This window comes from Nycticebus coucang, chromosome 4 (genome assembly GCF_027406575.1).
Source record: "Nycticebus coucang isolate mNycCou1 chromosome 4, mNycCou1.pri, whole genome shotgun sequence".
Lineage (NCBI taxonomy): Eukaryota > Metazoa > Chordata > Mammalia > Primates > Lorisidae > Nycticebus > Nycticebus coucang.
The window spans coordinates 114,012,270-114,290,861 of record NC_069783.1 but is presented as its reverse complement, the minus strand read 5'-3'; the positions used below and the strand labels follow the sequence as shown (position 1 = coordinate 114,290,861).

Genomic DNA, 278,592 nt, shown 5'->3' with positions numbered 1-278,592 from the left:
CCTGTAGCGGCTAGGGCGCCAGCCACATACACTAGGGCTGGCAGGTTCAAACTTGGCCTGGGCCTGCCGAACAACAATGACAACTGCAACAAAAAAATAGCTGGTCATTGTGGCTGGCTCCTGTAGTCCCAGCTACTTGGGAGGCTGAGGCAGGAGAATCGCTTAAGCCCAAGAATTTAAGGTTGCTGTGAGCTGTGATGCCACCGCACTCTGCTCAGGGTGACAGTGAGAAGGTCTCAAAAAAAATTTTTTTTAAAAAAATATAAACTATGGGCGGCGCCTGTGGCTCAGTCGGTAAGGCGCCGGCCCCATATACCGAGGGTGGCGGGTTCAAACCCAGCCCCGGCCAAACTGCAACCAAAAAATAGCTGGGCGTTGTGGCGGGCACCTGTAGTCCCAGCTACTCGGGAGGCTGAGGCAGGAGAATCGCTTAATCCCAGGAGTTGGAGGTTGCTGTGAGCTGTGTGAGGCCACGGCACTCTACCGAGGGCCATAAAGTGAGACTCTGTCTCTACAAAAAAAAAAAATAAATAAATAAATAAATTATTAAAAAAAAATATATATAAACTATATCTTGGCTTGGCACCTGTAGTTGCAGCTACTTGGTAGGCTGAGGCAAGAAAATCGCCCAAACCGAAGAGTTTGAGGTTGCTGTGAGCTGTGATGCCATGGCACTCTACTGAGGGCAACATAGTTAGACTCTGTCTCCAAAAAAAAAAAAAGTAGAAAAAGTAGCTGGGCCTTGTGGGCACCTGTCGTCTCAACTACTTGGGAGGCTGAGGCAAGAGGATCACTTGAGCCCAAGAGTTTGAGGTTGCTGTGAGGTATGAGGCCTCAGCACTGTGCTCAGGGTGACAGAGTGAGACTGTCTCAAAACAAATTTTTTTTTTGTGTGTGGTTTTTGGCCGAGGCTGGGTTTGAACCCGCGACCTCCGGCATATGGGACTGGCGCCCTACTCCTTGAGCCACAGGCGCCGCCCCAAAACAAATTTTTTTAAAAGTGGCACCTGTGGCTCACTGAATAGGGCACCGGCCCCATGTACCAAGGGTGGTGGGTTCAGACCTGGCCCTGGCCAAACTGCAACAACAGAAAAAAAAAAAAATAGCCGGGCATTGTGGCAGGCACCTGTAGTCCCAGCTACTTGGGGGGAGGCTGAGGCAAGAGAATCACCTAAGCCCAAGAGCTGGAGGTTGCTGTGACCTGTGACATCACAGCACTCTACCAAGGGTGACAAAATGAGACTCTGTCTCTAAAAAAAAAAAAAAAAAAATTTTTTTTTAAAGAATATAAACTATATCTTGGCTCAGCACCTGTGGTCTCAGCTACTTGGGAGGCTGAGGCAAGACTTAAGCCCAAGAGTTTGAGGTTGCTGTGAGCTGTGATGCCACAGCACTCTACTGAGGGCAACATAGTGAGACTTGTCTCAAAAAAAAAGAAAGAATATAAACTATATCTCTCCCAAGACAATTAGTTCTCTATAGACTGAATTATTCCTATTAGTAATTTGGTATGTCTTCAAGTCTTTATGTCCTTTGAAAGAAAAACCACATACTCAACACACACACTCTCTCTCTCTCTCACTGCCTGGTTTTTATTGTCTCAGTTGCTATATGTTTCAAGAATAATGAATGACTAGTATTAGTTTACAAAACCGGAAAGAGAGACAGATTATGTATAGGCTAAATAATCTTATCAGAAAAGAAGGCATTGATAGCTTGAAATACAGCCAGCTTCTATATCTTGAAAACTCTGTACATTTGAGTTACCATACACGATAATTATGCAACTGTCTTTTATTTGTAAAAAGAAAGGCTAGGTTTTTGTAGGAAATTTAATAATCATTTAAATAACCTCTCTTCTTGCCTCAGTTTATTTTTACACCCTCTCCCCTTTTAATGAAAAAGCATACTTAAAATCTCGCAGATCTTTCAGGGGTTTTTTTCTTTCTTTCATTTATTTATTTATTTTGGTTTCGATTCCTGGCCTCAAGCAATCCTTCCACTTCAGCCTCTCAAGTTGCTGGGATCACAAGCATGAGCCATTACATCCAGCTTCTCTCATGATCCTTTTGTGTATTGGGTATAGTATAGAATAAAAGATGACAAAGAGTAGCTTCACCTGTCCACATCTGAGTTGGTAATTCCTGTTTTGAGCTTTTCTCTTGTATGTATCTAACTTTAAATATTGGATAAATATTATGAAAAGCCTAAAAACATTTTAACTCCTTAGAATTTATTCCATGTTCTTCTTAGAGATCATCTGGCCATTTTTTTTTTTTGAGACAGAGTCTCAAGCTGTCACCCTGGGTAGAGTGCCGGGCATCCCAGCTCACAGCAACCTCCAACTCCTGGGCTCAAGCAAGTCTTCTGTCTCCACCTCCCAAGTAGCTGGGACTACAGGCGCCCACCACAATGCCCAGCCATTTTTTGGTTGTAGTCGTCATTGTTGTTTGGCGGGCCTGGGCTGTATTCGAAGCCACCGGCTCAGGTGTATGTGGCTGACACCTTAGCCGCTTGAGCCACAGGCGCTGAGCCTCATGTGGCCATTTTTATGGCACTTTGTTCAAGCTTCATTTATTACATGTATAATTGTATACCAATGACTTGTATAAGTAACCACCTCCTCTGATGAACTGTGAGCACTTTAAGGGCAGAAAGCAGATTTTGTTTTTGTTTTTTCAATCTTTATATCCTCAGTTTATGACAGAGTACCTGGCATTGAGAATATGCTCAATTATTGCCAAGATTCCTCAAGTCAGCTGTTTGCAAATCCTTAACTCAACAAATATTTTTTAGTGCCTACTATGCACTAGACATTGTGCTAAGTCCTAGGAAAACAGTAGTGAATATATATACAAACCAGGTACTTGATTGACCTTGTCTTGGGAAAAAATTGTCACAGCAGACTAGCCAAAAGCACCCCTGATGAACTCTATCTCCAGGAGACTAAAAAGGACCTGCAGTTACAGATGGGTGATTCGCCTCCCATTTCAAAGCAGTCTCCAAGGTGATAAAGGAAGTAGGGCTTTATAACTTGTAGTGGACTTTCTCTTATTTATTTTGTCTGCCCATCATGCTCTACTGTCCTCCCCACAAATATGTTGTCTTTAATTTGCACAAAGCTGTAGGACATGCCCGCTGGATATGGGGATGGTTGTGTGACCCTAGCAGAAGGAGTCAGTTTATCTCTGCTATTGCTATATGGACTGTGGATAAAGAAGAGCTCTCCTTCTTCCAAGGTTTCTAAGCAAGGCTGTAGATACCATATTCCTTGTTACCTGAAAAATGTCAAACAGTTGGAAGAAAAAATAAGGCCAATCTGCAAACAGAAACAGAATCAAGCACAATCAGAGAAAACATGATTCAAATATATTAATGACATGACTGATGAAACAAGAAGAGACATGGCGTGGGACAAAACCTTTAGGATACCTGCCAGAAGCTGGCCGGTGAGCTTTTCCAGAAAAACTCTCTCCTGGCCCAATTCCAAGTGGGCTTTGGCCATTTTCCATACCTCCCAATGCATATAGCCCCTGAGTCTTAGATGCATAGTTGGACAGGAGGCAGCAGGCTCATGGCCAGATACCATCAATAAAGACCAATCAAAGCCAATTTTAGTTGGTCACAGTCAGCCACAGCTAGTCAAGACCAGTCACAGCTGGTCACACCCAGTCAAGACCAATCAAAGCCAGTCTTTGCTGGACAGCACTGGTCATAACTAGTCATAGCCAGTCACATCAACCAAAGCCAATCTTGGCCAGTAAAAGCCAGTTATGGCCTGTCCAGGGCAATCCAGACTGATAAAGACTGGTCAAAGCCAGTTTTGGCCAGTCAAAGCTGGTCAAAGGCTTAGTGCCCATAGCTCAGTGAGTAGGGCACCGGCCACGTACACTGAGGTTCATGGTTTGAGCCTAGCCCGGGCCTGCTAAACAACAACGACAACTGCAACCAAAAAATAGCTGGACATTGGGCACCTGTAGTGCCAGCTACTTGGGAGGCTGAGGAAAGAGAATCGCTTAAGCCCAAGAGTTTGAAGTTATTGTGAGCTATGACACCATGGCACTCTACCAAGGGCGACATAGTGAAACTCTGTCTCAAAAAACAAAAAAAAAAAAAAGCTGGTCAAAGCCAGCCATGGCCAGTCATAGATGGTCACGACCAGTCAAGGCCAGTCACAACAAGTCAAAGCCAATCATGGCCCCTCAAAGCCAGTCTTGGCTGGTTAAGACCACTCAAAGCCAGTGCTCTACCATACTAATGATGCTCAACACTCATTATTATTTATACACCAGAACTTTTCCATCACTGCAAAAACCAAACTTATACACATTTGCAGTAATTCCCCTCCTCTCTCCCCAGCCCCTAGCAGCTGCAGCTCCCATCCTGCAGCTCTAGCTGGTAACCATCTCCTTTCTTTTTTTTTTTTTTTGTAGAGACAGAGTCTCACTTATGGCCCTCGGTAGAGTGCCATGGCATCACACAGCTCACAGCAATCTCCAACTCTTGGGCTTAGGCGATTCTCTTGCCTCAGCCTCCCGAGCAGCTGGGACTACAGGCGCCCGCCACAACGCCCGGCTATTTTTTGGTTGCAGTTCAGCTGGGGCCGAGTTTGAACCCGCCACCCTCGGTATATGGGGCCGGCGTCCTACTCACTGAGCCACAGGCGCCGCCCAACCATCTCCTTTCTTTTTGTACACTCCATCCTGGGAGTAATGGCATCTTGTAATTGCTAATCTCCATCCCGTGTTTGGATTCTTAGATCTTCCATTACCTGTGGAACCAATTCTCTGAATTAATTAGGAAACTGCCATCTTCCTCCAAATCTAGCTGCATATTATCCTTGTTACAGGAACTGTGCCACATACTCTGTGTTGCCTTAGGCAGAGAGAGAGGACAAAAAATTCTCGAGTTTCTTTTCTCTCACTCTCCAATCTCTGTCCAGAATCTCTTATTAGTGCAACCCAGCCAGCTGACTCAGGAGCCAGGGAAAATAAGCCTGCAAACATCACCACTTTCTAATTCCCAAACATTTCATCGCCCCAAAAATAAACCTTCTACCTATCTTTTTTTTTTTTTACAGACAGTCTCACTTTATCACCCTAGGTAGAGTGCTATGGTGTCACAGCTCACAGCAATCTCCAACTCCTGGGCTAGGCGATTCTCTTGCCTTAGCCTCCAGAGTAGCTGGGACTACAGGTGCCCGCCACAGCGCCTGGCTATTTTTTTGTTGCAGTTTGGCTGGGGCCAGGTTCCAATCCGCCACCCTCGGTATATGGGGCCAGTGCCCTTCCCACTGAACCACAGGTGCTGCCCAAACCCTATACCTATTAACCATCATTCTCCCAATTCCTGGAAACTACTAATCTACTTTCTGTCTCTATAGATTTGCCTATTCTGAACGTTTTACTTAGATGAATTCATACAATTTGGGGGCTTTTGTGTCTGGCTTCTTTCGTTTAGCATAAAGTTTCTAAGGTTCATCAATATTGAAACATATATCAGTACTTCATTCCTTTCTATGCATGAGTTACATTCTGTTATTTGGATATACCACATTTTGTTCATCCATTCCTCTGGGTTTTTTTGTTGTTGTTATTGTTTTGAGACAGAGTCTCACTATGTCACCCTGGGTAGAATGCCATGGAGTCACAGCCCACAGCAACCTCAAACTCTTGGGCTTAAGCGATTCTCTTGCCTCAGCCTCCCAAGTAGCTGGGACTACAGGTGCCCACCACAATGCTCGGCTATTTTTTTGTTGCAGTTGTTGTTGTTGCTTAGCTGGCCCAGGCTGGAACCTGCCACCCTCGGTGTATGTGGCTGGCACTGTAACCACTGTGCTACGGGTGCCGAGCCATTCATTCCTCTGTTGGTGGACACTTGGGCTGTTTCTACCTTTTGACTATAGTTAATAATGCTGCTTCACATATACATTTCTTTTTAATTTTTTTTAGAGACAGAGTCTCATTTTGTTGCCCTCGGTAGAGTGCTGTGGCGTCCCAGCTCACAGCAACCTCCAACTCCTGGGTTTAGGCGATTCTCATGCCTCAGCCTCCCAAGTAGCTGGGACCACAGGCGCCTCCCACAACGCCCGGCTTTTTTTGTTGTTGTTGCAGTTTGGCTGGGGCTGGGTTTGAACCCACCACCCTTGGTATATGGGGCCAGCACCCTACTCACTGAGCCACAGGCGCCGCCCTTCACATATACAATTTTTGGTAAACATGTTTTCATTTATTTTAGTTACAAACATAGGAGTGAAATTTCTGGATCATATGGTAATGTTCAACTTTTTGAGGCCCTGCCAGACTGTTTTCCAAATCAGTTGTGCCATTTCATATTCCCACCATCAATGATGCTACATTTTCATAAGGATCTGAAATCCAGTTTTCCATTTAATCATAAATCTTGTTCAGCAATGTCATGATTATGAAATAACTGAATCATTCTAAAGTTGTTCTGAGTAGAGGATGATTATATTCATGATTTTCTATATCTCAGCACCATACACCCCAAGTAGAATTGTTCCAAGTAGAGCCAGTTTTCCGCATTGCTCCTGGGACAGTAGGTCACCAGCAGCTGAGTGCTGCCACATCTTCCACAGCTCCCACCATAGATGGGAAAGCCAGAAGTGTCACAGAACTCATGCTTTACTTGCTGCTGATCAGATGTAAAACTGCTGAAAATGACAACCTTTAACTGCCGTTGTTGTACAATTCTAAGACACCATGTTAGAGGTATAGATAACTGTTCTGATTCCTCTGACAGGAAAAATGCAATGTGTGATCCAGTTCTCCTATGTGGCTTTTCATAACCCAAGAAAAGCCAGCTGAGAAGGGAAAAATTATCTCCCATTGAATAAAATGAGTCGTGACTGTGACAGACTCCCAGAGCTCAATCGATACTGGAAGTTTGGGTAATTAACGGAGCTGCTGGAGAAACCTGATCACTAGCCTGACAAACATCACTAAGTATTTCCAGACCCAACGTAACATTTCAGCTTCTGGAAACTCAAGAACTGAATTGACCCCACTCCCTAGGGAAAAGAACTCTCCCTGTTGTCTCCCAACCTCCTATTTCATCAAAAATACACAACACCATCTGCAGCTGAAAGGATCAATGGAGAAGTTAATTAATTGGGGCTGTATTTACATTTCTATCGTCAACTCTCACCATTTACTTGGTTAAACTCACTTCCCACGTCTCTTAGTGTTAATCAGGGAAGGATACATTATGTAATTTTCACAAGTGTATGAGTTCATTTTGCACTCACCTTTTTCATTTCTTTGCAGACACCATGACTTACTCTCAATATTTAACTTACTGGCAGCTTACCGTAGAAGTGGCTACTTTTTTTTTTTTTTTAAATGTATATGCTGCTTATTGATTTATAGGAGTTCTTTTTTTTTTTTTTTTTAGAGACAGAGTTTCACTTTATCACCCTCGGTAGAGTGCTATGGCATCACAGCTCACAGCAACCTCCAACTCCTGGGTTTAGGCGATTCTCTTGCCTCAGCCTCCCAAGTAGCTGGGACTACAGGCGCCCGCCACAACGCCCGGCTATTTTTTTGTTGCAATTTGGCCGGGGCTGGGCTTGAACCCACCACCCTCGGTATATGGGGCCGGCACCCTACTCACTGAGCCACAGGCGCCGCCCAGAAATGGCTACTTTTAATAATAGAAGTAGAAAGTACATTTGCTCACTGCTTTTCCTTCTTTCCAGGATGTTAATTTCTCAGTTTATAATAATTGCGTATATTTCAATTTGCAAGAGTTTCTTGGTCTATGGCAATGATTTTCAACTGGTGTGCCACAAAATTTTTGAAGATCATTAATTAAATTATTTTCCAAAGAAGTTCAAAGCACAATATCTGGGTGTTGTGGTGGGCGTCTGTAGTCCTAGCTACTTGGGAGACTGAGGCAAAAGAATTGCTTGAGCCCAAGACTTTGAGGTAAGTTTTTTTTTTTCCTTCTATTTTTTTTTTTTTTTTGGAAACAAAGTCTTACTCTGTGGCTCTGGGTAGAGTGCCATGGTATCATAACTCATAGCAACCTCAGACTCTTGGACTCAAGCAATTGTATTGCCTTGGCCTCCCAAGTAGCTGGGACTACAGGCGCCTAGCTAGGGCCTGTAGGACCACAAAGCCCAGCTAGTTTTTCTGTTTTTAGGAGAGACAGGGTCTCACTCTTGCTTAGGCTGGTCCCAAACTCCTGAGCTCAGGTGATCCATCCTCTTCGGCCTCCCAGAGTGCTAGGATTGTAGGCATGAGCCACAGTGCCCAGCCCTTTTACTTTTTTTCTGATCAACATAATTTAAGGGTGCCGCAAAAGTTTAACTATAGGATCAAGTTGCTGTGAATTAGAAAGGTTGAAAATCATTGGTCTATGGCTAAACCACTATGAATGCACCCAATCTCATCTAATCTCAAAAGTGTTTCTAGACCCTTAATGTTTTATGGACATTTAGTGCCAAATAGTGGCAATGCATCAGTTCTCTACTACCACAATAATGCTGTGTAACAACCACAAAACCTCAGTGGTATAACAATGAGCATAATGTTCACACAACTGTGGTTGACTAGGGAGCCCTGCTGGTTCACGGATCTGAGGGCTACGTGACTGGCTGACCTAGAATGTATGTGACCAGGTGGCTGTCTATGTCTCTTCTCTAGCAGGCTCCCCTAGAGAATGTTCTCATGCTGAAGGTGAGATGCAAGTGAGCAAAGTGAAGGCACTTAAGTCTCTTGAGTCCTAAGCTCAGTGGTGGCACACATGAATACATCTGCCATGTTATATTGGCCAAAGCATTAAGTCCAGCCCAGACTCAAGGGTCAGGAAATACCCAACGCCTCCTTAACTAGAACTACAGAGTCACATGGCAAAAATTCTGCATACAGGGAGAGGTGAAGAATTGCCCAAAGTGCAACCTACTCTAAATAGTCCCTTCTCATCCCCTTTGCAGTTCATTTTTTTTTTTTTTTGTAGAGACAGAGTCTCACTTTATGGCCCTCAGTAGAGTGCCACGGCCTCACATAGCTCACAGCAACCTCTAACTCCTGGGCTTAAGCGATTCTCTTGCCTCAGCTTCCCGAGTAGCTGGGACTACAGGCGCCTGCCACAACGCCCGGCTATTTTTTGGTTGAAGTTTGGCCGGGGCCGGGTTTGAACCCGTCACCCTTGGTATATGGGGCCGGCATCTTACTGACTGAGCCACAAGTGCCAACCTGCAGTTCATTCTTAAATTCAGCTTATTCAGGCAAAGGGAAGATTTGGGTCCAAGAGGAATAGACATGACTGAGTTTTGTGTATTTAATCTCACAGTTACATAAATAAATTTGTGGGATACTAAATCATTTTGTAATCTCCCAGTTACATAAATAAATTTGAGTATACTAAATCTAAAATGATTTCGTATCCTCATTCCTTTTGAATTTGAGTATACTAAATCTAAAATGATTTAGTATCCTCATTCCTTTTGATTTATTTCTTTCTCCCAAATATCTCTCTCCCATCTTATTGGGACTAGTTGTGAATAAAACTTTCTTTTTTTTTTTTTTTTTTTTGTAGAGACAGAGTCTCACTTTACGGCCCTTGGTAGAGTGCCGTGGCCTCACACAGCTCACAGCAACCTCCAACTCCTGGGCTTAAGCGATTCTCCTGCCTCAGCCTCCCGAGTAGCTGGGACTACAGGCGCCCACCACAACGCCCGGCTATTTTTTGGTTGCAGTTTGGCCGGGGCCGGGTTTGAACCTGCCACCCTCGGTATATGGGGCCGGCGCTTTACTGACTGAGCCACAGGCGCCGCCCGTGAATAAAACTTTCTAATGAGGAGAGAGATGAAGAGAGGTTGGTTAATGAGTACAAACATATATTTAGATAGAAGGAATAAGTCTAATGTTCCATAGCAGAGTAGGGTGACTACAGTTAACAACAATATGCATATTATAATTTCAAAATACCTAACTAGAAGGCTGGGTGTGGTGGCTCATGCCTGCAATCCTAACTCTCTGGGAGGCCGAGGTGGGTGGATTGCTTGAGCTAAGGAGTTCAAGACCAGCCTGAACAAGAGTGAGACCTTGTCTTTACTAAAAAAATAGAAAAACCAGCCAAGCATCTTGTTGGACTCCTGTAGTCCCAGCTACTCTGAGGCTGAAGGAAGAGGATCACTTGAGCCCAAGAGTTTGAGATTGCTGTGAGCTATGATACCACAGCACTCTAACCTGGGGCAACAGAATGAGACTAAGTCTCCAAAAAAAAAAAAAAATACTCAGGTGACAGATACCTTAAATATTCTGACTTAATCATTACACATTCTATGTATGTAAGAAAATATCACATGTACCCCATTAAATATACAGAAATATTATGTATCAGTAAAAAGTTGGTTTAGGCTAGGTGCTGGTAGCACAGTTGTTACCTCTCCAGCCACATACACTGAGGCTGGCGGGTTCAAACCTAGCCCGGGCCAGCTAAAACAACAATGACAACTGCAACCAAAAAATAGCCAGGCATTTTGGTGAGCGCCTGTAGTCCCAGCCGCTTGGGAGGCTTTGAGGCAAGAGAATCGCTTGAGTCCAGGAGTTGGAGGTTGCTGTGAGCTGTGTTGTCATATCACTCAACCAACGGCGACATAGTGAGACTCTTGTCTCAAAAAAAAAAAAAAAGTTGGTTTTTCTACATGCCTGTAATGTAAGAGGCTGAGGCGGGTAGATTTCCTGAGCTCAGGAGTTAGAGACCAGCCTGAGGCAGAGTGAGACCCTCATCTCTAAAATAGGCATTGTGGTGAGTTCCTAGTCCCAGCTACTTGGGAGGCTGAGGCAAAGAGAATCACTTAAGTCCAAGAGTTTGGGGTTGCTGTGAGCTATGACAGCACAGTACTCTACCAAGGGCAACAAAGTGAGACTCTTTCTCAAACAAACAAACAAAACCTTCCTAATATTAGAAATCAAAGTCAGAACTTAACTCTGCAAAGTTTCAGAGATTGATCAGAATAAATTGGAAGCCTATCCATAGCATTTCATATATAGTCTTTAAAAAAAAATCCCTGTTTCTACTAAGCACTCAAGAATATAGCCAGATATGATAGTGCATGCCTATAGTCCCAGCTGCTCAGGTGGTTGAGGCAGGATAATTATTTGAGTCAAGAAATGAGGTTACAGTGAGCTATGATGACACCACTGCACTCTAGCCTGAGTGACAAAGCAAGACCCTGTCCTAAAAAGAGAAAGAAAGAGGCTCGGCATCTGTAGCTCAAGCAGCTAAGGCGCCAGCCACATATACCAGAGCTGGTGGGTTTGAATCCAGCCCAGGCCTGCCAAATAACAATGACAACAACAACAACAAAAAATAGCTGGTCATTGTGGTGGGCACCTGTGGTCCCAGCTACTTGAGAGGCTGAAGCAACTTGAGGATGGCTTACGCCCAGGAGTTGGAGGTTGCTGTGAGCAGTGTTGCCATGGCACTCTACCCATGGCGACAGCTTGAGGCTCTATCTAAAAAAGAAAAAAGAAAGAAAGAAAGAAAAGCAGAGAAAGAGGAAAAAGAATATATACTTGATCTTTTTTTTTTTTTCAGAGTCTCACTTTGTCGCCCTGGGGAGAGTTCTGTGCATCATAGCTCACAGCAACCTCAAACTCTTGGACTTAAGTGATCCTCTTTGCCTCAGGCTCCCAAGTAGCTGAGACTACAGGAATTCAATACAATGCCTGTCTATTTTTAGAGATGGGGTCTCACTCTGGCTCAGGCTGGTCTTGAATTCCTGAGCTCAGACAATCCACCTGCCTCAGCCTCCCAGAGTACCAGGATTACAGGTATGACCCACTGCACCAAGCCTATACCCTTGACCTTAAGCCTAATTTGATTTTAAGGGAAAAATTAGCCAATCATTGTCAAGCCAAAATAGAAAATTCAGAATGGTGGGTGATGCCTGTGGCTCAAAGGGGTAGGGCGCCGGCCCCATATACCGGAGGTGGAGGGTTCAAAATCGGACCTGGCCAAAAACTGCAAAAAAAAAAAAAGAAAGAAAAGAAAATTCAGAGTGGTTTGATATTTCCCAGCTAAAGCTTTGGAGCTCATGTTTCTCATAAAGTTCTGGAACTTCTGAGCATTTTTCATTCAATCTCAAAAACTGGAGGATTTTTTCATTCTTTATTTTCAGGGTCTTTTGGCTGGGGGGCCGGGTTTGAACCCACCACCTCTGGTATATATGGCGGGCACACTACTCACTGAGGCACAGGTGCCGCCCTATTTTCAGGCTCTTAAAAGTCGTGAGCCACAGAAGCAATTAAGTTGCCAGAGAAGTTCTCTAATATTATTCTGCTCATTTTAAGTTCTTTGAATGAATATTTTATTCATTGTGTGTAGAGGACAAATCCTTCTTCAATGTCTTAATCTGGGTCAATTAATGAAAGAATGGACTCTTTATTTATTTATTTATTTTTATTAAGTCTTTTGTACATAGATCATAAATACATTTATGCCCATTTCAGTGTGTTGATTATTTGTACAAATTGGAGTGCTTACATCATACTAATCAGCATAGCTTTCATCTCATTTACCAGATTACAGCATTAGGACATTTGTGTTCTACACATGATAGAACCAACTTGTACTTGCCATGTGCTCCATAGTTGTGATCCCCCTACTATCCCCTACTACCCCTCCCACCCCTGTCCCATCCCTCATCCTCTCCTTCCCTCCTTCATCATAGCCTAAAGTTGTGTTTCATTTTTCATATGCAAGTGTGAGTTATTATAAATTGGTTTCACAGTAGTACTGAGTACATTGGATACTTTTTTTCCATTCCTGAGATAATTTATTAAGAAAAATATAAAAATATGGAACGCTTCACGAATTTGGGTGTCATCCTTGTGCAGGGGCCATGCTAATCTTCTCTGTATCGTTCCAATTTTAGTATATGTGCTGCTGAAGCGAGCACGACTTTTTTTGTTTTTGTTTTTGTAGAGACAGAGTCTCACCGTACCACCCTCGGTAGGGCCATGATGTCACACAGCTCACAGCAACCTCCAGCTCTTGGGTTTACGCGATTCTCCTGCCTCAGCCTCCCGAGCAGCTGGGACTACAGGCGCCTGCCACAACCCCCGGCTATTTTTTTGTTGCAGTTTGGCTGGGGCTGGGCTTTAACCCACCACCCTCGGTATATGGGGCCGGCGCCCTACTCACTGAGCCACAGGCGCCGCCCTTTTTTTTTTTTTTGAAGGGAGAAAGCTTCCAGAGAAGGAACCCATTTCAGATATACATGTAATTACTATATATTTCTGGTCTGGTTACCCACTAAAGCTGGAGAGGCATAGCCCTTGGGAAAAACATTCAACAAAGCTATTATTCAAGCTGGACACTATCTCATGGTAAGATCATTATTGATAAACCTTCAATCAACAAAAGAAACGTGAATCTTCCTACAACAAACATTAATATCACTGTATGAAGAATTTAAGAAATGAAAACTGGATTCAGCAACTTTAGTAACAAAATTTATCCTTTTATTAACTGTTTTATGTGTAAAGGTATTTCTGAGTAGATGTGGCAAAAGTTACATATATGCATATCAGAGAAAAAAAGAGGATTACAAGTAAAACAATGGTTAACTGCTCTTTTGTTCTCCAAATTTTTTGTTATCACTCTTTTTTTTTTAGCCGGGGCTGGGTTTGAACCCACCACCTCTAGTATATGGGGCCGGCGCCCTACTCCTTGAGCCACAGGCACCGCCCTGTTATCACTTTTAATGTACTATGCACTTAGCTAGATATTGGAAAAATGGTGGTGACAAATTCAGCTCAGGCTCCAACTAAAGTCATAGTATAGTTCACACATGGAAATGTTATAAACATGTACAAATGACAAGATACCACTTCATACCCACTAGGATAGCTAAAATAAAGAGGACAGATAGTAAGTGTTAAGAAGAATGTGGAGCAGCTGGAATGCTCATATGTTGCTGGAAAGAATGTAAAATGGTATATAACGCAGTGGAAAAACATGTCAGTTCTTCAAAAAGGTAAAGATAGAGTTTGAGAGTCTAGAATTGGTCCAGGTACAATAGCTCATGCCTGTAACCTAGCACTCTGGGGGGCAGAGGTAGGTGAATTGCTTGAGCTCAGGAATTTGAGACCAGCCTTAGCAAGAGTGAGATCTGGGCTCAGCGCCTGTGGCTCAAGAAGCTAAGGCACCAGCCACATACACCTGAGCTGGCAGGTTCAAATACAGCTCGGGCCCACCAAACAACAATGACTGCTGCAAGCAAAAAAAAAAAAATAAAGAAAAATAGCCGGGCATTGTGGTGGGCGCCTGTATTCCCAGCTACTTGGGAGGTGGAGGCAGGAGAATCGCTTGAGCCCAGGAGTTGGAGGTTGCTGTGAGCTGTGATGCCACAGCACTCTACCCAGGGCGAGAGCTTGAGGCTCTGTCTCAAAAAAAAAGAGTGGGATCTGGTTTCTAAAACTAGCCGAGCATTATGGCTGGTGCGTGTAGACCCAGCTAACTGGGAGCCTGAAGGTGGCACCTGTGGCTCAAGGAGTAAAGCACTGGCCCCATATGCCAAGGGTGGTGGGTTCAAACCCAGCCCTGGCCAAAAAACTGCAAAATACTACTACTACTACTAATAATAATAATAATAGGGAGCCTGAAGCAAGAGGATCACTTGAGCCCAAGAGGTTGAGGTTGCGCATGGCTATGAGTTGTGATACCACAGCCTGTTGAGGCTGACAAAGACTCTGTCTCAAAAAAAAAAAAAAAAAAAAAGATAGGGCGGCGCCTGTGGCTCAAGGAGTAGGGCGCCAGTCCCATATGCCGGAGGTGGCAGGTTCAAACCCAGCCCCGGCCAAAAACCAAAAAAAAAAAAAAAGATATGTACGCTTATGTAGTTTTTGCAGTAGAAAAACTGTTAAGATAAGCATAATAGCTTAACAGTTTTAAAAATCACTATTCCACCTTCGAATAAAACTAACAGTGACCATTGACAGGATATTGGATTTATTCTCTCTTGTTTTGTTTTTGTTTTTTTGTTGTTGTTGTGGGACAGAGTCTCACTATGTCACCCTCAGTAAAGTGCCATGGCATCACAGCTCACAGAAACCTCAAAGTCTTGGGCTTAAGCGATTCTCTTGCCTCAGCCTCCCAAGTAGCTGGGACTATGGGCACCCGCCACAATGCCCAGCTATTTTTTTGTTGCAGTTGTTATTATTATTTTGGCAGATGCAGGCTGGGTTTGAACCCGCCAGCCTCCATGCATGTGGCCAGCGCTGTAACCACTGTGCTACAGGCGCCAAGCCTTTTTTTTTTTTTTTGAGACAGAGTCTCACTCTGTTGTCCCAGCTAGACTGCAATGGGGTCATCATAGCTTACTGCAACCACAAACTCCTGGGCTCAAGCAATATTCCTACTTCAGCCTAAACTACTACAGGCACCTGCCACCATTCCTGGGTAGTTTACTGAGACAGGCTCTCATTCTTGCTCAGGCTGGCCTCAAACTCCTGAGCTCAAGTATTCCACCCACTTTGACCTCCCAAAGTGCAAGGATTACATGTGTAAGCCACCACACACAGCCAAAATTAACCATGTTATTTTATTTTTTGAGACAGAGTCCCACTCTGGTGCCCTGACTAGAGTGCCATGGCATTATAGCTCACAGTAACCTCAAGTGCCTAGGCTCAAGCGATCCTATTACCTTAGTTTTTCTATTTTTAGTAGAGAAGGGGTCTTGAAATTTCGAACCTCAGCCTCCCAGAGTGCTAGGATCACAGGTATGAGCCACCACGCCCAGCCTAATTCAGTAACACTTAGTATCTTCATCACGTTATGCACCAACCCTACCTGTTCCAAAACATTTTCATCACTCCCGAGAAAACCCTATACCCATCCAAGGTGGGCTACCAGCAGTCTCAAGGCCACATGTGGCCCTCCAGATCTCCAAGTGTGGCTGCTCTACTTAATCCAAACTTCAAAGAACAAATCTCTTTATTAAGTAGACCTTCAACATTGACTGGTTTGGAACTGACTCTTGAATATGAAAAGTTAGTTATAAAAGAATTTGTTCTGTAAATTTGGATTCAGTCAAAAGGCTATACTCAAGGACTCAGGAAGCCACATGTGGTTCCACCAAGCTGCTTTCTCTCTCTACTGATTTACTTATACTGGACATTTCATAAAAATGAACTCATAAAAATGCCTCTTGTGTCTGGCTTCTTTCGCTTTGCCTAATGTTTTCTAGGTTCATTCATGCTGTAACATGTATCAGTACTTCATTCCTTTTCACAGCTGAATAATATCCCATGAATAAATATCACAATTTTTTACCGTGTTCATCAGCTGATAGACATTTGGGTTATGCTATTGTTTAGAGTCCTGCTATGAACATTGTTTGAATATGTATTTTCAATTCTTTAGGGTATATGCCTAGGAGTAGAATTACTGATGCCTTAAACTTTTCCCACTGTCCTTTCCCTGGCCCTGAGCTGCTTACTGAAGGTACCTATTTTCTGAGAAGCAAATTCTATTAGCAGGATAGAGGAAAGCTGTGTATCAAGAGCTAGCATCTGTTATAATCATCAGATTTTTTTAAAAAAGAAGAGAAAAGAAAAAATAAATCTACAGACAATATATTGAGAAGATATTTGAATATAATTATTTAAGGTTTGACAGTTGTAGGAGCTAACTTTTCATATCAAGAGTCAGTTCCGGGCGGCGCCTGTGGCTCAGCGGGTAGGGCTCCGGTCCCATATGCCGGAGGTGGCGGGTTCAAACCCAGCCCCGGCCAAATTAAAAAAAATAAAAAATAAAAAAAAAAGAGTCAGTTCCTATTGAAGGCCTATTTATTCATTACAGGTCTCCTGCAACTCTAAAATATATGAAGACACTAAAACATTTGGTTTGATGAAAAAATGTCAACTCAAGACAAAGACAAATACTGCATGATCTTTCTCTCATATTTTTTTCCCTGTAACTGACAGGGTCTTACTGTGTCACTCAGGTTGGAGTGCAGTGGCACGATCATATCTCATAGCAACCTCAAACTCCTAAGCTTGATTGATACCCATGCCTCAACCTCTCACGTAGCTGGGACGATAGGCATGTGCCACCACTCCTGGTTCAGCATGATTTCATTATACGTGGAATGTAAGAAAGTCAAAGTCATAAAAATGAAGAGTAGGCCAGGCTCCATGGCTCATGCCTGTAATCCTAGCATTCTGGGAGGCCAACACAGGAGGATCACTTGAGCCCAGGAGTTTGAGGTTGCAGTTAGCTATGATAACAACCACTGTACTCTAGCTGGGTTGACAGAGCAAGACTCTGTCTCAAAAACAAACAAAGAAACAAACAATCAAAAAACAAAGAAACAGGGCGGCGCCTGTGGCTCAGTCGGTAGGGCGCCGGCCCCATATTCCGAGGGTGGTGGGTTCAAACCCGGCCCCGGCCAAACTGCAACCAAAAAAATAGCCGGGCGTTGTGGTGGGTGCCTGTAGTCCCAGCTACTCGGGAGGCTGAGGCAGGAGAATCGCTTAAGCCCGGGAGTTGGAGGTTGCTGTGAGCTGTGATGCCATGGCACTCTACCGAGGGCGATAAAGTGAGACTCTGTCTCTACAAAAAAAAAAAAAAACAAAGAAACAAAAATGGAGGAGGGAGAAATAGGAAGATTTGGTCAAGGAAAGTTCAGTTATGAGTAAATTCTGGAGATCAAACATAACAGCGTGGTAACTTTAGTAATAACATATACTTGAAATTTGCTAACAGAGTAGATGTTAAGTGTTCTTTCCACAAAAAGCAAGTTTCTTGTATTTGCAAAATGCAAATAATAATAGCATGTACTTCATGGAGTGGATATAAGAATAAAGTGAAATGAGAACATCCACATCTTAATGTTTTGCATAGTGCTTCACATATTTAAAAGACTCAGTAAATGTTAATTATTGCTATTATAGTTGCAAAGAATGTACATCAAAATGGTAGCAGTAGTTATCTTTAGGTAGTGTAGTTGTGAGAGATTTTAATTTTCTTTTTTTTTTTTTTTTTTTGTAGAGACAGAGTCTCACTTTATGGCCCTCGGTAGAGTGCCGTGGCCTCACACAGCTCACAGCAACCTCCAACTCCTGGGCTTAAGCGATTCTCTTGCCTCAGCCTCCCGAGTAGCTGGGACTACAGGCGCCCGCCACAACGCCCGGCTATTTTTTGATTGCAGTTTGGCCGGGGCCGGGTTTGAACCCGCCACCCTCGGTATATGGGGCCGGCGCCCTACCGACTGAGCCACAGGCGCCGCCCGAGATTTTAATTTTCTATGTTTTTCACAATTAATGTATTTTCTTTTGTAATCAAAAAAAAAAAAAAAGAAAGATTAAAAGAAAAAACATTGACTTTGGTCCTTATATCCATCTTCATAGTCATCTCTCCAAACAAGATATTTCTTCTTAAGATAATTTTCACTGCCCCGGGAAAGTGATTTTATAATGGTTAAAAGCTTTTGGATGGGCTCGGCGCCTGTGGCTCAAGTGGCTAAGGCGCCAGCCACATACACATGAGCTGAAAGATTTGAATCCAGCCCGGCCCACCAAACAACAATGATGGCTGCAACCAAAAAATAGCCGGGTGTTGTGGTGGGCACCTGTAGTCCCTGCTACTTGGGAGGCGGAGGCAGGAGAATCGCTTGAGCCCAGGAGTTGGAGGTTGTTATGAGCTCTGATGCCATGAATGTAATTTAAAATCAAATGTGATTATTACTTACATTGGTCATGCATATACCTTTCCAGTTGTGGCTCATTGAACAAGATGCTATATCTCAAATACCTCTCACGTAAGTCTATCCTTTTCTGTTTTTCTTTTTTTTTTTTGGAGTCAGAGTCTCAAGCTGTTGCCCTGGGTAGAGTGCCGTGGCATGGATAGCTCACAGCAACCTCTAACTCTGGAGTTCAAACAATACTCTGCCTCAATTTTTCTATTTTTAGTAGAGATGAGGTCTTGATTTTGCTCTGGCTGATCTCGAACTTGTGAGCTCAAGCTATCCATCCTCCTCTGCCTTCTGCTCTGTTTTACTTTTTTTTTTTAATTTATTTTTATTATTATTATTTTTTTAGAGGCAGAGTCTCACTTTGTCGCCCTCAGTAGAGTGCCGTGGCATCACAGGTCACAGCAACCTCCAGCTCTTGGGCTTAAGCGATTCTCTTGCCTCAGCCTCCGGAGTAGCTGGGACTACAGGCGCCCGCCACAACGCCTGGCTATTTTGTTGTTATTGTTGTTGTTGTTGCTGTTGTTGCAGTTTGGCTGGGACTGGGTTCGAACCCACCACCCTCCACCCTCAGTATACAGGGCCAGCGCCCTACTCACTGAGCCACAGTTGCTGCCCTTATTTTAACTTTTTTAGATCCAGGATCTCACACTGTTTTCCAGTTTGAAGTGCCCTGCCTGATCACTGTTTTCCAGTTTGGAGTGCCCTGCCTGAGTTTGCAACCTCAAACTCCTGGGCTCAAGGGATTCTCCCACCTCAATCTCCTGAGTAGCTAGGACTACATGTGCAGGCCACCACACTCAACTCATTTTTTTTTTCTTTCTTTTCTTTCTTTTTTGTAGAAAGGGGGTCTAGTGCTATGTTGCCCAGGCTACTCTCCAGCTCCTGACCTCCAGTGATCCTCCCACCTTGGGTTTCTAGATTGTTGGTATTGCAGGCATAAGCCACTGTATCCCACCTACCCTATTTTAAATTTAACCAAGGAATTTGTCCTACTTCACTAGAAAATATTTTTATTTATTTATTATTATTATTATTATTTTTCGTAGAGACAGAGTTTCACTTTATTGCCCTCAATAGTGGCATCACACAGCTCACAGCAACCTCCAACTCCTGGGCTTAAATGATTCTCTTGCTTCAGCCTCCCAAGTAGCTGGGACTACAGGCATCCGCCACAACACCCATCTATTTTTTTTTTGTTGCAGTTTGGCGGGGGCTGGATTTGAACATGCCACCCTCGGTATATGGGGCCAGCAGCCCTGCCCATTGAGCCACAGGCGCCGCCCTGGAAAGTATTTTTAGTTGTCAAAATGTTGAAATAATTAGCTATTTAAGTAAAAGAACTCATTCCAAAGTGTTAACTTGAATTCCATACATAAAAATTAAATAGAATTGGATCAACTGAAACAAAAAGAAAACTTAAATGCATAGTCAAAAGAGCTGTATTTTGGAAATCTTGCCAATAGTGCTCAAAAGAAAAGGCTATTTTATGTTACCGAAGACAGATATGTGTTCTGGAATATCATTAAAAATTGTGTACTGGGCGGCGCCTGTGGCTCAGTCGGTAAGGCGCCGGCCCCATATACCGAGGGTGGCAGGTTCAAACCCGGCCCCGGCTGAACTGCAACCAAAAAATAGCCAGGCGTTGTGGCAGGCGCCTGTAGTCCCAGCTACTTGGGAGGCTGAGGCAAGAGAATCGCTTAAGCCCAGGAGTTGGAGGTTGCTGTGAGCTGTGTGATGCCACGGCCCTCTACCGAGGGCCATAAAGTGAGACTCTGTCTCTACAAAAAAAAAAAAAAAAAAAAAAAAAATCATTGTGTACTAAAAAATGGACTATTCCTAGCACTCTGGGAGCATGAGGTGGGTGGATTGCTTAAGCTCACAAGTTCGAAACCAGCCTGAGCAAAGCCAGACCTCATCTCTACTAAAAATAGAAAATCTGAGGCAAGAGGATTGCTTGAGCCCATGAGTTGGAGGTTGCTATGAACTATGATGCCACGGCACTCTACCTAGCGCGACAGCTTGAGACTCTGTCTCAAAAATAAAAAATTAAAAAAATTAAAAACTGGGTGAAATGCTATCAAACAGCACTGAGTGCTACAAAGAAATCTTTCATGAAAGAAACAGTCAATACAGCAAACTTCATTGTGGTCTTATTTTAAGACATTGCCATGGGCACCCCAACCTTCAGCAACCACCATCCTGATCAGTTAGCAGCCACCCATGTGAAGGTAAGATTCTCCAATAGCAAAAAGATTAGGACTCCCTGAAGGCTCAGAAGATAATTACCATTTTTAACAATAAAGTATTTTTAGTTAAAAAAAAAAAACACTACTAAAGGATAATGATCCTAAAAGGTGCAAGAGTTTTAGAATTAGGATGGACAGGCGGCACCTGTGGCTCAGTGAGTAGGGCATTGGTCCCATATACCGAGGGTGGTGGGTTCGAACTCGGACTTGGCCAAACTGCAACAAAAAATACCAGGAGTTGTGGCAGGCGCCAGTAGTCCCAGCTACACAGGAGGCTGAGGCAAGAGAATTGCCTAAGCCCAGGAGTTGGAGGATGCCGTGAGCTGTAATGCCACAGCACTCTACCTAGGGCCATAAAGTAAGACTCAGTCTCAAAAAAAAAAAAAAAAGAATTAGGATGGACAATAGGTTGACATTTGGGGGAACAATTATGAGGCATGTATGCATTCTTATATGATTGTAAATGAATCTGGTGGTAAAGAAGAGTACTAATCAGTAACTATCGTTTTATTTTGAATGGCCTGAAAGTGGAATTTTCAATGAAACGCTGAATATTTCTTTAGTTCATTTATCAGTTGACTAAAGGTTTGTATTTCATTGTGTCTTTCTAATTTAGCTGTAAATGTGCATGAGCGTCAGCCTGTCTGCCTCGGATTATAAACTGTTAAGAGAGGCAAGGTTTAGCTAATTCTCTTTGTGAATCATTTAGCACATGCTATTAGGGTTTTAATAAATGTGTTGATTATGATCTTTAGAATGAACCCTGGTCCCATTTATTGTCTTCTTGATCCTGCCAGACTTCTGAAGTTGGGAAAAGTCGACTTAATCTACTTTTAATACATTGAGAGCCAGAAAGCTTATGCTAAATATGAAAACTAAGATCTATCAGTGATACCCTGTTTCCCTGAAAATAAGACAGTGTCTTATTTTAAGGTATGCTCCCAAAGATGCGCTAGGTCTTATTTTCAGGGGACGTCTTATCTTTCCTGTAAGTAGGTCTTATTTTCGGGGGATGTCTTATTTTCGGGGAAACAGGGTGTCTATTGGTGAATTTCTGAAATGTTGTATTTTCACATTTGTTTGATGTGATATTATTACATATGCAGGACTTGGAAACTTGACAAAATAAATGTTTTAAAATTTGATTTATTTCAGTGTAAAATTCAAATTTTGTGGAATTCAAAGCACTGACGTTCAAATAGAGACTTAGAAAGCTTTATTTTAACTTTACTGTTATTGTGGATGGAAAGCCTTTTAATGCTGTCTGATATACCATTTATTTTAGTTTGGGGAGTAAGATTTGTCCAGTCACAATTCCCAATATCCTCATCAAGCAGACAGTTTCAACCTTTGAAACCTGGGATATCGTTCAATTTAGAGCAAAGCATCGTCAGATTTTTCCCAAGTTGCCAATAAAAGGCATGAGCTGAGAGACCAGAGACTTGGCTTCTGGTCCCTTCTTTGCCTCCAGCTCCATGTGTGATCCTCAGCACATTTGACTCTTCTGAGGCAGCTTCTTCAACTGTAAAATAAGAGCGTGCATAATGTGACCTTGAGAGGCTCTTCTAGCTCAAAAATTCTATAGTAAGCACTGAAGCACTCATATTAAGTTCAGAATTTTTAGACCTTAGTAAACGCTGTTCAATCTGTACTATAGTACGAGACAACGATTAAGGAAATGGGAAACTGGCTAATTTGAAATTTATCTTACTTATGTATTTATGTATTTATTTATTTATTTATTTATTTTTGAGACAGAGTCTCACTCTGTCATCATGAATAGAGTGCAGTTGGATCACAGCTCACAGCAACCTCAAACTCCTGGACTCAGGTGATCCTCTTGCCTCAACCTCCCAAGTAGCTGGGACTACAGGCATTCTCCACTAAGCCCAACTAGTTTTTTTAAAATCAGAGACAGAGTCTTATTTTATCACCCTCAGTAGAGTGCTATGGCATCACAGCTCACAGCAACCTCCAACTCCTGGGCTTAGGTGATTCTCTTGCCTCAGCCTCCCGAGTAGCTGGGACTACAGGTGCCCGCCACAATGCCTGGCTGTTTTTTTCTATTTTTTCATTGCACTTTGGCCAGGGCTGGGTTTGAACCCGCCACTCTCAGTATATGGGGCCGGCGCCCTGCCCACTGCGCCATATGCACCACCCCCAGCTAGTTTTTATACTTGTAGTAGAGAGAGGGTCTCACTCTTGCTGAGGCTGGTCTGGAACTCCTGTGCTCAAGCAATCCACCTGCCTCAGCCTCTCATGGTGCTAGGATAACAGGCATTTAGCCATCATGCCCAGCTTTGAAATTTTTTTTTAATTTTTTAAAATTATTTTAACTTTTCTTTTTGTGTTTTTAGGGACAGGGTCTCACAATGCTGCCCAAACTCCTGGCTCCAGTGATCTTCCCACCTCAATCTCCTGAATAATTAGGACTACAGGCACATGTCACCATCCCTGGCTTTAATTTTTTTTTCTTTTCTGAGATAGAGTCTCACTTAGTCCCTCTGGGCTTGAGTGCCATGGTGTCATAACTCACAGCAAACTCAAAACTCCTGGGCTCAAGTGATCCTCTTGTCCTGATAGCTGGGACTATAGGCACCCGCCACAATGCCAGGCCAGGTTTTGGTGCGAGGGGGTTGTACAGACAGGGTCACTTTGCTCAAGCTGGTCTCAAACTCCTGAGCTCAAGCAATTCACATGACTTGGCCTGTCAGAGTGCTAGGATTACAGATGTAAACTGCCTCACCCAGTTTTTTTTTTCTGTCTCACTCTATTGCCCGGGGTAGTATGCCGTGGCATCATCATAGCTCAAAGCAACCTCAAACTCTTGGTCTTGAGCAGTCCTCTTACCTCAACCTCATGAGTAGCTGGGACTATAGGCACCCACCACTACACCTTGCTAGCTTTTTTTTTTGTAGAGACAGGGTCTCACTCTTGCTCAGTCTGGTCTCAAACTCCTAAGCTCAAGCAGTCCACTCCCTTGGCCTCCCAGAGTGCTAGGATTACAGAGGTGAGCCGCCACATCTGGCCTAAAAAAAATTTTTTTTTAATTCAGATTCATATGTTATTTTCTCTTGGTGAGCATTCATAATTAGTGTATTTATAGTGCTTCCTACAAGTAAATCTTACAACTTAGACAAAAAGACCAAGAAATCAACAACTAGAAAGAACACACACAAAAATAAAGATAACACAGAGAGACAGAAAATGAGACAAGTTTCACAGTGTGAGGGAAAGTCATGCCCTAGGGCGGTGCCTGTGGCTCAAAGGAGTAGGGTGCCAGCCCCACATGCCGGAGGTGACAGGTTCAAACCCAGCCCTGGCCAAAATCTGAAAAAAAAAAAGAAAAAAAAGAAAGTCATGCCCTAATGCTCTGTTCTAAATACTGCTTTTCTACTTTTCATGAGTGATTACATTTGCTTTATTCTCAGTGCTACCACTTCACATGACTTAATATCTCATGTGTCCTTGTTGTTGAAGGCCTTAAAGTGACCATCACCATCTAATGACAGTGTCAGGAACATGGCCATATTCATCTGGATCTCCACCAAGTTTTGTTCCATACAAATCCAACATGTTTACTCTTCCCCATTCCACCTTCAGTGTTGGTCGTTGGAACTTTTGTCCACAGTATTGACTATAAGCATTGGTTCTGATTTCTGAGGCAGAGAACAAAAGCAGAAATATGTTGTCTGTTCTAACTTCTTTACTCTATCACACATAACGAAGGAGGTCACAGTTGCTTTAGGAGTTAAAGAAACCAAGTTCTGTAGGTTAGTTATGATTAGGAGAATAAAGATTTTCTTTTTCTTCTTCTTCTTTTTTTTTTTGGCCAAACTTTTTATTTAGTATTCTGTAGTTGTTTAACACACACTTAAATGGTCTTACTGGGGGAGGGGAAAGGGGAAGTTCTTGCAGATTCCCAAGGAAATGTCAGAAAGGCAAAATATGGCCAGCATTATCCATTTGTTTTTTGGTTTTACTGGGTGAATAGTACTTTCCTTACATAGGCATCTGATCTCAGGCTTTTCATACTGAGAACATTGAGATTTCAGTTTGAAGACACCCTGAAATCCTAAGAGTAGTGTACCCTCTAACAGCTAGCTTGTTTGTATAGGCAGAACGATTCAGCTCTCCATTTTAGATGGCTAGATGTTTGTGGAAGATCTTAGAATTGCTTGCCTCATTTACTAGGAAAAAAAAAATCAGGAAGTGGCCTTTAGGGATACTTTTACTTGGAAAATTACAACACTAGTACAACAACTTAAGTCTTACACATTTAACATTTGCTTATTGAAAGCAATGTCAAAATCAAATAAAATTAAACATGTTTTACTTTTTTCCTCACAAGAACATAAAAATTATGGAGGGGAACTTAACAGGAAATTTAAAAAATGTAACACAATTAGTCCTTGGGTAGTTATGACAATAGTTTCCACTTTTTGTTTGTTTCTTTGAACAGGGATTTTTGGTCCAAAGTTTTGTTTCTTTCTAGTATCTGCTTCTGCCTCTCCCTCTATCAGATCAGCTTCCTCCACGGCCACCACCTCTTGGTGCTCCATGGCTTGAACTGCTGTAGGAATCACATGGAGGAGGGTACCCCCTTTCCATAGAAGGGGGAAGCCCTCTTTCTTGTCTGCCAACCCGATCAAGACCACTTGAGTAGAGATCACTTCGGCTGCTTGCGTAACCGTCTCGACTTCCACCATATCCGTCATGTGAGCTGCTGTAATCATCATAGTGACTGCTTCTACCATAAGATGGTGGGGCCCTCGGGTAGGTGGAGCACTATGTGAGTTACAGTAACTCTCATATGAGTCTCTGTAGGAACCTCCACTTGGATGATCTGAATAGTCACGATCATGACCGTATCCATCTCTATCACTATAGCCTCTTGATGGATAGTCATCACGTGAACTGGAATGACCATAATCACGGTAAGTATAATCTCTTGGTGGTGGTGCATAATCTCTTGTATCTCGAGAACTTGGATAGTTTCTGCTTGAATAGCTGTCTTTAGTAGAATATCCAACATCTCTTGGGGACAAATAAACATCTCTACGAGAGGGCAAGGGTTCTCTTCGAGGTGGGCCTCCTTAACTATCTCTTCCACGTGATACAGGGGCTCTTCCTCCCATTCCACTGCTACTGCGGACTGGTCCTGAAGGGGCAGATCTTTTAGGAGGAGGGCCCCCACTTTGTGGTGGTGGTCCTCTTTTTACTGGGAGTGGTCCCCTGGAAGAACTCATGTTAAAATTCATGGAATAGCCACCATCATCCATGTGCCCTCCCCGAGAGGGAGGTCCCCTGGTTCCTCCACTTCCTCCTCTTCCACCCCTAAGACCTCTCGGAGGGCCTCTGCTTCTTGGAGGTGGAGGTGGTCCACGTCTACCACTTTCAAATGATGAATTTTGTAGCTTGTTCCACTTTGATGGCTTTTACATCTAAAGCTTTCCATTCATGTCTCTGGCTGCATCTTTTGCATCTGCTGAGTTTTCAAAGGTGATAAAAGCAAATCCTCTGGATTTGTTGGTTTCTTTGTCTTTCATCAAGAGCACTTCCACTATTCATCCATATTTGCCAAATACCGCTTCAAGAGCTTTTTCATTTGTTTCTGTATTAAGCCCACCAATGAAGAGCTTTCCTGGGCAGTCTGCTTCAACCGTTTTTGTTCTGAGCGTGTCGGAGGCGTGAGGAAGGTTTCAAGCTCTTAAGAGCTCGCTGACAGGGCTTCCTAACAGCACCTCAGCACAACCCTGCGGCTGCCAGCTTCGAAGACCGAATGTAAAAGCCGCCAGCACTACTGTGCAACGAGCGAGAATAAGGATTTTCTTTCTTTTTTTTTTTTTTTTTGTAGAGACAGAGTCTCACTTTATGGCCCTCAGTAGAGTGCTGTGGCCCCACACAGCTCACAGCAACCTCCAACTCCTGGGGCTTAAGCAATTCTCTTGCCTCAGCCTCCAGAGTAGCTGGGACTACAGGCGCCCGCCACAACGCCCGGCTATTTTTTGGTTGCAGTTTGGCCGGGGCCGGGTTTGAACCCGCCACCCTCAGTATATGGGGCCGGCGCCTTACCGACTGAGCCACAGGCGCTGCCCGAGAATAAGGATTTTCTAAGAGGGTCATTTCAAAGTTATGAGGTGGAGAAACTTTGGGGTTTTTGACCTCAGAAGACAAATACACTATGGCTGGCATGGTGGCACACACCTATACTCCTAGCCCTCTGGGAGACTGAGGCAGAAGATAGATTAGGGTCAGGAGTACAAGTACAGCCTGAACAAAGAGGGACCTTGTCTTTACTAAAATTAGAAAAATTAGCTCAGCACCTGTGGCTCAAATGGCTCAGGCACCAGCCACATATACCTGAGCTAGAGGGTTCAAATCCAGCCCTGGCCCGCCAAACAACAATGATGGCTGCAACCAAAAAATATCCGGACGTTATGGTGGGCGCCTGTGGTCCTAGCTACTTGGGAGGCCGAGTCAAGAGAATCGCTTAAGCCCAGGAGTTGGAGGTTGCTATGAGTGGTGATGCGACGGCACTCTACCCAGGGCGACAGCCTGAGGCTCTGTCTCAAAAAAAAAAAACAAAAAAAACAAAAACTAGCCAGGCATTGTGGCAGGTGTCTGTAGTTTCAACTCCTGGAGAGGCTGAGTCAGGAAGATAACTTGAGCCCAGGAGTTTGAGGTTGCAATGAGCTATGCTGAGGTCATAGCACTCCAGCTCAGGTGACAGAATAAGCCTCTATTACAAAAAAAGAAAAAAGACAAATACACTAGTGTATTTTAACCACAGACATGGTAAATAGAATAACTACAGTTGCGTAGAATTTTGTCCTAAAACTAAAGAATGAGAGCTCAGTGCCTGTAGTTCAGAAGCTAGGGTGCCAGCCACATACACTGGAGCTGGTGGGTTTGAATCCAGCCCTGGCCTGCCAAACCAACGACAACTACAACCAAATAATAGCCAGGCATTGTGGTGGGCACCTGTAGTCCCAGCTACTTGGGAGGCTGAGGCAAGAGGATCACTTAAGCCCAAGAGTTTGAGGTTGCTGTGAGCTGTGATCCAGGGCAACAGAGTGAGACTCTGTCTCAAAAAAAAAAAAAAAAAAGATACAGAGAAGGCCATGTGAAAACAGAGGTGCAGATTGGAATGGTATGGCCACAAGCCAAGGAATGCCTGGAGCCACAGAAGATGGAAGAGGCAAGGAAAGATTCTCCCCTACAGCCTATTACCAAACCAAACAGGAGTCTGCTTGCTTGATACAGTAAGGCCAGACACTGACGCGGAGTTTGCAGCAAGAGAAAGAAGTGCACTTATTTCATGGTGCCAAGTGAGGAGAACAAGTTGCTAATGCTGAAGACTTGAATTCCTTGGTGGCTTACAGGCAACGGCTTTTGTTTATTTATTTTATTTTATTTTGTTTTGTTTTATTTTTTTGAGACAGAGTCTCACTATGTTGCCCTCAGTAGAGTGCTGTGGCATCACAGCTCACAGCAACCGCAAACTCTTGGGCTTAAGCAATTCTATTGCCTCAGCCTCCCAAGTAGCTGGGACTACAGGTGCCCACCACAACGCCCAGCTATTTTTTGTTGCAGTTGTCATTGTTGTTTAGCTGGCCTGGGCCGCATTCCACCAGCCTAGGTGCATGTGGCCGGCACCATAAGAACTGTGCTACAGGTGCAGAGCCAGGCAAGGGCTTTCAAAGGAACGGGTATACTTCAGGAAAGCAGAAATTGGAGGCAAAATCATAAACCAGCATATGGAGGTTATATATTGATTTGGCCCTAAAAGTCAGGATATTGTTGAGTAGGGGCTTGCAGGTCACAGGTAAATTCTAAGATTTGATAAGCACTTGGTTAGGGAAGCAAAACCTTGTCTAGAAATGGGGGTCAATGAAAATGAATGTCAAGGTTTCACCTATGGGTGTGGCCCTCTCCAGGCCCCTCAACAAGAAATTTAAAACAGGAAACAACAGTCAGTGATCAGTCTTCAGTTTCTCTTATCTGTGGTCTGTGTTGTAGTAGAAGACATTTTCTGTCTATTATGGGTTTCCTAAAAACAACTCGGGTTGGGTAGGATGGCTCACACCTGTAATCCTAGCACTCTGTGAGGCCAAGGTAGGTGGATTGGTTGAGCTCAGGAGTTCCAGACCAGCCTGAGTAAGAGTGAGACCCCGTCTCTACTAAAAACAGAAAAACTAGCCAGGGGTTGTGGTGGATGCCTGTAGTCTCAACTACTTGGGAGGCAGAGGCAAGAGGATCAGTTAACCCCAAGAGTTTGAGTTTGCTATGAGCTATGGCACCATAGCACTCTACCTAGAGTGACAGAGTGAGACTCTCTCTCAAAAAAAAAGAAAAAGAAAAACAGCTCAAGAATATGTTTTAGGCTGGGTGCAGTGACTCACAGCTATAATCCCAGCACTTTGGGAGGCTGAGGAGGGAAGATCATTTGAAACCAGGAGTTTGAGACCAGCCTGGGCAACATAGCAAGACTCCGTGTCTACAAAAGTATTTAAAAACTCAGCCATGTGTGGTAGCATGCACTCAGAAGACTGAGGTGGGAGGATAACTTGAGCCCAGGAGTTTTTTTTTTTTTTTTGTAGAGACAGAGTCTCACTGTACCGCCCTCAGGTAGATGCCGTGGCATCACACAGCTCACAGCAACCTCTAACTCTTGGGCTCAAGCGATTCTCTTGCCTCAGCCTCCCGAGCAGCTGGGACTACAGGCGCCCGCCACAACGCCCGGCTATTTTTTGGTTGCAATTTGGCCAGGGCTGGGTTTGAACCCGCCACCCTCGGCATATGGGGCCGGCGCCTTACCGACTGAGCCACAGGCGCCGCCCCGAGCCCAGGAGTTTTGAGGGTATGGTGAACTATGACTGCACCACTGCACAAAAAAAAAAAGAAGAAGAAGAAGAAAGAAAGAAAGAGAGAGAGAAGGAGGGAGAGAGAGAAGGAAGGAAGGAAAGAAGGTAGGATGTGGTGGCTCACACCTGTGATCCTAGCACTCTTGGAGACCGAGGTGGGTGGAATTCGAGACCAGCCTGAGCAAGAGTAAGATTCCCATCTCTACTAAAAATTAAAAACTGAGGCAAAATGATCACTTGAACCCAAGAGTTTGAGGTTACTGTGAGCTACAAAAAGTGAGACTCTGACTCAAAAAAAAAAGAAAGAAAGAAAAGAAAAAGATGTTCTGATGTTGTGTATTTGGGAATTTTTTCCTGATTCTTAAGATGCATGCCAACCTTTCCTAGGAACTTTTCTATCATTTTTGTATTACTATTGCACATTGCAAAATTAACTATTTTGTAGCTGTCTCTCAAGATAATGTATCTAAACATATTATCTGTGACAGGGATTGAACAAAAAAATTTGGAAAATACTGGACTGAATAAAGTTAAATAATTTTCTTCAAAAAAAAAGAACAAACAAAAAATCTTTTAGTTTTCATAGGGAACTGAAACACCTCATGACATTTTCATTTGCTTAGAAGACTATGGCTTTAAGTTATTACTATCTTCTTGCTTATTAGGTTTCTCATTTACTTCTCAAGCCTAGCCAGGTTTCTGGAGTTTCCCTTAAAGGGACCCATGCTTGGGTAGTGGCGATGAGGGGATGGCAGGCTCCAAAGAGGGCTCCCTGCTCTGTCTCAAGCTTTTGGTGGGAGCAGAACCTCTAACACTTTAATTTCAGGCTTCTGGCCTTCAAAGCTGTGGAGATTACATTTCTGTTATTTCAAGCCACCAAGTTCGTAAAATTACCACTAGATTTGTTTTGTGGTAACTAGATGCAACAGCCTTCGGAAACCAATACACCACTTCTGACATTTTTCTTTTACCATAGTAGTTTACACTCCATGAGGAGAGTGGCTGTGTCCCTTTTTCCAGAACTTGGCACACAATAAGCGATCACTATTCATTGGATGATATATGAATTCCAGGGGGAAAGTGTATTGCCCTCATATTCAGTGGTAGGTGAATTATTTCCCAATACTGTATAACGTTTACAATATCAAAAAAGAGGTCACATGTGAATGCACATTTACTGTACAAGAATAAACCTGTTTTACAAGGTCTGTCTCTTTACTAGAAGAACAGTAACACAGATGAGCATAATACTGACAGGGGAGTTGGCAGCTCTTCTAGCTTTTATCACTGCCTCACTAAGCCTCAGGCAAGAGAGCTCACTCAGTTTCCCAAGCCATGAAAAGAAACTGCTGTCCCCTTTCTGTCTACTAAGGATGATCATCAGTGGAGAAAAATCCTGTAAAGTACTCCAACTGCAGAGAAATATCAATTGGCCAGCTATTATTTGTCTTCTTCTCTGGAGACCACTTTAAAGTTCTGTTTCACTTGCAGGATTAGTCAACCATTTATTAAAGTTTAAGACATAAGCTGCCAGTTAATAATAATCTCCATTTTACAGATGGAGAAACTTAAGGCAGAAAAGGATTACATGCTCAAGTCGACAAAGTAATTTGCTGGCTGAATTCTAGAAAGATTCTATGAGTCCAAAACAAAATGATTCTGTGAAGCCATCTGTTCTCCAGCTGCAGAGATGGTTCTCTGAAGTGCAGTAAATATTGTTGAAACCATTTTTACTGCAGAAAAGTCAGTCAGGATTCAGATAGAAGCTGGCTTGAGCATTCAAATGAGGAGATACTTTGTCATTTCTACCAGTGAGTATGTTATATGATCTAAGTATAATTTTGGCACTTGTGAACTCAGGTTAAGTAGGGATGGCTAGAGAGTCCCTTTGGCCTTTTAAATCATGACATTTATGTTACAGAGAAGATGCCTTACCTTGAGTAGGTAAAATGGTTATATTTGTGAAAGTGACCAAGGATAAAGAAAAACATAGTAAACCGGATCTGATTCTCATATACTTTGATCTGGCTCTTTTCTAGGCAACCAGAGTTTTGCGCTAATCCAATGATGCAATTTAACTCAGATGGGTGGTGGGTGGGGTGTGGGTAGAGAGATGCAAGTGCTGGAGATGAGACAAGAATGGCAGAATGTAGACAATTGTTAAAACTGGGTGATGGGTACATGAGGGTTCATTATATTATTTATTTCATATATGTTTGCAATTTTCCAAATAAGAAATGGTGTAGGGTGGCGCCTGTGGCTCAGTCAGTAAGGCTCCGGCCCCATATACCGAGGGTGGTGGGTTCAAACCCGGCCCCGGCTGAACTGCAACCAAAATAAAAAATAGCCGGGCATTGTGGTGGGCGCCTGTAGTCCCAGCTACTTGGGAGGCTGAGGCAAGAGAATCGCTTAAGCCCAGGAGTTGGAGGTTGCTGTGAGCTGTGTGATGCCATGCACTCTACCGAGGGCCATAAAGTGAGACTCTGTCTCTACAAAAAAAAAAAAAAAAAGAAATGGTGTAGGACAGCAAGTCACTAACCAGTTTTGACAGTATGGGAAAAGACTCATACTGTCTTCCTTCCATGAATTATCTTTGAGAGATTCTTGCTGGAATAATAACAGCAAGCCTTCTACTCTATTGTCTTATGAATACATGTGATGTTGAAATTGATTATATAGTAACTTACAAAAATTTAGAAAATGAAACTTGCTTCTTCTTGAACTTGAGAGACATTTTGAAATTTTTTTTTTGTAAGGGGGGTGCAGAAAGAGGGGGAGAGGCTCTGAAATTATTTTTTAAACATGAAACAATGTGGGCGGCGCCTGTGGCTCAGTGAGTAGGGCGCCGGCCCCATATGCCGAGGGTGGTGGGTTCAAGTTCAAACCCAGCACCAGCCAAACTGCAACAAAAAAATAGCCGAGCGTTGTGGCGGGCCCCTGTAGTCCCAGCTGCTTGGGAGGCTGAGGCAAGAGAATCTCATAAGCCCAAGAGTTAGAGGTTGCTGTGAGCAGTGTGACGTCATGGCACTGTACCCGAGGGCAGTACAGTGAGACTCTGTCTCTACAAAAAATAAAAAAATAAAAATAAAAAATAAACATGACACAATGTTTATTGAGAAAGAGAAAGGTAAGTTTACAGAGCAAGAGCAAGATACAGTTTACAGGGCAAGATAGGTTGGCCACAATGAATGGGTCCTGATTGTCTCAACAAAGAAAAGGCCTGTTTTGAAATTATTTAATTGACTTCTAGCACATTATGAATTTAGTAAACAATTTTTTTGAGGCCTTAAAAAAAAAAAACCCAGGGCGGCACCTGTGGCTCAGTGGGTAAGGCGCTGGCCCCATATACCAAGGGTGGCAGGTTCAAACCCAGCCCTGGCCAAACTGCAACAACAACAACAAAATAGCCGGGCATTGTGGAGGGCACCTGTAGTCCCAGCTACTTCGGAGGCTGAGGCAAGAGAATCGCCTAAGCCCAAGGAGATGGAGGTTGCTGTGAGCTGTGACGCCACAGCACTCTACCGAGGGTTAATAAGTGAGACTCTGTCTCAAAAAACAAAACTCACTACATCCTTAGTAGGCAAGTGTGTTGCAATAAATTATCCCATGTGTTTTGGTAATTCTACTTTTTTGTCTTTGAAATACAAAATATTAGATTGTTATAAGTTAACAGACCAAAATTTCCTGAATCACAATTGGTACAATTAGTACGCAATTGAAAGAAGGGTGTGATTATATAAATTTAGAAACAAAGAAAATATTTTGATCACATAATGCATCGATTTTATTGAGAAAGTATGATGCTTAAGCACAAATGTCTCTCAAGCTTCAAGAAATCCCAAATTCACGTAGTTAGGAATTGTGAACTCATATGTACCTTATTTACTCCATTATGGTTTAAAAAAAAAATATGTTGGGTGGCGCCTGTGGCTCAAGGAGTAGGGCGCTGGTCCCATATGCTGGAGGTGGTGGGTTCAAACCCAGCCCCGGCCAAAATAAAAAAAAAAAATATGTTTTCCTTCTCAGTCTTCAGAAAAAAATAATTCATTCAAACATTTATTGGGAGTTTGCTTTATGCTATGCACAGATCTGTTTCTGGGAACAAAAAGTCTTCCCAAATATAGTGCTGTTTTAAAATGTTCCCCATTACTTAAATCTCTCCCTACTCCTGGTTGTTTTAATTGCCCTTTTATGGCCACTCCTCAACTGCATTAGCTCTTTCTTTGTGTTCCTCAGTATTAGTATTGTTAACAACTTTTGAGATATAATTCACATACCATACAACTTGCCCATCTAAGTTGTACAATTCAATTGTTTTTAGTATGCTCACAGAGTTGTGTAACCATTCCCATAGCTAATTTTAGAGCATTTTTCATGACCCCAAAATAAACTCTGTGCCCACTAGCACTCACTCAATTTTTCTGCCAGTTTCCTCAGGAACCCAAATCAACCACTACTCTGTCTCTATAAATTTGCCTATTCTAGATATTTCACATAAATGGAATCAGATAATATGTGCTCTTTTGTGTCTGCCTTCTTTCACTTAGCATAATGTTTTTGAAGTCATCCATGTTGTAGCATGCATCAGTACTTCATTCTGTTTTGGGCCTTATCACATTTTGTTTATTCGCTCCCTATAATGGATGTAAAGGTTCTATCTACTTTTTGGCTATTATAAATAATGCCATGATGGGCCATGTGTGGTGGCTCATGCCTGTAATCCCAGTACTCTGGGAGGCCGAGGCGGGTGGCTTGCCTGAGCTCATGAGTTGGAGACCAGCCTGAGCCAGAGTGAAATGTCCTCTCTAAAAATAGCTGGGTGTTATGGCAGGCACCTATAGTCCCAGCTACTATGGAGGCTGAGGCAAGAGAATCACTTAAGCCCAGGAGTTTGAGGTTGCTGTGAGCTGTGATGCTACAGCACTCTACAGGGGGTAATAAAGTGAGACTCTGTCTCAAAATAACAATAATAATAATAATGCCATGATGAACACTAGTGTGTAAGTTTTTTGGTGAACCTGTGTTTTTATATTTCTCTTGGTAATATACCTACTTAGGAGTGGAATTGCTGGGTCATATGGTAACTGGTTTTAACATATGGTTTTAACATTTTTGAAGAATTGCTGTACATTTTCAAAACAGCGGCAGCATTTTACATTGCCAGCACTAGGATATGAAGATTCCAAATTCTTCATATTCTCACCAACACTTATTTTCTGTCCTTTTAATTTTAGCCATCCTTGTTGGTATTTAATGCTATCTGTGGTTTTGATTTGCTGTTCCCTGATGGCTAATGATGTTGAGCATCTTTTCATGTGCTTATTCATAAACTCTCAAAGTAGACCTGCCAGGTCCTTTCTAATGAGGAAGGACAATGGCTTTGTGCCTCTAGGATGTTTTTATTGAGCTTCTTTGTGTCTAGATCATTAGAAGAATTAATGAATACTTTCTCTCTCTCTTTCTTTTTTTTTTTGTAGAGACAGTCTCACTTTACCGCCCTCGGTAGAGTGCCATGGCGTCATACGGCTCCAGCTCTTGGGCTTAAGCGATTCTCTTGCCTCAGCCTCCCGAGCAACGCCCGGCTATTTTTTTGTTGTTTCAGTTTGGCCGGGGCTGGGTTTGAACCCGCCACCCTCGGTATGTGGGGCCGGTGCCCCACTCACTGAGCCACAGGCGCCGCCCGAATACTTCCTCTTTTTAATGAAGCTCAGCTGCTGCCCCAACATGGTCAATGAAAGGCTTTCTGTGCATTTTTTCCGAAGAAAAAAACCCAGGACTATTCTGGATAAAGTTACGTTACAAAAAAAAAAGTTATGTTACATTATCTGAGCAGCACATGAAGCAAGAAAAATATAAGCTAATGTACTAACTACTACAACCCAAGGAAAGTCCCTGGTCTTTTGTGTGTGTGTTTGAATCTAACTTAGTACGTGTTGTTTAAGCAAATTTGCTAACAAAGAATACGTTTTATGACCTCATGAAGAGCGAATTGACATCTTCTTATCTGTTTAAAATCTTACATACTGGTTGAGTCAAAGGTGAGAGAAGTGTAGCAAAACCAACTGAGTGTCATCTAATCTAGCTGAAGGAATCGATCTTAATTTACCTCAATTTCTCTGTCCCCAAAAGTCAATTCCAAGGGATCACACGAATCCTTTTATTGTGCTTAGGATTTTGGTTATTTTCAACATTGCTTTAAGAGCGCATTTGGGAACTGAACGTTGGTTCTCCAAGTGTTTTCAATAAAACTTGTTTTTAAAGACAGCGTCCTAGAGTGTGCAGCTGCCACTCCTTACTGCGCACCCTGGAGTGAGGAGCCCAGAGGTCGTTACCGAATGTGAGCGGTGAGACCTCACGGAAGGAAATCCAAGGCCCTACTCCGACGATTCTAACAAAAGCCTTCAAACCAACTGGCGTTTTCTAATTCACCACGGCCCTTCCTACTCTCTTCTCCCCGCAAATTTGACCACCCATCTGAGAAAACCACATCCCTGTCGCAGCAGGTTCCTCAGGGAACGCTGTCTCCTATTTCAGCCACTCAACCCAGCAAGCCGCTCCCAAGAGCTTCTTCCGCCACGCCCACCCCCGCCCATCTCCACTCAGGGCGGAAAGGAGTCTTTCCCTACCCCGCGTGCGTCGCCAGAGGCCCCGCCCTACTCCCGCCACTTCATTGGCTCCGGTGACCGGCCCCCGGAATATCAGCTCTGGATTGGTTGGCTTGGACGCCGTTCTGCGCTCTACCCCGGGCGCGTGGCGAGCGTGGCCACACCCCTTACGTCCGGTCGCTGGGTCGTCTCGGCAGGCGCCTTAATCGCCGCCCAGAAGGAAGGAGGTCGGTTGTGTGTGGGGCTGCTAAGTTGCTGAGTTCTTCTGCAGAGCGTATCGAGCCGAGACTGTTGCGGCCATGAAGGTGAGGGGCCGGTGGAGCCGGGCAGACCCTCGCCTCCCCTATTCCGCCGAGGCACTCAAAGCGCCTCATTTTTTAGCACTTACCTCGCCGGCATCTCGGAGAGTTCCGCTAAGGGCGGTCGCCCGCCGGGCGTCTGGGGCCCTGACCCGTACAGGGGCGAGAGGCTGCGTTCCGGGACCCTCTCGAGCCCCGACAGCGCCTCCTGTCAGCGAGCCCGAAGAGTGGGGAGAGACCGGGTACCCCTCGCCCTCACTCCTGGTGGGCCCCTCTCAGCGCCGGGCCCTGTGCGCTTCCTTGGGTACCTGAGGCAAAATCGCTAGGTGCTCGCTCGCCTCAGCCCTCGGTGCCTTTGCCTTCGGCGTACGCCCTCCCGCCTCGAGTCCTTGAACTAACCCACATGTCGGGAACATCACGGGACTGAAGAGAAAAGGAGTGGTGCAGGGAGTGGTGAGGACGGGACTAGGCTAACAGGTTAGCAACGCCTCAGGGCAGGGATGCCACCCCGGAGGGATTCTTAGGGGTAACGTTGGGGCCGTGACCTAGAGCGCGAGCCGGCTAGTTGTGTCTCAGCTGCCACTAGGTACGCAGCAAGTAATTTGACAGCTTGAGTTCTCCTAGGTGGGAGTGAGAGCGTGGGAGCATCACTGTTAGAAGTTTAAGGAATGGGGGAAGGGGAGAGGTTCTGACCTACTTTGGGGAGGTGAGTCTCTCAACTTGATCACTGTGAGTTCTAAAGAGCTCTGTGTACAGTAGTCAATTTGATTCAGGTATTGATTCATTTGCCAAGCTCAAACCAAGTGGGATGAGTCATAAGGTGATGATACCCTTTCAGACATAGATGATTTTATTAACCTCAGTGAAGAGGTGTGCTTGGCGTGGATAAGGAAAATAATAGAGTGAGCTGTTAGATTTAACTCTACTTTCACAAAGCATTGAAGATTTATTATGGAAAACTGAAAGAGCGTCAAGCGGCTAGAAATTCATTATCTATGAAATGTTGGCCATTTTCTGTGTTAGCCAAGAAGGAGACATAGTGAACAAAAATAATTGAAAACATAATCCCACCCTTTAGGAAGGGGTTTACCATTCAAAAGAGGAGACATTCACAAGTAACCACATTGCAATGTAGAGGATATAAAGTATAAAAAAAAATGCAAAACCCACAGGATCAAGAAAAGATGCTTCGGCGAAGGAGAGGAAGAAATGTTGTGGAAGAGGTAAATTTTGAACACTGCCTTGAAGTAGGAGGATATTGTTAAGACCTTGGGTTTTTTTTTTTTTTTGAGAAAGAGTTTCACTATGTCACCCTCGGTAGACAGCTGTGGTGTCCCAACTCACAGCAAGCTTAAACTCTTAGGCTCAAGTGATTCTCTTGTCTCAGCCTCCCAAGTAGCTGGGACTACAGGCGCCTGTCACAACGCCCAGCTATTTTTTTGTTGGAGTTGTCATTGTTGATTAGTTGGCCCTGGCCGGGTTTGAACCGCCAACTTCCGTGTATGTGGCTGGTGCCGTAACCACTGTGCTACAGGTGCCGAGCCAGAGCTTGGGTTTTTATTTTTTATTTTTTGAGACAAGGTCTGGCTGTGCTGCCTGGACTAGTGTGCAGTGCTGCAACTTCAAACTTCAGGGCTCAAGTGTTCCTCTTGTCCTGTAGTCTCCCCAAGTAGCTGGGCCTGTACCACCAGCCTGGCTAATTTTTATATTTTTGTGGAGACAGGTTTTTTGCTGGTGTCAAACTCTTTTTTTTTTTTTTGTAGAGACAGAGTCTCACTTTATGGCCCTTGGTAGAGTGCCGTGGCCTCACACAGCTCACAGCAACCTCCAACTCCTGGGCTTAAGCGATTCTCTTGCCTCAGCCTCCCCAGTAGCCGGGACTACAGGCGCCCGCCACAACGCCCGGCTATTTCTTGGTTGCAGTTTGGCCGGGGTGGGGCCTGAACCCGCCACCCTCAGCATATGGGGCTGGCACCTTAACGACTGAGCCACAAGTGCCGCCCAGTGTGTCCAACTCTTGAATGCAAGCACTCCTCCCACCTCAGCCTCCCAAAGTGCTAGGATTACAAGCCGTCAACCACTGCACCCAGCCAGATTCTGCTAAATGAAATTTTAGAAACGAAAGTTTGTTGGCAATTGAAAATATAGAAAAGATACATATTTTCTGAAGCAAAATGACCTGAATAGACATCAGTATGTGCAATAAGAGTTATGATGCTTTTATTTTTGTTTTTGTGAAACTGGATTCACAAAATTAAGGATTTGGGCTATTGTTTACTATTTAAGTTCATATTGATTTATGTTGAAATTGTTTAGTTGTAGATTTCTGGGCAGGGTCAGTGATTTCTGATGTGTATGTGAGTGTTCATGTAAGGAAGTACTTGTTTTTTTTTTTTTTTTGTAGAGACAGAGTCTCACTTTATGTCCCTTGGTAGAGTGCCGTGGCGTCACATGGCTCACAGCAAGCTCCAACTCCTGGGCGTAAGGGATTCTCTTGCCTCAGCCTCCCGAGTAGCTGGGACTACAGGCGCCCGCCACAACGCCCAGCTATTTTTTTGATTGCAGTTCAGCCGGGGCCGGGTTTGAACCCGCCACCCTCAGTATATGGGGCCGGTGCCTTACCAACTGAGCCACAGGCGCCGCCCGGAAGTACTTGTTTTTGTAGAATTAAAAGTACTTTCAAAGCTAAGCAATTAGGTAAGTACATTTTCATGCAAACCCAGGAGTCCCTGATTTTATTGTATGTGTAAAATGGCTATTTTCTCTCTTTAATATCTTTGTTTTTACTTAGAAACTGATAGGTTTTTACCTCTTAGGCCGAAGTAACTCTTTAACTTTAGACCAGTGGTTCTCTACCTTCCTAATGCCACCATGTATTTTCATGGTTACAAAGGGGTCGCAACCCACAGGTTGAAAACCGCTGCCTTAGACTAACATCTGATTAACTTTCCAGAAGGGATTAAAAAAAAAAAAATCCAAATTGGTGTCATGTGAATTTGATTTAATCCTTCTTTCTGTTTTTCCATATTTATATTGATCTCACCCTTAATTGTGCTAATTATATTTATTATAAGCTCAGAATGAGATATCAAGGAGAAAGTAATTTACTAAATTTAATTTCCTTTTCTTTCTTTTTTTCTTCGAAAGGTGGGGGAGTGGTACTAAGGATCAAGTATACTGTTAAAAAAAGAAAAACCCAAACATGAGGAAGGTAACATTTATGATCTGACATTTATGTTATGTAGGACATATTATTGTGAAAACTATCAATTTAGCCAATATTTTGTCTAAAAATACTATATTTTAAAGGTCAGCATCTATTTTGCAGCCTATTTAATGTCCAAATGGTATGAGAGACAGAATTTGGGATGTAGTATCTCTTCCTTTGTGGTATATGGTTGGATATTTGGTTATTAATAGAGTTGTCAGTATATTGTATTTTGGTTTAAGTCGCAATTTCAATAAGAAATCCTTTCACATTTTAAGGAGTATATTTCTGTAAATAGGATAAAGATTTTTTTTCTTTTGACACAGAGTCTTACTTTGTTGCCCTTGGTAGAGTGCTGTAATGTCATAGCTCACAGCAACCTCAAACTCAAGTCTTGCCTCAGCCTTCCTAGTAACTGGGACTACAGGTATCTGCCACAATGCCCGGCTATTTTTTTGTTGTTTGTTTGTTTGTTTAGCAGGCCCAGGCTGGAGTCAGCCCACCAGTGCTAGTGCAAATGGCTGGCGCCCTAACCACTTGACCTATGGGTGCCTAGCCATGATAAAGATATTGTTGATTATCTCAACTGTTACTTTTGTGTTATATAACCTTTAAGTTATATAGTAAATTTTAACCCAATTGCAATTTAAACTATAAAATGTATTCTTTTATATCACTGGTGCTAAGAGTTGAAACATTTTTCCTGTCATCTAACACCAGGATATTGAGTTTTAGTAAATTAATGGTTGCCTGGAGTTTAAAACAAAATCTAAAGTGGGCTAGTTCTCTGAGGAAGCTTTTATTGGTGGAAGAACTTGAAGGTTCTTGTAGCTTCTTTCAGCATCTGAGAACTTTAATAGTCCTTAAAATAACCATGTAAGGGCGGCGCCTGTGGCTCAGTGAGTAGGGCGCCGGCCCCATATGCCGAGGGTGGCGGGTTCGGACCCAGCCCCGGCCAAACTGCAACAAAAAAATAGCCGGGCGTTGTGGCGCACGCCTGTAGTCCCAGCTGCTCAGGAGGCTGAGGCAAGAGAATCGCGTAAGCCCAAGAGTTAGAGGTTGCTGTGAGCCATGTGACGCCACGGCACTCTACCCGAGGGCGGTACAGTGAGACTCTGTCTCTACAAAAAAAAAAAAAAAAACCATGTAAAATATTACATTTAATTTAGAGATGTGTCAAGCAAGGTATACTCTTAGGAGGTGGAGGTGGCATTATTACTGTTGTTTAATCAAAATCGAATGGCTTAGATAATTTAGTTTTTTGTCATTTTCATACCCATCAGTTTTCTTTTCTCTTCCTATGTATGTCTCTGTGTCTATGACTGTCATTTAATTTTCATGGAAACCACCATAGCTTTTCTTTTCTTTCTTTCTTCTTTTTTCTTTTTTTTGCCTTAGTTCAAAATTTTATTTTAGCAGATCCTTAAGAGATTTAAATAATATGGAGCACTGTTTACATCTTTATTATAATCTTCTAAAAAATGTTACCCTTGCACTTTTACTATGTTAAAACATAAAGCCAAGATAACCTACGTATCCATGCACCGTTCCCACCCACAATTCCTTTTTCTAAGGTGAAATCATATGGTTTATTTTCAGGTTGCATATTCTTCCCACTCAAAAGTTAAGTATTAGAATGCTCTGTCCAGTCATAAATGCCAAGGATATCTCATTTGCCTGACTGTCTGAATGAGCTGCCCCAAACCTTCAAAATAGAATCTTCATCTAAATAGTACCTAAGTCCCACTTTCAAGCTTCCCATCCAATCTATGTAGAACAAGTATATCCACAAGATACTCTAAATACTTTTAAGCTTCTGTCACCTACTCTCAATCTTTGAAGAAGGTACCCTTCCACTTTCTAGGTTTATTCCAGCCTCCACCTAAGGCCATGTTTGTTTGTTTTGTTTTGTTTTTTTGGCGACAGAGTCTCACCATGTTGCTCTCAGTAGAGTGCTCTGGCGTCACAGCTCACAGCAACCTCAAACTCTTGGGCTAAAGCGATTCTCTTGTCTCAGCCTCCCAAGTAGCTGGGACTACAGGCACCGGCCCAGCTATTTTTTTGTTGTAATTGTTATTGTTGTTTGGCAGGCCCTGGCTGGTCCATCAGCTCCGGTGTATGTGGCTGGTGCCATAGCCGCTGAGCTACAGGTGCCAAGCTCTAAGACCTTGTATTAAGATACTCATATTAAACCCTGATTTTCATTCATAGCCCCCATATAGGAAGAAACCCACTTACCTTCTAAATCTCTGTACTTGTTCTGTAATTGTCATTATATATACCTGTATCTCTGACTTCCTTGTACTCTGAAAGTGCTAGATAACCTCCATTTTACTTTACTTATTTTGATAAAGCATCTCACCATATCACCCTTGGTAGAATACCATGGTGTTGTAGCTCACAGCAACCTCAAACTTTTGGGCTCAAGTGATTCTCTTGCTTTAGCCTCCCAAGTAGTTGGGACTACAGGTGCCTGCCATAATGCCTGGCTATTTTTTAGAGGCAGGGTCTCATTCTGGTTCAGGCTGGTCTCGAACCTGTGAGCTCAGGCAATCCACCTGCCTCGGCCTCCCACAGTGCTAATATTACAGGCATGAGCCACCTTGCCTGGCCTGATAACCTCCATTTTAAACATATGCCAACTCAAATTAAGGCAGTGAGTTTTTTAACCCCTCTGCCTTAAAATATAAGAGCACAAATCTACTTTTATTTACTTTTCATCAGTTTAAATCCTTGAGGGTACAGCTTCACGTGGATTCTGTGTCCAATGGCCTTAGTGGGAGGGTTGCTTTGGAATTTGGCATGAACCATGCCATGTTTCCATGGTCCTGAGTTATCTTTCCCCAGATTACCTGGTTTTGTTCAGTTTGCCACCAGGAGTCACTGTGTTGTTCTTTGCTTTGTATACATAAGCACATCTCTTGCCCAAATAGAATTCAGTTTTATCTTGGGCATAAACATTTTATTTAATTTTAAATTTTTTTTTTTTTTGTAGAGACAGAGTCTCACTGTACCGCCCTCGGGTAGAGTACTGTGGCATCACACGGCTCACAGCAACCTCTAACTCTTGGGCTTACGCGATTCTCTTGCCTCAGCCTCCCGAGCAGCTGGGACTACAGGCGCCCGCCACAACGCCCTGCTGTTTTTCTGTTGTGGTTTGGCCAGGGCTGGGTCCGAACCCACCACCCTCGGCATATGGGGCCGGTGCCCTACTCACTGAGCCACAGGCACCGCCCTTAATTTAATTTTTTATGAGACAGAGTCTTACTTTGTCGCCCTCAGTAGAGTGCCTGATATTATAGGTCACAGCAACCTTAAACTCTTGGGCTCAAGTGATTCTCTTGCCTCAGCCTCTCAAATAGCTTGGACTACAGGCGCTCACCAGAATGCCCAGCTATTTTTAGAGACAGGGTTCTCGCTCTTGCTCAGGCTAGTCTCAAAACTGTGCCTGGCCTAACACTTTGAATTTTAAGAAGAGCTTGTGTGCTCTCTTTGGTTCCGGAGACCTTGCTTTTAGCCAGCAAAAATGGCCTTGGACCACACAGCCTTCCAGACATATTTGCCTTTTAGAAGTCCTGTTCCCAGCAGACCTCCACAGGCCCCAAGATGGTGGAAAGAGCCACCTTACCTTTTCTTATCCTTAATTCTAATCTGGTCGGTTAATGTTACATTTGATGGAATCATTAATAGGGATCACATCCTTATATAGTTTGGTAAAAGGCAAAAGATTTCTCTGAAGAGAAACCAGAGTATATCTGATGAGGTTTGGAATAAGATTCACAATTTGTAGCAAACTTCTAAATTCCTTAAAATCGCACATTTTAAAGTATTTTCTCCTCATAGGGATTCTAAAAGTGTATTAGATCATATACATAAAGACAGCTGAACATTGAGGCCATTTGAAAACTGGCTGTCTGCCAGAAAAAGAGTTGAGCTACTGCTCTTGCAAAGGAACATTTCCTTTTGCTTTTTTTTTTTTTTGCAGTTTTTGGCCGGGGCTGGGTTTGAACCCGCCACCTCCAGCATATGGGGCTGGCGCCCTACTCCTTTGAGCCACAGGTGCCACCCTCCTTTTGCTTTTGTTAAATGAAAAAAATGGTGCAGAATGGGCTTATATTATTTGAATCTGACTAAAGAACCTGAGAGAGTGCTTATGACATTGTTGGTCTATTGTTGTGGAAACTTGTGCTGTCCTGTCAGTCCTGCTGTCTTACAAATGGTTGGATTTGTGGATAACTTCCCCTACTCCCTTTGTTCCTACCGAGGGGAAGGAATATCTAATTTATTCCCCTGGAGGCAACAGTATGGGAGGAACGCTGTCAGCCTTCCTGGTAGGAACTTTGTTAGTGAGTTTCAGTGAAGGGAACTAAACAAGCTTGGCTCAGTACTTTCTGGGACCTTCTCAGGTCTCTTCTTATAGAGAGATTGCCTTTCTGGTCTCCACTGAACTAGGTGGTAAGCTCTTGGTCAGCTGTGCTAGTTACTAGGTAGCACATTATTAAGACTGACTATAGAGCTAAAGTCATAGTCTCCAGTTGATATTAGTTTTTTTTTTTTTTTGAGACAGTGTCTCACCGTGTTGCTCTGGTAGAGAGTGCCATGGCGACATAGCTCATAGCAACCTCAAACTCTTGGGCTCAAGCGATTCTCTTGCCTCAGCCTCCCAAGTAGCTGGGACTACAGGTACCTGTCACAGTGCTTGGTTATTTTTAGACACCGGGTCTGGATCTAGCTCAGGCTGGTCACCAACTCTTGAGCTCAGGCAGTCGCTCGCCTGGGCCTCCCAGAGTGCTAGGATTACAGGCTTGAGCCACTGCGCTCTGCCAGTATTAGTTCTTTTTTTTTTTTTTTTTTTTCTGGTTTTTGGCCAGGGCTAGGTTTGAACCCACCACCTCCGGCATATGGGACAGGCACCCTACTCCTTGAGCCACAGGCACCACCCGGTATTAGTTCTTAATTAGCTCCAAATTGGGAGTGAGCAAAAGGTAATGTTGTTCCCCTCCCTAAAATCTTGGTGTACTGGCTTAAAAAAAAAAAAAAGACCAGAATTATCTATGATGTCAGAATGACATGAGGAGATCTAGTTGTGGGGCAGTCTAAGTAGGTTTTACAATTTAGTTTCTTGCTATGGGCCATGTAAGTTTTTTATATGGTACCTGGTCCTTAACTGATCTGGGCAGACCATGATTCCATGGCTGCTCTATCAGGAGGAATTTTGGCTTAAGAGGGTGGGTAGGGCCTAGTGCCGTGGCTACGCCTGTAATCCCTGCACTTGGTAGGCCAAGGCAGGTTGATTGCCTGAGCTTACAGGTTTGAGACCAGCTTGAACCAGAGTGAGACCTGGTCTTTAAAAACAGCCGGGCGTTGTGGCTGGTGCCTGTAGTTCCAGCTACTTGGGAGGCTGATGCAAGAGAATCTCTTAAGCTCAGGAGTTTGAGGTTGCTGCGAGCTATGACACTACGGCACTCTACCAAGGGTGACAAAGTGACTCTGTCTCAAAAGAAAAGAGACACCATCTCTAAAAATAGTTGGGCATTGTGGCATATGCCTGTAGTCCCACTTACTTGGGAGGCTGAGGCAAGAGAATCGCTTGAGCCCAAGAGTTTGAGGTTGCTGTGAGCTACTACACCATGGCACTCTACCTCTACCAAGGGCAACAAAATTAGACTGTCTCAAAAAAAGAAAAAAAAAGTCATTTTTAGTAGTCATTGATGGCTAGAAAATAAACTGCAAAAATACTGCTAAATGCTCTGAGCTTGGAGTTTTGTTACAGGCTAGTGGCCTCATTCTGTTATTCTGTTATTTTTAACTACATTCATAGTCAAGAGAGGAAATTTAGCTCTCCTTACAGATTTCTGGGTTTTGTTTTTTTTTAGTATGTCGCTTTCAGTAGAGTGCGCTGGTGTCACAGCTCACAGCAACCTTAAACTCTTGGACTTAAGCGATTCTCTTGCCTCAGCCTCCCAAGTAGCTGGGACTACAGGCGCCTGCCACAATGCCTGGCTATTTTTTGTTGTTGTTGTCATTGTTTAGCTGGCCCGGGCTGGGTTCGAACCCATCAGCCAGGGTGTATGTGGCCGGTACCCTAACCACTGAGCTATGGGTGCCAAGCCACGGGTTTTGTTTGTTTTCTGAAACAGTGTCTCTCTGTCACCAGGCTGGAGTGGTATAGTGGCCTCATCGTAGCTCACTACCACCTCAAACTCCTGGGTTTAAGCCATCATCTGCCTCGGCCTCCTGAGTAGCTGGGACTTTAGGCATGTGTCACCATGTCCAGCTAATTTTTCTATTTTTTTTTGTAGTGATGGGGTTTTGCTCTTGCTCAGGCTGGTCTTGATTCCTGGTCTCAAGCGATCGTCTTGCCTCCATCTCCCAAAGTTCTAGCAGCTAGGATTATGGCCATGAACTGCTTTGCCTGCCCAGATTATTTTTCTTTCTAACCTCTTAGATTCATGTGTTTTATTTCATGACATTCTGCTGTCAACTATGGTCCCAAATAGGTCATTTAAGCCCAGATCATGGCTTTACTTTTCTGAGATCCAGTCTTTGGCTTCACTCATAGAATAGTATTAGGTTTTTTTTTGTTTTTTTTTTTTTTTAAATGAACAAAAGATGGATGGTACCCGTTTTATAAGGAATACACCTGTTTGGAATTGAGGCAGAGAAATTTACTGTAAATTCAGATGTTAAAAAGCTGTGCCTAGTATGCTGTTTTTCTAGGAATTAGCTTTGCTCAGAAAATCTAGGAGAAAATAGAGTAGTTTAGAGAATATGCTTCAGTCTTACTATCAAAATAGAAACAAGGGCTGGGCACAGTGGGTCATACCTGTAATCCTAGCCCTCTGAGAGGGGTAGGTGGGAAGACAGCTAGAGCTCAGGAGTTTGAGACCAGGCTGAGCAAGAGCGAGACCCCATCCCTACTAAAAAATAGAGAAATTAGCCAGGCGTGGCTGAGCCTAGGTGTTTGAGGTTGCTGTGAGCTGGGCTGAAGCCATAGCACTGTAGTCCGGGCAGTATTTTGAAACTCTGTCTCAAAAAAGAAAGTACAGTGAGTAAATAAAAGAGAAAGGAACACAGGCTAATTTAACTGGAGGAAGAGCTTACAGGATAGAAAAGACAGATATGGTAAGGGAAAGAAAACAAACTTAGAACTCCAAAGTTTTTTAAAGGAGGATGTAAATGAGGAAAACTTTTTAGTTATTACCCTACCAGGTATGGTAACTGGGTTCTAAGGAAATGTAACAGGGTCATAGAGTCAAGAGCTTAGAGAATAAATAGGCATATATCCTCCTCACTCTGGTCTTTCTACTTGAAGAGACCAGATTCAATAAATTTGGAAAAAAAGGTCTCTTAAATAGTTCCCCAATTGCTTTTATAGGTTCTGTCAAGTAATAACAGAAAATGTGGACAGATTTGACAGGGGAAAGATCAGTATATTAGGATTTATTAGGTGAAATCTGGGTACAGTGGCTCACGCCTATAATCTCAGCATTTTGAGGCTGAGGTGGGAGGAATACTTGAGGCCAGGAGTTCATGACCCACTTGGCCAATAGCAAGACCCTATCTGTACAAAAAATTTAAAAAATTAGCTGGGTGTGGTAGTGTATACCTATACTCCCAGCTACTGGGAGGTGGAGGCAAGAGTATTGCTTGAGCCCAGAAATTTGAAGCTACTGTGACCTGTGATGACATCACCATATGTTAGTGCAGGCAACTGTCTCAAAAAAAAATTATTAGGTGAGTGTCAAAGTGACAATTGTAGTGGAGATGCTTTTGCTCTGTGGACGTGTAGAAGCTTATGACATTGAGATTTTATGAGAAAGCCCAGGAATATGAAATGTACTAAATGGGAGCCAGGTAGATGGAGTTCAAGCCTGGGAGGATTTATTTTCTGAGTGGATTCTTCAACTTGGAGGTAAAGGACAAGAATAATTTGAACAATGGCTGCTATTGACAGACCCAAAAATCCCTGACTTTCTCCCTCTGTTGGAGACATCATACAAGAAAATATGTAGAGGAATAAGTGAGGAAATAAAAGTTTAGACCAGAATTCAAAGAGCAATAAAATGAAGGAAAGCACCAAATCCAGCAAAAGTTTTAGGCCAGTATGTGGTCAAAAGGAACGAAACTAAGTATCAGATTGAATTGTTTAAAACTCAGCTGACTCTTTCTGAAAGGATTGGGTGAAACTGTAGACGGAAATAAAACACTAGAAGTACACATATCCCACTAATGCTGAAAAATAGATAGCTCTTGGGGAACACACAGCTGAGGTGTTAATCTCAGAACTCCAGAGGCACAGACAGACTTCCAAAGTAACGACAGCCCCTTTAGTTTGGGAATCTGTGGAGGGTGATATACCAGCTGAAACAACATAGGCATGAAGAGATCTTTTCCCTTAGACTGAGCAGGTCTTGACCTTACTTTAGGTGTACATCAGAATCACCTGGGGTAGGTATGTACCTGTAGTGCCACCTACTTGGGAGGCTGAGCTGCAAGGATTGCTTGAGTCCAGGAGTTAGAGACTTGCACCAAGCTATGATTGCACCTGTGAATAGCCACTACACTCCCACTTGTCAATATATTGGGATCCTGTTTTTAAAAAACAATCATCAAAAAAAAAAAAAAAATCAATGAAAAAAAAAAAAACAGAATCTCCTAGGCCAGTGGTTCTCAACCTTCTTAATGCAGCAATGTATTTTCATTGTTACAAAGGCGTTGCGACCCACAAGTTGAGAACCCCTGACATAGGGAGTTCTAAAAAAAATTCTGGTGCCCAAGCTGTATCCCAGACCAGAAGAATCAGAATCTGTGAGCTTGGGATCCAGGCATTAGTATTTTTTTGACTTCCCTGGTGAGTCTAACATGCAGGCAGTTATCGTAAGGGTATTTTCACGGGCCCTGGCAATTCCTTAGCAAGAGGAAGTAACTGAAGCCACTAGGTACAGGACTAAAAATACCTGCTTCAAAGAAGGTGAGGGGTGGAGTTTGAATCATTAAAGAAGTTACCTACATTTTAGCACTTGGGTGCCAGAAAACATAGGGCTTCAAGGAGAAGTGGACATCGATTTTTACAAATAAGCTAGATGAGAAAGAAGGGTACCTCAAATAAACTAATTACCTGGGCTTCCTCTATTTAAGATTTCTTTCTTTTTTATTTTTGAGACAGAGTCTCACTAGGTTGCCCTTGGTAGAGTGCTGTGGCCGTCACAGCTCACAACAACCTCCAACTCTTGGGCTTAAGCAATTCTCTTGCCTCAGTCTCCCAAGTAGTTGGGACTATAGGCGCCTGCCACAACGCCCGGCTATTTTTTGTTGCAGTTGTCTTTGTTGTTTAGTAGGCCTGGGCTGGGTTCAAACTCGGCTCCCTCAGTGTATGTGGCTGGCGATGTAACCACTGTGCTAGGCCACTGAGCCTATTTTAAATTACTGAACTTTCAAGAAGTTGTAATGTTGGGAATGCTACTCTCAGAGATGATAACCAGGCATAAGTGGATTTGTCCTTTAACATAATGCTAAGAATATTCTCTCATTGGAAAATTTTATTCAGATTTTAAGTTTACAGATCCTAAGAGGCTACAACCTAAAAATTTCAATGTTTCTTTATTCCTTCTGCTGTGGTATTTGGCTGACAGTAGTAATATGGGTCTAAGTTGTTCCAAATACTGGGTTATAGCAACATTTGCTTGGTATTCTTTGGGGGTTGGCTTAGGCTTTTTTGTTTTTTAATTTTTATTTTATAATGAGGTGGCCAAAAGAGGATAGAAGTCTTATGTCATTTTCCTCCTGAGGATTGAAGACACATGAGGAATGGGATGAATTGTCCCTTCCAATATTACTATCTATGCAGAGATTCCACCTGTTTTCCTAAAATAAATCCCAGTATTCCTTTCACCAGAGCTATTTTCCTCCATAGAATTTTAATGCTCATATTAATTTACATGAAAAATTATATCCTTCCTTAATTTATTGTACAACTTTCTGGTAGTAAGGGCCAAACCTGTGGCTGTGCTGCTTTTTAAGATTTATTTATTTTTAATTTTTTTTGAGACAGAGTCTCACTCTGTTGCCCTTGCCCTTGGTAGAGTGCTATGACGTCACAGCTCACAGCAACCTCAGACTCTTGGGCTTAAGTGATTCTCTTGCCTCATCCTCCCAAGTAGCTAGGACTACAGGCACCCACCACAATGCCTGGCGACTTTTTTGTTGCGGTTGTCCTTGTTTAGCTGGTCCAGGCTGGGTTCGAACCCACCAGCCTCAGTGCATGCGGCCGGCATCACAATCACTGTGCTATGGGCACTGAGCCTGTGCTACTTTTTTTTTTAATTTTTAAATTTTTTTTATTTTTAATTTCAGTGTGCTTGTTCATTCTTCTTTGTTTGAAGTACTCCTTTTTTGTTGATTTTCTTCTTTCTCCTGCGGCGCTGGCTGTTTTTGATGTTGTTAGTAGAGATGGGGTCTTACTCTGGCTCACTGCTGCTCATATGGGTTTTGAACCTCTGAACTCAGGCAATCCACCCGCTTTGGCCTCCCACAGCGCTGGGACTACAGGCGTGAGCCACCACGCCCGGCTGAGCCTGTGCTACTTTTAAAAGAGAGTATCACTTGAGATTTTTGGCCTGCTAGGTCAGAATCTTTTTTTTTTTTTTTTTGGTGAGATGGAGTCTCACTCTGTCGCTATGGGTAGAGTACTGTGGCATCATAGCTCATAACAACCTCAAACTCCTGGGCTCAAGTGATCTTCTTTGCCTCAGCCTCCTGAGTAGCTGGGACTACAGGTGCCTGCTACAATGCCTTGCTAATTTTTCTATTTTTAGTAGAGACGGGGTCTTTCTCTTCCTTAGTCTCAAACTCCTTAGCTCAAGCCACCCACCCACCTTGATCTCCTGAGATTACACATGTGAGCCACTGGGCCTGACGGAAAATCAATCTCTCTTTTTAAAAATATTACTATTATTTTTATTTTTTGTAAAGATGGGGTCTTGCTCTTTTGCCCAAGCAAGACTGCAGTGGTGCTGATCATAGCTCACTATAACTTCCAACTCCTGGGCTCTATCGATCCTTTGCCTCAGCCTCCAGAGTAGCTGAGACAACAGGTGCACCACCATGCCCTGATAATTTTTTTAACTTTTTGTAGAGATAAGGGTCTTATTTTATTGCACAAGTTGGTCTCAAATTCCTGGTCTCAAGCAGTCCTCCCACCTAGACCTCCCAACGTGCTGGGATTATAGGTGTGAACTGCTGCACTGGCCCCAGAATTTCTTTCACCTTAATTTTTCTTTACCAAGAAAACACAATTTGAACTTTCTAAGTAGCATGTAAAATTAATGTTGACTGTGAAGAGGTAATAAAAAGAAACCTTTCACACATTTGGCAGTCATATGATGGTGGAGCTTGGTGCTATAGAAGTTTCTACTCAGGAACTTTTAAACTCCTGGAATGAAGGAAAAGTTATCCTGGCGGTACCTTCTGTAGTTGAGGTAGTCCCTGATTCCCCAAAAAGTTACGTGCAAATTGAATTCAAAATATTTTTAGTTGTTTTAAGAGAGTTTACTTGAAAGAACTGCAGATGGCTCCTTCACTGAAAAGAACAATCACTTTAACTATTAGGGGGCCAGTGCCTGTGGCTCAAGGAGTAGGGCGCTGGCCCCATATATCGGAGGTGGTGGGTTCAAACCTGCCCCGGCCAAAAACCGCAAAATAAATAAATAAATAAATAAATAAATTAATTAACTATTAGGAAATCTGGATTTTCATGCTTTTATGATTAAGCAAATCATGACTTTAGACTCCAAGGCATTTAATGATTTAAAGGTATGAACTATGAGGTTGGGCGTGGTGGCTCACTCCTGTAATCCTAGCACTCTGGGAGACTGAGGTGGGTGGATTGCTTGAGCTCAGCAGTTCGAGACCGGCCTGAACAAGAGTAAGACCGCATCTCTAAAAATAGCCAGGCATTGTGGTGGGCGCCTGCAGTCCCAACTACTCGGAAGGCTAAGGCAAGAGAATCACTTGAGCCCAAGAGTTTGAGGTTGCTGTGAGTTATGACGTTATAGTACTCTACCAAGGGCAACATAATGAGACTCTTAAGTCTCCAAAAAATAAAAACAAAATAAATAAATAAATCTATGAACTTTTAATTTTACCTTTTAAAGGGATCATGATTTCTTGAATTGTACAATATGAAGCTAATACTTATATCTGTGATCTCGATACTTAAGACTGTGGGTTTTTTATTGCTTTACCTTCTCCTTTCCCTATAATGTACATACTACTTCTGGGTAGCAGCAAGAGCTTGTCAGACAAACAGTAAACGTTTCATAGAGTCGGATAATATAATAAATGGAACTGTGTTATATACTGCCATTTTAAATAAATAACTCAGCTATCGGGCGGCACCTGTGGCTCAGTTGGTAAGGTACCGGCCCCATATACTGAGGGTGGCGGGTTCAAACCTGGGCCCAGCTGAACTGCAACAAAAATATAGCTGGGTGTTGTGGCGGGCGCCTGTAGTCCCAGCTACTCAAGAGGCTGAGGCAAGAGGATCGCTTGGGCCCAGGAGTTGGAGGTTGCTGTGAGCTGTGTGATGCCACGGTACTCTACTGAAGGCCATAAGTGAGACTCTGTCTCTACAAAAAAAAAAATAACTCAGCTATCTAGATTTCCATTACTTATCCCATTATCTGTATTCTAGAATATGCTTAAAAATTAAGACAGGAGGCATACTTTAAGCATGGAAAAATATCTTTGGCCCTCACTGAAAATTTGTTCTTTTATATATATTTCTAACAAGTGTGGTTATCAGAATTCTGAAACGGTAATAAAAAAGGAGACAGGTTACTACAGGTAGGTATAGTGAGAGCTGTAGTGACTCATACAGAGGAAAGACAGGGAAAAACATCCATAAAAAAGCAATACATTAAATCTGGGCCATTTAGTGGAGTAGGAAATAACCCTTATACCCTGGAAGGTGTCATCCTGGTTGTCAGGACATTGAAAATTATGTTTAGTATTTTAGTCTGAAAAGGTAGATTAGATCCTGTTTAAGAAGTACTTTTTTAAATATCAAATTTAATATAGTCTTTATAAAGAATTTGGAAAGCAGGGCGGCGCCTGTGGCTCAGTCGGTAAGGCGCCGGCCCCATATACCGAGGGTGGCAGGTTCAAACCCGGCCCCGGCCAAACTGCAACCAAAAAATAGCCGGGCGTTGTGGCGGGCGCCTGTAGTCCCAGCTACTCGGGAGGCTGAGGCAAGAGAATTGCTTAAGCCCAGGAGTTGGAGGTTGCTGTGAGCTGTGTGAGGCCACGGCACTCTACCGAGGGCCATAAAGTGAGACTCTTGTCTCTACAAAAAAAAAAAAAAAAAGAATTTGGAAAGCAGAGAAAAATTTAAAGAAGGAAATAAAATTATACATGATACATTAAAATCTAGAGTGTTTTAGTTGGTGTTTTAATGTTTTCCCATTTATATTTTAAAAATCAATTATATATGCCATAGTATATTATACCCAACTGCAAAGAGAACAGACATTTAATGAAATTAAGTAATTCGAATTTATGTATTTTCTGCTAAATAGTAGCTGAAAAAAATCTGCCTCATCCTATAGAACTCTGTATTGTCAGTTGAAAAGTGAACAGTTTTTTAGTATGAACACATCCCAGGTACAGCACAGGATATAACTTTAGTCTTTTTTGTTCCTGTGCACTTGCACATGTAGCTATGTGTTTGGGTGGGAATGGTTTTTTTTTTTTTTTTTTCTTTTGAGACAGGGTCTCATTTTGTCACCCTCGGTAGAGTGCTGTGGCATCACAGCTCACAGCAACCTCAAACTCTTGGGTTTAAGCGATTCTCTTGCCTCAGCCTCCCCAGTAGCTGGGACCACAGGCGCCCACCACAACGCCCGGCTATTTTTTTGTTGTTGTTGCAGTTTGGCCGGGGCTGGGTTTGAACCCACCACCCTTGGTATATGGGGCTGGCGCCCTACTCACTGAGCCACAGGTGCCACCCGGGAATGGTTTTTTTTCTTTTTATAATATTTAGGTCATGTTGTGTCTTTTCCTTTTATCTAAGAAGATACTGTATCGCTTCTTGACCTTCTGGCTAAAATCAAGTGAAGAAGATAGCATTAGTATCTCCAATAGCAGATATTCTTTGGAAATACCAGAAAATTATTTATTTCCAAATAGCTTAAAATTTTGGTGCACAAAGGAATACAATAATCTCCAAGTTATTTAGGGCAAACTTACCTCTCCAGAATAGCATTCTCTGAGGATCCCAGGGAGCTCAGATTACACTGTAGTTTTAAACTGTGGCACTTGTGTTCCTTTTTAGGCCGGTGCCACATCTATGTGGGCTTCGTGCTGTGGGCTGCTGAATGAAGTCATGGGAACCGGAGCTGTCAGGGGCCAGCAGTCAGGATTTGCAGGAGCTGCTGGTCCATTCAGATTTACACCAAACCCTGATTTTTCAACCTTCCCACCAGCAGCTACAGAAGGGTCTAATATAGTTTGCAAAGCCTGTGGACTTTCATTTTCAGTTTTTAGAAAGAAGGTGAGTTGGACGAAATGCTACATAATAAAACACAGGGATTAGAATTCTTGATTGCAAGTTATTTTGAATAGTTAAATGAATCTTCATGTCTTACGAAAACATCAAAAGTTTCATCCCATTAACCATTTTCCATTTAGAAAAAACTTAATTGATGGGATTATATTACTCCTATGTTTTCTGATTAGACATTCCTATTTTTCATGTTGTTCAGGCATCCTTTCTTTTGAACTCTGACTTATTTGTACTACTTCATTTTTCATAATGCTTTTTCTTTTTTTTTTGTAGAGACAGAGTCTCACTGTACCGCCCTCAGGTAGAGTGCCAGTGGCGTCACACGGCTCACAGCAACCTCTAACTCTTGGGCTTACGCGATTCTCTTGCCTCAGCCTCCCGAGCAGCTGGGACTACAGGCGCCTGCCACAACACCCAGCTATTTTTTTTATTGTTGTTGCAGTTTGGCCGGGGCTGGGTTTGAACCCACCACCCTCGGCATATGAGGCCGGTGCCCTACTCACTGAGCCACAGGCGCCGCCCCATAATGCTTTTTCTTGAAACCTTACGTCTGAAATTTCATTTGGAAATAATTTACTGTAACTATGATCTTGTTTCTAAAAATTCTTCCTTAACTATATTTTTCTCAAATGAAGAAATGAATGTAAAAAGATAACTATTGTTTAGAGATTCAGCATAAAAAACTTAGGCTCGGGGTGGTGCCTGTGGTTCAGTGGGTAGGGTGCTGGCTCCATATACCGAGGGTGTTGGGTTCAAACCCGGCCCTGGATAGCTAAAACAGCAGTGACAACTGCAACAAAACAGCTGGGCATTGTGGCGGGTGTCTGCTAGCTACTCAGGAGGCTGAGGCAAGAGAATTGTCTAAGCCCAAGAGTTGGAGGTTGCTGTGAGCTGTGATGCTACCGCATTCTACTAAAGGCGACAAAGTGAGACTCTGTCTCAAACAAAACAAAACTTAGGCTAAAAGTTATTTCCATTAGGATAGAAAGTTGTTCTGAGAACCATCATATTGTTAGGCCTCCTTGCATTCTTTGATCAATTCAGTCTTTTGAAGTATTTTAGGGAAAAAATGTTAGCTTGTGGAAACAATGCACCAAGCAGGAATAACTCATCTTAGTGTCCTCTTTAAACTTCTCCAGTGGAATGGCTTTGATTGTGATTAAGGCTGTACTGTATCAGTGGGTCCTGTTTTCTTGGATTGACCTTGAGAGGTCAATTCCTTTTCTCTTCCCTTCTGTTAATGATTTTTTTCTTTTCTTTAAATGTGGAAAATAGTGAATGTTAGGAAAAGAGTTTGTGTTAACACTTTCTGCTTCATGTGGTTTGAGTAAGCTCTGCTCTGCTAATTACATGTTTGTACCAAGGGGTGGAAAAGTTTTAATTCATAAACATAAAAAAGAGTATGTTTTTCTTCTTTTTTTTTTTTATAGAGACAGAGTCTCACTTTACGGCCCTCAGTAGAGTGCCGTGGCCTCACACAGCTCACAGCAACCTCCAACTCCTGGGCTTAAGCGATTCTCTTGCCTCAGCCTCCCGAGCAGCTGGGACTACAGGCGCCCGCCACAACGCCCGGCTATTTTTTGGTTGCAGTTCGGCCGGGGCCGGGTTTGAACCCGCCACCCTCGGCATATGGGGCCGGCCCCCTACGGACTGAGCCACAGGCACCGCCCAAGAGTATGTTTTTCTTAAAGTGCTATATTCGAACTTCTGTAAATCTAAACTGCTTTGGCAATGACTATTTTGATTTTCATAGCTTTTGGAACACTAAAATGCCTGTGAAAATAGTCTGGTGCTAAGGGAGACTTCATAGGAACTAAAATTAAATTTTAATAGAAGGCAAAAAGAAAACTAGTGTTTACATAATCGCTTATATTTTGCTATCATTAAATGCTGCTTTTCTGTTTCTTCAGCATGTTTGTTGTGACTGCAAGAAAGATTTTTGCTCCGTTTGTTCAGTCTTACAAGAGAATCTCCGTAGATGTTCCACTTGTCACTTACTACAAGAGACAGCCTTTCAGCGGCCTCAGTTAATGCGACTGAAGGTGAAAGATCTACGGCAGTATCTCATTCTTCGAAACATACCCATAGATACTTGTCGAGAGAAAGAAGACTTGGTAGATCTTGTACTGTGCCATCATGGACTAGGCTCTGAGGACAACATGGACACAAGTAGTCTGAATTCTCCAAGGTCCCAGACTTCTAGCCTGTTTACACGTTCATATTTTTCAAACTATACAGCCCCCTCTGCTACTATGTCTTCATTTCAGGGAGAGCTTATGGATGAGGACCGGACCTCCAGATCTGGAGTGCTTGCACAGGTATGAGGGAGTAATTATACCCAGGGTTTGGCACACTTACTCTTGGCCATATATGGTGGGGCCGTTTGTACTTGATGACTTCAAGTAAATTAGAAGTCACATGCCAGATGGTCTGTGCCCCGCTGAACTCTGTATTCTTGACTGCTTGGTGCTAAGTGTCTCTTGCTGAGGCGTCCAAAAATAGCTTTTGATCTCTTGGCCTTAGTAATTTGTTTTTCTGTCTTATGTAGTTAAACACTAAAGTAGCATATACTTGTTTGCAGGATTATTTATACAACAGGTGTCAGTGGTTGTGCAACAATCAGAGTGTAAGTTATCTTAATGCTTAGTTGCCTGACTACTACAGTAAAATTGTTCTAACTTCCATCTATTAGTGGAAAAAATGTAATTATTTACTAATTGTACTTAGAATATTGTTCCAATGATGTCCTTGGGTATCCTGGTTGAATAACATGCTAGGATTTGTAATTAATACTCACTTGTATATGAGTGATTCTAAAATGCTGAAAGAGTTGTTTTGAAGAGCTTTCTTTACATTTAATTTTCTTCCCTGAAGAAAGGAATTATTAAAAGCAGAGGGAAGCTGAGCATGATAGTGCGAACCTGTAGTCCTATTTGGGAGTCTGAGGCACGAGGATTGCTTGATCTTAGGAGTTTGAGGCAGTAAGATGTACTGTGATCATTTGTGTAAATAGCCACTGGACTCCAGCCTGGGCAACATAGCAAGACCCTGTCTAAATAAATAAACAGATAAATATAGGCAAATAAGTAAATTTGGTCAAGTTGCCTTCCAAACAGGTATGTGCTACATAACAAGATTCAGTTAATGACAAACCACACATACAGTGGTGGTCCCATAAGATTATAACAGTATGTTTTGCTGTACCTTTTCTGAGTTTAGAGACGTTCAGATTCACATTTATCACTGTTTTAGTTGTCTACAATATTCAGTAAACATGCTGTATAGGTTTGTAGCCTTGGAGCAATAATCTATACCTAAAGCCTAGGTGTGTAGTATATAGTAGGGTATATCATCTAGATTTGTGTACATTCTCATGTCAGCACAACTAAATGGCCTAATGACACATTTCTCAGTATCTCTTTTATCAAGTAACATATGACTGTAGTCTTAAATTAGGTAAGTCTGAGCCAGGAATTTTATTATTTTCCCAGAAGAGAACTGGCCTTATGGTGATGCAAACCTAAGACACATCTTACTATTATTATACCACTTTGGGGTATATGACACCATTCGGGAGGTGTGGGTTGTTGAACACTACAACATGGTGTCTGAATCAATTAGTGGGGTGGAATATTTGAAATTGGGAACTGACCTAGACTATTATAAAGCTATGGCCAAAATACAGTCAGAAGAAGTGAAAGAAGGTACATAATTCAAATTGAAGTTTGTTTTTCCTAAAGAAGAGTACCTCTGTTGAAGAACTTTTTAAAATTAAAACTAGCATAAGCCATCAGCAAAGATGTCTATTATTATTTTTATATTTTATTTATATATTTATTTTTTTGAGACAGAGTATAACTTTGTCTTCTTGGGTAGAGTGCAATGGTGTTACAGCTTACAGCAACTTCAAACTGTTGGGCTCAAGCGATTCTCTTGCTCAGCCTCCCAAGTAGCTGGGACTTTAGGTGCCTGCCACAGGCCCGGCTGTTTTTAGAGATAAGGTCTCGCTCTGGCTCAGGCTGGTCTTTTTTTTTTTTTTTCAGGCTGGTCTTGAACCTGTGAGCTCAGGCAGTCCACCCGCCTGGGCCTCCCAGCGTGCTAGGATTATGGGGGTGAAACATTGCACTCAATCCCCCCCCACCCCACCCAGTAAAGATGTCTAGAAGGCTGCCTTTAGAATTAGAATGTCTAAACTTAATGTAGTGGGATTGAGATCTTTTAATTCAGAAGCCCCTGACACTTGGGCTGATCCTAGTTCAAAGCTTTAGCTTTTTTCTGTCCATATCTTAGAGGCTCCAGTTATACCTTTGATAATGACACAGTGCTATCCTTCATGGCTTTGGCATTCTATTATGTGACCTTCCACAGGGTTAATATTCTGGTTAGATTTTACAGATTTATACGTATACAGGAATTTGTGTTTCAAGATAACTTTATGGAAGGTTAGGTTCTCTTGGTAATCTTTTAGTGGCCAATTCTTTGGGAGGAGCAGCAGCATTAAGGATCCAAAGACAGTGTGGAGTATGCCATGCTTTTGGGTCATTTGGATGGGAGGATCTATGGCAGGGGTTCTCAACCTTCCTAATGCCTCCTAGTGCCACAACCCTTTAATACAGTTCCTCATGTTGTGGTGACCGCCAATCATAAAATTATTTTTGTTTCTACTTCTTAACTGTAATTTTGCTACTGTTATGAATCATAATGTAAATATTTGATATGCAGGATGTATTTTCATTGATATGAAGGGGTCGTGACCCACAGGTTGAAAACTGCTGATCTATGGAAAGGTTTTCTCCAGTGATAAACATGGGTTGACACTGTTAGGAAAATGATTCCTGACCTAATCACATACATTGTGTATATAGGTGCAGAGTGAAATAGCTTCAGCAAACACAGATGATGATGATGATGACGACGATGACGACGATGATGATGACGACGACGATGATGACAATGATGATGACGATGATGAAGAAAATGTGGAGGATCAGGTGAGACTTCCAGTAGAATTTGGTTCTTCTGACATGGCCATCTAGCAGGAAGGGAAGATGCCCCCATATGAACTTTCTTTAGATTAGCACAGGATGTTTCTTCTGGTTTGAATGTAGGGCAGTATTTTAAAACACTTAAAGGACTGCTGAGAAGTCTAGGAAGAATCTTCAGGACCAGTGATGAGTATAGGGCGAGGGTAGGCTAGACTTGTGGGACCAGAGGTAATGGATGCTCTGTGATTTCAGACCCCTGGGCTTTCTAAGAAGAGAGTGAGAGCTTCCCTGTCTGACTTGTCAAGCCTTGAAGATGTGGAAGGGATGAGTGTCCGTCAATTGAAGGAAATCCTGGCTCGGAATTTTGTCAACTATTCTGGCTGCTGTGAAAAATGGGAGCTGGTAGAGAAAGTAAACCGGTTATACAAAGAGAATGAAGAAAACCAAAAGTCATGTAGGTTTATTGTTTGATTTCTTCCCTATAGTATCATTCCTTAGGCTTTTAAAAACTGGGTTGCTTCTGTCACGATTTAGTCAGATGTATTTTTGAGAAAGCTGTCTACCTTTTCATTGAGCATAAATTAGTTTAGTTATATGTGTGTATAGATCTGTCAAGTATTAAGTTTATTATATGATGTTGGCTCTGAGATCACCATTGCCAAGTATGTAAGATAATAATTGTTCAGTCTGGTTTTCTTACCATCATCAACTGTTTGTTAGAACCTAATGAAATTACTGATCTCTATAAAAATGCTTATTTTTCTCATTATCTCCCCTCTGGCAGGTCAGTACTTTGTTATCTCAACTATAGTTTTTTTTTTTATTGTTGGGGATTCATTGAGGGTACAATAAGCCAGGTTACATTGATTGCAATTGTTAGGTAAAGTCCCTCTTTCAACTATAGTTTTAAACAGTGTGTGTGTGTGTGGGGGGGATCCCTTATAGCCCAAGACATTAAATAGTTCTTAGTATCAAGTATTCATAGATTTCTGTGAAAGTCACAAAAAGCTGACGTTAAGAATTTCTGAACTATTGGGAGGTGCCTGTGGCTCAAAGGAGTAGGGCACTGGCCCCATATACCAGAGGTGGCAGGTTCAAACCCGGCCCCAGCCAAAAACTGCAAAAAAAAAAAAAAAAAGAATTTCTGAACTATTTATTTATTTACTTTTATTAAATCATAGCTGTGTACAATAATGCAATCATGAGGTACAATGTGCTGGTTTCATATACAGTCTGAAATATTTTCACCGAACTGGTTAACATAGCCTTCATGGCATTTTCTTAATTATTGTGTTCAAACCCTTATACTCTGAACTATTTATTGATAAGCTGTGGCATAAAAATTCTCCATCAGCTGGTAACAGGGCCGAGCATTTATGAAAAGGAAAAATAATTCAGTGGTGGTGTTTAGACTGAGAAATTTTATGTTCTTATCTAGACTTAAAGAGTCTTCTCATTATTGACTTTTATCATCTTGAGTTTCTTTAAAAGCTAGTTATAATACAGCATTTGCTGATGAACAAACAGGATTATACCCAGAATATGCAGGATGAATTTGGCACACCTGTTTCTAAGATGATGCCATAATAATAGATACACGGTTCTTTAGCCTTAGAGCCTTCAGAGTTTAGGGTGCTGGCTGGGAAATAGTATCCTGCCCTTGAGGGGTGAGTCACTTTACTTTGTAAATGTAAATAACTATGTGTAGTGCCTGATGGTAATGCATGGCCACTCCCACCCTCTCTAGGTGTTTTTGGTTAGGAAGCCATGACACACATGATTTCTAGTCTCTTTTCTCAGTTAACTCACTGCTTAGAGTAACACTGGTTTAATCTCTGGCTTGGGTGGAATACACAATTGTTTTGAGCACAGCTAGAATCTTGGCTTTATAGGCTTCCAGCCACTTTACCTTAATAGCCCTGACAGAAGCTGCCTGGCTCCTCTACTGTCTTTAAGTTGTAAAGAGTTAGAATAAGAACCTTCCACACAGGAGAGGATCCAAGGCCCTCTTCTCCATCAGTTCATCTTACATCTCCTTCACAAATCCCCTCTCCAGGTCCAGATTAGTTGTCACAGTCCATCAAGTAAGATCCCAGATAATAAGAATCTCCCAACATGGCAGGCTGTGAAACACTTATTTATCTTGTCCAGATGACTGGCCCTTTTAATTCCTGTTTAGATCCTGATGCCCGTTGATTCCATGACCTGTAAAAAAGGAAGCCTCAACTTCCATAGCTCTGTAGCCAAATCTCAGGATGAGGTTTTTTTTTCTTTTGAGACAGTTTCACTTTGTTGGCCTCCGTAGAGTGCCATAGCATCATAGCTCACAGCAACTTCCAACTCTTGGGCTCAAGCGATTCTCTTGCTTCAGCTTCCCAAGTAGCTGGGATTACAGGCGCTCGCCACAACGCCCAGCTATTTTTAGAGGTGGGGCCTCACTGTTGCTCAGGCTGGCCACCAACCTGTGAGTTCTGGCAATCCACTTGCCTTGGCCTCCCAGAATACTGGGATTACAGGTGTGAGCCACCACCACACCTGGCCTGATAACTTTTAAAAATCATCCATGGCGGGGGTGCATGGTGGCTCACACCTGTAATCCCAGCACTCTGGGAGGCCAAGGCAAGAGGATCACTTCAGCTCAGGAGTTTGAGACAAGCCTGAGCAAGAGTGAGACCCCAATGTAGCTATGTGTGGTAATCAGGCACCTGTAGTCCCAGCTACTTGGAAGGCTGAGGCAAGAGGATCACTTGAGCTCCCAGGAATTGCTGTGAGCTATCACGATGCCACAGCACTCTATCCAAGGGGAACAGAGTGAGACTCTGTCTTGGAAAAAAAAAACAAAACCCAAACCATAACTTATTCATTGCCTTTGTTCAGAGCCTAGATTTTCTGAAAACCTACATCTGGGACATACAGATAGGATGACCCATCATCCCTTTTGAGTTGAACTCTAATAGGGCTAGAAGCACAGATAACTTGAGATGCTTCTAAGGCTGAGGGGGAGGAGGTACTTCACTACTTGATGTATGATTATTCCCAACTTTCCTCGGAGTGTGGAACTAAAGTTCTTCCTGTTCAGAGTCCAGAGACTGTGACTTTCCCATGGTCGGGGCAGCCAAGCTGAAATTCCAGTAGTGTCCTGACCCAAAGCCTATGTGTACAAAGTCAACCTAGGGCTTATTTTCGTTTTTCTAATTACAGAAGTAATAAATCCTTAAATATACCTTAAATTACACAAAGATATATAACAAGTGAGTAGGTTAACATTTCCTGGGCACCTCAAGCCCTTTATTCTTTACAAAAACTGGAGGTATTACGCATATCATTGCTGCCATTTCTAGTGGTAAGAACCAAGTGTAGAGGAGTTGGGATTATTTCTGCTACAGCACTGGGGTGCACTGTACTTGTAGTGGTCACAGCAGATTGGCTGCTCAGTTTTAGCTGAGCATCTATGCCTGAGGCTCTAGCTCTTCATTGCCTTTCAGATGGTGAGAGGCTGCAGCTGCAGGACGAGGACGACGACAGCCTGTGTCGCATCTGCATGGATGCCGTCATCGACTGTGTCTTGCTTGAATGTGGGCACATGGTTACCTGCACCAAGTGTGGCAAGCGCATGAGTGAGTGTCCCATCTGCCGGCAGTATGTGGTACGAGCTGTGCACGTGTTCAAGTCCTGAAACCAAGGTTCTCCCAACAGGACACTTGCCCCCAAACTTGATCCCAAACATTTCAATGCACAGAAGGGACTGGAAACACAGTTCAAAGGCTGAAGCTATTTTTAAAATTATTTTCACTACTAATGTGACAGAAAGGTATATCCTAAGTTACAGAAACATTAGTCCGTGCTATGAGCTTGTCTGCCTGTGGCCACAGGAGCCTCCTAGCCAGGCTTCCTCTTAAGACCTATGAACATTAATTGTTGAAATCAGATTGTGCCATGTGTGGGCATCAGTTCCTACTATCTTTGGAGGACACTTATCCTGTAATTTCCCCTTCATCCTGTTTTTAAACTACTCAGATGTTTGAAACTTTTGTTCTCTTTAAATGAAATCACTGTCCATAATAAGTGGCTGATGTGGAACATGCTGAGAATTGGCCCCTCCAAATGTTCACTTTATTAGTCTTGTATATTTTAAAACCTAATATTTGATGAATGTAAGTTCCCACATTGTTGCTATTTCTGCATTTAAACCTAAATGGAACAACCAATACTCTGTAGTCAACTGCCAGGGCCTTAGACTAAACATGTCCATTTTTTTTCAGGTACAGCTTTTTATAGCAAGGGCTGCATCTAGCTTCTTTTTTTAGAAGTCTGTGTGCTAAAATTCCTAATGAGTAATGAGTTTACAATGTTTTGTATAGTGAAGGTGTGTATCTTCAGTGCTACCTGCTAGCTGATTTCAACTCTAGGAATAAAATTAGATTTTAAAAGTTTTTGTTTGTATTGTCTTGGTCATGTATATAGCATGAATAGTTATTTGTGCTAGGTGCTGTTATCTCTCCCATGCCTCAAAGCAGCATTCTAAAATAGGTACTGTCTTGCTCGGGGAACCTGACCTTTCAGAAGTTAAAGCACTTGTAGAATATCTGATGATTAAAAAGTGGGAAATTGAACCAGCTCTACTGATAGCTTTCTCTAAATCCCTTGCAGTTTTTGGCTGGGGCTGGGTTTGAACCGCCACCTCTGGCATATGGGGCCGGCGCCCTACTCCTTTGAGCCATAGGCGCTGGCCCAAGGTATGTTTTTAAAAAATGTTTCATTTGGGCAGCGCCTGTGGCTCAAAGGAGTAGGGCGCCGGCCCCATATGCTGGAGGTGGCAGGTTCAAACCTAGCCCCGGCCAAAAACTGCAAAAAAAAAAAGTTTCATTAGCTTTTCATTTGTTCTTCTGACTGTACACTAACACAGAAGCTCTCAGATGGTCAGAATCCACTAGTCAATTGACAGACATGAAAATACCCCTAACTGGCTCGGCACCTGTAGTTCAAGCGGCTAAGGCACCAGCCACATACACCTGAGCTGGTGGGTTCGAATCCAGCCCGGGCCTGCCAAACAACAATGACAACTATAATCAAAAAACAGGCAGGCATTGTGGTGGGCGCCTGTAGTCCCAGCTACTTGGGAGGCTGAGGCAAGAGAATCGCTTAGGCCAGAAGTTGGAGATTGCTGTGAACTGTGATGCCAAGGCACTCTACCCAGGTGACAGCTTGAGGCTCTGTCTCAAAAAAAAAAAAAAAAAAAAAAGGATAGAAAATACCCCTTACTTAGGGAGACAGTCTGTCCCTCCACTCTGGGCAGAAAATTTGGCTAGTTGTGAAAACATGCCTTTCTACCTTTTCTGGTTTATGGGGGGGGTCAAAGTGTATAAATCAAGGCCTTGGGTATTTTTAAATACTTGTCTCTGTCTGAAGGGTCCAGGGCAGGTGTCTACCCACCACTGTTAGTGGTAACCAGTTTGAGCAGATCATTACTTTCCAATAGAAGCAGCAAAAGCTGAGCTCCTGCTATGGGCACTTGACTTTTACCTTGACCATACTTTTCATGAGACTCTGGAAACAGACTCTGGAAAGAGAGTTAACAGTTCCCCTAAAATTGCTAACTTGATGATGGGAAGTCTTTAAACACAGGACAGCAGGTGATAGTAAACAAACTTGAGTGGAAGCTAAGCAGCAGGGGCCAGTTTTATTTGTCTATAGTTAAATTCAAATATTCAGATTTATTTGTACATAGTTGCAGCTTAAAACAGCTTATTTAATGTTGCCTCTTGGATTTATATATTAAGAGTACAAAAATTCTTTAGTGGTGCTTTTTGGATAGCATGTTGAAGTAACAGTTTAGGGATCATACAAAAATATTTAGTGTAACAAGCATGGCACATGGTATAACTGACTTGTTTGGCAGAGGACAAAGCATTTCCCCTGGATAACATTCTGAAAGTCCCCAGTGGAGTACCATTACATCTCCTTGTCCCATCTTCACAATATGAAACAATGTAATCCGAGGTGCCATGGTATCTTTCTTTGTAAACAATGGATTCCCTAGAGAAAGGGACAGAGCCTCTTTCCAAGGTTACTGAGCTGCAACTTAACATAGCATGTACTCCTTCAGGCTTATGGTACTTTCATGACTTCATTAGACATAGCACGTGGGCTCAGAGCAGCTGCTTGTTAGCATTTACCTTAGGCTAGCCTATCCAAAGCTCATATTAAAAATAAAGTCTTGTAGAGAGACTGAGGACCAGTACTGAGGTATGATCTTACTAGACTGTTGAGTAGTTAAAAGGGAGTTCATCTGTGAACACTGTGCTAATGATCATGGCCTCTCTTGAACCTGAACATATGCTATGCCTTTGCTTTGATGGGTCCCTGTGGCCGCATGGGTATCCAGCCTTGGCAGCCCCTCTCTAACAGAACTGTGTGCTTCGGGAAGCCTTACAGGAGAAACACTGTCCTCTAACCCCAGACCCCCCTATAGCCCTTAACCAGTACCAGCTACAAGTTTCAGTGTTGGCTGCTAACAAGTGACTGCAAAAACTGTTCACTTGAAAACTATAATTACCCTTAAAGCAATAATCGAGGAAGAAGATGACTTTCCTGGATTGAGTGAGGATAACTGTCTTATCTGGAGATTCAGAGAATGCTGCCAAGAAAAACTTTACCTTACATGGGTAAATTTACCTTTACTGCATATTGAACATTCAGGCTTAGAAAGGGAAGCCATGTTTTTGTAGATAAACCAAAGACAGTCTTCACTTTATCGCCCTCAGTAGCGTACCCTGGCATCATAGCTCACAGCAACCTCCAACTTTTGGGCTTAGGTGATTCTCTTGCCTCAGCCTCTCGAGTAGCTGGGACTACAGGCACTTGTCACAATGCCTGGCTATTTTTTGTTGCAGTTTGGCTGGGGCCGGGTTTGAACCTGCCACCCCTCAGTATATGGGGCTGGCGTCCTACCCACTGAGCTACAGGCATCGCCCCACCATAGAGTGTTACATTAATGTTAATTCTGGTAAGTGGATTCTCTGAGTTAAATTCTGGGGTACAACAACTTCAAGTATCTTCAGTTTAGAAAGGGTCCCTGGATTTAAATTACCAGGAAACATGAATCTGCATGGGCTCTTCGTCCTTTTTTTTTTTTTGGAGACAGAGTCTCACTATGTCACCCTCAGTGGAGTGCAGCTCACAGCAACCTCAAATGCTTGGGCTCAAGCGATTCTCTTGCCTCAGCCTCCCAAGTAGCTGGGACTACAGGCGCCCACCACAAAGCCCGGCTATTTTTTTGTTGCAGTTGTCATTGTTTAGTTGGCCCAGGCCAGGTTTAAACCTGCCAACCTTGGTGTATGTGGCTGGCACCCTAACCACTGAGCTACGGGCACCGAGCCTCTTTGTCCCATTCTAATAAAACAAGTTCGCCAGGGCAAATGTAAAATTTAAACTATTAGCAGGAAAGGTGTATCCTGTAGGGTAAAGGTCTTATGTTCCACTTGATTATTGAGGAAGTTGGTTACTTTCTTCACCCTCTGACTACAGGAGTTATTTCTCTTGTGACTGAGGTTGCAGGGCTCTCTTTAAAACAATTCAGTAGGCTGGGTGCAATGGCTCATGCCTGTAATCCTAGCACTCTGGTATGCTGAGGTGGACAGATCGCCTGAGCTCATGAGTTCAAGTCCAGCCTCTAAAAATAGCTGGGTATTGTGGCAGGTACCTATAATCCTAGCTACTTGGGAGGCTGAGCCAGAAGAATTGCTTGAGCCCAGGAGTCTGAGGTTACTATAAGCTGTGTGCTATGGCACTCTACTGGGGGCAATAAAGTGAGACTCTTGTCTCAAAAAAAAAAAAAAATTCGGTAATCTAAAACTATTTCTCATTGGTTTCTGCATCTGCCACTTGGAAAAGCTGTCTCCTATAACCACCATGGCCAAAGGCTACCTGTGCAGGATGTAGCCTTTTCCCATTGGGAGGTTGAACAAATAATACTCAGGTCCCCAGATCTGAGTAACTCTTGGGTAATGGCAAGTAGCCATGGATATTGCTTTGTACAGTGGAGCGCCCATAGCTCAGTGGTTAGGGCATCGCCCATGTGCTCCAGGACTGGTGGGTTTGAACTTGGCCCCAGCCTGCTAAACAAACAAACAAACAAACAAAAGCCAGGCACTGTGGCAGGCACCTGTAGTCCCAGTTACTAGGGAGGCTGAGGCAAGGGAACTGCTTGAGCCCAAGAGTTGGAGGTTGCTGTGAGCTGTGACGCCACGGTACTCTACTGAGAGTGACAAAGTGAGACTCTGTCTCAATTTAAAAAAAAAAAGGGCGGCGCCTATAGCTCAAAGGAGTAGGTGCCGGTCCCATATGCTGGAGGTGGCGGGATCAAACCCAGCCCCGGCCAAAAACTGCAAAAAAAAAAAAAAGGAAATGACTTTATATAGTTGTGGCAAGAGGTAACAGCATAGGGAAGCCATTCTGTAACTTATTCCTACATGTGCCCATATCATACCATAGTTCTTTCCTATTCCCTTAATGAGCCAAAAACAGTTAAGATCTTGCTGGAGAAAAATCACATACCACAGGGCTGTTGCATTTCTTAGAAGACTGAGAAAATACACTGTTTTAGACTTTGAACAATGTATGCTAATTAGTATTAAGACTCTAAACTCTACAGACTCTAGGCTTTCCAATTAAATGTCTAGTCCTAGAACAAAAACTCTCAAAGTTCAAGAGTGTTTTTTTGTACAACCGTTTATACAAATTCAACAAAAGGTAAACTGTGGCAGGGAAGGTCTAAGAAACACCACCTTACGACAATGGCACTTACAAACGCAGAACTTTACAACTAGGAAATAGTCATGTTACAAACCTAAATGAGAACTCAACTCACACTTCAAAGGAGAGAAAAGAAAAGAAAGGCTATGTGGGAGCATTTATTCTACTTCTTGACCATGGTGTAAATTAGATCTATGTAGAGTACAAGAGCTCATGCTGGAGCAAACCCTCCTCAGTGCAAAGGCTGAAGTTGAAATTTTAAAATCTGAGAAAAGTGAATTCTATACAGAGGAAACTTGGCAAAGTGTCTTACTTTGACTATAATTTACATTTATCCACAACATGCTCATGTAACTTCTTGACATACAAGGAAGGCTCTCAACTTCCAGTTAAACATGCTTTTAAGTGGAAGGTCTCAGCCCACTTTGTCAGATCTGGGCACATTTGTAGGTGGGTTGTGTCAATGAAGTACAGGTTAAGTTCTCTCCTACCTTAAGGAAATCAGGAAAATTGGCAACCTCAAAACAATAAAAACACTGGTATGCATTCAAACCTTGCATAAATAACTTTTAAACAATTTGTACAAAAATAGTTCTGCATAATGTAAGATGTAACAAAACCAAACAAAAAAAAATATATCAATACGGCAGCAGATGTGGTGTGTGGTCCACTTTATATAGACACCCAAAACCTTGGAGTTGCAAGGAAAGAGGTGTCAAAACAACACCACCAACAAAAGCTCCTAAGCTCACACCTCAATAAGAGAATTTCTCCAAAGTCCACCCTCCTCTCTGATGGGAATGTCTTCTTGTAAAGGCCGCCTTAGAAATGGTCCAGAAAGCAGTGCAATTATGATTCAGAAAGACCAAAGGAAAGCATCCGGCTCACTCATCCCCCAAAATGGGTAGTTGAATGGCTTCTCCCTTGCAAAGACTTGCAAAATGGAATCACTCTGTGGTCTGTTGTTTCAAGTTCCCAATGGAAAATAAAAGCCCTCCTTTCTTATAAAGTCTTTACCCATCCCTGGCTGTGTGCCCTCCCCCTCCCTGCCCACCCCATATTTACATACTTGTCCTGGGACTAACTCAGTTTTTGCAGAAGTTTTTCTTCCACTTGCCCAAACTGGACACTCACAGACATTTCAGCTATGAACTGCTCACAGCCTGCCTTGGTAACTTGCTTGCAGTACCTCAGGTCAATATGACAGATGTTTCCACAGCGTTTAAAGAAGGACAGGCACTGATCAGTGACCTTATTGCAGTCTGCAGGAAGAAGAAAGGATGTGAGGGGAAGGGAGGACCTGAAGGCCCCAGAGCCAGGTGCTTAACAATGATGACAGATTTCTAAGTACTTCCTAGCCCCTGCTGCCCTAATGAAAATGGTTATTTACTTAAGAGCTTATCTCCTTCAAATGGGAAATGGTTTCATCCACTGATTATAAAGATTAGACTATACCAAGTAAAAGTCACTTAGAATCTTAAACCCCTGGCCCCCTCTTTATTGTGTATGTTCTCATATGAATAATATATTGCTGATGAATACCACTCTGTACATTACTGTGCACTTATCTGCCTCTTCAGATAAATCCCTATGAGGGAATTTCTTTCTTTTTTTTTTTTTGTAGAGACAGAGTCTCACTTTATTGCCCTCGGTAGAGTGCTGTGGCCTCACACAGGTCACAGCAACCTCCAACTCCTGGGCTTAAGCGATTCTCTTGCCTCAGCCTCCCGAGTAGCTGGGACTACAGGCGCCCGCCACAAAGCCCAGCTATTTCCATGAGGGAATTTCTAGGTCAGAGCAAGAAGGTCTGTAAGGGAACCGGGAACCTTGGGATCCTTTCCACTCCTGTGGCTCCCAGTGCTGTGGAGTGATACACAGTACTCATGTTAGTGGTTCTGCCCCAACCCCAGACTGAACATCCATCTGCAGCCCAGGCAGAAAAACCAGCATGTTAGAAGAGGCTGGGGAGCAAAAGTGGAATTCTGATGCTGTCATCTGCAGACATGCCCTTCTACTGTGTGTCTCCACTGCGTTATCAATTTGTGCTTTTTTTCTCATCATACCCTTTTTTCAAGAACTGAATCTGTAATTGACTAACTTAAATGCCAGTTAGCATCCAACTAAGACTCTATGTGAGAATGATTCTTACCTTCCTCTCACTGGTATTGTGTCCTTTACCTACCATTCCTTGTACCAGCGCTTCTATTTTTCTACTAAATTGAGAATAAGAATAGTAAAAGCAAACTGCATAGCAGGTATGAAGCCTGTACTATCCATGTTTTGTTAGAGTCCCTGCAGGACAGGAGGTAAAAAGGGAGTCAGCACCCCACATTTGCCAAGGAACTGACTACTTTATACAACCAGCCCTTTCAAACCAGATCCTTGGGTGGACACGAAATCTTCATAGGTGCTCACAAATTCTTGATGGACAATTCAGACAAGGTAAATATAACCCAATCTCTTTAGGAAGGCATGAACTTGGAATTCCAGTACTGGAAAGCTGTCTGCATGACACCCATAGCCACTGACAAACGAGTGCCGGGCAGTTAAGTGGAAAGATGAGAAAGCCAACGAGTATGATGACAAAAAGATGTTTCAAGACGTTATACTGAGTTTTTCTTTTCTTTTTTTTTTTTGTAGAGACAGAGTCTCACTTTATGGCCCTCAGTAGAGTGCCGTGGCCTCACACAGCTCACAGCAACCTCCAACTCCTGGGCTTAAGCGATTCTCTTGTCTCAGCCTCCCAAGTAGCTGGGACTACAGGCGCCCGCTACAATGCCTGGCTATTTTTTGGTTGCAGTTTGGCCGGGGCCGGGCTTGAACCCGCCACCCTCAGCATATCGGGTCAGCGCCTTACCGACTGAGCCACAGGTGCCGCCCTATACTGAGTTTTTCAATGAGTGGCCCTTAATTTTCTGATTAATCCCATATAAACAGTTCCTTCCAAATGGCTGACCCTCTTTATAATCTTACTACAAAAATTAAATGATAGATGTTGTATCATGCAAATAAAAAAATCATTCCCCTCAAAGCTCAGTACTTGATTCATTTTAAGTGTAGGTAGTAGGGACTTTGCCAGTATGATAAAATATGCTTATTTCCATATACTGTTTCACTTTTCACTGTTTGCCATGACACATGGGGCTATGTATTGAGTGGGCCTTTTCTGATAGCAGTTATCCTTAGACAGCCAGACTTTTAGTCCCCTACTCACCCACCCCCACCCCACATTAACTTTTTAAAGTGTCCAGGATGGTTCTGTTAGAGAATATCTCATAATCAGGATTTGTTCTTCACAGTGTCATTTAACTTGTTCTTTAGCCCGTTTTTCCTGAAAACAGCAAGTTAGGTCCAGATGCTTGCTTAGATTCAGGTCATACTTTTTATCGCCCTTGGTAGAGTGCCGTGGCATCACACCGCTCACAGCAACCTCCAACTCCTGGGTTTTTAGGCCATTCTCTTGCCTCAGCCTCCCAAGCAGCTGGGACTACAGGTGCCCACCACAACGCCTGGCTATTTTTTTTGTTGTTGCAGTTTGGCAAGGGCCAGGCTTGAACCTGCCACCCTCTGTACATGGGGCCGGCACCCTACCCACTGAGCCACAGGCACCGCGCCTTTTTCTTTTTGAGATAGTCTCAAGCTATTGCCCTGGGTAGAATGCCGAGGTGTCATAGCTCACAGCAACCTCCAGCTCTTGGGCTCAAGTGATCCTCTTGCCTTAGTTTTTCTATTTTTAGTAGAGAGGGGGGGTCTTACTCTTGCTCAGGCTGGTCTCAAACTTGTAAGCTCAAGCTTTCCACCCACCTTGGCCTCCCAGAGTGCTAGGATTACAGGCATGAGTCACTGAGCCCGGCCAGGTCATACATTTTTGGCAAGACATCATCTTCTTCAGGGTGAGTTCCGGGCTATGGAATTGCTGGTCAAGACACATGCACACGACAGAGTGGCCCCATGTTCCCTGCCGGAGCTCCCTGCATCTGGCTGCCATCCCTGTCATCCTTCCATTTCCCAGCCTCCCGCCTGCCTTCCAGAGCACTGTCTAGTTCATCCTCAGAACGTACCTCATTCTCCACTCAGATCCAGCTGTGCCACCACCTCCTCCTACTACCAGCACAGAGGTTCTTCTGAAATATTCTCTCAGTTCCCAGCTAGAAGAGCCTGACCTAAGCCTGCCTGTCTCTTGGTACCTTCAAGCACCAGCGGCAGCTCACACCCAGGAGAACTCTGCCATCCAGCTGGCATGCTGCCACACACTGCTGTTGCCAGATGGCTGAGGGAACCTCAAGTGCATCCCGGCTGTGTTACTGTTAGCACTTGAAGTCTCCACTCGCTCCTTTTCTGAGTTGTCTCTGGGTAGATGGCTTTGGCCCCTATTTAGAGACCCATTCATGCCCACCAAATATTCTTCCTGGCTTGTGGTTCAAACAGTCCTTGAAAATGAAGCCCAAAGATCCTTCCACCAAGGAAGGTAGGTGGAAAGGACTTTCCTGCAGGAGTCCCTAGGTTCATCAGAGTTCCCTACAGGGGTCTGGGACCTGCCTGACCACCAGCCTGGGGAGGAACATCACTTCTGTCAGCATCCTTATTAGTTCTCTCATCTTCCATCCAAATCAAGAATGATGGCTCAGCGTCTGTAGTTCAGCAGTTAGGGTGCCAGCCACATACACCGAAGCTGGCGGTTTCAAATCCAGCCCTGTCCTACCAAACAACGACAACTACAACCAAAAATAAAAATAGCCAGGTGTTGTGGTGGGCACCTGTAGTCCCATCTATTGGGGAGGATGAGGCAAGAGAATCACTTATGTCCAAGAGTTTGAGGTTGCTGTGAGCTGTGATGCCACAGCACTCTACCAAGGATGACAAAGTGAGACTCCATCTCAAAAAAAAAAAAAAAAAAAAAAGAATGAGATATTGCATTTGGTTGTTTTAACTCTTTAATTTTAGGTATGATCGTGCAATCGTGCAGTTACGTGATGAATGTCCTTATACTTAGGAAATGCACACTAACGTATGTTGACTGTACTATTCTTCCAGTTTTTCTGTTTGGTGTGGAGAACATTATGGATAGGCCAATAATGGTTAAACAAAGATAGTGTTCTTCAGCCTTTTTAACAGTAAAAAAATAAAAATCCAAGAAAAAGAATTAAGAATATCAAACCTCAGTGCAGCGATAAAGGTGAACTCCTACCTGATAACAAAATAGAATTCTTGGCCAGGCACGGTGGCTTATGCCTGTAATCCTAGCACTTTGGGAGGCCGAGGCAGGTGGATTGCCTGGGCTCAGGAGTTCAAGACCAGCGCAAGAGCAAGACCTCATCTCTAAAAATAGCCAGGTGTTGTGGGGGTCGCTATAGTCCCAGCTATTTGGGAGGCTGAGGCAAAAGAATCGCTTGAGCCCCAGAGCTTGAGGTTGCTGTGAGCTATGACACCACAGCACTCTACCAAGGGCGACAAAATGAAAATCTGTTTCAAAAATACAAACAAATAAGCAAAAAAACAAAATAGCATTCTATACAGATTCAAGCTTTAATTTTAAAAATAATACTTATGGAAGAAATAAAATTGTCTCTGCTCACAGATGACATGATCTTGTAGAAAACCTTAACAATCACACCCAAAACATAAACAAAAAATTTGTGAACTAATTAAAAACTCAACTAAAGAAGGAAGAGAGAGGGCGGTGCCTGCGGCTCAAAGGAGTAGGGTGCTGGCCCCATATACCAGAGGTGGCGGGTTCAAACCCAGCCCTAGCCAAAAACTGCAAAAAAAAAGGAAGAGAGAAAGGAAATGAGAGAAGAGACAGGAGAAAGGAGAGGAGGGAGGAAAGAAAGAAAAGAAGATAAGGGAGAGAGGAAAGGAGGGAAGGAAATAGAAGAGACAAAAAGATATTAGAAGGGCTCAGCACATAGCACAGTGGTTACGGCACCAGCCACATACACCAAGGCTGGAGGGTTTTAATCCAGCCTGGGCCAGCTAAAACAACAATGACAACCACAATAAAAAATAACCGGGCGTTGTGGTGGGCACCTGTAGTCCCAATTACTTGGGAAGCCGAGGCAAGAGAATCACTTAAGCCCAAGAATTGGAGGTTGCTGTGGGCTGTGATGCCACAGCACTCTACCCAGGGCTACATAGTGAGACTCTGCCTCAAAAAAAAAAAAAAAAAAAAGAAGAAGAAAAAGAAGATATTAGAAGATTAGAGCACAAAGATAAAAGAGAAGGGTTCAAGGAAATTAAAGAAGAATTTAAGGTACTTTTCTAGTACCAAAGGACATAGGTTTCCAGACTGAAAGGGCTCATAGTAGTGTGCAGCATGGTGGATAAAAATAAACTCAAACAAAAGCCCTTAACCAAAACTTACAGACAAAATAAAACAAACTTGCAGACAACTAGAGACAAAGACAACTTCCTACAAACTTCCAATGAGAGACAATGGATTCACTAACAGGTGAAGCATCAAATAGTTTTAGACTTCACCTCTGGAAGGCAGAAGACAATGGAGCAAAACTTCCCACTTTCTGAAAAATTGTAGTTCCCAAACTTGCGTTCTATACCTAGCTGAATCAGTAACTAAATGTGGGAGTATGATAAATACATTTTTCTGGCAGTGCCCATAGCTCAGTAGGTAGGGTGCCGGCCACATACACCAAGGCTGGCAGGTTTGAACTCAGCCTGGGCCAGCTAAAACAATAACAACAACAACAAAAAAATAGCCAGGTGGCTGTAGTCCCAGTTACTTGGAAGGCTGAGGCAAGAGAACTGCTTAAGCCCAAGAGTTTGAGCTTGCTGTGAGCTCTGACACCATGGCACTCTATCCAGGGTGACAGCTTGGGACTCTGTCTCAAAAAAAAATTGCCTGTCTAAAATTAAAAAATAAAAACATTTTCAGGCCAGGCAAGGTACTTCATGCCTGTAATCCTAGCACTCTCAGAGGCCAAGGCCAGAGGATTGTTTGAGCTCAGGAGTTCAAGATCATCCTGAACAAGAGTGAAACCCCATCTCTAATAAAAACAGAAAAACTACCTGGGCATGGTGGTCTCAGCTACTCAAGAGGCTGAGGCAAAAGGATTGCTCAAGTCCAAGAGCTTGAGGTTGCTGTGAACTATGATGACGCTATGGCATTCTACCTAGGGTGACAGTGAGTCTCAAAACAAAAATGTTTTCAGACATATAACATCTAGAAGACATCTTCCACCAAATGTGAGACTAAACCAAGAAAGATATGAGATCAAATGAGGGTCCCCCTGGACAAGACAGAGACCAAGGAATTCCAGGATGGTGGTGGGAAAAAAGCCCCAGGGTGGTGGTAGTGGCGCAGCAGGGAAAGGTGGCCCGCCCTGATGAGAGCAGACATCTAGAAGGAGATAACAGAAGAGGAGGAAGAGAAGTCCAGGAGGGGCTATAGAAACTGGTCAGGGGACTGATAAGTTTGGAGGTTGGGGAAAGAAGAGAATATTCAATTCAATTCAAATCAGGAAAAAAAAAAAAATATATATATATATATATATGCAAAAGAGGAAACATGTCTTGTAATACACTATCTGGCCCAACTGTCACCAGTACTTCTAGGGTCATAGTAAGTAATAGTGACTTAACCAAAAATTAGAAAGATGGATGGAAGGGGAAAGGATGCAATAATAGCAAATCCCCATTGTCTATGGTAGTAAGCTAATAAATAGGAAATCGCAACATAGGTTTGCTATTTTAAAATGTGGAGGTGAATACTGGAAGAAAGAGCTCAAGAGTTTAAGATGCTGCCTCAGGTGGTGTGGGAAAGGGAAGGGCAAGGAGCTACCCTGAGCACCCAATAAACACGTCTACAATGACTCAGCCTGAATTAACAGCCAACACTACACCTTCACTTGTCTGGAGGCGAGATCCTCCAACCAAGTTTATGGATTCTGAAGGATGTCAACTATCACCTATTTTGTGGCACAGACTTATTTTATCATGAACTAGACTAGTTACACTTGTAGGAGGGGAAGAGATTCTAAAAAATATTAAAAAATCTAGAAGCAATTGGGTACAGAGACATGCCTTAATTCACTTCAGAGCTACTGTCAAGAACATAGCTGTGAATACAGAGATGAAAGGATGGCTGCCATTCATTGTGGAAAACAAAATGCAGATGATTCTCTCAACATACACACAATGTACACTGCAGGAGAGGGGATTTATACTGAATCTCTGCTACTTATCCATAATAATTAAACTAAAATGGAATGAAAAAAGCTCACAGGATCAAGAGCACCTCATAGGCCCTTCTCTCAAGGGCAGTTCCCACTCCCAGTTCCAGCCTTGTGCTGGTGTTACTGTGGCAAAGGCTCACTTCACTATGACTCTTCTTTTCCTGCATGGGGTGAAATCCTTGCACCAAAACTTTATAAGGAGGAAAAATGGCTTCCTAAGGACCTAGGTCTATCCCATTCAAATCTCCCCTCCGCCTAGGATGCAGCATGGCTGACAGAAGTGTTTATTAGATAGACTGTGGGACTTGGAGAGAGGCAAATACCTAAAGAGCAGGTGAATCCTGATGCTGCAAAACATGACCATGCTGTGTTAAAACGTAAAATAAATGAAGTGAGAGTGTTCTTTAGTACTTTGTAGTTTCTCAGGGAAAAACCCAAGTTTCTTTCTCTTTCTGTATATGAGTCTCACCCAAACCTCACATCCCCAATCAGACCATGCTAAGCTACCAAACCAAAACTGGGTTAGCTGCACTAAGAATGATCAACACTGCCTGGGTTAGCCTCACCATACAGAGGGCCCCAAGTTCTTCAGAACCAGCAAATGGGCAAGTGCACCTTTGGCAGCGTATATGACAGACACAAAACAATGGAATTATGAGTTGTCTCTTTGAACAGGTCCCTTGATAACAGAAGCATGAAGGGTACACACAAAAGATAGCAAAGACAAAAAACCAAGCTTCTGCCTGCTCATTCATTATGGGTCATAGCCCTGCTCACTGGGGCCCTCATCTGGCTCACTGCTGTCCCTTAGGAACTTGGCTGCACTCCCTTAGGAACCTGTCCCTAACCCATGTTTCAGGCCAGAAACCACTGTTTTGTGTTAGCACTGCTATTAGTACTATTTTTTGGTAGCAATTATTACAAATCCAATAGTAACTTTTTTTTTAACGTGTGTTTCCCCTCTAGACTGGGCTGCCTGTCTCATTTATTGGTATTTCCTCACAATTAGCATTATAACCACATAATTGTGGGCATACAAACAGTTTTCAACAAATGTGAAACTTCTGGACCATCCCACAGGGTGGGGCACACCTGATGGGGGCTCCTGACTCACCTGACAGGTTGATCTCAGTTAAGGAGTCTCGGGTGGTGGTGCCAACAGCAGTGAGCAGGTTGATGGACTGGTCGGTGACGTGGTTACAGTAACTCAGGTGGAGCTTGGACAGCAAGGGCATGTGGCGGATAATGAGCCGCAGGGAAGCATCTGTGATGTCCAGGCCTGCCAGGCGCAACTCCACAATGTTCCGGAGCTTGCTCCGATTGTCCATCTGACCTGGTAGGACAAGAAGGAGAGGGCAACCTGTCAATCTGACGAGGGAGATTTGGTCATGCTGATATTAACACTCTAAAAGGCCTACTAGCCAGATATCACAACAGGATTGCATTTACCTCTGATGTGCTCCTCCCCAATATCAGAATTGCAACATTTAAAAATAAAATCCCAGGCTCGGCGTTCATACCACTGTGGTTACAGCACCAGCCACATACCAAGGCTGGCAGGTTTGAACCCAGCCTGGGCCTGCTGAACAACAATGATAACTGCCACAAAAAAGAGCTGGGCATTACAGTGGCTGCCTATAGTCCCAGCTACTTGGGAGGCTGAGGCAAGAGAATCACTTAAGCCCAAGAGTCTGAGGTTGCTGTGAGCTGTGACGCCATAGCACTCTATCAGGGTGACAGCTTGAGACTCTGTCTCAACAACAATACCAAAAACCAATGCTCAGCACCTGTAGCTCAGCAGCTAGGGTGCCAGCCACATTCACTGGAGCTGGTGGGTTCGAATCCAGCCTGGGCCTGCCAAACAAGAAAGACAACTACAACCAAAAAATAGCCAGGCATTGTGGTGGGCACCTGTAGTCCTCCAGCTACTCGGGAGGCTGAGGCAAGAGAATCGCCTAAGCCCAAGAGCTGGAGGTTGCTGTGAGCTGTGATGCCACACCACTCTACCAAGGGTGACAAAGTGAATACTCCGTCTCTAAAAAAAAATAAAATTAAAATTAAATAAATAAAAATAAAATTCTACATCGAAGTTTAGATTTCTATATTCACTTGATAAAGCATCTAGAAATACTAAGTCCACATTCCACCCAGCAGTAGTAGGCCAAGCAACAGGTCCCTATGGCCATTTAACTATTTGTGAGGAGCCCGGACTCAGGTAGCCCCACCTAGAAGGGCACCATCCTTGCCCCTGTCCTTGTCCAATAACATTGACCTAGCAGTCATGGAGGCTTGAAGCCAACGGAGTTAACAGAAAAGTAGCCAGATCCATGTAGAGCCCCCAGGAGTAGACTCCTCTAGTGCAAAGGAACCTCTGCCTTGTCCCGGTTCCCCACTGAACACACAGCAGCAGAAACTCATCCCTGTGTCCTCCAGGGAGGGGATGAGGCCTTAGTAGACTGGATGACAGACATACCAGTGAGGGTCTATGGTCAGATCCAGATCCAATAGCACAGCTCCATGACCCCACCCTCACATAACCCCCTTGAGCACAACTCCAGCCTGGCAACGCACCTGGTCTATTATCTGTGGGTGGAGACAGAAGATCCCGCATCTGGGCATCCTTTAGTCCTTCCACCCACTGGACATCCAGGGTCCGAAGCAAAGGACAGCTGGAGCTACAGAGGGCTGAGACCGCAATCCATGAGCAGCCCGACAGCACCAAGTCTCGGAGCCCTGGGGGGACAGAGAAGAGGGCATGGTCAGGTGACATGCCCTAGCCACCACCACTACATACTTGGGGTCCCTGGCCCCAGGCTGACCAGGCAAGCGGTTGATGAGCCAGCTCAGCTGCTTCTTGGAGATGTTGGTCCAGCTGAGGTCGAGGGAGACGGGCTGCCGCCGGATGATGCCACTCAGCATCAGGGGTGTGATGGACTTGCAGTGGTTCAAGTCGATGCGTGTCCACAACCGCTTATCGCAGCACCTGGGGATGGACCCAGCAAGGGAACATCATCTGTCAGAAGAGGGAGCCCCTGCCAGCTGTGGTAACCCTCCTCCACCTACCAACCCGTGAGGAACTCCTTAACTCAGCCCTCTGGACTCGTCTCTGTTTAGCACTCATCCTACACACATATGGACACTCTGCTTTGATGGCCACAGGCTTCCAGCTGGTACTTGCTGTCCATGAAGAATTTACTGTGGGCTTTACCTCCAAACAACCGCAAGAGGAAGGCCTGTCTGTGCATAAAGAACAGCCAAGGCCAAAAGACTGATTCATATCAAGCTGGGATTAGAGTCAGTAATAGGCACCCTTGTGCTTCACCTAGGTTAACTCCTAAAGCAGTGGTTCTCAACCTGTGGATAACGACCCCTTTGTAACAATGAAGATACATCCTGCATATCAGATATTTACATTACGATTCATAACGGTAGCAAAATTATAGTTATGAAGCAGCAACAAAAATAATTTTATGGTTGGGGGTCACCACAACATGAGGAACTGTATTAAAGTATCATGGCATTAGGAAGGTTGAGAACAACTGCCCTAAAGACAATACTTGGTCCTTATTTCACCTCCTAGGAAGCTAAATCAGGAAGCAAAACAGGGTCTCCTTCCCTGACAAGACCAGATTGGTAGCCACCCAGAACTCTGTGCAGAGCACAATTAAGCTGCACTGGGGACAGAGTATCACAAGTGACTCACAGGCCATTCCTGGTGCAGCCTGAGCCTTAACCTAGAGCCCAACAGAGGGCTGCCCCTCACCAGCGGTTCCAGGTCCTGCAGACCCGCATGCAGACACATAGGTCTTGGTGGCTGAGGTAGCTGAAGACGGCCATCCACACCTCCCTGTGCATGACATGGGCTGCCCCATCATCCAGGGGCAGCGAGTCGGGCGGGGGGCTAATGGGGGGTGGCCGGATCACATGGCGCTCCATCTGGATGCATTTGGGTGGGGACACAGAGGGTGGGGGCCGGGAGATGACACGGGGTGGGCTGCGTAGGCTGGGTCCCAGCTGGTGTCGTAGCTCCCGGGGGGTGCCATTGAGCCCCTTGCTGAAGCGGTGGGGGCGCTCACAGAGGCCCAGGGGCCGCTTGGGTTCCTCATTCTCACTCTCGGGCTCTGACTTGATGGGCTGGTGGTTCTCGTTGGCCAGGCTGCTCTCGGTTTTCTGGATTTCATGGTTGAGCTCTTTGCTCAGCTCCTTGCTCAGCTCCTTGTTGGGAAGCCGCCGTTTCCGGCGCATCTTCACCTTCTTTTTCTCCTCCGGACCCTCAGCTCCCTCAGTGCTGGGCCCAGCGGTGGGAGAACTGGAGCGTGAGTGGTCACTCTCCCTGGTCTCAGGGGGAGCCTCAGGCAGATCGTCCTCGGGTTCCTGCTTGAAGCGTCGGAGGGGCTTGTTGGCCAGTGCCATCCGGTCCTCCGTGTTCTTCCAGGACCGGCGCTGAGGGTGAGAGAAGGAGAGCAGGTCAGCTTCTAGGGCTCAGGGCTGCACCCACCCAAGGCCTCCTGCCCCTCTACCATGGAACTGTGGCCCAGGCAGCTCTGACCACTCTGGCCTAGGACACAAAGAGGGAGGGTGGAAAACAGTACCTTTTTCCTGAAAAGCTTATCTTCTTTGCCAGGTTTTAGCTGTCACGGGAAAGAAAGGATATGGAGCTTGCTCCTGGGGCTTATAGAACTTGGTCCCCTTACACCCAAGCCCACCATGAGCCCAGAGTCTCTAGGGTAGGGGCTGAAGGGTCATCTTCCCCACAAATGCCATCTCCTCACATCTGACCAACAGATGAGTAGGCCCTGCCTACTGCTTTCATGAAAAAAGCTAAAAGGAAGTAGGGGACTATGGCCGAATCATTCCCATCCAATTGCTCTCCCACCCTGGACAGACCCAGAGAAATGCAGCCACTCATTCAAATCAGCCCTGGCTCTGGAGCTGGTTTGGAGGACAGGCCTGTGGGCATTCCCAGCCAAGCTGGAAGGGCTGGAGCTTAGGGAAGAGACTCCAGGCGCCACCGTGTGGCTGGTGATGGCAAGGCCAGTGGGCGGAGCAGGGCCACCAGATCCTAGGATGTTTCCCAGACTCACAGGGCTTCCCGGAGGCTTGGATCCCAACTAGCTGAGGCTCTGTTACGGAGCTTGCTAGGCCCCACGCCAGAACCACAAGCTATAGCTCTGGGCCCAGGCCTGGGAAACCACTAGAAGAGGCGCCTCAGGAGAGTTGGCGGCACTGGGTTGGAGGACCAGTGGGGCAGGGTGGGGGACAGCCCAGGACTTGCAAGTCCCCAGGGCCTCAGGAGGGGGGCCGACGTGGGAGCACCTGCTGCTGGAAGTGAGTGAGACTGGATCTCCACCAAGGGCTGAGGCTGCTGCCTAGAGGGGGCCTCGGCGAGAGGTGAGAGGAGGAACCCGGGGATGTTTGAAGCGTCGAGGCCTAAAGGGGGTGGGAAGAGGAGTGACTCACTGGTTTTCCCCTCCTTTTTTTGGGCCAGGCTCTCAGGACTTAAGTGACCTGCTCAGGACAGCAAGAGGCCAGGCTCACGAGTCTTACCCACTGCCCATCCCCAACCCCTCCCTGCCCCCATCCCCGGGACCAGCCAGGCCACCCCCTCTACCATCCAGCTACTCCCGGTCCGTACTCGCTTGCGGCCACTGAGCTCTTGGGGCTTCTCATATTTCCGCTTCCTCCTCAGGTGCACGTCGTCAGACTTTCTACGTAGGATGCCATCTGGGGGCACCTTCTTGGGGTGCTCGTCCGACCTGCGCCGGGGCGCCTCCTCACACTCACCCCTCCGCTTGGCAGGCTCCTGCCCGTCCTTGATGTCCCGGTTCATCTTCTGCTCCTTGAGCAGGGAGCCAGGCAGATTTGAGGCGTACTTAAAGCCAGGGCCACGCTTTTGCTTGTAGGCCAAAAAAGAGAGAAGGAACAAACCTACTGTATATCTTTGGCCATGCCCTGTCCCTTCCCCAGGCCCACAGCACCCCACCTGCCTGACAATTCAAGGAGAGGCTGGTTCTAGCAAGGCCCAGGCCCGCCCCACTCCCGGCTGACCCTGGGACTTGGAGCCCAGCACTCACTTTCCCGGTCTTGCCGGCGTGGTTACACTTCGGACACTCCCAGCAGTTTGGAAGCTCGTCGTTGACCACACCCTCTGACTCCTTAATCTGTGAGGGACACACTGGGACTTAGCAAGCAGAGAAGGGCACAGGAAAGGGACCTCCTAGGCACATGGTTTCTCGAGGCATCTGCCAGAAACATCAACACTCCCCACTCCACGTCATGTCCATCCCACATCCAGCCTAAAAAACAAAGAGCTGCAAAGGGCTGGTAGAGATGAGCAGCTCTGGATTTAGGCCAGAGCTCCAATGCTGAACTTCTCTCAGTGACTCTCTGTGAGCAGGAGTCCTCTTCTATAAAACAGAGTCAACGTATCCATCTCACTAGGGGTTTGCAAGAATTCACTGAGATGACCAGGTAAAACTATGAGTTCAGGGCGGCGCCTGTGGCTCAGTGAGTAGGGTGAGTAGGTCCTCGTCCGAGGGTGGCGGGTTCAAGCCCAGCCCTGGCCAAACTGCAACCAAAAAATAGCCGGGCGTTGTGGCGGGCGCCTGTAGTCCCAGCTACTCGGGAGGCTGAGGCAGAAGAATCGCCTAAGCCCAGGAGTTGGAGGTTGCTGTGAGCCGTGTGACACCACAGCACTCTACCAAGGGCAATAAAGTGAAACTCTGTCTCTACAAAAAAAAAAACAAACAAACTATGAGTTCAAAGCCTGGCACACAGAAAGGACCTTCCAGAGCACTCTACTGGGTGCCAGGTGTGAATAAGTCAGACGTGGTTGTCCCTGCCCTCATGGAGCACTTGAGCTGGGAGAGAAGAGAGAAATAACCAAGCAATTGAAATGTGAGGGAATTTAAGCCCAGGAAACAGCACCACCCACTCCGGAGTGGTGTGTTCATGTGCGATTGTGATGCAGGAATGAGGGTCAAAACTCCCACCCCTGCTGGGATGGTGGTTGCCTCAAAGCTGAAGTATCCTTATAGCCAGGCCCACCCAGATCTCTGTAAAACACACAAGCATGCAAGGTTTGACACAGGGGCTGATGGGGGCTGTGCCAGGGATGACATTCTCTTGGGACAAAAGGTATATGCCAGCCCAGAGTGGTCTCTTCCTTTCAAAGATGAATCTACTGCCTAAGACAGAAGGGCACAGAACAATAGTCATTCCGCAGAAGGTAAGAGCTGCTCCAGGCACACTGGGAACAGGTTCCTGGTACAAAGGAACAGGAGGAATGCAGCCATCTGCTGTCTTAGGCCCCGCCCTCCCCAACCCAGGTCCTGTCCTCCCAGAAACCCAGAGCCAAGACTACAGCCAGCAACCCAGGTACCTGAAGTCTCTCTCTCTGGCCCAGGTGCAAACAAGCAGTCCATGTTTTCAATCTGCTAAGACTCTGATGTCTGGGGGGTGGGGGCTGGCATATGTTCATCCCCTCAAAGACAATGATGTCTGAACTGCTCTATACCCTTCCTGTCCTGGGCTCCTTACTTGACACATAGGAACATCCAGACTCAAGGAGAGTTATCGTGCCACCTGGGTCCCACTGCCTCAGCGGCAGTGTCTATCCCGAGGGATCAGCACCACCAGAGGCCCTGGGGTGGGGGGTGGGGTCAAGCTGTTCACCTTAAGGCATCCAGGGTGGATGATTTCATTGCAGATGGAGCACTCCATGAGCATGAGGTTAAATTTGCCTTCTTCCTCTTCCACTGTGTCTTCCTTCCCCGCCTCGCCACACACGAGGCACACGGCGGTGTGGGGCAGCACTGGCTGGGAGCCGGGAGAGCACAGACAAGTCAGTTGGGAGAGGAGGACATACCCCGGCCTGCCAGGAGATGTCAGAAAACTGGCCTAGGCATACTCAACTCATCCAAATACCTATCAGGCTACTACGCTGAGCACTGGGAACACAGCAATAAATCTCTGCCACCCTGAGCTTACATGTTAGTGGAAGGAGGCAGACAACATCAACAATAGAGCATGCTAGATAGAGATGAGGGATGTGGAGGAAATAATGCAGCAAGGGCAGGGCCGGGGTAGAGGATGGAAGGAAGGCTCAGGAAAGGCTTCACATTTGGAAAAAGTTTGTAGGAGCTGGGGTGGACACCCAGCTGAGATCCCCGTGGGGCTGAGGCTGTGCGTCACCAATGAGTCAAAGCAGAGCCACAGACTGCAAGGTCCCCAATACCTTTAAAGGGAGGTCTATGAGGTCCAAACTATCTTCAGAAGAGAAGACATTGTTTGCCTTTTGTACAGCGTTGATATTCCCACTGGTGGGTAGAACTGCTGGCCCCTTAGCACTAGTCAAGGCAGGGCCCCCTAGTGTACGAGAAGTCAGGGGCCAACTCATGGCCACTTTCATTTAAGGATGTCCTTAATGAAGCAGTAGAAATTATTAATTTTATGAAAACCTAGACCTTGAGTACATACCCTTTACATATTCTGTATAAAAGAAAAAAGCATGCATTAAGCACTTCTGCACGCTGAAAGACACTGGTTATTGAATGAAAGGCACCTATGACTAAGCTGGGAGCTGAAATGGCCACATTCTCCACAGATCGTTTTAAAAGTATGAGTGAGGCTAAGGCGCTTGTACCTCAGTGGCTAGGGCGCCCGCCACATATACCACGGCTGGTGGGTTCGAACCCAGCCTGGGCCTGCCAAACAATGACAACTATAAGAAAAAATTATCTGGGCATTGAGACGGGTGCCTGTAGTCCCAGCTACTTGGGAGGCTGAGGCAGGAGAATCGCTTAAGCCCAAGAGTTTGAGATTGTTGTGAACTGTGAACCCATGGCACTCTACCGGGGGCAACATAGTGAGACTCTGTCTCAAAAATAAATAAATAAAGTATAACTTTTGTAAAAGTATAAAAGTATAAAAACCCTGTGGGTACTGGCATATTTTTATGAAGATGAAAGAAGTAAGCCTGTCATTTCCAGAAAAATAACTCATGGCATTTGTTACAAATCACAAAACTCAATTTTTTTTAAATATTTCTAAAAATTGTTGTAATTTTGTGTTATATATGATTATGCGTGTATGTTTAGCTCTAAGTCAACAATAGCTAAAAAAATTTCAGTTTTTGAATAAAAATTAGATTTTTAGAAAACTCAATGAGCCACCAGAAACTGAATGAGCACTTCAGAATGAGGAAGATTTTTTTGGACCAAATCAGGGGTGATATTAACAAATGGGATTAAAAAAAATTGCTATGATGTCACATAGCAGTATTTAGAAAATTTGTCCAACTCAGGGGGCCAATATTTTCCAAATGGCCAATGCCTGATGTTACAACATCATCCATGAGGAAATGAGCTATTCAAAGGGCCAGACTGATGACTTTTAATGCAACAATATGAAAAGTTCATTGATACAGTTTCAGATTCCACATTGTAACTAACCTTTAAGAAACTGCCCCCTGTTGAGTTCTGGTCAAGTATCTGAACATCCATGGCTATCTAAAAAGGCTATTAACATACTCTCCTCTCTTTTCCAACTACTATGTACCTACGTCAGGCCTATTTTCCTTATCCCTCCAAAACGTCACAACAGATGAAATGTCTAGGTCTTTTCTAATGAACCAGACATAAAAGAGATTTATAAAAAAATAAAATAATGCCATTCTTACTAATTATTTTTGTTTTAGAAAGTATAGGGTGGTGCCTGTGGCTCAGTGAGTAGGGCGCCAGCCCCATATGCTGAGGGTGGCGGGTTCGAACCCGGCCCCGGCCAAACTGCAACAAAAAAAATAGCAGGGCGTTGTGGCAGGCACCTGTAGTCCCAGTTACTCAGAAGTCTGAGGCAAGAGAATTGTCTAAGCCCAAGAGCTGGAGGTTGCTGTGAGCTGTAACACTACAGCATTCTACTGAGGGTGACAAAGTGAGACTCTGTCTCTAAAAAAAAAAAAGAAAAAGAAAGTACAAATATTTCTATTCCTCATAAAAATGTTACTTCTATTAACATATAATAAGTTTGTTATTTTTCTTTTTTTCTTTTTTTTTTTTTTTTTTGTAGAGACAAGAGTCTCACTTTATGGCCCTTGGTAGAGTGCCCTGGCATCACACAGCTCACAGCAACCTCCAACTCCTGGGCTTAAGCGATTCTCTTGCCTCAGCCTCCCGAGTAGCTGGGACTACAGGTGCCCGCCACAGCACCCGGCTATTTTTTTGTTGCAGTTTGGCCGGGGCTGGGTTTGAACCCACCACCCTCGGCACATGGGGCCGGCGCCCTACTCACTGAGCCACAGGTGCCGCCCGAGTTTGTTATTTTTCAAATGAATTAAATATTTTAAAAATTTCTCAGTTTTCATTTGTAATACAGTAAATATTAATAAATAGCCCACAAAAATGAAAGTCCCTTGGGGTCCTCATAATTTATGAGAGCATAAAGGGGTCTCAAGATCACAAAGTTTTAAGAACTGACATACCTGACTGTAAAGCCTTTAAGGACCGTGTCCAGATGGGCCTTATTCCTCCCTTTGTATACCCGACCCCCTTCCTCAGTGATGGAGAGAGAGTACAATTTTTAGTAAACTGCTTTAGAGGAGCTTTGAGTAAGCTGGGATATATATTTTGCTGAGAAGTAAAAAAGACTTCATAAAATGACACAAACATTTGAATTCAAACAAATAGAACACTGAAGGTAAACCAGCCTTATTCATTCAACAAACACCAAATGAACATCTGCTACAGCCTAAAACAAGGTCCTGAGGGATGCAGGAGTGAGGAAGACAGCTGTTGCCCTTGAGATATTTGGGAAGACAAAGAAAACATGGAAAAGTTATGTCCAAGCATTACCATAAGCAGCATAAGCTGATTTCTGAAGGATTTGGAGGACAGGGCAGAGAGGAAAGAAGCGGAAAGGCAGAGGGGCCTCAAGGTGAGCAAGGACAAAGGTGCCTCTGCAGAACAGGCCAGGCCGAATGGGGCAGGCTGCTGCTGGGGGTGCCAAGTTGGGCACGGTCCATGGTGGCCAGAAGAGCATCATCTGTGGTGGGGTGGAAGGGTGAGGCCTGACAAGAAGCAGTATGGAGGCAGCACCGCAGGTGAAGCACTACAGAGATCCAGAAAGAGGGGGAGAAACCTGTGGAGGCAGCTCTAGAGACAGGGAGCAAAGGGAAGAGTCGGGCTGGTCACAGCAAGAGGAAGACTCCGGCACATGGAAGGCCAGGAAAGGAAAGGTGGGCCTGCATGTGTCACAGGTGGGCAAATCATGGAGCAAATGCCCCAACAAAGTAGAAAGGCTAGAAGAAGAATAGGAAGGGCCCCGAGAGCCTGGCTGAGGCTGGATTTGCTTTCAGCTTAAGAAGCCACATCAAGATACAGAAGAGGAGATGCACGAAAGCAGTTTCCTAAAATAATGCCCAAGAGGAAAAGAGTTGTGGATTCACTGCTGACACACTAAGTTTTAGGTGACACTGTTCTTAAAACCAAGTGCCTACAGACAAACTCTCTTAAGTCCAAAGGTCACATGAACTGTCTCTCCTAAAATATGCATTTGTGCATGTGCTCAGACAAAAATCGTTACTCAGTCTCAGGAGGGATGCAAGGAGTTGTGCAAGTCCCCTTAAACTCAGATTTTCTTCAATAAAATTTATCCTGCCTCTTCTTCCACCTCCTCCACCTCTTTATCCTCTGTCACTCTGAGACAGCAAGACCATCCCCCTCCTCTCCTTCCTCCTCCTCAGCCTACGCAATGTGAAGACAAGATGAAGACCTTTACAAATTCCCTAAAATCCATTCAGACATCCTACAGTTCAGGCACCAATCAAAAATACAAGCAGTGAAACTTAAAAAATTCTACAGCAAAGGAAAGAATCAACAGAATGAAAAGACAACCTGCAAGACAGGAAAAAATACTTACAAGCCATGTATCTGATAAGCAGTTTCTATCCAGAATATATAAAGTATTTTTATAACTCAACAATTTAAAAAAGCCCAAAAAGTTCAATAGGCTTGGCACCTGTAGCATAGCGCCAGCCACATACACTGAGGCTGGTGGGCTCAAACCCGGCCTGGGCCAGCTAAAACACGATGACAACTGCAACAAAAAATAGCTGGGCATTGTGGCGGGTGCCTGTAGTCCCAGCTACTTGGGAGGCGACATAGTGAGGGCGACATAGTGAGACTCTGTCTCAAAAAAGAAAATAATGGGCTAATAGACATTTCTACAAAGAAGATACACAAATGGCCAAAAAGCACATGAAAAGATACTCAACATCACTAATCATCAAAGAAATGTAAATCCAAACCACAATGAGGTTATCACCTCGTACACATTAGGATGACTATTCTCAAAAACAAACAAGTATGCAAAGCAAACAAAAAAACACACAAAATAACAAGCATGGGCGAGGATGTGGAGAAACAGGAACCCTTCTGATATGCTAGGGGGAACACAGAACAGCACAGGTGTTAAGGAAAACAGTATGCAGATTCCTTAAAAAATTAAAAATGGAATGACCATAAGACTTAGCAACCCCACTTCTGGGTGTACAAGTTGATTCTTGAACAACATGGGCTTGAGTTGTGCAAGTCCCCTTAAACTCAGATTTTCTTCAATAAAATTTATCCTGCCTCTTCTTCCACCTCCTCCACCTCTTTATCCTCTGTCACCCTGAGACAGCAAGACCATCCCCCTCCTCTCCTTCCTCCTCCTCAGCCTACGCAATGTGAAGACAAGATGAAGACCTTTACAATGATCTATTATCACTTAACAAACAGTAGATATATTCTCTCTTCCTTGCAATTTCTTTTTTTTCTTTTTTTTTTAAGAGACAGAATCTTACAGCTCACAGTAACCTTCAGCTCTTGGGCTTAGGTGATTCCCTTGTCTCAGCCTCCCAAGTAGCTGGGACTACAGGCACCCACCACAACGTCTGGCTATTTTTCTGTTGCAGTTTGGCCGGGGCCAGGTTTGAACATGCCACCCTTGGTATATGGGGACGGCCCCCTACTCACTGAGCCACAGGCGCCGCCCCTTCCTTGCAATTTCTTAATGTCATTTTTTTTCTGAGACAGAGTCTAACACTGCTGCCCTAGGTAGAGTGCCCTGGTGTCAGAGCTCATAGCAACCTCAAACTCCTGGGTTCAAGCGATCCTCTTGCCTCAGCCTCCCGAGTAGCTGGGACTAGCCTACTACAAAGCCCACTGATTTTTCTATTTTTAGCAGAAACAAGGGTCTCAGTCTTGCTCAGGCTGGTCTCAAACTTTTTTTTTTTTTTGAGAAAGAGTCTCACTATGTTGCCATTGGTACAGTGCCATGGCGTCACAGCTCACAGCAACCTCGAACTCCTGGGCTTAAGTGATTCTCTTGCCTCAGCCTCCCAAGTCCAAGCTGGGACTACAGGTGACCACCACAATGCCCTGCTATTTTTTTGTTATTGTTGTTACTGTTGTTTAGGAGGCCTGGGCCAGGTTCGAACCCGCCAGCCCCGGTGTATGTGGCCAGCGCCCTAATCATTGAGCTGCGGGTGCCAAGCCTGGTCTCAAACTTCTGAGCCCAGGCGGTCCACCCAGCTCAGCCTCCAAGAGTGCTAGGATTACAGGCATGAGCCACCATGCCCAGCCCTCTTGATATCATTGTTTTTCTAGCTTACTTTATTGTAAAAACACAGAAAATATATCACATATGTGTTAACTTCCTACTATCAGTAAGGCTTCTGGCCAACAGTAGGCTATTAGCAATAAAGTTTTCAGAGAATTAAAAGTTATACATAGATTTCTGACTGTGTGGAAGGCTGGCATCCCTAAACCCTACTTTGTTCAAAGGTTAACTATATATCCAGAAGAATTAAAAATAGGATTTCAAAGAAATATTTGCATAGTCTTGTCTACTGCAGCACTATTCACAATAGCCAAGAGGTGGGAAGCAACCTAAATGTCCTTCAGCCAAAGAATGAATAAAGAAAATACAGTATATACATAAAACAATTTTTTTTTTTCATTTGAGTCAGTTTTTTTTTTTTTTTTTTAGAGACAGAGTCTCACTTTATGGCCCTCGGTAGAGTGTCATGGCCTCACACAGCTCACAGCAACCTCCAACTCCTGGGCTTAAGCGATTCTCTTGCCTCAGCCTCCCGAGTAGCTGGGACTACAGGCGCCCGCCACAACGCCCGGCTATTTTTTTGTTGCAGTTTGGCCAGGGCCGGGTTTGAACCCGCCACCCTCGGTATATGGGGCCGGCGCCTTACGGGTGAGCCACAGGCACAGCTCCATTTGAGTCAGTTTTAATTCAATAAACTGGAATATTATTCAGCCTTTAAAAAGAAGGAAATTCTAGGGTGGGCACAGTGGCTCATGCCTATAATCCTAGCACTCTGGGAGGCGGAGGCAGGTGGATTGCCTGAGCTCACAGGTTCAAGACCAGACTGAGCAACAGTAAGACTCTGTTTCTACTAAAAATAGAAAAACTGAGGCAAGAGAATTGCTTTAGCCCAAGAGTTGGAAGTTGCTGTGAGCTGTGACTGCTACAGCTCTACCCAAGGCAACAGCTTGAGACTCTATCTTAAAAAAAAAAAAAAAAAAAATGCTAGGCACATGTGGCTCAAGCGGCTGGGGCACAAGCCACATACACTGGAGCTGGCAGGTTCAAATCCAGCCCAGGCCCGCCAAACAACAATGACAACTACAACCAAAAAAATAGCTGGATGTTGTGGTGGGCGCCTGTAGTCTCAGCTACTTGGGAGGCTGAGACAGGAGAATCGCTTAAGCCCAAGAGTTTGAGGTTGCTGTGAGCTGTGATGCCACAGCACTCTACCCAGGGCAACAGCTTGAGACTCTTGTCTAAAAAAAAGGCTCGGCACCTGTAGCTCAAGTGGCTAAGGTGCCAGCTACATACACCTGAGCTGGGGGGTTCAAATCTAGCCTGGGTCCACCAAACAACAATGATGGTTGCAACCAAAAAATAGCTGGGCGTTGTGGCAGGCACCTGTAGTCCCAGCTACTTGTGAGGCAGAGGCAGGAGAGTTGCTTGAGCCCAGGAGTTGGAGGTTGCTGTGAGCTGTGATGCCACAGCACTCTACCCAGGGCGACAGCTTGAGGCTTTGTCTCAAAAAAAAAAAAAAAAGAAGGAAATTCTATTATATGCTACAACCTGGGAAAACCTTGAGGATATTATGGCAAGGGAAATAAGCCAGTTACAAAAGGACAAGTATTGCCATGATTCCGCTTCTATGTGTTACCCAGAATAATCAAACTCTGGAAACTGAAAATGGAATGAAGAGTGCAAGGGGCTGGAGTAACTGTTCCATAGGTTCAGACTGGTTTCAGTTTTGTAAAATGAAAGTTCTGAACATTGGCTACACAACAATGCACCTATTGTTAATACTACTATATTTCACACTAACGAATTTCATGTTCTGGTTTTTTGTACCACAGTTAAAAACTCAAGACATACACAGTGTGTGCATGAAGACAGAAGGACAAGGCACATCTGGGCTTGGAGGGGTGGCAGCTGGGGAGAAAGGCTCATCCTGTGCCAGGCTGGGCCTGTGGGCATACTCGCTGAGCCTAGAAATCCTATCCCTCCCACTAAGCCTTTTTCACAGGGAATGACTGTTCTTATTGGGAGGACCAGGGGGCCCTTGGGGAGCAGTGCATATGGGTGGTGTGGGTGGATTAAAAGGCAAACTCAGGACCATGCCAAGTTGCAAAGTACACATCCATCACCGTGTGCTGCGGGCAAGTCCAGCAGCCCTGGGCCACAACTGAAGACAAGGTGAGTGGGTCTCGAAGGGCCAGCTGGGCTCTCCAGGTCCCAGCTCCTCAGCACCATAAATCACTCCTCTTTGTCTGGGGCAGCCCCCTCAGGAGGGGCCCTGACCTTCCACCCAGACCTCTGACTTTAAAGGCAGAATAGGAAGGAAGGAAGTCAGGAACTAGAATCATCATGAACTGGACCATAAATGTTGGCAATGGGGTCACAGACAGGACAGGCTGCCTTGACATCTTTAATGGCAGAGATTTCAAAGTACTTGGCTCATCTTGGGAAGGAAGAGTTTTAAGACCATCAGACTCTGAAGAAATAGATGCTTGCTCAAGCAGGACAGCCTTAAGTCTAGTATCAGGGATGTGAAAACAGCCCTGGCCTAAGCCCCCTTTCTTTCCACAGGAAGACCTCTCAGTTTCTGTAGTTACAACTTTTCTTTATGTGGAGGGGCTGGACGGACCAACAAGCTGATGGACATATAGTCCTCATGCAAGAGGAGGGGAGACCCGGGAGTCCTGAGAAGAGCCCATACTCACCGCGATGCACTGACGCATGATGCAGCTTTGCTTCATCCGGCCAGGTCCCCCGAATTTCTTCATGTCCTTGCAGAAGTGGCACTCTCCGCACTCCGTCCGCAGGCAAGCCTCGCACTTGCGGCATCGCGTCCGGCGCCGGCGAGCTCCTGCAGTTGTCCGGTTGGCGGCCAACTTCACTGCAGAGGCTGGGCCCAGCTTTCCCTTGGGCCGACCCACAGCCCGGTTCTACAGGAGAACAGACAAGATGGGTCAGCTGGGAGGCTGTGGGAGCTGCCAGACTCCTGGGAGAGGGTGTTACGGGCTGAACTGTGACCCCCAGGAAGATAAGTCAAGTCCTAAACCCTGGCACCTCAGAATGTGACCTTATTGGAGATGGGCTTTACAGAGCTAATTAGGCTGAATGAGGTCACTCAGGTGAGTCCTCTCCACCATGGCTGGTGTCCATATCAAGGGGAAAATTTGGACACAGAGACACACACACACGTGAAGACACAGGGGGAAGACAGCTACATGACTAGAGCCTGGTCTATAAGCCAGTAAGTGTCAAGCATTGTCAGCAGCCACCAGAAGCAGGAGGTGGCAAGGGAGGATCCTCCCTAGAGACTGCAGAGCAAGCACGGCCCTGCCCACCCAACAACTTGATTTCAGACTTCTGGCTTTCAGACTTGTGAGACAATAAATATTTATTATTTTAAGCCATTGGTTACGGTAACTCTAGAAACCTGCTACAGAGGACATCTTGCTTCAGATGGTGGCAGCAGGCCTGGGCTCAAGACCCCTCCATGGCTCTATGTACTGGATAGGCCTGTGTCTACCTTTCTGGCCTCCTCTTGCTCTTGGTTGTGCTATATTTCCCTAGAAAGGCCACACAGGGCCACACAGTTGGGATTCTGTTCCCTCTACCAGGAACACTGTCTCCCTCCTCACTCCACTTGGCTAATGCCCACTCTCCCCACAGGACTAGGTCATGTACTGCTTCCTCCTGGAAGTCCCCTCCACCCACCCGCACTGGGCTCGGGTCTCCACTGTGGGTCCTGCCAAAGCTCTGATAACCATAATCACTGTCCTTGCACTGTCTTCCCTTTGAGACAAAGGCACAGAGGGGCACTCACCACCTGTTGTCTTGTCCACCACTGTGTCACTACGAGATGGGCAGGTACACAGAAGGTGTTCAACAAACCAAACCCACCCTGGGGAGAATGGGATAGTACAGTGCCCCAACTCTCACATCTACCCTAGATGTGCTTCCCTGTGACTCAGAATAGAGACAGCTCAGTGAACAGAGAGCAGGGCTCAATGCCAAGCCACAGGTACTGCCCTCTGGTCCTGGCCACCAGTTCCAGAGTCTCCTGAAAGCCTGGGATCCATGGTGAAGCCTCTAAACCAGCTGATGAGGACGCTGTCCAGGGAGGTCCCCTGCCTGTTGGGGATCTGCAGCGGGAAGAACAGCATAGGAGAGTTTATCTTTTTTTTTGAGAGAGACTCACTCTGTTGCCCTCAGTAGAGTGTCATGGCATCACAGCTCACAGCAACCTCCAATTCTTGGGCTTAAGTGATTCTCTTGCCTAGCCTCCCAAGTAGCTGGTAATATAGGCGCCCACCACAACGCCTGGCTATTTTTGTTGCAGTTGCCAATGCTGTTTTAGCTGGCCAGGGCTGGGTTCGAACCCACCACCCTTGGTATATGGGACTGGCGTCCTACCCACTGAGCACAGGTGCCACCCAGGAGAGTTTATCTTGTCTGAAGCACCTTTCTGAAGAGTTTGAGTTTGCTGAGAAATGGTAAGCCCCTTTGTCAGGGAGACACATCCCTGCTCCTGAAACCATTAAAGCCCCTTTTAGCTCACTCAACAATCTCAGTTAACCCCCTCCCCTTTTTTTGAGACAGGGTCTCACTGTGTCACCTGGGCTGGAGTACAGTGACATCATCATAGCTCACAGCAGCCTCAGATTCCTGGGGCTCATGCAATCCTCCTGCCCTTGCCTCCCAGAATGCTAGGATTATAAGCATGAGCCACTATGGGCCCAATCCCTTTAATTTTAGTTTGTCATACCTGAATTCCCCAAACAAAACCCCATCCTTCTATTAATCTGTGGACCTAAAAGAGTTGCTACTCTTAATACCCCACAATAGTAAAGAGGGTCCTCCTGTCAGGGACCCCACATACACACACAGCACACACAACTCCCCAACACTAGTGCTGCCTAGAAACACCCAACTGCAAGGAAAGAAAAACAGTCTGCCTTCCTCCACAAATACAGCCTTACCAGTGCAGCATTTCCTGCAAGCAGCCACCAACCTCACACGCCACCCTCTCAGAGCCGGCACCTAAGTGTACTTCCCTCAGATTCACAACAGCCAACAGCAGTGAAGGGAGCTTTGAGGCCCCTGCTGGCCCAAGTACCCACCTCAGGGAGTGCTGTGCTGGGTCGCTATCCCACTCACCCTGCCTTGACACCCCGGAGAGGAAAGGGAAACTACCCAGGTGGGGGACTGTCACAGCCACCCACCCGTCCCTCTATGGCATCCTGGATCGTCACCAGTGAGCAACGAGGTAAGGCAGGCCCCTGGCTGAAGAGCTGCCCATAAGCAAGCCTGCCACCAACCTGCCACTCAGGAAAGGAGCAACACAAGTTGCTCTTCCATCAAGCAGCAAAGTGTTCTGCGGCCTCTGCTCACCATTCCTAATGGTAGGTTGGGGCACCACAGTTGCACTTGAACAGGCCATCACTAAAAGACTGGTGGGCCGGGGCGGCGCCTGTGGCTCAAGGAGTAGGGCGCCAGTCCCATATGCCGGAGGTGGTGAGTTCAAACCCAGCCCTGGCCAAAAAAAAAAAAAAAAAAGATCATAAAAGACTGGTGGGCCAATCAGCTCAGGTCTGGCTGCCCCAGGAAGAAATAAAACAAGCTCAGTTGTTACTGCTTTCTGGATTTGAAAACAGTGCATAAGGGACCATGGGCCTGAAAGTTGAGCAGTTGACCAAGAGCAACAAAGAATGCTGAGAGGAAGTGACAATGACAGGGACCCCAGCAGTGGTGATGGTAGGTATTTTCTGAGCACCCACTATGTACAGACACCATGGCCATCATTTCACATAGGATGTTACCTAATTTTAGCCACACTCTGAACACTATAAACGACAGCAGATAGGGGTGCAAAGTGGGGTGAGAGGCCCACAGCTCCACCGAGACTGCCAAATCCCCTCAGAAGGAGTTCACAGCTGGTGCCACAATGCCCTTAGTACGAAGAGTACCAAGAGGTGCACAGAAGCACAGCTACTTCCAGAGAAGTAGAAACCCACAGAGGTTTTCCCCTCTCTTCCCAGCCCACAACACTTTCTGATTCTGCCCATCCAAAGGGCAGGTGTCTGTCCTGTTACCAACTCACTCCTCAAATTCCTGAAAGACAAAAGATGTTGAGCAGCTTCTGAGGCCTTGAGGCAAGTGCAGAGTGGCTAGCTCATGGGCCACCCCCACCAGAAACAAAACTCAAACTCTCATGTTGAGCTGGAGATTCTAAAGACCAAGTTCGCTGGTGAAAAACTGAAAAAATTCCAAGAGTCCAAAGGAACGTCAGGTATTGGTGACCAAAGAGCGCCTCCAGTCTTGCTAGCCCTGAGGACAGCACTGGGCCAACCTAGCCAGGGTCACAAGGCTTGTAAGTCACTGTGCAACCAGGCCACCTGCTTATGAGTCCCAAAACATGTTCCCATCCAAAGCATTTTTCACGGGTATGGTGGCTCATGTTTGTAATCCTAGCATTTTTGGGAGGCTGAGGTGGGTGGACTGTTTGAGCTCAGGAGTTCAAGACCAGCCTGAGCAAGAATGAGACCCCGTTTCTACTAAAAATAGAATAGCTAGCTGGGTATTATGACAGATGCCTATAGTCCCAGCTACTTGGGAGGCTGAGGCAAGATCACTTGAGCCTAACAGTTTGAGATTTCTGAGAGTTATGATGATGCCATGGCACTATGCGGAGGGTGACAGTGTTAAGACTCTGCAAAAAAAAAAAATTTTTTTTTAAATACGCAAAAGTAGCATTTTTCTAACCTATAGAAAACAGACAACCTGGAACTTGATGGCAGCTGAAACATACTTGAAAATGACAGAGCAAGTGACAAATGACATTTTGAAAGAAGAGGTGTAAGAAGCCGCTGTTGAAGACCTGGCTGTTACCCTCTCTACCCGCTGTCAAATCAAGATAGAAAACCTTTTGCTGCCTGCAACTTCTTAAGCCAACCTCTATAGGAAGTGGTCCCTAGCTGGCTTGTCAAGACTAAGCTGGGCAACAGAGAAATGCAGGATCCCTATAAAGCCCACGAAAGACATCAACGGTAAGAAAGGCATCTGAGGGTCTCTATGAAGACATCCAACTGGAACTCTGACGAACCAACCAAGAAACCAGGTGATGGCAAAGAAAGAGAAAATGACACTAAAGAGGACAAAAAGAATAAAAAGGAAGGTGACCTGTAATCCTAGTGTTCTGGGAGGCCTAGGCAGGAGGATTTTGAACTCAGAAGTTTGAGACCATCTTGAGCAAGAGCGTACTCCATCTTTACTAAAAATAGAAAAATTAGCTGGGTGTTGTGGTGGGCCTGTAGTCCCAAGCCTACTCAGGAGGCTGAGGCAGGAAGATTCCTTAAATCTAGGAATTTGAGGTGGCTGTGAGGCTAGGCTAACTCCACGGCACTCTAACATGGGCAACAGGGTGATACCCTTAACTCAAAAAGAAAAAAAAAAAGCAAGGTAAATCAGCCGAAGCCCTCTCCTTTTGGCATGGGGTATCTGTTCTAATATCTTTTAGGTACTACCCAAAGGTTTTTTTTTTTTTTTGAAACAGAATTTCTTGGTTATAGCCACCGGCTATTTCTTGGTTGCAGCCACCATTGTTGTTTGGTGGGCCCGGGCTGGATTCGAATCCACCAGCTCAGGTATACGTGGCTGGCGCCTTAGCTGCTTGAGACACACTACTACCCGAAGTTTTAAACACCATTTCTAACTTTCACTCTATCCTGTCCTTACCCTGGCAAAGGGAATGATGGTATCCATAGACATTCACTTATAAATTGGCAATCCTAATCCCAAGGCCACCTGCTTATTTCATCAGCCTAGGATCTATAACCTCAGCTTGTTATGAAAGGTTAGAAAAATCTTGAACATGCACACATACAAAGCCTAGTATTACAATACCTTTTGTCCATCAACTTAAAAGCATCTCCCTTGGCTCAGTGTCTGCCACATACACAAGAACTAGCGGGTTCGAATCCAGCCCGGGGACTCCAACCAAAAAAAAAAAGCCGGGCGTTGTGGTGGGCACCTGTAGTCCCAGCTACTTGGGAGGCTGAGGCAAGAGAATCACTTAAGCCCAGGAGCTGGAGGTTGCTGTGAGGTGTGACGCCATGGCACCCTACGCAGGGCAACAGCTTGAGGCTCTGTCTCAAAAAAAAAAAAAAAAAAAAAAAGCATTTCCCTTAAAGGGAGTTCATTTGTTCATTCATTCCACCAATATTTATTGAGTTCCTCCAGTCTATAAGATACTATCTTCTGGGCGGCACCTGTGGCTCAGTCGGTAGGGCGCCGGCCCCATATACCGAGGGTAGCGGGTTCAAACCTGGCCCCGGCCAAACTGCAACCAAAAAATAGCCGGGCGTTGTGGCGGGCGCCTGTAGTCCCAGCTACTCGGGAGGCTGAGGCAAGAGAATCGCTTAAGCCCAGGAGTTGGAGGTTGCTGTGAGCTGTGTGAGGCCAGGGCACTCTACCGAGAGCCGTAAAGTGAGACTCTGTCTCTACAAAAAAAAAAAAAAAAAAAAGATACTATCTTCTACAAAATTCATGGGTAGAATCTCCTCAATCTCTCATTTCTAAAATACAGGGATTAAAATTAAAGGTAAGACATCCTGTGTTCATGAATTATAAGATTTAATATTGTTAAGATGGCTATTGTCCCCAAAGTGATCTACAGATTCAAAACCCCTATTAAAAGCCCACCTGGCATTTTTGCAGAAATTGACATGCTGATCCTAAACTTCATATAGAAATGCAAGGGACACAGAATAGCCAAAACAGTCTGCATTCAGTGGACTAGAATTTAGAGTCCAGAAATAAACTCACATTTTGACCAAATGATTTTCAACGTGAGTGCTAAGAAAATTCAAGGGGAAAAAAACAGTTTTTTTTAATATATGGTTCTGGGAAAAATGGCTGTCCACATGTGAAAGAATGAAAGTAGATCCCTAGTCGCACCATCTTATAAAAATTAACTCTCGGGGCGGCACCTGTGGCTCAGTCGGTAGGGCGCCAGCCCCATATACCAAGGGTGGCAGGTTCAAACCCGGCCCCGGCTGAACTGAAAACCAAAAAATAGTTGGGTGTTGTGGCGGGCGCCTGTAGTCCCAGCTACTCGGGAGGCTGAGGCAAGAGAATCGCTTAAGCCCAGGAGTTGGAGGTTGCTGTGAGCTGTGTGATGCCATGGCACTCTACCGAGGGTGATAAAGTGAGACTCTGTCTCTACAAAAAAAAAAAAAAAAATTAACTCTCATGCCTATAATACCAGCTAGGCTCAGGGTTGGAAGACCACTTGAAGCTAGGAGTTCAAGACCAGCCCAACCAACAAAATAAGACTCATCTCTATAAAAAAACAAAAAAATTAGCTAAGGGGCGGCGCCTGTGGCTCAAAGGAGTATGGCGCCAGTCCTATATGCTGGAGGTGGTGGGTTCAAACCCCAGCCCGGCCAAAAAAAACTGCCAAAAAAAATTAGCTAGGCATGGTAGCGTACCCTGTAGTCCTAGCTACTTAAGAGCTGTGGCAGGAGAACTGCTTGAGCCTAGGAGTTTAAGGCTGGCTGCAATGAGCTATACTTATACCACCGCATTTCAGCCTGGGCGGACAGAGTAAGACTCTCAAAAAAAAAAAAAAAAAAAAAAAAACACTAAAAAAGTCAAAGACTTAAACATAGAGCTAAAACTATATATAAAATGCTTAGAAAACACACAGTGTAAATCTTCATGACTTTGGAAATGGTTTTTGAGATGTGACACCAAAGCACAGGCAGGAAAAACAAAAGATAAATTACACTTCATCAAAATCAAAAACTTACGTGCTTCAAAGGACACTACCTTGTAAAAAAGTCCAGAGTGGGAGAAAATATTTGCAAATCATGTATCTAGTAAGCAGGTAGTATCCAGAATATTGCAAAGAACACTAACAACTCAACAATAAAAGATAAATATGTCAATTTAAAAATGGGGAAAGGATTTGAATAGTTATTTCTCAAAAAACAAACAAAATAGACCTACAAATGGCCAATAAGCATATGAAAAGATGCTGAACACCACTAACTAATAGAGTATGTAATTTGCACTGGAGACTCATTCATTAACCCCCTCATTCACACTTTCACCCACCCACCCACCCACTCGAGTGTTTTCTAGCTGTGAATTATGTATCAGATTAGATGCTAAGTGCTGAGACTACAGAGATGAGTAAAATATGTTTCCTACTCTCAAAGACATTACAGTCTGGGGGGGAGAAAGACATGCAACCACATGAATGCAATGTAACATCATGATGATGATATTAAAAGCTAGCATTTATTGAAACGTTAGCCTTTTCAATATTTGTATCAACAATCTATGAGGAAGAAATTACTACTATTGCGAGGAAAGTAGGTCAGACACTGTGGCTCGCACCTGTAACCCTAACATTCTGGGAGGTGGAGCGGGTGGAGTTCAGGAGTTCAAGACCAGCCTGAGCCAGAGCAAGGTCCTACCTCTAAAAATAGCTGGGTGTTGTGATGGGCGCCTGTAGTTCCAGGTACTCGGGAGGCTGAGGCAAGAGGAAAGCTTGAGCCCAAGAGTTTGAGGTTGCTGTGAGCTATGATGCCACAGCACTCTACCAAAGGCGTCAAAGTGAGACTCTGTCTCAAAAAAAAAAAAAAAAAAAGAAAGAAAAAGTGAAGAAATTGAGGCACAGCACAATTATGTCATCTGCCCAATGTCATACTGTTAGTAACTGGGTAAGGTCCATGGCCTGGCCCCTGGCATGCTGACTCAGAAGAAATGCCTACCAGGCAGGTGAGAGAAGTTGGAAAGAGCATTCCAGAACATAGGAGATGATGACTAAAGTGGCCTTGTAGAAAGAATAGGACTTTGCAGATGAGGGGTGGGGGAATAGTGTATTCTAGGCAGAAGGAAGAGTTCAAGAGAGATGTGAAAATACACGACACATTCGAGGAACTGCAAACAGCTCAACAAGACTGCTGGAAAACAGCCCTGAAACAACAATGATGGCTGCAACCAAAAAACAGCCAGGCGTTGTGGTGGGTGCCTGTGGTCCCAGCTACTTGGGAGGCAGAGGCAGGAGAATCGCTCGAGCCCAGGAGTTGGAGGTTGCTGTGAGCTGTGATGCCAGAGTACTCTACCTAGGACAACAGCTTGAGGCTCTGTCTCAAAAAAATAAAAAAATAAAAAAAAATAACGAACCCAGTTTTAGAAGACCTAGTGATTGAACACGGGGTAAGTAAGCAGAAAGAATTCTGGAAGACTGAGGTTTCAGGCTTTAACAACAGAACAGGGGGCTGAGGAGAGGGGAGTAAACAATGACTCCACTACAGAATTGGAGAATCTAAAGGACCCATGGGACATACAAGGAAGGTGTCTAGCAGGCACATGGGAACCAGAGCTAAGAAACACATCAGGGAATCATCATCACAGAGGTGTTAAAACTGGTTAAGTCCACAAGGCTGTCCAGGGGAAGGGCAGAGTGAAAAGAGCATCTTCAACAGCACCTTCAAAACTGAAAACATTCAAGGGGCAAAGAGAAAAAGCAACTTGGTGAGGAATGGCCAGAAAGGCTGGAGAAGCAGCAGGGGCTGTGGCATCATGAGAGCCAGGAAAGAGTTTCAAGAGGGGAGTGGTCTAAGAGTCTCAACTGCCAAGAAAAATGAGGGTGGGGATGTGGGTAGAAGATAGCTATGTTTTTACAATTAAAAGACAGTTCCAAGTTTTCTACTAAATAACCCCTGACAATATCACACTGACATTCTACCCCACAAACAAATGGCCATAGTTCCCCCCATTTCTTTAAACATGCTAAAATTGTATTCTATTGTACAAAACAGCTGTATGTACCTCAACATCATGTCCGTCTTCAAATTTTCAAAAATAACAGACAACCCAGGAAAAGCTGGATTTTACCAGTGTTGGGAACCCCTTAAGATACACCCAGACTCCAGAGAGGGCTCTGGATTATTTTTTTATATACTGAGGGTAAGGAGCAAGAAAATAAAAAAACAAGAGCCAGCAGAAAACCCAGGAGATAGGAAGACCTCTGGAGAATCTGAGGAAAGGTAAGGATCTTTTCCCCAGAAAACACACATAAAAACGTTCACATACATTTTCAGGAAGGCTCAGGGACCCTCCTCCATCGTAAAGTTTTACTATTTAGGGCGGCGCCTGTGGCTCAGTCGGTAAGGCGCCAGCCCCATATACCGAGGGTGGCAGGTTCAAACCCGGCCCCGGCTGAACTGCAACCAAAAAATAGCCAGGCATTGTGGTAGGTGCCTGTAGTCCCAACTACTTGGGAGGCTGAGACAAGAGAATCACTTAAGCCTAGGAGTTGGAGGTTGCTGTGAGCTGTGTGATGCCACGGCACTCTACTGAGGGCCATAGAGTAAGACTCTGTCTCTACAAAAAAAAAAAAGAAGTTATAATAGGGTGGCACCTGTTGCTCAGTGGGTAGGGCACCGGCCACATACTCCGAGGCTGGTGGGTTCAAACCCAGCCTAGGCCAGCTAAACAACAACTGCAACAAAAAACAGCCAGAGTTGTGGCAGATGCCTATAGTCCCAGCTACTTGGGAGGCAGAGATAAGAGAGTCGCTTAAGCCCAAGAGTTTGAGGTTACTGTGAGCTGTGACACCATAGTACTCTACTGAGTGTGACATAGTGAGACTCTGTCTCAAAAAAAGGCTCAGTGCTTGTAGCTCAAGCAGCTAAGGTACCAGCCACATACACCAAAGGCAATGGGTTCAGTTCCAGCCCAGGCCCACCAAACAACAATGACAACTACAACCAAAAAATAGCCAGGTGTTGTGGTGGGCACCTATAGTCACAGCTACTTGGGAGGCTGAGGCAAGAGAATCGCTTAAGCTCAGGAGTTGGAGGTTGCTGTGAGCTGTGATGCCATGGCACCCTACCCAGGGCTACAGTTTGAGGCTCTGTCTCAAAAAAAAAAAAAAAAGAAGAAGAAGAAGAAGAAGTAATAGATAATGCAATGGTCATGACCACATAAATTTGAGAGATTTTCTTCTCCATGATTTTCTAATTATTATCTTTTGCGACAGAGTCTTTTTTTTTTTTTTTTTTGTAGAGACAGAGTCTCACTGTACCGCCCTCGGGTAGAGTGCCATGACTTCATACGGCTCACAGCAACCTCTAACTCTTGGGCTTACGCGATTCTCTTGCCTCAGCCTCCCAAGCAGCTGGGACTACAGGCGCCCGCCACAACACCTGGCTATTTTTTGGTTGCAGTTTGGCCGGGGCTGGGCTTGAACCTGCCACCCTCGGCATGTGGGGCCGGCGCCCTCCCCACTGAGCCACAGGCGCCACCCCAATGTCGCCCTCAGTAGAGTGCCATAGCATCATAGCTCACAGCAACCTCAAACTCTTGGACCTAAGCAATTCTCTTACCTCAGCCTCCCAAGTAGCTGGGATTATAGGCACTCGCCACAACGCCCAGCTATTGTTTTGTTCTTATTGTCATTGTTGTTTAACAGGCCGAGGCTGGGTTTGAACCCACCAGTCCCAGTGTATATGGCCAGCGCCCTAGCCACTGAGCTATAGGTGCCCAGCGTAATTGTTATTATTTTCAACAATAAGCTATACTCATTTTTTATAGGAAAAAGGAATAAAAGCTATTTTCATTTCAGGGGTTAAAAAAAAAAAAAGACAGAACAAGAATTTTTCTTACTAACAGCCCTTCTTTAAAGGGCACCTCCTCAAACTGTAAAGCAAAGCAGAATTTCTGACACATTCTGTACCAGAGAAGCCAATGAGGTCCATGAGAGAAGGCTCATCCAAGGGCACATGCCAGCAAAAAGCAAGCTTGGGCTCTCCTGCCCCCTATGGTTTACCCGCCATTAACCCCAGGTTGCTGTCTCATAGAATGAGACATTGGGGAAATCCAGGTGCTGAGGAAAGGTGTGAGGCTAACAGGCCAACCCACCAGGACAGGCCTAGGGAAGCCGGTTGCCACTCAGGACTGGACATCAGTTTCAGGCAGCAACGAGAGAAAGTGAACAGACTTTTAAGGCTCTGGTGGGGGTTGGGATGAGGGTGCAGCCAGCTACAGCCAGAGGAAGAGCAACAGTAACTTCCCAACCACTCCCCCTTTCCACAGGGTCCTTTCACCCAGCAGGTGGGTGAGTATACCTGCCCACCACACTCCAGGACCTGCACCCCTTTTATGAGTGCAGGTCTTGGAGTGTGGATGGGCAGGTATACTCACCTATCATGCCAAAGCCATTCAGCAGGGTGGGACTGAGGTGGGGAGAGACTTTGACAAGGGTTGGATCTATAGATTCATGAGACTCTAGATCGGCTTTGGATGATGCAAATGCCTTCAAAGTCCTCAGAGGAAGCCACCCATCTAAGGCCTTGGCTGAGAAAACAAAGCGTAGGAAAAGGAGAGTGGCAGTGAGTCACTGCCTGGAGCGTCCAAAAGTGCAGTGCCCCTTAGCTGACCACATTCTCTGTTGGGACTATGCAAAAAATCTGCTGTCTATCACCCTGATTTTAGATGTCATCGTCCTCAATGCACCTGAGTGGGGAAAAAATCATCTTAAAGTAGACATCACAACCTTGAGTCACTGCTAACACATCCAGCAGAGCCATAACGGGCTTGCCAACCTGAGGAGGAAAAAAATAAAACCTGGCCAGAAGGATTGAAGTCCCTCTCAGGAGTAGAGAGAAAGTATGTGTTTAAGCCCAGAAACACTAAGTATTGTCCTGTGCGGTGTCAAAGATTCTATATGCTACACAGGCCATAGTGTGTGACCAAATTTAAAAAACAAACCAATAAACAGGTAACAGAAACCTCAATCCTGGCATCCTATAAATGACCAGGTGCTACAGAAATGACAAACTGTTGCCAGGATTAGGTAGATTCAAACTGAACTGAAAATGTTCAAACCAAGAGTGGAGGTGTGAGCTCCAAGAAACAAGAATTTGACAGCCATTCACATCTGTGCTCCTGACTAGATAAAAGTTCAAGCCAGCATCGCCTGAAGTGTCTGTCCCTGGGTTAATCCAATACAAAAGATTGGAATCTTTACAGGAATATGACAGAAGGCACAGGTGTCTGAAAAATCTCCTGCAAACTGAGAACGAAATTTAACTTCGTCTCTGTTAAATAAAACCACTCAGTAATATGTATGATACGAATTAACTGTGGCATATATGGTACTTCCTCAATTATGCCTAATGGTAGGGGAAAAAAATAAAAAGCTCCCACATTTTGGCTCGGTCTCTCCCAAACACCATTATTCCGCTAAGGAAATGCACCAGGATTATAAATAAGCATCTTATTCACCAGCCCGTCCAATGCCACCTGATAGCCCATACCATTCTTAATTCCTTACACTAGTCTACCTAACCTGCGTCCTGTTCCAAAAATTATTTTGCAGGTTATACTTCGCAAAACCTCAACTTTACTCTTCTGCTTCCTAAATACTAACCTTCCCAGAGTAAATTCACGCCGTAAACACACCCAGGGCTTTGTTTTACAAACAGATTTCTCCCCCTGGTCCCAGAGAGGTTCCTTTTCCTTCTAAATCCAACCCAGGCCAACTCCTGCCATCTGGGGTCACGGCTTCCTCTGTCGCCAGCGCCGCCAGCGCCGCCGCCGTGTGGACTCAACCCGTGTTCCGGGTGGCCCGCGCCGGCCCGGGCTCGCACCCCTTCCTGTCTCCGTCTGCCCACGGCGGGCGGGCGCGCGGCACCCAGACAAAAGCTTGGGCCGTCGGGCCCACGGGCCCGGGGCGTCCTCCACCCCCAAGACCGAGGGTCCCAGTGCAACTTTGCAAACAGAAAGGAGGGAGGCGCCGGTGCCCGCGGGGTCCGGGTGAGCTCCCGGCTGCCGGCACGCGTGTGGGCCGCGGGCTAGGGAGCCAGGGGAGGGCGCGGCGCGACCTGAGGCCGCCCGCAACTTGCCCGCGGGCCGTGGCCCGCGCCTGGCAGGGCCGCCCGACGGCGAGGCCCGGCGGCCCACATTGTCCCCGCGGCGCCCTGCGACCACCCGCGCGCACGCACGCCCGCCCGCACACGCCCACTGCCCGGGCAGGCTGCGGGGCCGTCGGCCTGCCGCACTCTTCCACGCCCCGCTCGGGCCGGGCCCTGCGGCCCCGCCGGCAGCGGCTGCAAAACTTTCTCCTCATCATCGCGGCGGCGGCGTCGCGGCCGCCCTCCGCGCGTCAGGCAATCGGTCGGGAGATCTGGCAGTGGGTCTCCCCCCTCAGCCCCACCCCGGGCCGCCGACCTGGTCCGGCTCCGATTCATAGTCGTCGTCCTCGGCGCTCACGGACATGGCCATGGCTCATGGTGGGCCCAGGCTCGCGCGCGCTGACATGGCTGGAGCAGCGCCGCCGCCGCCGCCGCCCGCCCGGAGCAGGCTCGGCTCGCCCTGGCTCGGGCTCGGGCTCGGGCTCGGGCTCCGGCTCCCGCTGCCGCGAGGAGGGAGCCGCGCTGCGCGCCTCGCACGCCCGCGCGGGAGGGGGCGGGGAGGGCCGGGGAGCTCATGCATATGCATGAGGCGAGCCAGGAAGGGGCTGGCCCCCCGGGCGGGCGGGCCAATGGCGCGGCCGCGGCGTTCGGGCCGCACACAAAGGGAGCCCGGCCTGCGGTGACACGGGGGCGGGCCCGCAGAGGGCGGCCCTGCGCGGCCGGAGCGCGGGGACTGGGGCTGCGTGGGGGCGTGCCCGGCCCGGCGCGGCCCGGCCCGGCCCGCGCGCCGCGGGATGCACATGGGTGGCTGCACGCCGCCACCGTTGCAACAGGAAATGCACGTCTGGCCTGGGGTGGGGTCTTTTGTGTGGTCCTGAGGGGCGTCTCGCAGGAGCCCTGGGGCGCACGGGCTCCGGGGGGCGGCCTTGCACGCGATGCGAGGATCGAGTCTCTGCGCTCCCGGCAGCGGGGACGCTGACTACCCGATTTACACACGGCTACGGGAGCAGGATCTGACGCCCGCGAACCCGGGAGTCCCCTACCCAGAGCCTGCAGGTCCGCCGACCAGGATAAGATCTGGGGGCCCAGTTTCCTCCGACGAGGGCAGTTGGGCAGGGCCGTCTCCTGACGCTACCCACTTTGCCCTCCGGTTTATCTTTGCAGGTCGGGAGTCGGCGTTAAACGTACAGTGGTACAGGCGGGAGTTCCACTCTGGCCGCCTAAAGCGAGCTGTCAGAACGCCCAAGACCCCACCCTCTCTGGGAGCACCACCCCTATCTGTCGTGCCCAGGAGTCAACCTCAGAAGGGTGGACGGTGCTGCAGGCCAAAATGCAGTTCTCCTAGGAGGCTGGCAGCCCCCTAGTCGGGCCCGGAAGGTTTGGGTTTCTGAATTTGTAAATGGTAAAGGTTTCTAGAGCTTACTCCAGTTGCAGTCCACTCCTGCAGAAAATTGTTGCTAGAAATCCAGATTGATCTTCATTTGAGGACTTAAGGCGGTACCCTTACTCTAAAAGAAGACCAATGACCAATGATGTTATAAGCATCCATAGTACAGTTAAACACATGCTAAGGAGCAAGAGGGCTTAGCTGGGCAGTCGGCCTACATATCCACCTGTCCAAGGTGACACTAAATGTGCACACCTGTACCTGCTCACTTTATATGATGGGAACCATTTACTGAGCAATGAGTAACCTTCTGTAAAGGGATCAGAGGCTTTCCCAAAGGTAAGCCATGAAATCAGGGGATCAACTCTGCAATGACCAGGTGAGAAATCCACAATAAGAACAGAAGGGATGGGCAGCCTGATCATGGCCTGGGTTTTCAAAGAAGGCAGACTGTGTGGTGGAGACCTTGTAAATAAAATTCAGGAGCCTTCTACCACAGAATCAGCAGGAGTGAATAAGAAAGGATGTCAGTTTTACTCAGTGGATTTTAAAGTCTGTCTGAAATTTATACACCCGCTAACACTATGGAAAAAAAAATCCCAGCAGACTTGCTCTTGACCGAAACATATCTGTTCTGAGTTTCCTTTCTCCCTCCCCTCTTATATTTTCATAATCCACTCAAGGTTACAACAAAAACAAGCACACGTATACCCCTCACTCCCAACCAAAACTCAACCCAAACTCACTCCATCCCCAAAGGTCTTAGCTTTTTAAAAGCTATCTTGTCTGAAGTCTGTGTGACCTCTTAAGGGACACTCTACCCAATAGGAAGCCTTCTAAAAAAAAAAAGAAGGGGCTGATAACATGCTAATCATGCTTTCACTTCATAGTTACTGGTCAAACCTGCAGGGGTAGAGAGACACCCAAATGATACAATCATCAAGAGAAAAGTCTGTAAACAGGATTTTTTCTCTAAGGTCTTTCCCATCACTAACGAGGAGCACAAGTTTGTTTAGAACTGTCTTGGGACTGATTCCCTTCAAGGACTCTCCAAAGCTTACCTCTGTGTTTAAGGAAGTAAAAAGAAAACAGTTCTCAATGCTCACGGCTCAAAGAAGAGAAAGGGAAAGCGTGGACAAACAGATGCTGCTAACACAGACTTCCTTCTTCAGATGGTATCATTTCAGAGATAGAAAGAGCCTCACCAGACTCCTTTACAGGTAAGGAAATGAAGGTCCAAAGAAAAATAAGAAGAAGCTCTCAAGTCCAGGGTCCCTTATTAAAACCATCCAGAGAGAGACCCCTGCCAGGGGTCTAGGCAATACCAGCAGCTTTTAATAAGCATGTTTAAAGGGCTAGACCCAGTGCTAAGTGTGCTGTCGCCATGATCTCTTAACTCCTGTGAACGGCCCCAACATGTACAATTGTTCACCTATTTTACGGATGAGAAGAACGAGGTACACTACTACGAGGGAGTGAAAGACCTGGATCTGACTCGATAGGCAACTGGAGCCTGGGCTCTTACCCATGCCACTCCAATGCCTCCTGCCAAAGGCAAAAGAGGAGAGAGCCAAATAAGACTGGTGTAATAATTCAAGTGACAAACTCAGACTCAAGCAGAAAAGAATTAAGTAACCCTTAATAGATTTTGTAAATTTTGTATTCTCCGTTCAAATCCAGTTCCAAGGTGGGTAGGCAGGTATGTCAGACAACTGTCTGACCTATCAAGGGCTAACTGTAGAACTAGGAAGCCACGGTTAAAACATGATAATGTGGTGGGTTCCAAACACTAAGATGACTCCTGCCAGCCACTATCGTAACACCTCTTCCAAATTCCTCTTCTGACGCTTGCAAAGTGCTTCTTATTCCTATTTTGTTCAACCAAGTTTCCTTTAGTTAACTGGTACACACAATTATCCGACATTTGTTTTGTATTAAAGAGTGTGCTGGACTATGTATGAAATGCGCATTATGCACTCCTTGCTGGGTAGTACTGGCACCTCAAATTTAGCATTTGTACTGTGCCTTTGGCTGGCCCTTTCTTCCTCTTGACCTCATCTTTAAGTAACCCTAAGAACTGAACCCTTCCCACCTCTACTTGGCCAAGGCTTACTTACATTCCTAGAAAGAACTCTCCAAGGCTGATGCCGCTCAGCAGTTGGTGCCCTGAGCCAAAAGGATCCAGAAATGTTGCCATGTGATGAGGAAATAAACACCGATGGAAGCCAAGTCTTCCTGGGTCTCACCCTCACCTGCCTCCCTGCCTTTTCTCTGGGTATCATTTAATTTTCTCATCTGTTTATCAGATTACAAGACCTTAAGAATGACCCTGTCAGCCAAGAACAAGAGGTTTTACCCAGACTTCACCTCGTTAGTCCCAGGGTAGGGACAGGCAATATGCTAAGGTGAAAGGGGGAGGGAAGAGAGGAAGAAGTATGATGCTCACCCTTAGTGACATCCTCTCCACAACCACCTCAGGATTGGCCAAAGGGAAGAGGAGACGAGGCCAGTGTCCCCCTAGATTCTGGCTTACTTAGGGGGAGGGTCTCTTCACCCTGTGGTTTCTTTCCTTGCACCCATGTCACAAAGGCCAAGGATAAGCTTGGGAACATTATTTTCCAGAGATTGCTGGGCAGGGAAAGGGAACAAATTCTCTTTGTGAAGATACCAAGGACTGGCTGTATATGAAACGCATATATTGCACATGGCTGGTACCATGTTTGTAAATATGTCCCTTAGGAGGGAATAAAAGTGACAGAACATGCCTGCAAAAGGTCACCTCCTAATATGAGGAACAATATATGCCTAACAAGCAATACAGAACGCACTCTTCAGTTATTTTACTATCATTTTACCATTTATTTCTTTGTTCTTTAATAGGTTTGCCTCCATTAATGGCAAAAGCAGAGGTCTTTTTGAGGTTTTGAGGTTTATTTTTCTTTCTTTTTTTTTTTTTTTAGAGACAGAGTCTCATTTTGTCACCCTCGGTAGAGTGCAGTGACATTACAGCTCACAGCAACCTCTAGCTCTTGGGCTTAGGCGATTCTCTTGCCTCAGCCTCCCGAGTAGCTGGGACTACAGGTACCCACCACAACGCCCGGCTATTTTTTTGTTGCAGTTTGGCCAGGGCCGGGTTCAAACCCGTCACCCTCGATATATGGGGCTGGCACCTACTCACTAAGCCACAGGCACCGCCCTATTTTTCTGATATAATGTATTTAAGAGCACTTATCACGTAACATAGGACTCTAAGATTGCCTCGTTAAAACTGTGGTTCAGGGCGGCGCCTGTGGCTCAGTGAGTAGGGCGCCGGCCCCATATGCCGAGGGTGGCGGGTTCAGGCCCAGCCCCGGCCAAACTGCAACAACAAAAAAATAGCCGGGCGTTGTGGCGGGCGCCTGTAGTCCCGAGTAGCGTTGTGGCGGGCGCCTGTAGTCCCAGCTACTCGGGAGGCTGAGGCAAGAGAATCGCGTAAGCCCAGGAGTTGGAGGTTGCTGTGAGCTGTGTGAGGCCAGGGCACTCTACCGAGGGCCATAAAGTGAGACTCTGTCTCTACAAAAAAAAAAAAAAAAAAAAAAAAAAAAACTGTGGTTCAGGCTAGGTGCCTATAGCTCAAGCGGCTAAGGCGCCAGCCACATACACCAGAGCTGGTGGGTTCAAATCAAACCCGGGCCTGCCAAATAACAATGACAACCACAACCAAAAAATAGTGGGGTGTTGTGGTGGATGTCTGTAGTCCCAGCCACTTGGGAGGCTGAAGCAAGAGAATCGCTTGAGCCCAGAAGTTGGAGGTTGCTGTAAGCTGTGATGCCACAGCACTCTACCCAGGGCAACAGCTTGAGGCTCTGTCTCAAAAAATAAAAATAAAACTGTGGTTCAAAGAGTGACAGTATGGCAGACCAAGGGCTGCAGTGATTTCTGTTAACAAAGTTACTAATGTTATTTAATTGCTTTTTATTTTTCCTCTGGAAAAGAATCATGCCACAGGCATTTGAAAATCACATGTGGGGCGGCGCCTGTGGCTCAGTGAGTAGGGCGCCGGCCCCATATGCCGAGGGTGGCGGGTTCAAACCCAGCCCCGGCCAAACTGCAACAAAAAAATAGCCGGGCGTTGTGGCGGGCGCCTGTAGTCCCAGCTGCTCGGGAGGCTGAGGCAAGAGAATCGCCTAAGCCCAGGAGTTGGAGGTTGCTGTGAGCCGTGTGACGCCACGGCACTCTACTGGAGGGCAATAAAGTGAAACTCTGTCTCTACAAAAAAAAAAAAAAAAAAGAAAATCACATGTGTTTGTCACATAGGTCTTCTAAATAGAGCAAGCTTTCTGTTAAATGAGGGTTCCTCTTCTAATTAGGCCTCTTTACCTGATAACAATCAGCCAATAAATAGTTACATTCACTAAAAGATTTGTGACTCGGCATAGGATTTTGAAAAATTAACTAATTTAACAGCAGCAATCTGAGAAATGTTTTTCCATCACCCACCTAATTTCCAACACCTTTGCTGACCTTAGAATGTTACCACCCTTCTCTATTCATTTCCTTACTAAAATCCATGCTAACACTGAGTGAGACAAGTTGGACTAGAAAAGTGGGTTCACTTTATAACTCCCCCACCTGAAAATATAAAGAGCTAAATATACAAATGCTAACATACAATCCTGGCCTATACAGTCAAGACCTTGCAATTTAAACATTTTTTTGCAGGCCAGGCTTGGTGGCTTACGCATATAATCCCAGCACTTGGGAGGCTGAGGCAGGTGGATTGTATGACATCACAGGTTCAAGACCAGCCTGAGCCAGAGCAAGACCTTATCTCTAAAAATAGCCAGGTGGTGTGGTGGGCACCTGTAGTCCCAGCTACTTGGAAGACTGAGGCAAGGGAATCACTCGAGCCCAAAAGTTTGATGTTGCTATGAGCTATGCTGGCACTGCACTCTACTGCTCAACAAGACCAAATCTCCATTTTGGCTTCCTTGCTAACTATAGCACCCTCACTCTGTCTAACCCACCATTCTCCAAAAAAAAAAAAAAGGAAAGAAAGAAAAGAAAAGAAAAACGAACAAAAAACACCTAGGAGAAATAGAATCTAAAGTTCTATGGAACTTGGACTCAAAACAAAAGGTTAAATTCAAAGATTAGTCAAAGTGAGATAATTTTTAAAAAATGAGATAATAAAAAAGAAAGCAAAGAGGCAAAGGTGTGAGTAAAATTATGGTCATCATTCATACCAGCTCTGTTCACAATAGCCAAAAGGTAGAAATGACTCAAATATCTATGTCATTTATAAATGGATAACAGAAGGTGGTCTATCCCTACAATGGGATTTGACTCAACCATAAAAAGGAACACAGCACTGATACATGCTCCAACATGGATGAACCTCTGGAACACGATGCTAAGTGAAGGAAGCCAGAAACAAAAACCCACATACTGTATGAATCCATTTATATGAAGTGTCCAGAACAGGCAAATTCATAGAGACAGAAAGTAGATTAGTGGTTGCCAGGGGCTGAGAGACGGGGGTGGGGAGTGATAGCAGATGGGGACAGGGTATCCTATTGAGGGGGATGACAATATTTTGAAGCTACATAGAGGTGATGGTTGTACAACACTGTGAATATAGTAAATGGCAATGATCTGTTCACTTTAAAATTATTAATTTTATGTTAGGTGAATTTTACCTCAATAAAAAGCATATAAAGCCATTTATGCCACATAAAGACATTTTGGTCAATGATTATGGTCTCACAAGGATATAATACCATTTTTTACTGTACCTTTTCTGTGTTTAGATCTGTTTAGATACACAAATAAGATTATGTTACAATTGTCTATAGTATTTGGTACATAACGTGCTGTACCTTTGCAGCCCAGGAGCAACAGGCTGTACCACAATCTAGGTGTGTAGCAGGCTATGCCATTCAGTTTTGTGTAATGACGCCCTATGATGTTCACATATGGACAATACTGTCTAGTGACACATTTCTAAGAACATATCTCTTGTCATTAAGGGAAATATGATGGCATGTCTATGTGTTTTCTTCATCAGCCTCATTTTCCCTAGGTTAGCTAAACTGGTCAAAATAGAGAAAAATGAATTGTATCTTGGCGGCGCCTATGGCTCAGTGGTTAGGGCGCCGGCCCCATATAGGGAGGGTGGCGGGTTAGAACCTGGTCCCGGCTTAACTGCAACAAAAAAATAGCTGGGCATTGTGGCAGGCACTTATAGTCCCAGCTACTTGGGAGGCTAAGGCAAGAGAATCACCTAAGCCCGGGAGTTGGAGGTTGCTGTGAGCTGTGACACCATGCCAGTCTACCGAGGGCAATAAAGTGAGACTCTGTCTCTTTAAAAAAAAAAAAAAATTGCATCTAAAACTTGGAGCTGGGTGGAGTGGGTTCTGTCTGTAGTCCCACCCACTCCGCTGAGGCAAGAGGATGGCTTGAGGCTAAGAGTTCAAGACCTCAATCTTGAATATGACAAGAACTCATGTCAAAATAAAACCAATCAGTAAAATGTGGGCATAAGGAGAAGCCTAACTCCCATCCCAGGCCTTTGAAAAAACTTTCTTTGCTCTTCATCACTCAAGAGTGACTAGTGTTCCCATACCAGAAAGGTAATTTAAGAAATGCAAGCTCAGGTGGGGTGCTGTGGCTCACACCTGTAATCCTAGCACTCTGGAAGGCCAAGGCAGGTCGATTGCCTGAGTTCTACTAGTTTGAGACCAGCCTGAGCCAGGAAACCTCTAAAAATAGTGCCAGTAGTCCAAGCTACTTGGGAGGCTGAGGCAAGAGAATCACTTAAGCCTGAGTTTGAGGTTGCAGTCAGCTATGGCACTCTACCGAAGGCGAGGGAAAGGGAGGGCTACAAAGTGAGACTCTGTCTGAAAAAAAGAAACGTAAACTCTAAACCCTGGGAAATGTTGAAACTAAGCAAACCAAAGAGATAGTTGAATCACCTCTTAAATGAGCTGCTAACAGTCACCATGGGGGTCTGATGAACTCTGATAACACCTTAAGGGCAATACACAAGGCAACTTCAGCCCTTCCTCCTTCCCTCCCCCCAATCATTAAACTCAAAATAAAAAAATCTTAACAAAACTGAATTGTCACCATTTGAAACAGCACTTAAACCAACTCCTTACTTTGAAAATCGGCATTTAGGCTCAGCGCCTGTAGCACAGTGGTTATGGCGCCAGCCACATACACCAAGGGTGGCAGGTTCCAACCCAGCCCGGGGCCAGCTAAACAACTGCAACCAAAAAACAGCCGGGCGGGCAGTTGTGGCAGGTGCCTGTAGTCCCAGCTACTTGGGAGGCTGAGGCAAGAGAATCACCCAAGAGTTTGAGATTGCTGTGAGCTGTGACGCCATAGTACTCTACCAAGGGCAACATAGTGAGACTCTGTCTCAAAAACAAAAAAAGAAAAGAAAGAAAATTGGCATTTAAAGGGAAAGGCACTAAGCATGCATGGAACTATATTTAAGGGTAGTCCTTATTGATAAAGGAAAGCTCTGCAAAAGAATTCCTGCTAATTCATATGGGAAGAACGACATTCTTTAAAGATCATTTGTCATCTCCTGATATAATTATCTTTTTAATTAAAAGAAAATTTTCAGCTGGCCTGGAACTCCTGAAGCCTCCTTCTGCTTCAGCCTCCTGAGTAACTGGGACTATAGGCATGTGCCACTATGGGAACTCCTGATAAAATTATTGATACAGGAGAGAATGATCAACAGGTGTTGAAACCATCAATGCATAGTTGGGGCAGCAGGCAGGCAGAAAGCCAAAGCAACCCCACCTAGATTCTCAGGCGGTCAGACTGCCATGGTCTTAATGAAGTCTAATGTTTACTTTAAACTAGCCAAGGCTTCAGAAGTAATTTCCAGTTTACAGAATGCATAGGTTATAAAAAATAAGCTAGATGACACTACAAAGACACAGGCAAATGCACAGACTGGCTATTGTGTTTTTTACAAATCAAAGTCCTGGGAAATTCTAAAATAAAGGAGAAAATCAGGAACAGATTCAACGTGTGCTACTGGGTTGGATCCTGGTTTGGACAAATGAGCTATAAAGGATCATTTGGGAAATCTGAATATGACTTGGCATTAGGTCATATTAAAGAATTATTAAGGCTGGGTACAGTGGCTCACGCCTGTAATCTAGCATTCTGGGAGGCCAAGGCAGGTGGATTGCCTCTGCTTACAGGTTCGAGACCAGCCTGAGCAAGAGCAAGACCCTGTCTCTACAAAAAATAGCCGGGTGTTGTGGCAGACACCTATAGACCCAGCTACTAGGGAGGCTGAGGCAAGAGAATCACTTGGAGCCCAAGAGTTTGAGGTTACTGTGAGCTATGATGCTATAGCACTCTACCAAGGGTGACAAAGTGAGACTCTGTCTCAAAAAAAAAACAAACATTGCTTTGTTAGATGTAATCATGTTTTTTTTTTTTTTCTTTTTTTGAGACAGAGTCTCATTATGTTGCCCCTGGTAGAATGCCATGGCATCACAGCTCACAGCAACCTCAAAATCTCGGGCTTAAACGGTTCTCTTGCCTCAGCCTTCCAAGTAACTGGGACTACAGGTGCCCACCACAATGCCCAGCCATTTTTTTGTTATAGTTGTCATTGTTGTTTAGCAGGCCCAGGCCAAGTTTGATCCCGCCAGCCCCAGTGTATGTGGCTAGTGCCCTAACTACTGAGCTATGAGCGCCAAACCAGATGTAATCATGTTATTTTGGTTACATAGAAAAAGATTCTTCTTTTTCTAAGAGTCAAACCTTCATATTTAGGAGTGAAATGTTATGATGTCTATAATTTCCTAAAGAATAAAGTGAGCTAAAAAGAAATGCCACCACTTCACACACAGTAGGAAGGCTAATATTAATAAAAAAGAAAGAGAAAATAACAAATATTGGGGACATATGAAGAAACTGGCAACCCCTGTGTTCTGCTGGTGGAAATCTAAAACAATACACTGGTATAGAAAGTGGTATGGCAGTTCTTCAAAAATTTAAATAGAATTGGGTGGCGCCTGTGGCACAAGGAGTAGGGTGTCGGCCCCATATGCCAGAGGTGGCGGGTTCAAACCCAGCCCCGGCCAAAAAACTGCAAAAAAAAAAAAGTTTAAACAGAATTACCTGGGCCAGGGCCGGTGGCTCACGCATGTAATGCCAGCACTCTGGGAGGCAGAGGCAGGTGGATCACCTGAGCTCACAGGTTTGAGACCAGCCTGAGCAAGAGCGAGACCCTGCCTCTCCAAATAGCCAGGTGTTGTGGCAGGCAGGTACCTGTAGTCACACCTACTTGGAGGCTGAGGCAAGAGAATCGCTTGAGCCCAAGAGTTTGAGGTTGCTGTGAGTTGTGATGTCACAGCACTCTACTGAGAGCAACAAAATGAAACTCTTGTCTCAAAAAGAAATAAAAAAAAAATTACCGCATGATCCAACAATCTCATTTGTGTGTAGAGATCCAAATGAATTGAGAGCAGAGACTCAAAAAGTTATTTGTGGTTAGAGAAACTCAAGTGTTCACTGATGAATAAATGGATACACAAAACATTATATCTGTATGTAATAGGGTATTATTCTTCCTGAGAAAGAAAATTTTGATACATGCTACAACACGGCTGAACCTTGAGGACATTATGCTAACTGAAATAAGCCAATCACAAAAAGATACTGCATGATTCCATTTATATGAGTTCTCCAATGTAGTTGAATTCACAGAGACAGAAAGTAGGATGGTGGGTTCCAGGGTGAGGGTGGAGGTGAGCTGGGGGAAAGGGAATGGAAGGTTAGTGTTTAATGAGGGCAGAGTTTTAGTTAGGGAAGATGAAAAAATTCTGGAGATGGATGATGGTAATGGCACTATGTGAATGCACTTAAAGCCACTGCATTGTATACCTAAAAATGACTAAAATGGCTAATTTTAGGTTGTGTATATTTTACAATAGTTTTTAAAAATGTGATAAAAATTAAATAGTAAGAAATAAAGCTCATGCCTATAATCCCAGCACTTTGTGAAGCCAAGATGAGAGGACTGCTTTAGGCCAGGAGTGTGAGAACATCCTGGGCAGAATAGCAAGACTCTGGGTTTTGTTTGTTTGTTTAAGAGACAGAGTCTCATTCCGTTGCCCTCGGTAGAGTGCCGTAGCATCACAGCTCACAGCAACCTCCAGGTCTTGGGCTTAGATGATTCTCTTGCCTCAGCCTCCCGAGTAGCTGGGACTTACCAGTGCCCGCCACAACGCCCCGCTATTTTTTGTTGTAGTTTGAACCCGCCACCCTCAGTATTTGATGCCAGCACCCCCCGCCTTTTTTGTTTGAGACAGAGTCTCACTCTGTTGCCCTGGCTAGAGTGCTATGATGCCCAGCTAATTTTTCTATTTTTATTTTGTTTTATTTTATTTTTTTGAGACAGAGTCTCAAGCTGTTGCCCTGGGTAGAGTGCCGTGGCATCACAGCTCACAACAACCTCAAACTCTTGGGCTTAAGTGATTCTCTTGCCTCAGCCTCCAAAGTAGCTGAGACTGTAGGCTCCCGTCACAGTGCCCAGATATTTTTTGGTTGCAGTTGTCATTATTGTTTTAGCTGGCCTGGGCTGGGTTTGAACCCGTGGGTGTATGTGGCTGGCGCCCTACCCACTGAGCTACGGGTGCCATCTAAATTTTCAATTTTTAGTAGGGGGGGTCTCGCTCTTGCTCAGGCTGGTCTTGAACTCCTGAGGTTAAGGGATCCTCCCACCTTGGTCTCCTTAGGGCTAGGATTACAGGTGTGAATCACATCTGGCCAAAAAAAAAATTTTTTTTTAATTATCCACCTTTGGTGGTGCTTGCCTGTAATCCCAGCTACTCAAGAGGTGGAGGAGGTATCACCAGAGACCAGCATAGGTAACATATCAAGAATTGTTTGTACAAAACATACAAAAATTAGCTGTGTGGGATGTTGCAGTCCCAGCTATTGGGGAAGCTGAGGCAGGAAGACCTCTTTATCCTAGGAGTTTGAGGCTGCAGCAAGCTATGATGATACTACTGTACTCTAACCTGGGCCACAGAGCTACACCCTTCCTCAATCAATCAATAAAATAGGAAATATACACAGTCCAAAGGGTAAGCCATGGTTCCAGAAATAAAGGCAGAACAATGACAAGCAATCATTCACACCGCCTGCCCGCTCTTCTAATTACTCTGCCAGAGGCAGGAGCCCTCAATATCTCAATTGCTTTCCAAGAATTTGTTTCAGGCATTATTAACACAGCCAGCTGGGCAGGTTATCAGACTGAAAAAGAAATCCTTGGCTACTGACTGAATTACAGGTTATTTCAGCTGAATGCCGCCTTAAAGTTCTAATAAAGTGGTCCTAAAATGATACAGATAATGTTGAAAAATTCTAGGTAAGACTTTTCTAAGTTCAGTGGGATAAACGAGACACCCAATTTTGAGGGACAAAAGGCTTTAAGGAGCCTAAGATCAAGAAAATCTTCTTAGTACTCATCTAATGGGTATTCCTTTAATAGATGGCTGAGACTGGAACACAAAAGTTAAATAAAGAGTAAGGAAGTCACCAAAGAGGACTTCAGCAGCATTTGGAGAGCAGGTAAAAGAGAATAAAGAGATGAAATGGATTAACTACGACTTCATCTTTTAGAACCTCTGGGGAAATCTTGCAATTGAGCTCATTCATTCAAACACTTCCAGGCTTGTGCTATATGGAAGCAATCTTGCACGGACAGGATACAAAAGTGAGTAAGGAAAAAATTATTAAGGTAAGCTCCAGTCTCAAGAAGCTAGTGGAGATTTAGTCCAGATACGTTCACAGATTTTTTTTTTTTTTTTAAGATATGTTTATAGTTGGGCGGTGCCTGTGGCTCAGTGAGTAGGGCGTCGGCCCCATATGCCATGGGTGGCAGGTTCAAACCCAGCCCCGGACAAACTGCAACAAAAAAATAGCCGGGCGTTGTGGCAGGCGCCTGTAGTCCCAGCTACTTGGGAGGCTAGGCAAGAGAATCACTTAAGCCCAAGAGTTAGAGGTTGCTGTGAGCCGTGTGACACCATGGCACTCTACCCGAGGGCAGTACAGTGAGACTCTGTCTATACAAAAAAAAAAAAAAAAGATATGTTTATAGTTAACAAAATTGCAGAGTAGCTGGCTCAGCGCCTATAGGACAGTGGTTAGGGCGCCAGCCACATACACAAAGGCTGGAGGGTTCAAACCCAGTCCAGGCCAGCTAAGCAACAATGACAATGGCAACAAAAAAACAGCTGGGTGTTGCAGAGGGTGCCTGCAGCCCCAGCTACTTGGGAGACTGAGGCAGGAGAATCGCTTAAGCCCAAGAGTCTGAGGTTGCTGTGAGCTGTGACATCACAGCACTCTACAAAATTGCACAGTAGAATGTGGAAGTCTAGTGGAAAGAGAAATTAGGGAAGTGTATCTGTCAGGATCTTGGCAGGAAGTGAACGGCACCCAGACACCCTCACACCTGGTCCTGGAAGGGAATTTAACTGTGGCCTAATTTACAGAGTGTAAATATGGTTAAGGTAACTCAGAAGGCCTGATGATACAGCCCATGCCTAGGGACAGTGAGAAGCCTGGCTGATAGGCTAGGGAGGTAACAGTTACAAGGAACTCAGAAAACTGGAGAAGGCCACACAATAGAGGGCTGGTCTTCCGGCAAACAGTCAACCTGCCAGGATCCCACAGGGAGAAAGCCAGGGAATCGATACCCTCTCTCTACTCTTGCCTTCCCATCTCCCACTGCTGCCTCCCCTCCCCTTGGCTGAGCCCAACCAGAAGGCAGAGAGGCAGAGAAACCCTTTGATCCAGCACCCTCCCCCGACAAGAAGGCTACAGAGGGTAGAATTCCTGTCATTAGGCTCACCCACAGGTACAAAACAATATGGTGTAGCCACTGACAAATTTGGAATCAGAGCCCTCACAAACTAGCCAGAGACCTGGATTCCAGCTGCAGGAAACTGGGCATCCCTCTACCACTAATAATTTTCTCTCCACTAGAGATGTGTGTTGTTCATGTTGTACACTACATATATTATTTAGAATAAGCAGACCATCTTCTGTGGGTATTCTTTCATCAGAGGTTTTTACTACACTCCAAAGAACGTACCAGACTCCAAACTCTACGAATGACTTAGGAAACCCCTTTGGATTCTAGATCAGGAACCCAGATGTATAGATATAAATATAGATGATATAGCTATATACACTTATTTCTACACAGCTCCCCTCACTACACCCTTCACAACATCAGCTTGCTTCTCTTGCCTTTCTTTGCTGTCCTGGCCCCCATACCACCTCCTCAAAGGCGGCTCAAAGGCGGCTGGCTCTCCCATGAGGCTTTCTCAAGGCCTGTCCTCTTTCCACCCTGAGGGTGGGGGGCAGCACACAGCCTCGGCTGCCTCCAACCCCCACAGGCTCATTCTAAGGCAACCTTAACAACTACCCCCCAATGGGCCAAGAAAGCTTCCTCCTTATGGGGGAATAGGAAGTCATTTTTTTTTTTTTTTGGAGACAGAGTCTCATTACATTGCCCTTGGTAGAGTGACCTGGTGTCACAGCTCACAGAAACCTCAAACCTTGAGCTTCAGCAATTCTCTTGCCTCAGTCTCCCAAGTAGTTGAGACTAAAGGCGCCTTCCACAACGTGTAGCTATTTTTTTTTGCAGTTGTCATTGTTGTTTAGCTGGCCTGGGACAGGTTTGAACCCACCAGACTCGGTGCATGTGGCCGGCGCCATAACCACTGTGCTACGGGCACCGAGCCTAAGGAAGGCATTTATAGGAGAAGCAGCTTCTTAAACCAGTCTCCATCCCCAGGAAAACACCAATCCAGCTCACTGCAGCCACAACTATTTCAAGGAAATCAAGTCATTTAGGCCCTCACTCGAGATAAAGTTTTGCACAAAAAAATAATAATTTAGGGATGGGAAATGTCTCTACTCCCTGGCTCCCTGCTTTCTCCTAAATCCTCTATTTCTATCGGGAACATCAAACACCTTAGGGGTGGGCAGATTCAAAGTTATAACTTACTTATAAACCACAATTCTGAGAAATCATACTGGTTACCCCCAACCGATGGCCTTCTGCGGAGTATCTTAAAGACTGTATTTATACAGACAGCAACCCTGCAAGAAAGGCACTATTGGCCCCTTTTACAGATGCATAAACTAAGGCTTAAACTTGTCCAAGACCACACAAAAACTCAGTGGCAGAGGCAGGATTCAATGCCCAGGGGCATCTGACCCTAGCAGTGCACAAAGTGACCTGGGAAGCACTTACAAGTGCAGATTCCCTGGCCTCACCCAAAACCCACTGAATCACAATGTCCAGAATAGGTCCCAGGAAGCTGTATTGTTTAGTAAGTTCCCCAGGTAAGGTCTGGTCCTCATTAGAGGACACTTCCTCCCTGAAATCCTGCACAAGGGCAGCCATTATCACCAGCCTCCTCCTCATCCTCCTCAGTGGCACATCAGGAACTTAACTATCCTGGGCTGACAGGACCAAGAGCAGGACAGGGAGCGCAGAAAGCACACGGGGCCTCTTCTACTGAATTACATGCCTCCCCTGAGGGACCCCAGACTGCTTGGTACTCCCAGATCTAACTGACCAGCTGCATAAGGAAGGGGAAGAGAAACAGGATGGAGCTGAAGGTGACACAGGCATCGGTTCCTGTGTGAGCCCATGAGGCCCCAGTAAGGAAGCTGATCCAATAACTACTGAAGAGGGTTGTCCCCACGTTCCCGCCAGGGTACTTGTCCTACACACTCTAGCCTCTCTGCTCCTATACTCAAGAGAAATTGCCAATAATTGAGGCAGCCTGGTTTGGCCACTAGAGATAATGGATGAAGAAGCAGGATGAACCAATAGGCTTGCTTGCCAGAGGCAGCTGGGGCTAGGTCTCCCCTCCTTCCTCAGTTTCCTCCTTTGGGAATGAACCAGAAAGCTAGCAGACAGGAGCATCTGGCAGGTGAACAGGTCAGCTCTCTAATAAGGCTGAGGTCAGAGGCCGGGCCTCGAATAAGCTCAGTCCCCTTGCCCTTGCCTCTAAGGTCACAGACAGGCCCCTGAAATCCTGCCAACTGGTCATAAAAGGAAGTAGCCAAAGTGTATACTGATCAAAACAAATCCAACACCACTCGTGGAAACGGCCAGTCAGGTGAAGGGTGATGGAAGCTGATTCAGTAGCATCTCGGATTTGAAGGACACCACATCAGAAATGACCTCACAGGCTCTTAATCAGTTCCAGAAAAGGGCTTTGTTCTCCTAGAGACAAGGTGGGAGATCAAAGCATTTCTTGCTAATCATCATTTAGCATTAATTACTTGTAAAGTAACCCGACCTGGATCAAATACAACTCCCTACCTTGCATCCTGACAGCCTCAACGAGCACCCTTGATCTTTCAACCCAGCCTGCATCAAATTGGAAGGAAGCCCACTGTGAACCTGGGAATCCAGAGACCCTGGTGGCCCAGGCAGTCAGACATTTAGTTACTTCTTCCTTTCCTGTTAACTTTTTAACCCCACCAGCCAGGAAATGCATAAATACAGCATGGGCCTCCCCTCCCCCTCCCTCTGCCACATTTCACTGGGTTCCTCCCCATGCAGTGACAGAAACATGCACATCTGGGGTCCAACGTCCTACTTCCCGATGTGTGGTATACTCACAGGGCCCCAGTTTCCTAAACCACACTGTAAGGCTAAAGTAAAATCCAAGAACCACATCTAGAAACTAGTGCATATACCAAAGATGAATACCCCAGAGGGTTCGAGCCCAGCTGGCCGTCACTTATTTGTAGAGCTGGGTGAGGGGCCCATGATATTCATTCTTTTTCTTTATACTTTTGGTAACTCTTAAATAATTTATGATCAATTTAATATACTTATTATTTATTTAGTATGGATTTCTTATATTATAAATTTATTCATCATATGAATTGTGTCACCACTCCTGCAAATTTATATGTTGAAGTTCTTTTTTTTTTTTGCAGTTTTGGCCAGGGCCGGGCTTGAACCCACCACCCCCAGTATATGGGGCCGGTGCCCTACTCCTTGAGCCACAGGTACTGCCCCATATGTTGAAGTTCTAACCCCCAGTACTCCAGAATGGGATTATATGGAGGAAGGGTGATTTTGGAGAAAGGATGATTAAAGACGTATTTAAGTTAACAATGGAGTTGTTAGAGAGGGCCCCATCCAGTGTGAATGGTGTCCTCATAAGAAGAGATCAGGACACAAACAGGAACAGAGGGAAGATCATGTGAAGGCACAGACAGCCAAATACAAGCCAAAGAGAGAGGCCTCAGAAGAAACCAACTCCACTGACCCCTTGATCTTGGACTTCTTGCCTCCAGCACTATGAAGAAATGAATTTCTATTGTTTAAGCTGCCTAGTTTGCAGTACTTTGTCATGGCAGCCCTAGCAAATTAATAAAAGTTTAAATAAATTTTAGAAAACATAAGCTAAATTAAAAAGACTGCACATGCATACTTACAATAAAAAAGAACGACAAGGAAGTGTTGGTGAAGGTAGGAAGAAACTGGAACCCTCTCACACTGCTGGTAGAAATCTAAAATGGCAAAGCTGCTGGTGGTTCTTCAGAAAGTTAAATATATAATTACTATGTAACCCAGCAATTCCACTCCTAGGGTATATACTCAAGAGAAATTAAAACATATGTCCACATAAAATCCTGTACATGAATGTTTACAGAATCATTACTTGCAATTGCCAAAAGGTAGAAACAACCATTGACAGATGAATGGACAAAACGTGCTCTATCCATACATTAGAATTATTACTCAGCCGTATAAAAGAATGAAGCACTAACACATGTTACAACCTGGATAAACCTTGAAGACATCTGAAAGTCAGATACAAAAGGCCATGTATTATATGAGTCCATTTATATGAATTATCAGAATAGGCAAATCCAGTGGTTACCAGGGGCTGGTGGGAGGGGGAGGAGACTTAGAGGACAGGGGACTGACTACCTATGACTTTTCATCAGACTGACGATGACTTTTCATCAGACTGACGCCTGATAAGTGCTGTTAAATGTCACCTGTTCTGACTTCTCCCTTCTCACCACCCCACCCCTTCTACCTTGAGGGCTCCAGTCTTTGTCTCCAGCATTAACAATGCCATGCTCAGCATGCTCAACTGTGTGCACACTGGCATTTATAAACCCCCTTCTGCAGGAATCTTAAAGTCTACTCGTCCCAGAAACCACCTTCCTGTTTTTAGGCCTTTGGAGAAAACGGAGCAGGGTTTTGGTTTTAAAAAGTGTCTACATGGTGGGCTAGAGACTCAGGCTCAGGAGACAGGGCATTATCTGTTGACCTGAAGTGATTTCCCCCATAAAGGATCATATCTGGGCCTCTCCATGAACCCTGAGATTATAGTGGGTAATGACAAGTTTGTTTTCTGGAAAGCCAACGTTCTGTGAACCCTAATACTTCCCCAGGAGCAACTCCTTAGCTAGGAGGGAAGCAGGCAGGGAGGCAAAGTCTCACTACTTTCCTCTTCGGCACAGCCTGGGGCTGGCTGGGTTGTCTGGGGAGCTGTGTCTGCAAGCTGAGTTCGTAGTTTGGTAAACAGCACTTGTACTGTTCCTGTACATGTAGGGGAAAGCCTTTAAACTCCCCCCACATTTCTGCACTTTGGGGGAAGAAAAGGCAGAAGACACGGAAGGGAATCCTTTTTTTGCTATCACCCCCTAAGTTTCTGCTAAACTCCTAAGAATTTCATACCCACAAGCAATGGATGCCCGTTTTCCAGCAATTCCACATTTAGGAATATACAGTAGGAGATATACAAAAGTGAAAAGAATATTCTAGAATAGTGCTGCCCAATGGAAATATAAGGTGAGCCATATAGGTACTTTTGAATTTTTTTATAGCCACATTTTAAAAGGTTAAAAAAAAAAACAGTAAAATTAATCTTAATACTCCATTTTACTTCTTTATCAAAAATATTATCATTTCAACTAAGGTTGCCCAAGTTAACAAATAAAAATACAGAGCATTGGCCAGCTACGGTGGCTTATGTCTATAATGTACATAATCTCAGCATTTAGGGAGGCTGAGGTGAGAGGATTGTTTGAGGCCAAGAGTTTGAGAGAAGCTTGGGCAACGACACCCCATCTCTACAACAAGTAAAAAAATAAATAAATAATCAAGCAAAGTGGCACATGCCTGTGGCCCCAGCTATTTGGGAGGATGAGGCAGAAGGATGGCTTGAGCCCAGGAGTTAGAGGTTATAGTGAGCTATGATGACACCACTGCACTCCAGCTCAGACAACAGAGACAGTCTCAAAAATAAAACAACAACAACAAAAAAAAGAAAAAAACAAGAAAACAAGGCACTCAGTTAAATTTCAGATGAACAACAAATAATTCTTTTGAACATAAGTTTATCTCTTGCAATTTCTGGAATATACTCATACTAAAAGTATTATGTTTATCTAAAATTCAAATTTAACTGGGTATCCTTTTTTTAAATCGGCCAACAATAATTTCAATATGCAATCAATCTAAAAATTAATCAATGAGGTTTTGTGCTTTTTTGTACTAAGTCTTTGAATCTGTTGGATATATTATACTTATAGCACATCTCAATTTGGAATAGCCACATTTCAGCATTGGATAGCTACATACGGTTAGTGTGTTCCATTTTAGACAGTATAGACCTAGAATTTTCCTCTCAGTGTTTTGTTATGATAGCAAAAAAAATCATAAATTAACAAAATGGCCCAAGGACTGTTTAAGTAACAACTAACATCAAGAGGTGCTAACCACCTTGTCCTAAGGGCTTCACACATATTATCTCATTTAAGTCCTGCAAACCATATGAGGAAAGAACTGCTATAAACTTCCTTTGGTACTCAATGAATCCCCAACAATAAAAAAATAAAAATAAAGACTCGGTGAGTGAGTAGGGTGCCTGCCATGTACACCGAGGCTGGCAGGTTCAAACCCAGCACGGGCCAGCTAAAACAACAATAACAACTGCAACCAAAAAATAGTCGGGCATTGTGGTGGGCACCTGCAGTCCTAGCTACTCAGGAGGCTGAGGCAAGAGAATTGCTTAAGCCCAAGAGTTTGAGGTTGCTGTGAGCTGTGACGCCACAGCACTCTACTGTGGACAACATAGTGAGACTCTGTCTCAAAAAAATAAATAAAAATAAAAATAAAAATCCCTCCTTTTGTACAAATGAGTAAAGTAAAGTCCAGGAAGCTTGTGTAACTTGCCTCAAAAGTGGTGAAGCTAGGTGTAGACAGATAAATAGTAGAAAGAGGGACTGATACATGTATGGACCAACTAGCACAGTCTTTGGAAGGACACACACCAAAATAACATCATTTCCTCTGGGTAGTGGATTTTGAGGTAGGCAGTAATTGGAAGTTTGGTCTCTGCTATCAAACCAACCCAACTTTTGAGCACTTGGCTCTGTCCTAACAAGTGACTTCACCTTTGTAAGTCTCAGTTTCCTTATCTGTAAAATAAGTCATAAATGCCCACCCCACAGTCTAAATAAGACAAGAAAAGTGGAGAACTAGGCTACAGCCTAGTTCCTTAAGTCCTCCGTGATAAAACTGCTCTTCCTAGTGTCTTTGTCCTTTCCTGTTTGATTAGACAGGTTTATGTTGAGCATCGATCAGTTTTATAAAGAGAAAAAAGTTACTTTCAAAAGAAGGGAGAACAGTCCAAGAAGGAGCTGGAGGAAAAGGAAGGAAAGAAGCAAGAGAGTGAGGGGAGGAGAGAAAGAAAATCCACCCAACAGCAGGGAGAGATGAGGCATCAGGGCCCTACAACTTTCTGAGTGCCCACCAGAGGGCACTGCTTGCAGTTTTCACAGCTAGTTAAGATGATCCCTTTAAAAAACAAAAACTTGGAATGAACAAATCACCAAAATCATTCATCTCAACTGGGGTGCTCGCTCTCAAGAACTCTGCTATCTGAAAACTTGCCAACATTCATCCTATACATGGTGTGAAAGACAGTGGGAAGCAGTCTCCCAGCTGTGGGCAGTCTGTGTCTTACCTTTGGAGTCTTCTTTGGCCAAGTGACCACTGGGACCCCAGTGATGGCCAGACTGGGGTCATCATCCGCATGCTCCTTCAGGACATTCTGTGGCCAAACAAAGGAGCCATATTAGCCCAGGGTGAAGGGGAGGTCTCTGAAGGGGACTTGGTTGGATGTAACCCAGCAAAAGACTCAGTACTCTCCACAAAGTGAAGGCCTGCCCACTACTTCATCATCACTCACACATTCAATAGAAAACAAACCACCAGGGTACTCTGGGGTCTTCAAAACACACAAAGTTACAATTTCCAAAAAAAAATGTATATATATATGTGTGTGTGTGTGTTATTAATATTATATATATTTTAAGACAGAGTCTCACTTTGTCACCCTTGGTAGAGTGCTATGGCCTCATATCTCACAGCAACCTCAAACTCCTGGGCTCAAGCATTCTTCCTGCCTCAGCCTCTCAAGTGGCTGGAACTATAAGGTACCCACCACCACACCTGGCTAGTTTTCTATTTTTAGTAGAGAAAGTCGCTTTTGCTCAGGCTGGTCTCAAACTCCTAAGTTCAAGCAATCCTCCCACCTCGGCCTCTCAGAGCGCTTAGGATTACAGGCGTGGGCCATTGAGCCCAGCTCCCCCCTAATTTTAATTAAATTGTTTTATTTATTTATTTATTTTTATTGTTGCAGTTTGGCCAGGGTTGAGTTTGAACTCACCACCCTCAGTATATGGGGCCAGCACCCTACTCACTGAGCCACAGGCACCACCCCCCAAAAATTTTTTCAAAGCAAATCACATACCTCCCTCTAATTGCCATATATTTATCACCCATGATCACACTTGCAATACTAAACACTTATCCTGGGCATCACAGACTCTCAGGCACACAATTTTATTTGATTCTCCCAGGACCCTGGAAGGGCTGGGCAGTGACACCACACATCCTCCAATGTACACAAATTCAACTATGTACTTAGAGAAACAAATAAGCAAAACCTGCTCTTCTATGAGATCTGGACATCTTCGAAGAGCCTTCACTCTGTCCTTTTCTCAGTCAGCTGTCCTCATGATTCCTGATCCTGGTGTGTAAATACATGTAATTGTTTTTTGTAACATGGGTCTTAAACACAAGGATCTGATTTGACCAAGGATAAAGTCATCTGGTCAAATGCTAGCATAAAAACTGGCTGTGTTGGCTCGGCACCTGTGGCTCAAGCGGCTAAGGCACCAGCCACATACACCTGACCTGGTAGGTTCAAATCCAGCCTGGGCCCACCAAACAACAATGATGGCTGCAACCAAAAAATAGCGGGGCGTTGTGGCAGGCACTTGTAATCCCAGCTACTTGGGAAGCGGAGGCAGGAGAATCGCTTGAGCCCAGGAGTTGGAGGTTGCTGTGAGCTATGATTGCCACTGCACTCTACCCAGGGTGACAGCTTGAGGCTCTGTCTCAAAAAAAAAAAAAAAAACCTGGCTGTGTTGTTGGCTCGGCACCCATAGCACAGCACTTATGGTGCCGACCACATGCACCGAGGCTGGTGGGTTCGAACCTGTTCTGGGCCAGCTAAACAACGATCACAATTGCCACAAAAAATACCCAGGCCTGGGCCAGCTAAACAACAACAACTGCAACAAAAAATAGCCAGGCGTTCTGGCGGGTGCCTGTTGTCCCAGCTACTTGAGAGGCTGAGGCAAAAGAATCTCTTAAGCCCAAGAGTTTGAGGTTGGGCGGCCGCCTGTGCCTCAGTGAGTAGGGCGCCGGCCCCATATACTGAGGGTGGCGGGTTCAAACCCAGCCCCAGTAAACTGCAACAAAAAAAATACCCGGCAGTGCATCATACAAGGGCACATGTGAAACTTATTAAATACAAGTAGAATACAAATGTCTTAACACAGTAATTAAGAAAATGCCAGGAAGGCTATGTTAACCAGTGTGATGAAAATATGTCAGATTATATATAAAACCAGTGTATGGGCCGGCCCCATATACCCAGGGTGGCGGGATCGAACTGGGCCATGATCAAACTGCAACAAAAAAATAGTTGGGCGTTGTGGCAGGTGCCTGCAGTCCCAGCCATTCAGGAGGCTGAGGAAAGAGAATCACCTAAGCCCAAGAGTTGGAGGTTGCTGTGAGCTGTGATGCCGCAGCACTCTAACAAGGGTGATAAAGTGAGACTCTGCCTCTTAAAAAAAAAAAAGAAAGAAAGAAAAAATAATAAAACCAGTAGTGCCCCATGATTGCATAAATGTACACAGCTATGATTTAATAAAAAAATAAAGAAAAAAATTAAAAAAAAAAATAGCTGGGTATTGTGGCAGGCGCCTGTAGTCCCAGCTTCCAGGGAGGCTGATTCTGAAGAGAATCGCCTAAGCCCAAGAGCTGGAGGTTGCTGTGAGCTGTGAGCTCTACCGAGGGTGACAAAATAAGACTGTCTTTAAAAAAAAAGGAAAAAAAAAAAGAGTTTGAGGTTGCTGTGACGCCATGGCACTCTACCAAGGGTGGCATAGGGAGACTCTGTCTCAAACAAACAAACAAAAAAAAACCACTGGCAGTGGTGGACATATTGCCAGTCTGGGGAGGGGTCTTTCATTATGTTCATTCCTTCGTGAGTAGTTTGAACATTTGTCATTTCTGACTGTCAGATTTTAGTCTTGTGTGTAGATGGACATCAGAATCTCATCTAGGTGTATGTAAGCTCACCTCCACAGAATTATGGAGGTGAGCTAACATATAAGCAAAGTCACAAAGCTCAAAAGGCTCAAAGAACTTGGATGCTGCCCCAGACTAGGTTGGGCAAAGCCCCTGAACCCCACTTACTGGCATTAGACTTTCCACCCCATGACCACAATCACACGGGGTTTTTCTTGGCTATATTTACAGCATGCCACCAAAAAAAAAAAAAAAAAATTGGAATCTCAACTATGAATTTTTGGATTGTACAAAACCATTCTCTTAGGGACATTTAAAAAAGAGTAAATTGCGCAGACACACTCAACAGGAAGAGCAAAGGAGCTCAGAAAATAAGTGTAGGTGAAGATTATTTTCACCTAATGTGCATGATGCAATGGTACATTTCAAAACTATTAAGAAAAGAGTATAATTGTGATGGATGTGTTAATCAGTTCAATGTAAGCATTTCACATTGTATCACTGAACTGCATAAATGCATCACTGTACACAGTTAAATGCATAAATGCATCACTGTACACAAATTAAAAAATAAAAATAAATAATTTAAAAATAAAAAATATTATTTTAACTCACTTTCCCTAATCCACTCAGCCATAAATAACTCCATTTCACTTCCAATTCACTCCGCTTACCATACTACTTTCCTGATCATCATTTGGTTGCCTGATTTTTTAAGATTTGCCTATTATCTCAAACCAGCCTGCAGAATTCTCTCCTCTTCATACAAAAGGCAGCAACAGCACAGTAGTCAAGGGCATTGGCTCGAGGACTGGCTGCCTGGGTTCACATCCCAGCTTCACCAGCATGTACAGCTTTCCCAAAATCCCACAGTCAATGTCAGTGATTTAAAAATACTACTTATCAGCTAGGCATGGTAATCCCAGCTATTGAGAAGGCTGAGGTGAGAGAATTGCCTAAGTCTAGGAACTCTAGTCCAGCTTGGGCAACACAGCAAGGGGGAAAAAAAAACCCACAAACCTATAAATGCCATTTATAAAATGTCTTAATTCACTGCTCTATCCCCATTGCCTCATACAATGACTAGCCTATAGTAACCTTCTAGTAAATAATTTTTCTTTTTTTTTTTGTAGAGACAGAGTCTCACTTTATTGCCTTTAGTAGAGTGCCATGGCATCACACAGCTCACAGCAACCTCTAACTCCTGGGCTTAGGCGATTCTCTTGCCTCAGCCTCCCGAGTAGCTGGAACAGGCGCCCGACAACACCTGGCTATTTTTTTGTTGCAGTTTGGCTGGGGCCAGGTTTGAATCCGCCACCCTTGTCGGTAAGGCGCTGGCCCCATATACCGAGGGTGGCGGGTTCAAACCTGTCCCCGGCTGAACTGCAACCAAAAAATAGCTGGGCGTTGTGGCGGGCACCTGTAGTCACAGCTACTTGGGAGGCTGAGGCAAGAGAATCGCTTAATCCCAGGAGTTGGAGGTTGCTGTGAGCTGTGTGATGTCACGGCACTCTACCGAGGACCATAAAGTGAGACTGTCTCTACAAAAAAAAAAAAATGAATCCGCCACCCTTGGTATATGGGGACAGCACCTTACCCAACGAGCCACAGATGCCGCTCTCTAGTAAATAAAATTAAAAAAAATAAAGACACAAATCCCCAGAGAGGGATATTCTACAAAATAACTGACCAAAATAGTTTTCAAAACTGTCAGGGTCAGGCAGTGCCCGTAGCTCAATGGGTAGGGACTGGCCACATAACCAAGGCTGGTGGGTTCTAACCCAGCCCAGCTCAGCTAAAACAACAATGGCAACAACAAAAAAATAGGCAGGCATTGTGGTGGGCGCCTATAGTCCCAGCTACTTGGGAGACTGAGGCAAGAGAATTGCGTAAGCCCAATAGTTGGAGGTTGTTGTGAACTGTGACACCACAGCACTCTACCCAGGGTGACAGCTTGAGACTCTGTCTCCCAAAAAAAAAAAAACAAAAACCTGTCAGGGTCATCAAAAACAAATAAGAGTAGTCAAAGGAGACTCACAGCCAAGAGTAGTCAAAGGAGACTAAATGTAACATGGTGTCCTTAATGAGATCCTAAAACAGAAAAAGGACATAGGCAAAAAATGTGTCAATCTGAATAAACCATAGACTTTAGTTATGATAATCACGTGTCTATGTTGGTTTATTAATTGTAACAAATGTACTATCCTAATGTAAGATGTTAATAATACATAAAAACTAGATATGGGGTTATATACGGGAACTCTCAGTACTATCTACTATATTTTTCTATAAATCTAACACTGTTCTAAAAAATAAAGTCTATAAGCAAAAAATAATTTTTAAAATAATAGACAATACTACAATAAAGCAAAACAGGATTCTTAGGCTGCCAATTTCTCTAACATGTATGCAGCATATTTAAAAAGAAATATAGACCAGGTGCCATGGCCTACTCCTGGAACACTCTGGGAGGCTGAAGTGGGAGGACTGCTTGAGCTCAGGAGTTTGAGCCCAGCCTGAGCAAGAGCAAGACCTTGTCTCTTATCAAAAATAGAAAGATTGGCCAGGTGTGGTGGAAGGTGCCTATAGTTCCAGCTACTCAAGAGGCCAAGGCAGGAGGATTGCTGGAGCCTAGGAATTTGAGGTTACGGTAAACTCCAATGATGCCTTTGCACTCTAGCACTCTAGCCAGGGAGGTACAGTGATTCGGAAACAAAGGAAAGGGAAGGAAGGAAGAAAAGAAAGAATAAAAAAGAAAGAGGAAGGAAGGAAAGAAGGAAAGAAATAAAGAGGGAGGAAGGGAGGGAAGTAATAAAAAAAGAAAAAAGAAATATAATGGAAAGGAACCAAGAGCAAACATGATTCAACTCAGGTGTATACATCATATGGGGTATAAGAAAGACTACCAAAGCCAGGTGTGGAACTCACACACTACTTGGGAGGCCAGAGTGGGAGGATCACTTGAGCCCAGGAGTTCAAGTCTAGTCTGGGCAATCTAACAAGACCTGTCTCAAAAAAAGAAAGGTTGAATGAACACGACAGTAAGAGGTGCTGGTGCTCTATGCAGGGCACTGCAATAAATGTATCACATCTACTCTCTCAGCCAACTCTCTTGAATACCCTGTGACATGGACGATTACATTTCCATGCCACAGACGACGAAACCTCCATTTAGGTAGATGAAGGGAAGGAACTGTCCAACAACATAAAGCTAGTAAGGGGTGAAGACCTGATCAAGCCAACTCCTTAGCCTGTGCTCTCTTATAGTGATATCATTCAGTTTATCTTTTAAAAAGGAGAGACTGGTGTTCATAGCAGCATATTCACAGTAGCCAAAAGTAAAAGCAATCCAAGTGAACGGATTAACAAAATGTGGCCTGTGCATACAATGGAATATTATTCTGCTCGAAAAAGGAAATTCTGACACATGCTCCAATATGGTTGAATTTTGAGGATATTATGGTAAATGAAATAAGCCAAGGACAAAAGAACATATGCTGTATGATTCTACTTACATGCAGTGACTAGAGCAAATCACAGAATGCTGGGTGCAAGGGAAGGTGAGGGATGCAGATGGGGAGATAGTAATAAGGACAATTACCAGGTAATGGGGACAATTAATGGGGACAGAGTTTTGGTTGAGTAAGATGAAGAGAGTTCCGGGGATGGGGGCGGTGACAGTTATACAAAAATGTGAAGGTACTCAATGCCACTGAACTGTACCACTAAAAATGGTTAAAATGGTCCTAATTTCTAACTGGCCACAGTAGTTCACACCTATAATTCTAGTACTTTGGGAGGCTGAGGCAGATGGATTGCCTGAGCTCAGGAGTTTGAGATCAGCATGAGCAAGAGACCTCATCTCTACTAAAAACAGAAAAACAGGTAGCGCCTGTGGCTCAGTAGTAGGGCCCAGCCCCATATACCGAGGATGGTGGGTTCGAACCTGGCCCCGGCCAAACTACAACAAAAAAATAGCCGGGTGTTGTGGCAGGCACCTGTAGTCCCAGCTACTTCAGAGGCTGAGGCAAGAAGATCGCCTAAGCCCAAGAGCTGGAGGTTGCTATGAGCTGTGTAACAACATGGCACTCTACCAAGGGCGATAAAGTGAGACTCTGTCTGCACAAAAATAAATAAATAAATAAATAAAATAAACACAGAAAAACTAGCAAGGTTTTGTGGCAGGTACCTGTAGTCCCAGCTACTTGAGAGGCTGAGGCAAGAGGATTGCTCGAGCCCAAGTGTTTGAGGTTGCCGTGAGCTATAACACCAAAGTGAGACAAAGGGTAACAAAAAAGGGTCAATTTTATGTGATACATATTTTGTCACAACTTTTAAAAAGGGGAGCAGCAATGGGGCAAAGTAATCTCTTATTCCATGGTTTTTTTCTTTCTTTTTTTTTTTTTTTGAGACAGTCTCACTTTGTCACCCTTGGTAGAGTGCTGTGATGTCACAGCTCACAGCAACCTCTAACTCTTGGGCTCAGGCAATTCTCTTGCCTCAGTCTCCCAAGTACCTAGGCCTACAGCTACCAGCCACAACACCTATTTTTAGAGGCGAGGTCTCATTCTGGCTCAGACTGGTCTCAAACCTGTGAGCTCAGGCAATCTACCTGCCTCCATCTCCCAAGTGCTGGGATTACAGGCATGAGCCATGGTGCCCAGCCTCCATGGTTTCTCTTAATAAGCTATATAAATTTCACACCCTCCTCAACATATATCAGGCTTTTTTTTTTCTAATAATATTTCTCCCTCCTCCTGAAAGTTCATTAAGGAAAAAAAAGAGCTTTCCAGAAAGATGTTTCATGTTTAACCAAAGTCTTTCAATTTCCCCTCTTGGCCCAATCCCAAACTGTAAGCTGGGGGAGGTGACAAACTCAAAGCCTTCTAAGAATCAGAAAGATGTAAATAGGACAATAGAGAGTGGTGAGGCCTGTGGCCAACTAGAGAACACATGCCCCATTTAAAGAGGCAAATGCTACTCAGTTCCAACCCATTCTCCTATAGGAATGAAAGCACCACCAGATCACTGAATTTTCAGAAGAAATCAAAGATCTAGAGTTTTAGTTGAAATCTCTATTTTTTTTTCTTAAATGTTGGCAACTGACTGGAACTTAAAAAAAAAAAAAAAACTACTGTGCCAGCTACTTGGGAGGCTGAGGCAAGAGGATCTCTTGAGTCCAAGAGTTTGAGGTTGCTATGAAGTATGACGGCACTTTACCCAGGGTGACAGAGTTAGACTCTGTCTCAAAAAAAAAAAAAACCTGTAAGCCAAACAAATTTGTGCACTGGTTTGGTCCGTGGGAGTTTGCAAACCCAACTCTGACTGAAAATAATATCCAGTTGTCTCTGTTTTCTTTGAGTTTCCTTCTGAATTGTCTCAAGACTTCTTGTCATTTCAGTATCAGAGTTGGAGTCTATAAGTCACAAGCATTGGGGTGAGGCCTCTTAAAGGAATAGTCTGGTTACAAAAAGCTATAATGGAGGTGTAAGTACTAGTTTCAATTAATAAATTAATAATACTACATTTGGCAATGGAGCCAATTATCTCTCATTCCATGGTTTCTTTTTTTTTTTTTTGAGACAGAGTCTCACTTTGTCACCCTGGGTAGAGTGCTGTGACTTAAAATTTTAAGTTAATTTTTTAACTTAAAAATGTTCCCCGGGCGGTGCCTGTGGCTCAGAGGGGTAGGGCGCCAGCCCCATATGCTGGAGGTGGCGGGTTCAAACCCAGCCCTGGCCAAAAACTACAAAAAAAAAAAAAAAAAAAAAAAAAAGTTCCCAAGTGCCCTGAGTCACAGGATCTCACATACTTCAGAATCCAAGTTCCTGTCTGTGTGTGGCCCTTTATGGCCACTAGGGGACGCCCTGGGCTCTGACCCTCAGGGAATAATTTTCATTTGTAGGTGACAGGCTCCAGGAAAAGGAGATTATTCAAATGGGAGATTTTGTCTCTGAGAAATAGATTGTGCTAGAGGGAAGCATGCCACTGGTTTCCCTAGGCACTGCCTGAATTTATACACTCCCTGGGGCTCTTGGAAGCATAGATACAAGGAAGTCTGGTTGCCCACACCAGCTCAGCCCCCAAGAGTTTCATCCTACAAGCCTGCCTGGGAAAGCCCAGGGCAGGCTTTCTGAAAGAGAAAGAGGCCACAGCACCCTTTCTGCCAGAAAATGCCCTGTGTTTGACCTAACAAGATAACCACAGACAATGGATGGCTGGGCCCGGCTCCCACATGCCAATTCTCTCAAATAGTTTAATTAGTTAACAATGGATTCAGGTCCCATTGCTTTCCAGGTGGGGTGTTAGTAATTAGAAACTCCATCTATGCTGTGACTAAAAATAACATTACTGTGAGAATAAGGCAGAGGTAGGCATCAGAAAGAATCGTGAACCAGGAAACACAGCATGGAGCGGCTCATACTACTGCTCTGGGGAACCCAGCAGTCTCAGGAGTCCCCCCCCCCTTGCTATGGGTAAGGAACCCCGCCAAGCTTCAACGCAGCCTGGGTCTCTCAAGATCCCTCCCTCCATCCCAGCCCAACCATCTGGCCTGTCTGTAAAAACCCATCTGTGGCAGTCTGAATTCTGTCCGTTCAAGTCTTAATTTTCTGTACCTGTGAATGTGGACTTACTTGGAAAGGATCTTTGCCAATGTTAAGAGCTCAAGAAGAAGTAATTCTGAATTTGAAGTAAGCCATAACCAGTATCTTTATAAGAGAAAGAAGAGGGAGATTTGGATAGAGGCACAAAGAAGTCCATGAGAAGATAAAGGCAGAGACGGGAGTGATGTGGCCACAAGCCAAAGAATGCCAGGTGCTGCCAGGAGCTGCCAGAAACTAGACGAGGCAGAGAAAAATTCTGTCCTTTGGTCCTAGAGCCTTCAGAGGGAGCACAGCCTTGCCAATACTTTGATTTCAGACCTCTGGCTCCCAGGACTATCAGGGAATCAATTTATGTTTTAAACCACCTAGTTGTGGCAATGTATTATAGCAGTTACGGGAAAGCAACACATAGCCCTTGCCATAGTACATGGTGGCTAAAAGGTTAATAGCTAAGTCACTTTAGGCAAGTCACCATATCTCTCAGTCTCAACGTCCCTAGCTAAAATAATGAGATACTCAATAGTCTCCACCTCACCAGGCCGTGGCGAGTACCCTAATGCACAGAACGTGTGTTGGCGGACTCTCTTTTGGTCCACTTTGCTTCCTGATACACTGGCCCATGTTCTCATTGCAGAACTCATCTATTTAACAAGTTTAAAGCAGAGGGGAATTAAAAAGTTGATTTACTTGGAAGGGAAGTTTAAAAGTTGGTTTAGCTGCATAATAGTAGGGATAATAAACATGGTTTCCGGGGTCAATATAAAGCCCCAACTGCCATGGATCAACCTATCCATTTTTCAGGTATAGGATTTGCCTGAATGTCTGAAACCACACTCCCAGTCCCTCTCTCTGTTCTCCTTTGTTCTCCTGAGGTGGTACAGGCAGGGGACACACAATGCACATAACTTATTCTGTTATCACTCTGGGGGCTTGTTAGGCTAGAGGCCTTTCCCATTCATCTGTGTATCAAGGCTTTCTTCCCCACTGCCCAATAATCATGCCCAGCTGGGGCTCAGCATCATACCTGGCCCCCAGCAGGAGAGTCCAGGAAACTTGGAGGTCTAACTGCCCTGTCTGGCCCCAGTCTGGCTGGACTCTGTGCTTTGGGTTATCTTCAACATATGAGAGGCTACAGCCCTTCTACTGGTTTCTTTCCTTTTGGCTTCTTTGAAGCAAGTGGGGGCATGATGATTTAGAAAAGCTAACAGTGTTGGTGGAATGGGCAATACATCTCACCTAATCAGCAAGATGGGGGAGGCAGTTGCTTCAATGAGCAGGTGTGTTCCGGCACTGAGAAGTGATGACCCCGGAACAGACAAGCTGTGCACACATCCCATGGTCATGGCTTTCACAAGCTCTCGTACTTGGCCCTGAATTAGCCTGTTTTCTTTTTTTTTTGTAGAGACAGAGTCTCACTCTGTACCGCCCTCGGGTAGAGTGCCATGGCGTCACACGGCTCACAGCAACCTCTAACTCTTGGGCTTACATGATTCTCTTGCCTCAGCCTCCCAAGTAGCTGGGACTACAGGCGCCCGCCACAACACCGGCTATTTTTTTGTTGTTGCAGTTTGGCCGGGGCTGGGTTTGAACCCGCCACCCTCGGCATATGGGGCCGGCGCCCTACTCACTGAGCCACAGGCGCCGCCAGAACTAGCCTGTTTTCGTTCCAAGGTGTCTGAAATAATGATAGAAATAATAATACCCACTCTTGTTTACTGAGCACTTAAAGGCCCTACTAAGGCTTACCACATGTCACCTCCCTGTGTCCTCATGACCAGGACATGGGTATCCGTACTATTCCCATTTTACTGCATTCCCTGAGCACTCAGCTGGTTAATGGATGGCACAAGGGATACGGTCTGGACCTTTAGCTTTTTCCTTTTTTTTGAGACAGAGTTTCACTTTGTCATTTTCGGTAGAGTAGCTAAGTAACAACCTCAAACTCTTGGGCTTAAGCCATTCTCTTGCCTCAGCCTCCCAAGTAGCTAGGACTATAGGTGCCCACCGCAACACCTGGCTAGTTATAGAGACAGTCTTGCTCTGGCTCAGGATGGTCTCGAACTCATGAGCTCAGGCAATCCACCTGCCTCAGTCCCCCAGAGTACTAGGATTACAGGCGTGAACCACCTTGCCTGGCCCTGGACCTTTAGTCTTAAAACATAACACCTGTTTGTATAACTCTTCATTTGGGATTACTTTCTCTCCTATTATATTTGGGATTTGATGGAAGAACCCTATAATCAATCTCTATTTTGGTGTTAAAAAAAGAAAAATAGATAACAATTGAAAGCAATGGGTCCTCTCTCTCCCAGTGCCATAATTCTTGCAGTCCCATAATCTCATGGGGCCCCATAATTCCATCAATGAGAAAGGCATTGTTTGCACTCAGCTGGCATTTCTACCCCAGCTGGCACTCTTGGCAGCAGGGAGAGTGGAATTGTGGGAGGAAAGCCTGTTGTTATCCTAATTAACAACAATCAGGCCTGCAATCCACTCATGAGTGCAGGTACAGAATCACCTGGCAAAGGGGATCTGACAAAGACCACCTACCTCTAGCCTCAGTGGTTTCTGCCCACTTAGGCCTGACCTTTCACCATCTTGCAAAATACCTAGCTATTTTCAAGTCATTAACAATCAATTTGAAGACAAGACCAGCCCCCAAATAGTCACACGCCCTCCTACCCTCCTATCAGGGCCACAGCTCTCTCCCAGAGTCTAGTTCAAAGCATAGATTCTTCTAGGAGGGACAGCAGGCAGTGACTCCCATCTTATTGTGAATTACTCTGTCCACTAATTAATAGTTGCCAATTCAAGAGGAAAAAAGAGAAAAGATAATGTACTGTGTTGAACAGTGTCACCCTAAAATTTATGTGCACCCAGAATCTCAAAATGATCATGAACTCATTGCAGATTTAATCAAGTTAAGACGAGGTCATACTGGATTAGGGTGGGCCCTAATGCAGTGACTGTGGTCAGTCACTGACAGCACATAGAGAAGACTGTTAGGAGGGAACAGGAGCAGAGACAGGAGTGCTGCACCCATAAGCCAAGGGATACCAGCAAACACCTGAAGGTAGAGAAGGGAAAGAGGAATTCTTTCTTCCCTAGAGCCTGCAGAGGGCGTGTGGCCCTGACAACACCTTGACTTCAGACTCTGAGGCTCCATATATGAGAAGATAACATCCTAGTACTCTAATGCAGATGGCAACCTTTCACCTGAGGGAGGGACGGGGCACTATGGAAAGGTAAAGAAGGAGGAAAAGGAAAGGAGAACAGAAAGAGTGAGGAGTTGCTCAAAGTCAATATAGTTTGCCTGCAACTGCTGCCTAAGAATCTCTGTGAGGGTATGCTGGGTGCTTTATGTTCACTACTTCATCGTTCTCAAAATAATTCAATGATATAAGTTCCTGTCACATTATGTCCATTTTACAATGAGATCATTCAAGTTTCACTGAAGGTTAAGCACTTTAGAATGACCAAGAAAGCCAGGCACACTAGCACATGCCTCTCATCCCAGCTATTTAGGAAGTAGAGGCAGCCTGGGCAATACAGCAAGATCCCCATCTCAAAAAAAAAAAAAAAAAGAAGAAGAAGAAAAGGCTCAGAGCCCATAGCACAGTGGGTATGGTGCCAGCAACATACACCAAGGCTGGCGGGTTCATACCTGGTCTGGGCCTACAAAACCACAATGACAACTGCAACAACAACAAAAAAAGCTGGGTATTATGGCAGGCACCTATAGTCCCAGAGACTTGGGAGGCTGAAGCAAGAGAATTACTTAAGCCCAAGAGTTTGAGGTTATTGTGAGCTGTGATGCCATGGCACTCTACCAAGCGGGACATAGTGAGACTCTGTCTCAACAACAACAAAAAAAAGCTAAGGAACCACAGAATGTGAAGGACAAAGCATATCTTGCCTAATATCCTCATATTACATATAGCAAGAAGAAGTGGCTTGCCAAAGGCCACACAGCAAACAGCTAAAACCAGAAACCAGGCATGAATTCAAGTCTCCTGTGTCCTGACTTCTTGTCTTCCCACTCTGTATAGGCCAATATCCTGGCACCTCCATCAGAATAACTGTCTTTAAAGGAGGTCACTGAAAGCACCGCAATGCCAACTCCCTGGAGGTTTTCATAAAGATAGGGAAGGGAATGGCTTTCTTAGACTCTTATGAGATGCTGGAATCTCCCTTTCCTTTCACAAACCAAATTAAATAAGATGGTCATTTCACTGAACAGCACGTGTAACCTAGGGTAAGTTATTTAATCTCTCTGTACCTCAATTTTCTTTTCTGTGAAATGGGGATAATAAAAGTACCACAAAGGGTTGTTGGAAGGTTTAAATCGGTTTGTACATGGAAACCACCTACAACAGCTCATAGTCATCAAGATGCCACGTGACCCCTTGTAGGTAATGGGGGGATCTGGGCTGTTTGCATTTTGTATAAGCCCCTAGGCCCATGCTTCCTCCACACCGTCAAGGAGTTTAGGATGAATCCAGCCTCGGAGGCCATCAGGTAGGTACAGGTCAGAGATAGGAGGAACCAGATTTCATCTCTAAAAAGAGATCTGACCAACCAAGAATCAGGAACACGGAGCTTGCCAGGGCAGTTCTTTCACAATGGCTTCCTGCACCCAGCTCAGTGGCTCAGTCTGGGGCCCCAGACAATGCCCAAAGTTCTCCACACTCCTGCTCAAGCTCTCCCCAAGGCAGTTCAACTGAGTGCCAAGTCCAAGAACACCGAAACAGTTCACAGATGATTCAAGAGAGCCGGTTTCTCATAGAAATGGCAGACACAGTCCATGAAAGAATTGTACAGTGTCAGAAAGCAGGGATGGAGTTCCACGAAGAACTTCATAATTTGGGGACAAAAGAAGGCTTGAAAGGAAGAAAACTCAACAAGGCTACTGAGAGCTTTGCTTGGAACATTACAGTATTGAAGGTAGAAGAAACATCAGCTGCCCTTTTTACCTGTCTTTTCCTCTTCCTTGTCTTCCCAACATATAGAGAAGCATCACCTGTTGGATTTTTAAGTAACATGTGGCTTGGTCACCAGGTTCCAGCTCTCAGAAATGGGGAGCTGCGTACTGGGATTGCCATGCTTTTTCTCCTAATAGGGCCATGAGCTTTGTTGGGAGGCAGGGCACAGCCTGGGCACGAGACCTAATTCAATTGCCTGGTGTTGTGTGTATGTGTTTTTACTTACACGGACACTTCTGCTCAAGTCAATATGACTGTTATTATTTGCAGAAAGAATAATGCAAGATGTTGCAGAAGAAGACTTGTGCTGTAGAATATCTAGGGCCATTTCAGATTTTTATTTTAAGAACAGTCCCTATAAATACATTTCTTTTTGCAAATAAAAAAAAAAAAAAAAGAATCAGGAACACTACACATAAACAGATTGGAGACACAAAGATGTTTTTAAAGTAAAAAAAGCCTTTCCAAAATCATGGAACAACATTTTCTCTTCAAATCAATGTTTTTAACTCATTTACATTTGGGACCCTGATACTATTATTTTATTATTGATAAAAATACCTGTTTTCAGTTTTCACTTTATAGGAGCTCAGAAGAAAAAAAGTAACCACATGACAAAATTCTAAAGATTCCTTTAGAAAACCTAATATACAAAAATCTACACCAAAATATTAGAGTATCTTAAACTGGGGTCCAGGAACACTGCATGTAAAATTTTATGTGTATAAGCATATTTGGGGAAATGGGGGGACTCCATTATTTTCGCAAAATTCTCAAAAGAGGTCACCAACCTCCAAAAAAAACAAGAATCAATGAAACAGACTCATTAACAAAGATCTAGGCTGGGCTGGTAGCTCATGTTTGCAATCCTAGCACTCTGGGAGGCCAAGCGGGGTGGACTGCTTGAGCTCAGGACTTCAAGACCACCCTGAGCAAGAGTGAGACTTCATCTCTACTAAAATAGAAAATTTAGGTAGGGCATGGTGGCTCACGCCCATAATCCTAGCATTCTGGGAGGCCAAGGTGGGTGGATTGCCTGAGCTTAAGAGTTCGAGACCAGCCTGAGCCAAGAGTGCAACCCCGTCTCTATAAAATGGCCAGACATTGTGGCTGGCACCTGTAGTCCCAGCTACTTGGGAGGCTAAGGCAAGAGGATCACTTGAGCCCAGGAGGTGGAAGTTGCTGTGAACTATGATGCCATGGCACTCTACCAAGTGTGACAAAGTAAGACTCTTGTCTCAAAAAATTAAAAATGAAATAAAATAGAAAAACTAGCCAGGCGTTGCGGTGAGCGCCTGTAGTACTACCTACTCAGGAGACAGAAGAGGATCTTTTGAGCCCAAGAGTTTGAGGTTATTGTGAGCTATGATGACCCCATGGCATTCAGAGAGTATGACTCTGTCTCAAAGAAAAAAAAAAAAAAATCACAGAGTTCTTTCGCTGAAAAGTTCCCCTGAGTTATCAGGTTTTAATTTTCACATACCTGGAGGGGACATATCTATTATCTAAGCTTATAAAGTGAGGTATACTCGGCTCGGCGATGGTAGCTCAGGGAGTAGGGCACTGGCTAGAGGGTTCTAGCCCAGGCTGGGCCTGCTAAACAATAATGACAACTATAACCAAAAAATAGCCAGGTTTTGTAGTCCCAGCTACTTGGGAGGCTAAGGCAAGAGAATTGCTTAAGCCCAAGAGTTTGAGGTTGCTGTGACCTGTGACCTGTGACCCCACAGCACTCTACCAAGGGCAACATAGTGAGACTCTGTCTCAAATAAATAAATAAAAGTAAAAATAAAGTGAGGTACACCCCATTTATGATTTTGTGCACTGGCTCCCTCTACTGGTCGCAGTTAGGCTACTTGATGTGTGCCTTGATCTCCAGCGCTATACCCCAATAAGGGAGGAGTCTTAATATTTCTATGTTAAGAAATATGTTTCCTAAAAGACACAATGTTTCCTAAAAGAACAAATAAACTACCAAGTCCTGGGTCGTATGCAGCCATTGAAGAAGAAACTCAAATTCAATTGCCCCCCCCAGAAGGCAGCTGGCTTCACTTAAGCATTAGACATTGGAGAAGGAAGCCCAAAGGCCTCCAAGGCCTCACACTTACCAACGCTTAAAAAACAAGAGGTAGTTCTGTGCTGTGGTATACACACCAAGGCTCTGAAGTCAACCCTGCATCCTCATCCCACCTCCACCCTCTACCTGCTCTGTATGCTCAGACATGTCCCTTAACTTCTCTGAGCCTACTTCCTCACCAGTTAAATGCAGATAAATCTTGTGTGGTGGCTGCAGGAGGACCATAGGAATGTGAATCGCATCCCTGCATGCTCCAGGGATGCCAGCCCAGAGCAACAAGTCTTCCTGACAGGGGTGGAGGAGTCTGTTTTCCAAACCCAACAACAGCACCATTGCCACGCACATCACACCTTCTGCTAGGCACAGCTCAAGCTTCCATCAAGTCCTAAGAAAGAATTTAACCACAAAGCCAGCATCCAGTATGAGGTTCCTCTGCAGCTCTTAATGGCAGCCTCTGCTCAGACAGAGCCCCCAGAGGCCCCCTTCCAATGCCTGAACAGATGCCCAAAACAGCGGAATATTCTGTACTAAACCACCCTGAACCACACACTACCACTGCTACATTGAACAGAACCTGGCCAGCCCTGCTCAGATGCCCAGCCCTGGACACAACCCCTGCCCACCTTCACTCCCTCCAGGAGTGCCTGGGGGTCCTCGATGCCTTCAGGGACACATTTCTTATTCTCTGGGAGGGATTCAAGTTTCTCCACCAGAGCTTTCAGGCCCTTCAGTTCAAACTCGGTGAGGTGGGTCCATTTGGCAGCAACCTCTGTGGTGGGAGAGCCAGTGGGTGTCTTAGGGTAGTCTATGGGCATCGTGGTAGACTTCATACTTTCTTCTGACTCATTAGACAAAGTCCTTTTGAGGAACCGCATAGCAGGTGCTTTGGGCTTCTTCCCAGGGGCCTCCTGGTCCTCAGAGGGGGTGCTGGTGGGTGAGACAGGGCCATCGGCAGGCAGCTTGGGCGCCTTATCTGCACCTCCCCCCTCCTCCTCCTCCTGTTCCTCTTCTTCCTCCTGGGGCTGCTGCTCACAGGACTCCTCCTCCATCTCCAGCCAGGAATCAGATGAGAAGCCGTCTACACTGGGCTTTCTTGGGGCATCTGGGGTGGGGGATGTCACAAGAAAGACTGAGATGAATGCCCAACTCCCTGCTGGAAGGTTCTAGACCCTCTACTCAGCCCCCCTCCCCTTGACTCTAGAGATCAGACTTCTCTGACAGTCTTACTGGTCTATGCCTCCTAGCCCCTAGAAAGACGGAGCTCAGTCAGAGGTTTAAATCCCAGCCCTACTGCTTCCTGGGTGCATGTACTTACACGGTTGCCTCACCTTTCTGAATACGCCTGGCACTTTATTTTTTAACGTTTAAAAATAAGCCAAAAAGAGCATATATCATATGATTCCATTGATGTAAAATATCTAAACAGTGGGAAATCTATAGACAGGAAGTAGATTAGTAGCTGACGGGGCAGGGAGTAGAAAATGAGACAACAACTGAAGGGTTTATTTTCAAGGTGATGGAAATGTTCTAACATTGACTGCGGTAGACTGGCACGGTGGCTCACGTCTATAATCCTAACACTCTGGGAGGCCGAGGCAGGTGGCTTGCTTGAGCTCAGGAGTTGGAGACCAGCCTGAGTAAGAGCAAGACCCCGTCTCTGAGAAAGAAACAAAAAAACCTAGCTGGGCATTGTGGCAGGCACCTGTAGTCCCAGCTGCTCAGGAGGCTAAGGCAAGAAGATTGCTTGAGCTCAAGAGTTGGAGGTTGCTGTGAGATATGACACCACAGCACTCTACCGAGGGTGACAAAGTGAGAACTGCCTCAAAATAAATAAATAAAATAAAATAACATAAAATAAAATAAAATTGACTGCAGTCAATTAACTCCATGAATATTCTAAAAACTACTGGATTGTACACTTTACATGGGGGGACTGTATGATATATGAACCATGTCCCAGGAGAGCTGTTTACAAATATAAGGCAAGCCAGGCACAGTGGCTCATGCCTAGAATCTTAACACTTTGGGAGGCCAAGAGTTTGAGATCAGGCTGAGCAACACAGTGAGACCACATCTTACAAAAATTTAAGAAATTAGCTGGGGTGGCAGTGCCTATATCTCAGTAGGAAGGGTGCCGGCCACATACACCCAGGCTGGCGGATTTGAACATAGCCCGGGCCAGCTAAACAATGACAACTGCAACAACAACAACAAAAAAATAGCTGGGCGTTGTGGCGGGTGCCTTTTAGTCCTGGGTACTTGGTACTTGGTACTTGGGCTTAAGCCCAAGAGTTTGAGGTTGCTATGAGCTGTGACACCATGGCACTCTACTGAGGGCAACATAGTGAGACTCTGTCTCAAAAAAAGAAAAAAAAAAAGAAAGAGAGACAAGAAATTAGTTGGGCATGGTGGCAGCTGCCTATAGTCCCAGCTTTTTGGGAGGCTGAGGCAAGAGGATCACTTGAGTCCAGGAGTTTGAGGTTGTAGTGAGTTATGATAATACCACTGCACCCTAGCCTGGGTGACAAAGCTGAGGCCCTAATTTCAAAAAAAAATTTTTTTAAATATATAAATGAAAATATAAAGCAAAGCAAATGTCCTCTGGAGGCTGTAGTGAGAAGTAAATAGGCATTACCGTGTACAGTTCCTGGCACATGAGTAGCAGTGAATAAGGGGCATGCCTCCTTCACATCTGCCCTGCTCCTTGGCAGATGGACTAGATGAACCCGTAGGAAAAGTGGCAAGAAAATGTATGGGGAAAAAGTGAACATTGATTACCCAAGCACCACCTCACAATCTCCTCTTGTGCCTACAAATGGAATTAGAAATGTTCTTCCACCCTAAATATCCAAGTGAGAAAACCAACCTTTGATTTCCTAGCCTGGGGACTACTGATACTCAGAAATCCTTTCACTCGGGCGGCGCCTGTGGCTCAGTCGGTAGGGCGCCGGCCCCATATACCGAGGGTGACGGGTTCAAACCCGGCCCCGGCCAAACTGCAACAAAAAAATAGCCGGGCATTGTGGCGGGCGCCTGTAGTCCCAGCTACTCGGGAAGCTGAGGCAAGAGAATCGCTTAAGCCCAGGAGTTGGAGGTTGCTGTGAGCTGTGTGAGGCCACGGCACTCTACCGAGGGCCATAAAGTGAGACCCTGTCTCTACAAAAAAAAACAAAAAAAAAAAAAAAAAAAAGAAGAAGAAAAAAAAAAAAGAAATCCTTTCACTCTTCCCAACCTCTGGTCCCCAGGGGAATGTGTAGTTACTGCAATCACAGCGGCTCTCACGCTATTTCAGGATTATTTCCCTTCTCTCCCACCAGGCTGGGAGGTCCAGAGGAGCAGGTGGTAGCGTTCCGGTACTTTCCAACCCCTGAATAGTATCATCTGATGGGAATGAGACTCACGACACACCCCAAAGACAAAGGCTTCCCAATAAAGCCCCATAGAAACAAGCAAAAAGTTCCTCCTTCTATGCCCAAGCGTGGGACCCCTAACAGTCACTAAGTGAGGGAGGAGGGTTCCTGCAGGGTGTAAAAAAGAAGAATCTAAAAATCCTAGAGACTGCAGGAAAAATTGTGCAGACCCTACAGAAGACAAACCATGCTCATCTTTCTACCCCATGATGACAAATGCTGTGGTTCAGACACAGCGGACTCTACATCCAGGAAAAACCCTCGGTGACAGCTCAAAGATCCAGCCAGGAACAATCGTGTTCCTCCTCTACGTTGCTGGTCAGGGCTTGTGGTGACAGCCAGATGCAACTATAGGGTGGACATCTGTGAGGCAAGATTCAAGGGCAGAGCCATGTTGAGGGGGATGATGTACCTTTAAGTATTGGCAGCAGGACAGGGCGCTGCAGCAATGGCTACACTCTCTCCCTGCTCCTCCAAGCCTGTACCACTGACTCTGGCCACCTCTCCTGCAGACTCAAAGGCAGACTAGGTTTTGGGGGACTGGCTACTCTCACAGACCTGCTCATGTATAGACAAAAACCCAACCTCTCATGTAGGGGGTGAAATCAGCTGGTCACTAGGGAGGAATTAAAGCACAAGGATTCTTTGCTCTGTGGGGTTATCCTGTTTCAGCAGCCATGCCTGGAACCAGCCCCTCCCTGCTTCTGCATAGTCACAGGCTGGACGGCACAAACACGATTCTCTGGGGGTCACAGGTTCATTTTTTTCTTGGACTCTATATTCAAAGTGGGAAGCTGACAAGAATGAATTCCCTCCCTCAAGGGGTCTCTAGGACTCTAACCAATACTCTGGCCTCAAAAGAATCCCCTGAACCCAGGGAGTCTACCTAGGCCCCACTGAAAGAACAATTTCTGCCCCAGCTGTGCAGTCGAGGCTGTGGGCTCCCTGTGGTTCACTCACCAATGAGCATCGATTCTCTCTGGTATTCCTGAGTGAGGTAGGAGCGCTGGGTCACACAGTACACATATCTCTCCAAGACATACCAGCACATCTCATAGTAGAAGGGGTAACGGAATTTGGGCTGCACCTGAAAGCAAAGGCCCAGGCAGGCAGAGGTCAGTTTCTGGAGGGCAAAAGGGAAAGGAGGGAGAAAAATGGGGAGAGGCTCCCTGGGGGTGGGGGTCACTGTCATCGCCTTAGCTAGAACACAAATGATGGAAAGGGAAAATGAGCGGGTTGCTGGGAGGGGGAAGATGCCAGCAGCATGCACAAATGAGGCAGAGGACGCGGCCCATGTGAGAGCGTCATCTCAAAGGTCCCTGAGCTGCATGCCCCAGAAGTTGAATGGGGGCTACTTGGTGCTTCTGTGAGGGGCAGAAAAACAAGAGTTCTCCCCTGACCTGCTAGCAGATGGTGTGGGTACCTGCAGATGGGAGCCACTGCCTGATTCTAGCTATAACAAACACAGGCTCTTCATCACTCTTGAAAATTCTTGCACAGGTTCTTCTCTCTCTCCCGCCCCCTTGAAAAACAGAAACCAACCCCCAAACCTTACCCATTTGCAGACAGGCTATGGAGCATCATCCTGCACACTGGGAGGGAGGATGGGCCAGGCGAACCAATGAGGGTGGAGGGGACATGGCCTCCCCCACCTCCAGGGGCGGGGCCTCAGAAGCTCCACCTCCTGCTCCAACCCCACACCACCTGGCATTGCCCAGCCTGTATTGCCACACAGGGCTCCCACAGACACAAATCCCAGGTATGATCTGAGACCATCCTGACACTGAGGGAGACACAATCAGGTCTGTTGCAGGAGGCCACATGGAAATCCCCCATTGACTGTTTCTTACAGGGGAGGAAGAAAAAGAGGAGACAACTGTGGGTATCAGAATCGTAAAGAAGTCTGGGACCCAGGGGTATTCCAGTGGGTGGCAGTTCAGGGTCTAGAGATGAGATGGCAGCAAAAGATGGAAAGGAAGCAACACCACTGATGGACCGGGCAGGATGAGCCTTCTAGAAACTACATCTTATGCAGTCAAGGGAGGATCAAGGATGGTAGGAGAGAACTCCCTGACTCTCAGTGCTGAACCCTCTCCTCCAGGGGCTACATACACGTCCTCACTTACACCTGGCCTCCTCTCTTGCCCTCTCTCCCCAAGGGTGTGTCTGCAAGAGTCAGAGACACACCGCGCTCTACACCCTGATCCTCCAGGAACTCAGGGAGTTGGTTATTAAGCAAGCACATCCTCCCTTCCCAGCTGCCCTGGTCCCTCTGCTGACAATAAACAAAGTGACATTCTACATCTGAGATAAAGACAAATACAAGCAGATCTAGATTCTCCATTTACCCTAAAATACTATTTTCCTAACTTTCTCAAAATGCCCACCTGGAAAAGGCTCCAACTTGGCCCTTTCTGAGAGATCTATCTAGGTCTCACTTGGCTCCTGCTCATTCCTGCTAACTCAGTTTTCAGGTGTGAGGCCCTTTCCCCACTTTAAGGGCCTCATTCCTCCTTTCTGCTCATTGGGTCCATTTGATCTCCCTGCGCTGGTGGGTGGTGTGCTCTGGAATGAGATCATGGCCGTCACATGCTTTTGAGCTCCTTGGGAGGGGATGCATGGAGTTGGGATCATAATCTAGCGGTTTCTTTGGCTCCAGCTACTTTCCTGAGAACCCCAGTTTTACTGCTGGGATAGTAATAATCTTTTTTCATAGTTATGGATCAGTCCCCTCTGAAATTTAAAAAAGAGGGACTCTTCACCATGAAGCAGACCTTGACTTCTCGTGAAGAAGGGTTTTTTTTTGGGGGGGGGGTCTCAGCACCACCCCTATTCCAAAACAAGGGCCAAATAATTTTGAGACAAATTGCCAATACCCAAAAAGTAGGCTGAGGACAGACAGATGCTCACGTACATCTCCTGATTAGTCTTGAGATTAGTAAAATTCTAAAGTTGGTTTTGGCTTTTCAAATTTTCGGACACCATCCAAGCCACCCTGCCACTGATGGACACAATGACCATCTTTTAATCTTCCTGGATTAGGGAAAAAAAATGAGGGGGCTATATTTCAGGAGAGGAAAATAAGCTCTCCTTCTTTGTTGCTGAACCCAAGAGAAACCAGCTGGGTGAAAACGAATGCTGATGAAGGAATTCAAAATTTTTTAATATTTTTATTTATTTATTTTTTTTCCAAGAGAGGACTGCAGGAAACAAAATTTGCAAAGAATTGACTTACAAACAGGTTGTCGCCTTCCACCCTTCGCCTTCAAAAGGTTTCAGCCACATGCCTGGGAACATTAAACATACGATTGCTCAACATTATTTGTTGACAAATTCGGAGCCTCACCAAATTGAGTTGTTAACCACTGTCAGTCCAAAACAAAAGGCAAGGCAGTCAGAAAGCATGCAATGCTCCCAGCCTGGAGGGTCATCAGTCTGTCAGGATCTCAATGGTTCACTTTGAGTTCCAAAGGCCCATTTGTGTGGCACCTGGCCTGAGCCCTGCCCCAGAGGCCCAAGTCATCTCAGAGCTGAGTGACCGTACAAGGGGAGAACAGAAGGTTTCTTGGTACATCTAGAGCTCGAAGGTCTCAAGGACTTGAAAAAGTAAAATGTGAGGGTGGGTGGAAGTGTCCTAAAATTTGTTTTTCTCCTGGAAAAAAAAAAATCCATGGGGGGGGAATCCAATGGTGGGGGAAGGAGAGAGGTAGGGTAAATTATTTGCAATTTCCAAATAGATTCACTCGTTAGGAAGGAATGGGGTATGCTGGCATTACCTTTGTTGGGAAGGCTGCTTTCACTAGAGCCATTGGGGAAAAAAAAGATAAACATGAGAGACGGCAGTTTAATGAATGATCATTTGGACCATCCCTATCACTGATCAACCTAAGTGAAAAGTATGTAGTGATTCTTGAGACATTATATTAAAATAGCAAACAGGCCACATATCCACTTCGGTGTGGTTCTTGCATCACTCTGCCTATCTTTGGAATGGGAAGGAAAGGGAGAGTTCATCTACAAAGAGGGGAAAGGGAAACCCACCAGGCAGTCCCCAAACTCCTGCATGTGCTCTGGTCGCCTTATGGGCAGTGACACTGCAAGATGAGGTCACCTATCATCCAGCCCAGAAAAATCAGGTAAGTTAGACATAAGCTTCCTAAACTCAGGAGAACCCTGGAGTTCTCTAATCTGGATGGGAGGGTCCCCAACCTTGGGCCACTGAAGCAAATTCTTACTCCAAGACAAACCCACACCATGGAGCTTGAAGACTGATAGTTTCTTCTGTCCCACCCCCTACACTTGGTTTCCAAGCAAAGCCATGTTTTAGGACTTTTACAAAACTATTTTTAAATGGCCATAACCTTCTTAAGAAAGCTCTAAGGGATGTAAAGAATTAAGCTGTAGTGAGCTGACAAGGAGCCCTGGCATTTTATCTGGCTTCTAGCACTCTCTCCCCAGCGCCTTTTGTCTGCCTTGGCTCCTAAGACATCAACAATGGGCCTTGTGGCCAAGCCCCTCTCCAAAGACCAGAAATCAAAGCAGATTAAACAGCCTGCCACTGGTTCCAGCCTACCAGCCCCCAGCTTGTCAGCCTGCTTCAGTGAAACCAGATGGGGTCCCCACTCAGAGGACAGGGACAGTGGGCCCTGGGAGAGGGGACGCTGCTGTACTCCACGTGGATGCAATATTCAACACAAGCTCAGTGGGTCACTCCGGGGTCTGCTCCGTTACCCTGCCTCCCTCCTCTGCTGCAGGTGGGGGAGGGGAGCTGGGCTTCTAAGAGAATAAGGGGACCCCTGAATCCACCGAGTTCTACAATCAGATTCCCAGGGGGAGAGGATGGCTGCCCAGCAAGTTGCCAAAGACTTTAGAAATGCCAGCCTGACTGTGGCTTTCAGGAATTGCCTGAAAGTCCTGGGCCTGGCTGCTTCCTCTAGATTTCTCCTTTTCTGTGTCACATCTGCTAGTCTGCTCATGCACAAACTGGCTTGTTCTTTAGGGCCAGCCAAAGAACAGTTGGCCAGAGCCCCAGTCAGCACGTGACCCAGACTGTGAGATGACCACTTGTGCCCAAACAGTGCCTTTCTCCTTAACATCCTGGGATACCATCTTCCAGACTAGGCCCAGGGCTGGCCTTCCCCAGGTGGGACAGGAATGGTGGCAACAGAGAAGTAAAGGAAGAAAATCCATGACACGAGGGCCTCACATGTGACCCCAGCCCAGACCCAAGGTCTCTGCCAAACCGGGCATCCCAGGCAGCAAACGTGCCAATGCGAAAATGTGCACACACCCTTGCAGCACCATGTCACTGACTTCGGCTCCAAGTGGTTCCAGGAAACCCTCAGACGAGGTCCCGCAACACCAGGACTGTAAAGAGGTTCAGATACGCATGTCATGGCTAAGACTTTTACTTGTGTCTATGACTCCACGCAAACCAAGGCCTGAAAACAAGATCAGTAAAGTCGGGAACTCTGGGCAGAGCAGCTGCCTATGCAAGACATTTCCTTGGAGTCCAGGCACAGCAACACCTTGCTGGGGCAAAATGCCATCTCCAACACAAAGCCCAAGAAGAAATGGTGTGGTCTGTGAGTAATGGAATATTACTCAGCCATAAAAAGGAATGATGTATTGACGTGGGTTACAATGTGGATGAATCTTGAAAACATGCTAAATGAAAGAAGCCAGTCACAAAAGGCCACATGGCATGACTGCATTAGAGCATATCTCCAGAATAAGCAAATCCAGAGAGTCAGAAAGTGGATTAGAAGTTCCCAGGGAGGAGGGGAAGGGCAAAGAGGGAGTGACTACTCATGGGAGCAGTTTCTTTTGGGGGTGATGAAAATGTTCTGGAATTAGTGATGAAGGTTGCATAACCTTGCAAATATTCTAAAAACCCCACTAAATCGTGCACTTTAAATGATGAATTTTATGTTATGTGAATTATATCTTAGTTTTAAAAAAAGAAAGTAAATATTTGAATTGCTATGTAAACAAATAAAGAGGAAGAAGAAGAAGAAGAAATGGGCCCTTTTTATCACAGGCCTCCTCCTTTGCCTTCCAGTTCCAGGCCTGGGGATGCCTGGTCAAGTCCCCACATAGGAAAGAGGGGACAAGCTCCAAGCTGCCACTGCTTTTCCTGGGCAAACTTTTGGAATGGAGGGTACATGTCAGAAACTTTTGGAATGGAGGGTACATGTCAGGTGTCTGAGCATCAGCCCTGGGTCCTGGAACATTTGGCAGGGAAAAATCAGTTTCTGACCCATTACTATCAGTGCCAAGGGCAGAAGAAAGCCTTGAGCCCAGGGAGCCAGGGACCCCACCACCACCACTACCACCACCAAAGGCCCTGACTGGTGCAGATAGGACCCGGGGCTCACAGACACCGGCATTCTCAGGGCTCTCCCCAGTCTGAACTGGGATCTCCAGGAGACGGTATGGGCAAGACTTGACCTTAGACCAAGCCAGGCCCTCTTTCCAAGGTGTACATTCAATTTCCAAACAACGGCAACAAGATTCCCCCGATCCCTCACACCCATTTCCACATATGAGGAGGAGGAGGAGGAGGGGGAGGCAGGGTTCCTGATTGCTCATGGTGCTTTCTGAAGAGATACTTCCTTTGCAACAAGGGGTTTTGGCTACCACTGGCCAGGAGGTAAACAGAAACTCCATGGCCTCTGGTAGGCCTCTTGCAGGCATCCCCACGGGCTTGAGGCAGGGAAGGGGACCTGAAGAGGGCTTCAGAGTGACCTACTACACACACCCAAGCACCAGGCAGAGCCCAGGGCCAGGCACATCCATGAAGAGAGAAGGAAGCCTCCTTACCCGTGTCCTGTCTTCGATCTCGTAGATGCGCAGCTGCATGGGCACGTTAAAGCTGTGTAGGATGTTTCCGCCAAACACCAGAGAGTCCACAGGGGTGTACACTGCGTGGATCCAACCTGTGGTGGGAGGCCAAAGATAGGATGAGCAGCTGGCCCTCTCAGGGTCCCTCACTCATAAGGGTGTAGGGAGGGTCGCCAGCACGCAGGAGGGCACAGGGGACCTTGACATCTGGTACAGAAAGTCAAGGCTCTTGGCCAACTGAGAGGACTCAGACTGGCAGCCCTGAGTGAAGTGGCTGCTGGCTAACTGAGTCAGGGGATGGGAAGCTGCAGACCAGCTACTACCTCTTGAGGACCTTAATGACCAAAGTTTCCTCCCAGGACCAGGCAGGCCCTTGACCCTACCTGCATATGGGCCAGGGAGGTAGAGCCCTACCCTCAGCCTGCACACCTGCCCTGAACCTTTTCCTGTCATCCTAGCACATGCCAGTCTCAGGAGAGATCACAAAGGGTGGCTCAAACCCACAAAGGAGTGACATCTCGTCAGAGCTGCAGGATCCAGATGCTCCTCTGCCCTATTCCACATTTTTGTCCTCAGGCCCATTTCTAGGTGGTCTCCTTTGCCACACAACGCCTGCACCCCCGCCATGGGTGGCATCTGTGGCTCAGTGGGTAGGGCACTGGCCCCATATGCAGAGGATGGTGGGTTCGAACCTGGCTCCGGCCAAACTGCAACAAAAAAATAGCCAGGTGGGCACCTGTAGTCCCAGCTACTTGGGAGGCTGAGGCAAGAGAATCGCTTAAGCCCAGTAGTTGGAGGTTGCTGTGAGCTGTGATACCACAGCACTCTACCAACGGCGATAAAGTGAGACTCTTTCTCAAAAAAAAAAAAGATCTGAATATCTGCACCCCCACGCCCAGGGTCCCTGCCCAGAGCCAGGCATAAGAATCTCAGGGCTTTCCAGGCCTTAACTCATTGATTCTCTACAAAATTCCTGACAAGCAGAATATACTATAGCAAAACCTCTGTAAATTGACCACTCAAGGGACAGTAACAATCTGGTCAACATAAGGAACTAGGCCTACTGTACTAATGTGTACGTGATATGTGGTGAATGTCCAGTCTATGAAAATTAGGTCAACTTAAGGAGGTGGTCAGAGTAGTGGGGTGGTCAGCTATAGACGTTCTACTGTATATTCAACCCCAATTTACAGGATGAGGAAACTGAGGCACAGGAAAATGAAGTCACTCATCAGAATTTCAAGCCCAGGAAGTCAGCCTCAACTTACTCTGTGAAGGCTGGCGAAACTGCCCCAGTCTGTGCTGGCCACACTGCAAGTGCTGGGAGACCCAACTCGGTGGTCACTTGCCGGACCACACAGCGCAGAACTAAGGGACAGGCAGCATTACAATCAACCCCAATTTACAGATAGTTAAACTGTGGGGAAAGGGAGGTAAGCCACTTGCCGAATGAAGTCACAGCTGGAAAGTGACAGCAGCTCCGTTTTTAGCCGCTACACTGCATTAAAGGCTTAGCGCAGGCCTGTGCATCCCAGGGGACAGGCACGGAAACACGTAGGGGCACCAAAAAAGAGAAATGCAGAGAGAAATAAGGAAGCAAAGACAAGGGCAGACAGAGCCAGAGAGACAGTGAAAGCCACAGAGCAGGGGGAAGCAGATGCAAGGCATTGCGCCCCAGGAGCTGAGCCTCGTGGAGGTTGGCCCTGAGGCCACTGTCCTCTCTTTCTAGCCCTACATTTAATTCTTTCTTTCTTTTTTTTTTTTTTTTGAGTCAGAGTCTCACTTTGTTGCCCTTGGTAGAATGTCATGGCATCATAGTTCACAGCAACCTCAAACTCTTGAGCTTGAGTGATCTTCTTAACACAGCCCTTCCAAGGAACTGGGACTACAGACAACTGACACATGCCCAGCTAGTTTTAGAGACAGGGTCTCGCTCTTGCTCAGACTGGTCTTAAACTCCTGAGCCTAGGCAATCCACCCACCTTGGTCTCCCAGAGTGCTAGGATTACAGGCATGAGCCACCGTGCCTGGCCCCCGGCACTTAATTCTTTCACTCTAAGTTAAATTACAGAGTGGTTCTGGTCTTTTCTCCCAGTGAGCTGAAACATGCCAGCCCTGAGTCATGGTGGCCACCACTGCTGGGGGCAAAACTGTCACCTGGGAAAGCAGCACAAAGGCTACAAAGCCACTGCTGGCACCTATGCCAGATGCTCAGGCACTGGCCCTCCATCCCAGGGACAGTGCATGGAACAGAGCTGGCAGTTCTCAGGGGAGAGCAAGGGAAAGCTTGTCACCAAGAGCCCAGTGCCACCCAACTCAAGAGCAAAGGTTTTGCTTATGGAACTTCACTCTGTGCTTAACTCCCTAGGCCTCTGGGGTGTCTCAGAGGTGGCCACTCTGTTAGCTAGGTGTGCTGTTGTCAATCATCAAGATCCCACAGTCCCTCCCCAACCACCTGCATGTACCCTCTCTGCACAGAAAGAGCATGGCTGCTACCATAAGAAGACTCCTTCTCCACATGTACTTTAGCCTCCCACCTAGAAGCCTCACTGACCTGCCATATGTTTACTGCTGTTAACCATCAGCATTATCTAAGCAACACTTCCTAAGACTGGAACCTGGGAACACTGGGTTCAAGGGACAGGCTTCAGGACTGTCCCCTCTCTTGGGGACAGTAAGAAATGAGGGAGATCATCCCCTCCTTTGTGGGGAATTAGTGAGCAAGTATTCTGAGATACAAACAATTGCCACTGATATCTGCAGTGGTCTCAATCTATCATGAGGGCCTTGAGAAAGGATGATGCCCATGTAAATCCGTATTTCTCAGCCCATTGAACACCCCTGTTCTAGCAGGTAGATAGGCAGACACACCTGACTTACAGCTGTTACCCTGATGTGGAAGCAAAGAGAAAAACAAGAGTTGTTGCTATTGCAAGTGAAGGAAGGTGGTCAGGAGGGGGCAAGTAATCTGTATGCCTAGACATTTGAGGGATCTAGAAGCTTCTTCCTAAGCTAGGGCCTCACAGGTGGGTCAGGCAACCCTCCCCCCACATTAGTCATTGCCCAGTCCCTCCCCTGCTCACATCTGCTTCATTATTGACATGTGTCCCTCAGGAAGAACCAGGAAGCAGAAATAACAGTGGTCACAGCCCCATCCATGCCCCAGTGGATGGGGCTGGGGAATGTGCTATCTGTCTCCTGCTTCTAGCCGAGAGTCATTGACAATATGAAGGCAATAAACAGAGGCTATCTGGGCCAAGTGACAAGGGACAAATCCAGTCATGGAAGAAAAGCCAATAACCCACAAAACCTACTGACAGGGTATTGCCATAATCCCGAACCCAGAGGCCCCTGACCCACATCTACCTCCACCTTTGCAGAGGGTGCACGGATAAAACCTAAGGTCACAGAACTTGGGGGCACCTCACAGACACCTATGACCCAACCAGCCCCTGACTTCCTTCATGAGCACCAATGTGCCAGAGCAGGTCCGGGGCTGGGCACTGTGGCTGCCAAGACGCAGGAAGATAGCCTCTCCCCTCAACCTCACAGGTGGTTCCAAGAGCCAGTTAGATTATTCCACCCCGTGTTGCAAAAACAGGGAAATTTCACATGACAACCTGAATTGTTTCCTTTCCAAATGGGAAGATGAGCATGTGCTGGGCCCCACTCCCACTGGCTACCTGGGTGGAGCTGAACAGCTGCCCAGCTTCCTACGGCCGCACCACCTTCTGCGTCACACCCTGTGCCTGCTTTACTGCTATCCCCCTTCCCTATTCTAGACCCACTTCATAGATGAAACATCTGAGGCCCAATCATGTTACACCATAAAGGAACTACTACCTCTCGGACTTGCTGGAGCCTGAAAATACCTGGAGCTACCACGAAGTTTGGTTCTTGGGTAGTTCTTGCTACAATGTAAGGACAGGAAATGCTTTCAGGCCAGCCCAAGTCACAGATCTCCAGGGTCCTTCCCAGGGACTCCCACCCTTAAACATGACAAATAAGGTCCTCATATTGGGCTCCAAACCCTTGACTGGACACATACACACGAGGCAGGAACTCTAATTCACCTACCCAGCCCCTCTTTCCCACACCACCTGGAACTAAGTGGGCCCTCAAGAAGGTCTGTTAAGTGAGCAAATAATTCTTCCAAAGTTGCTCAGCCAGAGTGAGGACCAGATCCTAAGTCTCCTGAATCCCAAGCTAACAGTTACAGATATGTGTACCTAGGAATGTGGGCTTTGAACTAGGCACACCTGGGTTCATACTTTGACCCTGTCACTTATTAACTATATAATTTTGAGCCTCAGGTACCTTCTTCTTTTTTTTTTTTTGAGACAGAGTCTCATTTTGTTGCCCCCAGTAGAGTGCTGTGGCATCATAGCTCATAGCAACCTCAAACTCTTGGGCTCAGCCTCCCGAGCAGCTGGGACTACAGGTGCCTGCCACAATGCCCAGCTATTATTTTTTTTAAGAGACAGGGTCTTGCTCTAGCTCAGGCTGGTCTTTCAGGCAATCTACCTACCTCGGCCTCCCAGAGTGCTGGGATTACAGGTGTGAGCCACAGTGCCCGGCTGAGGTACTTTCTTTATTAAAAAGAAAAGGGTAAAGGGATATTGAATTTTTCCTCACATGCTTATAGAGAAGATAAATAATACATGTGAAATGTTCATTGTTGTTTATCTGGGCTGACACAGACAAAGGGGGAGGCTGAGGCCACCATGTGGTCAGGATGATGGTGGCACATCAGGTTGGGATGGAAGGAAAAAACATCACCTGGCTCATTCAGGTACGTAAAGTCCGGACTTCCTAAGACTTGGGGGTGACTTCATCTCCATCCTTCCTCACTACTAAAGATAAGGCTGAAGCCTGGTGACCCCCAGACACTCCTGGCTCTGGCTTCAACATTCCTCATCCTGATGATGTCCTCTCAACTCTTCTGCAGGCTAGCTAGGTCAGCAGGACAGATGGAAGCCCTCTTCCCTGGGTCAGTGGTTCTCAACCTTCCTAATGCTGCGACCCTTTAACACAGTTCCTCATGCTGTGGTGACCCCCAACCATAAAACTATTTTCATTGCCATATTATAACTGTAATTTTGCTACTGTTATGAATCATAATGTAAATATCTGATACGCAGGATGTATTTAGGTGACTCCTGTGAAAGAGTTGTTCCACCCCCAAAGTGGTCGTGACCCACAAGTTGAGAACTGCTGCTCTGGGTTGTTCTACTCCTCTGTCCCATTTAACAGTCTTCCTCCTCCAGGCTGCTTTCCTGGATTACACAGGGATAAGGACTAAAGAACAGGCACCCCAAAGCACAGCCATTACCAACCCCTCCATCCTTAGACACAAGAAGAAAAAGTTAAACTTCATCTCACAAAAAATTTTGCCATTTTGGCCGAGCGTGGTGGCTCACACCTATATTCCTAGCATTCTGGGGGGCCAAGGTGAGTGGACCACTTGAGCTAAGGAGTTTGAGCCCAACCTGCGCAAGAGAGAAATCCCATCTTCTCTACTAAAAACAGAAAAACTAGGTGTGCTGGTAGGTGCCTGTAGTCCCTGCTACAGGAGGCTGGGGCAAGATGGCCCAAGGGTCTGAGGTTACTGTGAGCTACGTTGATCCCACAGCACTCTCCCCGGGATGACAGAGTGAGACTCTGTCTAAAAATAAATAATAATTGTATTTTGCCATTTAAATTGCCCAGCATGTTAGTACATGCCTGTAGTCCCAGTTACTCAGGAAGCTGAGGCAGGAAATCACCTAAGCCCAGGAGTTTGAGGATGCAGTGACCCATGATGATATCACTGCATTCTAACCTGAGCAAGAAAGTGAGACCTTGTCTCAAAAATAAATAAAATGAAATAAAGTAGGCCATGCACAGTGGCTCGTGCCTATAATCCTAGCACTCTGGGAGGCTGCAGCAGGTGGATTACATGAGCTCACAGATTCAAGACCAGCCTGAGACAGAGCAAGAACTTGTCTCTAAAAACAGCTGGATGTTAGGGTGGGTGCCTTTAGTCCCAGCTACTTGGGAGGCTGAGGCAAGAGGATTGCTTGAGCCCAAGAGTTTGAGGTTGCTGTAAGCTACGCTACAGCACTCTACTAACAGTGACAAAATGAGACTGTCTCAAAAAAATAAGGTAAAATAAAATAATACAAAACAAAATATAAAATAGATACAATACAACAAAATAAAATATTACTAACCCATCAGCATCACAGGATCTTTCAGAGAGTTGAAGACGTCCCCTTGAGGCTCAGCGCCCTTAGCTCAGTGGTTAGGGCGCGGCTATATACACCAAGGCTGGAGGGTTCAACCCCAGTCCAGGCCTGCTAAACAACAATAACAACTGCAACGAAAAAGTGAGGGTGGGGGACGCGCCTGTGGCTCAAAGGAGTAGGGCACTGGCCTCATATACTAAAGGTGTATAAAAAAAAAAAAAAAAGGAGCCGGGCATTGTGGCTAGCACCTGTAGTCCCAGCTACTTGGGAGACTAAAACAAGAGAATCGCCAGTGGAACAGCACTCATTTTTTTTTTGCAGTTTATGGCCGGGGCTGGGTTTGAACCCGCCATCTCTGGCATATGGGGCCAGTGCCCTACTCTTTGAGCCACAGGTGCTGCCCAAAACAAGAGAATCGCTTACGCCCACAAATTTGAGGTTGCTATGAGCTGTGACACCACCGCACTCTACGTCCAGCCTTGTTTTTTTGTTTTTTTGGTTTTTTTTTGCTATAGTTGTCATTATTGTTTAGCAGGCCCAGACCGATTCAAACCCACCAGCCCCGGTGTATATGGCCAGTGCCTTAACCACTGAGCTACAGCACCAAGGCTTGTTTGTTTGTTTTTTTGCCGAGGCTGGGTTTGAACCCACCACCTCCGGTATATGGGGCCAGTGCCTGACTCCTTTGAGCCACAGGCGCCACCCATTTGTTTGTTTTTTTAATTAAACTCATCTTTAGCAAAATTACAAGTCCAATAACTCTGTATCAGTTCCCAACTTTTATTTTATTCTATTTTATTTGTGCATGAAATCGATGCCTGAGAACCTCTGAATTATTTTGCCTCCCCTACCCCCCTCTAGAAAGATGACAAATTTCAACTATCCCTTTCCCACTTTCCAAAAATCCAGAAAAAAAACCGCTAGCATCTCATTCATGGGCCCTTAGGGCTAGATGTCTTTGCTGAGGTCTAACTTGACTCCTGCTTACTGCAATTCAAATCCATATCTCTTCTTCCTGCCTTTAACAGATGGTCGCATGCCTGCTATGGTCTTAGATGCTGCTTCTCAAGACCTCCAAGTTGCTTAAGTCACCAAAATCAACACCCCTCCTACCCTCTGTTTGGGCAAAGTGATGAGGCTCCACCCAAGTCTGCATGATGCCTTGAGATAGGGACTCCAGGGCCTGTCCCCTCAGGGTGAGGAGGCCGACCCTCGGGGAAGGGGTTAGGACCCACCCTGAGGGTCCGGAGTTCAGCTCAACCCCTCCACCGTATAGAGATGGGAAGGCTAAAGTGCAGAGAGAGGAAGAGACCAGGGTTATAAAGACAGTCAGCAGCAAGGCCAAGTGCACTGCAGCATTCCACAGACTCCACCAGGGCCCATCCATTAATCCCTGAGCACACCTGAGAATTCTCCATTCCACATCTGTAGGGATGACCACCAAGTACAATCCCTCTGTCCAAAGCAGGGGTCCTTCCCTGAACCAAGCAGGTCTGAGGACAGATCTAGGGCCATAGTAACAAAGTCACCCTATCTTTCCACCTCCAAATTCCCAATTTCCTTAGGAGAGAAGCTTCCACCTTTTGCCAACTTTCTTTCTTTTTGGGGGGGACAGAGTCTTAGTCAGTTTCCCTGGTAGAGTGCCATGGCGTCATCATAGCTCACAGCAACCTCAAATTCTTGGGCTCAAGAGCTCCCCTTGTCTCAGCTGCCTGAGTAGCTGGGACTACAGGCACTTACCACAACACCTGGCTAGTTTTTCTATTTTTAATAGAGTTGGGATCTTGCTCTTGCTCAGGCTGTCTTGAACTCCTCAAGCAATCCACCCACCTCGGCCTCCCAGAGTGCTAGGATTACAAGCATGAGCTGCCATGGCTGGCCTTGCTCAACTTTCTAAAGAACACAGAAGTGCAGGCCCAATTTCCCCAGCGGGAACTGCTACCACAACCACAACAGCCCCTTCAACTGATGACACACACTAGTGCTTGGTGTCCAGACCCAAGGCCAGCTTTTAGTCCAGCTCTCAGAAACCCAGGTTATGACGAGCTTTTCCATCTAATGGTCTTAGTGGCTTCAAAGGACACTATTATCCTCTGGTCCGAGCTCCGACCCCAGTGGTAAAATCTCTGCAAGCTCCTTGACACACCCATAGCTACCTTCTACTTGTATAAATCCAGTGGTATGGAGCTCACTGCCTAACAGAACAAGTTTTTCCAATACCACTTGGCTATACCTCTTCTTCCTGGAGATAATCCTTTACCTGGCTGACTGCATTACCATATGCCTTTATTTCCTTGGGTAAAACAACCCAATTCCAGCTTCAAACTCATCTCACCTGATGTGGTTTCCAGATTCCTCTTTCTCCAGGTGGACTTACTCTCCAAAGCACAATGACCAAGAGCAACAAGACTACATGTGGCCTGACTCCTTCAGTCTAAACCAGGCGTCCTCAAACTTTTTTTTTTTTTTTTTTTTGTTGCAGTTTGGCCGGGGCTGGGCTTGAACCCTCCACCCTCGGCACATGGGGCCGGCGCCCTACTCACTGAGCCACAGGCGCTGCTGCGTCCTCAAACTTTTTAAACAGGGGGCCAGTTCACTGTCCCTCAGACCGTTGGAGGGCCAGACTATAGTTTTAAAAAAAAAACTATGAAGAAATTACTATACACATTGCACATATTTTATTTCAAAGTAAAAAAACAAAACGGGAACAAATATAATCACACCACTTCATGTGGCCCACAGGCCGCAGTTTGAGGATTCCTGGTCTATACAGTGGAACTGTTCCGTCCTTCATCCTGGGTACAATGTTTTCATTAATGCAGCCTAAATTTCCTGAGTCCTAGTTCACAAGCCACATCCACTGGTGACTCAGCCTGTAACCAGCCAAAAGGCCTTAGTGCATCTACAAAGAACTATACACAAGTAGGTGTTACCTCACTTGGTCCTCCTGGCTACTCTGGGAAGTCTTAATCTCATTTTACAGATGAGAACACTGAGGCACAAAGAGGTGAAATCACAGCTTGTAAGTGGCAGAGTCAGAATTCCAGTGGAAGTCCTAATTGCCCTTCCCCAGAGCCTGCCTCAGGGTAAACCCACCATCATTACCTGAGGACCGCTGTTAGCACCTCACAGAAATCTCCACAGAAGTCCTGGGGAAGCACTCAAACTTCCCCTGAGGGAGGAACCCAGGCTTTCTCTGAGGGAGAGAAAATTCTAACCCAAAGGCAGGGAGAAGCCAATTAGATGTGAGGGGAAAACTGGAGCTGAGGACTCCTCCGCTTGGGGGCCACCCATGGCCATAGCCATCAAACCCATGGTCCCAGAGAAACCCTTGTAGCCTAAAACCCTGGCTAAGGCTGCAGGAGACCAGGAACCCAGCACTAGCTATGCTGGAACCTACCGGAAGGGATGAAAAATGTGTAGCCCTGTTTCAGTTCAATTCTTTGGCATCGTTCCACGCGGTCTCCCAGAAAGATGTCACTCTGTTTGCCTGACAGCACCCACTCCTCATACAGCTCCAAATTGTGTAGGGTTGGAGGAATCAGCCAGAAGATCTTAGGAGGAGAAGGAGGCAGCAGTCAGCTGAGGATCAGGCCAAACTCCTTATTTCTTCCAGGCCCTGACACAAAGAGACAGTCTCACCTGCCAAGGGGTGGTTGGGTGGGGGATGGGGAATAATCCATCCCCCTAAGCCCCCAAGACCCCTAGAGGGTCTCTGAAGACATCGGGAGGGCTATGCCCACCTTTAGGGAATCTCCATTCCAGATGAAATACCAGGCTGGGAATATTTTCTGGACTGGGTGGAACATTCTTTCTCTTGAGCCACAGGACTGTCTGGGAGGTGGGGGAAGGAGAGTGAGGGAATTTCCTAAGTCGTAAGATAAAATGACCCAATAAATAAACCCAGCTTGTGCTCACTTTGGAGAAGAAGGAAAAACATCTGGAATCAAGTGGGCTGACTTGATTCCAAAACACTGGGTTATAACAAATGCACATGCAGACCCAGACAAGCAGGGCGGCACACACCTATTCTCAAGAAGGGCCCGCATCCGTGCGGGAACACCTACACCCCCACACGGACACACACACAAAAGCAGATACGGCAGGAGCCCCCTTCACGCACACCCCTCTGCCTTTCTCAGGGTGATGTCTGTGACTGGTATAAAATGTTCTTGAAGGTAAGTGGTGCTGGCAGCTAGACAGGTTAAAGGTCCCAGGGCTGAAGCTGAGGTGACAGCCAGGGAAAATGAATGCTGGAGGTTTTGGGGAGCCAAACTGGGGTTGAATCTGGCCTAAGGTGCTTAGAACACTGGATTGAACTACCTGGAGGGTATGAATGAGTGACTAGGTGTGGTGTGAGAGAGATGACCATGACCTTTTCCTCCAGAAGGAGGACTAGAGCCAGGAGGTGGTTTCAGAGGAAGCAGTGGCCCTAAAGTACCCACAGGGCAGGGGCTGGCTGAAGGAGAGGGTCAAAAGGTAGGAAAAGGTGAGTGAGCCCCCCACACCCCCAAATACCTGCAGATACACAGAAAGTTGAAGCAACTCCACAGAACTCACCTTCCCACCCCGGAAAACATGGTACCAAACAGAAGTGCCTCCAAAGTCGATGTGGAAGTCAGTGAAACAACCTTTCACGCTCATCAGACAGTACCTGTGGCACAGAAACAGGGGGACAGAAACAATAATTCAAGATCTAAACCACAGGAGGTGAGCACACAGCTTCTGACGTGCCTGACCTGGTGCCCTTTTATAAATGCTGACACTGGGGGATTTTCTTTTCTTCTTTTTTTAATACCCAAACCTAATTGGAGTTCCCCACGGGGGAAGCCCCTAAGATCAGGTGATCAATCTCTAGCACTGGCCACCTACCCCAGACACTGAGAGCTTGACAGTTCTGTTTTCAGGTTCCTGAGAGAAGTGACAACTCACAGGCCACTTCATTACTTCCTCACATCTGGTTTTTATGCTTGCCTCACCCCTACCCGACCCAAGTAAGAGAATTCCTTTCTGTTCCTTCACTGCTTGGATACCTGCAGCCTCCATGGTGGCAGCTGGACACCTGGAATTCAGTTGTAAAACACCTGCATGGCTTGCCAATTACCAGTCCCCATTCATTTCTGCATTCATTCAACCAGTGGTCCGGCCCTTTGTGAGCTTGGGCATCAAGGGAGATGCATAAGGATGCATAAGCCTCCTTCCTCTAAGGATGCAACACTTAAAGGAGCGATGTGCAGGAAAAGTTAAATGGTAAGACGAACTGCAACTGATTGCTGAATAAAATCAATGCAGCTAGAAAGGAAAGGGGTACCAGCCACAAAAGACCACACAGTGCCTGATTCTGTGTATAAGAAATGTCCAGAGTGGGCAAATCTATAGAGACAGAAAGCAGATCAATGGTGGCCAGAGGCTGGGAGTGGGGGAATAGGGAATAACTGATAACGGGCAGAGGATTTTATTCTGGGGTGATGAAAATGTTCTAAAACTGATGATGGTTGCACAACTCTGTAAACATACTAAAACCCATCAAATTGTATACTTTTAAATGAGTGAATGGTTTGTGAATTTTATCTCAATAAAACTGTCTTTTAAAAAGTAAAGAAATTAAGAAAAGACTCTGGGGCGGCGCCTGTGGCTCAGTTGGTAAGGCGCCGGCCCCATATGCCGAGGGTGGCGGGTTCAAGCCCAGCCCCGGCCAAACTGCAACAAAAAAATAGCCGGGCGTTGTGGCGGGCGCCTGTGGTCCCAGTTGCTCGGGAGGCTGAGGCAAGAGTATCGCGTAAGCCCAAGAGTTAGAGATTGCTGTGAGCCGTGTGAGGCCACGGCACTCTACCCCAGGGCGGTACAGTGAGACTCTGTCTCTACAAAAAAAAAAAAAAAAGAAAAGACTCTGGTGCGGCGGGGGTGGGGGTGTGTGTGAGTTGGCCACGCAGAGAGAGGAAGAGATAAGGAGAGCCCTGCCTTAGAAGCTTGGGTGGAGGCAGTGGATTCAGGAGGGAACCCGCAGCTGGGAGTCCCCTTCTGAGTGCTAGCAAGGGCTACAAAGCCCATCCTTCCTGCAGAAACACCCCAGGCCCCTCCTTTCTCCCCCAACCGCTACCCTCCTAGGGTTGTGCAGAGCTTGAGGAGGAGGGGACATACAGCAGGCTTCCAAGTCCAAGCCTTACAGATGACAGGGCCAGGGTCCCCTCCCTGCTACTCACCCCTTTCCACAAGAGCCCCAGGCAGTGTGGAGGGGCAGCCTCCCTACCTCTCATGCCCATGCACTTTGGCACCTCTGGAGCCCACACACACATGCTTACCCCACTGACCTCTTTTCCCGCTGCACTTTGCTTTTCCATGGTTTGGAAAAGAGGAGAGGGATGGGGCGGGATTGGGTAGGGAGGAGCCAGCAAGCAGCAAGTGAAACAGAGATAATGGGGTCCTGGGGCTGAGCTGGTCAGAGGGGGAGGGCTCCAGGGGCCCTCTCCTGGGGCTGCCTTTTGCACCTCACATTGAGGTAAACCCAGGGCTGAGCAGTATGCAAGCAGCATGCCCCGCGTCCCTCCTCCCAATAGGCTGGAAGGAGCCTTAACCATGTGTCTGCAGGAGGCTGACAAATCAGAAGGTCTCCCCGCACATCATAGCCCCGCTGCCTAGCAACCCCATCGGAGGGGTGTAGTTGACAGCGCAGGACACAAGGCTGTCACGAAGACAGGCAGGCTGCAGAGCTGACACTGGGGCGGTTAAAGTCCCGACTCTGAGCTCCACATTCTGCACACTTGAGGCTCTTGTGGACCCGGCCAAGTCCCTAGTCAGAAGACCTAGGTGACCCTCTTCTATCCAAGGAAAAGGGTCAGGGATCCTAATCCACCCCACCCTACCCCCCTGGACCACACTGGTCTCTTCTCTCTAAGCACCACTTCAAAATATTAGTCTTCATTTTCCCAAAACCAACTCTTGGTCTTGTTTATTTTTCTTCTCTTATTTTAATGTAACCTTGTTTTCCACCAGCTCCAGGCCTCAAATGAACACAGTCTAGGGAAAACAATTTAAGTGTGTGGGGTGGAGCAGAGAGAACCTGCTCCCTTGAGTCTGCACCTGGACACCCACCTGGCACCCACAGCAGAGAGGACAGGAGCCTACCTCTTGGACTCCAGGGCTGCCTGGACAAACTGGTCACCCCCACCCTGCCCACCTTCCTCAACCTCTCCAGCATGTGTGAAAATCAAGAAGCCCTGTGAGCAGGCTGCTGTGTGCAGGAAAGTTCTCCAAGTTGAGCCTGTGTCTGACCTGCCCTCTGGGTGTCCCTCCAGCATCTGGGGGCTGAGGCGACACTTCCAGACCTGCCTCTCCTGGAGAGGCCCCTCCTCTCAGTGGTGTCCCTCATTTCCTGGCTGCCAGGCCTGGGCCGCCCCTCCCACCCAGAGATCTTAAGCGTTAGGGAGGACAGGATGGCTGTGACAGGACGGCTTTGTCCCGGCTGGTCCCTGAAGGCAGCAGGCCACCCCTGGCTCCCGCGCCCCGCACTGACTCCGGGTCTCCCCGCTGGCTCTCGCTTACTCTGGCATAACGCCTTTGCACTGACCTCTACAGCTTCCTCTTCCCAAGCACACCGCAGTCACATGGGCACCCCAGCTCGGCTCAGTGCCACCACCGCTAAGCTCTAAGCTCTCACCGCGGCCAGCGACTGCCAGGCTTCCATCGCCCCCTGCCCGGAAAGCCACACCCCTGACCACCCCCTAGCCCAGGTGGCTTCGGTGTAGGAAGGCACCCTCCAAGTTAGCTGAAAATTGGGAGCCCCTGAGCTAAGCCCTTGAGTGGGGGTTCCCGCCCTGCAAGGCCCGGGCTGGCCGGGAGGAGCGTGGCAGGAGGGGTCACTGCACCTGCAGCACCAACTTTAGGGTACTGCCGTGGGGTCTGTGAGGGGGCGGCCCCGCCCCACCCTTTCCTCTCCAACTTAGAGGAACTCCCCCCATGACCCAGGCGGTCGCCCCTCGGGCAAAGGGCTGGTGGGGGAGGAGGGAAGCTGGCACCGGTGGCCGGCTGGAGGTGCCAAGCGCGCGCACACAGCGCACTCACATCAGCCCGGGGAGACACAAAGGGCTGCTCCGCGACGCCAGCCGTACAGCCCGCGGGCGGGAGGCCACCCACACCCCGCCCCGCGCGCCACAAAGGAGCGGGGCGCCCGGGCAGCCCGGGCCCGCGGTTACCCTCGGCGGCGGCGTGGCTCCGGGGCGTCCCTTTAGGCGGCGGAGGCTCGACGCGCGCCCGGCCCCGGCGACCCGAGCCGAACCCCCTCCACGGCGCTGCCAGGCCCCAGCCGAGGACGCTGAGGCCCTCGCTCGCTGCCTTCCTTCCTCGGGGAGCCCGGCGCAGCCTGCGCTCATCCCCGCGCTGAAACTGAACACCGGCGCGGCGCGGCGGCCGCCAGGGAGGCGGAGGGAGGCCGAGGCGGCGACAGGGAAGCGCGGGCCAGCGCCAGGGGACGCCGCCACCGCCCACGGCCGCCCCTAGCCCCGGCTGGGTGGGGGAACGAGGGCAGCTCTCCCCACCCCCTCTATTTACAGGCGATCGCTTGGGGACCCCGGTTCCCGTTTTTCATGGACGCCGCTCTGCAGCTGGGGTGACGACCCAGCAAAGCCACCTTCCTTAAATGTGCCCCTCTAGGCACAGCTACAGAAAGGACTAGCGTTCCGGAATAGGGGTTGTGCTAGGTCCCGGAGTATAGCAGCCAAGAGAAGAGGGATGCGACTCTGACCCTAAAGTCCACTAGCTGTGTGACCTTGGGCAACTTACTTCTCCTCTCTGAACCATTTTCTCATCACTCCTAACAGTGAGGGAGGTGTCCTTAAGTTCAGCTCTGCATTCGGAGATGCTGTTTTGCAGCACCTTTCCCCACTACCTGCCGGCTTAATAGCGAAGTAAACTCTACATCATGGATTATCATGGGAATTTGTTCACATGGAAACCCAAAACTATGGTACTTGGATTATTTAATCCAAACTTCACAACAACCTTAGAATATCATTCTCAGGTTTGTCTCTGTTTTTCATTTAAGAAAGCCAAAGCTCAGAGGTACAGTTACTCTGGTCCCTAGCCTAGTAAAGGTAGTGCTTACCCAGGCAACCTTGCTCCAAGTCTCAGCCTTTCTCTGCAGGTTTACCTGGCAAATCCCAACTCCAAAAAGCAGAGTCCAGAGGTTACAGCCAAACCTCAACAATTGGCTTCCACCTGAAGGAGGTGATCCAGCTCAAATCAGAAGTCCCACCCTCCAGGTCACCAGGGCCACAGCCGGGCCCTCCTCTCACCCATCCCCTAAACCCTTCCCCCCAAAAAAACAAAAACCACAAGGAGGCAGGAGATGGCTGTATAGCTTCTGCAAGGGCAGGATCAAGCTTCCCCATTGTTTAGCCAAACCCCTTCCACTAGGGCTTCCCATCAATATTAATAGGTTCTAATTATTAAGTGCTAATAATAATAGCTGTTTACACACATGATCTCATTTCATCCTTAAAATAACCTGCTCACCCCATTTTAGGGAAGCAATTTCAAAGTAGTAAATGCCGTAGGCCACTGTATTGCTTCTTGATGTGATTCATGGCACAGCCCACCTGTTAGCACCTCCCAAGTAGTCTGCCCAGAAGGTTAGACTATAGACTCTTTACACTGGCTGGAATTTTAAGCATGCGTATGTTTTTCTATTTTAAAGAAAAATTAACAACATTGAGAATATTTTCTATCTTGGATTTGAGTATCAGTCATTGAGCTATTGTCCTTGAACAAGAAGTTTGTCACACTTAAAAAATGAATGTAGGGGGTGGTGCCTGTGGCTCAGTCGGTAAGGCGCGGGTCCCATATACCGAGGGTGGCGGGTTCAAACCCGGCCCCGGCCAAACTGCAACCAAAAAATAGCTGGGCGTTGTGGCGGGCGCCTGTAGTCCCAGCTACTCGGGAGGCTGAGGCAAGAGAATCGCTTCAGCCCAGGAGTTGGAGGTTGCTGTGAGCTGTGTGATGCCATGGCACTCTACCGAGGGCGATAAAATGAGACTCTGTCTCTACAAAAAAAAAAAAAATGAATGTAGGGGCCAGGCATGGTAGCTCACACCAGTAATCCTAGCACTTTGGGAGGCCAAGGCAGGAGGATTGCTTGAGGCCAGGAGTTCAAAACCAGCCTGAGCAAGAGGGAGATCTCATCTCTACAAAAAATAGAAAAATTTGCCAGGCATCGTGGTACATGCCTACAGTCCCAGCTACCTGGGAGGCTGAGGCAGCAGGATCACTACAGCCCAGGAATTTGAGGTTGCTGTGAGCCGTGATAAGGCCACTGCACTCTCGCAGGGTTAAATGAGTTAAGAGCAGAGGAGGTGGCCCAGACGGCTGGACCAAGACTAGGATGTCCACGTGAAATAATTATTTTTTTTTAGTCATAAATGCTTCACCTCCTCAATGGTAAATATAGCCAATTCCTCTGTGTAAGTGCAGCACACAGCAAAAACTCTGTAATTATTTTACTCAGCTATGCGACATTGCACTGGTCTTCCCCCTTTCTGAACTCAGCATCCCACTAATCAGGGGCTACTAACTGGTGGTCTCATGAGTCAAACCAGGTCCTGAATGTGCTTGGTTTGGCCTGCACTTTTTTAATTTTTAAAGAAATTTCTAAAAGCCTTCCTCCCCACCAGCCCCTACTACCTTACACTTACCCATTACCTGTATTGAACCACTAGGACCTTCAGCTTGCTTATCTATAAAATGGTGAAATTAGCACCTGTCTTGTAGTATTGTTGAGCTATGCATGCCAAATATCCATCACAGTGCCTGGATCCATACATGGCAGCACAGGGAATGCTAGCTTTCTTTACCTTTTTTAAAGATAAAGAAGTACATAGGAAAAGCCAAAAATCCAGAGGCCTGGAATCTGGTGCATAGTCTGCAGCTTTCTCCCTGGGTCAGGCCAGTTTCCCTGTCTGATGTATCACCCAGGGATGATCATTCATGATGCCAGCAAACCTGGTCAATGAGGAGTAGTCTTGAAGTTAAAGGTGAAGGAGGTTATAGAGTTAAAAGCCCTACGCAAATGTGAGGCAGAGTTTATTGAAAACCAGAAGATGCCAGAATCCCAATAGCAGACTCATGTATAAACACCTTGTCCCATGTGTGGGACATTCCACATCCCTTGTGGGCTCCATCTTTTCCACAGCATGGGAGTGAGTCAGGGCAGGTATGATGGGACCCCCACTTTGCAGAAGGGAAAACTAAGTCTCTTAAGGGGAGATGACTGACTTGCCAGGGTGAGAGCAGCAGAGGCAGCCCCTGAAACTTGCTCAGCCTGATGCTTATTTTCATCTTCTCTGTGTTTCAGCTTCTTACCCCCTAAATTTTCCCCAGTTCCTCCTGCCACCCCTAGAAAGTACATGGGGAGGAAAAGGTACTCAATTCACAATTATATGGGGGCCAAATATATGTGAGGTCCTCTTTCTGCTGGGCTTTTGAATTGTTCGTCAGTCAGACCACAGATCTTTACTAGACCAGCAAACCTCATTTCTGCAAACCCTGTGTGTTTGCAGGATAAGATGAGAAGGGGAGCAGATTTACTAATCCCCTTCTGGAAAGTACTACAATACCCAGTGGTCCTAAGCAAAAAAAAAAAAAAAAAAAGGTGAGCCCATGTCATAGACCTAGGGAATTGTGGAGGTTTTTAAACATGTCCACAAATTCTTTGATACTCTTCTCTTCCAGAGGTACAGCTAAATTCCCCTCCCCTTCAGTATGGATTAGACTTAGTGACTCACTTTTAATTAATAGAATATGGCAAAAGCAAATATTGTGTGACTTTCAAAATTAGGTCATAAAAGGTACTGTGGCTTCCTGCTTGGTCTTTCTCTAACCATTCACTCTGGGGAACCCACTACCATGTAGAAGCCACTCAAACAGAGCTATGGACAGGTCCATGTGGCAAGGAACTAAGGCCTCCTGCCAACGGCCATGTGAGGGTGCTATCTTGGAAGTGGATCGTCCAGCCCCAGTTGAGCCCTCACATGACAACAGCCCAGGCCTGCTTTCACACAAAGCTCATGAGAGATCCTGAGCTAGATTCACCCGGCTGATCCTCTCCCGAATTCCTGACCCGCAGAAACTGAAATAACATTTGTTTTAGGCTGCTAAAAATTTTTTCAAGTTGTGAAACTTTAGGGTAATTGTTATGCAGCAATAAACAACTCATGCAGGAGAACTCCAAATAATTGTCACTATTTATATAGTTATAAAGAATTTTCTGAGACAAAGAGTTCTACATCTCCAAACAAAGATGCACTATGTAGTCAGCATTCACTCAACCCAACCCTCTTTGTCCTGCAGTATATTTGTTTGCAACATTTATCACCTCCTAAATTATACTATTCCCTTTTTTGCTTGCCTGTTTCTTCTCTCCACAGTATAGGCTCCAGGAGAATGGGGACTTTGCTTTATTCACTGAAGTCCACCCACTCCTACTCCACTTAGAATAGTGTCTTGCACGTAAGATAACTACTAGGTTAACATACTCTTTACAAATCTTTTGTCTGCCATCAACTACCCCCTCCACGCCTATCACCATCCATTGCCTTAAGTATCTCAACTGAAAACCACTAAGCCTCCTAAACTCATCAAAACTGAATAGCATAAACCCTGAAGCCAGGCAGAAAGCAGTAGTGTGTTTGTGTCACTTCCCTCCTCCCAACTGCAGTTCAGGTAGGTTGTCAGCTGTCTCCACTCTCCAGGGCTCCTGCGTGGAAGTGCTGTGATTTTTAGAAACAGTGTCATTTTAATTAAATTCCTCAGAACCATTGCACAACCCCAGAGGACTTCATCATGGTGGGATTTTTACCTTGCTTATTACCTGATAACTGAAATCAACATTCTTTTCAGCCAAACAAATGGACTATTTTCAAGGTGACAATTTCCTTCCTAACAAGGCTCACATCCCAAGTTCCCACAGCCATTGATGGGGTCTGTAAATCTATTTGCCACATAATCCACCCAATGCATCAAAGACATGTGGTCTTAGAAAACCAGAAGTGGGGTGGCACCTGTGGCTCAGTCAGTAAGGCGCCGGCCCCATATACTGAGGGTGGCGGGTTCAAACCTGGCCCCGGCTGAACTGCAACCAAAAAATAGCTGGGTGTTGTGGCAGGCGCCTGTAGTCCCAGCTACTCGGGAGGCTGAGGCAAGAGAATCGCTTAAGCCCAGGAGTTGGAGGTTGCTGTGAGCTGTGTGATGCCATGGCACTCTACTGAGGGCCATAAAGTGAAACTCTGTCTCTACAAAAAAAAAAGAAGAAAACCAGAAGTGTGTGAGCCTCTTTTGTTTTGGTCATTAGACGAGGTCCTAAATACATAATAGAGCTCACTATTTAAAGGTTATCTTCCAATAAAGTAAAGATAGTGAATATTTCAGGGAGGCAAAGTAGGAATTGATAACATAAGTGAAATTCATGTCACCCAATGCTGTCTATTTTACCTTCCTAAATACACAGCCATCTGGACCCTCCCTCCTCTCCACTCCCTGCCCTGTCATTCTCTCTTCTAGACCAGCATCTCTGCCCTATACTCTTCCATCCACATAGTGGCAGAAGGGTTTGCAGAATGCAAGCCTGAACACATCCCTCTCCACTTAAAATCTCAGAGAAGGCTGTGACTGTTCTTAGGGGAAATGCAGAACCTCACCAAGGCCCTGTTCAGCTTGGCCCACTCATCCCCACCTGGCACTCCTGCTTCAGCTCCAGCCCCACTTACCTCACCTCTGCAGGCCACCCTGCCCCTCCCTGCCATCCCAGATGCTCTGCACAGAGCCAAGAAAGCTCTCTAATCCTCATCACCTAAGTAACCCCCCTCACCCTCCAGACCCCAGCTCGAACACCTTCCCCGATCTCTCTACCCAGAGAAATCTCTCCTACATACAGCTCAACAGCATAGCTGTGGGACCGCACTGTGAGCGCCACAAGGGCAGATGAGAAACCTCTTCTGGTTTCCTCCACACTGTACTCCAGTACACAGCACCAAATAGATGCTCAAGACACAGCTGCTAAGTGAATGAATGAATGAGTGAGTGAATCAATGAGCCATCGTCTGCCTCTAGCTGGTCTTTGAGTCCTGCAGCCTTTCTTCCAGCTCACAATTCCTTCATTACTCTTTGCACTTCTCTCCCATTTCCTCTGTCATTTTAAAAGGCCAGGTTGAACATGTCCTCCAAGAACGCTTCTTGATGACACCAGCCAACTAAGATTCGACCTGTCCCCGCTGCCCTACCAGCACTAGAGCTGTGCCTCAGCTCTTGTTTTCCACAGCGTACTCTCCAGAGTGGGGGCTTTTAGTCTTTTATACTTTGTTTTACTTCCCCTTCCCAGAGGCTCTATATTTTGCTGCCATCAGATGGCACTGAAAACAAGCCTTGCTCCCTCCCCACCTGAGCCCAGTCTTTGCCTTTGATACAGCCTGGATCCAAGGCGTTGTAAGGACCTTCAACTTGGATGGGAGAAAAAATGCCTACAAAGTAATTAGAGAGAGAGAGCTTGAAAGCAGAAACTAGAGCAGCCCAAGGGCCGGCTTGCTGGCTTCCTTTACAAAGTCTGGCACACAGTCTGCACTTGCTATGCACTGAATTAAGGGCTGAGTGGATGAAAAGTTCACAGCCTTGAAGCTCCTGGGGGCATTCCTGGCAGCAGGGCTGAGCAGAGATGCTAATGGATTCAGGCTTCCAGCCAGCTCTTCTAGGAAGCCCAGAGCAACAGCCCTGCCTAGGATGGCCAGTGTCTCCTTTTCCTTATAGAATAGGAAACACAAAGGCTTGAGCCAGTGGGAGCCCCAACAGTGACTCTCTCCTCTCCAAAGTTTGTTACTCAAGTCTTTGAACAGAGGGCCTCACAGGTACCTCTGCTAACATTAAACAATCAGTCTTAGGACTTCTTGGTCAGTTACTAAGTGTTTTTACATCTCTGCTATTAGACTGCAGTTACCTTTCCAATCTGGTACCAATGTCCTGCTTAGAAGGCACCATCTACAGGACATCTGGTGACAAAGTGGTGCCTGGGCTTTGACTGCGAAAGGTTCATCTCTGGGTCAGAGCTCCCAGATCTCAACACCAAGGAACAATGGAACACCAGACCCTTCCCATCCCTAACCCAAACCAAAGCATCCAACATCGGCAGATCCCCCTGAAAATGCCCACTATGGGAACACGCTATCTCATGGAGAGAGGGGACATCTTTGACAAGCATGCACAATCACATGCCTATGCAGACACACGCACACAAATGCACACAGACATCGCCCATTGCTCCTCCTGCTTGGATCCCATCTGGGCAGGGGAGCTAGCGGGGAGGCCCAAGGGCTACCCGGATGGTGAGTCTAGCCCCAGAGCAGCAATCAGAGCCCTGCTTTCCAAGGAAGCAAGAGGCCAACTCGTCCCAGGTATGTCCCTACAGGGAAAAGTCCTTTCATTCTACAGAGAAACAGTTGCAAAGAGACACTCAAATCTCTGCTGATGGCCAGGAGCACCCTTCCTGCCTCCCCAAGGCTGGAATCACCCCTCCCAGGTCCCCCCAGCCAGCAAGCGGTCTTACTTCTTCACTTTTGGGTATTTCATCTCTGCGATGGCATTTGTGGCTTCTGTCTGCTTTTCCTTCAGATGCTGGGGCCACATGTTGTCCACCCAGTCCACCAGGTCTACCTGAAAGCCAGACCACCATCAGGGCTTCATTTCTCCAAAGCCAGGCCAGAAGCAACACCCCTCTTTGCTCTGGCAAGTCTCTGCATGTCCTTCTGCTGAGCTCCCTCTCCAAGTCTGCCTGTTCCTCCTGCCACAGCCTGCACTGCAGCCAGAACCCTGCACCCAATATGCCCCCTCCCTTTCCCAGGGGATGACCCTTGGCCACACCCATGCCAGCCATGCTCACACGGTGGCAGCCACACCCTTTCAAGGCTCAGCAAAGGAAGGAAAGCAGATGAGGTGGAAGGTGTCAGGGGAGGGGACCGCAGTCCAGGCCTACCACAGTCGGACGCTTGACCAAGTGCTCGAGCTTGGTGTGGCTGAACTCCAGGCTGATGACGTTGTACAGCTTGTCCCGCTGAGCCTCAGGCGTCTCATAGTAACGCACAAACTGGGACATGCTCATCTCCGTACCCTTCTGGGTGTTTACGTCCATCACGTCCACCAGTCGCCGACTCCCTGGGAACAGAACCCACATACCAGTCACTCCTGCCAGCTTAGGGCTCCAGATCCTACATGGGAGCCCATCACAAAACAAAACCTGCTCTTTCTTCAGGATCCCCCACATCCCACACTCTAATTCCATGTCTTCTCAACTACCTCATCCAGTCAGCTTTCCTTGCTAGGTCTGTCACCAACCTGCCTGCTTCCCTCCACCACACAGCCTTCATTCTAGTCTAAGACAGCCTTCAAAGCTTCCTATCAGGGTCCCCAGACCACATCAGACCATCTCCTCCTGCTCACCCTCCACACTGTGGCCAGGGTAAGCTTTCTAAAACAGAGACCTGGGCGGCGCCTGTGGCTCAGTGAGTAGGGCGCCGGCCCCATATGCTGAGGGTGGCGGGTTCAAACCCAGCCCCGGCCAAACTGCAACAAAAAAATAGCCGGGCGTTGTGGCAGGCGCCTGTAGTCCCAGCTGCTCGGGAGGCCGAGGCAAGAGAAATACGTAAGCCCAAGAGTTAGAGGTTGCTATGAGCCATGTGACGCCATGGCACTCTTCCCGAGGGCGGTACAGTGAGACTCTGTCTCTACAAAAAAATAGATAAATAAATAAAACAGAGACCTGATCATGGACACTCCTCTCTCTGCCTAACACCTTCAATGGCTCCCCATTGCCTACCGAAGACACCTTTCTGTTTATTCACATGCTGGATGAGTACTTATCTCTGTGGAAAACTAGCTGTTTAATAACCTCCCTCCCTAGACTGTGACACCAGCAATGTTAGTTGGCTTCTCTGAACTTCCGTGTCTTTTTTTTTTTTTTTTGTAGAGACAGAGTCTCACTTTATCACCCATGGTAGAGGGTCGTGGCATCACAGCTCACAGCAACCTCCAGCTCCTGGGCTTAGGTGATTCTCTTGCCTCAGCCTCCCCAGTAACTGGGACTACAGGCGCCTGCCACAACGCCTGGCTATTTTATTGTTGCAGTTTGGCCGGGGCCGGGTTTGAACCCTCCACCCTCGGTATATGGGGTTGGCGCCCAACTCACTGAGCCACAGGCGCCGCCCGAACCTCCGTGTCTTCATCCTGCCAACTCCTCTGAGAAGTTAGTTGTAGGGACTAAATCACAGGATGAGTTGGCACAGTGTCTGGCACATAAATGAATGGGTGCCCTCTTACATCCTAGTGTTAAACCTAATTCCTAAATACTGTTCATCTTTGTCTACTTTCTTGTCCTTCTTCCTACTATTCTGTAACCACCATGAGGGCAGGAGTCTCGTCTGCCTTGCCCACTATTCTAAACCAAGTATCTAGAATTGAGCTTGGAACATACTAGGAGCTCAGTAACTATTTTTATAATTGAATAACGAATGTTGAATGTTCTGTCTAGCATGTGACATATAACTTTGCATATGAACTGACGGCCGAACAGAAGAGAGTTAAGAATGAGTACCCGCCTTCCCTAATCAGAAAAATCCAGACTTTCATCTCACAGCTGGCCAGAGAGAAGGGAACAAACCCTGAACTAGGAGATGGGAATCTTCCAGGCCAGGCCTAGAGCCCCCACAACATTAGCAAACCTTCAAGGAAATCATGACTCTTTCTCAACTGTTTCCTCATCTGTAAGAGGGGAATAGTTCCAAGGTAGAAGGAATCACTAAAGCTAAGTGATGTACTTTGAAAGGAAGAAAGTACCCAGAGCAGATTGCCACATGCCAGGTTATCAAACCCAGCACCTCCTGTGTGTTAGGACTCAAAATCAGCGTTATAACTGCAATGGGAAGCCCACCGGTACAGAAAGACCTCAACTTCCCATTAGCCCAGTGACAAATAGATGGTCCGTGGATATTCAAAAACATGTACACCAAACAACAATAAGCAGGTAACTACCTTGTTCACAGCTACCTCAAAAGGCTATGGCTATAGGTAGGCCAGGTGCGATGGCTCATGCCTATAATCCTAGCACTCTGGGAGGCTGAAGTGAGAGGATCACTTGAGCTCAGGAGTTCAAGACCAGCCTGAGCAAGAGTTGAGAGCCCATCTCTACTAAAAAAATAGAAAAAATTAGCCAGGCCAATTTGTGGTGGGTGCCTGTAGTCCCAGCTACTCAGGGGGCTGAGGCAGGAGGATCACTTGAACCCAGTTGTTTGACATTGTGTGAACTCTGATGATGCCACAACATTCTAGCCAAGGGCAACAGAGAATGACTCTGTCTCAGGGGAAAAAAAAAAGTTATGGGTAAACCAAACAGGACAGCAAATGATAGCCCAGGGGTCAAACCTAGTCCAATACCTATTTGTATCTGGCATACAAGGTAACAATGGTTTTTACACTTTTTAAGTGGAGGGGGAAAATTAAAAGAATAATAATATTTCATGATGTGAAAACAACACAAATTTCACATTGCCAGGTCCATATATAGTTTTCTTGGTGCTTGGCCCAGCTCACTGGTTTACATATTGTCTAGGGCCAGTTCCCAGCTACAACCTGCTACAATGGCAAAGCTGAGCAGTTGTGACAGAAACCAAAAGGGTCACAATGCCTGAAATATTTACTCTCTGACTCTGTATAGAGGAAGCTTGCCTGCCCTTGAACTAGACAAAATTCTCATGGAACTTAGATGCTTATATCGGTAATAGTCTCATCCCATTCACGGAACCTGACCTATAACAGGTCCCTGGTCAATATTTGTTGAATAAATACTCACAGTCCCTTTCTCAACATAGGAACTAAATAATAAAAGTAACTCCTCAAGTGCGTAGGAGAACTTGGGTGTTACTATTTTGGGGGTTCAATATCTAATTTTCACAATAACCCTGGAAAAGCAAAGTAAGACTGTTCCTGTTTTATAAATGAGGGAGACCAAGGCCCAGAGATAAACTGACTGGTTCAAGTTCCCCCAAACATACCGTTCCTATCAATTCCAATCATTTCCATTTACTAAGCACATCAGCACATGCAAGTTCTCAGCACAGGTGATCTCATTTTGTCATGGTCACAACCATGAAGGAGAACTTCAATTACACCCATTTGACAGAAGAGAAACTAAGCCTTGAACAACTAATTTGCCCAGAAATCCCTAGTTGTGACTGGCAGAGCTGGGATCTAAAGGCAATTCAATCTAGTGCCAGAGCCCAGGTCTCATGCCACCCGCTGAATCTTGATCACTCGCTAAGGGTGTAAAATGACTCCAGACTTCAGGGACTGGCTCCTGCCCCCAACCTGGGAAGCAGATCCCAGGAGAATAGCTTTATTTCTGTGATGGGAGTGCAGATCCACCAGGGGGCATCCCTGACTTTTGCTGGATACTCTGGCCTTGATCTTGGCAGTGCTGGCTCCTTCCTCACTCCAGGGCGTGGGGAACAGGTGGGCACCACTCAGGTTTTCTGAGAGGCCCACCTGTCAGACAACCTGCTGTCAGAGCCCCTCTCAAGCCCATGTCTCCTCCCTAACCTTGCTCCAGGTCATGTCTGCAAAGCTCCCTGTGTGAGGGGTCTGCTGGGCAGATAGGAGATGGGATAAAGAATACTAAAGTCACAGGTCGAGTCACGCAAGTCAACACTGAAGCCCCAAGCTCAGTTGCCTCACCATCACAACGTTAAAACATACTTGCCTCAGACCTCATCTGTAACATGGGGGCAAAAATAGTAGCCAGCCCAGGAGTTGTCCTGAGACTTAAATTAGTTAATATACTTCCATGTAAAGTGCCTACAGGCAGGCAGGGTTACCTATTTACAGTCGGCCAGTTTCATCTGTAATGACTAGTGGAGAAAGTGAGGTGAAAGTTTAGGGACTTACCTAATGTCACAGCTAATTAATCTCTGCTGGCCAGTCCCAATGGACTGACCGCTGAGGATCCTAAAACATTATCAGGATGCTAATGGGTGTGGGGATTTTGTGGTGACTGATGAAAATGTTCTAAAATTGACTATCGTAAAAATTGCATGACTTTGTGAATATACTAAAAACCCGTGAAGTGTACTCATAAAATGAGTAAATTGTCTGGTATGTGAATTACAGCTCGATAAAATTGTTTTTAAAAATGGAGATTCCGGGCAGTGCCTGTGGCTCAAAGGAGTGGGCGCTGGCCCCATATACCAGAGGTGGCGGGTTCAAACCCAGCCCCAGCCAAAAACTGCAAAAAATAAAAAAAATGGAGATTCCCAGGGATAGCAAGCCATTTAGAGGTGTTTTCAAATAAATGTATATACCTTGTATATATCATGATATGTGTGCCCTTTGTGATATATTTTATGTCACACATACTCTCATTTACTTCCCAGTATGCATAACCCTCCCACATGCACAAATACATTTATCCACAAGTTATTATTTGCAATCTTAGTCTAAATGTGGACCCCTCAAAAAAGCATCTGATATTCATTAGGCACTGAAATATTTGATAAATGCTAAAATAAATGACAAATTCTATTTTGTGAAAAAGGGACCTAGCCTTGCAATAATCAGTTTAACAAGTATCCTTAGTTATAAGGATGTAGTAATTTGCTAAATTGTAACTTAGCACCCTGAAAATGTTATTTTGCATATATCAAGAAAATAAAACTAGTCTGGGGAAAAAAATTAATAAGTATTAAAATAAGTCAGTCAATAAAAGTTCAAATTAAAAAGAAAAAAAACAGTTGTAGGATTAGCTAACAAGATCCATATGGAGTGGTGGATGCACAGCAGGTGGCTCCCTTCCCCACCTGACCCCCGGACCCCCTAGTCCTAGGCCTAAACTCAGTTCCCTCTATTCTCTTCACAGGTTTTGGCTGTCTACCCACCTTTGGGGTGTTGTGCACTGAATTGCATTCCCCCAAAAGGATATATTCAAGTTCTTACCCCTGATAACCTGTGAATTTGACCTCATTTGGAGAAAGGATCTTTGCTGCTATGATTGAACTAAAATAAGGTTGTACTAGATTAGGGCGGGCCCTAATCCAATGTCTGGAGTCCTTATACAGCAAAGGAAATTTGGACACATAAGGAGGTGACAGCCAGATGACAAGGAAGGCCGGATAATGCATCTATAAGCCAAGGACTGGCAAACGTGGCCGGCAGCACTAGAAGCTTAAAAAGGCCAGAGGGATCTGCCCCTCCAGCCCTGTACACACCTTGACTTCAGGCTCCGAGCTCCTCAAGTGAGAGAGAGCATAGCATCCTGCAGTCTAAGCCACACTGTTTGTAGTACTGTTCTGTTATCTAGCTGAGAAAATGAATCTAAGAACTGATGACAGAATTAGCAGGCTAACTTACATTGCCCCCATACATGCCTAATATATGGGCAGGGAAGGACCATTGCCTCCCCTACAGAAACTGCACGAGCTGATCACAAGGCAGACCCCTTCTACAATTAAACTATATGCTTTACCCAGTAGCTTTACAGAGAGAAAAATGTCATCCGTGGGTGACATCACATTCCTTTTTCCTAAAATCTAGATTTCTTTGTTTCTTGCCTTATCTCCCCTACTATTCCAGATGCGCTGTGAGGGCAGATGTGTCTGTCACGCTCACTACTCTATCCCCACATTTCTAGAACAGAGCCTGCCACACCTTGGGAGCTCTCTCAATCTTCTCTGAATGAATGAATGAGTGTTGTTATTTACTGTTATGTCCTGTCTGGCTTACAACCTATAACTTCACATACACATAACAGCTGAATTAAAGAAAAGACCTCAGCTAGGCCAGATGCGGTAGCTCACACCTATAAACCTAACACTCTGGCAGACTGAGGCGGGTGGGCTGCTCAAGCTCAGGAGTTAGAGATGAGCCTGAGCAACGTGAGACTCCATCTCTAAAACTAGCCTATAGTCCCAGCTACGCAGGAGGCTGAGGCAAGAGGTTTGCTTGAGCCCAGGAGTTTGACGTTGCTGTGAGCTATGACACCATAGCACTCTACCGAGGGTAACAAAGTGAGACTGTCTCAAAAAAAAAAAGAAGAAGAAGAAAAGAAAAAGACAAGACTCAGGGAGAACTACAGGGGTGGATGTGAAACCTACCGGTAACAGGAACAGGAACTCTGCATATGGAGACCCTCTGGTTGTCCTGAGCAGGCAGGAGGTGTAGCTCGGACAACATAACTGAACATGGATGCATGGGAAGGAACGGGGAAGGCCCGTTTTTACTGTTCTGAGCACTAACCAGGCTTCTCAGTGTTGCCCTCCCCATCCCTCGCACACACACCCCTGCCCTTTGCTCCTTTGTAGCTTTCCATGTCACAGAAGCCACTTGGAACCAGTGCACGGAGACTCCTAGCCACAAGGTCCCCAGCTGACCCCACCTTGACTTGCCCCACCCTCTGATGAAAGAGAATCAGGACTTGGAGTGTCTTCAGTCAGTGGCACGTTCCCTCCCTCCTCCCCTTCCCTACCAGGGTAGGGCTGTGGGGAGCAGCTGTGGCCAAAGGCAGAGGAGGGAGGGTGCACTATATTAGGAGCTGAAGGTTGGGACGCTTGGTTCTAAAAGTAACTTCCTTAGAAGTGGTGTGGTGGGATCTCTGTCCAGCTCACCAAGTGTCCTGGAAGAGGTGGGCATGGGAGGAGGAGGGGAAGTCAGGCACCTGGGCTCCACGGCCCCCTTCCCCAGGGAAACACAAATGCACCAGGAACCTTCTAACACAACATAGCTGGGGTCTGGCACCTAGGGGCAGGGAGATGCAAAGGCATGATAGCCCACTTCTAGACAGATGCGTTGACAGTGGTAGAGTGAACCATTGGCTTTGAAGACTGACACATCTGGGATAAGGACCAGCTCTGAACCAAATAAGTGAAGTGACAAAAGAACAACAGAATTAGACCATCACCACCTTGCAGCCACTGATGAAGTGAGGGAGCTAGACATGGGACTCTGTGGCCAACATCAGAGAGAGACGACCTGACCTATGTGCCTCCTGACTAGAGAACAGGACACCAACTATGAAGTAGTCTTGCCAGAAATCATAAATGAATGAATTAGTGTGCATGTAGGGGATGGGGAGTGATAGCTTGAATCTGGTCAACTATCTGTATCCAGCCACCAACTTACAGGAACTACAGAGGAAGAAGGACCATTAACTAAGGGAATGCCACTGAAAATCCCAGCAATGGAAACCTCTACAGGTCAAACAATCTGACTTCTTGGAGGAGATGGAGAGAGAACCCACAGAGTAAAAAAGATTTAAAGCAGCTGTTCTCAACCTGTGGGTCAAGACCCCTTTGTAACAATGAAAATACATCGCCATATTAGGAAGGTTGAGAACCACTGATTTTAAAGGCCTGGAGCCTATAGCTCAGCAACTAGGGCACCAGCCACATGAACCAGGGCTGGTGGGTTCAAACCAGGCCCAGGCCTGCCAAACAACAATGACAACTATAACAACAACAGCTGGTGTTGTGGTGGGTGCCTGTAGTACCAGCTACTTGGGAGGCTGAGGCAAGAGGATCGCTTAAGATCAAGAGTTTGAGATTGCTGTGAGCTGTGATGCCATGGCACTGTACCCAGTGCTACATAGTAAGACACTGTCTCAAAATAAAAATAATAATAATAATAACCTCAGGGTGGCGCCTGTGGCTCAGTGGGTAGGGCACGGGCCCATATACGGAGGGTGGCGGGTTTGAACCTGGCCTCCAACCAAATTGCAACAAAAAATAGCCAGGAGGTATGGCAGGCACCTATAGTCCCAGCTACTCGGGAAGCTGAGGCAGGAGAATCCCCTAAGCCCAGAAGTTGGAGGTTGCTGTGAGCTGTGATGTCACAGCACTCTACCAAGGGTGATAAAGTGAGACACTGTCTCAAAAATAATAACAATAATAATAACCAGGCATGTGGGTGGCACCTGTGGCTCAGTGAGTAGGGCGCTGGCCTCATATACCAAGGGTGAGGGTTTGAACCCGGCCCCAGCCAAACTACAACAACAACAAAAAAAAAAAAAATAGCCAGGCGTTGTGGTGGGTGCCTGTAGTCCCACCTACTCAGGAGACTGAGACAAGAGAATCGCCTAAGCCCAAGAGGGAGAGGTTGCTGTGAGCTGTGATGCTACCGTACTCTAACGAGGGTGACAAAGTAAGACTCTGTCTCTAATAAAAATATAAATTAATAATAATAATAATAATAACCAGGCATGGTGGTATGCACTTGTAGTCCCAGTTACTATAGGGGAGGCCAAGGTGGGAGGATCATTTGAGCCCAAGACTTCAAGGCTGTATAAGCTATGACCATGCCACTGTAGTCCAGCCCAGAAAACAGAACAAAACCCTGTCCCTAGAAAAAAAATGTTTTAAAAAGTAATATGTAGGCTAGGCACCCGTAGCACAGTGTTTGTGGCGCCAGCCACATACACCGAGGGTGGCAAGTTCGAACCCAGCCCAGGCCAGCTAAACACCAATGACAACTGCAACAAAAAATAGCCAGGCATTATGGCGGGTACCTGTAGTCCCATCTACTTGGGAGGCTGAGGCAAGAGAATCTCTTAAAAGCAAGAGTTTGAGGTTGCTGTGACGCCATGGCACTCTACCCAGGGCGACAGCTTGAGGCTCTGTCTCAAAAAAAAAGAAAGAAAGGGGGCTCCTTCTCCCGTGTACATGGACTTCTCAGACACCCAAATTTCAATGATCAGTCAGCACAAACCCATCTAGTTCTTTCATTCTCCCATGAAGAGCCAGGCGGGAGGTGGGGGTACCTCATTTCTTCCTATCATTGATGGCCCTCAGGAACCACAGAACGAACCACAGGTGCCTGAGATGGTGCAAAGAGTCCTAGACTGGGTTCTAGCCCCAGCAACCCAACTGACTGTTTCCTAGGCCTTAGTTGCCTTCCATGTAAAGGCAGGAAGAAGTTGACTTTATACTTCTTTTTTTTTTTTTTTTTTGTAGAGACAGAGTCTCACTTTATGGCCCTCGGTAGAGTGCCATGGCATCACACAGCTCACAGCAGATTCTCTTGCCTCAGCCTCCTGAGTAGCTGGGACTACAGGTGCCCCCCACAATGCCCAGCTATTTTTTGGTTGCAGTTCAGCCAGGGCCGGGTTTGAACCCGCCACCCTCGGTATATGGGGCCAGCGCCTTACCGACTGAGCCACAGGCGCCGCCCGACTTTATACTTCTTTTTATCTTTGCCACAGAACTTTTTCTTTCACAGAAGCTTCTAAATACAGGGCGGCGCCTGTGGCTCAGTCGGTAAGGCGCCAGCCCCATATACCGAGGGTGGCGGGTTCAAACCCGGCCTGGCCAAACTGCAACCAAAAAATAGCCGGGCGTTGTGGCGGGCGCCTGTGGTCCCAGCTACTCGGGAGGCTGAGGCAAGAGAATCGCTTAAGCCCAGGAGTTGGAGGTTGCTGTGAGCTGGGTGAGGCCACGGCACTCTACCGAGGGCCATAAAGTGAGACTCTGTCTCTACAAAAAAAAAAAAAAAAGAAGCTTCTAAATACAAAAATAAAAACAAGCAGCGCCACGGTGCTCAGAATTCAAACCGATTCCTGGGATTTCCCTTTGAAAACCACTGGCTTAGGGAATTTTTTCCACCCTTTCCCAGGGCTGACATGCTGATTTTTAGTCTAGTTCCCCTAAATATTCAGATCAGTTCCCTTAAGTGTGACTAGGGGGCATGTTGGAAGGGGCGAGACCCAGAAGCTTGCCTAAGGAGTCAAGGGGGACTGAGGGCCTGCCAGTCCCTTTGGGCCTGAACTGGGAGATTAAAAACTTGCCACCCATTGTCTTGGGTTCCCGGTCTGATCTGCCACAGAGGCAAAGGGGGCCTCTTAGGGGCCTGGACTCAGAAGATGAGGCTTAGCATCGGGGATGAGGCAAGTGCCCCAAAGGGACAGAAGGGACAGATCAGTGCCAAGAATGGAATGTAGCCCCTCAAGCTGTTAGGAGAAGCCACCTCTGGAGCAGGTGACAGGGATAAGCTGCCATGTCAGTGGGTTACAGGAGAGCTTTCCACATGGAGCAGTTGCCTACAGTTCCTAAGTAGGCCAACGACCTCCTCTCTCCCATTCCCTCCTCCCTCCCAGGCTCCTGGTGCTCTGGGCTCCAGGCTGCACACACTTCCAACAGATTCCAGCTGCGGAAATTAACCCATGGCCCCGTGGTCCTTGCTTTGAAGACACCATCAGTCAGTCCCAAGAGCCACGGGCATGGGGCCAGGAGGAGGCTGTCGAAAGTCACCTTGAAGGCTCATGTGAAGCACACATACGTACACAGGCAATAACCCAAGCTCTTCCAAAGGTGCACAGAACTCTTCCACATCACAATTCTGGAACCATCTCTGTCCTCAAGTTTCTAGGCTAGTTTTTTATTCCACTTCTTAGGAGTATCTCCTCAACCTTCTCCTAGAGGCAGCATTTATTAGCATGGGCACTGGCTATGGATTTGAATCCCACTCTGTTCCACTAGTACTAGAAGAATAGGCCTAGGGTATGTCCCTGAACCTCTCTGGGCCTCAGTTTCCTTATTTCTAAAGTAGTGAAACTAGAACCAGCACTACTGACCTGACACAATTTTTTCGTTTTATAGGCAGGGCCTCGCTCTTGTCATCCAGGCTAGAATGATGTGGCAGGAACATAGTTTAATGTAACCTCAAATTCCTGGACTCAAGTGATCCTCCCATCTCAGCCTCTTGAATAGCTAAGACTTACACACTCGTACCACCATGTCCTGCTAATTCTTTTTTTTTTTTTTTTTTTTGTAGAGACAGAGTCTCACTGTACCGCCCTCGGGTAGAGTGCTGTGGCGTCACACGGCTCACAGCAACCTCTAACTCTTGGGCTTACGCGATTCTCTTGCCTCAGCCTCCCGAGCAGCTGGGACTACAGGCGCCCGCCACAACGCCTGGCTATTTTTTGGTTGCAGTTTGGCCGGGGCTGGGTCCGAACCCGCCGCCCTCGGCATATGGGGCCGGCGCCCTACTCACTGAGCCACAGGCGCCGCCCACCTGCTAATTCTTTTTAAGAGACAGGGTTTTGTTCTATCTCCCAAGCTAAAGTGCAGTGGCCTGACCACAGCTCACTGCAACCCCCAGCTCCTGAGCTCAAGCCATCCTCCTGCCTCAGCCTCTCAAATAGCTGAGATTACAAGTGTCTGCCAACACACCCAGTTAATTTAATTTTTTGTAGAGATGGGGTGTCACTATGCTGCTCAGGCTGGTCTGAAACTCTAGGCCTCAAGTGATCCTCCCACCTGGGCCCCCCAAAGTGCTAGGATTACAGGAGTCAGCCATCATGACCAACCTTGACACAATTATGAAAAGCACTTTGTAAACTTAAACCCAGAGGTCCTCTTGAGGACACAGTCCCATACTGAAGATGCAACAGTATAAGGAAAGGGAAAGCCCAAGAGGCCCCTGGGATTCAGTGCACAATGTAGGGCAAGTCTCTCCCCAGATCTAGGCCTCAGGCTCCTCATTGCAAAATAAGAGAGTGGATATCAAGGCCCCCAGGTTTTTCCTAAGCGCTAATTATTCTGGTTTCTCTTCTTTGCACCTTTTTAAAACTATCCCCAGGGCTCAGCGCCTGTGGCTCAAGCGGCTAAGGCGCCAGCCACATACACCTGAGCTGACGGGTTCAAATCCAGCCTGGGCCACCAAACAACAATGACGGCTGCAACCAAAAATAGCCAGGCGTCATGGTGGGCGCCTGTAGTCCCAGCTACTTGGGAGTCGGAGGCAGGAGAATCACTTGAGCCCAGGAGTTGGAGGTTGCTGTGAGCTGTGATGCCACAGCACTCTACCCAGGGCGACAGCTTGAGGCGTTCTCTTAAAAAAAAAAAACTATCCCCAGAACTGTTCTCTGTGCTCTAGGCTTAAGATTCTGACACTCAGAAATAGATGAACCTAAGAAGGTATAAACCTAGGCTCAGCGCCCGTAGCTCAGTGAGTAAGGGCACTGGCCACATACACCGAAGCTGACGGGTTCAAGCCTGGCCAGGACCTGCTAAACAACAATGACAACTGCAACCAAAGAAAAGAAAAAAATAGCTGGGTGTTGTGGCAGGTGCCTGTAGTCCCAGCTACTCGGGAGGCTGAGGCAAGAGAATCGCTTGAGCCCAAGAGTTTGAGGTTGCTGTGATCTGTGATGCCACGGCATTCTACCCAGGGAGACATAGTGAGACTGTCTCAAAAAAAAAAAAAAAACTCAGACTAACAGATCTGGGCTAAACCAGATCAGGTCAGAAAATCAGAAAAGATAGCCAAGCAATACCAACAAAGACTTCTGGATCATGAGACACCAAGAGTCAGCCACAGGACTGTCAGAAGTTAACAGAACAAGCTCTATGATCAGACCAAAGGGGCTGAATCTCAGCTCTTCCCCACACTGGCTATTTGACCATAGACAATCAACTCTGAGCTTCAGTTTTGACATCTATAAAATGGGTGATAAATACTCATGTGGATCAGACAAAATACTGCAGGAGTGGTCCCAGGAACATAGTAAGAACTTAGTAAATGGTAGTGAATACGCCACAGGAGAGTGATCCATATTAGGAAAAACAATGGGTAGGAGCAAGTATAGTTCCCCTAGGCCCTAGAATGATTGATTTTGATTTCAGAGCACTAGCTTTCCAGAATGGGGAAAAAGAACAAATCAGTGAGGTGGGTGAAAAGTACCTGAAGCATAACTGATAACCCTCCTCACTTAGAGCTTGTATTTCTCCCATCCAAGGCCTACCCAAGCCTGACCCCGTTCAGCTTTTGAGATCAGACAAGAGTGGCACTTTCGGGGTAGTATGGCCATGGCTGGAAACTGCTCCTCCTCCTTGCATGTCTACCTGTACTACCAACTGGATGTTTTCTCTAATCTCCTGTTCCACTCTGACTTCTGAGCTCAAGTTCAATGTGGCCAGAACCAAACACATCTATACCCACCACTAACCCAAGCTGCTCTGGGCATCTATTACAAGCTTCATCACCTCCCAATCACTGAAATTCAAACCTGCATCTGAATCTGATGTGCCAAGTACTATCAAGACAACTCAAAAGTCACTTTTCTCTAAGCTTCAGTTTTTCCCATCTGTGAAATGAGAAAATACGACTAGAAAAAACTTTAAAAACTCTTTCCTGAGTTTAAAATTTTAAAAATCTATGATTTTATACTAATTTTCAAAAGGTCTACAAGGCCAAGCCTGGTGGCTCACCCCTGTAATCCTAGCACTCTGGGAAGCTGAGGCCAGTGGATTTCTTGAGCTCAGGAGTTCAAAACCAGCCTGAGACAGAGTTGGACCCCATCTCTAAAACTAGCCAAGCATTGTGGCAGGTGCCCGTAGTCCCAGCTACTTGGAAGGCCAAGGCAAGAGGATTGCTTGGGCCTAGAGTTTGGGGTTGCTGTGAGCTGTGATGCCACAACACTCTACCCAGGGCAACAGAGTGAGACACTGTCTGGAAAAAAAAAAAAAGTCTAGTGACAAGTCAGCCACCTTTGATTTCCAAGGAGTGAGAATGTACTCTTTCCCCTAAACACAGCCCAGCAAGGGCAGAGCCCACATCTTGTGAGTCTCCTGAACTCTGCCATCTAATACAGGGCCAGACATAACAGACACCCAGTGCATCGGGAGGGCAGACTGAGTGGGGGCGGAGACAAAGGAGAAAAAGGAGGCGGCGGCTAGGACATGGGCTTTGGAAACACTCAGATCTGGGTTCAGTCTAGGCACCCGCTCAGTGTGCTTTCTTCCCTCTGAGCAGATCCCGCACCTGAAAAGGTGGACAATAATACCTACTTCATATGATTATTGGTGAAGACAAAGACATAGCGAAGTCATACGCTAAACATTCAATAAATGACAGGTAGTTACTACTAAAATTGGATGCATAAATGAATGCTGAATGAAGTAATTTGTCATTAAGATTTTCAAGAAAAAGGCGGCGCCTATGGCTCAGTTGGTAAGGCGCCGGCCCCATATACCGAGGGTGGCGGGTTCGAGCCCGGCCCCGGCTGAACTGCAACCAAAAAATAGCCGGGCATTGTGGCAGGCGCCTGTGGTCCCAGCCACTTGGGAGGCTGAGGCAAGAGAATCGCTTAAGCCCAGGAGTTGGAGGTTGCTGTGAGCTGTGTAATGCCATGGCACTCTACCGAGGGCCATAAAATGAGACTCTGTCTCTACAAAGAAAAAAAAAAGATTTTCAAGAAAAGGGGTCAAAGAAAGCATTCATTGGCTTAGATACCTTCATTAGAGAGAAATCCAATAAAGAAATACACGCAAGACCCCAAAGCCATGGGCCACCCATTCCTCAATGACATCAGTACAGACAAGTGGGGACCTGGTACTTTATGGCTACCTCTTGCCAGGTTTCCCCTCACCCCCACCCCCACTGGTAAGATAGGATTTTATTAGACAAAAAGGAATACAGAAGGAGTAAAAAGTACCAGAGCTTCTGGCAAAGGGGAAGACCCAAGTCAGAAGACTTTACACCTTTTGCCAGGTTAAAGCATCTTCAGAACCCAATAGAATTTCTCTCTTCCTCAGACACCTTATCCCTTCTACTCCCAAATCTCTAGATACAAAAAATATACCAATCTTCTTAGCAAAGCATCCAGGACAGAGACTCAGGGTTGGGAGGGGTTGGAATAGAGAAGGGACAGGGGTCACACAACTTCGTTTCTGGCCTTAGGTTTCAAATTGGTTGGGTGGAAAAACCTAGTTCTGAGTCCACATTTTGTGAATGTATGACCATGTAATACCAGCAAGAGGCCAAAAATTCCTGGAGCTCCAATTCCTTATAAAACAGAAATAAGAACAACTCTCTCTTTTGGCAACAATCATGATAATAACTGATTCAGGCAAGAATGTCAAAGTATTACTCCACAAGTTAAATATTAGTTACGAATAAAAAAGACATATGGACAACCTTCTTAACAAAGTGATCATATTTAAACATTACTAGGTGCCAATAATGGGCCCAGTGACAGCATGTGCCTCCTCACAACATGACGTCACACACTGAGAAAGACACATCATCACTGATGGAGTCTTCCTGCCAGACATGTGTAACATGAATGGACTCATAGGAAAGCAATCAGACAAATCCCAATCAAGGACATCTATAAAACAATGAGACTAGTCATTTCAAAAATAGGTGGCGCCTGTGGCTCAAGGAGTAGGGCGCCAGCCCCATATACCGGAGGTGGCAGGTTCAAACCCAACCCCGGCCAAAAACTGCAACAACAACAACAACAAAATATTTAACTCATAATGCCCTTCCCCATCACCACCATAAAAGAAAAAGACCAGCAGGGATGTTTTAGGGGAGTGGTAATAAAACAGACAAGGCAATAAATTCAATTTGTGATCTTTACTTGCATGCCTAATCAAAAGCAAAAGAAAAGTAACAGCTATTAAGGACATGTGAGGGATACATGGGAAACTGTGTGTTTCATATTAATATTGTATCAATGTTAAATTTCCTGGGCATAGCTGATGACTTAACTGAGATTTTGTAGGAGAATGCCCTTGTTTCTAGGAGATACCTGTTGCAGTATATAGAGGGGACAGGTCGCGATTTCTTTTTTTTTTTTTGTAGAGACAGAGTCTCACTTTATGGCCCTCGGTTGAGTGCCGTGGCCTCACACAGCTCACAGCAACCTCCAACTCCTGGGCTTAAGCGATTCTCTTGCCTCAGCCTCCCAAGTGGCTGGGACCACAGGCGCCCGCCACAGCGCCCGGCTAGAGGTCGCGATTTCTGCTGACAATTCCAATGGTTCAGCAAAACATGTATGCTGTGTATGTGGAGTAACAAGGGGGTCTGCCATGTATGCAGAGAAACAAATCAAATGTGGCAAAATGTTACTAACTGGTGAATCTAAGTTAAGGGTGTATATAGTTGTTCACTGTATTATTCTCACTAATTTCCTTTAGGTTTGAAATTTTTCAAAATAAAAGGTTAGAGGGAAAAACAACGTTCTACCTCTGTGCAGCAGAGGGTCTTGTAAGTATCAAAAGGAATAAATGAAGTGAAAAAGCTTTTATTTATTTATTTTTTGTTTTGTTTTGAGACAGTTTCACTTTGTCACCCTGGTAGAGTGCCCTGTGTCATATTCATAGCAACCTCAAACTCTTGGGCTCACGCAATTCCCTTATCTCAGCGTTCACTACTGGTGTCCACCACAATGCTCAGCTACTTTTAGAGATGGGATCTTGGTCTTGCTTAGGCTGATCTTGAACCTTTGAGCTCAGAGAATCCATCCACCTTGGCCTCTCAGAATGCTAGGATTACAGGTATGAGCCACTGTGCCCAGTGAAAGAACTTTTAAAAGTATAGCATGAGTAGAGGTCCCAGCCAGGGCAATAAGACAAAGAAAATAAATTGCTTGAGCCTATGAGTTGGAGGTTGCTATTGAGTTATGATGACACCATAGCACTCTACCTAGGGCAACAGAGTGAGGCTCTGTGTCAAAAATAAATAAATAAACAAACAAATAAATAAAAGTATACGGAAATCCCACCTACTCGGGAGGCTGAGGCAAGAGAATCGCCTAAGCCCAAAAAGCTGGAGGTTGCTGTGAGCTGTGACGTCACAGCACTCTACTGAGGGTGACAAAGTGAGACTCTGTCTCTAAAAAAAAAAAAAGTATATGGAAATGCAAAAGGTAACAAGAAAAGGAAAAGAACAAACCTGAAGTATGTTATCACATATCAAGTCCTATTATAAGGTTAATTAAGACAGTAAGTACAGTGCTGGCTTCAGGATAGACGAACTGACCAGTGGAGCAGACTAGAACATCCAGAAAGAGATGGACACAAATGCAAGCATCTGACTTAGGACACAATACTTCAGTCCAGTGGGGATGGGTTTTTTTTTAAATTATGGTGCTGGGTCAACTGGATCCATAAAGGGGGAAATAAGGATCTTACTCTTTTTTTTTTTTTTTGCAGTTTTTGGCCAGGGCTGTGTTTGAACCCACCACCTCCGGCATATGGGGCCAGCGCCCTACTCCTTTGAGCCACAGGCACCGCCCGAAAAAAAGGATCTTGACCTCTATCTCCCACCAAACAGAAAAATCAATTCCAGATGAACTACAGATCTAAATGTGAGAGTTCAAACAATAAAGCTTTTTGAGAAAAACAGGAAAATCTCCAAGACCTTAGAGTAGCTAAAAATTCCCTAAGCAAGACATAAAAAGAACTAATGGACCAAGTAGATCTAAATAGTCTATAGTAAATTAAGAAGTTCTGTTCAGGGCGGCGCCTGTGGCTCAGTCGGTAAGGCGCCGGCCCCATATACCGAGGGTGGCGGGTTCAAACCCCGCCCCGGCCAAACTGCAACCAAAAAAAAAAAAATAGCCGGGCGTTGTGGCAGGCACCTGTAGTCCCAGCTACTCGGGAGGCTGAGGCAAGAGAATTGCTTGGGCCCAGGAGTTGGAGGTTGCTGTGAGCTGTGTGAGGCCACGGCACTCTACCGAGGCCAGAAAGTGAGACTCTGTCTCTACAAAAAAAAAAAAAAAAAAAAAAAGAAGTTCTGTTCATTCAAAGATACCTTGCAAGGAGTTTGAAAAGACAACCGACAAAGTTAGAAAAGATTTTTGAAATATATATCTGACAAAGGACTTATATTCGGAATATATAAAGAACTCTTAGGTTCTTTATGTGTCTCCCCACTTAAATTTACATATTAAGTCCTAATCCTCAATACCTCAGAATGTATCCGTGTTCAAAGATAAGAGTTTAAAAAAGAAATTAAGTGAAAATAAAAGGCCCTTATCCAATATGACTAGTTTCCTTATAAAAGAGGAGTTTAGGACACAGATACATATAGAAAGAAAACCATGTGAAGAGAGGGAGGAGGCCACATTCAAGCCACAGAGAGAGACTTTTAAAGAAACTAAATCAGCCGACACCTTGATTTTGGATTTCTTTTTCTTTTTCTTTTTTTTTTTGAGACAAGGTATCACAGTGTGGCGGCATCATCATATTTCACTGCAATGTCAAAATCCTGGGCTAAAGCAATAAAGCAATCCTCCAGCCTCAGTCTTCCAAGTAACTGGGACTATGGGTGTGCAGCACCACATCCAGCTAACGTTTTTATTTTTATAGAGATGAGCTCTTGCTACTTTGCTCAGGCTGGTCTTGAACTCCTGGCCTCAAGCAAACTTCCCACCTTGGCCTCCCAAAGTACTGGGATTACAGGCATGAGACACCACGCTTAGCTGATTTTGGATTTCTTAACTCCAGAATTGTGAGAAAAAAAAATTCTGCTGTTGAAACCCCCCAGTCTGTTGTCCTTTGTTACAGCACCACTAGTAAATTAATATACTTTATGACTGATAAGACACAACCCTTTAAAATCATGGGGAAAAGACCTGATTGGGTATTTCACAAAAGAAGATATCCAAACAGCTACTACACATATAAAACAGAGTTCAGTTTCATTAGGAATTACAGAAACACCAACTATAAAAGCACAATGACATACAAGTACACTGGCACCAGCATTACAGCATGGCTGAAATAAAAATGAAAACACCCATCATTGGTGAGGATATGGAGCAACCAGAACCAGAACAACTCTTTGGGACAACTATTTGACAGTATCGACTAAAATCAAACACATAGGAATACTCCATGACCCAAGTAATTCCACTTTTTTTTTTCTTTTTTTTTTTTGAGGCAGAGCCTCAAGCTGTCGCCCTGGTTAGAGTGCTATGGCATCACAGCTCACAGCAACCTCCAACTCCTGGGCTCAAGCAATTCTCCTGCCTCCGCCTTCCAAGTAGCTGGGACTACAGGAGCCTGCCACAACGCCCGGCTATTTTTTTTTTTTTTTTTTGAGACACAGTCTCACTCTATCACGCTTGGTAGAGTGCTGTGGTGTCACAGCTCACAGCAATCTCAAACTCTTCAGCTCAAGCAATTCTCCTGCCTCAGCCTCCCAAGTAGCTGGGATTACAGGGGCCCACCACAAACAATACCCAGCTAATTTTTTTTTTTTTTTAAGAGACAGAGTCTCACTTTGTCTCCCTGGGTAGAGTACCATGGCATCACAGCTCACAGCAACCTCCAACTCCTGGGCTTAGGTGATTCTGCTGACTCAGCCTCTCGAGTAGCTGGGACCACAGGCATCCACCACAATGCCTGGTTATTTTTTTGTTACAGTTTGGCCGGAGCCGGGTTTGAACCTGCCACCTTCAGTATATGAGGCTGGCGCCCTACTCACTGAGCCACAGGAACCACCCAACCCGGCTATTTTTTTGTTGCACTTGTCATTGTTGTTGAAAGCCACCTTCGGTGCATGTGTCCGGCGCCGTGACCACTGCGCTATGGGCTCCGAGCCAGTAATTCCACTCTTAACGATATGCCCAACAGAAATGTATCCATATGGTCACCAAAAATCATGTTCTAAAATGTTCAAAGCAGCACTCTACAAATAGCCTTCAACTAACTGACAGCTACCCAAGTGCCCATCAACAGTAGAATGATAAATATAAAATATTCTCAGAATGAAAACTATATAACAATGAAAATAAGTGTACAAGCACACACCAAACAATATGGATGAATCTCACAAACACAAAGTTGAATGAAAGAAACCAACAACACAGAGCTGCTCAGTGGTTAGGGTGCCAGCCACATATACCCAGGCTGGCAGGTTCAAATCCAGCCCCTGCCAGCTAAAAAACAATGACAACTACAACAAAAAAATAGCCGAGTGGCGCCTGTAGTCAAGCAGCTAAGGTACCAGCCACATATGCCAGAGCTGGCAGGTTAGAATCTGGCCAGGGCCTGCCAAACAACAACAACTACAACCAAAAAAAATAGCTGGGCATTGTGGCGCCTGTAGTCCCAGCTACTCGGGAGGCTGAGGCAAGAGGATCGCTTAAGCCCAGGAGTTTGAGGTTGCTGTCAGCTATGATGCTACGGCACTCTAACCAGCTTGAGGCTGTCTCAAAAGAAAAAAAAAAACAATAGCCAAGCATTGTGGCAAGTGCCTGTAATACCAGCTACTTAGGAGGCTGAGGCAAGAGAATAGCTAAGCCCAAGAGTTTGAGGTTGCTGTGAGCTGTGATGTCACAGCACTCTACTGAGGGCAATATAGTGAGACTATGTCTCAAAAAACAAACAAACAAATAAAAAAAAAACCAACAACACAAGTTAATATCCTGCATGATTTCACTGACATAAAGTATGAAAACAGGCAAAACTCAGTTAAGCTATTAAAAGTCAGGGTAACCAAAAGTGGAGAGCAGTGACGGGATGGGAACACAAAGAGTATTTTGGGGTGTTGGTACCCAGATATGTTCACTTTGTAAAAATTAATCGAGCCATGGCTGGATACAGTAGTGACTCACCTGTAATCCTAGCACTCTGGGAGGCTGAGGCAGGTGGATCACTTGAGGTCTGGAGTTCAAGACTAGCCTGAGCAAAAGACACCACTGCACCCCCCAGCTCCACTAAAAATAGAAAATTTAGCTGGCTTTGGTGGCTGGCACCTGCAGTCCCAACTACTCAGAATGCTGGGGCAAGAGAACGGCTCATGCCCAGGAGTTTGAGGTTGCAGAGAGCTACTGCACCCTAGCCTGAGTGACAGATTAAGACCCTGTCTTTAAAAAAAAAAACAAACTGAGCTACACAGTTATAATATGTGCGCTTTTCTAAATACATATTATTCTTCAATTAAAAGAATTTCATTATTTGTTTGTTTGTTTGAGATAGTCTCACCCTGTCACCCTGGGGTTTGGTGCCATGATCATAACTCAGAGCAACTTCAAACCTTGGGCTCAAGTGATCCTCATGCCTCAACTTCCAGAGTAGCTGGGACTATATGGGGTCTACCATCACACACGGCTAATTTTTCTATTTTTTAGTAGAGATAGGGTCTCCCTCTTACTCAGGCAGTTCTTGAACCCCTGAGCTCAAGCAATCAGCCTGTCTCGGCAAGCCAGAATGCTAGGATTACAGGTGTGAGCCACCGTGTCCAGCTTGTTTTATTTTAGACCAGTGGTTCTCAACCTGTGGGTCGCAACCTCATGACCCTTTCACAGGGGTCAACTAAGACCATCGGAAAACACATTAAGATTCATAACAGTAGCAAAATTACAGTTATGAAGTAGCAACGAAAATAATTTTATGGTTAGGGGTCACCAGGACATGAGGAACTGTATTAAAGGGTCGCAGCATTAGGAAGGTTGAGAACCACTGGTTTTAGACAGTGTCTCATTTTGTCACCAAGATTAGATAGAGTACCATGACATCAGCCTAGATCACAAGTGATCCTCCAGCCTCAGCCTCCAGAGCAGCTAAAACTACAGCCATGAGCCACTATGCCATAATGTCACACAAGCCTGGCTAGATTTTCTGGTTTTGTTAGAGACATTGGTAGAGACAAAGTCTCACTCCTGCTCAAGCTGCTCTCAAACTCCTGAGCTCAAGCAATCCACCTGCCTCAGCCTCCCAGAGGGCTAGGATTACAGACATGGCCACCCAACCTGGCTGAAAATGCCTTTTTAATTTTCTTTTATTTATTTTTATTTTGGGGGATTCATTGAGGGTACAAAGAATTAGGTTACACTGCATTTATTAGAGAAAGTCCCTCTTATAATTGTGTGCTGCCCCCAAGAGGTGTGCCATGACTTTTTAAAAAAAGAAAAGCAGGGCAGTACCTGTGGCTCACGGAGTAGGGCACCGGCCCCATATTCAAGCCCAGCCCCAACCAAAACTGCAAAAAAAAAAAAAAAGAAAAGAAAAGCAGAGCCAGGTGCAGTGGCTCATGCCTGTAATCCTAGCACTGAGAGCCTGAGACAGGTGGATTGCCTGAGTTCACGGGTTCAAAACCAGCCTGAGCAAGAGTGGACCCCGTCTCTAAAAAATAGCCGCGTGTTGTGGCAGGCATGTGTAGTCCCAGCTACTCAGGAGGCTGAGGCAAGTGAATCTCTTGAGCCCAGGAGTTTAAGGTTGCTGTGAGCTATAACATCATAGTACTCTGCCCAGGGCAACAAAGTGAAACTGTGCCTCAAAAATAATAAAATAATAATAAAGAAAAGCAGAGAGCTAGGATCAGACTGCCTGACTTTAGGACATTAGTTGCAGCCTGACCAGTAGCCATGCACCAGCCCCCTTCTCAAACAGCTACTTCAATTAGGGCCTGGGGCAAGAAGTTGGAAGACAGAGGCTGTGTCCCTGCACTGACTGAGAGGGTTGTCCGAGCCACCCCCAACACTGTCCTCCAATGCAGAACTGCCCACTGCTGTTAGAGGCATGTTTAAGTCACCCAGCAACCCTGGAGAATCACTCCTTCCCCACTTTCAGTCCACATGGTTCAGCTGAGCTGACGGGCCACCAGCTCCAGTCTGGCTTAGGGCCACACTAAAGCTTCAGAGCCAATCCAGGGACATTTAATGGAATGACTGAGGACTTGGGCTAGGGGACCCTGAGCAAGTAGGGACAGACACCTGGAGCTGCTGGCTTTCCCTCTTTCCACCCTCTGAGGAGGAGCCTGCCTGAAAATGAAGCAGAAAGGAGAAACAACCACCTTCTTTTCTTTTTTTTTTTTTGTGGAGACAGAGTCTCGCTTTATGGCCCTCAGTAGAGTGCCGTGACCTCACACAGCTCACAGCAACCTCCAACTCCTGGGCTTAAGCGATTCTCTTGCCTCAGCCTCCCGAGTAGCTGGGACTACAGGTGCCCGCCACAACGCCCGGCTACTTTTTGGTTGCAGTTTGGCCGGGGCCGGGTTTGAACCCGCCACCCTCGGTATATGGGGCCGGTGCCTTACCGACTGAGCCACAGGTGCCACCCAACAACCACCTTCTTGAGATCATTTTTGAGCATCTAGATCTACATGTGCCTGGAGGCTACACCCTGAACTTACCAAAGAATTCCTTTCTGCATGGGCCATCTTGAATTACATTTGTCACTTAGGTCACTTATGACAAATGTGCCTTATCACTGCTCTCTGGAAGCCTATGTGCAGCTCAGTGACCAAAATGGGAACAATAATTCTTCATGCTGACTGTCATCGAGGGCACCCCTATGTGTCAGCATGGACTATACTTCCACAGGGCATTTTTTTTTTTTTTTTTTTAAAAACAGGATCTTGCTCTTTGCACAGGCTAGAGTCCAGTAGCATCATCATAGCTCACTCCAACCTCAAACTCCTGGGCTCAAATGATCCTTCTGCCTCTGCCACCTGAGTAGCTAAGACTACAGGTATATGTCACCATATGTGGATAATTTTTCTATTTTCCATACAAAGCTGGCCTCTCACTCTCACTCAGGTTAATCTCAAACTTCTGGCTTCAAATACTCCTCTTTCCTCAGCCTCCCAGAGTGCTAAGATTAAGATGTGATCCACCCTATCTGGCCCACAAAGCACTTTAATCTTCACCATTCCACTTGATCATCCCAGGAAATGCCAAGAGACATGGGCACGTATGACAGCTCCTGCTTCCCTTCCTATCCTAGACCTTTCCAGAGCTGGTAAGGATGTCAGGACCATCTAAATGGTTGGTAGAGAAGAGTCTGTAGCCCCTCTTGCTTCCACACTGAGAAGACTGAGGCTCAAGGGAAAAAGAAACAAGATGGGAAAAGGTTCTTGGCCACAACTGGAGCCTCAGAAACCTGTAAAAGGCTTGAAGAGTATCTCAAAAGGGCCTGGAGAGCAACTGTATTCAGGAATGCTATAGGTTATAATATGGTCTCAATTCTACCTTTAATCCTGGCTCATAAAGAAAACCATCAGATCCACATCCTTCTGTTACCGTAAATGACCAGGGCCATTTAATGAGCATCCCTTATCCAGAACAATGCTAAGATTTATTGCCGGGCACGGTAGCTCACACCTATAATCCTAGCACTCTGGGAGGCCGAGGTAAGTAGTTTGCCCTGAGCTCACAAGTTGGAAACCAACCTGAGCAAAAGCAAGACCCCATCTCAAAAAAATAGCCGGAAGATGAGGGCAGCGCCTGTGGCTCTGTGAGTAGGGTGCCGGCCCCATATACCGAGGGTGGCGGGTTCAAACCCGGCCCTGGCCAAACTGCAATAAAAAAAAAAGCGTTGTGGCAGGCGCCTGTAGTCTCAGCTACTCTGGAGGCTGAGGCAAGAGAATCACCTAAGCCCAAGACCTGGAGGTTGCTGTGAGCCGTGGTGGCACTCTACCCAGGGTGACAAAGTGAAACTCTGTCTCTAAAAAAAGAAACAAAAACAAAAACAAAAAAAAACACAACCATAAGAGATTCTTTGGCTGGGCACCTGTGACTCAAGTGGCTAAGGTGCCAGCCACATACACCTGATCTGGTGGGTTTGAATCCAGCCCTGGCCCACCAAACAAGTATGATGGCTGTAACCAAAAAACAGCCAGACATTGTGGTGGGGGCCTGTAGTCCCAACTACTTGGGAGGTGGAGGCAGGAGAATCGCTTGAGCCCAGAAGTTGGAGGTTGCTGTGAGCTGTGATACCATAGCACTCTACCCAGGGTGACGGCTTGAGGCTCTGTCTAAAAAAAGAAAAAAAAAATAGCTGGGTGTTGTGGCGGGCGCCTGTAGTCCCAGCTACTCAGGAGGCTGAGGCAAGAGAATCGCTTAAGCCCAGGAGTTGGAGGTTGCTGTGAGCTGTGTGATGTCATGGCACTCTAGAGGGCCATAAAGTGAGACTCTGTCTCTACAAAAAAAAAATAATAATAAATAAATAAATAGCCCAGAGTTGTGTTCGTACCTGTAGTCCCAGGTACTTGGGAAGCAGAGGCAAGAGAATCACTTGAGCCCAAGAGTTTGAGGTTGCTATGAGCTATGATGCCACCACACTTAACCGAGGGTGACAAAGTGAGACTCTGTCTCAAAAAAAAAAAAAAAAAAAGATTTATTTATTCATCTTCTTTTATAATTCTCCTCTGAGGAGCAGGCATGGTGGCTCACATCTGTAATCCTAGCACTCTGAGAGGTTGAGGCTAGTGGATCACCTGAGCTCAGGAGTTCAAGACCAACCTAAGCAAGAGGGAGATCTCATCCCTATTAAAAATAGGGACACTCGGCAGGCTCAGTCGGTAAGGCGCCGGCCCCATATACCAAGGGTGGCGGGTTCAAACCCGGCCCCGGCCAAACTGCAACCAAAAAATAGCCGGGCATTGTGGCGGGTGCCTGTAGTCCCAGCTACTCGGGAGGCTGAGGCAAGAGAATCACTTAAGCCCAGGAGTTGGAGGTTGCTGTGAGCTGTGTGAGGCCACGGCACTCTACTGAGGGCCAGAAAGTGAGACTCTGTCTCTAAAAAAAAATAGGGACACTCTACCTAGGCTGACAGCTTGAGACTCTATCTCAAAAAAAGAAAAAAAGGGCGGCGCCTGTGGCTCAGTCGGTAAGGCGCCGGCCCCATATACCGAGGGTGGCGGGTTCAAACCCGGCACTGGTTGAACTGCAATCAAAAAAATAGCCGGGCGTTGTGGCGGGCACCTGTAGTCCCAGCTACTCGGGAGGCTGAGGCAAGAGAATCGCTTAAGCCCAGGAGTTGGAGGTTGCTGTGAGCCGTGTGACGCCACGGCACTCTACCGAGGGCCATAAAGTGAGACCCTGTCTCTACAAAAAAAAAAAGAAAAAAAAACTGTATTGCTTGAGCAAGCCTTTCCAAATTAACTGAGACTCTTTCTTCTGTCCTGGGCACCACCTTCTTATAGTCAACTGGTTCTTCCCCTTCTATGTACCTGTTAATCACAATTTTGGATCAATTATTGTGGCTGAATCATCTGACACACCCACTAGCCAGCTTCCTTCATCTTCTACATGGCCACCAGAGTCTGCTTTTATAAAACTTTAATCAGATCACACCACTTCTCACTGACTAGCACAGCTATCATCAAAAAGACAGACAATAGAAAGAGGGAAGAAGGGAGGTGGGTGGGGCCTTGGTGTGTGTCACACTTTATGGGGGCAAGACATGATTGCAAGAGGAACTTTACCTAACAATTGCAATCAGTGTAACCTGGCTTATTGCACCCTCAATGAATCCCCAACAATAAAAAAAAAAAAAAAAAAAAACACAGACAATAACAAGTGTTGATGAGGATGTAGAGAAACCAGATCATTCACGTACTGCTGATGGGAGTGTGAAATGGCACAGATGCTTCTGAAAATATGCTAGTAATTCCTTAGGAAGTCAAACACAGTTACCATGAGATTCAGCAATTCCACTCCTAAGTCCATACCCAAGACAAATGAAAATGGATATTTACACAAAAACTTGCACATGAATATTAATAGCAACATTATTCATAATAGCTAAAAAGTACAAACAACCAAAATGTCCATCAACAAATATTGTCCAAAAAAAATGTTTCTGGATAAACAAAATGTGATCTACTTATGCAGTGGAATATTATTCAGACACTAAAAGGGAATGAAGTACTGATACATGCTACAACATGGATGAAAATCAAAAGCATTATACAAGGTAAAGAAGCTATATTATATGATTTCACTTATATGAAATGTCCAGAATAGGCGCAAAAAGCAGATTAGCGGTCACTGGGAAATAAAAAGAGAAAGAAATTGAGAGGCACATGATTTATTGTGGGGGTAATAGAAATGTTCTGCATTAGTAGTGAGTGCACAACACTATGAATAAAATAAAACCACCGAATTCTATACTTTATTTATTTTGAGGTTGGGGGGTGGGTTTGTGTTCTTTGAGACAGAGTCTCAGTCTGGCGCCCTGGGGTGGAGTACCATGGAGTCATCATAGCTCACAGCAACTTCAAACTCTTGGGTTTAAGTGATCCTCTTGCCTCAGCCTCCCAAGTAGCCAGGACTACAGGAGCTCTCCACAACACTCAGCTAATTTTTTTATTTTTATTTTTAGTAGAGATTTGCTCAGGCTGGTCTCGAACTCCTGAACTCAAGCAATTTGCCTGCCCTGCATCCCAGAGTGCTAGGACTATAGGTATGAGTAACAATGCCTAGACTGTTTTTTGTGGGGTTTTTTGGAGACAAGAGTCTCACTTTGTCACCCTCAGTAGAGTGCCATGGCATCAAAGCTCACAGCAACCTCAAACTCTTGGGCTCAGACTCAGTGCCTATTGATCAATGTGGCTGAGGCACCAGCCTCATGGTGTGAGCTATGGTGTGTGGCTGAATTCTACACTTTAGAATGGTTAAATGGTGAATTTTATAATGTTAATTTTATTCCAACCTTAAAAAGTTTTAAACTCCCCCTCCCAAGAAAATAATCAGATCACATAAGTACCCCGGTCAGCCCACTGTGATGTCTCATCTCGGTAGGAGTCAAACCTTAATTATAAGGCCCTGACAGCCCCACCCTGTCCCTCCACCATCTCTCTTGCTGCTTTTGCCATCACTCAGTTCCTCCACACACCAAGTTTGCCCCACTTTCTGGCCTTTGCCCTTGCTGGTCCCACAGCCTAGATTCCCACAGCTAGATTCCTAGATTCCCCTAGATTCTACTGTTCAGGTCTATGCCAAAATGCTCCCCTTTATCTCAGAGAGACCTTCCCTGACCACCCCATCTAATACAGCCCCTTCAGCGGCACCCGTAGCTCAGTGGGTAGGGCGCCAGCCACATACACCAAGGTTGGTGGGTTGGAACCCAGCCCGGGCCAGCTAAACAACAACGACAGCAGCAACAAAAAAATAGCTGAGTGTTGTGGCAGGTGGCTATAGTCCCAACTACTTGGGAGGCTGAGGCATGAGAATAGCTTAAGCCCAAGAGTTTGAGGTTACAGCACTTTACGGAGGGTGACATAGTGAGACTCTGTCTCAAAATAATAATAATAATAATAATAATAAAATAAAACAAAATAAAGTAAAATAAAATATAGCCCCTACATGTTGCATCCCATTAATCTGCTTCATTTCTTCATGGCCCTTATCACCATGAGAAAACATACATTTTAAAAATAGCTTACTTCAGGCGGCACCTTTGGCTCAGTGGGCAGAGCACCAGCCCCATTATACTGAGGGGGGGCAGGGCACCAGCCACATATACTGAGAGTGGCGGGTTCAAACCCAGCCCCGGTCAAACTGCAAACGAAAAAATAGCCAGATGTTGTGGTAGGCACCTGTAGTCCCAGCCACTTGGGAGGCTGAGGCAAGAGAATCACCTAAGTCCAGGAGTTGGAGGTTGCTATGAGCTGTGAAACCATGGCACTCTACTGAGGGCGATAAAGTGAGACTCTGTCTCTACAAAAAATAAAAAAATTAAAATAAATTAAAAAAAAAAAATATATATATATATAGCTTACTTCTATATTGCCCATTGCTCCAACCAAGAGAACAGGACTTGTGTCTTTCATGTTCACAGCTGTAAACTTGCCCACCGTATAGGCAAGAAGCCTTTTTCTGGAAAGATGGATTTCCTGAACAACTACCTATAAGATCTGAAATGCCACCTGCTACCTGGCCGAGAGTCCAGAGTGCTCAGTCATCAGCCACACTCTGCAGGTGCTCAGAAAGTTCATGTGCATTTGCTGAGCACTCAGTGGCAAGCCCTGCCCCAGGCCTGTCTAGAACCTTGAGGAAAAAGGAGGAATAATCCCTCCCCTTCAAAAGCCTGAAAGTCTTTCGAGGTCACAGAGCACCCAGTGTTTACCCAGCAACCCACAAACAAAAAGCAAAGGAGAGATGTTAAGATTGCACTGCTGACACCTAAGCTGGAGGTAGGGTCCAAATTGGCCTCATAAAACTGTGTCCTGGCAAACACCCTCTGATATAGCTTCTTATGACTTTGCAATCTGACCTGCTGTCCATAATGAAACGGTTGCAGCTTGCACCTGCTCCTGCCTCCTCTGGTGGGGACTTTTCTCTTCAGAGACAGTTAAAAGTCTAAACAGGCAGGTGGTGAAGGCCTCTTTCCCCTTCCTTTCTCCTCTTTCCTACCTCAGCATCTCTCCTTTTCCCACACACACACACACACAGAGCAAGAAACTTACCCACTAGGAGTTTGACGTCTCGGACTGTGAAATCAGAGTCAGGCATCCTGAAAAAGGAGCACAGTTCTTTGGTGAGAAGTCAGATACAAAATCTAGCCGGGCACAGTAGCTCAAGGCTATAATACTAGCACTCTGGGAGGCCAAGGCAAGCAGATTGCCTGAGCTCACAGGTTCGAGACCAGCCTGAGCCAGAGCAAGACCTCATCTCTAAAAAATAGCTGCACATTGTGGCGGGCGCCTGTAGTCCCAGCTACTTGGGAGGCTGAGGCAAGAGGATCACTTAAGCCCAAGAGTTTGAGGTTGCTGAGAGCTGTGATGCCACAGCACTCTACCCAGGGTAACAAAGTGAGGCTGTCTTCAAAAAAAAAAAAAAAAAAAAAAATGACAGAGCTACATCTTACCCTGGGCCTAAGGGGAAGATATTTTTCCAAGTGGGGTCCCTGGTTCTCAGTTTGGGACTGAGAGAGAGAAGGCAGTAGACCAGTTAATTCCTCAAAGGAGGATCACCCCAGAACCACTGAGCCCTTTCCTCATCCCAATAAGCAACCCAATCCTGAACCTCAGCAGAGCACAGGACATCCACTGACCACCTCATTTTCTGGGCAAACATAAAGTGTAGTGTCAAGGGTAAGGGCTGGAGCTGGGTATTCAAATACCTGCTTTCTTATCTTTTTGAAACAGAGTCTCACTGTATCACCCTCGGTAGAGTGCCATGGCATCACAGGTCACAGCAACCTCAAACTCTTGGGCGTAAGTGATTCTCTTGCCTCAGCCTCCCAGTAGCTGAAACTACAGGCTCCTGCCACAATGCCCAACTGTTTTTTGTTGTTTAGCAGGCCCTGGCTGGGTTCGAACCCACCAGCTCTGGGCGGGTGGGTTCGAACCCACCCACCCTAACCTCTAAGCTACAGGGGCTAAGCCTAAACACTTGCTTTCTTTTTTTTTGCAGTTTTTGGCTGGGGCTGGGTTTGAACCCACCACCTCTGGTATATGGGGCCGGCACCCTACTCCTTGAGCCACAGGCACCACCCAACACCTGCTTTCTGACCGGGTGGAAAGCCTTCTCTGTATCCCTTTTTCCCTCTAGAAAATACTCTCCTTAAAGAGTTGGATGCAAAGTGGGAAAGATCCCTTGAGAAAAAGATACATCACCAATTCCAGGGATTTGACAACACTGCTATAATAATAGAAGAGTGATTGTGGTAACATTCACTATTAACAATGATGCCCAAGGTTTAATTCTTATCCATAAAAATGAGAATCTTGAGCAAGTCTGGCAGTAGATGCTGGAGAGGGAGGCAGTGTTGGATGACACCTTAAGCCTCTTCCCCTACCCCTGCCCAACGGGAGGAAACCTGTTCTTCCAGCCTGCCTCCCGGATCTCTCCACCACCTGGAGCTCTGACAGATCCCAGTGAGAATGTAAATCAGACATAGTGGAGGCAGGCTGCTGGGTAGACCAAGAAATTTTAGAGGGAAAAATCAACACTGCTTAAGTACCCTTACAGAGTTTTTCTCCTAAAGGACTTGAACAGGGAGATGCTGTACCCATATATCCTTCTCAGTGCTGAGTCGTAAGAAAAGTGTGGATGAAATTCATCCCAATCTATAAACTGTATTAAGGAGGGAGACGGGGAAGAGGCAATTTGTTTCGGCAACTTACTTAATTCCCAGTCCATCCTTTTCTCGAAATATCAGGGGAACTCTGAGAGCTTCTCTCTGTACATACTCATAGTTGAAGTCTGTTTGGATATTTGAATAAAAACAAGTTGGTTAAGTCAAGAAGGAGCAAAGGAACCACAACCCTTTGGTCGGGGACAAAAAATGACAGAGAAAGGCCAGGGGGTACACTACATGCAGACATCAGCCATATGGCCAAAGCTCCCTGGAAAATGATAAGGAAATGGATTAGGTAAATCCCAAGAAGCCATGCCAACGTGGGCTCCTCTGCCTACTCAGTCATTCTCTGCATGCCCCACGGGTCCAAACTTGTCAATGAACAGCCCAAGGCCAACCAGGGTGAGGGAGGGAGACTCAAAGAGCCCCACAGAGAAAGAGCCCCAGCTATCATTCTGAAAGAGCCCCAGACACATCCCAAGCAGAGCTCAGAAAGTAAAGGGGCTGCAAAACTGAAGAATGCCACCTGGGAGGATCTGAAGCCCCAGAGAGGAGGATGGGAGGAGGGCTCCCATTGTAGCCAAGCATCAGTGAAAATCTTATTGTAATATCCTGCATAGTGAAAGGGAGGGGGAAGCCGGTTTCCCTGGAAACTGTGTATTGGGTGCCAAAATAACTAGGGAACTGGGCACAGCTTTGCTGTCTTAAGAGTGAAATTCTGCCACAGCCATCACAATACTAGCTTCATCCCAATAACTGGGACGGATGCTTCCCAGGTGAAGGCTGTGTAGACAAGCCCCATAGAAGATTCATAGGGCAAGTTTTCTGTCTGGGGTTTGTCTAGCATAGATCCCCTAAATCCTTATCCAAAATCCTGGAGAAAGGACACCTTTGACTAATTTCTTTCCTTCCTTAATTCCCAAACCAGGGATCTGACCCAACCATAACCCTGAATATGGAGATGAGGGAGGCTGAGATAAACCTTCACAGGCTCCTCAGGTACCTAAAGCAATCCACAAGAGCACAAGCCCTCTCTGGCTGGCCAGAAGGGAAATAGAAGAGGCCTCAGGCCACTGAAGCTGGTCTAGAAGAACAGTTCCCCGAGCAGCCCTGGGGAGGAGGAGGCCAGGATAACTCCCCTCAAAGAAGAGAACAAAACCCAGAGCTGAGGAAAGCCCTGACCTCAGCGGCTCAGATCCCCAGGGGCTCACAGTGAATGGGGATTCCTAAGGATTTAAAGGAAGAGAAGTTTAAGAAGCTTCTATTTTGAATCCAGGCTAAGGGCTCCTGTTTCTCAGCTCCTCCCTCAAGTTTTGGGGCCAGATCTGAATTAACTAGCAAAACCCCAACTCTCTTCCTTTGAAAGGGGCCCAGCAAGCAGATTTAAGAAAATACTTTGGTGCTCCCTTACTAGAATTAACCCCCATAGCCATACCACACCTATCCCAAAACTAGGGTCAGCTTCATCTGCCTCAAATGACCTTGAGAAAAAGCTCTGCAATACTAGACTGAGAATGCCCCTCGAATGACTAGGATCTACCAAAGGACTCAGTAAAATGGGGGAAGAAAGAAGAGGAATTAAAATTCCATTTATGCTGGGCGGCGCCTGTGGCTCAGTCGGTAAGGCGCCGGCCCCATATACCGAGGGTGGCGGGTTCAAACCCAGCCCCGGCCAAACTGCAGCCAAAAAATAGCCGGGCGTTGTGGCGGGCGCCTGTAGTCCCAGCTACTCGGGAGGCTGAGGCAAGAGAATCGCTTAAGCCCAGGAGTTGGAGGTTGCTGTGAGCTGTGTGAGGCCACGGCACTCTACCGAGGGCCATAAAGTGAGACTCTGTCTCTACAAAAAAAAAAAAAAAAAAAAAAAAAATTCCATTTATGCTGAGGAAATTTAAATCAGTTGGGACTAGCACCCTGGTCTCAGACCTGGCAGGCCTGAAGAAATTTCTTCCCTCCCCCGACAACCACCCTCCCATCACTAGGGCCTAGCGCCCCAGGAGGTAATGGGCACAAAGGAGAAACTTCAAAACTGCAAAGCCAGGCCAGTCTCTTTTAGGGGCTAACCCTCAGCCACAGCCAGTCAACCAGAACCTAGAAGAGGCAGGCATGTCCCCTGCTACCAGATCAATGAGGAACTGAAGGGTTTTCCAAAGGGGATGAGGAGATAAACAAAATACCTAAAAGATATTTAGGATAAACCTAAAGGAAATTCAAATATCTAAGGAAAACAATGAACTTAAAAACTCCAGGAGGGCCTGTGTAGGTAAGGGCATCTCTGAAACCCAGACACCACAGGCGGTGCTGAGTTCCTGGGTTCCAGAACCAGGAGGCAAGCTGGCTGCAGGCTGGGGTGGCCTAGGGCCCCAGGGGCCTCTGACCCAAGCTAGAGCATCACCCCAACGTCTGGAAGATACCCTGAGCCATTCTCCAAGTAGGAGAGCCAGGGAGAAACCCAGTCCCTTAAGAATTCTAGCTGAGGCAGAACTCAAATCCCCAGAAGCTTTCCAACTTGAGCTCTGAACTGGTCAGGCCCACAGGGGACATAGCTCTCAAGATCTCAGGCCTGAAAGAGAATCCTGTTTTCCAGAGAGGTGTCCTATGTCTTCCTTCAAATTGTCAGGGGACAGGGATTGAGCCCCGTCGCCTGAGACTCCTGGTTTCAAACTGTCAAGGCTGCAGCACTAGAGAACTCTGGGCCTCGGTGGGGGTTCAGGCCTAGGTGGGGACTGAAGGCAACAGCTCCAGGCACACTGGGCCCCTGCTCCAATCTGGCAAACTCCAGGACTGAGAGGGCGTTAGCCCCATACACCCAGGTGCCCCCATCACCATCTCCTAATTGGCAGACCCCGAGATGGCTCGGCACATGGAAGCTTCAGGCTTGGGGGGTCTCGCCCTGGTGTCCCACAGCTCCAGCCTATTGGCAGCACCTCTGGCCCCACTAGGAGCGAGACCAGCTCCGCGAGGGGGAGGACGCAGCGCGCCCTTCTTCAATCTGCCTGTCTATCCCCAGGTCCCTCAGTCCACCAGTGCCCTGGCTTTGCCCACCTTGGGGCTGCTGGTGGGCTCCGGCCGGGCCTAGGCCCACGCCCAGCCCCCCTTCCTGCCTGGCCTCCTCTCTCGCCACCCCACCCCACCCCCCAGTGCTCGGCCTCATTTCGTCACCGGATCCCCTGGAATGGGGGACGCGGGCGCGAAATACGAACCCAGCCACCGGCAGCTCCCTCCCCACGTGCGCTCAGGCCGCGGGGCGGAGGGCGGCCAGGGGAGGGGGCGCCTCACCTTTGCCCTCCATGGCATGCACGAAGTCCCCCTGGTACAACTGGCTGCGTAGTTTCTCCTCCAGGCTAAAGCCGCGGACGCTGACGATCTCCTCCACGTCCGACAAGTCCTCGTTCTCGTCGTATCTCTGGCGGTCAATCGGGCGCTGTGGGGACCCAAACCAGAGAGCCCGGGACATTACTAGGGAACTAAGGGTGGCCTCTACCCTGGGCCCAACACGAACAGGTGCAGGAGCTGCGCGCCCCCTGCACCCCACCATTGCAGCCCAAGCAACTTTGCGCAAATGCCAAAGATGATGAAAAGCAGAATAAGGAGAGGGGCCCGCACCCCCAGGGTCCAGCAGTCCCCTCCTGTATCTTTGGAAGCCATGGAAGAGACATCTGGGGGCTCTCCTTTGCCCCCACCCCTAGATGTGTAGAGCTTTGCCCACTTAGCCAGGAGCCTGGTTATGTAACCCGCGGAGGGGCTCCGGGCACGGGCTGGCCGGGCAGATGTAGGCCCCGAGAGGAGCCGCTGCAGCCGGGCTCAGCAGTAATAGCAGCCACGGCAGCCGCGGCGGCAGAGCCGGGAAGCCGGAACCGGGGACCCGCGGCATTTCTAACACTGGAGCCGCCCCCGAGCTACCAGAAAAGCTGGAAGCTGAAATGGAAGGGCTGAGACCCCAGCCGCCCCCGCCGACCGCCCGCCAGTGCAAGAAGAGGAGGTTGGGGGAGGAGGTTCGGGGCTTGGGAGGGGGAGAGGCAGACCGCCCGCCACAAAGCTCCGATCGGAGACCCCAAAACGCACCAGCAGCTGCCTCATCTCCCCATAAGCGCGCGCGCACACTCACTTCCTAAGGAGACTCCCCCACCACTCCCCGCATCCCCCAGCCTCCTCCCTCCACCGCCCAGAGCCCGGCCCCACAGCCCCCCAGATTCCGGGCGAACCCCGAACCCGCTCAGCCCCCTCCACGCCTTTCCGCGCTACCACCTCCCCACTTAAGTGTCTGAGACTCTGAGCCTCAGAAGGGACTGGAGGAGTAAGCTGCTTGCTTCCTTTTGCATGCAATTTATTATATTTTTCCGGTCCTCTTGCAAAATACAGAAAAGGAAAGAAAAGGCAACAAGAAACAAACCAAAAAAAAAAAAAAAAGATCTATCATATAAGATACAGATTTGAAAAAAAAAAAAAGCTACACACCAATCTTCTTCCAGAGTCTTTCTCTGCCTCCATTTTTTTAGGAGAGTTCACCAATTAATTGTCAACGCTCCTGCCCCCTGCATTTTGGCCGAGGGGGGAAGGAGGGAAGACCAAAGAAAACAAACCGAAAAATAAATAAATAAAGCAAGCCAGAGCCGAGATCTACAAAGTTTTGCACCAACACTTAGGCAGATCCGTTTGCAAAGTCCTAGGAAACCATTTTCAGCAGTTGGGGGGGGGGGGAGGCGTCGACGTCATAATCCCCGGAACGTAAACATTGTTGCCGATCGCGCTCGGAGCTCGCGGCCGGGTTTGGGGGGGGGGGCCGCGGCCCGGGATGGGGGGGCGGAGGCGGCGGCCAGAGGAGGTGTGGGGTGGGGAGGGAGCCCGGGAGGCACCGGGCGCCGTTAGCGTCCTGGCATCGCTGTTTTGTTGTTGGGTCACGAGTGCGCCTCTGCACGCAGGCGCCGCCGCCGCCCGGGAGTTGTGTGCAGAGCTGACTTTTGGAGGGCTGAGTTGCAGGCGGCAGGCGCATCCCGGAGATGGCGGGGCAGGGCGGGAGAGAAGGAGAAGGGGGCGGGGAGGGAGGTGCAGATTTGCACGGCTGGCCTCAGCGGGAGGCGCGGAAATGCAAGCCCAGCATGCTGGCGTGAAAGCCCCCGGGGCCTGGCATCCCCCAAAAGGACCCCCCACCTCCGTCGCTGCCCCCATAGCTCAGGGCCACCCCGCTTCCTCTTTTTATCCACCCCACCCCATTACCTGCATGGCCGACCCAAATTCAAAGCATTTTGTATGTGTGTGTGTGTATATAATATACATTTTTTTTTTTTTTGCTTTTTATACTGCATGTCTTTTTCGTAGGGAAGGGGATGAGGGTTGAGCCTCTGCAGACCCCCAACTGTGGACCATCCATGTGGAACAGGAGGAGGCATTGAGGGGACCCAGAAGGAAATTAGCTCAGCTCCATACCTACAAGGACTGTATAACTTAAACTCCCCGGACTCAAAAATATGGACCCAAACACACACGAGAGACACACACACAGGTACAGGAAATGCAGCCAGACTAGAGCCTTTTCAGACTGCAGCTGACCGGAAGACGTTGCCTTTCATTCATTCATTCTGCCCGCCTCTGTGGAATCCTTTACTAGGCGACGAGCCCTGAAACAGAAGTTGGACGTTTTTTTAAAGGTCCTCGCGCTCGCCAAGAGATGAAATAGATGCTCAGAAGTGAAATACGAAAAGAATCGGATCTGGCGCCTCCTAACGAAGCCCACAAACAAGTGAAGGGTAAGCCCTTGTTGGACATTTATAGGGGAAAAGTCGGTGGAAAGGTGCAGAGGTGCTTTGGAATGGGAGGCGGGGAACTTGGGCACCCCACGATTTAGCGGAGGTATCTGCACCGTCTAAACATATTGTCATATGTTTAGCCCCTGGCATGCTTCCCTGGCCACTTACTACTGCTTGTGAGCAACCCCAGAGCTGGTCCTGAATTGTTCCCTAATGTCATGATGAACAACAATCAGGTAGACATGGGTTGAAATAAGCTGGCTCTAAACATTCCTCCAGCCTCACTCCTATGCCTACTAGGCCTGATCTTGGGAGTAAAGATCCTGGTAAGATGACATGGCAGGACTACCATAATAAAGGGACATCGTAGAGAGCAGGCTTTGAGCATGGCATTTTATTTTTGTTATGGGATAGCTGGAGCAGGTTATTTTGCAGATGGGGAAAATAAAACTGAGAGAAATTATGAATCTGCCCCATCTAGTCCTCATGTCAACAGTCGATCAGACGTGTGGGGAGGAAGTGGCTTCTGAACCAGAGATGAGATGTGAACAATCAACTCTGTATGGGTCACCCTAAGAGACAGCTTCCCCCTCAGTCACCTTAAAGTTTCCCATCATATCTTTCTGTACACTCTTCTAGTACCTCCAAAGGCTACTCTTTGAAGTTTATTTTTATTTTATTTTATTTTATTTTATTGTTGCAATTTGGCCTTTGGCCGGGGTGGGTTTGAACCCGCCACCCTCAGAGACCCGCGCCCTACTCACTGAGCCACAGGCGCCACCCTGAAGTTTATTTTTAATTCATGTTCATTAGTTATAAAAATCTTAAGTAGGGAAGAAACTGGCAAAAATCAAAATTTGTTTCCAAACGGAAGTCACCCACGTTGGTTCTGCTACATCAGTTGGCAGTGAGAAGGATTCTGCCTTCAGCCTCTATTCAAGACCAGGCAGGGACCATTTTATTTTCTTCTCCCTTTTTTACAAGATCCCTTTATGGGAAATAGTCTTGTTAGTTGGAGGAGGAAACTGGAACTTAGACCAGGATCACACAGCTTGCGTGTGACAATGCTGGTCTCAAACTGCAGTCTGGCTCGGCCATCACAGGCTCTTTCAGAGAGGGACCAGCTACATGACTTCCCTTATAATGAAACAAACGTGTCCCTAGGAGAGCGTGTGGCTAAAGGGTGGCTAACAGTAAACTGAGTGGAATAAAGTAAGAAACAGAATGCTTAATCCTCTTAATTCTTTTTTCCTTCCTAAGACCCTTCTCTCTTCCCAAGTGTACCCAAAAGCAGGCATCAGGAAAATATCTAATGGTGGCCACCTTAGTGTAAAACAGTTAAGTCTATATATCACTTCGGTGGAGAGTCCCTGGCCTGTCAGAATGGAAAAGAGCTGAGTAGTCACCTAATTTAATCCCCTCCCTTTACAAACCTCAAGGAAACCACAAACCAGAGAGAGGAATGGGCCAGCCTGGGGCTTGTTCCCTTTTGACTACCCCAGAATGCCTACCCTGCTGCCTGGTCCTAAGTGGTCACTCAATAAATGTTGGGCCCTTGATGGATCACCTTCCCCCTTGATATTTGCATTTTCTCTTTATCAGTAATTGGCAGATGAAAGGCTTTGTCTTCTGGTTGAAAGAATTCCAAGCATTTGCTCAAAGTGGGGGAGGAGGTTATTTTGGGCCAAAGGGGGAAGGGCCAAGCCCCTTGAGCTCCCAGTGTTGGCTAATTGTCACACTGGAGAGTAGGTGAGAGAGAAGGAAGGGAAGCTTAGGTGCTTATCAAAGACTAGTACTTTTTCTTTCATGAAAACACCACCAGGCCAGTTGTATTTGAAACATTATAATAATGATTTCCTGAACCCTCCTTCTCCTCACAAAAGGCCCAGTCCTGCCCCTGTTACCCCCTTCATTCATTTCTTCATTCATTGGTTGATTGAGCAGCTCTGTGACCAAAGACGGAGAAGATAGAGAAAAGATAGAAGAAACAGCTCCAATTGTAGGAATACCCCTGCTGGGCAAGGTGATGGACAGGAGGCTAACCAAGGAAAAAACTGACTCTAGATGGAGCCCTCAGAAACCAGAATCCAGAATTTCCTTCCTTACTTTTTTTTTTTTTGAGGCAAAGTCTCACTCTGTCATCCTGGGTCAAGTGCCATGGGATCATATCTCACAGAAACCTCAGACTCTTGGGGCTTGGGCTATTTTTTTTAAGAGACAGGGTCTCGATCTTGCTTGGGCTGGTCTTGAACTATGAGCTCAGGCAGTCCCACCCACCTCGGCCTCCCAGAGTGCTAGAGATGTGTTCTCCATACTCCTGAGCTCAAGCAATCCACCCACCTTGGCCTCCTAGAGTGTTAGGATTATAGGCATGAGCCATTGTGCCGGGGCCAGAATCCAGGATTTTGTTCTCATATTCATATAATTATAACAGATCCGTCTTTGATTCCTCACCAAAGCTCTATGAGGTAAGGGCTGTAATCCCCCCACATTCAGGCTGAGGTTCAAAGAGAGGTCAAGTTGCTTGACCTAGTTGTACGGTTATGAAATAACAGTGACAGGATTTGAACCCAGATTTTGTAAGAATCCACAGCCCAGACCAGAGGATTGACCTGTATGCCAAGACTCTCTTTGGGCTGTCCTGTGATGGAGGCAGTCTACATCTGTACTGCTATTCAGTACAGTTGCCTCTGGCCACATGTGGCTGTTGGGCACTTGATATGTAGGTACTGGAATTAAGGAACTGAATTTTTTATTTCATTTTAATTAAATTTAAGTAGCTATATGTCTACTTTTATTTTTTAGTATGTCTGTCTTTTTAGACAGCACAGCCTTAGCACATTTTCTAGAATTTGTCTTAACTTACATACCAGTCTTATATATATATATATATACATACACACACACACACACACACACCCCTCAGGGTCTGATTTGATGTTAGGTCCCCATAATCAACCTTCTGGAAATATTTGTGGAATGAATGAAGGGTCCATGGGGGAAAGGGGCCAAAGATATCAGCAAAGGTTTCCTGGAAGAGGCCATCTGGTACAATGTGAATGCTCACAGTGTTAGCCCTTGAACCACACTCTCAGAATGCCTGCCAAGAGCCTGTGTGTAGGCACCAGAGGATGCCAGTTGGCTATGAGATTATCCCACCTGCCTAGATCTCACAAATAAACTTCTCCAGGACAAATAACTGGTGATGAGGCAGGAATCCTTAGACATGGGTAACAACTCCAGATATACACGGTATATACTTCTGCTAAGACTCAAGCACAAAGATGCAATCTGTTGTAGCCCTGTTAACAACAGAAAAAGTGTCTGAAAACAATCCAAAAGTCAGGGAACCAATTAAATCATTCTTGTACAATTTATCTGCCCAAAGAAATGCTAGTGAATCATTAAAAAGAATAAAGAACTATATACGCTGAGGTGGAATGATTTCATGATATTCTTAAAACAAAATGAAACAAGAAGTAGAATACTAAATCGTGCTGACCATTTATGTAAACCAAAGGGGATATATCTGTATCTACGTATATTCTTTTCTATACACAGAATTTCCTTTAGAAAGACAAAAATAGAGAACTGGGAAAAGAGAAGAAAACCTATTCTTTGTTTGAATGTGTGACGTTTACCACATCAGTTCAAGATGTGGTAAACAGATGCATGAATGTTACCTGATTTTGAACCTTATAGACATACTTTCTTTTTATATGCTATAGTACCCTTTGAATTTTGTCCCATAGAGATATTATTACCTACTCAAAAGTGAATTCCATTTCATTTATTTTTTTTTAAGTCTATAGGATTCAAAATCAGGTAAATCTAAACCAAGTAAGTACTCTTTAGATATAGATACTTCACTGGCAAATCATGAATAAAAGCAAGGAGTGATTAACATAAAATGCTAAGAAAAAGGCTTAATTCGGGAAGAGAATGTGAGCAACAAGAGGTCCTTGTTGACTTTCTGTTTCTTACTCCACATGGTGAGTATCTGAGAGTATTCTTTATCCTATATTTAAATGTTTTACAAATCGTATTATATTTGTGAAATATTCCACAATTTAAAAATTGTTTTAAAATTGCAAGCCTTTCTCCTGCCACCGTCACCTATCCAGTTTCTCCTCTCAGTATCCGATCCCCAGAAAACTTGTTAACAAGTCTCTTCCTTCCATATTCTCCCAGAAATAGCTTATGCATCTACAAACATCTACATATATTTTCTTCTGTTATTGTATCACAGAAATAGACACACTGCACCCTGCTTTTCACTGATTACAATTTTGGAGCTTTTTCCATGTACTATCCCTAGAGCTGCCTCATTCTAAAATATTTAAGGATGAGCTAAATCTGAATGTTCTGATACAGGAAAAGTTTAAGACTAGTTTAAAAGGGTGGTGCCTGTGGCTCAGTGAGTAGGGCGCCGGCCCCATATGCCGAGGGTGGTGGGTTCAAACCCAGCCCCGGCCAAACTGCAACAAAAAAATAGTCGGGCGTTGTGGCGGGCGCCTGTATTCCCAGCTACTTGGGAGGCTGAGGCAAGAGAATCGCGTAAGCCCAAGAGTTAGAGGTTGCTGTGAGCCGTGTAACGCCACGGCACTCTACCCGAGGGCAGTACAGTGAGACTCTGTCTCTACAAAAAAAAAAGACTAGTTTAAAAAAAAAAGTCTCAGGCGGTGCCTGTGGCTCAAAGGAGTAGAGTGCCGGCCCCATATGCCGGAGGTGGTGGGTTCAAACCCAGCCTCGGCCAAAAACTGCAAAAAAAAAAAAAAAAAAGTCACAGAATAAAGCGTATACTATGACCCCATTTATGTTAAAATAAACTACATATACATAATGTTTGTATATATACATAATATTTGTATATAGATGTGCCTTCTCCCCCCTAAAAAAGATAATAAAGGATTGTAACAGAACAGCAAACTTATTATCTTTGATCGGATACAGGAGGAGAAAACTTTTTTTTTTTTTTTTTTGTAGAGACAGAGTCTCACTTTATGGCCCTCAGTAGAGTGCCGTGGCGTCACACAGCTCACAGCAACCTCCAGCTCTTGGGCTTATGTGATTCTCTTGCCTCAGCCTCCCGAGCAGCTGGGGAGGAGAAAACTTTTTAATTGTGTGTGTAGGGGGGTTATACTTGTATATTATTTGCATTTTTGTTTTTGCAGGGTTTTTTTTGGCCGGGGCTAGGTTTGAACCCACCACCTCCAGCATATGGGGCCAGTGCCCTACTCTGCTGACCCACAGGCACCACCCTATTATTTGCATTTTTAACAACCATCGTGACCTTTTAAATTTATACTTTAAACATAAAGGCATATAAACAAACATAGCAAAGACTTTTGTATCCAAAAACCCAGAGTTGCCAAATCTTAGAAGTTTTATCTTCTCTTGTATTACTTTTGCAAATTAAAAGAACTTTTAATCTATTTTAATACTTTTTTTAGGCTGGGCACAGTGGCTCATGCCTGTAATCCTAGCACTCTGGGAGGCTGAGCTCAGGAGCTCAAGACCAGCCTGAGCAAAAGCAAGACCTTGTCTCTACTAAAAATAGAAAAACTGAGGCAAGAGGATCACTGGAGCCCAAGTTGAAGGTTGCTGTGAGCTATGATGCCATGGGACTCTACCCAGGGTGACAGCTTGAGACTCTGTCTCAAAAAAAAAAAACTTTTATCTGTTTTAATCTAGAGGGACAGCAGACAACACTAATTATTAAAGTGATTGGAGTTCCTAAAAACCTTTTTTTTTTTAACTACTATGTCTTTTGTTGATTGAAGTAAATGAGTAAAGAAGAGCAAAATGTCTATGTATGTATATATAGAGAGAGGCCTTGGCCATTTTGGTAAAACTTAAGTTATCTATCTAGAATTCTGCATTTTATAATATCTCTTTTTCCACTGTGAGAATTGGAAGGAAACTTGGGAGTAACAGGTGAGTTAAGTAAAGGGTTAATACCAGAGTCATAAAAGTTCAAAGATTCTTTAAAAACTTGCATCTTTGGATTGATTGACAAGTGTGTTAACCAATACAAATAAAAATCCAAGCATTACTTCATCATGCTCAATTGCCATTGGTTGATGGTCCCTGAGCGACAGATAGGAGGGCCAGCAATTAACCCTTTCTGGGAGAATCACACCCTTTGCATTTAATTTGTTTTGAAAGGTGAAGTAGAAATAGATGAAAAGCCTAGAAAAGTCCCCAAACCTTTAAGTGCCACCTTTAAATATTACCCCAGAGGGTAGGATTTCACTCCACAAAGGAACAGGCAGGGACAAATTTTCTGAAGAAGTTTTGAAGTTTTAAAATGGGGAATCAATCAGCTGACCTTGCTGAGTAAGAGGAGAGGGGAGGAGAGAAGGTTGATTCACTTTTTGTGCTGTCAGAACAGAGACTGGTATTGGAGAGGATTCCATTAATCTTGCAAAGTGATCAGTCACTGAGAGGATTGAATTGCATTTCCTGCCCAAAGATGTGGAGACAGATGACCTTTGCAGCAGCCCTCAGCCCCCTAGTTCACAGCTGGAGAGAGAATGTGTCAGCATTTACTTTCAGGTCTCACCCCACCCTTTGTTAAAAATTCTAACTCTTTGTGTTCAGGGTGCTGCTGGAGTTTTTGTAGTTGTTGATGCTGCTGATTTTTCTAACCGCCCACATCTTGCAACTTCTGAGAAACAAACTCTTTTTGGCAGAAGATGATATCTGAGGTGCCCCTGAGAGGGAACCAGAATAGACTCAGGGGATTTTGAGAGGCCTTTGGACATATTGGCTTTAATTATTGTCCCTTCCTGTGCTCCCTGAATGCTGCAGGCTGAACTGGATAGAGCCAGAAGTCCAGCAAAACTATTAATAATACCTCATGTTTACATGACTCTATTACAGGAAAGCTTTTATATGCATTACCTCTTGTAAAAGGCACTACTAAAACAGAAGCATTTACATAAAGGAACATTCTCAATCCTTAAACCTACATGAGCTTGGACAAGGTGTCCAAACTGGTCTCAGTTTTCTCATCTATAAAATGGGGTTGTAATATCAAATGCATTAGAGTTAGGAAAGAATTGAATGGGCCAGTGTTCTAAAAGAGGGCTCAGTAGGGCACCACATACACTGAGGCAGGCAGGTTCAAACCCAGCCTGCGCCTGCTAAACAGCAATGACAACTGCAACAATAAAAAAATAGCCAGCCAGGGCGGCACCTGTGGCTCAGCGGGTAGGGCGCCGGCCCCATATGCCGAGGGTGGCGGGTTCAAGCCCAGCCCCGGCCAAACTGCAACAAAAAAATAGCCGGGCGTTGTGGCAGGCGCCTGTAGTCCCAGCTACTCGGGAGGCTGAGGCAAGAGAATCGCGTAAGCCCAGGAGTTAGAGGTTGCTGTGAGCCGGGTGACGCCACGGCACTCTACCAAGGGCGGTACAGTGAGACTCTGTCTCTACAAAAAAAAAAAAAATAGCCAGGCATTGTGGCAGGAGCCTATAATCCCAGCTACTTGGGAGGCTGAGGCAAGAGAATCTCTTAAGCCCAAGAGTTTGAGGTTGCTGTGAACTGTGAGATGTCCTGGCACTCTACCAAGGGTGACATAGTGAGACTCTGTCATAAGTAAATAAATAAATGAGGGCTCAGTAAATACTTGTCTTCATTAAAATGAAGGTGATATAGTCCCAGCTACTTGAAGCTGAGGTGGGAGAATGGCTTGAACCCAGGAGTTCCAGGCTACAGTGAACTATGATTGCACCATTGCACAATAGCCTGGGCCACAGAGCAACACCCCATCTCTAAAAAAAATAAATGAAGTTGGCCTCCTGAACCCCAGAACCCTAACAACTAGTTGTGGATTGGGGGAATTTAGATTCACCCAAAGGCAAGGCTCTTAGAGAATGGATAGGGTGGTTCTGTTTGCTTTCCCCAACATCATTTCTTTCTCCCACAAACGTCTATCTTCAAAATCTGACCTTGCTGAATTCTTTTGGGTTCTTTGATTTAAACCTGTACTATCCCTTCTTCAGGTCTTTGTATATGTGATACCTTCTTTCTAACCCTCTTCCCTCTCTGCTGCTTCTCCTGGAATCTGTCTCCCTCTCTCCTGCCCACTTCCTAATACTTACTACCTTATCTTACTGCTGCCTGTGCTCGCCCTGGACTGCAAGCCCTGGCAGGGCAGGGCCCTGTCGGTCTCACTCATTGATGTAGCTCCTACCTAGCACAGTGCCAGCATCACCTCTAAAAATGTGTGATGAATGGAAGCCCAGTACCCCAGTCAGTCCTCCCCAATCCCAGAACTACTCACCCTTCCAGAAATCTTGGAATAACATTCCTGAAATTTTCTCTTTTTCCTGCTTTGCAGATGGCACCAATGACTTTTTAAACCTCCTTAAAATGATATTCATTTATTCACTATTTATTGAGCACATCCTTGATTCCTATACAGAAAAATCATGACAGGAAACCCTCCTTGTTACTCTGCAGCACCTATTCATGGCAGTGAATATGATCCTCTTGCCTCAGCCTCTGAAGTAATTGGGACTACAGGGACACACTCAGGTAATTTTTCTATTATTTTGAGAGATGGTCTTGAACTCCTGGCCTCAAGTGATCCTCCTGCCTTGGCCTCCCAAAGTGCTGGGATTACAGGCTTTAGCCACCACACCCAGCTGACAGCTCGCTCTTAGCCCCAGCCCAAAGAAAGAAATTCACCCTTTGCAAATTGAGAGCAAGTGAGTTTGACCTCACATAAAATTTCTCATTCAGAACGCATCTCAGAATTATAATAAAAGAGTCACATGTTAACAGTCTAACATCTCCATCTGTTATGGATGGTCATGATATCTCATGGTCTTCCTGATGAAACGCCTTCTATAGAAACTGGACATAAGCCCACTGTGGGGGCAGAGCAGGGACTGGTGGGCCTAGTATTAGCCAACAGTCCCAGAACGCCACAGGGGACCTCCCTTCTCCTTCTGATCTCTGGTATCAATTTGTTAGCCTGAGCCTTGACTCCATCAGTGATCACCCTTAATGTCTGCCCTGGTCATCTTATTGACAGTAGAGTTTTCTAATCCCCTGCTCACAGTTCTTAAGCTCTTCGGAGAAAGTCTGATGCTCTCACAAGAATGGAGAAGCATGAATCCTATGTACTCAATTTTGATATGAGGACAATTAATGACAATTAAGGTCATGGGGGGGAGGAAAAGCAGACAGAGGGAAGGGGGGGGACTTGGTGTGTGCCACACCTTCTGGGGGCAAGACATGATTGCAAGAGGGACTTTACCTAACAAATGCAATCAGTGGGGCCGCGCCTGTGGCTCAGTGAGTAGGGCGCTGGCCCCATATGCCGAGGGTGGTGGGTTCAAACCCAGCCCCAGCCAAACTGCAACAAATGCAATCAGTGTAACCTGGCTTATTGTACCCTCAATGAATCCCCAACAGTAAAAAAAAAAGTCTGATGCTCTTTTTATCTCCACCTTAATCCTAGGTACTCTGTAGAAGCACAGCACAGAGTGATTGCAGATGGGTCCTTAATCCTTCCAGAGTCCTAACTTTTCAGCCTATGTACTCAGATACCCTAGGGAAGTGACTTCACCTCTTTGAACCTCCTCCTCATCATCATCTGTACAATGGGATATAATAGACATTCTTGGGAAGATGAAACTAGACCACGGAGACCAGTCTACCTGCTTCCTATCCTTGCTTTCTGTTTCTCTGTAGCACTGATCACCGTGGATCATATTATATATTTTACTTACTGATTTTATTTTTTTTCTCCTTTCACTAGGATATCTATTTTGTTTATCTCTGTATTCCCAGCCTTTAGAACAGAACTTGGCCCATGGTAGGTTCTCATAAATATTTGTTGAATAAAACAAATGGTTGGTTGTAAAATGATGACTGAGTGCCTGACATTGGGCAGATATCATTAGTTAATTTACCATTGCAATTCAGAACTCATTCTCTTTGGATTCCCAACTATGGTCTGATTGTGAAAAAAAAAAGAAAAAAGAACTCAATCCCTGGAATCTAACTGAAAGTAGTGTAATTGGGGTGGAGGAAATTTCACATAATTATAGGAGATACAGTTAGGGGGTGTGACTGAGAAACCCTGTCTGTACCATTTACTAGCTGTACCACCTAGGGCTTAGGTTGCTGATCTGTCAAACCGATGTGAGCATAGACAAGTATGACGTGAGCATGGACAAGATTGTAAATGTAAAGTACTTAGCAGAGTACCTTGCATATAATAAGTGCTCAATAAACATTGGACCTTATTACTCGTTATAGTACTCCAACTAGAGGGGAACTCTGACTCAACAGTTGCTAAGCACTTAAAATATGTCATGGTCCAGTGAGCTCATATATGTTTCTTGACCTGAAAACTGAACTCTGAGGGGAGAGACCACATCTACATTGTTATGGTCTTAGCCCCAGTAGGTGCTAATTAATGTTAAAACATGCTGGAAAATTACATACTGAACTTGAAGATGAGTTAGAACCTACACTAGCTATTAGAATAATAACACCATTCACCTGTTGTATGCCAGACACAGTGTTGGGTGTGGGAGGTAGGGCAGGAACTTAAACAAACAGTGGTCACTACTTTTAGGGGACTTAGACCTTGATAAGGGGACAGATTTTAGTCTAATAGCTGTATACAGGGGTCCTCAAACTTTTTAAACAGGGGGCCAGTTCACTGTCCCTCAGACCATTGGAGGCCCGGACTATGGTTTAAAAAATAAACTATGGGGCAGCGTCTGTGGCTCAAAGTGGTAGGGTGCTGGTCCCATATGCCAGAGGTGGCGGGTTCAAACCCAGCCCTGGCCAAAAAAATAAAAATAAAATAATAATAATAATTAAACTATGAACAAATTCCTATGCACGCTGCACATATCGTATTTTGAAGTAAAAAAACAAAACGGGAACAAATACAATCAGGCCGCCTCATGTGACCCACGGGCCGCAGTTTGAGGACCCCTGCTCATAACATGGCAACTGCCAAGCACCACAAAGGAGAGATACAGGATGCTATGAGACCCTTAATATGAAGAGAGGGAGGGTTGTTTGGGTTGGGAAGGAAGTCAGAGGCTATGACACCACTGCACTCCTACAGGAACAATAGAATAAGACTAACTCCAAAAAAAAAAAAACTTATTCAGAACACTTTATTGGGAAGGCAGTCCAGGAGAAGCAAGAGTAAGGAAGCAAGGGGATGAGTCAGGGAAAGAGGGAAATCATTATGAAGGTACTGGTGGCATCTTAGGAAAGAGAGGAGGAAGAATTTGTCTACTGGCTCCTGCTCAAAGCTTTGCTCCAGGGTGTGATAACTCTTTGCTACTTTAGGATTACATAAATTGAGTACCTACAAGGTCTCTCAGTGTCTGATACCTCAGCCACACAGAGAAGCGCCAGCCGGAGGTCAGCACAATGTGAGCCCACATGGACTTGAACACTATAGCAGAAGTTAGAAGAGCTCACCTGAGAGGATCTGAAGAGGCCTGTGAAGAGTCTATCGTGAGGCAGACTACTAGACAGCAGGAAAGATGGATAACCTCCAACTACAGGCATCCACACAAAGGCTATAAACAAAAATTGTCAAACTAAAAGGCAAGTTGCATGAGCTGCTATAACAAAATACCATAGACTGGGTAATTTATAACAATGGAAATTTATTGCTTATCCCATGTAGAGACTGGGAAGGTCAAGGGCAAATTCAACCTCTGGTGAAGGCTCACTTCATTTCAAAAGTAGCACCAGGTGGCTTTGTCTTCACAGGGCAGAAGGGGGCTAGTTACTCCCCTCAGGCCTCTTTTCTAAGGTCATTAATCTTTTCATGATGGCAGAACCTTCATGACTTCATCACTTCCCAAAGGCCCAACCTCTTAATATTATCACATTGGGTATTAGGCTCTAACACATGAATTTTGGGCTAATGCCAACATTCGGAGCATGGCATATGTTTAATAAAGTTCAAAAACAGGCCAAAGTAAAATGGCAACTATGAGTGGTGATGGTTGTGTTAATTGATGCTGCGGTGGGCTTCAGTACACAATGTATACATACTCATATATCAAATCATTACAGTGTACACCTTGAATGTATATGAGGGCTGTCTAAGTATCCAGACATGTAATGTCAAAAATAGTATTAACAGTGGCTGGATACTTTCTAGAGAGCCTTTATACCCTTTTGATTTGTAAATTAAATAAAAAGAGAAGAAAAAAATGAATAGTTCAAAACAAAACAAAAAGAACATGCCAAAGTAAACAATATATATATATATATATATATAAAGCAATGGGCTGGACACAGAGGTATGTGCTTGTAGTCCCAGCCACTCAGGAGGGTGCCCCCAACAGGATCCCTTGGAACCAGAAATTCAAAGCTGCTATGTGGTATGATCATGCCTGTGAATAGCCACGGCACTCCTGCCTGGGCAACAAACACTGTCTACTTGGATTGTTTTGAGATCTCATTTAAAAAACAACAAAAGCTGGCTTAGCACCAATAGCTCAGCACCTAGGGCACCAGCAACATACATCAGAGCTGGCGGGTTTGAACCCAGCCGGGGCCTGCCAAACAATGACAACTATAACAAAAAAATAGCTGGGTGTTGTGGTGGGTGCCTGTAGTCCCAGCTACTTGGGAGGCTGAGGCAAGAGAATCACTTGAGCCCAAGGGTTTAAGGTTGCTGTGAGCTGTGACTCCACAGCGCTCTACTGAAGGTGACATAGAGTCACCTTCTCAATAAAACAAACCTGTGAGCCTCAAGACCAGCCTGAGCAAGAGTGAGACAATGTCTCTACTAAAAATAGAAAGATTAGCTGGATGTTTCTGTGGACACATCTAGTCCCAGCTGCTCAGGAGGCTGAGGCAGGAGGGTTGCTTGAATCCAGGAACAGCGCAAAAATACAAAAATTAGCCAAGTGCAGTAGGACACACTTATATAGTCCCAACTACTCAGGAGGCTGAGGCAGGATGAACACTTGGGCCCAGAAGATGAAGGCTGCAGTGAGTGACTAAGGGAGACCTTATTTTAAAAAGCAAAAAAAGGCAGTGCCTGTTGCTCAGTGGGTAGGGCACCAGCCCATATACCAAGGGTGGCGGGTTTGAACCCAGCCCCAGCCAAACCATAACAACAACGACAAAAATAGCCAGGTGTTGTGACAGGCACCTATAGTCCCAGGTACTCGGAAGACCGAGGCAAGAGAATCGCCTAAGCACAGGAGTTGGAGGTTGCTGTGAGCTGTGATGCCATAGCACTCTACCGAGAGTGATAAAGTGAAACTCTGTCTCTAAAAATAAATAAAGAAAAAAAAAATAAGTGGCTCAGTGCTTGTAGCTCGGCTGCTAGGGCGCCAGACACATAACACTGGAGCTGGTGGGTTCAAACCCAGCCCAGACCTACCAAACAACAATGACAACTACAACCAAAAAATAGCTGGGCATTGTGGCTAGCGCCTGTAGTCCCAGCTACTTGGGAGGCTGAGGATAGAGAATCTCTTAAGCCCGAGAGTTTGAGGTTGCTATGAGCTGTGACACCACGGCAGTCTACTGAGAGCAACAAAGTGAGACTGTCTCAAAAAAAAAAAAGAAAGAAAGAAACTAGTGATGTTGGATTTTTAGTGTTTTGTTGCTGTTTTAACATGGAACACATCATGAATTGGCTTGTCATCCACATGAAGTGGCTATGCTAATCACCTCTGTACTGGTCCAATTTTAGTAAGGTACTGCCAAAATGCACATTTTTTTCCCCAATGCCAGTAATCAATTTATTTTCATTAAAATAATATACAAAATGTATTGTTAGTTCGAGCAGTGTTTTTTTTTTTTTATAACTGTGACAAAATATACATAAAATTTGATTTTTTAACCCTTTTTTTTTTTTTGCAGTTTTTGGCCGGGGCCAGATTTGAACCCACCACCTATGGTATATGGGACCGCCACCCTACTCCTTGAGCCACAGGCGCCACCCTTTACTTTTTTTTTTTATTGTGACAGAGTCTCACTTTGTCACCCTCAGTAGAGTGCTGCGACCTCACAGCAACCTCAAACTCTTGGGCTCAAATGATTCTCTTGCCTCAGCCTCCCAAGTAGCTGGGACTACAGGCACCCACCACAGCACCCAGCTACTTTTTTGTTATTGTTGTCATTGTTGTTTTACAGACCCGGGCTGTAGTACATGTGGCCAGCGCCCTAACCACTAAGCTTCAAGTGCCACCCTTACTTTTTTTTTTTTTGAGACAGGGTCTCACTCTGTTGTCTGGCTAGAGTACAAGAATCATCATAGCTCACAGCAACCTCAAATTCTAGGGCTTAAGCAATTCTCTTGCCTCAGCCTCCCAAGTAACTGGGACTACAGGTGCCCGTGACAACGCCCAGCTATTTTTAGAGATGGGGGTCTCACTCTGGCTCAGGCTGGTCTAAAACTCATAAGTTCAAACAATCCACTGTACCTGGCTTCATGCCTGGGTAATTTTTTTATATATATACAGACAGGGTCTTACTATGTTGGTCTTAAGCTCCTGGCCTTAAAATCCTCCTGTCTCAGCCTCCAAAAGTGATGGGACCATAGGTGTAAGCCAATGAGCTCAGCCTATCACCTATTTTTTTTTCCCAGACAGAGTCTCACTATGTCACCCTCAGTAGAGTGCTATGGCATCACAGCTCACGACAATCTCAAATTCCTGGGCTTAAACGATTCTCTTGCCTGAGCCTCCCAAGTAGCTGGGACCACAGGCACCCCCAACACCACCCAGCTGTTTTTCTGTTGCAGCTGTCATTGTTGGTTAGCTGGCCTGGGCTGGGTTCGAACTCACCAGCCTGGGTGTATATGGCCACCGCCCTATTACCCATTTTTTTTTTTTTTCTAGAGACAGTCTCACTTTGTCACCCTCAGTAGAGTGCCGTGGTGTCACACAGCTCACAGCAACCTCTAGCTCTTGGGCTTAGGTGATTCTCTTGCCTCAACCTTCCAAGTAGCTGGGACTATAGGCACCCGCCAAAACGCCCAGCTATTTTTGTTGTTGTTGTTGTTGTTGCAGTTTGGCCAGGGCCGGGCTGGAACCCACCACCCTCGGTATATGGGGCCAGTGCCCTGCTCACTGAGCCACAGGCACGGCCCCTATTACCTATTTTTTAAGCTTAGGACTGTATAATGTTCTTCTTTACTTTCCTACTTGCCCACATGGGTACAATCTTTTCTTTTCCTTTTTTTTTTTTCAGACAAAGTCTTACTCAGTCGTCCTGGGGATGAGTGCCATGATGTCATAGCTCACAGCAACGTCCAACTCTTAGGCTAAAGTGATTCTCTTGTCTCAGCCTCCAGAGTAGCTGGGACTACAAGTGCCTGCCACAACACCCGGCTATTTTTAGAAAGAGGGTCTTGCTCTTGCTCAGGCTGGTCTCAAACCTGTGAGCTCAACCCATCTACCTGCCTCAGCCTCCCAGAGTGCTAGGATTACAAGCATGAGTCAACTTGCCCACCCCCCACCCCCGCTTTTTTTGAGACAGTCACCCTGGGTAGAAGAGTACCATGCATCATCATAGCTCACAGCCACCTCTAGAGTCAAGCAATCCTCTTGCCTCAGCCTCTCCAGCAGCTGGGATTACAGGCATGTGCCACAATGCCCAGCCAGTTTTTAAATTTGTTTCCTATTTTTAGTAGAGATGGGGTCTTGCTCTCTTGCTCAGGCTGGTCTCAAAACTCCTAAACTCTGTTTTTGGATTTCCTTTTGGTTATTTTCCACTGGGCATCTACCCAGAAGGAAAGAAATCCTTTTATCATAAGGACACTTGTACTAGACTGTTTATTGCAGCTCAATTTACAATCGCCAAAATGTGGAAACAGCCTAAATGCCCACCAACCCAGGAATGGATTAACAAGCTGTGGTATATGTATACCATGGAATACTATTCAGCCATTAAAAAAAATGGAGACTTTACATCCTTCGTATTAACCTGGATGGAAGTGGAAGACATTATTCTTAGTAAAGCATCACAAGAATGGAGAAGCATGAATCCTATGTACTCAATCTTGATATGAGGACAATTAATGACAATTAAGGTCATGGGGGGGAAGCAGAAAGAGGGATGGAGGGAGGGGGGTGGGGCCTTAGTGTGTGTCACACTTTATGGGGGCAAGACATGATTGCAAGAGGGACTTTACCTAACAATTGTAATCAGTGTAACTGGCTTATTGTACCCTCAATGAATCCCCAACAATAAAAAAAAAAAAAAAAAAAACTCCTAAACTCAATCAATCCACCATCCTCAGCCTCCCAGAGTGCTAGAATTACAGGCGTGAGTCACCACACCCAGCCCACAGTGGTACAATATTTATTACTTTGTTTTACTTTGGCTGTAACTCCAAAAAGTAATTTAATGACTCAGTTTTACTATGGCAAGATCTTTATTAGCCATTTCTTACCAAAATAATCAATACGTGCTTTGGAGTTCACTTTGTAGAGGTTATATACCAATGAATGGTAAGACCATAATAAAAGGTAACATTTAAATGAGTGAATTTTCTTTATTCAAAAAGAAAAGGATGATAGTGAATAGTAGCACAACACTGTAAATGTACTTTATGCTACAGAACTACGCACTGAAACCCATTTAAATTAGTACAATTTATATTGTATATATTTAGGCACGGTGGCTCACGCCTATAATCCCAGTGCTTTGGGAGGCTAAAGCAGGAAAATCACTTGAGGCCAGGAATTCAAGAGCAGACTGAGCAACATAGTGAGACCTCACTTTTACTAAAAAATTTAAAAATAAGTCAGGTGTGATGGCATATGCCTTTAATTCTAGCTACTCAAGAGGCTAAAGTGAGAAGACTGCTTGAGACCAGGAGTTCAAGGCTGCAGTGATCTGTGATCATGCCACTGCACTGCAACCTGGGTGATCAAACGTGAGTGTCTCAAAAAAAATAATAATAATTAAGAAAAAAAAGAGAAAAGAGGGGCGGCGCCTGTGGCTCAGTGAGTAGGGCGCCGGCCCCATATGCCGAGGGTGGCGGGTTCAAACCCAGCCCCGGCCAAACTGCAACAAAAAAATAGCCGGGCGTTGTGGCGGGCACCTGTAGTCCCAGCTGCTCAGGAGGCTGAGGCAGGAGAATCGCGGAAGCCCAAGAGCTGGAGGTTGCTGTGAGTCCTGTAACATCATGGCACTCTACAGAAGGCGGGAAAGTGAGACTCTGTCTCTACAAAAAAAAAGAAAAGAGAAGAAGGAGGAAAGTGTGTCAGATCATATAAAACTTTGTGACTATGGTGAGGATTTGAGTCTTTAATGATTTCTATGCATTGTCTGGATTTTTACAAAAGTATATTCTATATTACCTATATAATTTAAAACATTAATTTGTTAATATAAAAGTCTAGGCAAGGGAGGAGGAAGAATCAAATGCTTCATTTTATAGCTGGAAAAGTCAGGCAAATAGGAGGGAAGGCACCTCTCAGAGGCTTCAGCTCACTGCCAGCAGCTGCACTGGGCTTAGGACCCAGCTGCCACCCTCTTGCCTGGTGTATGCACAGAGGAACAACTGCTGTGGGGGAAGGTGGCAGTAATCGGACAGCAGGCATTAATTGTGTGCAACAAGCAAAGTCTTTCCTAGGTACCAGGGGATGGACAGGCAGGTGAGTGAGGGGCTGGTCTGGCCACTCTTAAAGAGCTGGTTCCCAGGTGAGAAGATAAGGCTCTGGGAAGGGTACCTGGCAGTGTAAGGTGACAAAGGGCCTCTGCACTCTGAACACACCCACCTTCTGTTCTAGCCTTATCTTTGCATGTTGGAGTTACTTATTTACAGCCCACTTTAGCAGACAGACTGGGGCCCCTTGGGGGCATTCATTCATTCATTTGGACATTTATTGAACTGTGTACCGAGGCACTGATGTGGGACAGCTGTATACAGTAGCTGTTTGATCAATGTACATTGCATTGAATAATGAGCTTGGAGCCTAGCATTCAGCAGCCACTCAATAAATGCTCCTTGATTGAATAAATAGTACGTGAATAAATCACTTGGACCAGGCCTGGCACATAGTAGGTATATAATAAATGCTGAATTGCATGCAGAAAGGACTTAACATGGAACCTAGCACTCAGGAAGTACTCAAATGCTGCGAGAACCTGCCTCTCTGACCTATCTCCATCCTGATCCCAAATCCTGGACATGTAAAGCCAGGGACCAGATTGGAAGTCTAGACCATCCATCTATCTGCCCCTCTATCTGCCCATCCATTCAGCAAGCACTGATCTACATCCGCCCGTCCCTGAGAATACAGGAGAGAACAAGGCAGGGAAGGATTTTTCTCTCTCATGTGTTCATATCCCAGTGAAGGAAAGAAACCATAAATAAATAAACATATTTTCACAAAACAGGTAATGATAAGGGCCTATGACACTAAGTAAACCCAGATGAAGTGAGAGAGACTACAGGTAGTGGTGCTGAGATGGAGTCATCGGAGAAGGGCCTCTCTGAGAAGGTGACATTTGAGCTAATGCCTAAAAGGGAATTTGAAGCAGGAAACAGTCTTTGTCTATTCTGGCTGCTATAACAAACTACCCTCAACTGGGTGGCTTATAAACAATAGGAATTTTTTTCCTTTTTTAAGACACAATCTCAAGCTGTCACCCTGGGTAGAGTACCATGGCATCATAGCTCATAGCAACCTCTAACTTGAGCTCAAGCTATTCTTTTGCCTCAGTTTTTCTATTTTTAGTAAAGAAGGGGGTTTTGATTTTGCTCAGGCTAGTCTCAAACTCATGTGCTCAAGCAATCCACCCACCTTGGCCTCCCAGAGTGCCAGGATTATGGGTGTTAGCCACCACGCCCGCCTAAAATTTTTTTCTTTTTGAGACAGATTTTACTCTGCCATTCTAGATAGAGTGCTAGGTAGAATGCCATGGCATCACAGGTCACAGCAACCTCAAATTCTTGGGCTCAGGGGCGGTGCCTGTGGCTCAGCGAGTAGGGCGCCAGCCCCATATACCAAAGATGGCAGGTTCAAACCCATCCCCAGCCAAACTGCAACAACAACAAAAAGATACCCGGGCATTGTGGCCGGCACCTGTATTTCCAGCTACTCGGGAGGCTGCGGCAAGAGAATCACCTAAGCCCAAGAGTTGGAGGTTGCTGTGAGCTGTGACGCCATGGCACTCTACGGAGGGCGATAAAATGAGACCCTGTTTCTTTTTTTTTTTTTTTTTTTTTTTTTTTGTAGAGACAGAGTTTCACTTTACTGCCCTTGGTAGAGTGCCGTGGCGTCACACGGCTCACAGCAACCTCCAGCTCTTGGGCTTATGTGATTCTCTTGCCTCAGCCTCCCGAGCAGCTGGGACTACAGGCACCTGCCACAACGCCCGGCTATTTTTTGGTTGCAGTTTGGCCGGGGCTGGGTTTGAACCCACTACCCTCGGCATATGGGGCCGGCGCCCTACTCACTGAGCCACAGGCGCCGCCCGAGACCCTGTTTCTTAAAAAAAAAAAAAAAAAAAGAAAAGAAAAAATTATTGGGCAGCGCCTGTGGCTCAGTGAGCAGGGCGCGGGCCCCATATGCCGAGGGTGGCAGGTTCAAACCTAGCCCTGGCCAAACTGCAACCAAAAAATAGCTGGGCGTTGTGGCGGGCGCCTGTAGTCCCAGCTACTTGGGAGGCTGAGGCAGGAGAATCGCCTAAGCCCAGGAGTTGGAGAGTTGGAGGTTGCTGTGAGCTGTGTGACACCACGGCACTCTACCGAGGGCTATAAAGTGAAACTCTGTCTCTACAAAAAAAAAAAAAAAAAGAAAAAATTATTGAGCTCAAGCAATCCTCTTACCTCAGCCTCCCAAAGACTACAGGCATCTGCCACAATGCTTGGCTAGTTTTTCTTTCTTTTCTTCCTTTCTTCCCCCTTCCTTCCTTCCCTTCCTTTCTTTCTTTATATTTATTTTGAGAAATAAATATAAAGCCTCAGCCTCCCAAGTAGCTGGGACTACAGGTGCCCAACACAACACCCGGCTATTTTTTGGTTGTAGTTGCCATTGCTGTTTGGCAGGCCTGGGCTGGGTTCAAACCCGCCAGCCTCAGTGTATGTGGCTGATGCCGTGACCACTGTGCTACGGGCACCAAGCCTACTGTTGTCCTCAGCAGACTGCTGTGGTGTCACAGCTCACAGCAACCTCAAACTCTTGGGCTCAAGTGATTCTCTTGCCTCAGCCTCCCAAGTAGCTGGGACTACAGGTGCCTGCCACAACACTCACCTATTTTTAGAGACGGTCTGGCTTTTGCTCAGGCTGGTCTCAAACTCCTGAGCTCAAGCAATCCACCTGCCTTAGCCTCCCAGAGTGCTATGATTGCAGGTATGAGCCTCCACCCCCAGCCCAAGTTTTTCTATTTTTAGTAGAGACAGGGTTTTGCTCTTGCTCAGGCTGATCTTGAACTCCTTTCACCTTCCTCTGCCTCCCAGAGTGCTAGGATTACAGGCGAAGACTTTTTGTCTTTCCCGCCTACCCCCCTTGGAGATAGGGTCTCATGCTGTCCCACAAGCTGGAGTGCAGTGGTGTGATCATAGCTCACTGTAACCTCAAGCACCTGAGCTCAAGTGTGATCCTCCTGACTCAGTCTGCTGAGTAGCTGGGACTATCGGTGTGTGCCACCACACATGGCTTATTTTTAAATTTTTTGTAGAGACAGTCTTGCTATGTTGCTAAGGCTAGTCTTAAACTCCTGGCCTCAAGTGATCCTCCCACTTTGGCCTCCCCAAGTGTTGGGATTACAGGCATGAACTACTATGCCCAGACTGGGGCCTTTTATATAAGGGTACTAATCTCATTCATAAGGGCTCCATCCTCATGGCCCAAAGTCCTGCCTCCTAATACTCTCACATAGGGGATTGGGTTTCAACATAATGAATTTTGAGGTTTTTCTTTTTTTTTTTTCTTTTGGCCGGGGCTGGGTTTGAACCTGCCACCTCCGGCATATGGGACCGGCGCCCTACTCCTTGAGCCACAGGCGCCACCCGAATTTTGAGGTTTTGAGGAGACATAAACATTCAGTCTATAGCACCAATCATGTGACAATCAGGAGCGAGAGCATGTGTAGAGAGACTTTTAAGCAAGAGTAGACCTGACCTGTGGAAAGAGCATTGAGGAGCAAGCAGAGCTCCCATCCAGTGAGCCCCGGGAGAAGGGGTGAGACAGGAAGGGGCTGAATCAGGCTTCCCAGTACAAGTAAAAAGCTTAGCTTTTATCCTAACTTGGCTGCACAGCCATCAGAGGGCTGCTTCTTTTTTTTTTTTTTTTTTTTTGGCACGCATGAAACAAAGTTTATTGAGGAAAAGAAAGGCAGGTTTACAGAGTAAGAGCAAGATATAAGCTTACATAGCAAGATACCTTCACCATACACAGTGAATGGGACTCCATTACTAGGGCAAATAGGCAAGAGGCCCATCGGAGGGCTTTACACAGTGTGGTAAGCTAAATAATTCTTCCAAAGATGTCTATGTCCTATGTTCTAGAACCAATGAATATGGGACCTTATATGGAAAAAGTCTCTGCTGATGTGATTCAGTCAAAGATTTTGAGATGAGGAGAGCATTCTAGATTACCCAGGTGGGCCAGGGTGATCCTAAGAGTCCTTGTGAGAGGTAGACAGGAGGGTCAGACAGAGAGGAGACATGACCACAAAAGCAGAGTAGAGTGACGTGCTTTGACAATGGAAGAGGAGGCAACAAGCCAAGCATTTACTGGAGCCAGGAGAAGGTGGAAAAGGCAAGGAAGTAGGTTTTTTCCACTTCCCAGCAGAGCCTCCAGAAGGAACCAGCCCTGCCATTCCCTTAATTTTGGCCCCTGGAAATTCGTTTTGGGCTTCTAACCTCTAGAACTGTATGAGAATAAATTTGTGTTGTTTTAAGTCACTAAATTTGTGGTAATGGGAAACATATAACCAGAGAAGGAACAAGATCATATTTAGGTTTTATAAAGATTTTCTGGTTGCTATTACAGAATGGACTTTAGGAAGATCAGGAGAAGCAGAGAGACTGGATAGGTTACTACAGACATTTGGGCAAGTGACAACGGCAGCCTGGATAGGATGAAAGAGCTTAGATATTAAGAAGATGCGTGGCTCGGCGCCTGTAGCTCAGCGGCTAGGGCGCCAGCCACATACACTGGAGCTGGCAAGTTCGAACCCAGCCCAGGCCTGCCGAACAACAATGACAACTGCTACAACAACAACAACAAAAAAGATGGAAAGGGATAGAGCTGGCTGGATTTTCTGATGAAAGTTTTGGGGTGACTCCTGGGGTGATCACCATTCCAATTTCTCTAGCCTCCCTGAGCCTCACAGGGCTACATTGCACTTGATGGCTGTTCATACGGGGCGTTTGTATGTGATTAGGTTGGAATAGTTCTCTGGGAAATAAATGCCCTCAGTCTAAAGGGCTTTTATGAGCCAGGGCAGGGGATTAAAAGCAGCCAGGCTGCAGAGAAATCCCAGGGTCAGGAGACAGCCGAGTGCGGAGACTTTTAATCTAAACCTTAAACGTTTTTATTTTCCACTCCCTGAACTCAGGGTGTCACTTTAAATACATGTTTGGCAACATCTACTGTTCTATTTTTCTTTTTAATTATACAAAGAGAGAGCCTGGAAATGGCTCAGCCCCAGGGCGGGGGGAGACAAGGAAAAGTTTGGCAGGAGTTAGCGGCAGCAACATCAACTAAAAATCAAGTATATTTGAAATCCTTTTGAGGGAGTGTGGAGACCAAACTTGTAACTACCCTGAATTTGGTATGGTTAGCCCTGACTCAGGGTTTCTAAAAGGAGACTGACAAACTCGCCAGCTTAGAATGGAGAAAGGACAGATGGACACGTCTCTGAGACAAAAATATCACCAGCACTAGTGCTGTTCTTGTACCTTGAATTTATTCCCAAGCCTCTGTCCCTTCCTTCATTCATTTATGGGCAGAAGCAGCTGACAGTCGTTCATTACACTTGCAGGGTGCTCCCTACTGTGTGCGGGACCAGGCTAACCTGGTCATAGGTGCATCTCACTCAAGGCAGTCAAGTGTCCTGTGAGTACACACTATTATCCCCATTTCCCAGCTGGGGAATCTAAGGCTCAGAGAGGATAAATGGCACTCCATGCTCCAGTGTTGGGCCTAGGTTTGTTTGCCCTCAGGTCCATCCCTTACCTTTCCCCTGTCTTGCTATAGATCATGGGAAGGCCAACCCTGGCAGCTGCCAAATCATCTAGCTCTCTGCACAGATAGGCAGGGGTGGGAGCCTGGTGGGCAGAGGAAGCCAGGAAGCCAGGGTGTTTCTCACCTTCTCTGACTCTGGCAGGATCTCCCATAGCAGTGTGGCCTCCTGCTTCCATCTGGTGACTCAAGTCCCTCCTGAGTACCAGAAACACCACCTCCTGGCTCTGTCCCTCCAAGCCTAGGGTTGGAAGTGGCCTACTGCTGGGCTAATTTGTGGGGTTTCCCATCCCCTGCCTGCCTTTTCCCATAGGTCCTCCATTACCTGAGGAGCAGTTCTCTCAGTAAATTCCCCTATTCTGGTTATCTATCTGTTTTTTCTGATCAGATTCTCACCCATATACTGCCTTTGGTAAATATTCACAGATTAGCTGATTCATTAGATTTGGATTCCGAACAAAGCAATCCTCTTTCTTTGAGCACAACACATCCCACAACAGGAAAGACAGTGGCCACCATTTATTGAGCACTGCACTAATTGCCAATGTTTTTCCCTGGAACACTCAAAGCAACCCTTTGCCAAGTCCTGTCACTACTCTCATTTGATAGACAAGGTTCAGAGAGGTTGGGGTGCTTGCCGAAAGTGGCACCAGTTACATAGTGACAAAGCTGGGATTCAAATCCAGGCATGCCTAGCTCCAAAGTCTGTGCAATTTTCTAATCTCTGTTGACATCCTTAACACACTTGCAGCTCCCTGCTAATCCAATTACAACTCAACTTGTAGCCTTTTGGAAGGAGGTCATGAAAAATAAAAATTAAATTAAAAAAAATAGAATTCAACTTCCTTGGGAGACTAAAGATCCCACCAGGACTTTCTCCAAGTTCCTTGCATCAGTTTCTTAGGGCTGCTGTAACAAAGTACCACAAACTGGGGGCTTAGAACAATAGAAATTTACTATCTCACCATTCTGGAGGCCAGAAGTCCAAAATCAAAATGTCACAGGGCCGTGCTCCCTCAGAAGGCTGCAGGGAAGGATGTGTCCCAGGCTCTCCTTGCCTTGCAGATGGCCGTCTTCTCTTTGTGTCTCTTCATGTTCTCTTTGCCCTCTGTGCGTGTCTGTCTATATGTCCACATTTCCCCTTTTTATAAGGACACCAGTCATATTGGATTAGAGCCCACCCTAATGACTTCATTTTAGCCTAATTACCTCTGGAAATTAGACCCTATTTCCAAATAAAGTCACAATCAGAGATACTAAAGATTAGGACTCCAACATATATTTTGGTTTTGGTTGGGTTTTTTTTTTGAGACAGAGTCTCACTATGTTGCCCTCAGTAGAGTGCCATGGCGTCACAGCTCATAGCAACCTCCAACTCTTGGGCTTAAGTGATTCTCTTGCCTCAGCCTCACGAGTAGCTGGGACTACAAGCACCTGCCACAACACCTGGCTACTTTCTTGTTGCAGTTGTCATTGTTGTTTAGCTGGCCCAGGCCGGGCTTGAACCTGCCAGCCTCGGTGCACGTGTCTGGTGCCGGAAACAATGTGCTACAGGCCCTGAGCCACAAACATGTATTTTGGAGAGGACACACTTCAACCCGTAACAGTCCTCCCTCATCTCTGATGTTTCATCTCTACAGTGTGACCTAGTTGGTCTTTTTATGCCAACAGAGAATGTCAGACCTTCTAGGAAGATTATCATTCTGATGTCCTGCTCCTGTGAGGGATGCAGTGATTCCCCAAGTCATATATTCACTACCGAAATGTATCCAAAATACATGGAGATATAAAGGACCTTGCCTAGCAAACCCAATTTTGAAAAAGAAGAATAAAGTTTAAGTGTTTTTTTCTTTTTTTAAGGCAGAGTATGTGATGGATCATAGATTTAATCATATACACAAAAACTCAACTTTTAAAGAAATCATAGGTAGGGGGCGGCCCCTGGGGCTCAAAGGAGTAGGGCGCCAGCCCCATCTGCCAGAGGTGGTGGGTTCAAACCCAGCAGCCCCAGCCAAAACTGCAAAAAAAAAAAAAAAAGAAAGAAAGAAAGAAAGAAAGAAAGAAAGCATAGGTGGGCTCGGTGCCTGTAGCTCAGTGGCTAGGGCGCCAGCCACGTACGCTGGAGCTGGCAGGTTCAAACCCAGCCCAGTTCTGCCAAACAACAACTACAACCAAAAAATAGCCAGGCATATGGCGGGCACCTGTAGTCCCAGCTACTTGGGAGGCTGAAGCAAGAGAATCACTTAAGGTTGAGGTTGAGGTTGCTGTGAGCTTGAGGTTGCTGAGAGCTGTGACACCACAACAGCACTCTACCAAGGGTAAAAAAAAGAAAAGAAAAACACAGGTGAACATCTTCATGACGTTTTTTTTTTTCTTTTTTTTTTTTTGTAGAGACAGAGTCTCACTGTACTGCCCTCAGGTAGAGTGCCGTGGCTTCACACAGCTCACAGCAACCTCCATCTCCTGGGCTTAAGCGATTCTCTTGCCTCAGCCTCCCGAGCAGCTGGGACTACAGGCGCCCGCCACAACGCCCGGCTATTTTTTGGTTGCAGTTTGGCCGGGGCTGGGTTTGAACCCGCCACCCTCGGCATATGGGGCCGGCGCCCTACTCACTGAGCCACAGGCGCCACCCATCTTCATGACCTTTGAGTAGACAAAGATTTATCCAGGACACCAAAGCACTAACTTTTTTTTTTTTTTTGAGACACAGTCTCAAGTTGCTGCCTCTTCCCTCAGTTTTTCTATTTTTAGAGTGCTGTGGCATCATAGCTCACAGCAACCTCAAACTCTTAGGCTCAAGCGATCGTCTTCCCTCAGTTTTTCTATTTTTAGTAGAGATGAAGGTCTTTGCTTTTGCCTAGGCTGGTCTCAAACTCAATGAACTCAAGCAATCCACCTGCCTCAGCCTCCCAGAGTGCTAGGATTATAAACATGAGCCACCATGCCTGCCCAGAAAGCACTTTTTTTTTTTTTTTTTTTTGGAGACAGAGTCTTACTCTGTCGTCCTCAGTAGAGTGCCGTGGCATCACAGCTCACAGCAATCTCCGATTCTTGGGCTTGAGTGATTCTCTTGCCTCAGCCTCCCAAGTAGCTGGGACTACAGGCACCCACCACAACACCCACTAGTTTTTGTTGCAGTTGCCACTGCTGTTTTAACTGGCCCAGGCCGGGTTTGAACCCACCACCCTGGGTATATGGGGCCGGCGCCCTACCCACTGAGCCACAGGGGCCACCCAGAAAGCACTAATTTTAAAAGGCATAGGCACAAACACATAGACCCACCATAGACTTGTGACAGGTGAGAAGGGAGAGTGAGCCCTACAAGCCCAGGAACTAGGGAAGAAAAAGGCAGGGCTTATGCTACCCTTGGATGGTATGTAAGCTCCAGGGCCAGAGAATCATTTTGAGACCAACACCAGAGCCTGCCAACTCTAATTCTAAGTTTTGTAACCAGTCCCCTGACAATGTCTAACTTTGTTTTTAGCCTCCTTCCTTCCAATTCTTTGATCATGAAAACCTTCTGGATCCCTTACTAAAGCTGCCTTCCCCAGGTCTGGTAGAGCTGGCACCAGGGATTTTATGCATTCTAAGTTGGGATACATGGAGGGACTTACGGGGGCTGATATCAGCTCCAAAGAAGGACAACTTACAACCTTTGAACTGTTAGAAACAACTGGTCATAAATGGATGGAAGGAATGAGCTTCCCATCACCGGAGGTATAAAAGCAGTGGTTTTGGGAGTTTTATTTTTTTAGACCTGTAGTTCTCTATGTTGCCCAAGCTAGAGTGCAGTGGTTATTCACAGGCACAATCCCACTACTGATCAGCAGGAGAGTTTAGACCTGCTACACTTCCAACCTGGTTCAGCCTACCCCTCCTCAGCTGCCTGCTGGTCCCTGGCTCCCAGGATTTCACCATATTGACATGAACTTAGTGTGGATACAGGATGGGCTTAGGATCTTCCTGCCTCAGCTTCCTGACTGGGACTACAATTGTGTGCCACTATGCCTGGCTAAAAGAACTGTTCTTTAAACAAGCTCAAGAAATGGTGGCTCATTTTTTAATTATTATTGTTGTTATTATTAATTTAGAAGTTTCCCTCCCCAGGGGAGTCAGAGAGGGGAAGAAGCAAATACAGGCAAGCCACCATGATGGTGCTGGTACAAAGTGCTCTTTTTTTGGAACTGAAATGAAAGTGATGACTTCATTGAGGTCTTGTGGGGCAAGGAAGGGCAAGGGGGCCACTCTCCTAAGAATCTCCCTAAAGGAATGACTTAGAACCATGAATGGGTTTTTGTAACATTTTGTTTTTGCTAAGGGAGTTGGGGGTTCAGAAAGGTTAAATAATCTGCCCAAAGTCATAATGCAACTGAGCAGCCAAGGGGACAGCCAACTTTAAGCACAGTAAAAGATTAAAACTACTTGACCAGGCATAGTGGCACACATCTGTAATCCCAGCACTTTGGGAGGCCATGGTGGGAGGATCATATGAGCCAGAACTCAATACCTCCCTGAGGAACATAGCAAGACCCCCTGTTTCTAGAAAACAATATAAAAATTAGGGTGGCACCTATGGCTCAAAGGATTAGGGCGCCAGCCCCATATATCGGAGGCGGCGAGTTCAAACCCAGCCCTGGCCAAAAACTGCAAAAACTATATATATATAAAAATTAGCCCAGGTAGCGCCTGTGGCTCAAAGGGGTAGGGCGCTGGCCCCATATGCCGGAGGTGGCAGGTTCAAACCCAGCTCCGGCTAAAAACTGCAAAAAAAAAAAAAAAAAAACCAGCTAGGTGCTGCCATGGTGGTGAACACCTGTGGTCCCAGGCTACTCAGGAGGCTGAGGTAAGAGGATCACTTAAGACCAGGAGTCTCAGATTGCAGTGAATTGTGATGATGCCACTGCATTCTAGCCCGGGCAAAAAAATGAAAAAAAGAAGAAAAGAAAAGAAGGTGCGGTGCCCATAGTTCAGTGGGTAGGGCACCGGCCACATACACAGAGGCTGGTGGGTTCGAACCTGGCCTGGGCCAGGTAAAACAATGACCACGGCAACCAAAAAAAGAAAAAATAGCCGGGCATTGTGGCGGGCACCTGTAGTCCCAGCTACTTAGCAGGCTGAGGCAAGAGAATCCTATAAGCCCAAGAGTTTGAGGTTGCTGTGAGCTGTGACGCCATGCCACTCTACCCAGGGCGACAGCTTGAGACTCTGTCTCAAAAAAAAAAAAGAAAAAGATTCCCACCTATTGGTGGAATTTAGGGATATAAGGCACACGTTCTGGGTGAAGAACTCAACTCTAACTCAGGCTTTGGACTTGACCTTACTGATGCAAACAATGTAACCTAATCATATGTATCCTCATATTAACCCATAATAATAAAACAAATCTAATTATTAAAAAAAAAAAAGAAAAAGAAAAAAAGACTAAAAATACTTAAAGACTAAAGACCATTAAAGACTAAAGTCATTACTAAACTTCAAAGAGTTTGATAAAACTAAATTGTTTGGATTGGTTTTTATAACTTGCATTTTAATAAAAACCCTTGAGATTTTAATACATGGGAATTCTGAAGATTATGATGCAGGGGGCAGGGAAGACTGGGGTTGGGTCCCACACTCTGCAGTCCCATCAAGTGGGTTAAAATTCCTACTACTTACCCTGTTCCTCATTGTTCTTATCTGTAAAATGGTGGTTGGAGGCTGACGAGGGTGGATTGCCTGAGCTCACGGGTTCAAGACCAACCTGAGCCAGAGCAAGACCATATCTCAAAAAAAAAAAAAAATAGCTGGGTGTTGTGGCAGGTGCCTATAGTCCCAGTTACTCGGGAGGCTAAGTCAAGAGAATCGCTTCAGCCCAAGCATTTGAGGTTGCTGTGAGCTATGACACTCATAGCACTCTGCCAAGGGCAACAAAGTGAAACTCCGTCTCCAAAACAATAATAATAATAATAAAATAAAATAAATAAAATAAAATGGGGCAACGCCTGTGGCTCAGTGAGTAGGGCGCTGGCCCCATATACCGAGGGTGGTGGGTTCAAATCTGGCCCCAGCCAAATGCAACAAAAAAATAGCCAGGCGTTGTGGCGGGCGCCTGTAATCCCAGCTACTCAGGAGGCTGAGGCAAGAGAATCGTCTGAGCCCAAGAGCTGGAGGTTGCTGTGAGCTTTAATGCCACAGCATTCTACCAAGGGTGACAAAGTGAGACTGTCTCTAAAAAAATAATTAATAAAATAAAATAGTGGTATTAATACCATGGAGTTATGGTAAGAAACTCTTGAGTTTAATATTCTTAATATAATAATAAAATAATTTAATATATAAAAACAATAAACTTAATAAATATTTAAAATAATAAAATGCTTATTAGTAAGTACTAATTGGTCATTAGTAAGTACTACATACTTAAGTGTTAGCTATTTTTTCACCCCTTGTCATAGAGAACCTGCTACCTGTCAAGGCAGCACATGCCAACTTTGGTCAGCCCTGGGCTGTGGCCATCTTGGCCACTGTAAGCTGGATTGTCACAGCCCTTTCAGTTGGATCTCTACACGCTCATGCAGAGTTGACTGAAAAAATTCTGTTTCTCTTTTCATGCTATGAACCCTAAGGCTAAGAGCATAGCTCTTGGTTACTAGGGACAACCACAAAAGGTGCTTAGAGGCACTGGAGGGATCTGGAGCCTAGGTTCCCATCTTGATTCTCCACTGGCTTGTTTTTTGACTTTTGGCAAGGTGCTTTCTTTCTGCATCCTCAGGTTCTCCATTGGCTAAGCATAGGTTTGCTGCATCTTATAGTCCCAGGCTGAGCACAATGGTGCACCTGTAATCCCAGCTACTGAGTCTGAGGCAGGAGGCTCACTTGAGCCCAGAAGTTCGAATCCAGACTGAGCAACAAAATGAGACTGTCTCAAAAAAAAAGGGGGGGAAGGTTGGGGGAAAGTTACTGACCAGGGGCTCTTCAGATGCGCCCCCTCCCCCAAGTCTGGATAATATTTTTATTTATTTTTTATTATTTTTTTTTTTTTGTAGAGACAGAGTCTCACTGTACCGCCCTCGGTAGAGTGCCATGGCGTCACACAGCTCACAGCAACCTCCAACTCCTGGGCTTAAGTGACTCTCTTGCCTCAGCCTCCAGAGTAGCTGGGACTACAGGTGCCAGCCACAACACCCGGCTATTTTTTGGTTGCAGTTTGGCCGGGGCTGGGTTTGAACCTGCCACCCTCGGTATATGGGGCCGGCGCCTTACCGACTGCGCCACAGGCGCCGCCCTTTATTTATTTATTTATTTTTTCTTTTGAGGCAGAGTCTTGCTCTGTCACCCCGGTCCTGGGGTTGAGTACCGTGGCACCATCATAGCTCAGAGCAACCTCAAACTCTTGTGCTCAAGCAATCCTCCCGCCTCAACTTCCTGAGTAGCTGGGACTACAGGTGCCCACCACAACACCTGGCTAATTTTCTCTATTTTTATTTTATTTTATTATTTTTTTTCTTTTTGAGAAAGAGCCTCAAGCTGTCGCCCCGGGTAGAGTGCTGTAGCATCACGGCTCACAGCAACCTCCAACTCCTGTGTTCAAGAGATTCTCCTGCCTCTGCCTCCCAAATAGCTGGGACTACAGGCGCCTGCCGCCAACACCCGGCTTTTTTGGGTTGCAGCCATCATTGTTGTTTGGTGGGCCTGGGCTGGATTCGAACCTGCCAGCTCAGTTGTACGTGCCTGGCGCTGAGCCTTTTATTTTATTTTTTTATTTTTATTTACTTTTTTTGAGACAGTCTCACTTTGTCTCCCTCGGTACAGTGCTATAGCGTCACAGCTCACAGCAACCTCCAACTCTGGGGCATAAGTGATTCTCTTGCTTCAGCTTCCTGAGTAGCTGGGACTACAGGCACCCGTCACAGCACCTGGCTATTTTTTGTTTGTTTGTTTGTTTTTCTGCAGTTTTTTTTTTTTTTTGAGACAGAGCCTCAAGCTATCACCCTGGGTAGAGTGCTATGGCATCACAGCTCACAGCAACCTTCAACTCCTGGGCTCAAGCGAGTCTCCTGTCTCTGCCTCCCAAGTAGCTGGGACCACAGGCACCCGCCACAACGCCCGGCTATTTTTTGGTTGCAGCCGTCATTGTTGTTTGGCGGGCCTGGGCTGGATTCGAACCGGCCAGCTCAGGTGTACATGGCTGGCGCCTTAGCCGCTTGAGCCATAGGCGCCAAGCCTTTTCTCTAGTTTTTTGCCAGGGCCAGGTTTAAACCCGCCACCTCAGGTATATGGGGCTAGCACCCTACTCCTTTGAGCCACAGGTGTCGCCCAGCCTGGCTATTTTTTTTTCTTTGGCCGGGGCTGGGTTTGAACCCACCACCTCCAGTATATGGGGTCGGTGCCCTACTCCTCTGAGCCACAGGCACCGCCCCTGGCTATTTTTTGTTGCAGTTGCCACTGCAGTTTTAGCTGGCCAGGGCTGGGTTCGAACCCACCACCCTCGGTATATGGGGCCTGCGCCCTACCCACTGAGCCACAGGCGCTGCCCCCTTTCTGTTTTTTTGTTTGTTTTTTGCAGTTTTTGGCCGAGGCTAGGTTTGAACCCTCCACCTCTGGCATATGGGACCAACGCCCTACTCCTTTAAGCCATAGGCGCCACCCCTCTTTCTCTACTTTTAGTAGACAAGGGTCTCTCTCTTGCTCAGGCTGCTCTCAAACTCCTGAGCTCAAGCAATCCTCTACCTCAGCCTCCTAGAGTGCTAGGATTATAGGCATGATCCACTTTGCCTGGCTTATTCTAGCTTTAAAATAAGTCTTTATTATTTCTGATTTGTGCAGATGGGATAATTCAAACCCCAGAGAATTACAAGGAAAGAGGTAGGAGCAGAGGAGCTAGAGAAAGGAAACCATAGCCACCCCAAACCCCCTTTCTGAATCACTACTCTTTTGATCCTCCTAAATTAGCACTCCTAGTTTGTAGCCTCTTCCCCCTGCAGACCTCAGGGCCCATCAGCCCCCAAATGTTGTGTGTATGCATCCCTTGAGCTGGGGGTTCCCTGGAACTAAGGACCTTTCATTATTTTTTTCATTTAACTTGCTTCCAATTCAGTCTTGGGTGTTACAGACTGTCAGAGGCCCTGGAGTGAGAGAGAAGTGATTTAAACAAACAGATCAACACACAAATAAGCTAGATGATTTCAGCTACTGCATTGATCAAAGCTATAAAAGGTAGAAATCAGGGGTGATAGATCTTGATAAGGGGGCACTTTGCACAGGGAGAGAAGGTCTTTCTTCCCAGGTGATACTTGAGCTGAGACAGAGACACAGATGGTAAGTGGAAGGGGGTAACAAGTATAAAGGCCACCAAGAGAAATAGCCCAGTGAGGTGAGATTTCAAATTCCAAGTTCCCCATCTTCATAAAATCACAGAAAAAGTCTTCTGAGGGAATCCCAGAGACTTTTGGAAGAAGGGGGCCTTCACTTATTCCATAACATGATTGGGTGGCCAGGCACCCTCTAGTGGTGACAAGAGTTAAGTGTCATCTTTCTAACCTGCAAGGCCACATACTTGTGACTTGACTATGAGCTAATTCTGTCACTCACTCCTGTCTTTCCCACATTTCTTCACTCAACAAATATGTACTGAGCACCGAGTATGTGCCAAAGAATATTCTGGATGCTGGGGATATAGCTGTGAAACTGAGGTCAAGGTCCCTGCCCTGATGTTGACATCCTAGGGAGCAGTTCCAAGCCAAGTACTCCACCCCTACTTTACCTCTGTCCCCCACTAGTCTGAAGCAAAACTGGCCTTCTACTACTGCTCCAACAGCCAGATATCCCTGATTCAGGGTCTTTGCAGTTCCCTTCCCCCTGGAAAGCCAGTCTCCAGCTCTTTACATTGCTGGCTCAGGTCTCAGCTCAAATATGACGTAGTCAGAAGAAAAGGTGTGGACTTACTTGTTTATTGTCTCTCTCCCTGTCCCTCCACCCCCACATTAAAATATAACATTCCATTAAGTTTATCGTTTTCCTGCAGTCTCTCAAGCTAGTAGTTAATAGTGCTCAGAAGACACTTGCTGAATGGGTTTGAGGATTCATTACTTCAAAAAAAAGACAGCTTCATGGCTCCTGTGTGTAATCTAAGCACAGTAATCCAAGCACTTCTGGGGCCAGAGGGAGAGGATCGCTTGAGGCCAGGAGTTGCACACTAGCCTGGACAACAAGGTGAGAACCGGACTCTACAAAAAATAATTAGCCAAGCATGGTGGGGAGAAGCTGAGGCAGGAGGATCCCCTGAGCCCAAGAATTCAAGGGTGCAAAGGCTGCTGTGAGCTGTGATTGTGCCACTGCACTCCAGCCTAGGCAGCAGCGCAAAACTCTATTCCTAAAAAAATTATATGTGTGTCCACACACTCACCAGTATGTGTTAAATCATCCTTGAGCCGCAGCCGATCTCACTGAATGTAGGCGAACAAGTGAACAAACACACCAAAAATCTCCAAGTATTTTAAAATTAAAGTTGCAGTTCTGGCACTACTCACCTCTTTTATTCTATTTTTCGTGTACATTTAGCACCTTCTAAACTATTATAATTTACTCATTGGTGCTTGTATGCCCCCTCACTAAAGTGTAAGCTCCAAGAGGGCATGGCACCTTGTCCATCTTGTTCACCACTCTACTTCAGTGCCTAGAACAACGCTGGCACCCAGCAGGCGCTGAATAAACACTGACACAATGAACTCTAGACCTAAGCCCGCTTTCTCCTACAGACCTTGCACCACCTTGCAGGGGAAATGGGCCTCAGGAGGCGCTCAGAGGTGACCCCAGGCGGCTTGACCAGGAGTCCGGCTCCGGGAGACGGGCCAGCAGAGCAGCTGCCGAGATGGGAGGGACCGAGAGCAGCAGCACCGCAGGCCTGGAGTAGCTGAACGCTTCCAGGAAGACGCCGGCGCGCGGCCGACTGTGGGCGGCGCCCTGGGAGGAGATTGATCTCATGATTCGCGCGGATACCGCCTACCTCTTGGCGGGCGGGGCGTATGCAAACCAGCCCGGGTGGCAGCCAATCGCCGTACGCGTCGGGGGTCCGGGACCCGGGGATCCGGGACACTGGCCCGCGTAGTCTCGCGTCCGAACCTCCGGGGACTTTTGCTATTGGCTCTTGCGGGACTGTGAGCTGAGGCTGCAGGCGCTTCCAGACCTCCTGTTAGTGTGCAGCGGGCCCGGTGAGGTCGGGCCCGCGTGGAGGGAGGCGGAGGCGGAGGCGGAGGTGCGGCGGGTTGCCTTCGTTGGCGTCCGGGCCGGCCCGCGCCTTTGCAGCGTGCTCCATGCATCCGGAGCCCGCCCCGCCCCCGAGCAGCAGCAGCCCCGAGCTTCCCCTCAGCGGCAGCAGCACCAACAGCGGCAGCCGCCGAAGCCGCCGCCGCAGCGGGGACGGGGAGCCCTCAGGGACCCCGGCGCCACCGCCCGCCGTCACCTACCCGGAGTGGATCGGCCAGAGTTATTCTGAGGTGATGAGCCTCAACGAGCACTCCATGCAGGCGCTGTCCTGGCGCAAGCTCTACTTGAGCCGCGCCAAGCTCAAAGCCTCCAGCCGGACCTCGGCTCTGCTCTCCGGCTTCGCCATGGTGAGCTTGGGCCACCCTGCCCTCCCCCCTCTCCTGTCCTGATCGCTCCCGCCCGGGGCCAATGGGGAGTAGGCCAGGCTGGCCTGGAGTGAAGGGAAGATCTGGGAGACGCTGTCGTGAGCGCTGAAGGGGGCTCAGAGGTCCTGGGCTTGAGGTGCGGTGGACGACAGGTGACACTGATGTGATGTGGTAACAAGCCATACAAATCTTCAGGGTTGGGGGGTTCAGGTACCTGATGCAGCAAGGAGAGAGGAACACAGCAAGAACGATGCGTCCCCAAAGTTAGATCCGTTAGAAGCCATTCCCACATGTGTTCAGGGGCAAAGGAAGGACTCAAAGGGTCTAACAGGATGAGGAGAGAGACCCTGCAGCTGTCTTGTGCCCCCACACCTGAGGCCTGAAGGTATTGCTGTGTTCTTTTACCATCTAACAGAGGGGATTTCCTGACACTCTTTTTCCACTGCATTTTCCGAGGGCCTTGGCTTGGGGGTTTGACAGCCACTCCCCACTCTCAGTTTCTTCTCCAGAAACTTGCCACTGAGTCACTGGGTGTGGGGGAGGAGGATGGGACATGTTCCTGTTGAATAGGCTCTTTCTTGATTTAGGGGGTAGGCACATTTTCTCTCCCTCCTTGTCTCATAGGGCTGAAGTAAAAAGCCTCTGAGGGGTGGTGTGGGTGAGGCTGCAGGTTGGGCCATGAAGCGGCTTCTGGAGATACCTTCAGGCCTGGAATCTTGAAGTCCGTCTGGGGCAGGGCACTACATAATAACTACATTATTATCACATTTGGTGACATCAGCCTGCATGAATAGGGTCACCCTCCCTTCCCCCCAGTTCTGTAGCCCAGAGCATTCCTGCCTCCCCTTGAGTGAGCTAAGCATGGAGAGAGGGAGTGGCTGTGCCCTTGGTGTTTCCTTGTGTTTTCTTGGGAAGGGAGTGTGTCTGGGGTTCTTGCTGTGTTCCACAAACAACTGGGCCAATGCAGCAAATCTCAAATTTTTTTAGAGGCCTCTGGGGTTCAGTGGGAAGGCCAGATTGGGGGTCATACTGTGCCACTTGCTGCCTATGTGACCTCAGGCAAATCACTATCCCTTTCTGGGCCTTGATTTCTGAATCAGTAAATGAAGGCTGCTACTTAAAAATTTTTCTGGCTTGGCGCCTATAGCTCAGTGAGTAGGGTGCTGGTGAGTTCAAACCCGGCTCGGGCCTGCTAAACAACAGCGACAACTGCAACCAAAAAAATAGCCGGGTGTTGTGGTGAGCAGCTGTAGTCTCAGCTACGTGGGGGGCTGAGGCAAGAGAATCGCTTAAGCCCAAGAGTTTAAGGTTGCTGTGAGCTGTGACACCACGGCACTCTTCTGAGGGCGACATAATAAGACTCTGTCTCAAAAAATAAATAAATAAATAAAAGTTTCTCTGACTTGAGCAATGAAACTGAGGAAGCCCCTGAAAGGAAATCAGAGAGAGAGAAAGCATGTGTACGTAAAAGAATAGCACCCTAGTTTTCAGTTTGGATATGATGGAATCCTGTTTTATCAGTACTAAGTACTAAGAAACCAATCTTTGCCTTGTGCCTGAACAATCTGTAAGAATAGTGACATTTACCAGTCACTCAATACTATGTGCTAGACACTGTGTAGGTTCCCTCACTTCTAAGCTCACTCCTCAACAGCCCTTTGAGGTGATTTTGTCAGGGGACTTTCCCAAGGCCACACAGCTAGTCTGGGAGAGCCGAATTTGAACCCAGGTCTGCTGGCATCAAGAACTTGCTTAGGCACTTGTACCATCTGTGGCGTATGGAGTTCTTATCAATGTCCACCTATGGATATATGAGGACCAGGCCAAAAAAATGAGAGATAGAGCAAAAAAGTCTCTTTTAAGTCAAGTTTTGTAACTGGAGGAGAGGGAGCCACCAATTTTCAGATGGGGGCCATTCTCACCCCCCCCTTTTTTTTTTCTTTCTTTCCTTTCTTTTCTTTCTTTCTTTCTTTTTTTTTTTGCAGTTTTTGGCTGGGGCCAGGTTTGAACCCTCCACCTCTAGTATATGGGTCCGGCGCCCTACTCCTTGAGCCCCAGGCACTGCCCTCTTTCTTTTCCTTCTTTCTTTTCTTTTCTTTCTTTCTTTCTTTTTTTTTTTGGGGGGGGGGCAGGATCTGGCTCTGTCACCCAGGCTAGAGTGCAATGGCCAATGGCCTCATCATAGCTCCACTGCAAACCTTGAACTTCGGGATTCAAGCAGTCCTCCTGCCTCAGCCTTCCAAAGGGCTAGGATTACAGGCGTGAGCCTCTGCCCCTGTCCCCATTCCCACATTTCTTTTTTTTTCCCCATTTCCCCCATTTCTTGCAATCATGAATTCATGACTGCCCCAGTCCCCTTCCCTCTTTTAAGAGGTGAGAATCCACCCAGATGCTCAAGACTATGATCCTAGCACTCTGGGATGCCAAGGAAGGAGGATCTCTTGTTTTGTTTTGTTTTTTGAAACAGAGTCTCACTTTGTTGCTCTTGGTAGAGTGCCATGGCTTCATAGCTCATAGCAACCTCAAACTCTTGGGCTCAAGAGATCCTCTTTCCTCAGTTTTCATTTTTAGTAGAGATGGTGTCTCACCCTTGCTCAGGCTGGTATTGAACTCTTGAGCTCAAGCAGTCAACCCACCTAGGCCTCCCAGAGTGCTAGGATTACAGGTATGAGCCACCATATCTGGCTTGAAGATCTCTTGAGTTGAGGAACAAGAGACTGGCCTGAGCAAGAGCAACACCTCATCTCTACCAAAAATAGAAAAATTAGGTGGTGGTTGTGGTAGGTACCTATAGTCTCAACTACTCATGAGACTGAGGGAGGAGGATGGCTTGAGCCTAGGAGTTTGAGGTTGCTGTAGCTAGGCTGAGGCCATGGCACTTTAGCCTAGATGACAGAATGAGACTCTGCTCAAAAGAAAAAAAAAGACCAGGCACAGTGGCTCATACCTGTGATCTTAGCACTCTGGAAGGCTGAGGCGGGTGGATTGCTTCAGTTCATGAGTTTGAGAACAGCCTGAGCAAAAAGTGAGACCCCATCTCTACTAAAAATAGAGACTGAGGCAAGAGGATTGTTTGAGCCCAAGTTGGAGGTTGCTATGAGCTATGATGCCAGGACACTCCACCCAGGACAATAGCTTGAGACTCTTTGTCTCAAGAAGAAAAAAAAAAAAAGAGGTGAGGATCCAGATGGGTGACACTTTCCTGCCTTTTCAAGCCCTTTCTTCCTCCCAAAAAAGGCAGGCCTCGGGCGGCGCCTGTGGCTCAGCAAGTAGGGCGCGGGCCCCATATACCGAGGATGGTGGGTTCAAACCCAGCCCCGGCCAAAACTGTAACCAAAAAATAGCTGGGTGTTGTGGCGGGCGCCTGTAGTCCCAGCTGCTTGGGAGGCTGAGGCAAGAGAATCACGTAATCCCGTGTGACGCCACGGCACTCTACCTAGGGCAGTAAAGTGAGACTCTGCCTCTACAAAAAAAAAAAAAAAGGCAGGCCTCGTAGTCAAACGGCACCTCCTTCTTCCTCTTGCTAAAAGCAGTGTGGGGAAGTCAAGAGGCTGAGGCAGCCAGTGGCAGTGGGTGGGCCTTGGCTCACCCAGTCTTATCTCTTGGGGACCTTCCTGGGTCTGCTGGTGGAAGCTCTAAAGTTCTACAGGCAAGGAAAGGCAGAACCTCATGACAGCCTCCATTCTGGGGCAGTGGTTATAAGAGGGTAACCGCCTTTGCCATGAAGCTGGAAATCTGTGAGAGAGATGGGATGAGGTGGGGGTCAGCAGGGCAGGTCTGACCATGCCCCACCCTCACCACAGACTCTTGGCCTGCGCATAAGCTTCAGAGAAGAAGGGGTGCCAGGCAGCCCGATGCCATGGTAACAGAGTGACAAGTTTCCTGGACTATTCTCCCTTGGCCTATGAGTCAGCACAACCAGCTTCCTGCCCCCAGAGGGCTTCCTTCCTTGAGACCTGGAAAGCCAGAGGTGCTAACATGACCTTTGATCTCCAGGGGACTGGAGAGTTGCCAAGGATGCCAGCCTCACCTGCTCACCAGGTGAGATTGAGAGTGGGTCTCCCAGAAAGCCTGAAGGGGATTGAGAGATTCCCCACCTCTTAGGTGGAAGAGCCTGGCCAGGTGTTCATGAAGTATTTTTTGGCCACAGGCCATGGGACCTCGGGCAAGTGCCTTTATTTATTTGAAGCTAGTTTTCTCATGTGCACAAAGATGGCAAAGATCCTGCTCTGCCATGGGCTCACATGTGAATTTCTGAGGCCAGACTGAGCTTGTGAAGAATTTAGGAATTTTCAAGATCTAATGACATACATCTTGGTCAGACCCTCTGCAGATGAGATTCTTGCTTCAGACAGCATTCCTGGAAATATAGACCTCAGCTAGGATGAGCACTCCAACTAATGAAAGATATAGAACAAAAAGAAAGAAAGAAGGAAAATACAGAACAGGAGGGCCTGGACACAGCATGTGATCAGCATCCCGCAGTGCTCCTGAAGCCTAATATACTCCTGTGGCTTTGATTCAGGTCATCTAGTGCCTCACTTTACCTCTTGGCAAGAGGAAGCCAGTCTCAGCCTGACCCTGTCTCCCGCAGGACCAGTGAGCACACGTGGCGACTCAGTCTGCTAGGGAGGGCAGGCTGTAACATTAACCTAAGCAGAAGATAATTGGGAAGGACAGCCTGCTGCCGTAAACAAAATGCTTTCCACGACCTGAGATCAATTATTTTTGGATTATCTGCCTCCTCAAGTTCTCTACCCACCAGCACCCTTTCGTCCCCAGGTTTCAGAGCGGGTTCAGAAGTTGCGTGGAATTGCTATGAAAATAAGTTTGGGGTGGCACCTGTGGCTCAGTCGGTAAGGCGCCGGCCCCATATACCGAGGGTGGCGGATTCAAACCCGGCCCCGGCCGAACTGCAACAAAAAAATAGCCGGGCGTTGTGGCGGGCGCCTGTAGTCCCAGCTGCTCGGGAGGCTGAGGCAAGAGAATCGCTTAAGCCCAGGAGTTGGAGGTTGCTGTGAGCTGTGTGAGGCCACGGCACTCTACCGAGGGCCATAAAGTGAGACTCTGTCTCTACAAAAAAAAAAAAAAATAATAAGTTTGAAGAAAAGGCTTAAGGCCTAAGACATTATTGGGCCTCCGTGATTCATTCCAACTTCAGGAGCCACGGAGCTGAGCAAGAAATTGCTATTACTGGGCGGCGCCTGTGGCTCAGTGGGTAGGGTGCCGGCCCCATATACCGAGGGTGGCGGGTTCAAACCCGGCCCTGGCCAAACTGCAACCAAAAAATAGCCGGGCGTTGTGGCGGGTGCCTGTAATCCCAGCTACTCGGGAGGCTGAGGCAAGTGAATCGCTTAAGCCCAGGAGTTGGAGGTTGCTGTGAGCTGGGTGAGGCCACGGCACTCTACTGAGGGCCATAAAGTGAGACTCTGTCTCTACAAAAAAAAGAAATTGCTATTACTACCCACATCCTTAATCACTGATAGTAATTGCTATTATAATTGTTGACTGGGCTCTTGGCAATAGGCTGGACGCTGTGCCACTTGGGCCACCTTGTGTGATCATTCTACAACTTGGTGAGAGTAGGTGGTCATCTAGATGAATGATTTCTCCACCTGGGTGGTAGGTTGCAGAGCCCTGTGCCTGTGGGTGGTCCTGTTACTATGGGAGATAAAGCCTCAGACAGTTGGAGGACAGAGCTAAGAGGCTCAAATGTAGTAGAACAAAATAAGACACTCCAGCCAGCTTGAGTTCAAATCCCAGCTCTACCTATTAGAACTGTGAGACCTTAGGGAAGTTACTAAACCTTTCTGGCCCCAGTTTCCTCATCTATAAAATGGGGTAAGAGTAGTACCAACCTTGTTGGTGTGAGGATTCATTGAGTTAATATTTGCAAAGCACGTCCATTACTTGACCCAGGTATCTAGGAAACTCACCGTGTTCCTAAGGTGTTGGGGCTAGGCCAGGCATGGCATGGTGGAAGGTTTTGGGGCTGCTTTAACAAAGGTTAATTGAGTTAGAAGAATCTGATTCTACCTGAGCTTTGAGGGTGTTAGAGTTAGGACTTTGGGAAGAGCCCTCTGGTCAGAGGAAATGGCAGGAACAATTACAGAGTCTGGGGGAAAAATATAGGGGCTGAGGTGGCTAGGGTTAAGGGTGTGTAGAGAGTAGCAGAGAAAAAAGTCAAATCTACCCAGGCCAGCTGATGGAGGGCCTTGATTAGCTGTTCAGGAAGTTCAAAGTCTTGAACCGGCAATAGGAAGCCATTGAAGATTTAAGACAAATGGTTCTCAACCTGTGGGTCACCACCCACAGGAACTGTATTAAAGGGCTGTGGCATTAGGAAGGTTGAAAACCACTGTTTTAGAAAGAGGAGTTATATTATGAATTCTATAACAATGATAGTAGCTGCTATTTTTTATTTGAGACAAAAGTCTAATTCTATCTACTTCAGTAGTGTGCTATGGCGTCATAGCTCACAGCAACTTCAAACTGGTAAGCTCAAGTGATCCTCTTGCCTTGGCCTCCCAGGTAGCTGAGAATGCAGGCATGTGTCACCATGTCTGGCTAATTTTCTTTTTTTTTTTTTTTTTTTTTTTTTCTGGCTAATTTTCTTTCTTTTTTTTTTTTTGTAGAGACAGAGTCTCACTTTATGGCCCTCGGTAGAGTGCGGTGGCCTCACACAGCTCACAGCAACCTCCAACTCCTGGGCTGAAGCGATTCTCTTGCCTCAGCCTCCCGAGTAGCTGGGACTGCAGGCGCCCGCCACAGCGCCTGGCTATTTTTTGGTTGCAGTTCAGCCGGGGCCCGGTTTGAACCCGCCACCCTCAGTATATGGGGCCGGCGCCTTACCGACTGAGCCACAGGCGCCGCCCTAATTTTCTATTTATTTTATTTTATTTTTAGTAGAGACAATATCTCTACTACTGATGAGCTAAAGCAATCTTCCCTCCTGAGCCTCCCAGGAGTGCTAAGATTACAGGCATGAGCCACTGGTGCCTGGCACTCACAGTAGTTTTTAAAAGTATGTACTATAGACAGACAGCTTGAGCCTAGAGGTTAAGATCCCCCAGCTAGCTGGGCAAGGTGGCTCAGGCCTTTAATCCTAGCACTCTGGAAGGCCGAGGCAGGTGGATTGCCTGAGCTTAGGAGTTCGAGACCATCCTGAGCCTGGGTGAGACCCTTTCTCTAAAAACTAGCCAGGTGTTGTGGTGGCGTACTTGTAGTCTTGGCTACTCGGGAGGCTAAGGCAAGAGGATTGCTTGAGCTGAAGAATTTGAGATTTCTGTGAGCTATGATGCCATGGCACTCTACTGAGAATGACAAAGTAAGACCCTGTCTCAAAAAAAAGATTCCCCCAGCTAGTTGAATTCAAGCTCTGGTCTGTCTGGGAACCTTTTCCTCTCTACCATCCTCTCACTACCACCCCCGTTCCTGGTTGATCACTGAGCCTTTGAAGTCTTCAGATGCCCTATACCTGCTTTTTGGATTTGCACATTGGGCTATGTATAAACAGAATTTTGCTGAATGCTCCAAGAGGAAGATTTTCTCCCTGCCCAGCAGAAAAGCCTTTTGTAACATTTCACAAATCCCTGTGGCATATTTCTGTGTCCCTCGCTAGTGAAGAACTACCTCTAAGTACATTTGGTGAGGCAGCCCTGGGCAGGGGTTGTGGGTAGAGTTCTCTGGGAGAAATAAAATTGAATATAAAATTTAAACATAGCAGATTTCTCTCTGATGGGGTTTCTAAGAGTCCTTTGCTCCCCAGAGGGATGTCTCAGACAGAACCACAGACTATTTTCTTTGGAGAATCTTGTAGGACTGTTATTTGACAACCTTCTTTGGGGAGCATTGTTCTAACCTAGGTGTTAGCCAACTTTCTCTGTAAAGGAGCCATGCGGTCTCACTGGTAACTGTTCGAATCCACCATTGTAGCTAGAAAGCCACAGACAACATAATATGTAAGTGAATGGGCATGGCTTGGTGCCAATAAAACTTTATTTACAAAAATTATAGTCTGGGCTGGGCGGTGGCTCACACCTGTAATCCTAGCACTCTGGGAGGCTGAGGCAGGTGGATTCCCTGAGCTCACAGGTTCAAGACCTACCTGAGCCAGAGCTAGACCTCATCTCTAAAAATAGCCAGACTGGCCAGGGGTAGTGGCTCATGCCTATAATACTACACTCTGGGAGGCTGAGGCAGTGGATTGCCTGAGCTCATGAGTTCGAGACCAGCCTGAGCAAAAAGCAAGATCCCGTCTCTACTAAAAATAGAAAAACTGAGTCAAGAGGATTGCTTAAGCCCAAGTTGGAGGTTGCTGAGGTTTTACAGCACTCTATTCAAGGCGACAGCTTGAGTCTCTGTCTCAAAAAAAAAAGAAAGAAAAAATAGCCAACATTGTGGCAGGTGTCTATAGTCCCAGCTACTTCACAGGCTAAGGCAAGAGGATTGCTTGAGTCCAAGAGTTTGAGATTGCTGTGAGCTTTGACGCCATAGCACTCTACCAAGGGCAACAAAGTAAGATTCTGTCTCCAAAAAAAAAAAAAAAAAACTAGTCTGCAGGCCTTAGTTTGCTGATCCCTGATCTAAGCTGTGGTCTCCAATCTTTTGAGCTCATACCCTTATTGAAAATATTTTTAACACTAGCCTTAATATTTGTAGGTTTGTGGGCAGGGCACTGGCTCCATATAACAAATGTGGAGAGTTCAAACCAGGCCCTGGCCAAACCGCTGCAAAAAAATAGCTGGGCATTGTGGCAGGCGCCTGTAGTCACAGCTACTTAGCTGAGGCCAGGGAATCACCTAAACCCAGGAATTGGAGGTTGCTGTGAGCTGTGTGACACCACGCGCTCTACTGTGGATGATAAAGTGAAACTCTGTCTCTAAAAAAAAAAAGAAAGAAAGAAAGAAAAATGTTTGTAGGTTTGTAAATTATATATGCATTCTAATAAAACATCTTGCTATTATAAACATACATAAAAATAAAAAACAGGAAAGTTGGAAGGATGAGCTAAATAATCAATGAATATCATTAGACATTCCAATATGATCTTCTAAGTCACGGGGATCACTTAGAATTGTCCATTGAAAATTGTAGACACCCCGGGCTGAAATTCCCAAGGTCAAGTCTTACCTTGAACCAGCACTAGATGCTGGAGAAACAGAAATACCTCAGAGTAAAACCAGAATTCTATATTTAAAATCTGTTTGGGTGGGGGGTAATAGGGACGCATCAATTAAAGGCAGTTATCACAGTCTGAAAATACTCATTTGCTTGAATGTTTAGTATCTGTCATCCTTCCTCAGTACTCCTTTCTGGGGCAGGGATCTTGTTTTATTTCCTGCTTTGTCTCCAACAGAGCCAGAAGGTCTTCCAGGCACATAGCAACTTCTTAGTAACTATTTCCCGTAGATGAATGAAAGGCCTAGGTCCTCACTTGGGAGCCCAGGGAACAGCAGTCACTTGGAAGATAAAATCTGAAGAAATAGGAATTAGCAAATAGAAAGTCTAGACCTGGCAGGATGTGGTGGCTCATACCTGTAATCCCAGCAATCAGGGAGGCCGATTGGTGATGGGTGAAATTGCCTGAGCTCACAGGTTGGAGACCAGCCTGAGTTAAAGAGGGAGACCCCGCCTCTAAAAAAATAGCCGGGCATTGGCTTGGCACCAGTGGTTCAGAGAATAGGATGCTGGCCACATACACCGAAGCTGGTGGGTTCGAGCCTGGCCTAGGCCTGCTAAATAACAATGACAACTGCAACCAAAAAATAGCTGGTCGTCGTGGCGAGTGCTTGTAGTCCCAACTACTTGGGAGACTGAGGCAAGAGAATCACTTAAGCCCAAGAGTTGGAGGTTGCTGTGAGCTGTGATGCTGTGATGCTTCGACACTCTACTGAGAGCGACATAATGAGACTATGTCTCAAAAAAAAAAAAAAAAATAGCCAGGCGTTGTGGTGGATGCCTATAGTCCCAGCTACTTGGGAGGCTGAGACAGGAGAATTGCTTGAACCCAACAATTTGAGGTTGCTGTGAGCTATGATGCCATAGCACTCTACCAAGGGTGACAAAGTGAAACTCTAAAATCTAACCTATGTCCTGCTCCACTGCCACTCCATCTGCAGGTTCAACTTATTAGTGGCTTATGACATAAATTTAATGAGCTGTAACTGGCATTTTTAAAAATGAAGTAAGAATGAAATGAAATAGAAAGCAGCACCATGCATTACCTCTTGAAAGAAAAGGCTCTGTTGGCATGCCCCAAGGAGAAATGTTTGGTGTAGCTTTCAATTCTGTTATAAATGTGTGTATCTATTTATAGAAACATTTGGAGTACTGAAGTGTCATAGTCAAGAGTTTGTAAACTGCTGGACTAGGCCTCAATCCCTTCTTAATAGATGGTTTGCACTTGAGGTGGGGCTGGCAGGCTCAGACAGCTCTGGGTGACCTGAGGTGACTACAGCTTGGAGGCCCTTGTGTTCCAGGCGGCAGCCACCCATCCACCCACCTTGAATGGTGGACAAGAGAAGACCCAGGCTACTGGGGAAAGGAAAGTTGGGTCTCCCCATTGTGGGCGCTGAGGTCAAGCTGTGCTTAGGCAAACTGCTACAGAAGGGCCTAGACTTCAGGCACCAGGTACCCAGGGTCCCCATGGAGACCAGCAGGAGTGAGGAAAGGTGGTTGGTGTCGGGCAGGGTGGGCAAATGCCCAGTTAAATCAGCCATGGCCAGCCAGGCCCCACCCTTGGCAGAATTACATAATCTTTTTCTTTGGCTCTTGTCTGAGGTTTGGTCCTCAGAGTTCCCTCTGGGAGCCTGTGGACCTGGGTGGGGCTGGCTATCTCTTGCCCACTCCATCCCTTTAGGACCCATGTGTTCAAGCAGGCTGGTGTTGGGCTGGAGGCTGTTTATTTTGGGTTAAGGGCTATATTTACCTTGTGAAGCTGCCTGCAATCTGATCTGATCTGATCTCCCTGGGACTCTGCTGGGGCCCTGGGAGTCAGCTGCCAGATCCTAGAGGCCCCCTAACTTTGCTGCCCCCACCTGAGGGTAGATTTCCCAAGCAGGAAACATCCTGGAAAAAGCATTGGCTTTTATTCCTGTGACATTTCCATCAAGTTCCATGCCTTGTGCCAATGGTTTCTTTCTTCTCACTCAGAATCATTCTTTCACACAGCCTTGTGGCATTGAACTTGGTCCCAAATGTGGGAACATACAGCCTGCCTGTGGGGCTGGAGTTCCAGGAATCATAGGATCCAGCAAGGCTAATGGGGTTTCTTCCAGAGCAGGGCAGCAGGCCCCTTCCTCTTCCTTGGAGGGATCAGACTGTTACCTAGCCTAAGACCTCAGAGAGGGCTGGCTACTTTTGGTCATGTATGTCCCACCAGCTGCTGTTTTCTGGCCCTGGAGCCTCTGACAAATGGCATGGAGCATGGTGATCTCTGCTCTGTGGAGGTGACCATCTGGCCAGATGTGGTTTGGTATGGAGTGGGAGGTTGGAACAGGGGTGTACAGGGTCAGCTCTCTGTAGCCTCAGCCGAGAGTATCCAGAGCTATTTCTTTTCTACTTCAAGTTCTGTGCTTTTCTTTCTTTTCTTTTCTTTTTTTTTGTTCTTTTCTTTCTTTCTTTTTTTTTTTGTAGAGACAGAGTCTCACTGTACCGCCCTTGGTAGAGTGCCGTGGCGTCACACAGCTCACAGCAACCTCCAGCTCTTGGGCTTAATGTGATTCTCCTGCCTCAGCCTCCCGAGCAGCTGGGACTACAGGCGCCCGCCACAACGCCCGGCTATTTTTTTGTTGCAGTTTGGCCGGGGCTGGGTTTGAACCCACCACCCTTGGTATATGGGGCCGGTGCCCTACTCACTGAGCCACAGGCGCTGCCCTTGTTCTTTTCTTTTTTGTCTTTTTCTTAGAGATGGGGTGTCCCTATGCTGCTAAGGCTGGCCTTGAACTCCTGGGCTCAAGTGATCCTTCCACCTTGGCCTCTTGAGTAGCTGTGACTATTGGCATGTGCCTAGCCTATATGTCCTCCTGAATAATGGTATTACTACATAGTAATCTTTGACATTTAAGTTTATTACATACCAAGACTTGTTCTAAGGGCCTCATACAACGCAGTAACAAGCAAACAAATTGGCCCATTGCGTAAATGTGGCAGCTGTGGCAGAGAGAGGTTGAAATGCCTGTCCCAAGTCACCAGCTTGGTGAATGGTGCATGAGCCGGTTTGTATCCCGCTGTGTGGTTTGGGCCTGTGCTCTCAGCTGCTCTAGGGAGGAAGATATACCCTCAGGGGTGGCTAGAGTGTAGGTGAGCACCAGGTGGGGGACAGACTGAGAATGTACACCTGTGTGCAAGCCCTGCACACACACTCTCAGGGCCTGACCTGCCTGAGGGCTCCAGACATTTCTGATGAGTGGGTAAATAAGCAAGTAGATAGCAGGAGACCTGGGTGGACTTGGGGCAGCCAAGCAGCAGCCTTTGCTGCTTGTCCTTTCTCAGATTTCAGGTTCTGGGGCAGCAGGCCAAAACAGGAAGAGGAAGTACTGGGGGTGGGGAGGTGGCGAGAAACACTGGCTGCTGAAGGGGGCCCCCTTTTCCAGGTATGGGCAGGCCTGGGGCAGAAGCCAGGAGAGCCATGGGATGCCGCCCTTAATGTACTGAGCCCTGCTCTGGTGGCCTGCCCCATGCAATGCCCTTCACCCGCATGTACTAAGAATTCTCGGGGTTGGCTTTAGGCCACAAGTGATCTCAAAAACAGTCAAAATCCTGATGGCACTGCCCCAAATTTATATGAGCTTGAAATGTTTTATAAACTCCTGGGTTGAAAAGTACATAAATTGTCAGTTGTGGGAATTCTTAGGCAAAAGCCTATGAATCCCATTGCAGTTGTCTACAGAGTCTGAAGAATATACATATCTAGATGTTTTAAGGAGAATGAATACCCACTGTTTTTACCAGATTCTCAGTGGTGTCTGACCCCACGTCAGCTCTAGACTGGGAGGGTCTTGACAAAGGTCACAAGAAACATGAAACGGGCAGTTCTTGATCTAGAACCCAAGTCTGCCCATTTGGCCCTGAGTGTGCCCCCTCAACAGGAGGGCAGAAACCCTGGGAGAATTTCATGTAAAGATAGTGGGCTTGCGGGACATGGTGCCCGTAGCTCAGTGAGTGGGGCGCCAGCCACATACATCGAGGCTGGCGGGTTCGAGCCCAGCCTAGGCATGCTAAAGCAACTGCAACAATGACAACTGCAACCAAAAAAAATAGCCAGGCATTATGGCGGACTCCTGTAGGCCCAGCTACTTCAGAGGCTGAGACAAGAGAGTTGCTTAAGCCCAAGAGTTTGAGATTGCTGTGAGCTGTGATACCACTACACTCTATTGAGGGTGACATAGAGAGACAGTCTCAAAAAAAACGAAAAAAAAAAGATAGAGGGCTTGGGGGTAAAGTTTGTCACGTGATTTTTAAAAAGCTTGCTTTTTTTGGAGACAAAGTCTCACTCTGTTGCCCCAGGCTAGAGTTCTTTGCAGTCATAGCTCACAGTAATCTCAAACTCTTGGGCTTGAGCAATCCTCTTGCCTCATCTCCCAAGTAGCTGGGTCTACAGGCACCAGCTGTAATGCCTGGCTAGTTTTTCTATTTTTAGTAGAAACCAGGTCTCAACTTAAGTTGCTTTTGAACTCCTGACTTCAAGCAGTACACCCACCTCAGCCTCCCAGAGTCCCAGGATTACCAGCGTAAGCCACAATGCTCAGTCTCAAAGTTTGCTTTTATTGAAGATTTATTATATGCTAGGCACTGAGTGTTTTACATGGATTAGTTTAATCCTCACATAAACCTTCTGGAACATGTGCCATCATTCCCATTTTACTGATGTGGAAACTGAGGCACAGAAAGTTAAAGGAACTTGTCAGAGTCATGCAGCCTAATAAAGGGCAGAGGGGTTAGAGTTCAAAGCCAGGCAGCCTGGCAGAATGTGGGGAAGGAGGGCAGCCCACTCCCTTCACCGGGTGTGAGAAAAGCAGGCTGCAGGAGCTCCCTGCTTATCTGAGGATAAACCAGCCTTCCCCTGAGCCTGCCATATACATAGCACACACTTCATGAAGAGTCCCTATCCTTGATGGTGTTACTGCCATTGGTACCTGCCGTCCCCCCCACCCCCTATATTTCCAGCCCTCATGGACTGACCCTAGCCACCTGCCTGCCACCCGCTCCTCCCAGCCCAGATCTGATGATCTGGCTCCTTCCATGGGGGTGATTTTCCAAGGCTCAGGTGAGAGACAGCGGGTGGCAGGCCCAGAGCATGTCCCCATTGACCTCAGATCCATGGTCTCCAGGAACTGGGGAGTAGCTAGTGCATCAATGCCCAAAGCTGGGGAGGAGACAGCCCCAGGGCATGGGGGCTGTCCAGCCAGCATGACAGTTGAACCCATTGCTCTGGGAAGCCTCTCTTTGTACTTGTTGGGTCGTTGTACTATGTTCTCAGGAAGGGCCTGGGTGTGTCCTGGGAGGGCTGTCACCTGTCCAGCCACTATCCCTCTGCTCGTCCCCAGAGCAGAGCATAAAGGAGAATCTTCTGCTTAGATGTGAGGATGTGGGGCCAGCAGGGATGTGGGTTGGTGATTGTTTTTTTTGATACAGAGTCACCCAAGTTGGAGTGCAGCGGCACCATCACAGGTCACTGAAGCCTCCAACTCCTGGGCTCAAATGATCCTGCTGGGACAACAGGCACACACCACCACGTCTGGCTTTTTTTTTTTTTTTTTTTTTGTAGAGATGGGTTCTCACTATTGTAAATCTAGTCCTGGGCTCAAGTGATCTGCCTCAGCCTCCCAAAGTGCTAGGACTACAGGCGTGATAGCCACCCTGGTTCCCTGAAAATAACACATCCTCCGAAAATAAGACCTACTTACAGGAAAGATAAGATGTCCCCTGAAAATAAGACCTAGCGCATCTTTGGGAGCACACCTTAAAATAAGACACTGTCTTATTTTCGGGAAAACAGGGTACTATACCTGCTTTTTTTTCTTAGAGACAGAGTCTCACTTTGTTGCCCTCGGTAGAGTGTTGTGGCGTCACAGTTAACAGCAACCTTCAGCTTTTGGGCTTAGGCAATTCTCTTGCCTCAGCCTCCTGAGTAGATGGGACTACAGGTGCCTGCCACAATGCCCTGCTATTTTTTTGTTGTTGTTGCAGTTTGGCCAGGGCCAGGTTCGAACCCTCCACCCTCAGTATATGGGGCCGGTGCCCTACTCACTGAGCCACAGACACTGCCCTGTACCCGTTTTTTTTTTTAATAAACGTGGTTTTTTGGAGGGGGATTAATCCCAGGGATGTGAGGTTGCTTTTATGAACGTGAGTTGTTGGTTTTTTTTGCAGTTTTTGACCGGGGCCGGGTTTGAACCTGCCACCTCTAGTATACAGGGCCAGTGCCCTACTCCTTTGAGCCACAGTCGCAGCCCAACATGGTTTTTTTTTTTAAATGCCTTATTTTGGAGATAAGAAAGTTGAGGCTCAGAGAGGTTAAGTGACTTTCCCAGTATCACACAGCTACTGAGTTAACAGAGCCAGTAACTTCTATCACGTCTCAACTCTTAACTGGGTGGGCCTTATTATCCCCATTATGTCCATGTGGAAACAGGCTCAATGAAGCCACATTCTGGCCAGGGTCTCAGAGCCTGAGAGGAGGAAAGTCAGGAGTTGAGCATAGCTATGTGGGCCTGGACTGTGCGGGCACTCACCTTCCCTGTCCTCCCACAGGTGGCGATGGTGGAAGTGCAGCTGGACACTGACCATGACTACCCACTAGGGCTTCTCATTGCCTTCAGCATTTGCACCACGGTGTTGGTGGCCGTGCACCTGTTTGCACTCATGATCAGCACCTGCATCCTACCCAACATCGAGGCAGTGAGCAACGTGCACAACCTCAACTCAGTCAAGGAGTCACCCCATGAGCGCATGCACCGCCACATCGAGCTGGCCTGGGCTTTCTCCACTGTCATTGGCACACTGCTGTTCCTGGCTGAGGTGGTGCTGCTCTGCTGGGTCAAGTTCTTGCCCCTCAAAAAGCAGCCAGGCCAGCCGAGGCCCACCAGCAAACCCCCAGCTGGTGGTAGTGCAGTCGCCAACGTCAGTGGCAGTGGTAGTGCTGGCGGTATCACCCCTGGCCAGGCAGCTGCCATTGCCTCCACTGCCATCATGGTCCCATTTGGCCTGGTCTTTATTGTCTTTGCCGTCCACTTCTATCGTTCATTGGTCAGCCACAAGACGGACCGACAGTTCCAGGAGCTCAACGAGCTGGCCGAGTTTGCCCGCTTGCAGGACCAGCTGGACCACAGAGGGGACCACCCCCTGACACCTGGCAGCCACTATGCTTAAGCCCTAACAGCCTGGGCCCTCCAGAGGTTTGGCCTTACGCCTTCCCCATGACCTTGTCTTGCCCCAGCCTTACAGACAGATGGCCTATACAAGGGGCTGGGCTCTATCAGGGGGCAAAGAGTGGAGGGGAAAGGCTTTTTATAAAAGAAATTTCTGCACTTTGAAACTTTCCTCTAAGAAAATAAGCACTTCTGTTCTTCCAGCTCCAGGTACACCTCCTGTTAGGAGGTGGTGGGGGCTGCAGTGGGGTCAGAAGTTCCTTTTGTCCCCCCTCTTCCCCTGTGCCAGTGCCACCTGGTGGTTCCTTTTTCATCCATCTCGACCTCCTTCCTGGTCAGCATCGAGAGAGGTGTGTGTGTGTGAGAGAGAGATTCATAAATATACTCTTAAGGGACACCTCCTTCTCGTGTCTTGTGTTTTCTGGATCTGGCTTCTTCCTCCTGGTACCCTTTTCAGGTGAGCCTATAAGCAAAGTTTAAAAAACTTTTGCACAAAGTTTTATTTTGCAAAATTTCAAACCTACAGAAAGTTGCATGAATAGTAACTGAAACATGGTACAACCTCCATGGTTGACTACCCCTCTACATGGACCACCTTTTTTTTTGAGACAGAGCCTCAAGCTGTCTCCCTGGGTAGAATGCCATGGCATCACAGCTCACAGCAACCTCCAACTCCCGGGCTCAAGCGAGTCTCCTGCCTCCGCCTCCCAAGTAGCTAGGACTACAGGCGCCCACCACAACGCTTGGTTATTTTTTTGTTGCAGGCATCATTGTTATTTGGAGGGCCCAGGCTGGATTCAAACCCACCCGCTCAGGTGTATGTGGCTGGCACCTTAGCCTCTTGAGCCACAGGCACCAAGCCGGACCACCTTCTTAAGTTGACCTAATTTTCTTTTTTTTAATTTTTTTTACCTAATTTTCATAAACTGGACATGCACCACGTGTATGTATCACTACAGTAGGCCTAGTTCCTTCTGTCAACCACTTCTGTACACTAACCAGTTTGTTATAGTCCTTTGGGTGGTCAACTTAACACATGTTCTATTCTATGTAGTAATTTCTTGTCATTTACAGGACTTAAACAGTGTACAAAGTCACCATGAACACCGAATTAGCAGATATTAACTGTTACCAAAGAGGTTGATCATACAGGGTTGGGGTTCCTATGAAGTTCTGGACATACTTTTTTTTTTTTGGATTTTGGCCAGGGCTAGGTTTGAACCCACCACCTCTGGCATATGGGACCGGCGCCGTACTCCTTGAGCCACAGGCGCCGCCCCTGGACATACTTTTCAACTGATCACTGTGTAATTTGTCTCATTTGTATTTCTGTTTGAAGATATTTTTATATTGTTGACTCATTATTAACTCACAGCCAACAGCATTGTAATGTATGCCAGGATAAGTATTTTCTCCGTAAGACACATAACCTTCCACTTAGGAACATTTGACAGCACTCTAGTGTTACATTTAGAGACAGTTTAAATAGCAAAATCACCAAAAACATAAAAATGTGACTCTAAGTAGACTGAGTAAAGAACACTCGTTTAGAGAGTGGAAATGAGAACTCTAGAGTGTCACCTTGCCAGGCGTGGTGGCTCACGCATGTAATCCTAGCACTTGGGAGTCTGAGTCAGTTGGATTGCCTGAGCTCACGGGTTTGAGACCAGCCTGAACCAGGGCGAGACCTTGTCTCAAAAAATAGCTGGGCATTGTGGCAGCGCCCGTAGTCCCATTACTTGGTAGGCTAAGGCAAGAGAATCACTTGAGCCCAAGGATTTGAGGTTGCTGTAAGCTATGACACCACAGCACTACCAAGGGCAACAAAGTCACTCTCAAAAAAAAAAAAGTGTCACTTTGTTCAACCTCAGGAAGTAGGCACATTCACAGATACTAAAGCCATGAATAAGGAGATGGGGCAGTGCCTGTGGCTAAGTGAGTAGGGCACCATCCCCATATACCGAGGGTGGCGGGTTCAAACCTGGCCCAGGCAACAAAAAAAAAAAGCCGGGCATTGTGGCAGGCGCCTGTAGTCCCAGCTACTTGGGAGGCTGGGGCAAGAGAATTGCCTAAGCCCCAGGAGTTGAAGGTTGCTGTGAGCTGTGATGCCATGGCACTCTACCAAGGGCAATAAAGTGAGACACTGTCTCTACAAAAAAAAATGAAGATGAACGGTGTATACTTTTCCCCTTGAGCCATGTACTTTTGTTAAAGATACTGTCCATGCCCAAAGACTTCCTCCTAAAACCAAGGACATTCCCCCACACAGCCACAATTCAGTGAACAAATTCAGGAAATTTGACATAGATAACAATTATCTAACATAACATTCCTGTTCTATTTGCCACTTGTCCCAATAATGTCCTTCTAGAAATGCTTTTACCACTTCAGGATCATGTATTATAATGAGTGGTCACATCTTAAATTTCCTTTAGTTTGGAACAGTTCCTCACCCATTGTCTTTTCTTTTTTTGCGACAGAGTCTCACTTTTTTTTTTTTTTTTTTTAAGGTGTATGTACTTTTTTTTTTTTTTGTAGAGACAGAGTCTCACTATACTGCCCTCGGGTAAAGTGCCGTGGCTCACACGGCTCACAGCAACCTCTAACTCTTGGGCTTATGCGATTCTCTTGCCTCAGCCTCCCAAGCAGCTGGGACTACAGGCGCCCGCCACAACGCCCGGCTATTTTTTTTTTTTTTTTTTGTAGAGACAGAGTTTCACTTTATTGCCCTCGGTAGAGTGCCGTGGCGTCACACAGCTCACAGCAACCTCCAACTCCTGGGCTTAGGTGATTCTCCTGCCTCAGCCTCCCGAGTAGCTGGGACTACAGGCACCCGCCACAACGCCCGGCTATTTTTTGGTTGCAGTTTGGCCGGGGCTGGGTTTGAACCCGCCACCCTCGGCATATGGGGCCGGCGCCCTACTCACTGAGCCACAGGCGCCGCCCGACAGAGTCTCACTTTGTTACCCTTAGTGGATTGGTATGGCTTCATAGCTCACAGCAACTTCAAACTCTTGGGCTCAAACGATCCCCTTGCCTCAAGCCTCTCAAAGTAGCTGGGAATACAAGCTCCTGCGATGATGCCCAGGTATTTTTAGAGACAGGGTCTCGCTCTTGCTCAGGGTGGTCTCCAACTCCTTCAGGCAATCCAGCCACCTCAGCCTCCCAGAATGCTAAGATTACGAGCATGGCCCAGCCTTTGTCTTTTGTAATACGAATATTTTTGAAGAGTCCAGGCCTGTGGTTCTGTAGAATACCCTCACAGTTTCTCTCCTGTTTTCTCATTACTACAACTAGGCTGTGCATTTTGGCAGGAATATTATGTAATTCTGTGTCAAAATCCATTTGAAATAACAAGAGTGGGTTAACCATTATGTGCAGATGCACTATTCATCAACTCAGTTTAACCCCCAGCATCCCTATGAGATGGGTAGGTACTATTATCTCCATTTGTAGATAGCAAAAATGATGTGCAAAGAAATTAAGTAAATTGCAAAGATTTGAACCTGGAGAGTCTGGCTCAGTGCCTAGGTCCTCACAAAAATCTCAACTATAGCGGGTTCTTACTTTGCTTAAAAAATTGGAAGATCCAGCCACACTGGGACCACCTTCCAAAGCAACAATGAACAGGAACAGAGTGGCAGCCATCCTCTTCCCCAGGGCCTTTTTTCTCCACAGCTCTCTTTCAAGTTTGAGATTTTTATTTTCTTTTTCTTTTTCTTTTTTTTTTTTTGAGACAAGAGTCTCACTTTGTCTCTCTTGGTAGAGTGCTGTGGCATCACAGCTCACAGCAACCTCAAACTCTGGGGCTCCAGCGATTCTCTTCCCTCAGCCTCCCAAGTAGCTGGGACTAGAGGCACCTGACACAAAGCCTGGCTATTTTTTGTTGGCAGTTGTCATTGTTGTTTAGCTGGCCTGGGCCAGGTTCGAACCCACCAGCCTTTGTGTATGTGGCCAGCGCCAAACTACTGTGCTACAGTTTGAAATTTTTGTCTGTCCCAGAAACCTGATGTATAGAGTGGTTTTACAAAAGAAACTGCTCTGGCTAAAGTGAAAGATGTGTCTATATGTGTCTCCCTCCCTTTGTTCCCCAAGATACTTACACTGAACCCTGTTTTCCCCCCAAATATTAAGGGGATACAAATGTTTTTGGTTACATGGATCTCTTTTGCAATGCTTGAGTCACAGCTGTTAAGTGTGCCCTTCACCCAAATAGTGTTCATGGTACTCTTCAGGTAGGTTTTTGCCTCTCCCCTTTGCCCCCCCTGAACCTTGATTCTTTTTTTCTTTTTTCTTTTTTTGTAGAGACAGAGTCTCACTTTATGGCCCTCGGTAGAGTGCCGTGGCCTCACACAGCTCACAGCAACCTCCAACTCCTGGGCTTAAGCGATTCTCTTGCCTCCGCCTCCCGTGTAGCTGGGACTACAGGCGCCCGCCACAACACCCGGCTATTTTTTTGTTGCAGTTTGGCCGGGGCTGGGTTTGAACCTGCCACCCTCGGTATATGGGGCTGGCGCCTTACCGACTGAGCCACAGGCGCCTCCCTGAACCCTGATTCTTGAGGAACACAGTTTGGAAAAGTGTGACCTTAACTCTTGTTCTGTGCAGACAGGGCCCATAGCAGTTTTATGGGCTGGGGAAAGGGACCAGGAGTCCTGCATAACATGCACCAAATTTGCCCTACTTTCTGGGGTGAGGTAGCACCTTTGTGTGAAGCCCCTACTGTGCCCCAGAGAAAACCTGGTCATCTTTCACATATTTCCCTAAAATGGTCACCTCATTGCTTCTGCAGATACCGGGGATCTACCCTGTTTCCCCCAAAATAAGACAGCGTCTTATTTTAAGGTGTGCTCCCAAAGATGCGCTAGGTCTTATTTTCAGGGGATGTCTTATCTTTCCTGTAAGTAGGTCTTATTTTCGGAGGATGTCTTATTTTCAGGGAAACAGGGTAGCTGGAATAATTTCTAGGTTGTAATCCTCTAGTCTTAGGTTCTCTTCCCTAAACTTGCCTGAATTTAAGAATCACCAGCTTGGGGCTGGGCATGGTGGTTCGCACCTGTAATCTCAACACTTGGGAGGCCAAGGCAGGTGGATTGCTTAAGTTCACAGGTTCGAGACCAGCCTGAGCCAGAGTGAGACCTCATCTCTAAAAATAGCGGGGCGCTGTGCCTGGCACCTCTAGTTCCAGCTACTTGGGAGGCTGAGGCAAGAGAATCAATTAAGCCCAGGAGTTTGAGGTTGCTGTAAGCTATGATGTCAGGGCACTCTACCCAGGGTAACAGAGTGAGACTCTGTCTCAAAAAAAAAAAAAAAAAAAATCGGCGGTGCCTGTGGCTCAAGGAGTAGGGCGCCAACCCCATATACTGAGGATGGCGGGTTCAAGCCTAGCCCCAGCCAAAATTGCAAAACTGCAAAAAAAAAAAAAATCACCAGCTTGACTTGTAAAATGCAGATATCCAACCCTTATCGCTGGAGATCTGAATCAGGCTGGTTTGGGTGTGTCTCTGGAATTGATCTCTCTCACACACCCCACATACTCTCATACCCTGGCAACTTAGGCAAGTACTGGTATACTGGTAGTTAAGAGCATAGTCTCTTTAACTTCGGTTTTATTTATACCTTGAATAGGTAATGCATTCACTTAGTTCCAAATAAAACAGTGACAAGTTATTCTCTGTTCTCAAGTCCCCAGTTCTCCCCAGAGACAATCACTGTTACCAGTTTATTGTGTTTCCATTTGGTGATATTTTATACATAAACAAGCACACTCTTCTCACCTTTTCTTTTTTTTTTTTCTTCACCTTTTCTTTAAAAAATGGTGACCCTCTATAAGTAAGGCTCTGTCTACACTCTTCTGCATATTAAGAGCACACAGACTTTAGTTTAAGCACAGTACTAGCTTGGTGACTTTTGAACTTCCCTGAATCTCAGTTTCTTCCTCTAAAATGGCAGTAAAGTAATAATAGCAGGACACCTTACAGGTGGCTGGAGAGTCGTCACCAGAGAGAAGGTCTATGAAGCCATCAGCACAGAGCCAGGAAAGAGTGAGCAGTCTGTAACAGGGAGTGATGGTTAATTCTGCGTCCCAGGGTGGCCAGGCTTGGTTTCCTGGTGCTAGAGGTACAGAGTGAGAACCACACCCTTGGTAAGGATACCCACTTATGATTTAAGGGGCAGAGAGAACCTCAGGAAAGTAAGTGAGCATTTACTGAGATGCTTTGTACCAGGCACTTGCTGAGGTCTTTATGAACATCACTGTGTTTCAGGCTTCCTGAATCTCAGCACTTTTGACTTTGAACTGAATAGTTCTTTTGTAGCCTATTTACATTGTAGCATGTTTAGCAGCATCCCTGGCCTCTACTCTGTGGATATCAGTAGCATTCTTACCTGCCAGTTGTGACAACCCAAACCCCAGTTGTGCCAAATGTCCCAAGGACAGTGTGGGGTGGGAGTGAGGACAAAATCACACCCCTAGTATAGAACCACTGCCTTATTTCATCCTCACAGTAACCCCAGGTGATAAGTATTGTTACTGTCACACATTACAAGTGAGGAAACCCACACAACAGAGTTTGAGAGTCATTCCCAAGAACACGGCTCTGGGATTCATACCCAGGCAGTCTGAGCCCAGAGCCTGACTCCTGCCTGTGCAGGAGAAGCCCTTATCTCAGGAATGTTGCCCAGCTCTTCCTGGGTACTTGCTCCGCAATTAACCTCAATACATGTTATTCATCATTATTACCTCTGTTACTGAAGCCTCAAAATACTCTCATGAGCTCTCCTGGGTCTCATTTTATAGATGGGCAATTGAGATCTAGGGTCACACATTCACTAAACCAACAGTCTTTGGTCCCAGCTCCACGTTAGAATCACCTGGGAAACTTTCTGAAAGCCCAGGCCTCACCCCAGGTGAATTACATGGGAGTATTTGGGCATGAGACCTAGGCTCTTAAACCTTAAAGCTTCCATGGGATTCCAGGGTTGAGAGCCCCTGTGTTAAGTTGAAAAGCTAGGTCAGGAAGTTTTAATCTCAAATCTTGGCTGCCAGTGTGGCAGAATGCAGGCTCTTTCTCCTCTCCAAACAATCTCAGAGGTCAGGCATTTGCCCTTTCTTCCCCAAGGTGAGCCCTGATGGCTGTGGAGGGGGTGTCTTCCCTCTCCCCCACCTGCAATCCCTCCTGGGCTCTCTCCATAGCCCCAGCCTTACATCGCCTGCTTCTGTTTATTCTCACACACTCCAGGATGAAATCATAGAACTAAGGCCACAACAAGAGGGTCCCTGAGGCCAGCCAGGGAGAAAAGCACCGGCCCTTCTGTTGGCTAAGGATGATCCAGTGCTGGGGGGAGTGAGGTGCCTTCTGAGGGTGCCAAGGGTGTGCCCAGCATTACTGCTCACTCCTCCCTTGGGAGCTGCACCGGTCTGAGCAGTTGGGTGACATGGACTTGAGTTTTTCACGAAGCTTTGCTGTTCTTTCTGCAGGAGTGAGGGAGATGGTGACATTTGAAAGGCTCTGTACCAGTGCCCTCTCCTCAAACCCTCATGCCCACCCCAGAAGGGACTAGGACTATACTAGGCCCCTTGTGCAGGGAATGTACAGTGGACAGATGTACAAATAGAGGCCCAGGGGCAACCACCTTACTCAAGGATCTCAGGGCCCAGCAGACCACCTTGCTCCAACCTCGGCTCATCCCAGTCAGCCCAGGGTATACATGGAAAGTTCTGGGCAGGACTGGAATGTGCTGGTCTTCAGTGATACAGGCTTTGAAGGGGAGGAACCAAGAAAGACCAACTGGACTGTAGGTGGCAAGAAACCTGACCTCTCTGCTCCTGCCCCCGGGTCCTTTGGAGACCCTAGGGGATTTGGGTATTGTCTGCGGCCCTGGAGGTACCTCAGCCACATCACGGGGTGGTAGATGTGCCCACCCCCTCACCCGCCATCAATCTCCTTCTTCCTCTGTCTTCTTGAATGTGGCCAAGGCTTCCTCCAGCACACCATCAGGATCCAGAAGTTTGATCTGGGGGGAAATATCAAGGTGTTGGTGTCGGGAGCATGGAAGATGTGGGCTACCAGCCTCGTTGGGAGCTGCCTGCCTCACTAAGGAAACCCTCACTGAAAACAAATCCTGATCTGTTCCCTGTCTGGGCTGGGTTGGGTGTGGCTGGGCATAGCTGGGAGGTACCGTTTTCTGTTTCTCTGGGTGTGGCCGCAGGACACTGGTGAGGGCTGCCCACCTTAGGAATGGGGAATTGGGTGGGCTCAGGGGCCTCATCACGGCCAAAGTCAATCATTGTGCCACACTTGGCCACGTCATCCACCCAGAAGCCTTCAAACAGCTGCCCGTGGTCCAGATGGAAGAAACGTCCAGACCCGTTCTTCATGCCTCGTTCCCAGTAGCCCTCGTAGCGGTTCCCGTTCTCTGTTGGGGAGGACAGGGAGGCGTGGGTGCTGGGCACATCAAACCAGGCTGGGCCACCAGGTGGGGGCCTCAGCCAGCCTAGCGTGCTGACTCCTGCTATATACAGGTATGAACCAGTCTTATTCTCAGTGAGCACTTAAGTGTTAGGCACCACGCTACACACCTTACAGATAGAAATCTCATTTAACCTTCATAGTAACTCCAGGAATTTAATCCTAGCGGATGAGGAAATTGTAGCACAGTATAGGAAATGCCCTGAAGTCACACAGCTAGGAAGAACTCAAGCCAGGATCTGAACCCAGGCAGGCTGGCTTGAGAGTCTAGGCCATTAGAAATGATGTGTCTGCCAGGTCGGTGGCTCAAACCTGCAATCTCAACACTTTGAGAGGCTAAGGTGGGACAACTGCTCGAGGCCAGGAATTGGCCAAGAGTGAGACTCCTATCTCTACAAAAAAATAGCAAAATTAGCCAGATGTGGTGGTGCATGACTGTGGTCCCAGCTACTCAGGAAACTGAGGCAGGAGAACAACTTGAGCCCAAGAGTTTAAGGTTGCAGTGATGATGCCACTGCATTCAGCAAGGTGACAGAAAGAGAGAGAGACTCTGTATTAAAAAAGAGAGAGGCTTGGTGCCTGTGGCTCAAGTGGCTAAGGCACCAGCCACACCTGAGCTGGTGGGTTCGAATCCAGCCCGGGCCTGCCAAACAACAATGATGGCTGCAACCAAAAAATAGCCAGATGTGGGCGGCGCCTGTGGCTCATTCGGTAAGGCGCCAGCCCCATATACCGGGGTGGCGGGTTCAAACCCAGCCCCGGCCGAACTGCAACAAAAAAAATAGCTGGGCGTTATGGCAGGCGCCTGTAGTCCCAGCTACTCTGGAGGCCGAGGCAAGACAATCGCTTAGCCCAGGAGTTGGAGGTTGCTGTGAGCTGTGTGATGCCATGGTACTCTACCAGGGCCATAAAGTGAGACTCTGTCTCTAAAAAAAAAAAAATAGCCGGGTGTTGTGGCAAGCGCCTGTAGTCCCAGCTACTTGGGAAGTGGAGGCAGGAGAAGCACTTGAGCCCAGGAGTTGGAGGTTGCTGTAAGTTGTGATACCACAGCACTCTACCCAGGGTGACAGCTTGAGGCTCTGTCTCAAAAAAAAAAAAAAAGAGAGAGAGAGACAAGAAAGAAAGAGAGAGAGAAAGGAAGGAAGGAAGGAAAGAAAGAGTAGGAAAGAAAAGGAAAAGATGTGCCTAAAGTTCTCACACTGTATGGCTGCAGCAGGTACTCACTGTATGCAAGGTGCTAAGAATAGATCCTTCCTGCAGAGCTGGGGTGCATCAGGACTGAGAATGATAGACCAAAGTGACCTAAACCCTGCCCCAGTGCCTCAGCTTGGTGGAATCTCATTGTAAGTTGGAATCTTTTAGTTTTCAGGAGATTGGCCTCTGTCCCCACCAAGAGCACCTATGTACCAGGTCCCTGGAGAAATTATCGGGAACAAAACAGCTCACAGTCTAGAGGACCAAGATACTAGCTTTACAGAGAGCCTCCTATGGACTGAGCCTGTTCTAAGCACTTTACACAGACTCACTTACCTAACCCTCATCACAATCCTAGGAAATCAGCACTGCTTTTTTTTTTTTTTTTTTGAGACAGAGTCTAACTTTGTCACCTTGGTAGAGTGCTGGGGCATCATAGATCACAGCAGCCTCAAACTCCTGGGCTTAAGCGATTCTCTTGCCTTAGCCTCCCAAGTGCTGGTATTACAGGCATGAGACACTGCACCTGTCCAGCACTGCTTTTATTTCCATTTTATCTACCTTGGGAGACAGAGAAATACTCCATCTCTTGAAAAATAAATAAATAAAAGCTTATTTATTTATTTATTTATTTTTTGAGACAGAGTCTCACTTTGTTGCCCTCAGTAGAGTCCCATGGTGTCACAGCTCACAGCAACCTCCAGCTCTTGGGCTAAAGTGATTTTCTTGCCTCAGCCTCCCAAGGAGCTGGGACTACAGGCGCCTGCCACAACGCCTGGCTATTTTTTGGTTGTAGTTTTCATTATTTGGCAGGCCCAGGCTGGGTTCGAACCCGTCAGCTCCGGTGTATGTGGCTGTTGCCCTAGCTGCACCAAGCCATAAATAAAAAAAATTTTTAAATGTCCTTTTCGGCTGGGCTTGCTAGCCCATGCCTGTAATCCCAGAACTCTGGGAAGCTGAGGCAGGCAGATCGCCTGAGATCACGAGTTTAAGACCAGCCTGAGCAAGAGCAAGACCTCTGTTTCTAAAAATAGCTGGGTGTTGTGGCAGGCACCTGTAGTCCCAGCTACTTGGGAGGCTGAAGCAAGAGAATGGCTTGAGCCCAGGAGTCTGAAGTTGCTGTGAGCTATGACACCATGGCACTCTGCTAGGAGTAACAAAGTGAGACTGTCTCAAAAAATAAAATAAAATATCCTTTTTATAGGTAGAGAAACTGAGGCTCAGAGAGGCAAAGTAATTCCCCAAGATTACACACCTAGGTGCTAGGAAGGAAAGAAAGTGGGTGCTGAGAATAATGAAAAGAATGTGCTTTAGGTGACATGGACGGGGAATGCCTTACTGAGGAGGGGACAATGCAAAGATCTAGGGAAAATCATTCCAGACATAGGAAACAGCAGTGCAGAGGCCCTGAAGCAGAAAGTATGGGAAGCACTGAAAGGAAGTTAGTATGGCAGAAACCAAGGGACTCCAGGGAAAGAAAAGGGAAGGTAAAAGTGGAGGGTTGAGCAGGGCCAACTCATTCTGGATCCCAAAGTCCATAGAAAGGGTCTTGAACTTGGTCTCAGAGCAATAGGGGACCCAAGAAAGGTTGAAAGATAGATGACAGTCTGGGCACAATGTCTCATGCATGTAGTGGGAGGCCAAGGCAGGTGGACTGCTTGAACTCAAGAATTCGAGACCAGTCTGAGCAAGAGCAAGACCCTGTCTCTAATAAAAATAGAAAAACTAGCCAGGTGTGGTGACAAGCGCCTGTAATTACAGCTATTTGGGAGGCTGAGGCAAGAGGATCATTTGAGCCCAAGAGTTTGAGATGCTGTGAGCTATGATGATGCCACAGCTTTTAGCCTGGGTGACAGAGTAAGACTCTGTTCCCCTCCACACACACAAAAAAAGAAATCAAGGTGGCCATGAGGCCCAATTTGTGTTTTAGAAAGCTCACTCTGCTGTAGTCCCAGCTACTTGGGAGGCTGAGGCAAGAGAATCACTTAAGCCCGAGAGTTGGAGGTTGCTGTGAGCTGTGAGCTGTGACGCTACAGCACCCTACCAAGGGCGACAGCTTGAGACTGTCTCAAAAAAAAGAAAGAAAGAAAGCACACTCTGGTTGCTGGGTAGGGAGAAGCTTCTCAGATCCTGCCCCCAGAATGAGCTTCTCATTAATCACTGTTCTCTCAGCCTGGGATGACCCTTCCAGACTCAGTGCAAATAAATTCTAGCCCCTTCTCTTCCTTCAGATCTTCCTTCAAAGGTGCACATGCCTCCTCAGGGAGACATTCCCTGACCATGAGTCAAGGTAAATAGCACCAGCCCTCAATACCTCTGTCATTTCCAGCACACCTTCCTGTTTTCTAAGGAGAATTCCTTAATGTTTTTGACTTCATAACCTTAAGGGAGTGACTTCTCTATGTGCCTCAGCACATTTGTAAAGTGGAAATAACAAAGCACCAATTTTACAGGATTGTTGTGAAAATAAAGTGCGCTCAGTGCTGTGTAAGCGATGGTTGTTAATGACCCGAAGAAATTGCCTTAGGTATTTGAATGTTGTCAGCCTCCCCTAGTGGAGTATTAGATCTCCGAGGGGAGGGACCCGATCCTGGTAGTCACCCAATGCCAAACCCTAGGCGGCTCTGAGCGGTGCAGGATTCGTCGGGGCGTGGCCTTCTTGGCTGGCGGCCGGGTGGGGTGGGGGCGGGGCCTGTGGGGCGGGACACTCACTCAGGCGCAACATGCCCTCCCCGTTGGGCTGGTCGTTCCACCATTGGCCCTCGTAGATGTCACCGTTCTTGTAGTACATGCGGCCCCACCCGCTGCGCTGGTTGCCACACCACTCACCCTCGTAATACTCCTTGGGTCCGAAAAACTGGATCCCATAGCCCTGAAAGCAGGAAGGTGCCCCTGTTCACAGCGGCCCTACGGCTCAGAAAGCCCACCACCTTACCAGGTCCTCCTCCCCAACCCTAGCCACACACCCGGGCTTCTCCCTTACTTCCTCCTCCACCCCTACGGCTGGGTGTCTTGAAAGATCTCTATTTCGGGGCAGCACCTGTGGCTCAAAGGAGTAGGGCGCTGGCCCCATATGCCAGGGATGGCAGGTTCAAACCCAGCCTAGGCCAAAACTGCAAAAATAAATAAATAAATAAAAAATGCTAAAGAGACTATGAAAAAAAAAAAAAAACTAAAAAAAAAAATAAAAAAAAAAAAGATCTCTATTTCTCTCTGTCCCTTGGGGGTCACCTGCATGAAGTCACTTCTCCCCTTCTCACTGGGTCCTCCCTCTCCTGTCCCAACCCCCATCCCCACGCATCCTCCATACAACTACCACTCACTTTTGCCCTTCCCAATCTGATTTTGACCCAGAAAAATGAACACTAACACAGCAACCACAGAGAATCAGGGACTCCTTGCAGACCACACCCAAGGAGATTGGGTTGAGCAGCCCAAGTGTACTCCTCAAAATCCTGATGTCCGCTGTTGCCCTGAGTAGAGTGCACTGGCATCGTCATAGCTCACAGCAACCTCAAATTCTTGGGCTCAAGTGATCCTCTAGCCTCAGCCTCTCAAATAGCTGGGGCTACAGGCACTTGCCAAGACACCTGGCTAGTTTTCTATTTTTAGTAGATGGGGTCTCATTATTGCACAGGCTGGTCTCCAGCTCCTGAGCTCAAGCAATTCACCCTCCTTGGCCTTCCAGAGTGCTGGATTATGGGCATGAACCACCACTCTCAGCCATTCCTAGCATCTTTTAGTTTCACTCCTATGGGAAGACTGGTCTGAATTCTCTAGGCTGGGCTTCATGACCTTCCTCTGGGCACCCTGTGAAAAATGCCTATCCTGGCATCACCATATTATATGCCAATTGTTTATTTTGGGCTTTCTTTCCCCACATGTCAATAATCAATCTGGGAGCAGAGAACGTGAATTCCTTAGCTCTACCACTTGTTAGCTGTGTGACCCTAAGCAAGGCACTTCACTTCTCTAAGCATGTCTCGTCCACAGTAAAAATGGAAATGATGATGATGATAAGTTGTCATGAGAGTTTATTGAAGTACCAGGTACATGTTCTAGGCTCACAATAGCAGTTGCTGAATTGCAATCCTGTTATAATAAGATTATAACATTAATTTTGTGAGAATGACTTGAGGGACTCTGCGCCCAGTTCAGGTGTGTATGGGCTGATCACATGCCTCTGGCTGGCTTCTGTCCCCCAGGACCTTCCTCTCTTGACCTACGGCCAAGAGTGTGGTCCCTGATCTCTCTACAGGGGTATTCTCAGAGAGGATGCCCAGGGCAAAGAAAGACAGGAAATGAGAGGGGAAGAGGGTGGAGGAGACTTTGCCCTCACAAGCCTGGCTGCTTCTGGTGGCCACTGAGTTTCATGAGCTCCTCCCTGGGCCTTCTCCCTTGCTTCCTGTTTCCTGGGTTTTGTTCTGAGAAGTCTTAATAATTCCCCCACCCCTTCCTTCTCCCACCCACATGCAGCCTTCTCCTCCTCCCCTCAGACTACTCCCCCCATTTTCTCCCAGGCCTCTCTAATGGTTCCCTACACTCGCATTCACACTCACACACATTCTAACACACACAGAAGTGCCAGCTCCACACATGCCCTGGGGCATGCTGAGAATCACTCACAGATTTCTTATCTGCTTTCCACCAGCCTGAGTAGACTCTTCGGTACTTTCCAGTCTCTTGGTCAGGAAGGCTGAGCGTGCCATAGCCATCTCGCTTCCCAAACTTCCAGTCTCCCTCATAGATGGCTCCTTTCTTCTTCCAGACCTGTGTTCCTTTCCCTGGTGACACACAGAGGAGCCAACACTGCAGACATGGCCAACCAGAGTATGGGGACAGTGTGCTACCTGGACCTCAGGGACCTATTGAGTGCTGGGGTCTGCGTATCATGTCTAGACTTCAAGCATCCCAGAGAACCCTAAGAAAGTTCCATTTCTTTTCTCTCTGTTTTTTTTTGTTTGTTTGTTTTTTGAGACAGAGTCTCACTATGTCGCCCTTGGTAGAGTGCCATGGCGTCACAGCTCAGAGCAACCTCAAACTCTGGGGCTCAAGCAATTCTCTTGCCTCAATCTCCCAATGAGCTGGGACTATAGGCTCCTGTCACAACGCCCATTTATTTTTCGTTGCAGTTGTCATTGTTGTTTAGCTGGCCCAGGCTGGGTTCGAACCCGCCAGTCTTAGTGTATGTGGTGGGCACAGTAACCACCATGCTACGGGGACCAAGCCCTTCGCTCTGTTTC

General features: G+C 46.2%; 4 protein-coding genes, 1 long non-coding RNA gene, 2 other non-coding genes and 1 pseudogene across 18 annotated transcripts in view; 3 read left to right on the top strand and 5 right to left on the bottom strand.

Annotated features, from left to right (window-relative positions):
* Positions 1-12,824: 12,824 nt before the first annotated feature.
* LOC128585057 (U6 spliceosomal RNA) lies at positions 12,825-12,931 on the bottom strand. The gene has a single exon (XR_008379806.1). It is a non-coding gene; the product is annotated as a U6 spliceosomal RNA (small nuclear RNA).
* Positions 12,932-25,393: 12,462 nt separating this feature from the next.
* On the bottom strand, positions 25,394-26,633 carry LOC128583983 (RNA-binding motif protein, X chromosome-like; annotated as a pseudogene).
* A 9,986-nt stretch (positions 26,634-36,619) lies between these two features.
* On the top strand, positions 36,620-63,934 carry RNF34 (ring finger protein 34). Of its 4 annotated transcripts, none has more exons than XM_053588717.1 (7): positions 36,625-36,753; positions 39,895-39,958; positions 54,288-54,506; positions 56,429-56,836; positions 59,384-59,509; positions 59,756-59,957; positions 62,989-63,934. In XM_053588717.1, exons 2-7 carry the CDS (start codon positions 39,950-39,952, stop codon positions 63,177-63,179), a joined length of 1,155 nt encoding a protein of 384 aa, XP_053444692.1. In that variant the 5' UTR covers positions 36,625-36,753; positions 39,895-39,949; the 3' UTR covers positions 63,180-63,934. The 4 variants fall into 4 exon arrangements, with proteins under 4 accessions (XP_053444695.1, XP_053444692.1, XP_053444693.1 ...); XM_053588718.1 differs by lacking the exon at positions 36,625-36,753 and adding an exon at positions 39,381-39,444; XM_053588720.1 differs by lacking the exon at positions 39,895-39,958 and having other exon boundaries at positions 36,620-36,753.
* Positions 63,935-68,402: 4,468 nt separating this feature from the next.
* KDM2B (lysine demethylase 2B) lies at positions 68,403-211,538 on the bottom strand. Of its 9 annotated transcripts, none has more exons than XM_053586978.1 (23): positions 211,428-211,538; positions 210,067-210,211; positions 206,837-206,915; positions 205,175-205,221; positions 176,187-176,365; positions 175,761-175,867; positions 164,741-164,834; positions 163,581-163,734; positions 153,933-154,048; positions 148,071-148,197; positions 144,324-144,802; positions 127,398-127,484; positions 92,742-92,966; positions 84,121-84,264; positions 82,521-82,607; positions 82,082-82,351; positions 81,763-81,876; positions 81,039-81,077; positions 80,210-80,889; positions 79,266-79,429; positions 79,018-79,179; positions 77,561-77,779; positions 68,403-69,519 (listed from the first exon to the last, which is right to left on the bottom strand). In XM_053586978.1, the coding sequence occupies exons 2-23, from the start codon at positions 210,077-210,079 to the stop codon at positions 69,338-69,340; spliced, it is 3,768 nt and encodes a 1,255-aa protein (XP_053442953.1). In that variant the 5' UTR covers positions 210,080-210,211; positions 211,428-211,538; the 3' UTR covers positions 68,403-69,337. The 9 variants fall into 9 exon arrangements, with proteins under 9 accessions (XP_053442953.1, XP_053442951.1, XP_053442952.1 ...); XM_053586976.1 differs by having other exon boundaries at positions 211,246-211,467; XM_053586977.1 differs by having other exon boundaries at positions 82,082-82,342; positions 211,246-211,467.
* An 874-nt stretch (positions 211,539-212,412) lies between these two features.
* LOC128583109 (uncharacterized) lies at positions 212,413-222,442 on the top strand. Its single transcript, XR_008379381.1, has 3 exons — positions 212,413-212,534; positions 220,879-221,075; positions 222,007-222,442. It is a non-coding gene; the product is annotated as an uncharacterized LOC128583109 (long non-coding RNA).
* Positions 222,443-226,162: 3,720 nt separating this feature from the next.
* LOC128585192 (U6 spliceosomal RNA) lies at positions 226,163-226,265 on the bottom strand. The gene has a single exon (XR_008379924.1). It is a non-coding gene; the product is annotated as a U6 spliceosomal RNA (small nuclear RNA).
* Positions 226,266-246,740: 20,475 nt separating this feature from the next.
* On the top strand, positions 246,741-264,085 carry ORAI1 (ORAI calcium release-activated calcium modulator 1). The gene is made up of 2 exons (XM_053586996.1): positions 246,741-247,293; positions 263,068-264,085. Exons 1-2 carry the CDS (start codon positions 246,994-246,996, stop codon positions 263,683-263,685), a joined length of 918 nt encoding a protein of 305 aa, XP_053442971.1. The 5' UTR covers positions 246,741-246,993; the 3' UTR covers positions 263,686-264,085.
* Positions 264,086-271,215: 7,130 nt separating this feature from the next.
* The window catches only part of MORN3 (MORN repeat containing 3), a 17,785-nt gene continuing 10,408 nt past the window's right edge, over positions 271,216-278,592 (bottom strand). The window contains exons 2-5 of the mRNA XM_053587008.1: positions 277,976-278,133; positions 276,062-276,221; positions 271,918-272,102; positions 271,216-271,700 (exon numbers count right to left, since the gene is read on the bottom strand). Coding sequence (XP_053442983.1) covers positions 271,623-271,700; positions 271,918-272,102; positions 276,062-276,221; positions 277,976-278,133 — 581 coding nt within the window. The 3' untranslated portion in view covers positions 271,216-271,622. The remainder of the gene's footprint in view (positions 271,701-271,917; positions 272,103-276,061; positions 276,222-277,975; positions 278,134-278,592) is intronic.

Bases quoted from the DNA above. Each gene is read 5' to 3' on its own strand.
- RNF34 (XM_053588717.1), top strand. The intron at 59,510-59,755 runs GTGAGACTTCCA...CTGTGATTTCAG, and splicing joins AAGAAAATGTGGAGGATCAG to ACCCCTGGGCTTTCTAAGAA. The intron at 59,958-62,988 runs GTAGGTTTATTG...ATTGCCTTTCAG, and splicing joins TGAAGAAAACCAAAAGTCAT to ATGGTGAGAGGCTGCAGCTG.
- KDM2B (XM_053586973.1), bottom strand. From the start codon at position 210,325: ATGGTGGGGTGCAGGGGGCGCGCAGCTCCTGCACCTGTTCGTGTTGGG. The intron at 154,049-163,580 runs GTAGGTTCCAGC...CTCCCACCACAG, and splicing joins CACATTTTTCATCCCTTCCG to GTTGGATCCACGCAGTGTAC. The intron at 82,608-84,120 runs GTGAACAGCTTG...TGTCCCTCACAG, and splicing joins TCCACCCTGGATGCCTTAAG to ATTAAGGAGTCAGAGGGTGT.
- ORAI1 (XM_053586996.1), top strand. From the start codon at position 246,994: ATGCATCCGGAGCCCGCCCCGCCCCCGAGCAGCAGCAGCCCCGAGCTT. The intron at 247,294-263,067 runs GTGAGCTTGGGC...GTCCTCCCACAG, and splicing joins TGCTCTCCGGCTTCGCCATG to GTGGCGATGGTGGAAGTGCA.